General features: G+C 42.0%; 1 protein-coding gene across 1 annotated transcript; it reads right to left on the bottom strand.

Annotated features, from left to right (window-relative positions):
• Positions 1-99,761: 99,761 nt before the first annotated feature.
• On the bottom strand, positions 99,762-270,699 carry LOC119650356 (protein embryonic gonad-like). The gene is made up of 3 exons (XM_038053038.1): positions 269,070-270,699; positions 118,977-119,054; positions 99,762-101,783 (listed from the first exon to the last, which is right to left on the bottom strand). Exons 1-3 carry the CDS (start codon positions 269,082-269,084, stop codon positions 100,920-100,922), a joined length of 957 nt encoding a protein of 318 aa, XP_037908966.1. The 5' UTR covers positions 269,085-270,699; the 3' UTR covers positions 99,762-100,919.
• Positions 270,700-288,358: the final 17,659 nt, after the last annotated feature.

The raw sequence follows: 288,358 nt of genomic DNA, 5'->3' as shown, positions 1-288,358 counted from the left end.
TGGATGAAGGCAGTTTGTACGTCTCGGGTCGTTCTTCCCATAATGTCGATATCGTCAGCATTGGCCAGTAATTGAGTGTACTTAAAGAGGATCGTACCCCTCGTATTTACCTCTGCATCACGGATCACTTTCTCCAGAGCCAGGTTAAAGAGGACGTATGATAGGGCATCTCCTTGCCGTAGACCGCTGTTTATGTCGAATGGTTTTGAGAATGATCCTGCTGCTTTTATCTGGCCTTGCACATTGGCCAGGGTCAGCCTAGTAAGTCTTATCAATTTCGTCAGGATACTGAATGCTCTCATGGCTGTGTACAGTTTGACTCTGGCTACGCTATTATAGGTGGCTTTGAAGTCGATGAGGATATGGTGCAACTGATGTCCATATTCCGACAGTTTTTCCAGGGCTTGCGGCGCAGAGAAAATCTGATCGGTTGCTGATTTGCCTGGAGTGAAGCCTCTTTGGTATGGGCCAATGATGTTTTGGGCATATGGGGCTATCCAGCCTAGCAAGATAGCGAAGAATATCTTATAGGTGGTACTTAACAACGTGGTACCTCTATAATTGCATTGTGTGATATCTCCTTTTTTATGTATGAGACAGATAATGCTTCTTTGCCAATCATCAGGCATTGATTCGCTGTCTCACACCTTGAGCACGAGTTGATTAACTGCTTGCTTTAATTGGTCACCTTTATATTTAACCTGGCGACTTATGATTTTTAAGCCGATGAATTGCACGAACTTCTATATTTGGTGGTGGCAGTATTTGTTTTTCGTCTTCAGTTGGCGGAACCTACAACTCGCCGATGTTCTGGTTGTTCGGTAGTTCAAAAAAGTACTCAACCCATCGCTCCAATATGCCCACTCTGTCGGAAATCAGATTTCCCTCTTTCTCTCGATAGGATCAGTATCGAGTTGAGAACTTCTGCATCTGGTGCGGTAGCCCCCTATACTTTTCGAGTTAGTTCTCCCAGGCTTCATTTCTTCGTCTGCAAAGTTGCTTCTTCGCTCGCCGGAGTTCGTAATAAGTCTCTGCGCATGACCGCGTCCTTTGGGAATGCAACATTACTCGGTATGCAGCATCCTTCCGGTCCGTTGCAAGTTTACATTCAACGCGAAATGTTATTTATTTATGATAACGATCTTCAGGTGATTGCCAAGGCTATATTGGCCTTCCCATATGTTCTGACGTTCATCAAGGCTGAGAGGTGGCTTCGTTTGATCAGCACGTGGTCAATTTGGTTAAAACTCGTTCCATCTGGAGAGGCCCACATATGTTTGTGGCCCGCTTTCCGCGCAAAACAAGTACTTCCAACAACCATTTCGTTTGACACTGCTAATTGAATAACCCGCAGTGTGTAATCATTCGCATTTTCATTTAAGCCAACGTATCGCCTGAATATGGGCTACGTCCCTACTTGGCTGTTAAAATCCCCAAGTGCGATTTGATATCATATCTGGGACAAGCTTCGAGGGTTCATTCTACTGCCTCATAGAAGGTATCCTTCTCCGAATCTGAGGTCTCCTCTGTAAGGGCGTGAACATTAACGAAACTTATTTGTGTAAATTTGCCTCCCAAGCGCAGAATGCATAGCCGTTCGCTTATGTTTTCAAAGCCGTTGACAGGTTTCATTTTTGGCTGACTAAGAAACCTACTCCGAGCACATGGTTTACTGGATGGCCGCTATAATATATGGTGTAGTGGCTCTTCCCCAAGAAACCGGTCCCTGTCCAACGTCTTTCCTGCAACGCGGTTACATCAGCCTTATATTGGGACAGGGTATCGGCTAGCTGCTTGGCAGCTTCCTCTCTGTACAGGGAGCGCACCTTCCATGAGAAAATGCGCAAATCGTTAATCCGTTGTCATTGCCGGGTTTGTCGTTGTAAGATCCATCCTGTCCGAGGCTCCTTTCGTGGCTTCGTAACATCGGTTTTCCGTGTAGGGTTGTCAGCCCTACCCAACCTCCAACCTGGAGGACTAGTTGGTACAATTTGTCCCGTTTTTTGGCGCAAGAAACTCGCCTTCATCCTTCTCCGTCTGCAGCTTTTCCTTAAAAAAGAGCTCCCAGCGGTCACCACGTGGAGGTGGAGATAGAGTTTGGTAGTAGAGTTGTTGGTGTTGGTTAGGCAGGCGTTTCCCAAGTTTTATGCTCCATCGTGGGTACCAATCCACGTTTCGCCTTGGGACCTATACTACCCTTTGACCAAACAATATATGCATATATTACTGCTAGATTCTAATGGGATAAATGCACACACAAATATCTTTATAAAAGAAACACATAAAACATTTCATGCCTGAGGCGTTCAGCTTCCGGTTTCCTGGATTGTTTGTTTATCCCCTGGGACCGGGCGGCAAGTTTAACAGGTATTAGTCATTGATATTTTAGGGTTATGAATGTTTATTCGTTAATGAGATGATAATATTTAAGTAGAAATAATTAAACCATGAATGTTAGTGTTTTGTAGTCGTTATCGTAGTTGATGATGATGACCACAATCCATTATAAGTTTCAGTATACAAAAAGGTGAAGTCTGGGAAAAACAGGATGCATTGTAAAATCAAAGCTGGCTGAGGTCCGGAAAACCAAGATTCAGTATTCCTTCGGGTGAAATAAAAGGTTGGTTGCATCCTTCATCCGAACCATCCGAAGTCCTAACCCAGACCAGAAAGCTGGTAGCAACTTGGCGCATGAACCCATAGGGGCTGCGCGGTAGTTTAAAGATATCTGGCACCGTGTGGATCATCAATGCAAGAAGCAAGAACGGGGATTGCAGAAAATGCCGTGCCGCGGAAAAACTGAAACTATATGCATTATAATCTAACTCTAGCTTCCTTTAAAAAATATAAAATGTCATCAATCATGCAAAGAACTTAACCTGAAACGAGCATAATCCTGACACTCGAAGATTATGTGTTCGTTAGTTTCTCTAACCATGTAAATATTATATTTGTCCAAATCTATCTTTCGAGAAAAACTTTGTTATTTGTGTTTGTTGGTTTCAAGATGATTCAGTAATTTTTCTTCGTAAGGTGTAAGAATACGCGTAGCCTCTGATTGAATTATGCGTAAAACAGTGAATGTCGAAGGAAACTGATCTTTGACACGTAATATCGCCAAGAGTCATCGCCCCGCATGCGACGGGCATCTTCTTCTTTTTCTTCAGCCTTTGCCCCGTTCACAAAAGGGGTCGGCTCGTCGTGATCGGTTTCGCCATTTAGCTCTATCGAATGCCTGATCTGGGTGCAATCTCGGCGCTTTTAAATCCCCATCCAGCGTATCAAGCCTCCGTTGTTTCAGCCTGCCTCTTGGTCGTTTTCCATCGACTTGGATGTTCACACCAATCTTACCAATTGAATTCCCGTTAGCACGAATTGCGTGACCATACCAATTGAAGACGCCTCTCTCGCAATTTTTCCATGATCGGTGCAACCCCATAACGATCGCGTATATCTTCATTTCGGATGTGATTAAAACGTGTCAGGCCACTCCTCCAACGCAACATCTTCGTCTCCATTACCGCAAGACACGTTCTTTGCTTTTTATAGTCGGCCAACATTCAGAACCATAGAAAACGACAAGACAGATGACATTGTGGTAAATTTTGTATTTGAGACGATCACAGAGAACACCAGTTGTGGAATGCCACTTCATCCAGGTTGCGTTAATGCGTGAAGCAATTTCATAAAGCAGTTTCCCATTGGCTGATAGCGTTGACCCGAGATATCACAAAGATTTAAAAAGGGATCATATCCAAGGGCATGTATTTTGTTCACTAGGTGATGCGATGGCGTAGTCTTTCGTGTAATTTATAAGAATGCGTAGACTCTGTAATAATAACGACCTTTTCCACACACATCCTGAAAGCCACCTTGATGGCCTGAAGCACGGCGAAAATTCCAGCCGCCAAAACCAAACTGACAGCCAAGGAAAAAATTCAAAGTAGTGTGTGCCGTGGCAAAAGGGAATGTGTTATTACGCTGGTCAGGGAAGCAGAAGCTGTCGCACCCTGCGAATAATTTTCCAGGTGTATTCTGCATCACGAAAGAATTTACATGCGATTGGAAACTTTTGATGCTCTTCTAAGAGAAGCGAAAATAGTTGGTAGAAACACTTCACTACTGCTCCTAACCGTATGGCATCCGGTGAAGTTCTGCTTCTTGTAGGTGAAATGGATAGTCACACACAGTAATATTCGGATACGAACTGTTCCTCTAAGTAAAAAGGAAATCATGTCGGCTATTAATGCACTTAAATGAAGTAAAACCGCTGGGTTCGATGGTCTTTCCGCAGAGTAGAACCGTGCCCTTGCGTTTTTACAGATATGCTATTTCCACTCGTACAGAAATCCTATGAGTCCGATACATTTCCCAAAGGATGGCAGGAGGTGGTGATCGTGAAGATTGCAAAGAAGGGCACTGTTTTGAGTATGACAATTGAAGGGCTATCTGCAAGCTTTCAGCCGTTGCAAGGATAATAGCTAAAGTACCCTTGAAACGCATCAAAGAATATCTAGAAAGTTTGTTTGAGAGACAGCAAGCTGATTTCCACTCTCGATCCTTCTACAATAATGCGCAACGCGACTTTATCTGCCAACGCCCCACAACATCTCTCTCACAATGTTGTCTGCCCATACCTCCGCGCCATATAGTAGGACGGACTGCGTGGCTCCCATAAAAAGACGTCTTCTAGTGGATATAGGGTCCTTAACATTCACAATTAGCAGACGCAAGACCAAAACTTCAGCTGCAGCCCTGTATGCTATTGCTTTGATTTGCTCGAAGAAACGAACCTGTAAACGTTGTGCCAAGCGGCGGAGCTTATGACACTCCTTCTGTAGGTCGGCGACTTCTACCGTCTTGTCACGGCTGGACCCCCTTCAGCTTCACATGCTCTCGTTACCAGGTTCATTATTGGCTTAACTACAGTTTCAGCTGCAACGCTAACACCCCCGAAGCAAGCTCCAACGCGATTCTGAGTCTTCCAAAAGCTTCGACGAACTTCCCAATGTTCACCCTCGCAATATTCCACACGCAGGGGAAGCGACGAGTTGATCACTTGTCACCCGTCCACCTATGGTTCCAGAGATTCCGAAGCAAAAGTGATGTCGGGGATGCTGCTTTCGCAACCTGGGCGCCGAAACAGTGGCGTGAAACTACGAGTCCGGTTCTCGCTACCATTTCCAAGATCCGTTTCCCTCTAAAGTCTGGCTAAGGCATGCTCCGTTCGAGGGCCCCTCCAATAAAATCATCGTCTACCAGGATTCGCCCTGCCGTGTCCGAAATGGCGCCCTCCAAAGCATCAAGCCGACGCCGGAAGTCCGGCACTGTCTCATTCGGTATCCGGTAAACGCTAAAAAACGTTATCTTTAAACACCGAATCCAAACAAACCCATTCCCTCGGCCTTGGGCAAGAACACGAAGTTGAATGTTGTCCCGAAACCAGATAACAATGGTACCCGATTATTCGAGATGCTATTAAGCCGGGATTCTGTTCCGGTATTGCGCGCTAATTAGCACTATTAGCATTATCAGACGCGCGGTGATCCGTGCAGAAATCATAACCTTCGCTTCCATTGCAGGTTTTGGCTTGGTGACCTACCTGACCCATCTCCGGCATGTTGTCCTCCTGTCGGGTCCCTTGTAAGTTGCTGACGTGTGTACATAGTTCAAACACTTAAGCACTTGATGGGGATTATCCGCATTCGTACTCTGCATACTGCCCATATAATTTTAATTTTCTCGCCGCTAAGGAGTTTCCTCATACATTGCTCGGGGACTTCCACTTCCGCAAATTTCTATCCTTCCATCGGCTTAATGAACAGAGTCTAGTCCTTCTTCGTTAAATCGCCTTTTCTGCTACGGGTTTTTGGTTTATAACCTCCAGATGGATCTCTGGCGGCGTAGCCAGTTGTTTCCTTTTAACTTCCTTTGCCTTTTTTACCCAAGTAGTTTCCAGGCCCAAAAAACCTGAAAACTCCTTTCCTTCAGGCATGCCTGCCTCTTTCCGTTTTTCCGCCAGTTAGCTTTGCATTGGGCTATATGTGATCCGATTGGCGCTTGCAGCGTTCTCAGCTGGAAGTGCGACTGTTTCTGCTTTCTACATATCTTCCGCTGCAGAAGAAAGTGCGGTCCAGTAGTTCCTCCAGTTCCATTAGCCTGTTATTGACGCTTTTGCTGGCGTTCTTCTGGATAAACGTTGCCTGACTGGGCTTTTTTTAAGAATAGAGACACTACAAGGTATTGGAATTGCCGTCTCCGAACCGTCAGTCGCGCTTCTTGGTAAGTCCGCCTCTTTACTTGGACATCACGGTGTCACATCGGGTATTTCAGCCATCGTTGCCTCTTTCGCTGCACATTTTTGTGCTGCCCTCAAGCGCAGTCAGCTCTTCCTCCTTCTTTGAGGTCTCTTCGATTTTTTTTTGTAATCTGAACGTGGAAACTTCACCACCGCATCATGTGCAATAATCAGGAATGGGTGGACCTTCAAGGACACAATCTCTACCCTAGTTTCCTGAGGCGTCACCTACGCTTAACTAATCCGGGAATTCATGAACAGATCAGCGCTCGCTCGGAGCAACGTGGCCTACTAATACCTACTTACTCGGGCACCTCGGGGACGTTACTCCCCGGATCATAAGCGACCCGCTAAAGGTGGCTAATGACCCCTGAGGTAAAGGGCTCGGAAGTATGCAGAAAAACCGCCAAAGAAGGAAATGACATTTTATATGTTTACTTCAAGTCGGGGAAAAAGTGGCTACGTAAATGATAATGAAGAATTTTGTAAATATATAACGAGTAAAGTTTTTGATTAACTACATCTTTCACTGAAGCATTTGTCCTCTTTAAATTTTACAAGCTAATAGGAAGTATAAGCCAAATTCGTAAAAACCCACATTGGGCGCCAATCGTAATAAGTGCGAAGTTCTCTGCACGCCATACTTTTTATAGTTTCTTGAAACAAATAAGCACGAATTTTAGAAAGTTCCTTTCAGAGTATTCCTAGAAATGGAGTGGGACATTTTTGATGTCAATACCTTCACGTCACTCATATTTATACGCTTTCACATTCACCCTATCTCGGAATTTGCTGTAATCGCAATCTTCAGGAAAATCGTTGACTGATTGATTGATGTATAAAATGTGAAACGTGTTCGGATTTACTATTTCAAGTCATTCATTACTGTAATCGACGATGGCATTCTCAGGACCCAAGGAGTATTTCTAAGATTTTTCCGTCTACCATTACCAAAGAAGTAACTCTTCTTAAATGCATATTCAATACTTAATTGCTGTGAAATTCTTCACCAATTTATCTAATTTCAAGTGAGCTTCTCACTCCATTTAGCTCCATAAAACCTTCTTTTATCCTTCCGCCAACTAATCAGTCTTCGATTGTCAATTTTGTATCCCACATTGGAGTACCCAATCGTTCGGCTTGTGGTGTGATAGATTGGCAAATAAATTTCATTCAAGTCACGATAGGTGTCGATGACTATCCTATTTCTTGATCCACAAAGATATTCGATCGATCTGATCTATCCCAGATATTGTAGTGAATGATTCGTCCAAACTATAAATCTACATAGCGGCTGACAAAAAACACTCCAAGCATTTATATGACCCAAGGAACAATGCGACAGGCTTCATTTGTCGTCAGCTTTTTGCTCCTAAGTACCGGGGAGTATGTCAGTAGCATTTGTGCAGATTTTAGTGGAAGAAGGTTGCTGGGAATATTATTGCACAATGTAAAATTATAGGGGAAGTTGGGGTTGGTCTACGGGACGAAAACAAGGTCTTTCTTTATCTGGCTCCAATCAGAGCGCAGATATACTATCAAGCAATGTTGGCACTAATTTTTAGCGGACAAAAATTCCAAGTAGCCTTCTTCTGGCGTCAATTTGTATTTAAACTGCTAATACCCGACATAAGCCTCCATCTAGTCCAACTCCACCATTTTTAAATTACAGAAATTAAATTTTCCAGATGAGCGAGAATTGTGCTCGTGCTCAGCCTCACCCCTAGACGGCATTCATTCTTATCCGAAGAAATCATTTCTTCCAATATTTTGCCGCATGCAGTTGCTCCACTAAGTCGCAGATTAGTCGAATGTCGCTTGGCTTGTGGCCTAGCAGAAAGGGCTACTTGGCATCATGACTCTTATCAACCTCAGGTCTCATTACAGACCACAATGTGAATTGTTGTAGGGAAGCGCACAAAATTGCATTTGATAGTAAGATCCAACATCAAAGGCCCGAACCGCAACGGGGAATTTCACCACAGATTTTCCAGTGGCCTTCCTCGGGCTTAGTGGCGGCGGCGGCGCAAGAATACCATCCGTGTTGAAAGGGCTATCGGCATATTTGAACGTCTGCATTTCTCATAGACCAGAGAGATGGTTGAATTGAACATAAGGAATGGTTGCTACGAATCAACAGTAGCTGTTAACAGGCAACAATCCGAAAAAGATGCCTTCGTTTACTTCATCTGCGAGCTCATAGTTGTCGGAATGCTCTATGACTACCGCCAATTGAACTTCTTTCGTCTTGCATTTATTTTCCTAGTGATCTGTAGCGGATTAATCGGTGTTTTGTGTGATACCACACCAGACCGATGGCACTTTGAATGCAGTGTGCACAGTGCGCTCTAAAATGTGACGGTGGATGGTTAGTTTTGAGAGCTCTAGGAAGGGCCACCTTAGAAATATTTTTCCAAGGAACACGCGGTAAAAGTAGATCCTTCTGATACCCCCAGCTTTGGAAACCTTCCTGTAGTTGGGGATTACAAGTAATTCCAAATACTATTTTCAACCCTACTCAACTTTCTACAATGTATCTTCGAAACCTCCCTACCCCACTTGTGCTATCTGAAGTAACTTTTACTAAATTTGAGCAGCTGCAGCACTTTTGCGAGCAGACTGTCCTACATTTTCCCGTTCTCCTGGTTGCCCTGATCTTATATCCTAAATCAAACAAATCTGAATATTAGCAATAATTTGTGTCAGAGCGTTTGCAATTATTCCTGACTAGGCTAAATGACTTCAGCTCTCCAAACAGGAGAATGCTACAGATCGGAATTGGTGATTGCCAATTGAAAATTACAAGCATTCATTCATTCATTTGACTCGGCCGTTGTTCACATTGGTCCAGTAAGTCCTCCGGCTCGGATTCAAATAGGAAATCTTTGCCGCTTTAGAATTAATTTCAGCGGCTGACTGGACAAAGACCTGTGGGGACATAGGACAAACAAACAAGCAGTTCATTATGGAATTGTTCAAATTCTATCAGATTCGTATCTTTACGATGCATTATGAGCGTGCCATTCAGCTACAATCCGCGCTGCCTCATTTATTTTATATCATACCAAGGGGAAGATATTCTGATGTTCAATTCAAAACCGTATCGAATTTATGATTACAATTAAATCGAATTCGTTTTCACATGGAATGGTGTTCCGTGGAAACCGAGCCATTTGATTGATCAGTGAGAAAGCCGAGTAATTGCCTCCGATTCAGTTACAATTTGAATAGCTTACGAAAGAACGTTCGAAATGGATCGCTGGCACTTATTGGACATCATGGATCAATCTATCGTGCTCGGGCTTGACACTAAATATTCACAGCCGTCTCCATCGTGAGGCTGGGATGGGTGCCCTCGTGGTAAGTCCTCGGTACAATGTAGCTACGCCATCCATTCTCTCTTCGACAGCGACTATTAAGTCGGAATGGATGCTGTTGGCGGAGATGCTAAATGCTCGCTGAAATACTCTCATATATTTTAATGGGGCCATAAGGGACAGTTGATAGTACCTAATGATGTTCATAATAAGCAGAAAATTGACGAGTAATATTGCACGCTGTAGCATTCAATGGGGTTAGCTTTCTAGTTCAAAGTCGTTTACTAGAATCGCTACTTGAAGTCCAATATTTGGCTTTTATACTTTTCTATATAGAAGGTATATTTTCATCGCAGTCCGCTCTCTTTGAAACTGATTCTGGTCAATGTTTAGGACAATTACAACAAACATAGGTGGTTGGTACCTTTTGCCAATTAATTTGATTAGCACCATCGGCTTTAGATGAAGCTATTGTAGCAGCTTGTAAATCCACTAAAACCACCTCTTACCTGCCTCTATTGCTTCACAAGAAGGGCTCTAATTAAATCAGCCGCAGGCCACGTCCTATTGTTTAAAAGTTATTGTCTCTGGTCAGATAAGTCCCTATGACTCTCTCCATCCTTCCGCACCAGGGGTCACTATACGGGGAGTGAAGTCCCCGGGGTGCCTGAATAAGTAGCTTTGACCCCTTAGCTGACAGTATATCTGTGCCCTAGGTTTCAGCCTTGAAGAATGAACCACGAATGACTGCTCTACGTCGGGACACACGAGCAGTCCATGGAGCCCTTGACAGTTCTCTGGCAAAGTGGTAATTATGACATCTATCAGATGCCAACCCCTACGAGACTCTGGTCGGGTGGTGTGGATTGAACCAGTATTAGCAACCCACAACCAGGAGTGTACTTGTTCCTGACTATCACCCGATGCATGCGATGCACTGGTAAAATTCGGAGGAAAAGCAATACCAAAACAACTCAAAAAATCTATGAAATAACAGGTACGGAGGAAAAGTTGACTGCCTTTGGGTGCAGCACGAAAATGCACCGCCTATCGTAGCGCTCACTAAAAGAGGCAGCGAAGACTGAAACATCCGATGAGACATCGGGACGCGCAAATAAAAGTGAAATCTTGCAAGGTCACAACTGGTGCGAGGACGGCAACTCTAGTACCCTGCAAAAAAAGCCCGGATAGGTTCGGCATGAACCGAGGCGTCATGCCGCCGACTGTCTTAGTTAGAGCGAAGAGAAGAGGCTCATCATCGGTTTTGTTGATGTTTATCTTCAGTTTAACTCTACTTGCCTCTATTTCCAAATCCACAGCCCATTTGGCTAAAGTTCATGACCCCGTGAGAAGGTGATAGAGCAAACAGATGTCATCAGCATTGAATAAAAAATGTCACCGATAAGAAGAACAAATAATATCGGTGGTAAGATGCAACCCTGGTGGACTGTGCTTTCGGCCTCGAAATCCTCCGAGATTTTACCTCAGTACAGCACGTGCTATTTTGTGCCACCATATGTTGTTTTTCTGCAATACCATGACTACGTACAACATTCCAGATACACTTCCTATTCACGTTATCGAAAGCTTTCTCGAAATCGGCGAAGAGCCGGTGAAGCGAAGGTCTAAATTCCGCGTACTGTTTCAAAATGATCCGTTGGGTGTTGATGTGATCGATTCAGGAGGATCTGGAGCGGAAACCAGGCTCTGTCCATCAAGCTTCCGAGATATTCTTTGATGAGTTCAACAATTATTTTAGATATTATCTTTACGATGGCAAGGAACCCGAAATATTCCGCTTCTGCTTGGAGGAGTAGTCCGTATCCGTTTGTTTCATCTACGGGTAATTTCAGCGCTTTAAATGTTCCCACTGCCCATTTCACTCGGGCTTCCAAGCACACTTCTTTTGCCAACCTCTTTTACTCTTCTTCCATTATTGCCGCTACTTTTTCAGACTTCATGATGGGCGTTGGCGCCACGGTCGAGGAGAAGTGGTAGCGCATACTTCTGATAGAAGTTCACAAGTTTAGTGTCTAGCTCCGGTTGAATCCGAATTTAGACTAGTATACTGATGACCAGACTTGTTTGCACTGATGAAGGAAACAAGTGGTTCCTGAAATATCGGTATTTGCAAGAATAAATATCTACACCGACGAAAAAAAACAACAAATTTTTTGTTATTTCAAAGGTTCAAGGATCGATCATCTACCTCGATCTTCAGGAGTTTGCCTTTGCCCTCAAGCTTGCTCTGGAGACTCTATAAGCCGTATGTAGATCTGTATTTGAAGCTAGGTAGGACCTACCCTTGGTTGTAACAGGACTGCAGTTATAAGAGAAAGGAGGCGGATACCAGCCGGCTTAGATCTAGGAAAGAAACTCTCCCATCCTGCTGCTTGAAATCTCTCTGAGGTCCTGGAATAATGGTTTACCTAGTGTGCCTATATTGACTCTAATAAGAGCTGGGCAATCGTAAAAGAAAGTTTCCACCTCTTCTCCGTAGCTTCGGGAATGCAAATTTTGGGGTATGCTGAGCCTGGCTGTATGGTCCCCTAAGGGGCAAGTGCCCCGTGCAGACCACGAAAATTTTGTATGAATTTGTACGCGTCAGGTTTTGTTATAAATGGGGCAAATCCTCCATGACTTGGCACAGGTGGTGAGTCTTCGCCATCTGAGGTCCGCGGCTGCTAAGTAGTGGGAATAGACTCCACACTTGCGAGCGGGACACAGACTGCCAAGAGCAGAGCCCCGCCTGGCCAGTCCGTCAGCCCGCTTATTCCCCTTTATGTTCCTATCACCGAGAACCCAGAGGAGTGTGACGTTGATCGTGCCGCCCAGACTGTTCAGCGCGTTTTTGCACTTCCCCAACAGCTTGGAGAATGTCGCCGCTGGTCGGACTGGCTGTATTACGTTTGGGGACTTGGATCATGCCCCCCCCCCCCAATTAGACAGGCTTTGAGTATCACTAGTACTTCTGCTTGGAATATAGCGAAACCTGGCAGACCGTACGACTCGGACTCACTATGTGTATTCGAGAAAATTCCCGCACAGACAATCTTTGGTCCGTCGGTGAAGAATAATGTGTTATAGCCTTCCAACAAGCTGTTGGTCTTCGACTTGAAAAGTCCACAGCAAAATTTCTCGTGAATCTGAAATGGTCCTCTTGAAGGCATAGAAGGCTATACGGGCCTTCTTCACCTGCAGTTCAATGTCTAATCTCCAATTTAGCTTTGGATCCAGGGTTATGCACGCATATTTTACGTTGATGAAAAGAACCTATCTGTTTTCATTCAGCTGCGGTAGGTGGAATTCGAGTGCCCTTGTTTTTGTGGTGAATAGCCTCAGTTCCGTTTTTGTTGAATTTATGCTGAGTTTGCATTTTGCAGGTCGCCTTCCCCAACGCTCCTTCCATGATGCCACTCATAATGGAGGAAAGCATCCCTGACGCCAATATCACCAAGCCGTCGAGATACGCCACCTCATTCACCCCGCTTATGTCCAATATTCGCAGTATTTCATCCATTACTATTAACCAAAGCACCGAGGAGATGGCGCCACCCTTGATGCCGTTGGTACTAATATTGTTAAATGATCCTATCCTCTATATCCAAGAAGGTAGCGATAATATACTGCTTGTACTGCATTGCTAAACCGTGCCAATTATCTCCTGGAGAGCGGTTTCTGTGGATTTTGCACAGATATAGCTTCAGTAAATTTCAACAAGCCATGGCATAAACCTTTCCAGCTTCTTCAGTAGCATGACTAGCATTATGCCATCTGGACCCGGAGATTTATAAGGAGAGAAGCTGTCTATAGCCCAGCCGACCTATCCTCGGTAATTACCGATTTGATAGGCTCGCACGGCTGGAGTTGCAGCATACTATCCAAGCAAGGTTCTGACTCACAGTTCTCCTTGCTGGGTGGGAAATCTAGTCTGAAACAGCAGCTCAAAGGTTTCACCATAAGATACCGTCCAGGAACCTTCCAAATTTTTACGAAGGGATGGGCTCCTATGTTCCTCGGACATAATCCCCTGCCTTGACTATCTGAGGAACCGCTTTCTGCTCTACGAAGCACTAGAGGGTCAAAGTAGAATGGAGGTCACGTCGGGGGTAGCACATCCTAGAGCTGGACCTCTGGAATGCTACCTATGTTAGTCAACTTAAACTCGACACGCCAGAAGAGTCGCGCCTGGTCGGCTATGCAGATGATGTTGTGGCGTTTGTTGTTGGACGCACTGTCGAACCGTCGCAAAGCAGACTCGGCATATTGATGCAACGGATAAGCAGATGGATGACTACTGATGGTTTCAACCATGCACTGGAAAAACCCGAAGTAGTCATAATAATAATAATCGTTGGCGCAACAATCCATGTTGGATCAGGGCCTTGAAGTGGGTTAGAGCACTTCATTCAAGACCGTAACGGCACACTAGGAGGTAATGTGGTCAGCATTGCGCTCTGCGAAGTAGTCATCCTGACTTAAAATTGAATTCCGACCCTGCGTCTCATATTGTTCGGCGGGTCGATAATCGAGTCAAAAGTAGCGATAAAGTACCTCGGATTAACTCTTGACTCAAAGATAAGTTTTTTAAGCAAATCAAAGCAACAGCAAACAAGGTTGCAGCTGGAGTTTTGACGTTAAGTACGCTAATGGCAAACATTGGGAGTCCTACGTCTAGCAAGCGACGTAAGCGACGTCTCGTGCTGAGTTCAACGCAGTCTGTCCTGCTCTACGGCGCAGAGGTATGGGCTGACGCTCTTAGCAAGGAGGTATATCGTAAATGTCCCACGCAAGTACAGAGACGGGTAACTTCCGGGTGTCATCTGCGTACCGCACTGTCTTCGAGTCGGCCATGATGATGATCGCGAGAGGGATCCCCTTGTCCTTCTTATTCAGGAGCGTCAAGTTATAGACAAGCGCAAGAGAGATGCGCCAAGAGAGGCGGTTGCTCATGAAGAGCAGCAATGTTCCCTAGATGAGTGGTAGCTCTTGTGGCAAAATGAAACTAGAGGCAGATGAACTGCACGGCTCATCGGCAACTTGGGTGCGTGGCTGAATCGGATGCTTGCTGAGACTGACTATTTCCTTACCCAATTGTTAAGTGGGCATGGAAGTTTCCAGTCCTCCCTGCACAAGATTGGAAAGACGCTATATCCGAATTGTGTGATTTTCAATGGAGTTGTGGACGACGTCCACCACACTGCTTTTCTTGTCGAAGGTGGGATGGGGTTCGTCGGCAGCTCTCCAGACAACGTTGTCGAAAAGATGCTGAGGAGTGCTGATAGGTGGAGCCGTGGTGCCCATTACGTTCGGATCCTTCTCGTTGCTAAGAAGATAAGCTCGACTGGTGGAAAAGCCGGATGGCAGAGGGTTCCTTCCTTCCTCCCCCCCCCCTCAAAAAAAATAACTGTGCCTTGCGGATTTGCTGGCATTTTCAATGTTCCAACAATAGTCCAACCATGACCGCCTCTTGGCAGTCTCGATTCCTTCAGGCAGTCCTTATATGGCTGCCAATATTTATGCCTGTAACAGGTGCTGAAGATCACCCTGGCCAGCTTCCTCAAGCTGGAGAGATCTTCTTTTGACCCACTGTGGCGGCGTGTTGTTGCTCTATTTACCAGGGCGCTATTTCAAATGTCATTTCCAGAGCCCCGACCTTGGACTCCAGTATGTCTGTCGCGCTAATTTGTCAATTTGCGCATCAGAAAGTTTGTTCTTGAAAACTTGACCAAACTTCCTCCAGTCGATCCTCTGTAGGTATTTGGCATGTTTTGAGACCTCTGCAGCGAGATGTAGATTGAAAAGTATCCCACTATGATCTGAGAAGCATCTCTCCAGTTCTCCTTAAGGCTCCCATTGTCAGTTGATAGAATAATATCAAGGACTTTCTGCCAACTGCCACAGTTTTGCGAGCTGATGAAATGGAAGGCTGGTGTATTGCCCCTGTTGCACACCGATGGGTTTATAATAATAACAAAATCAGAGATTGCATAGCGTCCGAGCTCTTCCGCACACTGCTCCACTTATGTTTTTGTTCGACCTGATCTTGATATCGATTGTGGGCTTCGCATTTTATTCGTCTGCCAGGTGTTTGCTGTTTAATTTTTCAAAAATCGCATGTTATTTAACGAAGTCATTTTCATCCCGCTCGTTAATTATTCTTCGCAATATTGCTGAGAATGCATGCCATTCAGGTACTGGCTCTTGAGCAAAACGCAACTGGACCTTCGCTTCCGATGACCGATGGCAATGGATTCAAAACCAAAAACCACTAGTCCGTCCGCCTCCTGGTTTTAGTGCAGGGGTGCTAAGGCTTGCATCGATTGTACTGCTCTCGGCCGCTACTATCTCCTAGCTGGATGCCAACAGCTCATCCGATGATTCGCCTGGCATCACCACCTCTTCTTCTTTTGACGGTTTTTTGCTTTTATCAATTGAGTCCATGTCTTGGTACTACAAGTAGTCCGGGAAAAATGTGTCTAATTTGAAACTGGTCAAGCTCCCATTGGTCACGCAGCTCTCCACCTTGGCTTCGAGTGCAGGGATAACGATCCCTGGGCTGCTGCTTGAGCTCGTCCCTCCCGCTGGATCCACTTGCCCCTAAAACATAATCAGTAAGCAAACAGATCCTTGTCAATTGGATGAGCCTACTGCCAGTCCGGCCCGGACCATTTCCAGCGATCACCGCAAACATTTCGTGTGAGAACTTGCCGAATTATGCAACTTTTGCATGAAGGATAGTCAGACCCGGCCGCCGATGGCCCGAGAATCGTTCGAAAGGAGTCTGCTTCTCAAGTTGGAATGGTTGATCAATTGTTTTAGCTGTTCCTCAAAAGCATTGGAAAAGGATCATGCGTATGGTCAAACATGATAGATGATTGGTAATCAGTAGAAAGACTATTTTGAACTACTCCCCCATTCCAACGTCTCATTCGTACTTTTCCCAAAATGCAAACGTAGCCAGGGGGCATCATTTTGAGAATATCGGAAAATGTTCAAAGACGGTGACAATGGTCAAGTTGGTTGAGCGTCAGTCTCTCAATATCATCACTCTGGGGACAAATCCTGATTCGTCATGGACTTTCTCTTCATCTTTGTAAAATCCAGCACTGGGTGTGACTAATTCAGATAACCTAGCCTCAACAGGCTTGTTGGAGGCTGCAATTTCGTTTCATTTCATCCGCGGTTCAATTATTTCGTCTGGTGTTAATGGGAATTACCAAAGGTAGAGGATGCAACTTAAAATTGGTTAAAACGCAATCCTTCTTATAATCAGCGTAGATAAACCCGGAGGAATTGTGATATCACACGTTACGAACTATTTGTGCTAATCATCTGAAAATCTAACTTCATTAAAGCTGCACTGAAACGTTTCATAAAATGGGCCTTTATGTGCATAAAACATTGGCTTCTAGCACAATCTCCGAACCCAGCGCTAATCGTATCACGAATTTTTGCATCTGAACCTTACATCACAACTTAACTAACAAACTCGTGTTAAATTCCATCGAAACTATGCCTTGCACGGTAGCCGCCTGTATATCCTTCTAACGTTTAAAAATTCCAATCAACGAAAAATATACAGCGACAAACTGATTGTATCGGAATTAAGATATCAATAAAACGGTACGCACGCGGTAACAGTAGCGTTAACAATTCACGAAAAAAAGAATGGACTCCTATCGCATTGGTGCAGCTTTACGAGGAGTGCATTCGTTATCGCAAGTATGGTTGCACCACTACTGTAAGCCACAAAACTATGCGCAACCGTAACCGCATTGCATGGCCTCGCAGATTAGTGCTGCGGTGGCAGAAGTTAAATAAGATGCAAAATATCTTCGTTGCGCGCACCAATTCGCCGATAATATCGGATTTGCAGTCAAGGTAACATGTACTTCTAACACCTGAGATTTTCTTAAAGTAAATGCCGATTTTCGAATTTCTGCACTTGGTCTGTGGGTTGCCAGTGGGGGGTTTGACTGTAGGTTTGAACCTCCTTTTTAGATAAAAGTAAAGTCGTTTCAGATACTGTATTTGGGAAGCCAGTTGAGTAAACTTGAATTTAGAAACACTAAAAATGGGTCTAGATTGGTTGATCCTTGGATTCTTTTGAAAGTGCTATAACATAGGTGTATTGTGTTGGAAGGCCAGAAATACTACATAAAATAGAAATTGTGCGAAATCTTTAGATATCGAAATAAAGTGTGTGATATTGGAGCCCTGAACTCTCACCGAATTCTCATCGAGTTTAGGTTCAAGCTTTCACCGGCAACCCTTTTACAGCAAACCTACCCTGCAGTACCATATCTTCTTCCCGGTCCAGCTACTTTGCTTAAACAAAGCTTCCTTTTTGCAATTCTTTGTGAAAAAAGCATCGTGTTATTGTTTAGTGGTTTAGCCTATCGCCTGCGGTTGACTTCTGCGGCATGGAATCACCTTCACATACGAGCATATGAGAGCCGGAATGAAATTTCTTAAAGTAAATTACCATCGAAGACCAATGAAACAATTAAGGCTATCTGTGAGAAACCGTACGGAGGCTGTGAAAGATATCTAGGCAGCGGCTTGGCGAGAATGGATGGAGCCGACGCAGAATGCGGTATGCAGTTCCTGTAAGAGCATATTGGAGCGCGCCAATGTTGTTCTTTTATCCGATCTAGTGATCTTGGCAACTCAATATTATTGGGCCCACAGTCACGCTGTTGTCCCAGGCATAGTTCTTCGCACTTTTCATTTTGCTTGCTATTATCTCACGGGGAGGATAATTCGAGAATAAATTCTTGACTTTGTCACATTCTGATGGTGAAATTCGTAGTAATTGGGTGCCAAGTGGCACTAAGGGGACCTTACTTGAAATTGGCTTAAGATTCTACCTCCTCAAATATCTAACTATTTCCGGATACTATTAGAACTCTGATGAAGAAAATTTTATGTCTCCCACGGAAATCTGAAAAACACTGACCTCCACCCAAAACTGGGCCTGATTTCACTATTCCCGGCTCCTTAAATGTAGTGGCCATGAACAAATTGGGATAAGATAATTTTCAGGAATCGGGGACCAGGAATTGGCTGCAGACGGTTCTATTTCTTCCACTTCGAATCGCATCATGCACCTGGCTGAAAGCCCTGCTATCTAGTTTCTTCCTACATTCCCAATTTAGGATACTGGGAAGGAGATAAATAACTAGAGCCACATTCATTGAATACTAAAACCTATCGCACCATAGGAACCTGATTTTTAGCATTTAATTATATTCCAATGTTTCCTATAATTGAAAATATTTGTTCATTCGATTATTTTGTTTGATTTCATTAGCCCGGCCTGAAGTGCCCGTTCGCCGGCCTAATCTATACTTTCACATATGTGTGAACGCATGATGAGTTATTGGTGCCGGTAATGGTCCATTTACAAAAAGAGCTCGGTACACTGGGCGACGACACCATGGACGCAATGAATATAAGCGCTAATGAATATTGCCAAAGATGGATAATTCGAACGTGATCTGGGATAGACTAATGGACTTTGCATTTGATTGGAGACGTGAGATTATTTCCAGTTTTGGAATTTGCACAGAATTTGATATTTCGATGGAATGATTACAATGTCGAGGGTATTTGGTGATTCTTGTTTGCACGAATTGATGATATTGGAACAGGTGATATAATTATCTTGAGGTTGTTAATAAAAGTATTGTCCAATCTATGGAGAAGTTGGGTCCCAATTCAAGTACCAACTCTTACTATAGATGATGACGACTTGTTACCCAAGATTTCACACAGCGATAACAGCATTTGCGGATTCGATATTCCAAAACACTGTTGTGTTTAAGGTTGGGGTTGAGGCAACTATCCAAATAACATAGAAATGTGCTTTTAAGAGATTGGGAATGCTTCAAAATTTTATGTAAAACTCTTGGGGTCAAGTAGCGCACTGCAGGATAGACTGACGCGAAAGATAGCTCTCTGAGGCCAACCTATCTCCCTCTAAGGGTGACCTGTCTCTCCTCTAGGGCGAAGTGTGGCTTTTCAGGAGCCAAACCTCTCGTCTGCTAAGATCATTAGTGAGTGGTGACAGCCACACCCTGTACGAGGTGACCCTACTATTAACACCTCCCCAATCCAGGGTGTCATGCGAACCGTGCCTATTAGATAGTTTGCAGTCAGGGCAACTGACCTTAAGGTGCTACGGGGGGCTATGGCACGGCGGACCTCCTAACCCACACACTCGCGGAAATCAATTGAGTATCAGCAATAAAAATAAAAAAAAAATTAAAACCAATGAAGCGGGACCCCGCACGGTACACAGACTGGTTAATCAGTCGGAGGCACATCTCCGAAATACTTAGAGCCAGGTGATTACACCCAAGAAGGGAGGAGTTGGGACTTCAAGCTGTGGATCCAAGGTTAACATTGATATACTACGTGGACAACAACCAACAAACGCCACTGCCCAAAAAGCAGGGACCAGCAAAAGCACGTCTGAGATAAATATATCAGACGTCAGGAAGGAGACAGGTCTCAGTGACGCAGGTGCTAAATGGTACCTGCGCTATCTGAAGGAAGGCCATCTCTACCGTAGCCGAGAAAGCGGGGAGCAACAGAGATTAGTCTGCATGAAGGGAATGCTCCCAAAAAATCCAAACCTGAACCCAAGGGGGGAGAAAACCCGGAACGTCAGGGGTGAAGGCACCACTCAGGAAGTCCGCCATTAGCTATGCTAGTGCGGTCAAGGGCATTCGACTGGCCATACTGCCAAAAATGTTTCCTGAGCAAATACTCAGGAGCAGGAAACCATTGAAGACCTTGTCTTCAGAGAGATGTGCAAGGGATGGACTTCGAAACTAGTGTTCACCGGGATACGCTTTCGACCAGGTCTTATACTGGTGGACTGTTGATGGAAGAAACTGGAGCGTGGATTAGGATCATTGTTCCTAAATTGCCAGGCTGGGAGGGAGCAGAACTGAAGGATATGATATACCAGGAGCGTACATGGTGACAGTTTTTCTCCCAAAAGCCGCAACAATAGATTCGGAAGATCTTGTGGACCTGCTACTCGCTTAGAATGAGGATCTTCATACGCGACTATGGAAAGTCTTCAGAAGTAAGGTGGAGGGAAAGGGTAAACGCCTCATGATCAGGGTAGATGACCGATCTCGGAAGAATTCAAACGTCGGAGTTGCCATATCAACAATCTATTTGGCAACATACCTGTGCATCTGCACAGGGAAAAGCCGAGGGAAGACACCTCGGAGGAGACACCGGGTGAAAAGCATTCCGAGGTCCCTGAAGAAATCTCGAAAGCCATAGAGGTGGAAAGGGCTGGATCAACCAGGGAAGTAGACCTGCTGCCCAAAGAAGAGCAGAGGCTGGACCACCTAGACCTAGGACTTTTAGGGACAGTGACGCCATGTAGAAAAAAGGCAATACTCCAACAGTTGAGAAGAACTCTCAATAATAACGGAGCCAATGGCAGCACGAAGATAGCCTTGATAAATTTCCACCTTGCGAAAGCGGCATCTGTAGTAATTGGAAGGGCAAGTTCCAATAAGAACATTGGAATAGTGCTGGCTCAGGAACCCTGGGTGAACCGGGGCCAGATTTCCGGTCTGCAAGGAGGAAGCATACAGATAATTTGGGACTTCTCTTGCGAAAAACCAATAGCTTGCATAATTATTAAACGTAATTTAAAATATATATGTCTTTCAGAGTTCCTGACCGGGGACCTTGTGGCTATCCAAGTCTCATTAGAAGCCGGGAGGAGCATTCAAGGCACGACACTTGACCAACAACATTGTTTACCTGCAAGAGGGCAGTGAAATCAGGAGCGAACTGGAAATTCTATTGTCATGAACACTACTCAAGGTTGTCCACAGGGCGGGGTACTACCGCCGCTGATGTATGGAGTATGGTAGTGGATGAACCCCTGGACGTGTTAACTAATACTGGAATACAAGTCCAGGGCTACGCGGACGACATTATTCTTATCTGTACGGGCAAATATGAAGATACCCTAAGTGATAGCATCCAAACTGGACGAAGGGTTACTAGTGTCTGGTGCAGGGAGGTGGGACTGCGTATCAATCCAGCCAAAACCACCATAGTACCATTCACTAGGAGACGTAAGCTTGATCACCTGAGAGCCATAAGATTACATGTAATGGAGGTGAAACGTGAAACAGACCTCAAATATTTGGGAATTACGCTATAAAAAATTACTCTTGAAGACACATGTCGGAAACACTTGTCGGAAAGCCACGAAGGCTCACATGACTTGTAGTTCCATAGCAGGAAAAAAACTGGGCTGCAGCCCGAAGATACTACTTTGGATTTATACTGCAATAGTAAGGCCATTGATTACCAATGGAGAGGTAATCTGGGCAACCAGAGAATTACACAAGCTCGAAAGACTGGCCTGCGTGTGTATCAGTGGGGCAATAAGAACATGCCCAACGGCATCCCTGGAGGTCCTTTTGGGATTACCCCCTCCCCATCTGCACATGCAGATGTAGGCAACGAGGGCAATATTCAGGATGGCCGGGAGTATCAGTGAGGCGGGAAGCTGCCTAAACCGAAGGAAGATTGTGATTGTTTCTAGGCTATATCCCGAATTATTGATACCAAGGGATAACATGACAACGAGGTTTACCTTTGATAAGAAGTTTGAAACTTGTTGGAGTAACAAGACAAAGTGGGAGAGCGTGGTTGCGACATACGGCAACTAATTAATTAGTATACTGACAGAGCCCTCACAGCAAAGAGAGCGGGTGCCGGTGTCATTGGTCCCAGGAAAACGTACTTCTAGCTAATGGGCACGTACACTAGCATATTCCAGGCTCCATAGATAGATGTGCCCACTTTAATCTCCAAAGGAACTACAGAGGGCAAAATATTGCTATTCTCACCGATAGCTAAGCAGGTCAAGGCACTTAGGTTCAACCAAGTGAACTCTAAATTGGTATGGGAATGCCTTGAGAGAGCTCTTCGAACAAGGTCTGGATACTTTGGGTTCCAGGCCATGGTGGGTTGAAGAGTAATGAGGCAGCTGATGAACTAACCAAGAAGGGAGCAGAGACGCCTTTAAACTGCCCAGAACCCTTCTGTAGAATCGGAAACGGTTTCATGACTATGACACTAAGAAATGAAGAGGAACGGTTGAGGGAACTATACTGGGCGGGCATCTGGGAGAAGACTTAACATTTACGGATTATCATGCAACGAATCGGTTCGGTTAGGCCATGCTACGGATTGAGGAATCTGGAAGGCTCAGTAAGATTATGTACAAGGAACATTGGAGCTGCTCGTTTAGACGCGATTTTCCGCCAGCAAGGAGGACTGTGTATCAGAGCCTTCCTCCGAGGGTATGCAACCGCGCCAGCCATGCGAGTCTATCACAGCGGTAATTACTGAGAGTAATATCGGCTTGGCTATAATTAACTTCTCCGTATATAAATTTCCGGGTCTGGATGGCCTTATGTCAGTAATGCTACAGAAGCGACCGAAAAGGGTTGCACTGTGGCTTGTCAAGATTTATCAAAGCTGTATCACTTTGGAATACATACCACAGTCTTGGAGACTGCACTGGTGGTTTTAATACCGAAAGTGCGTGCTGCACATCCACATAAGAGTGATTATGGAAAGAACGTCTCTCTCTAAGTCCCATCATGCCTACTTGAAAGGTAAAATCCACAGAAACCGCTCCCCACAAGGTAATTGGCACGGTTGAGTGTTCAATGCAGTACAAGTAGTTATCATCTTGGATGTAGAGGGAGCAACAATGTTAGCACCAACGCTTGGGACGCTTGCATTGGAGAGGTATCTTACGCCTATTGAGAACAAGGATAATTCAGTCTGATCTGTGAGGCAGCCACTTGACAAGAGCTGTGAGCAGAGGCAAGTTCTAGGGTAGCACCATCTCTTCGGTGCTCTGGTTAATAGTGATGAACGAAATTTTCCGAATGTTCGACAAGAGCAGAAAAAAGTGGTGGCGTATGCCGACGATTTGGTGGGTTTGGCGTCAGGCAAGTCCCTCTCCATTATGAGTGACATCATGTAAGCAACGTTACGAAAGGTGTGTCTGTGGGCTGCAAGATGTGGACTCGGCGTAAACCCAATCAACATGGAACTGACGATATTCACCACAAAGACAAGGGTACTCGAATTCCATCTACCGCGGCTGAATTGGTGATTGGTTCTTTCCTCCAATGAAAAGTGTCTAGATGTAATCCTGAATCCAAAGCTAAATTAGAGATTGAATATAGAACTGAGGGTTAAAGAGGCCTACATAACCTCCTATAGACCTTTGCAAAGAAATGGGGTCTCCGGCCGGGGATGTTCCTTTGGATGTACACAGCTATGGTGCGTCCCGTCTTATTGTATTCAAACGTCTAAAACTCATCATCGATAATTGCATGTCTCAGGAAATGATTTTCTGTTGAATCATCGATCTTACGGTTTTAAGTAATAAACTGCAGGATAGACTGAGGCGGAATATATCATAGTTCCCTGGGAATTAACCTGTCGCTTCTTCAGAGTGATATCTGACTGGAAACTAACCAGGAGCCAATCCTTTCGTGTAAGAACACCGTTAGTGAACAGTTATAACCTTGTACCTTGTTCGAGGCAACCTACTATTGACAAAACACTTTGGAATTAGAATCAAGAGTCGAAAAACATCACCTCCAATCTTGGGTATCATGCAAACCGTGCCCATTGGAAAATTTGCAAAGCGTTGGAACTGGTGGTATTCAAACAAAACCTTCACAGCACGGCAGGCCTCTTAAATCATATGAGTATCCCCACGAACAAACTAAAAAATAGCAAGAAACAACCAAAAAGCGGGGACAAGTAAAAGTACGTCTGAGGTCAGTATATCAGGCATTAAGTGTCTGCGTTACCTGAAAAAAGGCTTGAAACTAGAAGATTCTCTTAAGAAAATTCAGGTCAGACCTAAGCCATAAACATCAACATGATGTACCAGGGGCACGCATGATGACAGTGGGCTTTCCTTAAACCGCAATGCTAAAAACGGATGATGTCCACAGGGAAAAGCCGAGACAGGATACTTCAGGGAAGGCATCAGGTGAAAAACCTATTGATGCCACTGCAGGAAACGCAAAACCCATGGAGGCTAATAGTCACGAGAAGTTATTGCACTTTTCTGACAAGACCAGAGTAGACCTAGCCAAGCTGAAATCCACTTTTGATATCAATTATGGAAATGACGAACTAGATTAGAAATTAGAACACTATATTCGTTGCACCGTGAATAATGTTTAAAGGACACCAAGCAAACATGGGGCAACATACGCTCAAGGTTGGGTGTAGAAGCAAGGTTTGGTCTTAAATATGCATTTTGCGAATACGCTAACCACCTTCAATTACATTTCAGATCTGCACTTTGAAGGTCGGTTGAAATACTCGTAAGGTAAAGTATAGATTCCATTCCAGAAATGAAGTTAGTCATTTGAGGACAAGAACCTATACAATCACTTATATCGCATTAAAAGCACAGGTGGTCAATGCAGTCTTTGTCAAAAACCATTACTAAAAAGCCACAAATATTTTGAGCTAAGAATGAGCGGGCTTGTACAAGATAATTGTTGGTGAATCCATCAACAAATGCTTGGAAAACGAGCGGAAGACACAGCCCACCATATGTAAGTAACATTTCCTCCTTGGACACTATCTTGTCGTGTTGGGGGAACCTATTGTAGTTTACTACTAGATAAAGGGTGCCCAAAATCGATGATGATAAGAGCAAAGGATTGTAAATCTCCAAGTGGTAAGAAGTCATAGACTTTGAATCTACCAGCGACTTTGAGACAGCAGGTGGTGGCCGAGGCATGTATTTTGGAGGCCTAATGTTCAGCCATGGGGAACTTGAGGAAGACAGACTCTCCACTTCAACGGAAAACCAGTACCGTGACACTGTTGCCTTCTCCTCCGTCTCTATCGTGAAAAGCAGAAGAACGGTGATATGGACGCAAACGGTTTACTTCTAGTGTGTAGCAACAGATCCCTGCAGCCCAGACATCGTTAACCTGGGAAGGCGCCCAACCGACGACAATGGAAGCCATTGCGAAAGGAAGCGAAGTTTCTTGAGAATGAGGACCTGAACGTTGTCCTACCACAGAGTACACAGAGTACAGTAAATTGAAACTTTCGGTGAAAGGTGGCGACAAGCTGTTAGCTCCGGTGGGATCAACTCTAGATGTAGCAGACTTTTTAGTTGGCAGCGGTTTTCATATAGACGGCGGTTTTCATAGACCACGCTTGTGTCGACCAACATAAAGGTTAGTCCAACCGACCTGTAGCATGCCAAATTCTCTTCCCATCTACTATCACCAAGGCTGACAAAATTGTAGGACTGTGCTTATATATTTTTGGTCCGAGAGCCATGGGTCCATTTTAACAAAATCTGTGGTGTGGGATTATTAAAGGGGACAAGGATTTTCTTCGATCATAGATTCTCGAGACCAAGAGGCTGCGTTCTGATGTCAAAATTGTTAGAGCCTACCATGCTGAGGAAATTTTGTTCCCAGGAGCTAGTTGGTCAACTTACATTACCAGGTTAATGGTCAGAGGAGAATCGTCATAGTTACCTCTGTCTACTTATCCTATGACTCTTTGTGTCCACTGCCGACGCTAGAACTAAGGGATCTGGTAGTGTATGCAGAATGAAGTGGCCTTGGACTCATAATAGGTTTTGATTTGAACGCTCAACATATTTGTTTGGGCAGTAGCTAACGCAATCCTAGAGGATTTGATTTTATCACTTCTGTTGGTGTTAGAGTTGATTAGAGGCTGGCAACTGCTCGGTGAAAGCTCAATCTCAGACCACCGTTACTTACAATTTAGTCTGACTATTGCATAGAAACGGTCTGTAATACAAAGGCAGAATCATTGAAAAATGGATTGGATGAATTTTAGTGAATTTCTTGGCAAGAAAGTGCCACCCCTAGGTAATTAAAGACTATGTTGACGATAGAAGATCAATTGGAAACTCTGAATCGCACAATTTTAAAGTACTTTGAAGAGGCTCAAAGCGGAAGTACTTTGGAAACAAGAACTGCAGAGACTCAGGAAACCAAGTAGGCGATTTATGAACCATGCTTGTAAAAGCAGCTGAATGAAGACTGATTAAACTTCCGTAGTTCACAACGCGGATATAAGAGGTTCGTAAGACGTTAGAAGCGGGACTCTTTTAGGGCATACTACTAGAAGGAGAAAGCGAGACTTCTACGCTATTCAAGGTCCTAGAAAGGGATGAGCCGGGCCACCTGGCCTATCTTAGAAAACCGGATGGAACTTTCACGAACTCCAGAGTTGAGTCTACACACACTGATGTCACTGATGACAAATAAGCTATAAACAAGGTAGACTTTTGCGAGTAAGGTGATTTTGGAGCTAGTGCTTACCGTGGACAAAAGCCGCTCTAGAAAACGTCCAGTGGGGGATATGGACTGTTATGTCCCAATTCCAAATGTATTACCCAAATTCTGCCGTGGGAGGGATGAACCCGTCTCATAATATCTGAGACGTCGCGGCAAAACCTCGCCCACCAAATAGGCTCTTTACGCTTTTATTTCTACAACAGAGAGTTAGCGGCTGTTTGAATAGGAGACTGCGCAATGATTCCACTTAACTTGAAGGGTTGGTCTTGCAATCCTTATAGTTGAGTGAAGTCACACCAAGAGCGTATCGATGAGTGAAAGTCGGAAACAATGCACGTTAAGTACGTGATTTGACTCTGGGACCGTTTCATTGTTGTTCGTTTCTCTAACAAATGGCTGTGTGCTGATGAGCACTTTGTTTTTTGTTAGTAGAGGAATTTAAGCATGCGAATCAGGGGAGGGGCGGCATCACGACCCGTGTTAATGGGAAACTGATAATGAAATACATGGTTCGGCAAACAGTCACGACAGATCTTCCCAATAACCTGCCAATCAATGCTTCTCTATTCCCTTTAAGTATGTAGGATCCTCTGAGCGTAAGTGCTTGTCACTAGGTTCTATTATTAGTTAAAGTTTGACATCCGCCGAGATTGTTACAACACAGAAATAAATAAAAGCCAAGGTAGCAGAAAAATACGTTCAGGCGAACGGGATGAACTCAGTTGGAATACGACATGGATTTATTATTGACGTTATTAACAGACGCGCCTCGCGATAATCGTAAATAAGAAAAAAATATCTTGCAATTTCTTCTAGCCAATAGTATCGGGTCGATATGCGTCGTTGGCTGCTTTCCGTTTCACTTCCTTCGGCGAAGCACTCATCGCTCTAATAATAGTTAGGCAACCTAGCCAAATATCTACGCCTGCTAATTCCTGCTGTTGGCAAAGTTCAGGCTTTACTCCTTTCCTGACTGGTATTTCTTTGGACTATAAAATATATTTTGTCCTTATATGTCCTGCAATTCAGAGTTCCTGTATTAAAGCGATGAGGATGTTTCCCTTCCCAGGTTGATTTGCTTAGTTCCATAATGTTGAGTGCCAACTTTTATTTCCGGAAATATCTCCTTAGAAGTATCTTTTGCATTTAAAGCAGCAATCCTCCTTGTAAACCTAACTTACCTTAACCTAACTTACTAGCCAGCTTTTTATAGCCTATGAGGACACAAACCGTGGCGATCCATTGTACTTAATTCCCCCGTCTAATGGAATATCCCGGATTTGTTTCTGTATCGCAGGATTTCCGTTAGGGGATGCAACGCCAGCCGCTGAAGTTTAAGACATCAGCACCAAAAATTTGATGTCTGATGCGTCCACAGGCGGGGCGCTCCTTATGTAGAAATTGATCCATGAATTCTTCTTCCTCATTACAGAATAGACCTACATTATCTTGGAATATTCCTATTCTGAACATACACCCAGCTAGAGAGTTATGGCTAATCAAAATGTCCACAATATTTATGCAAGTCTTCCTGCTCCTCCGACGACAGGGTAAACTTTACAGCATGTTTGTTTGATTTTGACAAGAATAGGTTTGGGTTGTTTAGTAGGATTAAGGCTTTTTTCTCTCTGTCATCATGGGAAGCTTGTTCCCAGCTTTTAATAACAGCACCTGCCGATGCTATTGACACCCCAAGTGCTGGTTCCGACCTAGCTATGGAGAAAATTGGACTCTCTTCTGTTAAAGTATCCGAGATTTAATTTCCCTCCACACCACAATGGGCAGGTATTCAGAGTAGAGAGAGTAGAGATTTCTACATTCCTGAACGATTTTTGAAGTGATCGAAGGACTACTCGACGCCCTCAATGGAGCTCGACTATCGCTACAGATTACGATGCATCCACTCTTCATCCGCTCGTCAATCATCTAGGTTGCCGCCCTTAGAATCGCATACACTTCAGCCTGAAAAAAGATCTTTGCATATTTTCCCAAGGGAAAGGCCCATTTTTCACTTTTATTCCAGACTACTGCTCCAGTACCCTGTTCTGTTTTTGATCCATCGATACAGAAGATGTTAGTGTATCCTAACACGCATACCTCTGGTTCGTTCCATCTGTTGCATATCTGCTACCAAATAGATGTATGGGGATCCGAGAATCAGAAGGCATTAAAAAAAAACTGAATTTAGTTCTCCGAATGACTCTTCCATTGGTCTGTGCCGCCCAATGTGCATTGTTTTATCAAATTCTAGGGCTGCAATTTGAGTAATGCCTTTAGCACTGGGTCGGATGTCGTGTTCGTGGCACCGATATTACCCAGACACAGTTCTTTGCAGTGTGACTGGTTACAGAGAAAATTCTTTTTTTTTTACCTTAACCCACCACACTGCGAATGCAGTATGCATAATGGAACACCGGTCTATCTGGGTAGTAAACCGAAGGGCTAAGGATGTCGAGCCAAAAGTTCGCCTACATGGTCAATAAGGTGTGAGAGCTTGTTTCATACTTATCTCCACATGTTTGGAATAACTTCCAGATATTTCATTTCTTCGAAGAGTTGAAGGATTGTACCCCGCAATTCTGATACACAAAGTTCGTCCAGTTTCCTCCTGTTTGCGAATAATTTGATTCTAATTTTATTTGGATGTTGAAAGGTCATGATTGAGGCACCAATTATCAATCAAATCAGCGTTGTGTATTCCTACACCTCGTTTCAAGATCTGGATAAGCTTAAGCGTGTGTTGGCAGACTTTGCATAGTAGTGAGTCAATCAACACCACAACTCCTTCCTAGGTAGCAATTAGCACCCACTGCAGCTCACATCAATCTCTGCGTTAGCAGATGATCTAAGAACATCAAGAGTTTCCCATCATATCATCGCAAACGGCTACACACGATAGAAAGTTTTCCATTTGAGTGTTCCCATTACTTTAGCCGCGAGCTGAAAATGGAAACATGAGCAACCGGGATCGGTATCTGGTCTAGGCCTGCCTCAGAAAGGAACTCCAGACATCCTGGTTTTGCGCCGAGGTCCACCAATTCGATATCCCTAAAAGTCGCCTGACGTGCTGAAATACGCCATCGTTTCATTTCAGGTCTCGTCTTTTTCTTCTACCAGTGATATTGCCCTTAAAGACTTTTCCGGCTGGATCATCATCATCCATACGGGTTAGGTGACCCGCCTACCACATACTGTTGAGCCAGATTTCATCTACAACCTGTCGGTCATGGTATTGCTCATAGATTCATTTCGTCGTTATGTAGGCTACCGAATCATCCATCTCATGCAGGGGGCCAAAGATTATTCGAAGGATTCTTCTCTCTCTCTTCTTGCTAAGAACCCAGGTCAGCGAGGAGTACATAAGGACTGGGAAGATCATTGTCTTGTACAGGAAGAGCTTTGACCCTATGGTGAGACATTTCGAGCGAAACAGTTTTTGTAAGCTGGAATAGGCTCTGTTGGCTGCAAACAACCGTGCGTGGATTTCATCGTCATAGCTGTTATCAGATGTGCTTCTCGAGTCTAGATAAGAGAAATTTTTAAAGGTATCAAAGTTGTCGTCTCCTATCTGTATTGTTTCCGTTTGAGCAGAGCGATTTGTCCTTTGTTCGTTGGTGCTGACAATGCCACCATGTACTTCGTCTTACCGCTTTAATGTGCAGCCCAAAATCCCGCGCCGCCTGCTCGACCTGGATGAAGGCAAACTGTACATCTCGGGCTGTTCTTCCCATATTGTCAATGTTATCAGCGTTGTAGTTGGGTGAACTTGAAGACGATGGTGCCTTTTGAATTCACACCTGCATTGCGAATCACCTTCTCCAGGGCGAGATAATGCCTCGTTGCTAGCCGTCAGACATTGATTGGCTGTTCACACCTTGAGCATCAGTCGATGAACCGCTAACTGTAGTTGGTCGCCTCTATATTTAACCAATTCGGCTGTTCCATCCGCTCCTTGCAACTTATGTTTTCTAAGACGACGAATAGCGTGGACTGTTTCTTTCATGCTTGGTGGCGGCAATATTTGCCCGTGATCTTCAGTTGGCATGATCTTTTGGTTATTGAGCTGTTCATCAAAATACTCAATCCGCTATAATATGCCCATTCTGCCGGAAATAAGATTTCCCTCTTTGTTTCGGTAGGATGAGCATCGAGCTGAATAAGGCCTCACTCTGCTGACTTTCTTTTTGTAAAACATGCGCACCTGGTGTAATTGTCCCTGTACTTTTCAAGCTCATAGGCCTGTTGGTTCTCCCAGGCTTCCTTTGTCAGTCTGTGAAGTCGTTTCTCCGTTCGACGGAATTAGTGGTAAGTCTCCGCACGTGCCCGCGTTCTTTGAAAATGCAACATTACTCGGTTCGCAGCTTACATTCATCGTCAAACCAGTCGATTCGACTTGTCTTACGGCTGTGGCCAAGTGTTTTTGTGGCCGTATTAATGATAATGCCCTTCAGGTGGTTGTGCAGATCATTAGTTGGTGCTTCATTTCCAGGACATCTATTAGCTACGGTTATTGCGCCATTCATTGTCCATTGTGGGTATTATGCAGGGATGTACTATGGATTGCTTCAGTACTCACTCTCACGTGATTGTCAGAGGGGTTTTGGGCGGTGTTGTAATTCCAGCCCGGAGCACTATGCCAACGAGATAGTGATCCGAGTCTATATTAACCGCCCCCTATATTTTCTGGCATTCATCAATTCTGAGATGCAGCGGTGTTCATTCAGTACGTGGTCAGTTTGGTTGATAGGGGTTCCGTCTGGGACCAGATACTTCCGTCACACATCAGCCTTATGTTGGGACAGGATATCGGCTAGCTGCAAGCAGCATTCGGTCTGTGCAAGGAGCACACGTCCCATGAGAAAATGCGCAAATTGTTTTTCTGTTTTCGTTGCGGATTCAGCGTTGTAGAAGAAGGCTCCTTCTGTGGCTTCGTAACTTGAGTTTTCCATGTAGGGTTGTCAGCCCTACCCAGCGCCTAACCTGAAGGACCAGCTGGTACAATTTCCCGTTTCTAGGTGTAGGAGACTCGCCTTCATCCTTCCCCATCTGCAGTTTTCCAGTAAGAAAGAAGTCCCTGCCCCCAGCACGCAAAGTTGGAGATAGGGTTTAGTAGTAGAACGGTTGGTGTTGGTTCACCAGGTGTTTCCCAGGTTTTATGCTCCATCGTGGGTACCAATCAACGTTTCGCCCAAGAACCTATATTACCCTTTAGCCGCCGAGAATGGCAAAGTTCCGATAAATCTTCTACACTTCCACATCCCTTGGCATTATAAATATAAACTTGAATTTCCTGCCTTAATCACCCATTCTAGTCAGGTCGATTCTCCATATAGGTTTTTCATAGTGGATCTCTCCGGTCATTAAAAAACTAGTACAGAATGTTATCTTCTAATAGCCCAGCTCCACTAAAATACGTGTAGTGTAGTTGTAATAGCGACATATCAGCACGCAATCAAGATCTAATCTTAGCATTGATTTCAGATTGGATTCCCCGAGCTGTCAGGTATGCCTGAAGGAATGGGAATATATGGTCTATGGAAAGGATCTATTACCGAAAATTCTAGACATGCTTTCTGAAATTTGTTTTGAACCTCAGTGGAGACTTCAGCCTGACGAAGTACTGAAACTATTGTCCGCACAGCGTTGCCATTGTCCACGCTGGTGGTCAAGAGTTCCTATCAAACCTTGGATGCCAGCTTCTACGATGAACTCAGATCGCTAATAAAGCAGTACTGTTCTAGAATCCGATCTATATAGCTTCGTGGCCTTATTCCTGGAAATGCTCGACGAATCTTTGGTGCAATAACGTTGGCGATGTTATGTTTTATCCGACCCCGTCATTGTGATTTCGTAGTAAAGTGGACGATGAACAGTTTCATTTCCATTGTCTGTGCAAACCTATGCGAAGCGGTCGCTATAGATATCCTCATTTGGTAGGCGCGCACTTTATCTTTAACTGATCTGGCGATAGCTTTTTCCGTCAATTATCTGCGATACCCCGAAGTTCATGCATTTGCTTCACCTTCCCCTGAAACGTTGCGCTTTGCCTTTGCGCCTTTGCTTCAAGTTCATTATCAGCAGGAAAGGCAGAGAATCGAACACAAAGAATCATCCATCAAGGGGGGTTGCTTATAACCTGTTGGTAGGCAAATGATACCTTTTCCTTGCACGACGTTATGCGCTACAAGGTGGGCTGAATTTGGTTTGAATCCTTAGGTATTTAAGTTCGGAGCTAAGTCTATTGGTAATTAATGTGCACTATGCCGGACACAAAGCGACTTACAATAGACCGGCTTTAAATGGATCGAACCTTAGCGACCCTGTAAGCTAATGGTGGCATAATTTTTTAAGCCAGTGTACATTAGGTAACGGCATGAGTCCTAACCTCTTCTAGATGGAATCAACTTTAAAATGTTCATCGATTTAAAATGGTCCTTTTGAGGACCGTTCCTACAGTTAAAAGCCATCCATTTCTGTCTGCTCCATGAATATTGTTTCGTTTGTGTTATGGCCGTTAAGCTACGATATTTCTCTACTTCCCTAGATTATTAGGGTAAAAGCTTCTGATCTACTATAACCACGATCAGGCTAACGACTTGAAGCAATGTCCCGGCTTGTGTCCATTTTTTGCTTTCTTGTTCAAGGCTAATGATGGAATCAATTTTCGGCATGACCTGAACTTAAGCCTTCGTTTCAGTGAACTCGACCCTAAATTAATACTCGCATGTAATATTCGTTGTGACTTATTTTGACAAGTGCATTTTCTCCGGGAAAACGGCGTGTTCAGTGATCAATTATCATATTTGCGAAAACTCGTCATCATCATCAACGGCGCAACAACCGGAATCCGGTCTAGGCCTGCTGTAATAAGGAATTCCAGACATCCCGGTTTGCGCGGAGGTCCACCAATTCGATATCCCAAAAAGCTATCTGGCATCCTGACCACCGCTGTTGGTGTTGGTTCACCAGACGTTTCCCAGGTTTTATGCTCCACCGTGGGTACAAATCCACATTTCACCCTGAGACCCATACTACCCTTTGCGAAAATTACTTTCAATAATTCAAAGCCCTACTCCTGCGTTACATAAACAAATCTAAGCAGGCGAACACGCAATAACAGGCGATTTATCAATCTATTTATCAATAACCTCATTTGCAGCTCATGCTTACGCAGTATGAATGCGTTGAACTAGATGTTCATCACAAAGAAGCAAAAAGACCCGTTCAGATCATGACTGAACTCGTTATTATGATTTAAAAGCTCCATTTCAAACTAATCGAATCAATGTACCCCGAAAAACCCATTTATTATAAAATTACCATTTAGCGATCACTGCAGCCGTTCATTAATAATGATGGCGAGTACTCTTGCGCATGCAATTCACCAGTCAACCATTCAAAGTACTCTCGATATTTCTTCATAAAGTTCAAGATCATCAGGAATAGAAGCGATCAAGATAAATCGAAATCATAACTTAATGAAAATCTATTCAGACATAAGTTGATTCACACGAGTTTTGTGTTTTTATTGTTGTCATTGTTGTTACTTCGTATTTCATCTCGATTTACTTTGCATAATATTTCGATTGTGTACACGGTTAATGGCAATACTACCTATTGGAAAATTAAGCGGGTCCATTGTGGAGGGAAAAGATAAAGGTATGACATTCATCTGCCACTTGCTTGGCATAATTTCTGAACTTGAGCAATATCTGTCCGAGACCATCAAAGAGCCATCAGCAGCCCAGCGATCGGAGGAGTGGAGACGGCTCACGGCAGCGGGACGAATTCTAAAACCATTGATATTGAAGATCATGTTTATGAGAAGATACAAATAAATCTCCTGCGCAGCGCAAAAACAGCAGCAAGAAAAGTAACTAGTACCGAAGCCTACCTGCTTCTCATGTTAACAGATCACGATTTAGATCACGGTCAAAGAAGCTCGCTGAAGACTCATCTCTGCTTTTCGTCATCCTCAAGAAGCATGGAGAGTCATCAGTTCTACCGACAGCAGCAGCGGTCCCAGAAGATGATATAATTCTAAACAGATACTTCTTGTATTGTTTTACAGCAGCAACCATCAGTCGGGCCATCGTCAATGCTGTGATGATTTGGCTGTTCGTCACTTGCGCGGGAGGATCCACCGATCTCACCAGTACTCCTCGGCGACTCCGGTGCAAGATCAATTTAATGATGATTATAATTGCGGAAGAGGAATACACGGTGCTTTCGAAACTTTGGGCAGCCAAACACAAACAAAAAAGGAATGAAGATCGCTACTTGTCCACGATTCATGAGTACCGATCACACGAAAAGATCGCGCTTCTTCAAGAAATCTATTATGAAGACAGTTTACCGGGCGAATTATGGACAAATATCACTCGAGGGCTTCGACTACGATATTCCTGATCGCAAACACATTAATAAGTGTTGAAAATTCATAGATCACGACAGGTATTTTATATTCCATTTCGGGGCAATATGGAAAGAAGTAGATCAGTGATCTTTCACGTTTTTCGCTCTTCTTCTTGTAGCTGGTACGACGGTATTGTTTTGGCGGTTGTCGGTTCCAGACCATTGTTGGTTGCTTGGCTAGCTGCAGATACCGAGACCTTATGATCACACTAGGCTTATGCAGTTATGGGATTCACTTGGTACCGAAGACTTGTGCAGATATAAAAACGGTTTTATTGAAATGATTTTCACGATCGCCTTTTCTTCTTCTTTGGCATTTCTTTGCTGGAACGTGTGAAGGATTCCGATGTTGTCGATTTGAAAGCGGCCTTACTTTGGCCTGTTTGGACGTTTTTAAAACTTTTACCATATATCCCAGGGAGGAGATGGTAATGAAGGTAAGGGAGTTCTTTGGGTAGTGATTTTGATCGTGTTGCCGATACGTTTTTCGTCCCAAGTCTGAGATTTTATGCTTTTCAGATTTTACATTATAATTTCAACCGAACTGAAGCTTGTAAAGATATAAATGTCGTAGTTGCTCAAACATAACTTCTGTCATGGAAATAAAATATTTTTAATAAACTTTTGGAGACATGTTGCAAAATCAATTACTAACCTTTCATCGTTGTACTGCTTTCAAATTTGATACCCAAACGATGAAAGCATTGGAGGCATAGTGGTGGCATCCTAGCTACTGTGAAATCGCACCTAATTAACAAACCTTTTAGGGCCTTTGCCCTATTCGAGCATTTTCTGATTTCCTTTTCTAGTTATGCTCGCCTTCCGACTGCATATCAAGATTTGGATTGGTTGCCTCACCAAATTGATTTTTCACTTATTTTCCATGCAAAGAAGGTTCGCTGGCTTTGGAATCAACCAAATTCTTTCTCTCTGCGCCTCTTTGGGCTCTTCATAGTTCCACTGTTCAAATGCCTCTCGCTTTTAACCCATCTGAGAAGGATTTTGTTCGTAGCAGTCAGCGGTCAGTTGGTCTCGTGTCTTCAAGAAACATTAACTTGGGAGCAAAATCGCGTTACTTAATGTTTAGCTACTGACGCTCCAGGAAGTCAATATGGTGATTATATTACTCGGCAAAGTAGAAACTTTAAAGCACATTCTTTCTCTTAACAGGAGCTAAGTAACCTTTTTTATATGGGACGCTAGTATTTTAGGAAATGTGTAATTTTTTTGCGATTCAGAAATCCAAAAACCACACAGAGAGAACTTCTGTTCATCGGTAACACCTTAGAGGGTCCCATGATAATGTGGAGGCGCAAGCTGGTTAACGAGGATTCGCTCGAGCTCCGTACCAGAATAATATTATTCATTACGAAGTGAAATTCGTCGAGCCGACCCCGCTTGTGAACGGGACAAAGGCTGAAGAAAAAGAAGAAGACGAAGTGAAATTCGTCCGCCTGAGTGGCTACCTGTTGGTAGCGGGGTGACAGTCATGAGGGCAGCAAAGCAATCGTGAAAGAGAAGTCAAGAATGAGTTGTCAAAAAAAGGTTGAATTGAGTTTTTAAATTAAAAAATAAATAACATTTTGTAATTATGTTTTAGTAAGAATAAATATTTGAAATTATTTAATATATTTCAGTACAATAAGTATAGTTTAACAACAATTGCTGACCCCAGACGACAAAACCAATCCCATCCAGTGTACTTACACTATTCGTTCAATGTGAATTGAAGTAAATCCCGAAGTTATAATATATTAAGAAACCGAACTGCGCTTCCGTGATTCCAGCTCGCCCCTGTTCAGGTATGAGCTCAGGATTAACAGCTTAGGTCAGAAATTTCCAGAACCTGCAGCCTTAAAAACTCGACTAAAAGGACAATGTAGCGGTGCTCCACAACACCAGGCTAGTCGCTCTCACTAGCCAGTCGCTTCCCAACTAGAATTTGGTTAAGCCAATCCTAAAACTCCCCCAACTGCACATGTACATCACCGTTGAAGGTAATAAAATCGCAATATACGCAAGCACAATCGCCCGGCAAGCAGCTGGAACAACCACAGACACAGCGTCCACAATACTTTATTTGGATTCACAATATTTCACGTCACACATCGCATAAAAAACGTTTACCTTGACATTGCGAAATTTTGTTAGAATTGAAAGGAAACCAACCAGGATTCACCCCACCGCTTGCATCGGTCTCCCCACAACATCAGCTCAGCGTCCGTCAGCACTAAAAGACATTTCCCCCGAATCGAAACCAAGCTCACCCGAAGCTGCAGGATATTCAGGGCATCCAACAATTGGACGCGATTCACTTTTCAGTGGCAAGGTTGCTCCGCCATGGTAGCACTGCAACGACCAGATGATAAAACACTTTAACTTTATTTTCCTTATATAAGATTTGATGTAAAATTTTTAAAATATTAAAACAAACATAGTTGGGCTGACTGTGTCTCTGTTGTTGTTCGTTGTGGGGATCGGACAACTCGTTTTCTGTAAGTAATCCGTCTTTTTTCGCAAATGTCGATTGAAAACCGCGCGAATGCCTTTGGCGCCTCCGCACCCCTCGTCTCAGGAGTGTTGGTACGAGCGCCACCGATTTGGCGACGTAACCCGGAGATCTGGTTACGGCAACTAGAGGCGCAGTTTGTGCCCGGGGCCATCATTGCTGATGCCATACGATTTAATCACTCGCTCGTCGGCCTGGACAAGGAGTCGATGGGGCTCATCGCCGACGTTCTGGAGGAGTGTTCCTACTTTAGTGACCGCTCCCCGAGCCAATTATTGCGCGAGAGGAAGCTCGGGGTTGAGTTTCTGATGTGGTTGCATCCCGACCATCTTAGCCTCGGCGGACTCCGGATCATTGGATTTGTTAGCAAACACAGCTGACAAAATCTGCGAGGTGTATGTTCGGCCCGTGGTTAGTAAAGTGTCGTGGGAAGCCACGGGCCAAATTGCTCAGCCTCAGAAGACGTGGCAACCCTCGCGGCAACCGTCTCCAAACTATCGGCAACGGTAGGAGTTTTGTATTCGGGTTGTAGGTCGTGAACTCATTCGCGCATCAGGGGCCTCAACGAGCCCTGCAATTTGCTGGTACCACTGCATCTTTGGTAAAAAAGCAAAGAAGTGTATCAGCCCGTGCACGTTCACGGGTTCAAAAAACTGAACTCATTGGGAGCTCCGCAGTTCTACGCTGCGTAACAATATATGATCCCTTGAGTAGGCACCATTATTTGATCGACACAGGTGCAGATGTCTCAGTTTTCCCGGTACCGTGGAATCACAAACTAATTCCGCAACAACTCAAACTACCGGGAACAAATTCTTCAACCATATACACTAACGGCTACAGGCAAGTAGACGCAAGTCTGGGACTCCGACGAAAACGTTTCGTTTTAGCGGATACCAACAGTCCCATATTAGATGCAGTCATTCTGGGCCACTATGGGGTGCTAATTGAAGACTTGCACCTTTTGATGATTTTTGAAGGAGAAACATTCGCGCGTAGCAACATGACTACTGAAAGTAGTCTCTAGCAGCCAGTTAAGTCTGGTGCACAGCACCACATCGACACTACTGGCTCTCATATCTTCTCGAAAGTGCGCCCATTACACCACAGAAGCTGTTGCTAAGAAAGAATTCGATTCATTTTTAAGGCTGGATATTTGCAGACTATCAAATAACTGCTGGTCTTCTCCACTACACATGCTGCCAATGTTTAACAGCGAATGGAGACCATGTGGTGATTACAGACGTCTGAACGTTCAGACGATTCCAGACCGCAATCCCATACCACTTTGCGCTCAACCTCATTAATTGCCGTGTTTTCAGGACCTTGAACTTAGCGAAGATATTCCGAAAACGGCAGTATGGACACCCTTTGGAATCTTCGAATTCACACGGATGCCTTTTGGTTAGCGCAAAGGTTCATCCACTCTGTCCTGCAAAAGCTTAGCTTTTATTTCATTACTTGGATGATATTTTGGTCGCCTCTTTTTCAGAATCTGAGCATTTGGAACAACACCGATTCATTTTTCACCGTCTCCTTGAGGCTGGTATTGTGCTTAACGTTGAAAAGTACTAATTCTTGAAGTGTTTAGGCTATATGGTTTCCTTTGTGGGAATCCACCCGGATGCAAATAAGGTTCACAAACTAAAACAGTCAAGGATCTGTGAAGTTTTTTGGGCATGTTAAACTTGCATCTTCGTTTCTAACTCAAAGCCACACAAAGTCAAGCGATCTTCAGTGCCTACTTGTCTGGACCCAAGATCAAAGACGCGTGATTGCGTAATTTATAAACGCCGTCGAGACTTTTGAGCTAGCCAAACCACAACTGACTGACGTTACACTCCTGTCATTTCCTCAAACAGATGCACCTCTAGCCGTATTTGCCGATGCATCAGACATCCTAGTAGGTACTGCCCTTCACCCAAAGGTGAACCAAATTTGGCAGCCGTTGAGCTTCTCTTTCAAGAAATTGAATACAACTATACAGAACTACAGCTGTTATGATCGTGAGCTATTAGCTGCGTACATGGCAATAAACCACTTCCGATACTCAGTGTTCACAGACCACAAGCACCTTACTTTCGCTTTTAGAGAGAAGCCCAACATAGCATTGCCTCGCCAACTCCGACACCTGAGCTTCATAAGCCAGTTGCCAGTTTACTTCTGACATCCAGCATGTGTCCGGCAAGTATATTGTAGTTGTAGACACTTTGTCACGCGTTTCAAAGGTTAAAATCCCTCCCTCTGAAAAGGGACCTGGGCCATATATTCCGGCCGATTTTCGCATGGAAGTATTCCATGCAGTATACAATCTTGCAGACCCAAGCATTCAGAGAACAAATCGGCTTGTCACTAATAAATATTTCTGGGCATCAATGAATAACAATGCTAACTCCTAGGTCAGACAGCGTATCGCATACCAGAAGTGTAAAGTCACCAAGCATGTGCAGAAATAGGTAAGCTCTTTCCCTCGGTTTACGAAGCGTTTTTACACGATCCACATCGAGATTATTGGCCCCTTGCGAGATTCCCATAGCTTCAAGTAGCGCCTCGCAATCATCGATAGTTCACGCGGTGGCCTGAAGCAATGCTTCTAGACGATATTTCTGCACAATCGCGCCGAGACCCTTTGTCGTGAATGGATACCACGCTTTCAAGTTCCGGTCGATGTCATTGCCGACCAAGGGATGCAGCTCGAATCTGCCCTGTTCTCCGAGTTGGGCAAACTCCTGGGCTTGAAAACGCCACCGGACGACTGCGTACCATCCAAAATCCAATGGGATGTTGGAACACTGGCGTAGGACATTGAAGGTTGCTGTAATGGCACACGATGACTCTTCGTAGTTGCAAGTGCTGTCTTTCGTTTTACTTGGCTTACGTACGCCCCATCGTAAAGAGTTTGCTACCAGCTCTGCCGAGTTAGTATACGGGGAGAATAGTCCCATACCTCTAGAATATCTTCGACCCATACCAAAAGGTTTCACTCCAGGTAAATCATCAACAAATCAGATTTTCTCTGTACGCAATCGATGGAAAACGGTTGAAAAATGGCTGTCAATTTCACCACCTTTTCATCGTCTTCATAGCCGCCTATGGTGGCATGATAGCCTGGTAGAAATATAAATGGCTAAGAGATTCAGAATTTCGACTAAATTGATTAGACCGACTAGGTTAACCTTGATGCGATACGATGCGAGGCCAGATAAAATCAGCAGTGTCACTTTCAAAAGCAGTCACCATTAACAACGGTCTAAACAAGTCGGAATACCGGAAGCTTGCGCTCCGGGTATAAAGGTTTTGTGTTCATCTTATGTAAGAGACGCACATTTCTCTGTCCGTATATAGCTACAAATCCAACATAATCCTTCATATTTTTCCAAACTACGAGACATACGTACATATTAGAGCCATAGATATCACGCTCATCCTAAACAAACAAACTGCCTATTACCTGCTGTACACATATATGCACGTATCTAAATTTATCGTTACCATATTTCCGATTTACGTCTTATATCTATCTGAATTAGGCACTACCCGCAAAGTTCATTAGCACGCATATATTATATACCTACATATACACATGTCTGGTTGACAAATAACTAAAAAACTAAAACAAAATAATTGTCTGTGACCCAATTCATAAGAGTTCATTTCGTTGTGGTATTGACGAATTGATATGTGATGATGACGTCATGCGGGTTGTAGAGTGCACGAAATTCCAAAAAATTGTAAAGTTTCACCCCCAATAACTTTGTTAATAATAGTTGGATTTTCTTCAAACTTGACCAAACTGTGCATTATATTCTTCATTACACTCATGCCAAATTTTGTATTTCTGGGATGAACATAAGGGGGGGTGCCGGGTAAATTTCTAAAATGTGGAAATATACTATTATTAACTTTATTTGTGCAGATATCGGAACCGGATATATTTTGAGGCCTAGATTTCGTAGAGATGCACCACTGTGATTTTTTCCAGATTTTTCTGTTGGAAAGGTTCTGAGAACGAGACCTGTTACACTTTTTGTGGGTCATATTTTCAACCCTTACTCCCCTATGTTTCATCTAATATCAAATATTGAACCAGATTCGAAAAGCACTAATTGAGACCTTTCATTTGATACCCTACTTGGCTACATTGTGTGAAAAAAAAATTTGCACCCTCCATTCACATGTACGGAGAGCCCCCCTTAAACCTAACGAAAGATGGCGCCACTTACTGCATGTAAAGGGATCACCAGATTACATACTCTCACCAATTTTCGTGACAATCGGTCTAGCCGTTTCCGAATAAATCGGGTGTGACAGACAGACAGACAGACAGACAGACAGACAGACAGACAGACAGACAGACAGACGGACAGACGGACAGACAGACACCGTCACCATTCTAATAAGGTTTTGTTTCACACAAAACCTTAAAAAGGATGTGCCCTACCATGCATTTCTTTTAACGTCGCCCTGAAGAGTAGCGATCCGCGACGCTGATGTAAGTGCGAGAGGCACGTTTCTCTTCAAGTCTACCCAACTGCTAGCCTTTGTTGACGATTTCGAAATCGTAAGAGGTACAAACACAGATATAAAAACTGCTTTCATTAAATTGGAGCAGGTTGCGCATAATCTTGAGCTTCACATTAATTAAGGCAAGAAAGGAGTACATGGTGGCAACGTCAACACCAAAAACCAAAAACCAACAGTGTCAAATGAGAGTAACAAAGACAGGAGCATATAACTTTGAGATCATTTATAATTTCGCCTATTTAGGGTCGTAAATTGCAACCGAGGACAGCTACGTGGATGAAATCTACGAATCGTTGTTGACCGCCAACAGGGCCTATTTCAGCTTAGAAAAAGTGTTTCGCTGGAAGCGTCTCACCATAGAATCAAAGCTCTTACTGTACAAGACAATGATCTCGCTAGTCCCCATATATTCCTTACAATTTAGGTTCTCCGGCGCGTTCGAGGAAAGAATTCTCCGAAGATTCGTTGACCTAGATAGCGATGAAATCTATGGGCGATTCTATGACCCCTTGATTGTGGATAATATCTGGATCAATAAGTTGCGTTGGGGTGCCCGGAAAATTCATAATCTATGGTAACAAAAAGGCAAACCTTGCATGAGTTGGAGCGATAATGTAGGCCAGGATGCCAAACAGCTTATAAAGATATAGAGTTGGTAGACATCGGCCCAAATTGGAGTGTCTAGAGTTCCTTATTAAGGCAGGCCTAGACCGGATTGCGGTTGTTGTGCCGTTGATTAAAATGACATATGTACATAGCAATCAAGAGGTGCCTGGTTTTACTGTCCTTTGGATTTTATTGTCACCGAATTCTATTTGTTGTCAACAATTCGACTCCCACCAAAAGTTTAGCCATCCTTAGATATTCTTTTCCCAATAATGGATTCGAACTTATCACTCCTTGAAACATTTTCCAAACTATTTCTGCGCATACTCCTGGTTTTTTTGCAGTTATTGTTTTTTTGGTTCGGGACGGAGTATGGCTGTTTCCGCAAGTTCAAGCCGTTAATTCTTCGGTTTTTTTTTGGGAGTAGGGTAAGTGAATGCGTTTACGCACAGAATGTTGGACTCCCACAACAGCACGCTGGAGGAATACCAACTAAACACCTCCCTGTCATTAGAGAACTAGCCTGGAACTGTTTGACACATTACTTCGGGCTACCCCTCCCGCTCTCCCGGTTTTGGGAGCCTTGAAGTCAGGGAATTTCTTTCACCAACAGGAGGGGAGGGGAAGAAGGGAATTGCTGTTAGTTCGAGGAACCCCTTACCGTCCGATCCCTCCGCCGGTCGAGTTCAATCTTCTTCGTAATAAGGCGAGCCCGAAGATAATGCGCAATACGGTTCCAGCTGCCAGTGCTCTTCAGCATCTCTCTGACAATGTTGTCTGGAGAGAGCTCCCCTGCGTCTGCATAAAGCTGCTGGCGGAGGCCGTCCCACCTCTCGCAGAACACACAATCAGGAGATCGTGCCTTCCCAATACTGTGCAGGTAAGACTGAAAACCTCCATGCCCACTTAGAAGTTGGGTAAGGAAGTAATCAGTCTCATCGTGCGTTCTGTTCAACCATGGGTCTAATTTGTCGATGAGCCGCGCAGCCCACTTGCCCCTTGGCTCATTTTGCCAAGAAAGTTGCCACTCACTAAGGATGCGATAGATAGCTTTGCGCTCCTTGGCAAGGAGGGCAACGAGGATCACTCCCGCAATCACCATCACACCCCGTTCGGAGACGGTGCGATAAGCACACGCCACTCGCAAAGCTCCCCGCCTCTTCGGTTAGCAGCACGCGTTTCTAACATTTACATCAAAGCAATTACATACTCATACTTCTGGAAAATTATCGATCTGACTTTCAACCATTATCTAGAGCCAATAATAACCATTCGGAGTCTAAATGATTTCGACGCGCCTTAACTTTAACATTATACAACTTATCCCTATATAAAATTTTCTTCTCGCACTGTATTCTCCATGATTTCAGCAAGAATGTGCTTTTTGCCTTTTACAAAATTAGCGACACTTAGGTCACTTTTATAAGCCTCCTGAGGTGGCTACATAGATGATTTCCTGATTATGATGATCGCAGCCTTTTGCAAATTTAAGGAGGTGTCCTAAAGGTAGGGAGTGTGTAGATGCCTCACTTAAGACCGATATATTTACGTCTGATATACCAGAAATTGGTTAGCTGCACATAAATTACAGGACCACCTCAACTTCTTTTGACAATGGCTGCAGGTAGATGAACAATTTGCTCCAAAGATATCCTAATAGGTTGTCTTCTTATATACCTGCATCTATTGTTGAAAGCTTCCCTTCACACCTGCAATTGAGTTGATGGCGGAATGTAAATTCGTTGACAAAAAGTGGTTTAACATGGATATGTGCAGTCAGAAAACCTGTTGTGGTGAAAAACGTTAGCCTTTATTTGGCTTTCTGTAGTACCCATTGATAAATTGGTATCCAGATTAAAGTATTTAAAAGAATTAGAGAACGTATTTTCCTTCGTACAGTCACATATTGTCACCGCAACTTGTCAGGTCATCTAAAGTTATAATAGCAGGAAGCACCGGAGAATTGTCTGTCCGCCCGCGGCAGTTCGACCGGCCTGAAACTATCGCTGGATAGCAGAAAAGATAGAACGGGTAAGAAAAAGGCAGATGAACCCATAGAATCATATAGGATATTTGGAAGTGGATCCGCGACCCCACGATGAAGTAGGTTTCAACCTAAAACAGTTTTTGAACGGACACAGATTTTATCGAGCATACCATTATCGATTTATGAATGATGGCTGGCTTCCTCAAAGTGCGCAAATATTGCAAGGGACGCAGCATGTGTTATATTCTGATTTCCGAGGTTTCTATTTCAATGGATCGAATTACACCCAAAAGCATCATGAAGCATATATTGCGCTACAAGGAAGTATGTGGACGGAAGTTGAATGACTGTTATTGCCACTCCTATCAAGCTCTAGCAGGAAAGGAAGCCAGCGGAGGAATGAACAAGTGCAAGATAAATTCTGATCCAGCCCGCAATGTAAGGGCGGTCCCCTGAGGAAAGTGGAAGGAGAAGTCTGTAAGAGTTTTACATAACCGTCTAGCAGGAGCTAACGGTAGCTTTTGAAGTTTTCCACATTCCACTATAAGTCGGAAACCTGGAAACCAGACGCTTCATGTTCGAAAGGTTTTATTTGCTCCTTATTTAAATACAAAATGGGGCTGTAATTTTTTTTTAATAATTAATGATATCGCAAAGTTGCCGCGCTACAGTTGATGACCATACGGGCCCGTTTTATGATGACAGTTTTTTGCATTCCTGGCTCCTTAAGGGCTTCAAGAGTCTGATGCTTGCTGACGTAAACCCGCGACTTAAAAAAAAACCCTTAAAAAGAAGTCTGGAACGATTAAATCGAGGGCTCTGGTCGGCCAGTGGAAATTATCAATACGAGAGATTAAGCGATCCGAAAATGCTTCCTTCAGAATGTCGGCTGTGGCTCGGGTAGAGTGTTTCTTGTAGTGCCCTGTTCTAACCACATGTTCTCCAGTCCCAATTCATTCAATTGAGGAAGAAAAAAATCGATAATCATGGCTCTGTAGCGCGTGCCGTCCACAGCCGTCGTTTGCCCGCGGTGTTCTCAAAGAAAAGTGACCCGATCTCTTCTCCAGCATAAATAGCACACCACGTAGTAACTTTGAGCGGCTGTAATGGCTCTTCGTGGGTGATGGAAATAAACTTTATCACTCATGATAATTTCCGATGCAAAATGATCCTCCTCTTCGTTGAAATTTAGGATGGCTTGACAGTAGGTTAGACGCGTTTGTCACGACCGAATTGAAAATTGGTGCCATTTGCAAAAGTTATAACGTTTTTCAATAAAGTGATTACTTTTACCCCAGCTTGTATATTTGTGTGCAGAACCATCCCATTAATGTGATATTTATATTTAGTATTTGTGGTTGAAGTAAATTTACAGTAAAAGGACAACTTTAAGCTACTACTTCTTCAGCAATGGCACGATTTTGAACAAAATTGAGAATGTCATGCATCATTCCATAATCTATTTTATTACAATTTTAACTCTAGGATAGGCTTAAGGGGGTTTCTAGTCAAATTCTCTAAAAACATGGTAATTCTATTAACTTAATTTGACAAGATATCAATATGGAAAGTATTTTGAGACCTGGAAACCGTATAGAGGTAACTCCATGATTTTTTCAGATCTTTCGGTTGGGTGGTTTTTGAGAATGGGCCCGTTAAAATATTAAAACTTTCAACCAACGGCACTTTCCATTTTTCCGGTAAATGTGAAAACTAATATTGGCATCGAGAAATACTAATCACACCTTTCATATAATACCTAATAAGACTATATTCGGTGAAAAAAATGTACACCCCTCTTTGCATGTATGAGGGCTCCCCGTATACTCAACGTAGAACGATGTATCTTACTTCATATATGAGCGTTCACAGTTTCCATCCTCTTACCAAATTTCGGGCCAATCGGTGTCACTGTTTCTGAGAAAAGTTCGTATGACAGATGGATAGACGGACAGACGAACAGACCGATTTTAATAAGGTTCTATTTTGCAAAAAAAAACTTGCAAAGCAGCATGATACTAGTGGACGTGAAGAATTCTCGGAAAATGCGGAATACTGGGCTCTCTGGAGGAAGACGATAGGCAACGCCCAATTCCGAAAAGGAAAACTAAGCCTCTCTGTCCTTAACGTGTTTTTTCACACTTTGAAACACTACATATATTGGTTTTTCCCCTTCACATCTTTGTGAAGTATAAGGTACCGACACCTTTTTGATTTTTACTGAAACTGTGATTGAGTTTCATTATCATCAGACACAACCCTGTAGGTGATAAGCCTATTACTGCAGGATGGCACAATGACAAACGCAAACCTACGATGACCGGAAGTCGAAGCGAGGCTAACGATATCGTGAGGCCCCATCTCGAGCATTGCACCCGCCACAAACGTACGTTAGTCATATCATAGTTCTGTGCAATTCAGATCCATTTATTGAACTGCTGGGAAGTTAGGTCGGTATTGGAGAATTTATGTACCCTTTTCTTTTGGGCATCCTTTAATCCAAGTAGGTTCTAATATCAACTTTACTGGAAGATTAGATTCTAGCGTAAAGTCCCTAGAGAATGCAATGGAGTTTACTTATCTTACTTAATCATCTACCAAGAAATACTGTATGAGAACATTATAGCTGTTGCGAATTTAAAATAATTCTTATTTCAGAAAACTCACTGGCAAAATTTTCAGTACGAACTGCAAGCATAAAAAAATTTAATAACTATATAAATACATCCTAAGATTCATAAAAAAAGTTTTTTTATCTGTTGAAAGTCAGATAAACTGGGATAATTTAAATGAAGTGTACTCGTCAGGGAACTATACGCGTAGATCTCCGCGTAAATCCAAGTAAAACGAAAATAATGCTGTTTGCTGTAAAAATAAAAAATTAGAGCAAAGTATCTTGGCGTAGGGTTAGATACAAAAGTTAACTCAAAATAGAATCGCACTGTGGATCAGGAAAGCTGATAAGCTTACAGTACCTACAAAATTATAATACCTGGAGTTAAAAATGGGCGTTGCAGACAAAATACATAGTCCTTTGTATATATAAAGTCATAATACATTCTATCCGTATTACCGGGTCCATTATACCTACCATGACCTAAGCGTTGAGGAATACATACATATAGTAGCATATGTTCGATTGTGAGTATTTGGATGCTAGGTGGCCAAGCTCCACGAACACAGGAATATCCTGGATCCAAAACCCAGAAAACTAAACCAATTGCAACTGAGAATTACCCTTACTAAAACAAACCTGGGCTTTATACCTTCCATCGTGAATGTTTCTTGGGATCCTGAAGACTGTTTCGCAAAGGAGTACTCAAAGGACCCTAAAAAGATGGAAATCTGATTCTTCAGTCTCTCTCTGCTATCCAAGCTATTATTAAAAAAATATCCGCGCAGTCGAGGAAATAGTTTGTTTTCAATTTCAAACGAGGTCAACATTTAGTTGGTTTCGAGTCACAACCTTTTCATTGTCCTACTTGATATAGATAAATAAATAAGAGCTTTAAGTCAAATGAAAACCTTACCTTCCACCTGGTAACACTGATTATGCAACTTATCTATAGATTTTTCGCTTATTGCTCATGATTCGGGTGGTATAAAGAATAAGTGATCGTGTCGTGATTTTTGTAATAATCTTGTGCCTCTTGGTCTCATTCGTTCGTGCGAACTTTATAAGTGAAATAGTTTGGAATGTAATTACGTGCTGAATTCATTGCTTTATTAAAACTTTCAAAGTATCTATGAATGCGCAGATAGATGCTGGTAGATATTCAAGCACGAGGTCTACCTGTAACCTGGCATCCCTCCTGTACATGAACCTGTAGCATCCGCAACCTGATCGTGGTGTTGTAGGTGTTGATTCAGTATCTTCTACTGTGCAATACCGAACGGGAAATATTTAGAGGCATTTTATGTTGGCCGAAGTCAAGATCAATCCCAAAAATTCTAGATTTCGTAGTACTGTTAGGTGATCGCAACACCATTTGCGGCCATGCTGAAGAGGACGGTGGAAAAAAAGAGCCGAACAGAAGAGGCAGCGCGTTTTTTCCTTGGAGCTATCTATTGGAAAATTGTTGGTGTATCTACAGTGCTCTGTGTTAGCCGAGATAAATCGTGGGAATAAGATGAAATCGTGTTGTCATAATTTTAGTCACGGTGCTGAATTGTATGGAATTTAGGATGTGATCGATGATAGTGGTGAAAGGAGTTTAATGCCTAATGATTGAATTAGACAATTTAATGAATGAAATTTATGTTGTAATGGCCCATAAAGGGTGGAATATTTCTAGTAATTTTGTTTGATGTTTAGGGCAGCTTAGGCGCTTTTGTCGGGAAGTGCTGAAGTTAAGTAAAGGATGCACGATCAAGGATACAAAAGCAATTCGTTCGTTCCGTTTAACCGCAATTTCATTTGAACTAATCGGAACAATGAAGTTTTATGTTATGGTAATTCAATATCAGGTATGATATCAGAGTTTGAATATGAAGACGTTATAAGCATTTTATAGCCAAATCTAGGACTAAATATTATAATCTTCATAAAATGGTCAAACATTCAAGGAGGGCAAATTCCTTAATGAAGATTGAAAGGAGAACTTAATATAAATTAGGCACCAAAGGGTACTGAAAATAAGCCTTTGTTTGAACTTGTATTTTGATCTGCAACGCTGCTCAGCGCATTCTGGAAATATATGATATTTGAGCGCGGACGAATATAATGAGAATCGCAAATTTATGGGTTTGGAAGGAATTTCAAATAAAAGTGACCACCGACTGAAGTAAATGTATTTGCAAGAATCACGGTTTTTTCCATTGGTAAAAAAGAAAAGTGATTCAAACTGTAAATACTGATACGTGCCGAATTCTCTGTAGTCTATAAGATGCACCATTACTAAATTAATGGTAACTAACTATTAACCAATTATTAATTGTATAAGGAACGTTCTCTATAAATATTAAAGCACCAATGCTGGAGGTGTTCGTCGTCATTTTCCTGGAGTTATCACATGAAACCAAAGAACGTTTTTAAACTAAAGAAAAGTCGATGAAACAAATATTTTTCAATCAAGTTTAAAGAATGACCTAAACAACTGTTAAGCATTTTAGGGACCGATGTTTTCTACTTGATTTGGATAACGCTTCCCTTAAAATCTGGTTGAAATTGGAAAATGAGTACTGGGAGAAGTATGTATTAGCGCTTGTCTCACTCTATAATATAGGATAATATAGGAGATGATGAATCTTTTTGACTATAATTTCTTCTGAATTATTTTAGAAGTTGATTAAAACAGGGGCTAGATTTGGTACGGTTTGAATTTAAAGACTCTAGTTATGGGAGTTTCAGAATAGGGTACGATGCTCATTCAGAGCGGTTGACGTTGAGGATGGCCGCATTTTGGTTGCTTACTCGTAGTGAATTCGAAGAGAGAATTGAATTGGTTTTACGGTATATGATATTGACAAAAAATGCTCTGGGGAGGGAAAGTTGTTATGAATATTGTCGTTGAGTAGGACTAAGCTAAAGTGTGTTATGATTCATCTGCGATAACTAGATAAGAAGATATGCAGTATTTATCCGAAAGTTTACGAACACAGAATATAAAAGCATCGCTGCAGATAATCCACAAATGGTTCTGCACGGATCCTAAGGCTCGGTTATCGGAATGCCATTAGTGTGATGAATACTACGGCAACTTCGGCACTCGAAATTACCCTAAATTTAACTCCTCCCCAGAAAGCAGAGCTAATAATGCATTTATGTTTAGGATTGCAGACTAATTATTTTTGCATGGAAAACTAATGGGGCTCGTGCGGGTTTTCGACAAACCCAAGTACCAAAAAAGCAGGTCGCTCTATTGGTTGTAAGCACTAAATGTCAATATCATATCAAGGCGACGAATGCGGTTGTCGAGATGGTTGCGAATCAGCTCGGGAATCTTGTTACTCCGGATTTGAATTCCGACCATCTGCCCCACAACTATAGGCATACTACCTGCACGACATTAACTGTGATAATAGGCAAATTGAAGCAAAGTTTCATTGAAACATGAGACTATGTGGATGCCCTATAAAGGAGCGACCAGGAGAAATACGTATTAAGGCAGTTGGTGTGAATTTGTCACCAGTTATTACTGGGACTTCGCCGACTGAACGAGACATTCCTGATGTGGTTGCCAGCGCATTCAAACATCGCCGGTCAAGTGGAAGCTGACCGACTGGCTCACCAGATTCGACTCGTTCCACATTGACAAGTCTCCTCTGAAACATGAAGTAACAAGGATTTACGAAGCCGAATAGAGAAATTTGAATTCCCCACAGTACGCAAAAATCTCTGTACAAGAGTCCGGGCATCCAATGAGCCATTTTTGTTGTGGCTTAAGAAGTGGGACATGAAAGCCCCAGTAGCCCTTTTGACGGCATATTACTATTTAAACTACCACATAAAAAGGATGGGGTGGTAGTCTCGGCTATATCTATGTTAACTAATGTAAGAAAGACGAGGAGAGGGTCAAGCATTTCTTATGCAACTGCCTGTGTTCTCAAACCTCATATAAAGACACCTTGAAAATGCTCTCTTCAATGATGAATCTGTGCATGTATCTATCTGCAACTGGAAGGAGTTCTTTGATCCACAAAAGCCTGCAACCGTCACACGAGCAACACCGTTGATTAGACAAATTTAGGAGACAGTACAATGGGGATAGCGAAAGACCTGAGTGCTTAGAGATGTGGTTCACTCCACCAAACTAATTACCTAGTTTGAACGACTGACTTGAGGCAAAAAACTTTCCTCAATGTTACGAAGAGTAACACAAAAACTGTAGAAACTGTAGACTAGGAGTCATTCAGTTTTCGCAAACAGTTACAATAGAAGAACCGGTGGCAGGTTTAATGAAATGACCAATACCCCAAATTGCCCATACTTTTTGCCGAGGTTCATTCAGCCCAATCAGCAAACAATGTACTCAAAAAACCTTTTCCTGTATATTTGGGTGAGGAAATAGACATGCTTAAGGGGGTCATCCCGTGTGTCGGGTTGGAGAAATCGATTTTTTTTTTTGCATGGATTGTATCTATATATAATGGAGAATATGTGGGCAAAGGGATTTTCCGATATTCGTCGTTCAGAAATTACAGTGTTAAATAAGTAAGGAGGTTGCAGCCGCAGCTAGAGTACTCGATGTGAAAGAGCATCGAATCCTTTTTTACCTGAGCCTTATAAATGCGAACACAGGTATAAATATAAAAAGATGGAAAACCAATCAATTGTCGAAACTTATTTGCTGTTTAGAATAAAAAGGATAACCCACTCTAGAGTGAGCACTCAGTTATATTTTGTTGTAAACATTGTGCTGTTTGTGTATTCAGTGATTTTTTTAAATGGATCGTACGAAGGGAGATCGCTTTAACGTTCAACGTCATGCTCGCACTAAAAAACCAGTATTTCATGGGAATCGATACTTATCAGAGAAGAAAAAGGACTTCGCATCAACATCAGCAATGAAACTTTTAGCAAGCATGAACATGGGTGTTCCAATTGCGACAAGTTTTGTATATTGTATATTGGATTTTGCTGGAGTTTTTTCCGGTATTCCTGCAAATTTCTGCAAATAATAAAATATACGTAGTAATAAAAAAGGAATGTGTAGGACACGTCGAGAAAAGAATGGGAACGCGGCTTAGAAATGCAAAGAAGAATCACAAAGGCATTGGCAAAAAAGGGGCTGGAAAACTTACTGATAAGGTTATTAACGGCCTCACTACATTTTTTGGGCTAGCTATTCGTGGACATGCAAATTCGATAGAAGGAATGAAGCAAGAAATGTGGGCAACTTCCTTTCATAAATGTTCTACAGACGAAAATCCTCAGCATCAAAATTGTTCAGCAGACGAGGACAGTTGGTGCAAATGGCGCAAAGCGCAAGCTAAAGGAGAACTGGATAGTTTCCACAACGAGAAGGCACCTTTGACTGAAGAAGTTCAAACAGTCATCAAACCAATCTACGAAGATTTGTCTCGAGATGATCTCTTGAACAGATGTTTAGGAGCAGAGACCCAGAATAACAATGAGTCGTTAAAAGCATTGATCTGGACTTTCGCTCCTAAACACCCTCATTCTGGGGCCAAGGGCGTAGAAGTAGCCACTTTTCTGGCTGTAATTATTTTCAATGGAGGGTTCAATGACATTTTCAAAATCCTAGTGACAATGGGATGTCAAGTTGGTCACATATGTCAAGTTTACGCCGACCGCCGTAATGAAGCGCGAATTTGGCGGTCCGAACGACGATCGACTGACCCCGCTAAAAGAACCAGAATTGAAACCAGAGAGCAACAATCGGCCTTACAAGACTTTTTTGAAGAAACGGAGGGTGCTCTCTATGGACCAGGTATAGCAGATTAATGGCGAGTTAAAATTTTACTGTTGATAATCACATTTAAATTTTCAAATGCGTTTTTCTCAAAACTGCATCTTGAAAATCGACTGCCACCATAGCTCAAAATCTATCCAACCAAATTCTTTGAAATTTTCACGACTTCTTTAATACATATTTCTACGGTCCGCAAACTAGGATAATCGCAATCGGACGAGTCGTTTTTTTTTTTTATTCATGAAAAAAGCCGTAAAAAAACACCAAAATCCAAAAAATTAAGTTTAAAAGACCACCAAAAATTTACCTTTTAATATTTTCTAATTATTCTAGTTTGCGGACCGTAGAATATTATCCACATTAAAATGCCGTTTAGTTTTTTTCCTCAGATGAACACAGCGCCCTCCAGCGTGGCAGCAGAAAAACACCTTTTTTTGGAGATGGGTGCATAAATTGACACGTATTCCGGAAACTAGCTACGATATCAAACTGAAACATTTATCACATATACTAGAGATATCAATAAACATATGGTGAAAAAATCACATTCCTATCTTTATCCAGTCCTCTAAAATAATTTTTCGAAGAAAGGCAAAACAAAAACGGCCTTCACACGGGATGACCCCCTTAAGGAAGGAAACCACATAAGGAAGCTTTCAGAACGGTTTTTTTTTCATTACGTAGATCGTTAAATTTGCCTATCCAAGGGTACGCGGCAATTTCAAAGCAACATTTGTGTTTCTTTAGATTCTATGAGCACAAAACCGAGTACTTATCAGTTAGGGGCTCAGGCTTGAACAAGAGAAATATCTTTACACTCGAAAGGCGACTTTTCACGCAATTGTTTCCCAAATGCGTTTTTCTCAAAGTGACATTTTTTTACATTTGCGAATGATCCATTACGATCACAATGTCACCTTTAGGAAGCTTCCCCTGAAGTGTTTTTAATAGAAAGCATTTTTCCCATCATATCAAAAGTGTCCGTTGGTGCGGGACATTCCACAATTGTGATGTTCCTTAACCGATATCGATATCTTGAAGTTAGCAGTCTGCAAGAAAACGACTCCCAAGTCAAGCGCGGCTTAGACTGGATGGCAGTTCTTACGCCGTTAGTGATTATGATTGCTCACTAGCAAGAAGAGAAAACAAGGCAACTCATAAGGAGAACTTCTATTGGGTTATGACAAACTCTCCCATTTTCTCCTTTGATTGCAAGTTTCATCTGCACCGTACTTTCAGAACCGTTAATGCGAAGTCTATTGGAGATGGCAAACCACTGCGAGTGCACCCGACATAATTAATAAGGTTCACACTACACTTTCGCCAAGTAGCGAGAAAACAACACCAGACAAAACAACTTCCTGGCCTGTAGCGACAGAATCACGCTTAAATCAGCTAGTCCAATAATTGTCAATCCGACTTGCAGAACTATATGTGGTCAAATAAGGGTCCCGCCCAGTGAATACTCGCAGACATTACATGTTCATGACAAAAGTTGTTGGTATCACTGGCAATTTAATGCCGAAACCATATGCACGAGACGGTGTAACTGAACTTCGGGAAAGGCTCCCCCGGGAAAGAGATTTTGAAGATAGCGAACGACCCCATTTCATCCTCTTCATACCGGCTGTTCATGTTGGGCAAAAATACAAAAACGCTTTTCCTCATAGACATAGGTGCCGATATATGTACTCGTATGTGTTTATTCTCGCTTGAAATTTCAACCATCATGTAAAAGCACTCAGTTCAAACTTTCGGCTGCAAACTAGACACCGACAATTGTAATATATGGAATCGCTGATTTCACACTCACAGTCAGCTTTCATTGGGAAGGAGGAGTAGCATATTAAGTCGAAGGAATAGTGTCACCCAACTAGGTATTATAAAATCATAAAAATCATCATACCAAGATCCAACTGGAATTATTGCGCTCATCAACTACCCTATGGGCTTCAAATCTGCATGTGGCACGCCGAAGATTTCGGACGAGCGCTCTCTCTAAAAATAGATCTAATGAGAGCATTTAACCAGATCCGTCATACTAAAAACTACCATAGCCACACCATTCGATCTTTATGAGTGTGATTTATGAAATTCTTTATACGGAATGTAGTGCAAGCATTCTAGCGATTCATCGAATTGAGAGGTTAGGACTTTTGCTATGGTTACATCGATGACATATTGCTCGCTTTATCTTCACTTGTAGAACACATCAACCACTTAAAAGCTGTGTCCTAAAGATAGCTGGTTTCAAAAGAGCGTGCGCGTCACTCGCCAGCCAACGTCAAAGCGATGCAGCCATATCTGTAACTGTCTAACATGAAGGAGTTGAGAGCATCCTTGGGTGCGTTAAATTTGTACAATGAAGTGCTCTAACATACTTCAACACCCTGACCCGATTGGATTATCGCGCCAACGATTACTTTTATTAGTAGTACTAGAACCATTTAACGAAATTTCTCAGCCTTAAATTGGACTAAATTTACCATTCAGCTGGGTCGAATCTACCGCACTTTTATCTTACGGTTGAACCAATGGAGTACGTATTATAAGTCGTCTTTACCTTCAATAGAAGGAGTGGGTGCTCTCGTCGTCAATTTCGTCATCTAGGTTACACCGGGTAGTTTACCAGCACGCTTGCGACAAGTTAACCAGTTGGAATCACTTAATAATTATGTTAAACTTGCAGCATATCACGTTACGAAGGCGACAAAAAGCTGAACCAGGCAGACACTGGCTTTTGACTAAAGCAATTTCAAGGTCCTGGCAACAACTACATCTTAAGCTTCTGTCAAGAGGTAGGCGCTAAGCCCAAAGCAAGAGTTGCTAGAAAAATATTTCTTAGCAGTTGCTCCAAGTGCTTTCTACCTTCCTCTAGCATTGCTGGATAGATGCCGTCCCTGTCAGGTGCTTTGGAGTGCTCAAATTACAGTATGGCAGCTTTCACCTTTTCATTGGTAACCACCGCTTTCGCAGTGTTCCAGTTTACCTTAAAATACTAGCGTATTGAAGAGATTGCACCAATCGCAAAATCTCCTCCTACCACTTTTCTAACCCGTTCTCCCGGATGGTGTACTTCCTAGAGTGTCTGAACTGATTTCAGCCTGGAACTCGTGAAAGTACCATCCAACTTGACGTACTCATCCCTTTTAAAGACTGTGCATAGCCTTGAAGTCTCCCTTTCACCTTCCAGTTCCTCACAGTACGCTCTAAAGAAGTCTCGTTTCGAACACTTAACGTCCATGTTATATTCACGTTGTGAGTTCCGGAACTTTAACCAGTCTTCGTTCTTCTTGTTTTTACAAGCAGGGCTCAGAAGTGGCCTGGTAGATATCCTGAGTTTTTGCAGTCGCCAGTTCAGGAAATGGAACAAGCCTCTTTACAGCAGGGTGCAATTTAGAGTTTCCAATTCATTTTCTTGTGCTACTTTATTGCATAGAAGTTCATTGAACTTTGTCTAATCCGACTTCATAGGGTTTCATTTTTATTTTACAGACTGTTCGCCTTCAATAGTCAGATTGAATTCGAGGTAGCGGTGATTTGAGGGTGAGTGTTTGTCTAGCACCCACCAGTGTGTAATCAACTCTAACACTTTTGAAGCGCAGATTGTAAGGTCAACTACTTCACTTCTTCTCGGTTTCACGAACGTAGGGACGCACCCTACGCTTGCAGTCGTGGGACCAGCTGAAGTGATGAAATTACAGAACTTTTCTCCTCTTGGATTACGTTTGCTGTTACCCCAACAGATATGTTGAGCGTTCGCATAGCAACCTATTAAGAGTTCGAGACCTTTTGATTCTGCAAATGCTACCATACACCACCACTGCATGGACTATCCTTCGCGCGCAGCTCCATTGTAGGAAAGCGCACTGAAAATGCTGCAATTTTCTCTACATTGTGTAAATCGAAGACCATCATTGTTCTTCGCTGTCAAAATGGAGATGATGGTCTACAGTTTCCTGATATGATTGAATTTCAATCCATTCAGGACCGCAGGTAACCCCTGGACACATTTAGACTTTTTAGTCCAGTTTTAATGCCAACTGAAACACTTCATGTTTGTAGATTTGTCCTTCCTGGCATTCATAAACTTCACCCTCCAGTTTGCGAAGTCCATGCCCGGGTTCTGATCACCGAACATGCGGATGAAGTCCCCTGTATTCCTTCGAGGGCCCGGTAACCAAGTCCAGCTCAGTGCTCACAATAGTGAATTTATGCCGACCACCAGGTTTCAAAGCCGGGATTACTTGCTGCAGCCACTTTAAGGCAGCCTCATCAGTACACTGCAAATGGAGAAGCTCATCGCGAAAACCTTGACTGTTAAAACTTGGCTTCGTTTCAGACTCCGTATAAGTCAGTATCAGTAAGAAACAGGATATACCTACATTTAAATATCAAACAAAAGGAAATAGATGAATCACTCTTCAGGAAATTTACAGTCGCTCGAACTAAAAGGCTAAAATTCACGCTAAAGCAAACGGAGTTTCTAAGGTTCGTGGAGCTTATAAATGAGGAAAACTTGATCCAAAAAGATTTGACAAAAACCAGAACACCCTGGAATTGCTCCAAGATTCTACCACTTCGAGTTTCATTCCTCATCATTTTGCATATTAATAGAAAAAGTTCAAACTCATTAAGATCGATTTTCAACGCAAGATTTTTCAATATTCAACTGACTGGTAGCCCCTGAAACCATATGGGGCGATCCAATTATTCCCCAAATCTATTAGATCATGTTAATTTGCCTAATCCTATTTTAAATAATTCACAGATTATGGAAATGATGCATATTTGGAAGTGTTGGTGGAGAAATCATGAATTATCAAATTTTCTGTTGTCCGGCCAGCTCCCAGCAGAGTTGATTGTCTTTTATTCAATATTTGGAAAAATTCGGTGATGCCTAAATATCCGGGAATTTAAATTTCAAAGGAAAGAATGTGACCGTTGATCTGATTCCTGATTAAATATGCATTTTTTATTGAAGATCAGAACGAATTTGTAATTTTAGCGTCCAATTTGTAGGTTTTGACGTTTTCTGATGCGAGCAAATGCCACAGTTTCTCCGTTCTGCCTCGGAGCAAGTTTTAATTGAACCCATTTTGCATTTTTTCTTGATAAATCAATTTCAGGTGATGGCCCGGTAAATGCCTAATATTTATTCTATTGTGGACATATGAATGTCAATTGTGACTTTATTGATTTGAAATTTTTTGGTGTTCATTGATTTTCTAAGCTAGATTTACCGAAGTATATAATGTCTGGGATTTTTTCGAGCTATTGACATGCTGCGGTCGTAAAATTTTCAAAAATGCACAGTTTTAGATTCAAATGTATATTTTTAGGTTTCATTTATATTGAGATTTCTTCTACAGGTTATTCACAGATATGTCAAAGTATCGAGAAATCAGCAGTTTGGACAAAGATATCCGGGTGTTAAAATTTATCTGAATCACAACGGAGGCGTTCGGATTTTACCTAGAACGATATTTTCGATCTAATCTCATTCAAGACAAATGACCAGGATGGGTTGCATATGTATAGTAAATGTAACTGTAGGAGAATGGGAGAATGTACTGGAGTGCTAAAAGGTTAAAAAAAATAGCAAAATTAGAGGAAACTATTACAGCTCCAATATCTCCAAACATAAAGTATATTCTAATTTCTATTTATTTTTTATGACAATGATTGGGGTCAGAATTCCAGCAGCAAATGTGCGCCATTTCACTTCCAAACTGCAATGAAATATGTGACATAATTTCATCAATTACACGAATTGTTTCGGGTCTATTTATTCCTTGGAGCGGCTTCAGTAACACAGCTCAAACTGGACATTGGTTGCTCATAGATCTTTTTCCATTGCCGGCGGCTTTTGCGGCACATTTTATAACTGACACTTGAATGGCTATTGGTACCATAGCATTGGAGCATTTAGAGAAAACTTCAAAATCACTATTTACCATATATTGCCGGCATAATCTCTATTCGATATCCTTGTCTTAATTTACTTCCCACCAGAGACAACCAGAACGATTAATTCACCTTTTTGAACCGATATTCGATCAGCAGAAAAAGATATCGGTTGCTAAGAATGAGTACACGATTTAGCATTTGAGTTGAATCTAAAGATCTGCAACCTTCTTGTCTCCTCTTTTGAATTGCTAACCGGCGAATGTCCAGATAAGTCTGCGCAGTTTGAAATAATACTACGAGTTGACACTAAGTCACATTTGAAGACTGTTATAAATACTAAGATAAGATATTTTATTTAACTTTCATACAAGTTATCTTCACACTGCAGACCGGCATAACATTTTCGAAAATTGTCGAAGAATATTAATAATAGATATAATGAATCTCTGCCGTTGGGGGGTTGAGAAATGGCGATATTGTTGCATTTGTATGCCGCTGTGTCATGACCAATTTTCAGTATTTTAATCTGCAACTTTGAATAGGAGTGTGGAAAGGGGTTGACGATAAGTCCAACAATAATAATAATGTTTAGCAAACCCGTAAATCGGCGGGTGGCCGCTTCGGGAATGAAAGGTGTTGTGTTCTTTTTTTGTGAGAAAGTTAGTGTGCAAATTTCCAAATTATTCCTTCACATATATTTGAAAATTACAATTTGGACATTTGGAAGCCATTAACATTATCTGTAATGAAGCTTTAAAAGATTTAGGTGAGGGGAGAACTACCCCAAAAACCTAAAAAAAAAACAAAAGAAATTGGCGAAATTGGTCGTGAAGTTGCGCTCACAAATAGTGAAGTTCCACCAAAACACTTGGTTGACACGTTCTTGCACGCCTCTGTGCTAACCCGGATCGGGAATGTGGGGGTAAATCCGGGTAAGTCATATCTAAACTGTCGGTTCGCTTATACGCTCGATGCAGAAACGTTGTTGACTGGGGCTGGACTCTGAAACTCAATATTTTGGACATGCGACCTTACGAGTATTCGAGAACCCACAACCATAGCAGAAGTCTTTCGGATCTTCCCAACATTTCGAACAAATGTAAAATCTGCCGACAATCCAGCAGACCAAATATCTTGAATCTCAGACTGAGGATTTCCTGAGACGCACTTCAACACTCTCTTCATATTCAGCAGAATAGCTTCACAATTCGTTAAAGAGCTTGTTTGGGAGACGATCCATTAAAATTTCGCTCTGCTCGCCTCCCATTTGGACATGGTTCGGGTGGAGCAAGTGATCCACGTGGACGTTCCATAGCAGATAATGGGTCTGATCAGGGTCTTGTAGAGAGTCAGTTTGACCTTGGTGCTGAGTCCTACCCTCTTTTGAAGAAGAAAGTAGATCCTACTCAGTGGGTCCAGAAATGGATCCTTGCGGTACTCCCGATGTTATCGACAAGAGATCGGAGAATTCATTCCCCACGCTGAGAGAGGCTTAGTGCAATTCTAATGATTAGAATTGGGAACTCAAGATCTATCAGTTTGTAGATTAGTCTGTTTACCCATATGGAGTCGAAGGCCTTTTCTAAGTCTAATGCACATACTACAGTCAGTTTATTATTGACGTTAAGTCTTGCTACGACGGTGTCGTGAAGGTAGCTAAGTGCATGTTGAGTTCCGTGCTTGCTGCGGAACCCGAACTGATGGTTGGGTATAATCTCTTTGAGATTGTAATATTAGACTAGCCCCATTGTCCATGCTCTCTCAAAGAGTTTGCCTAGGTTGGACAATAATGATACGGGTCTAAAGTTTTTAGGCTCAGTAGAGTCGCCCTTTTTCGGATCGCAATTATTTTAGCTACTTTCCAGGTGGTGGGAAAGTAGCCATTATTTATGCAGTTATTAAATACTGCCAGCAAAAATTTGATGGAGACTCGAGGAAGTTGCCTAATTACGTAATTAGGAATTTCGTCAGGTCCGGTTGATTTTTTACAGTTCAAGTTTGATGTCAAGGCAGTGAGTTGTGATAAACTCAGGAAATGTTGCGAATCCGTTGGTTTTACTGAGGAGTTTGTTTGGGAGAATGTCACTAGCTTATTCGAATGCCTAGAGACGAAGTCGGCGATAGTTGTTTCAACCATCGACACTATTGCCGGGTTACTTTGAGGATTCCGCCCATCGTCACGTCTGTTTCTTATATGCGCGACACGATTTGAAGCAAACTGATATGGTGGCGCCTGATGCTCTGAGCGTGTATTTGTGTTCGAGACCCGAAGCGCAGACGACCGCTATTGAACCAGTCCTTCAATTCTATTCAATCCTGTGTGTAAGGATCAACCCAAACCACAGGATCTCTCCTCGTAGTCGGATGCCAACCCCAATCAGCGCGGTGCGGTGACAGGTTAAGCTCAGCAGAGCTCGATTGACCTGGAATTAACGTGGAAGGAAAGTTATATCGGTCATGTAGAAAGTTACCTCTATAATGTGGCATGTCGTTAATTAAATAAAATTTGAAATGACCAAAAGGAAAGAAAACGAAGCGAAATGAAAGAAATGCTAAAAATGATCTAATCAAGCGAAAAGAAAAGGGGGGAAAAAAAGTCAACCAAAAAAAATAGAATTATGTAAATAACTAAAAAAAGAATCAAATAATGAATTACCCCAAAATAATGACCAACTAATCAGATATTCAAGAAAATGAAACAAAAAATAATGAATTAGGAGACATCTTCTTCCCTAAATTTTAAACTCCTTTAATCGACTCCGCAAAACTCTCCGATGGCCAAAATTCCATCCCAACCTCAGGAAATTTGTTTCACCTGCGTGCAGAAAAACTTCTACCCACGGTACTTGTTAACGAAGAAACAACAAACAAGTTGCTCCTCATCGCAGAGAATTAAATAACAAAAGCTAACAAAAGGGATCGCGAGAATTCAATCTTGCTCATTTGGAGTCAGAGAATAAAGTGAAGATGAATCATTCAGGACGGAACGGCACAGCATGTAGCCGATTACCTCCGCATTCCATCAAGGATTCATGTCACCCGTCGCTTCATCCCTACGAAGAAGAAAAAATATTAAGTTTTCCAAAATACGAAACGAAGAGATAGCCGTTTAACATAAAATTAGGAAAGGACACTCCACAGAAGCTCGGATGGACAGACGGATTCGGGGACTCCTGGAAGGCAATTACCTACGAGACGTTACGTCTCAAATATAAACTCAAGATACTACTAGCTCTCATGGTATATTACCCAGGATAGGACAGGAAACTCTACTTTACAAGATGGAAAAGAAAATTGAAGCTTAAGAACACTTGCTTCCGAGGGAGAGAAGGCGTGAAACCAAAAACTAGAAATATGAAGGCAAATGTAGGTGAAACCTAGCCGGCAACAATGTTGAAAATCAATTGATTCTCTATTAGACACAACAAAACGAAGTTCTGGGCCGGAATAAGCTATCTTCAGGATTCAGGAAAGCTGTAAATAAGAAATGTTTGGCCTGACTCCAGGAAATGTTGTGCCCCACGTTGGGCGCCATTTTTAAGGCGACAGGATGGTTGTTTGACCACCTGAATTTCTTAGGTTGCATTGCACATGTCCATCCTTAACAAGGGATTGAATAGGTTCAGATGAATACTCGGCAAACGCCAGTAATGATCTTTGTTTATGGCCGAAACAAGTCGATTCTTACCCCCCAATGGTAGCTCGGAATAACCATTTAACAAATATCGTGTGATATAAGGACCGCTAAATCTGTAAAGAGATATGAATTGCCCTACTCCACTCCCACACACACCCCACAAATAAACTAAACTACGGCACACCAGTTGTACTCGAAAATCCATTTCCTCAGGAAACATAAAGCTGTAAAACGAATATTAATGTAACGAAAACACCTCAAGAAAGTCGAGAACTGTGCGGAAAGGACTAGAGAAACGTACACTACTTCTTAGTTCGCAAGATAAATAACTACATCAGGATATGAAATCTTAAAGAAGACATCTCAGGCTTGTTCACCTACTTCAGCAGAGTGTGGCAAACCTAGTATAAATGAACCAATAGGATTCCACACAGGTGAAGTGGAACTGGTTAGAGAAACTAACTGGATAACTATGATAATTAGATATTGCAAACAACCAAAGCGTCTAAGAAAAGAAAGGCAGACTCATCACTGGAAGCAAGAGAGGGGCATTGACACTTTTCAGAGATCTCTGGACGTAAAGGCAATTGTCGCAGTAACCACAGGCGCGCTATTGGAAACCTGCAGCAGAATAAGTGACAAAAAAACTACGGACCAGGACGGAATATCGAATAGGGCCCTTAAACTCGCCGTGAAATCAAATCCGGACATTTTGACCGATTTGTTTCAAGTACGCATATCCGAGGGGATATTCCCTACTGCGTGAAAGCGGCAGAAGTTGATAATGTTGCCCAAGGCTGCTAAACCCCCGGCAGAGGCATGCTCCAATAGACACATAAGTCTGCTAGACACTATAGGGAAAAATGCTGGAGCGGCTAATTTTTAATAAATTACTTTCGGTTGTTGAGAGCAAAGGAGGCATTTCAGGTCGAGAGTATGGGTTCCGTAAAGCCATCAAATTGGTTAATAGCTTAGCCCAAAATGCAGTTGGAAAAAGTGATACCAGCAAATATTTCGTGGTAGTAACTTTTGACATGAAAAATGCATTCATTATAGCCAATTGGGGCCTTATACTGAATTTTCTGGCGATGATTCTTCATCTCCACTTACCTTGCTGCCATTGTGGAACGGACGACCTGGTATGGTACTGATGATGAATGATGCTGACTGAGTCTGCATTTATGCACGCTTTTCGAAGCTAAGCTGGTTAGTTCCATCTTGCTGTATGAGTGCCGTTTACAGAAGAACAGTCCTAAGAGTCTGTTCTGCTTCTCGGAAAAGATGCTAATTGACATTTTGACAGACGATATGACAAAAATATATAACATCAAGTCCTCCTCCCCTTTATCGGAAGCGAAAATAACCGAAAACGAGAGATCCAAAAAAAGATGACAACAGCGTTGGGACCAGTCAGAAAAAGGTCTATGGACACACAAGGTGATCTCTTCCATCAGAGAGGGGCTGGAAAGGAAACTTGGGGGATCATTTATAATCTCACCTGGTTACTTGCTGACCATGGAGGGTACCACCAATAACTGTCTAAATTTAAATTGGACATATCACCCGATTGTCCAAACTGGGGTCCGGGGGACCCAGCGCGTGTATTCTGCCAATGTCTGAGGTTCGTGGATGAAATGAAGAAACTATAGGTGAAATGGTATAACCGGATCATCATCAATCAACTCCATGACCGCAAATATTAAAAGTAAACTCCGAGAAGGAGACGTAGTTGAAGTGCACCCAACTCCGCTCAGATATGCAATATCTAAAGGTGGTTCCACGGGAGGGAGGGGAGTTTTGCGTAAAACAAAACCTTAAAAATGAAGCCAGGTTTGGGATGTACTAATCAAGACCTTTTATCCGATACTCAATACGATTATATTTGGTGGAAAAAAATGTACATCTTGTTTTGCATAGAATCCTCCTTAAATTCAAATTAGAGCGATGCTATTCACTGCATGCAAGGGGATTGACAGTTCCCACTTTTCTATCAAATTTCGTATCAATAGAAGTAACAGCTTCCAAGAAAATAGATATGACAGACAAATAATGAGCAAACATACAGGCAGACAAAGGGAAAGGGGACCTGCAAGGTGGATCAAGAAATTCAGGAATGGAACAGCGAGTAAATACTTAGTCCAAACTGAAAGGTGCTTAAGGGAATAAAGTTTTGAAATCGAAGGTCGCCTGCCGACAAATTTGTATCTAATTTAGTCCTCAGTTACGATAAGCAGTGAAAACTTTGAGTGTATTCTTAAGCCCCAACTCGCAAGACGGGGCGACAGTTGAAGGGGTTGAGCGTCACCCTCACAATTTGGCCGCTCTGGGTTCGAATCCCAGTTGTTATGGATGCCTGCGTTGTTCTCTTGCTTGTCTCGCTGTTGTGAGCCTATCACTTGTACAGCGTTAAGTGTGGTGACAGTTAAACTCAAGGGAATGGTAACGAAAGCTCTTGATAGTTTGGGTTCAGCACAGCATTTTTTTCCGGCAGCGTTTGTTTCGTGCTACTAGATCAGAGTTAACAATGTTTGTTTGTTACCGAGGAGGTGATATAAAAATTCGATTTAGAGAAACGGAATATACAAGCTAGGTTACTCATTACATATCCGTCTAAGAATCTTGATGACCGTTAGGCTGTCATAAAAATGCTCTTTTCACACAGGTCTGCGGCCACGTTCCAAAGCCGCGTTAATAGATCAGCTTGGTTTTTGAATCATAAAAACAAGATCCACCAATTTGATATCCCTAAAAGCTGTCTGGCGTCGTGACCTACGCCATCGCTCTATCTCAGGCAGGGTCTCCCTCGTCTTCTTTTTCTACCATAGATATTGCCCTTATAGACTTTCCGGGCTTGGTCATCCTCATCCATACGGATTAAGTGACCCGCCCACCGTAACCTATTGAGCCGGATTTCACCCACAATCAGACAGTTATGGTATCGCTCATAGATTTCCTCGTTATGTAGACTACGAAATCGCCTATCCTCCTGGACGGGGGTCAAAAATCCATCGGAGGATTCCTCTCTCGAACGCGGCCAAGGATTCGTAATTTTTCTTGCTAAGAACCCAAGTCTCGGAAGAATACATGAGGACTGGTAAGATCATTGTCTTGTACAGTAAGAGCTTTGACTCTATGGTGAGACGTTTCGAGCGGAACAGTTTTTGTAAGCTGAAATAGGCTCTGTTGGCTGCCAGCAACCGTGCGCCGATACTGACCTTCAATACCGACCGAAATCCCGAGAAGTTCAGCGTATTTTACGCCGTGACAAGAGAGAATTTGTTATTGCACTGGTCAGGGAAGCGGAAGATGCCACAAAACGCAATGATTTCAGAAATGTACTATATATCGCATCACGAAAGAGTGAGGAATTAAAAGATACAAATTTGAAGCGAGGCAGGACCAAAATTAACCAACCGAGAGAGACACTTTTACAGAACAAAATATGACTTCAAGTTGAGGTTATGCACATTCTTCTGCAGAAAATCCAACTATTAATCTTTGCTTGAGTCAGGAGCAGCAGGAAATGGGAAAGCCTAGCCTGAAAGGCAAACCTAATAAAGCCGGACAAGCTGTTCCGAATATACATTGCTGAATTTTATATGAAATGCATAAAATCCAGTAAACTGGAACTAAATCAGGAGGCTCCTAGTGATCACTTATATTTTAAATTATCTTGTCGTTTTGTCAGAAATTCTGCCATGATACCTATGATGCACTTTTCAGCAGACTACGGCAGCGGAAACGCTAAATGTAGCTTTGGTTGTAGCTTAAACTTTGAGGATGTCAGGAAGGCAAACGAGCCGGGTAAATATCCACGTAATCAAAACACGCCGTAAAATAAATTACGTTTTCATTAGCATTAGGAACAAAATCCCAATTTTTAAACTGGTCCATATGTGGGGATCCTGACGGTGGAGTCACTCACCTCTTGATACAGCCACTGCACCAGCACTTTTCAACGCACTCATCCTTCTGTAAGCGTACGATATCCTGCATTTCCACTGAAATGGGTACTTGGTGAGGCTCACAGGAAACAGGACATTTGAAAATTTCCTCTGGTTGACCAAAAGCAGAACGTGTTGTATCGAGGAGGTAATGACGTTTCCTAATAAAAACGCTATTTAAAATCGGTGTGAAATAAAGGAGCAAGATAAGCGGAGTTTGACCTGGTTTTTTCTTGTCCAATCAGTTATTTTCGGAGAATTTTCCACCCCTTGTCGATTTCCAGAATTCTATTTATTGTTAGTTCCCTATCTATTTTGCATAAACTTCCAAAGTCTGTCAAGATATACTTTGAAGCTTGTATGAAGCGGAGCACCCAGACCGTAACTTTGCAGCTTAGTATCCAAAACACTACATCGGCTGTATCTTTCGAGTTTTGCCACTATTTGAGACTGGAACCTAGTATCAAAGACAGGTCAGGAGGTTCGACTGTTTAATTTGTTGGTGGAAGGTTTGCTAAAGCAACAGACTTCTTGCGTTTCAGACATTGGCCATGACTTTAAATTATAATTCATCGAGTTGGAAGACACAGATTTACGTTGAGACAAGTTTATGGACGTTAGCAAAGATGTGCGAAGAGTTCGAAGTCAACCATGACGAATTGTTAAAGTTCGACTCAATTGGAAACAGAGTATATTAGAAAAGTTGGAGTTACAGAGAATATATTTGAGGCTACCAAGGAGGTCATAGAGATAGCTATGCAGAAGGCTTTGAACAGGCGGAAGATATCCAAAAATATTGATTTGAAGATCTTTTTGTGGATTTACGTGACAAAATTTAGAGTACAGCCAGCACAGAAAATATGTTCTACTTAAAATCGAATATTAGGAGTGAACCGATGAGTTTGTTTAGCATCTGCCTGTTACCATGAAGAATTATTAGACTGCGTTGGCAATTGATAGGGCACGATAGGAAAATAAGCGCAGTAGTAACAACGTAATTCAAAAGTTTGTTTAGTTAACAGAACCTTTATCGTAAGTCGGTTGAGGGGATCGAAAGTTATACGATGCATCGTCAAAGTGCACTCAGGCTTTCGGTAGTTTAGGAGTAGGTACAGGAATTTGGGTTCGACTTCTGATTTTCTTACTGACTCAGAAGCTAGACAAGGAGAACACATATATGCTACTAGCCGAAGCCAAGGGAGCAGCTTCAATAAAGAATAGAATTCCTTGAAGTTGATCAAGATAAAATGGTCAAGACGTACCATGTAGAAATTCACACTTTGGGATGTGGTATTTCTAACGGTAGCCATAAGATATATGATTGTAGGAAATTCTCTTAGTAAAGCCCAGAGCAAAGGTCAAAGCTGGTGCAATAGATAAGGGGGATGTACAGGTTTTATTCTTGGAGCAAAGTGTTTGGGGAAATCATGTTAGAAGGCGTGTTCCATGGACCATTAAGGGCTCCAATTGAGCAGCGAATTGAATTATGCTGAATACTTTATGAGATTGTTGATGCCAATGGCGTAGGTGGATGTATCCAATATTATTTCATAGAGGTGGATATTTATGCGGAATTCGGTAAATTCTGGGACGATGAAGAAACTGAGAAAGAAATGGCGTGTAATTAATATTTCAAGAAAGGGGTGCAGACAATCACTATGCAGTCAGAATTCCATATAGAGATCCATAGAGATCGGAGAAAAGTTAGCAAAGTTGGGATAATCGAAAATTCGCGGTCCTATACTGGAATTAATTTACGAATACATCTGAAGTGGTTTCTTACTTTACCCCGATGAAGGTACGCCTGAATGAAATCATTGCCTGCCGACAAAGCTATGGCTGATAGAAATAAAACTAGGTAGCTTTCTCCTACTACAATATATTTTAATAGTTAGTAAATACGTATTTCGAGAGCTACTTACTCTCTTCCTCAGTACTTAAGCTACTAAAGCATTGGGAAGTTTTTCCTGTTTTTAACTAAAAGGTCTGTAGGTAAAAATTGTAAATAGTTGTTTAAAAATTCCATATGTGGGTATACATTCTAAAAGGTAAAAAAAACCGTAAAAAGGAATCCATATAAAAACGAATTGTAGTATAGCCGGTGAGGTCAAGACACGCATGGAACTACAGACTCTGAATACCACGATTTCCGGTCTCTACGCCCAACAAGCAAAACAAAACCTACAAGCATATAGCACCCATTTAAAATTGGCCAAAAAAGCAACATCAATTGAAGCCCCGCTGGATCAAATGTTGGTAAAAATGCAGGGAGCATTCGAAGGTGAAGTAGCTAAGAAACAGAGAGCGCATAAAATTAAATGGGCTCGGCTGACACAAAACAGACTAGAGAAGGAAAGTCCCTTGTATGCGTCACCCCCAGAGAAGCGACAGTGTTGAACAATGGACTAGGGTACACTTTACCAGCCACAACTCGATTAGACGAAACCATTGTCAACATCGAAGCAGGAATAAAGTGGCTTAGCAGCGAGGCAAAAGAAGAGATTCGAAGTGGGATATCAAAAATTAGTTTAAAGACAAAGAAGAAACAACTAAAAGAGCATCAGGACGATCTTAAATTGGTCCGCCAACTAAGAGAAAAGCCGGTGTATTACCTGAAAGCCGACAAAGGCAACAATGTCGTTATAATGGATAAAACCGACTACGACGATGCGGTATCATTAAAACTCAAAAATGGAAACTTTTTTGAACTTTGTAAGGACCCGATGTCTGATTCCATCAAACGCGTAGATCGAGGCCTCAAAGAAGCCAGCACGATCTTCAAAGATATAACTAAACTAAGAATGTCAAATCCATCATTACCACACATTAGATGCCAGCCCAAGATAAATAAGGAAGGACACGAAATGCGTGAGATAATCGCCGACTCCAATTCGCCAACTTTCAACATCGCAAAATGGTAAATCCAAGAATTTTCAGCCCTGGGAAACACATTTAGCAAACACGAAATAAGGAATACGGGTGAACTCTACAGAAAGCAGGGCACATAAACACAAACGAAATGATAGTATCATTCGATGTTAAAGCCCTGTTCCCAACTACACCGCTTAAACCGGCGATTCTCCAACTAGCAGTTTGGCAGAATAAATTGAACAACACAATAGATTAGAGGGCCAAAGTGAGAACATACACTAAATTGGCGTCACTATGTATGGGTGAAAATTATTTTACATTTCCTGGGAAATTCTATAAAACCACAGCAGGAGTCTCCATGGGCAACCCAATGTCACCACTGCTCCCGGAAATGTTTATGGCGGATGTGGAATCAATCATTGAAGAAAAGGGGATAATGCCAAGGATTTGGTTCAGATATGTCGACGATATATTTGCCATAATGGGAAAGGACTAGGTCGACAATACGTTAACAGAAATCAATAGGATACACCCAAAGATCCAATTCACAATGGAAAAGGAAGAACACGGATCTTTACCATTCTTGGACCTACAAATAACAAACAACAGCGGAAAACTCGAATTCGAGAAGAGGAGGAAGGGAACTGTCAGTTCAAGGAACCCCCTGCCATGCGGTTCCTCCACCGGTCGAGCTCTATCTTCTTAGCAACGAGAAGGGCCCGAACGCAATGGGCAACACGGCTCCACCTGTCAGGACTCCTCAGCATCTCTTCGTCAATTTTGTCTGAAGAGAGATCCCCTGTGTTTAAATAGAGATGCGCATCCCAATTCTCTTGATATGCTAGCATTTTCGGCACCAGATTTTCTGGTACCAACACCTCTTCTAGAGTGTCTTCTAGTTTCCTCCTTTCTTCCATAAATCTCGGATAGTGGAAGAATACATGCTCTGGGTCCTCTGGGACTCCATCGCAATTTGGACAGTCGGGTGAGGTCTCCAATTTAAACCTGTGCAGGTATTGCCGATATCCTCCGTGCTATGTGAGAAACTGGGTGAGATTATAATTAATTATAATTAATCTCTGAGCGTGTGAGTCCACTGACCCTTTCCCGAGCGTTCCCACCGCTCTTGCCATCTATTTATGGATCCCTCCCTCTCAGCGTTCTTCGTGTGTAATAAGGAAAAGATTGGCTTCGCATTGTATATATTCGCTATCTCATCTGTCAAGATGTCAGTCGTCATCATTCCAGAGATGTCGAACGCTGAGGCAGTCCTGAAGGCAGAACATACCCTCAAGGCTGTCCTCGTGTATACTGCCCCCAGTTTGTTAGTGTTAACTGATATCCACAACGCCTCCCTCCAAACTGAGGTCGCATAGAGCATGATTGAGGTTACCACTCTGGCTATAAGCAACCTAGAGGTATGCCGTGGCCCCCCCATGTTCGGCCTCTAGTAGTTGATGATCTATCGCAAGCATACTGGACGTGTTGCTGTCAGTCTGTTTGTCTGTCACACGCACTTTTCTCAGAAACGGCTATACCAATTGACACGAAATTTGGTGAGCAGGTGGGAACTGTAGACGCCCAGCTATGCAGTGAGTAATATCCTTCTACGTTCAGATTTACACCCCCCATACATGGGGGGTGTAAATTTTTTTTTTAACCAAATCATGTTGGGTATCAAATGAAAGATTTCGATTAGTACTTTTTAAAGCCGCTCTTAGTTTTGAAATTTGTTTAAAAGGCGGGGAGTGGAAGAAGTGCAAAGTGATGATTTATTTAACGGACCCATTCTTAGAAACTATCCAACCGAAAAATTTGAAAAAAAAATATGCAGCTACTTCTAAACGATGTCCAGGCCTCAAAATACTCTCCATATCGACATCATATTTTTAGGGAAATTGAGTTGAAACCCCCCTTAAGTTTATTCCAAAGTTATAAAAGTAGGTAGTAGCAAAGAATATAATATAAAGCATATTATCCCCAAGTTTGATCAAAATCATGTTATTACTAATAAAGTTACAGTAGCTCAAAGTTGAATTTACCGTGTAAATTTGCTGCAACTATATCAATATCACACTAAAGTGAGTAGTCTGACATGTTAAATGCATGTACATATCGGGCTGCGTACAAATGGGATAGTTCTAGATTCAAATATACTCACTGAAGAACCAAACAAAACCTTTCATACCTGAAGCGTCGAGCTTCAGGTTTCCTGACTTGTTTGGTATATAGACAAGGGTTCAATGCTATTGGATGATCTGATTGGCTGACTCACCTTTCCTCCGCAGCACCAAAGCCAATTATACCTTCTCCTTTACATAAAAGTACACCTATTTTAACCGAAAGTAACCTCCACTATTACTCACAAGGAACCGGTCCACATTAATTTTTGCCAAAGATTTATTATCCGGACATCCAGTTTTCTGACTCATCATGAAGGGTTGCTTTGAAAAAACATAGATTCATTTAATCAATTTGAAATAAATTCAAAATTTGGCTGAATTTCAATACTCAGAACTGGATTTGTTTGAATTACTGATTATAATAAATAGAATCCTCGCATTTACAGGAACTTAGGAATGGAAAATTCTTGTTAATTAGCATGTTCTTCTTTGAAAGGCCTCTCATTCTAGTTTTAAAAATTGCCTCCAATCCATTTACCTACCTATTCAGAGGCCAAAGTACAATGTAATCTTACCTTTAATCAACAAAATTTCAATAAAACCCTACTTTGCATGCATTAAACTTTCAGCGCTTAAATAATCTCTGATTATGATCAGATGTCGACAACCGACTAAAAACACATATTTCTTATTTTGCATAAATTGGACAACTAAACTTAACAAATATGCATGCAAAAAGGAATATCAAATCAAATCAATTTAAATTGATAGTAAATTAGCTTGGGGACTGCATATTTACAATTGTTGTTTAAAAACAAAAAAAAATTAAAAAAAATGATAATAGGATCATACATAAATTTGCCAATTTATGTCCGCCTCCCTTGTTTATGCGGAACTAGGAAAAAATTAGAAAGGTGACCATCACCAGCGCGAAGATTTATCTTTATCTTTAGTTGGATGGTTTGCCTACAAAATAATTTCAACCTTGGATAGTCGATGCTTCTATATTTTGTATAGTAATTATCGAGGTATTAATGCAGATCTGATAGCCTTTGCTTTATTTTGTAGATCATTGACTGAAACTAGTTTACAATACTTTCTAATATTCATGTTATCTTTGTTTACCGCCAAATATCTGTAGTTCTAACTAACATATATATGTAAACCTTGCGGGGATGAGTCGGACTGTTTTAATTTGCCAACTCAATTTTGAACTTTGGAGAGTTAACTAAATGTTTAGTTTTGAAAATAAGAATATTAAGTAAAGACTCATTATAATATTGAGAGGCCAAATAGAAGGAAGATAAGAAGAAGAAAATAGATGAATGGTTGTTATAATTAGCGAGAAAGCAGGCAGCATTCCGATCCCCACTTTATCACTTTACTACTATCGTCCAGTGAGTTTGGGCTTAACAATACACTCAAAGTCGTCCCTGCTTTTCATAAAAACGACCAAAAGGGATAGAAATTTGTCGACTCGCAAACTCTGCAAACTTCGAATCTTTACTGCTACCGAAACGTCAACAATCGGATAGGGATTGATCTCATGGTGAATACCTTTCACTATCGAAAAGAGACTGACTGGTTTCTGTAATGAATGTACACTCCTAGGCAGGGGTCCTCAAAATGCTCGCTTTTTTTGCAAATTGAGCGAGAATTCCAGGCTAAGCAAAATAACATAGTGGGACTCTGGAAAGTACTCTTCTCCCTCTTGCCATGGTTAATAATCTACTTTTGTACTCTAGAAAACCAAAGGTTAACAGACACAAACCCGATGTCGGATTGCTCCTGACAGCAACCGCAAGGCGCTCTTTTTACCTGGCAGACTTCTGACTGCAAGCGATCCAGGTTAAGGAGCATCAAAATTGTAAATTGTCATGCACCAACGGAGGCTTCCGATATAGTGGAAAAGAATGCTGTCTATGAACAATTAGAGAAGACTTGCCAGAATATGCGATGAGGAAGCAAAGTATTTATGGCGGTAACGATGATTCTGGGAAATTTGTACCATAAATATTTGCAGTTTCCACCACCTCGTCATCGGTGGTACATTGTTCCAGCGCAGAGCTTGCTATAAAGTCAGTAGGGTTGTAATTGATCGCTTGCGCGCTGCGTTGCACTTCTCACAGGATGTGAAAACTTCGACCCCCTTGGTTCAAGATGGACTGCTTGTATAATTCAACTGTCGCTCGGCAATGAGAGAGCTTTTTAGTTGATCAGGTGGAAGATACACCAAGTAACCCAGGTATCTAAATCGGACACTGTAGGAAAAAGTTCTTGAAAACCAAAAAAAATTAACAATAATCGTGGCGAATTTCAGCTTGGTATTCGAACTGGGCCAAAAGAATCTAAAGGTGGCAAATGGTGCTCTACTTTTTCCTCGGTAGATTCAAATTGAATCATATCTGGAAACTTTAGAGCATCATCTCCATTTTGAGAGCAAAGAACAATTATGGTCTTGAACTCACACAAAATAGATCGAATTGCAGCATATTCGGTGCGCTTTCCCACAATGAAGTTGCGAGGGGTGGACAGGGCATGCAGTCCCAGAACCCGCATATGAGAGCTCGCCTTGATGAAGGAACCAGAGAGTAAATCCTACCTGATAGTAGTATCTCCTACGCCATTTATGGAACAGGTGGACGAAAAAGAAGGGATAGTCGTGAAAAAAAACTAACTTGATGCCACTTTATGTGATCAGATCTATACAAATCGGACACGGCAAACTAGTGAAAGCGTTAAGTGGAAACAGATGAATGCAATACATGACGAAATAAGACCTTTTATGGATGCGGACGTGGGAACTGGTGGATTTCCAAATCTGGCAATTCTCAGAGAAATCAAACACAAGGTGATCGAGTCCTTGGCGATAGGGTGTGAGGGAAACCTGATCATTCGCATGCGCTTCTGACTGTTTTTCACTACACATCAGATTATGTCGAAAAACGTAAAGGGTGGTAAAATAACCTGCAGCATGCCAGACCCTCCTCCTATTTACTGGCAGTAAGGCTGGCAAAATTGAAGGACTGCTCTTACATTTTTCTGGTGTAAGAACCATGCGTTTGATTTAGTAGAATGTGTGGCATTAGATCAGTTAAGAGGGGTTAGGACCTTTTACAATAAAAGAACCATAAGACAAAGTGCTTCTAACCTGATGTCAAGGCGGTTAAAGAAAACCACGATGAAACACTTCTGTTCCCAGGATCTAGTTGCGTTCATTTTGCAATACTAGATTAACGGTGAGAGAAAAAGTTCATAGTTAGCTCTGCCTATTTACTTTATGATTTTTGTGTCCTCCACCGAAACAACACCTAAGGGATCTGCTAGGCTATACAAAAACAAGTGGTCTTAATTGTCGCGATTCCGACGCTTAACATATTTAATGGGCATTTCACCACTTCAGCTTGTCTCATGACTGTAAACGTAGGGTGCCCCCTACGTTCGTGAGACCGAGAAGATGTGAAGTAGTTGACCTAACAATCTGTACTTCAGAGGTGTTAGAGTTGATTACACGTTTGCGGGTGCTAGATGAAATCGCATTATCGGATCACAGATATCTAAAATTCATTCTGCCTATTGCAGGCGAATATTATGTAATATGAAGACGAAATCTAGGAAACGGGATTCGAAAAAGTTCCATGGACTTCCTGGCAATAAAGTGCAACTCTCTAGGTGCGCTAAGGACTTCTTTGGCGATAGGAGATGAATTGCACACTTTTAGATTGATGCTATGATCCCATTTTGCGGAAGCAAAGCTGTAAAACGGTTGCCTGGTAGAACCTCGAACTGCAAAATCTCAGGAAATCAACCCAATAACTGAATCGTGCTTGTAAAAGCAATAAGGACTAATACTGATTAAATTTCCGCAACTCATAGCGTGAGCATTAGAGGATCCTTAAGTGTTTCGAAACGAAACTCCTTTAGAACGTACTGTGAGGAACTGGAAGACGAAAGAGAAACTTCAAGGCTGTCTAGAATCCTTAAAAGGGATGAGTCGGCCAAGGTGGACTCTGTTAGAACTGCTGGTACTGTCACGAGTTCCACACTGGTATTAGTGCAGACCCCCTTGTAAGTACACCATCTGCCAGAACTGGTGGGAGAAGTGGAAGAGTTGTTGGGAGAACTCAATCCAGTTTCCGTAATGCCTTCTGAGATCCCCATACATCTGCTTGGTAGAGGATATGAAATTGGGAAGTAGCAGAGGAATATACCGACGCCTTCTACATCGATAGCTCAAAAACCTAATAGGCTTCTGGAGCCGGAGTCTCTCTCGAATAAAAACGAGGAGTAGGCTTTTCTTTTGGGACAATATGCAAGGCTGCAGACTGAAGTGTATCCGATCCTAAGCATGGCAACCAGGTTGATTGACGAGCCAGGCGCTTTGCAATGTGCATCGATGGTCAAACTGCACTGATCACTTACAAAAACATGCAAGAATGTAGAAACCGATTGAACTCTGCTCCCGCATTCAATACGGTGGAACTACTCTAGCAAAAGAAGGTTCGATCTTCCAGAAATCTTTACCGGAAATAGCAACTGGAGTACCAGTAGCATTGACTAATTCTGCTACCAAATCTGGGAACAAGTTTTCCATAATGGCAGGTGGCAGAGCCAGAACCGAACAAACATACTGCAATGCTTCGCTGTCGAAAAACTTACAAGAGTATTGCAGGCATTCTGATTGGCCACACTTCACTAGCTAGGCATACGTGTAGAATAGAGATTTTTGAGGATAATACGTGTATTAAAGGAGCGGCATTAAAGCCTAGTTGCCTTTTGTTTTCATTGAATATTTAGTGTAGATTCCCCAGTGGCTGTTGCGTGGAAATATTAATACCGCAAAAATCAACATGAGTGAGGCGCCAGAATTCCTGATCTAAACCATGCGTTGTTAATTCACGATCCAAACTAATTGCTGTTTATAATATATACAGTCTCTCAACAAATTTGGTAAGATCTTGCAGATTTTAACCAGTCGTTAAAATTTGTGTTTCGCCATATATTTCCGCAAACCAACAATATGCTGGCCCTTTGGTTGCAACTTTGAATTGACTTGTTGAGTTTAGCGAAGTTCGAAAACCATCCGTGTAGATCGAGGACTACTAAGAGGGCGGATTTATCCCAGAACCTTCGAGAGGGCGAAATTGACCATGGTGATCACTTCGTGGATAATGCAGCTCCAGTGAAGTATCCTGTTATCACGTACTTTTACACCTCTATGTCAGACAGGCTCGGAAATTGGGGCCAGAGCAGGGTCTTTCTGACACTTCAGTCTTTCTCATTTTATCCACAACATTTTCATACGTCATTTAATCAAATGCTTAAGACTGGACGAAAAAATGATGTACAGTAGGAAAAATATCGTATTAAGTCGATACCGAAATGGACGCGAAGGTTAAAATGAAGAAAAAATAACACGTGGGCTCTACCGGGTGAATGAAGTCGGAAAGCTTAAGACCCGAGATCGAAGAGGAAAGACGCACGAGGGATCTCATTTCTCAGTCGATATATCTGCTGTCATAGATTTTCAGGAGGCTTGGCCTAACGGGTTCTCAACTTTCTATGTAATCGTCAAGTCATAATGGAGGATGCCCTATGCATTTACTGTGAGTGCTCCAGGAGCTAGAAAGGAGTGGGACAGAGGAATCCTCAAATTAAGCAATTAAGTAATAATTTTTAACAAGTATAAGTAATCTCAAGCCGGAATACCGAAAGCTAGGTGCTTCGGGTATAAAAGTTTTGTGTTCATCTTAGGTGAGGTACTTTCAATGCGCGTCTTTCTTTCGTACATAATTAAAAATTCAAAATAATATCTTCATATATTTCAGACATATGCCTTTCACTTCACTTTATATGATGCTTTAGAGTACAATGAATGCACGTCGGATACAAACTTTTTGCCTTCACTAACTTTCTTAGCAGTAGTTGGATTGCCTTCGAAGTTTCCAGAACTGTGTGATGTATTTTGAGGCCTAGATTTCAAAGAGATGCACCATTCTGATTTTTTTCAGATTTTTTGGTTGGATAGGTTTCTAGAACGGGGCCTGTTTCACTTTTGAGGGCACACATTTTGAGTCCACGCTCCCTTGTTTTTTACCCAGCATCAATATAAATATCTTCCACGATTTAAAAATAGATAATGAGATTAGTTAGAAGTGGCACTTCAATTATTCTCAAGTTGTATTTTCCCATCACACACTTGATTTCTCAATTTCCAAATGTTTCTTTTCGTCTTTATAATCTCTACCATTTGACCACCAAAGACGAAAAAAAAAATATAAGTGGCATCTTCTCTAACAAACCTCCAACAATGCCAGGCTACATACGTTGAGCTGTTTCCCAGCGATACGTGGATATTACTATGTGCTTAAATCGATCCGTAAGGCAAAAATGCATTTGCTGCTTCTGGCCCCACCATTGTGGATCCAGACCCTTGATGAGTTAGTCTGTAAGCCTCCTCATTATCAGCGAAGTTTGGGTACGCTGACACCTACATAAGGAATGTTCAAGTTGGCCAGATTTCAGCAGCACCTGAAGACAACTATACGCCAACTAGCTTGATATGTCGTTGCTGTTTATTGCTGATAATGCTTCCCGACTATCGAAGCAGATTCGAAAGGTACAACTCGTCAATTTTTCTCGGAAACATTCTCTGACCATTCTTCTTTTTTGGCGTTTACGACAGAGTATCTTTTCGAAGATGATTCTGGAAACCATGTGATCGATTGACTTCAAAGCTATCGGATGTTGGCCAAGGAATTTTCAGATGGGCGCATGACCGTGTGATTACCAATACCAATGGTATCGAGTCTATATACATCGTTGACTGTTTTCGGTTTCGCCTCCAAGTGAATGAAGAGTAGATTCGGGATAGCTTCGAGTGATGCTACTTAGGAGGCGCCAATTGTGGATTTCATGCAGTTTTATTCAAGCACTCACAAACTGTGTCGGCTAGATTGTCCGCAAATGGTTGTGCGAAGACTTTTTTGTCATCCAGGAGCAATAACAATGTTTCCATTACCAGGAGCCATAACGGGGGAGGAAGAACCCCTCCCTAAAACATCCTGCCTCAATAGACTTTTGGCCGATCAATATGTTGCCTTTTTTCCATTTCAGCATGTGTAAGATCCAGCTGATTAGCAGGAACTTTTGATGCCTGTGAATGCACCTAACGCGCATTCCATTTCGAATATTGCCTTTCCGAGTTTTGCCGTGAGCTCATGGAGTGCTATCTCCGTGGATTTGCCTCTCTGGTAGATGTATTGCCTATAGTGAAGTGGCCACTTTGGAATCTGTGTTTCCCTTATGAATCGATCTACTAGCCTTTCTACTTCTTTTAGTGGAAAGGACGTTGGAGTGGTCGATCAAAAGCTTTTAGCGTCCTTATAGGTGTGTTTCTCTGGTTTGGAATATAAACATGTGCTGGGTATACACGGTATATATTTCGCATATGTGGATCCAGGACATCCATTTCCCCTATTACTGGCGCAGAAAAGATCCCATCTGGAGCTATAAACTTGTATCTAGTTAAATGCCTATTTTACTCGCACTAATGAAACTACTTTGCATGGTAGATTCCAGTTTCTCGGTTGAGGACTGTATGCACCTGTTGGCCACGAGATGAGATTATAGATGCTGCGTAGGAAGTGCACTTCAAGTAAATGATTTGCCGTTTCTTCATGGCTTTCTGTATACCTGCTGCTCTGTAAACATAAATAGCCCAGTTTCTGGCTACGGTCTTTAAGGATCCGCTTCAGCTTTGAGGTTGCCACAAGAGAATTCTCTTCACAAAAGTGTCTCCATGATGATCGTTTAGCTCATTTCATGCTCTTCTTTAAAGCTTGCTGTTCCTCTTGATACCGATTTCAGGCAGCGGCTGAATCAGATTTCAGAGCACGATTGAAGAGCACCCTTGTTGTTCTCCTCTGTTTTGCCACTTCCGAGATCAACTATAGTGTTTTACCCTTCTTTGGCATTTTAAACGCTGCTGGTTATGATTATTTTTATTGCTGGTTATGATTATCTTTATTGTCTTCTCAATTCCTGCAATGGATTTGATGTGCTTCCTAGGGATCGTGGCTTAGGTGCTCTGCCCTCGGCGGATTTCGAAATGGAGCGGGCGGAGGTGGATCCATGCCAATTACGAAATAAGCGCACTTGTGATTCGAGAGCGTGATTACGTTGGACACTTTTCACTGCCTGACAAGGACCGTGACGTCAGCAGATGCGATCGTGATGTCGATGACTCCTCATTGAAGTAAGTGGGTTCGTTAGCCAGATTGAGTATCTGCAAATCGATTCTCGATACTCTAAAAGTATCGATCCTCTTATGTTAATGTTGAAACTTTCCCAGCATATGTGGTAAGCGTTGAAATCACAGCCTCCTTTACCCCTATGCCTCTACTTTGGCATATTGGATAGCTCTAATGGGAACTTCCTATGTGTCACAAGGGAAATATGCAGGCAACGTCTTCATGCCTTTAACTAATGGGAAGTGCAGTCGCCGCTTTATATTTCCGCAAATTAACATAATTTAAGAAATATGACAACTGGACATCTGATGCGAAGATGAAGATACCGTAGGCTGCGCGTCCTCCTCAAAGATTCTAGAAGCCGACACTTGTAACGTGTAAACTCCCTAGCTCATAGTAAAGCTGGCAGCCCTTTTGTTCCAGAATCTTCTTGATATCCGGTTCGGAAATGCAATAGTAAGGAAAATTCCCGGCCTATCGACTGTCTTTCTCCTGTTTTGACGCTTAGCAGCATTCAGGTGGGGTTATTTTAGACACCAAATTGTTCCAAGCCCCTCGCACCATTAACCTCTTCTTCTGGAAGCCAGAGACGGCACTCAGAGCTCAGAGACCCTTTTCAGGGTGAATCATCCGCTCTCGCACGCATCGGTGAGGACTTTCTTCTACATTTTCTTCCTGAGCCGTCCATGCTTTTGTCAGCAAGGTTTAGCCGTAATATTTGACGCGATATACCTACAGACTCAAAGTGAAGTTTAAAACCTTACAGCTAGAAAGAGTTTCCTCCTAAGCTGATTCCACTGTTCAGTATCGTAACTAGATGGACTGGTGTTTATCCGTTGCTGGCGAGCCCTTTTTGCTGTCGTTTGTGTCGAAGAGTTGGGATCGTCCGAAAACAGCTGCTACTATGGCTTGCCCATAGCCGCAGATTCCCAGGATACTCCTTTCTCCCCAGCCTTGGCACAACCCATGAGTTGTGATTTGCCAGGAGGCGGTTTTCCCGAAGCTTGTTTGCTGTCCGAGGATAGATGCTTACCAATAGGAAAAACTTTTGCTTCAGCATTTGGCGCCGATCGTTGCCCGGGGTCCGGAATGCTGACAATAGGGACCTACTACAGCTCGTCCGTTAAGGATTCGGTTCCAATCAAATTGGTTCCCACTTCTGTAAGTGGAGAATCTGAGTCCAGACTCAGAACCGCCATTGATGAGCTTAAGGTTGCCCTTTCATTAGAGGTTGGATCGTCAGAATCGAGATTTAATTTTAGTTTTAGATGTTTTTTTGTTTTTTCTTTAGTTTTTCGTAATTGGTTGCCGTGGCCTCAGTTTTATCGGAAAAAGTAAGAGGATCCCGACAGAGCCCCTTTTTGCCGAAATAAGCCTAGTTGAAACCGGGGGTCGCCTGGTACCTAAAACTTCACCGTCACAGCTGCATCTCAACCCCTGTGGACATTCAGCCCTCAGCCCTTCGCACGGTAGTCACACTTGGGGCTTTGATTACTTCTTGGCTTCAGGTGACACCTCTTAATCCCTTGACTATCTTCCATACTGAGCTCCCTCACCATGACAAGGTAGGTTATCGTCGAGGGAACCCAACGTTATGTGTGATGATAATGAAATTGAAACACTTTCTGACCTTATGGATGCCCTAAACTCTACTAAGGAGTGTATAGGAAATACTAAAAGTGAGAGAGTTTTGGGCTAGACATTTTAAAAAGAGAAATGCCAAATAAACTCATGATTTTGTGTTACGTAGAGTTTGGATTATGCAGGATAACGACGAAACGAAATTATCTGCGTGCTGCAAAATTACGTTTACTACAACTCTTCTAGATAGCCCTCTCACTCTTCATAACATGTTTATTATCGTTCATTATTATAATCCATTTTTATATTTATGTCGAATTTCCTTTTCTGACCTGAATTTTAATAATAATAACAAATAGTCACACCAAAAACGTAAACTACAATAACGTCGGAGTAATTCGATTCTGGAAAGCATTTGCCTCCTTCAAGCGACACAATACATAGAACATTCCACAAATAGCATGAAAGATACAAAAGATGCAATCAGTAAACACATTCAATGCACCATAAAAAAGCACTGATATGCCCACAATACTGCAGAGATTTCTTTTTTGTCCCATTTTCTGTGACATGAAAAACTGCTGTAAGGGAAAATGACAAGATACTTTTGCAGAAAGTCATCCGTTTCAGTTCATACGGCATGGGTGCCTTAGATCTAGTGGAAGAAGAGTCAATCGCGTTTTGATTTTCTTTTAATCAATTTCCACGGTATCAATAAATTAAGACTGATCATATTTAAAGTCAAGTTTGCAACTAAGATGCGTGGATGTCGCGTCTTTCTCTTTCAATGGAGTCCAGCCAGGGTCCATTTACAATTCATATCGGCCGAGCTCATATGTCAATCAACCTGTCATACAGAAGTAATCTGTTTTTGATTTCGATTTAATTTTGATGTCGACGACAGTTGAATCGTTTGATAAATCGACGAGATGATGCCAAACTTGATCGAGAATTGAGTTCACAACTTGTTTTTACCAACAAATAGATAAAAGGTATTTAATTGATATGTAGTCGAGTATAAGATGGATGTAGGAAATGAGAACTCTATACATAATGAAGTTTGCAGCGAGCAGCGGAAGCATGAGAACATACAACGAATGCCTTTTCAATTAGATATATCTGAAGCAGGAACGGTATGGTATTACCGCCGACATGGCACCGGAAACATCGAATTATTCAGTAGATAACATCGCCTTCTGACACACAATGCTCCACAATTCATCTAATTTAGCGAAATCTCCATATGAGTAGTTAATAAAGTGTTCAGTGCCGCGGCTCCAATTTATCTGCTTTCATACACAACTTATTTATACCCCATTGAAATGGCTCCCTAAACGGCAATCCACTCACTGAATAATTTGTGGGTATTCACGAGCAGTAGATTTCCCAACAATTTGCTTCCTTAAATAACTGAGAAATTCCATTTGTTTATTGTGCGGCGATATCGTAGCAGCAGAAGGAAGGATTCTTCATGATCCCTTTTTTGGTTGGGGCAACTTTCGCCGTGAATTGAATGCAAACTCTACCTCCGTTTATCACTAAATTACGTGTGCTATTTGTATGCTCTCTTTACATATAGGAGGCCGCTTGCATAAATTCATATGTGCGCTAGCACGCGACACCGCGTACCTCGCGGACCATCTTCAATGGGCCACTGTTTCCTCTTCGAGGTGCCGCTCAATTTTTCTCAATTTATGTAATACAAGTGTTGAATTACATAAAGTTATAAATTTAGTAATTTGTTTCCTAGAGTGCTCAATTTGGTATGACGATTTAAAGGAAAGGGAAGCACAGCTAGAAATAGCTTTTAACAAGGAGTCTAGCCTACGAAGCCACCTGAGTGAGCGAAAATGGCATCCACTTTCGTACTTCTGGCCATACACAAAAATGTGAATATATACATACATACCATATATGCACTAGGTAGCTAATAGTTACATATTTATTGTATCATAAAATTAGCTTCCAAATCTCTATAATAAATTTATTAAGGCGATGGGCAGCCTTAGGAGCTGCTATAAATAGAAATGTTTACTTACTTTTTCCTTATATTATGCAGTGTATTGTCACATCGATAATTAGATGGAAATTATTGTGGGTACCGTAATATTTTCTGGGTAGGGAAATTGACGACATTTCGGCGGTTTTTTATTTTCCTTATTCATAATCCAGACAGACATGAGAGGCATGAATCAAAGGTCAAAGGTTAGTATAGGTCCCAGGGCGAAACCCCGAATTGGTACCCACAGTTGAACATAAAAGCTGGGAAATACTTGCTGAACCAACACCAATAGCTCTACTACTAAACCATATCTCTAACTACGCGTGATCATCGCCTGGATTTCGTCCTTAACGAAAATCTGCAGACGGAGAAGGATCAAGATGAGTTCCCGCCCTTAAAACAGGACAAATTGTATAAATTGGTCCTCTAAGTTAGGAATCGGGTAGGGTTAACAAACGTAGATGAAAAACCAATTTGTTACGAAACCACAAAAGGAGTCGCGGAATGGATGCAACAATGAACTCGTCAGCGAAGACGGACTGACGATTTGCGCATTTTCTCATGGAACGGCCGCTCCCCGTATAAACTGCTTTCATCCAGATCGAGCAGTCGGCGGTTGGCGCGAGATCTTGGACTGCATATCAATGAAGGCAAGATGAAATATGTATATATTGGCAACGTCAGCACTAAAAACCAAATAACCACTCACATCAAATCATACTGGCAAAACGAGAACAATAGAGAAAGGAGACTAAAACTTTGAGACTGTTGATAACTTTTCCTATCCAGGGTCGAAAATCACAACCGATAACAGTTAAAACGATGAATTCTGCGCCTCGGTTGTTGGCTGCCTCTTTATCTTCAGCCTTTGTCCTGTTCACAAACGGGGGTCGGCTCGTCGTGATCGGCCTCGCCATTTGACCCTATCAAATACCTGATCTGGATGCAATCTCGAGGCTTTCAAATCCATTCGCCTTTGGCCGGTCACCATCGATTTCGATGTTTAGGCCAAGGGGCAAACGAATTCTTTTTGGTGCGAATTACGTGACCATACCAACGAAGACACTCTCCTTGGAATTTTTCCACGATCGGTGCAACTCCATATATTATAGATTGCGAATATCCTCATTTCAGATGTGATCAAAACGTGTCACACCACTCGTCCAACGCAACATATTCGTCCTCATTACCGCGAGACGCCGTTCATTGCCTTTTATAGTCGGCCAACACTCAGAACAATAGAGAACGACGCCACGGGCGACATTCCGGTAAATTTTAGACTGGAGACGTTTGTTGATATGTCTATCATAAAGACCACCACTTCATCCAGGTTGCGTTAATGCTTGAAGCAATTTCATAGCGGAGTTTTCAAATGGCTGATAGCATTGACCCGAGGTATCTAAATCGCTCAGTTCTAGGATCGGTCGTCAAAAATTCAGTTTTATTCAGATTCAATCCGAGACCGTGTTGCATGAGGCGATCATTCCATTTTTGGACAAGTTGTTGGAGATCATTTTTGTTATTAGATGCCAGGAAAACATCATCTGCATAAACAGTGTATAAGGCGATGAACGTTGGATGTCCCGTGTGACAGTGTCCATAACAAAAACAAAGAGGAGTGGTGAGAGGGAGCTTCCTTGATGAACACCAACAGGGACACGCAGCGGTTTTGATACACCCGAACTTTACTTTCCGAATCGTGATAGAGCGATTGAACCCAGCCCACGAGTTCTTCTGGCACTAAGTGTTGTCGTAGAGCATACCAGATGAGTTGGTATGGCACACGGTCAAACGCCTTCTCTAGCTCCAGAAATGCAATATAAAGAGGGCGATGCTTCTCAAGGTGTTTCTCCAGTAGTAACCGAGTGGTGTGTATTGCGTCAGTAATTCCACAGTTCCTGACAAATCCGGCTTGATTTATGCTTATTTCAACGATTTCGTAAATACGGTTGTGAAGAATGCATTCAAAAATCTTCATACGATGGGATAGCGACCGGATCAATATTCAGGATGGCCGGTAGTATGAGGGAGGCGGGGAACTGCCTAAATCGAAGGAAGATTGATATCCTTTCTAGGCGGTTTTATCGGAAACTTAATTCGCAAGACGGCAATTAACGGCCGATGTTGAGGTGCGATGGTCTTATAGGGAATGGGTTTGCAATCAGTGACAGTGGTAAAATGTCGGCGTCTTAGGAGCATATAGTCGATTTGCGTTTTACTGTTCTTACTGTAAAACGTAGGAAGATCGTTTGATGAGCCATCTGTTCATAAGTGCAAGGTCCTGGCCGTCCGCAAAATCAATTACACGCTCGCTACCCTCATTACGCGCTCCAAATCCTTTTCCCCTAATGGCGCCTGTTACTATCTGCCTGTTCCCCCACATGACTTGTCTGTGGTGCGTATGCGATGAAGAAGTGAAAAGTTCGATCAGCTGTTATAATGGTGAGCTTCATTAGCCGATCAGCAAGTGGTTCGACCTCTTTAATGGCATCACGGAAACCCTTACCGTATTGAGTGTGAGGATTACCAAAATAGAGGAGTTTATAGCCATTTTTACCACGTTCGCGTTTCATGTCGCAGCTTTTGACGCCAGACCATCGGGTTTCTTGCAGAGTGCAGATATCAATGTGCATTTTCCGAAGGGCTCTTGCGAGTTCTTCGGTCTTTCCAGCTAGGGTGCCAACATTTAGCGCACAGACACGTATTTCTTTTGTTGAAATGCCTTATCACAAGGTCAAGGCTCTTACGGTACAAGAAGATCTAGTCCTTATGTTTTCCTTTCCTGTTTTAGCAAGAAAAATGTCGAACTCTTGGTCGCGTTCAAGAGAAGGATCATCTGAAGAATTTCTGCCCCCCTACATGAAGATGGACGATTCCGTAGCTTCCGTAGCAATGACACCTATAAGCGATACCATGATCGTCAGGTTGTGAATAAAATTCGGCTCAATAGGTTACGGTGGGCGGGTCAATTAATCCTTATGGCTGCGGATGATCCAGCCCGGAAAGTTTATAAGGGCAATATCTGTGGTAAAAAAAGAAGACCAGGCAGACCGTGTCTGATATGGAGCGATGGCGAAGAGCTTTAAGGCATATCGAATTGGTGGACCTCGGCGCAAAACCGGAGTGTATGGAGTTCCTTATTAAGGCAAGCCTAGATCAGATAACGGTTATTGTGCCATTGATGATGATAAATAATATGGTCATACGCTGACTTGTTACAGGTCCGTGAATTGAGAAGTTTTCAGAAGGCATCAGATTGATTTGTTAGTGGTGCATATGATGATTCGGTGAAGAAGTGAATAGTGTGGTCAGAGTCATCATCCGGTCATCAAATCGTTCGATTTCTTTATTGGCATCACGAAAACCGTTAGAGATGGTAATGACAACATCGTATTGTGGTTCTGAACTACTAGAATAGGGAAGTTTATAGCTATTTTTATCACATTCGTATTGTAGCAGGTTTTGGAATCTGAACATCGCGTCTCTTGTAGAGAGCCTATATCAGTTTGCCTTTTTCGAAGAGCTCTAGCGAATTAGAGCACGAGGCTGTCGTACGGAAGGTCGCACCTCAAATCTCACTGGTGGCAGTGGTATTTCTATCTTGATTTGACGTTGGATACCAGTCAACTTAGCTGTGAATGAGTACCTGCGGCAAATCAGAGTAATAACCTGGGGTAAGCGCAAAGTTGACCACATTGTTTCCTAAAGTGTACTGTAGTGTACTGTTATGCTCTTGAACAAAGCGCTCTAACACACTTCAAGGCTCTGCTCCAATATAGATTGTTACGCCAACGATTATTATTATTATGCAGCAAATACCTCCATCTTTCCCGTGAGGTGCTAATATTTAGCGTGCAGACATGTATTTTTCATGCTAATTTACATGCGTCAAGAAACGTTGCCCATATGTCGGCCGCCCTAGCAATGCTCCGAGGCTTAGGATCACTTAACACAATCATTTTCTTTTTAACGACATTGGATGGATTTTCTTGCTCGATATGTCGCGGGATCTATCACTAAGAGATGTCGGGTAGGATTTAACACAATCCACCCAGACCTTATTTATTTCTTCCCCTGAACTCAGTACTTTATTTTTAAGGTTTTGTGTAAACACAAAACCTTATTAAAATCGGTTTACTGTCTGTCTGTCCGTCTGTCTGTCTGTCTTTTTTTTTTTTTTTTTTTTTTGTGCGTACACGGAGGTGGAAAATCTTAGAAAGACACGTCCGCCGCAGCTCCGCCGCCCGAACGGCGGAACAACAACGGGCGTGTGTGGGATTCACACCCACTAAAAACCACCCCCGGTCTCTCCAGCCCCAGCCCCAGCCCCGCGGGACCACCATTGAGGTATTACTTTGCGGAGTAGGTTTGCCCTTAGGCACTCATCCTTCTCCTATTTGCAGCTTTCCTCCTTCTTTGTTCTTTCAGCAACTCCTCCTGCATTTGGATGATTGCGGAGCTAACCGCAAGCCACTTCTCCTCGGACTCCAGCATCTCAGTAACCAAGCTCTCCGGGGTCACGCTCCTGCCCAACACCTGGCTTAAGCTCCTTCTCTCCATCGCAAATCGTGGGCAGTGAAACATCACATGCTCTGGATCCTCCGGTATGCCATCGCATCTGGGATAGTTCGGAAAATCATCCAACCCAAAGCGGTGCAGATACTGCCTGTAGCAACCACCGTGTCCCGTGAGGAACTGGGTAATGTGGTAGTTGGTATCCCCATGTTTTCACTCAAGCCACACCCTAATGTTGGGAATGAGCCTGTGCGTCCACCGACCTTTCGCAGACTCGTCCCATCTGCGTTGCCAGAGATCAAGCGACTCTGACCTTGCCGCATTTCTACGCTGTGCATGCCCCTCCATACGTCTTGTATTGTATAGGACACTCATTTCTTTGGCCAGAATGTCAACCGGGATCATGCCTGCCACCACCAATACTGCCTCATCTGATGTGGTTCTAAAAGCACTGCAAACCCTCAAAGCCATCCGCCGGTAAACCGAGTTCACCTGCTTCCGTCTCTGAGAGTTTGCAAGCGCCTCTGCCCACACAGGCGACGAGTAGAGCAGGATGGAGCGCACCACTCCGGCTAGCACCAACCTCCTGCAATGTTTCGGCCCACCAATATTTGGCAACATTTTTGCAAGTGCCGTGGTGGCACTGGCTGCCTTTTGGCATGCATACTCTAGGTGCTCCTTAAAACTCAATTTGGTGTCAATTATTACCCCCAGGTATTTGATAGCCGGCTTTGATACGACCGTATGTCCACCGACCTCCACTTTTACAGTATTATTTTTCCTGCGTTTCGTTATCAAGACCGCTTCCGTTTTCGCGTCCCCCAAGGTCAGCCCGGCCTTTTCTAGCCAGGACTTTACCGCTCTCACTGTTTCCGTTGCGTAAATCTCCACATCTTCTGGGTGTTTTGCTGCAACAACCACAGCTAAGTCATCAGCAAAGCCGACAATCGTAGTCCCCTCTGGAACGGGAAGAGCAAGCATCATCCGTCCCGTACCAGAGAGTCCTCTCTGAGAGGTAGTTTTCCACCAAATTCGCTAAGTATCCGGGGACACCTATGTCAGCCAACGCCCCTTTAATTCTATTCCAGTTGGCCGAGTTGAATGCGTTTTTGACATCCAACGCCACCACGGCACAGCACCCGCCAGAAATCAGTGCACCTTTTGCCAGGTTTACCACCATGCCAATTGCGTCCACCGTAGAGTGGTCGCGTCGGAAACCAAACTGGCGTTCCGACAAACCATTGCTGGCTTCGACGATGGGCAGAAGTCTGTTGTAGATGGCTCTCTCCATCATCTTCCCCATTGTATCCAACAGATAGGACGATACGCCGCTGGGTTTCCAGGTTGCTTGCCAGGCTTCGGAAGCAACACCAACTTTTGCTTTTTCCACTGGGCAGGGAATATTCCTTCTTTTAGGCACGCCTCGAAGGTGTTGGCGAAAAGGTCGGGCCTAGTCTTCACAGCCAGTTTCAAAGCTCGGTTGGGGATGCCATCCAAACCTGGGGCCTTGTTGTCACCGACCCTACCACATATTTGAGGCCACGCAATTGCTTGTATGCCTCCTCTCGACCGTCGCCACCGGGTTTTCCCCTGAGCCTCTGGCAAAGCCTCCTTGCCCGAAAACATGCGGCTCGCAAACTTGCGATTTCATTGTTCCACCAGTAGTTGGGTTGCCTACTGGGGAGCAATCGCCTTCTGGGCATAGTAGCATCGCATGCTTCCGTCACCCATCGAGTGATCTGGGTGGCTTTTTCTCCAGCCGTACCATTCAGGGATATGTCGGATTTGAGCACCGCGGAAAACGTGTCCCCCTCGAACGCTTTCACTGTCCAGCCAAGCATATCACCCGGCATTTTGCGAAAACTCTTTTTCGAGCTCGATCCGCCCTTGATCTCTATGCAGATTGCCTGGTGGTCGCTGTGAGTATAGTCCTCACTGACATGCCAAGCGATTCTACTGGCTAAAGTGGCACTCACGTATGTCAGGTCCACTATAGACCCCAGGCCCCTTCCCCGGAAAGTGTACGAAGACCCAACATTCGCCAGTACCACGTCCAGCTCCGCGAATGCTTCGAGGGGAACACGTCCCCTGACATTAGTTATCCGGCTGCCCCATTCAAGAGCCCACGCATTGAAATCGCCTCCTATTATGATCGGCCAACGTCCTCTTGCATCCAAAACAAGAGCAGCAAGCATCCGCTCATACTCGACGAGTGTAGCGCTGGGTGGAACATAGCAGCTGTAGATGTGGATGCCCTTCACCTTCGCTCTGATAAAGCTCTCCTCCGGGTGCTCCATTATTTCCTGGAAGGCTTGTTCTCCACAAGTCCACAGCGCTGCTTGGCCCGTCTGGTCTTTGACCCAAACGCTACCACCGCGGTTTCGGTATGGTTCACTTAGTATGGCCACATCGATGTTTTTCTCGCGGATGGTTTGCGCGAGTAGATCCTGCGCCGCCTCGCAGTGGTTGAGGTTGATTTGTATCAACCTCATTTGCGATTTGTGCTAAGGGCTCTCCTGTATTCCGGGCACCTGCTGCTGCCTGCAATGTGCCGATGGTCCACACCCTCCTTTCCTTTGCACAGTAGACAATTTGGGTCAGCTCCGCAGTCCTTGCTGATGTGGCCTTCCACTCCGCATCTCCTGCATTGCTTTGACCTGTCATTTGGGTTAGTGCATGACTTCGCAATGTGACCAAAGCCAAGGCATCTAAAGCACCGTTTTAACGCCACCTGCTCCCTAAGGCGACACATAACCCAGCCTATTCTCACTCTCCCTGCTGCTAACAGTTTGAGTGCGTTCTCCACTGGTAGGCTGATGATGGCGGTTTGTGTTCCCCCATAGGCTTTCCTTAGCGTTTTCACCGCTGACTCTTGTAGTCCGGCAAGATCGAACTGTTTCTCCAACGCTTCGCGAACCTCCTCCTTCGTCGTGATTTCATCTATATCTTTGCAGATTATAGTGATCTCCGGCCTGCTAGCTCTTATGTCGGCTTCCTGCCCTAAAGTCTTCCCGATTTGGCTTAAGAATTTTTCCACGGTTACATCCTTGGATTTCTTAAGTTCCAACATAAGATCTCCCTTCTGCGACCGTCTAATACGGCTGACGTTGTCTCCCAAATTGGTGAGTTCGGGGTCTGCCTTCACTTTCCTGAGAATGTCGGCGTATGACCCTTCGCCTCGTTTGGAAATGAAAATCACCTCCGGTCTAATCTTCCTCCGATAATTTCTTTTCCGCGGTTCTACCTTCCTCCAAGCTTCCGCATCCGCCTTTGAAGGTTCGATCCCTTTTCTCGAGGTAGCCACTGCAGTATTTTCCCTGGTAGCTTCAGACGTACTTTCCATGAACTCCGCCTTTTTGGGAGTTGAGTCCTTTTTTCTTTTCGGGGTTTGCTGGCCTGTTGAGTCATTCAACTTCTCGCGCAGCCTCTTCCCCGGTTTCTCCCCTTTTGTGTTTTGAACCGGTGTTACTTGAGTTGCCTGGTTCACTTTTCCAATCGGCGACTTCCCTACTCGTTCATCCCGGGCCTTGCCGTACGTCAAACGGATGCCTCTTATCATGGCTGAACGGATCCATCACTGGAGTCAGTTCAAGTTCCTCCCGTACGCTTGTAACATTAGATGCCACAGTAGCCAAGGTTCCCACTACTGAGGCACTGCGGTCGTTGGATATCGACGGCCGGGAGCCCGCTTGCTCACTCCCAAAAACCGCCGGCACTGGGTTTCCGAAGCCCTGCACCGTAACTTCATTCTTCTTCTGCTCCTCCATGTTTGGTTTTATTTCTGGGTATCCTTCCCATAGCCAATTTTTATCCACGGGTGGGGGTTTACTTCCCACCTACCCGGCCTGCGCATAAACATGCCCATACACGCACATCTCCGGATGCGTGCATGTGCATGGCCATGACACATTCGCCGAGCATTCCCTTATCCGCACGAAGGGACGCGCCTGATGGGAGATTTGGCAACTCCACACAGGCTGTCTGTCTGTCTGTCTGTCTGTCTGTCTGTCCGCCACACGCATTTTTCTCGGAGATGGTTATAGCGATTGACACCAAATCTGGTAGAAAGGTGGGAACTGTGAACGCTCACGCATACAGTGAATTACATCCTTTTACGTCGAATTTAAAGGGGGGTCCCCATACATGCAAAAGGGGGGTGTACAATTTTTTTCCATCAAATATAGTCATGTGAGGTATCAAATTAAAGGTTTCGATTAGTACTTTTCAAAACCGATCTTAGTTTTGACATTCGTTGGAAGAGTGGGGAGCGCGGGGGGTTGAAAGTGATCACTTCTTTAAGGGGGCCATTCTCAAAAACTATCAAACCGAAAAATCTGAAAAAAATCACGAGGCTGCCAGTATATGGTGCCTGGGCTCCGAAATACCTTCCATGCCGATATCTGTTTAAGTAAAGTTAATAATAGTATATTACTACAATTTTTTGTAATTGGTTAGAAACCCCCCTTAAGTTCATCCTAGTACCATGAAATTTTGCAGTGATATAGGCTATAATATAGAGCATGATTTTACCAAGTTTGGTAGAAATCGCACTATTACTAACAAAGTTATAATATCTCAAATTTGTTGCTTCTTTGAAAATTGAAGACTATGAACGTCAATATCACCGTAAAGTGGATACTCTCACATAATATATGGATATATTACGTGCTACGTACTAAGAAATACACAAAACCTTTCGTACCTGAAGCGTCCAGCTTCCGGTTTCCCGACTTGTTATTTTCTGAGTATAGTACAAAGTGCGCTGTCTCATATCGACCATTAGAAGGCCATTACGGTAGGAGGTTATATTGTCGTGAGATTATGCAGGGAAGTTGATGACATTTGACAGATTAAAAGGAAAATGGATGAACCAAACCTTTTGTGAGGTCCACGGTTAGCAGATTCGATTTCGAGGGTGCTCCGATAGATGAAAGTTTTTATCTACTTACCAAAGTTTATTTATTTGCAAGTGAATCATCAGTCAAAGGTGAACTTTGTGCGATAAAGACGAACAAGGAGTTTCTGAATTGCAATCTTTATGGAATGAGAATTCTCGACGTCGCAATTTTCCCCATTTCAAATTGATAGATTTGGAAAGCAGAAGCGTTTTCTATTTAACAGGTTAACCTTTCCATATTTCGACATGTTTATTCTGCAATTGAATTGCCTTCTTCAAAACATGGATCCTAGAGTAGCCATTTGCTCTTAGTTTTTTTAGCATCTACTTGAAATAGGGGGAAGCTTTGCTTCATTTCGATATACCTTCATGGAGAATTTGACTGTTTTATGTAAAAACATAAAGTTCAAAAACTCATAAATGTAAGTGTAGTTGAAGTCGCTTCCTAAGTTACATGATTTGAACCTGAATCTCGGCGGATCAAAAACGAAGGTTACGAGAATTTTCCGGCTACTACAACATTCTCAAAAATATAATGAGAATTTCGTTAATAAATTCTTATAATTATACTCACCAGAATATATAGAACATTACGAGTGTGGTGTTCGTATGCTTCATGACATTTTGCTGTGATATTACTAGTCATTGTCGGTGTGAATATATTTATCAAATATAATTAGAAACGACTACAGCCGCTTTACCATTCAGGTCCGAACACTACGCTTACGTGATACATAAACATTCGAAATAATAAAATAACAGATAGTGGACTGAAACATAATAATTAAGAAGAAAAGTCCGTCGTCGCCAGTCCCAAATCAGATTATGAAAGAAGAAAAGATGGATAGCTTCAGTTTGAATAGCTGTACGCCACTACAGCGTCGCAGGGTGGGGAGTGGTGTGAGGAAAGTTCCAGAAAATTTGCAGTCTTGCAGATTGCTAACTGAGGAAGCTATAAGCTAGCAGTTGGGTATAAAGTCCATTGAATGAGTAGAAGGAGAAACTTGAGGACTGGTACGGATAACCGGCGAGAGCCGTCTAACTTGGTGACTAAGTTGGTCTCCCGTAATGGACAGCGTGGCTCCTAAACCACTAATCGTGGGGCAGTTCGACGTCTAGGCGTCACGACGACCAGGAGCATTATTCCGCCTGTTGCAACTGTTGTGTCAAAATCTGTGGTCAATTTGCAATTTTCGCATGTGGGTATACTGCGAGTCGCAGACCAGTACCGGTTTATTACTGGCAGCGACACATCCCGGCCATAATCAGGGAGCCTGTTCGATTTGAGGTCATCGCAGAAACTGGTGGCCAAGAGTATATGGGGGCTGGGGTGTCGGCATCAACAACACCACGGCGCACTGCAGGCAAGAGTTTCGGTACTCGCCGAAGCACTTTCTATCATTGTCCGCCTGAAGTATCCGCTGGGGTTCAGGACGAATTCCAAAGAGCGTGTACAGAATTTTCGGAAATGGATTTTCGTCGTAGATCAGGTATTCCCAGGCGCATAGAGTCTCGGAGCATTCTATCTCAGATCAACGATGAGATCATACATCAGCTGTGTGCTTATATGTTGCTGCTGGAATTACAATCACTTGTGTATTATGGTGCAGTTACGGCTATCAGACTACACGATCAGAAGATTCACTTCCGCGTTATGGGTTAGGGTGACCGAAAAGATCTACCATGGAATAGAAGAAGAAGATCAACGATGAGATCATACATCAGCTGTGTGCTTATATGTTGCTGCTGGAATTACAATCACTTGTGTATTATGGTGCAGTTACGGCTATCAGACTGCACGATCAGAAGATTCACTTCCGCGTTATGGGTTAGGGTGACCGAAAAGATCTACCATGGAATAGAAGGGGTCCCATTCTGTATTGGGTGCGGAACTTCTAGTACAAAAAGTTGACCAGTATACATGGTCAGTTGGCACACAAATGAGATCATGAGTCGGCAGGAGGAATTTCCACTCTTCCTCACTGCTTGGATTAGTTACCTTATCCCTAAGAAGTACAAGGTGTAGGACCCCGCGGATACAAGACCGATTACTTACCAGCTTACCAGCCCTCTACAAATTCATAATGCCCACCTCGACACCAGGAACATTCTGTCCGAGAACAAAAGGGCTGCTGAGATGGATCAAGGGGTTGCAAAGAGCAACTCGTTATCGACTCGGTAGTTGTAGAACAAGCAACTAGAGGCCAAATAAACCTCTTTCCGCATACTTGGCTGATCAGTGTCCTACATCTGTATCGCATTGATTCGAAACTAATAAAGTTTTTGGCGGCAGTTATGGAGGGGTGGCATACCACCTTATCAGTGCCTTCATTTGCGGGTGCCAATACCTCAGAGCCTACCCATATACGGCATCTTCCAGGGGGCTTCGTTGAGCTCCCTTTGATTTTGCATGGAACTGAACCCCTTTCGCGACTACTGAATGATGCTAGAGGGCATAGTTTCACTTAAGTATGGCCTACGTGCTAAGTGCAAGCCGGCAGACTTGATGTACTTAATGACATCAAGTTGTATGCTACTACTGATGACCTGCAAATAGCAGACATGTTCAGTCGTGATACTCGGGATGATGGGGCTGCCTTAAAATGGTTTCAGTAAGTAATTTCAACTTTGAGTTGCGGCTGTCGAGCCAAGTTTACCCTTATAAATATCGCACTATGCAAGGCGGAGCACGTCGAATGTTGGACACTTGGCCCTCGAAGGAGGGCATGGGCATCATTCGCAAGCTGATAAAATAGAACTCGGCAGTGATTTCGAGCACTGAAGGGTGAAGCTCAAGTATATCAGCAATCTACAAGCGTGGGAGGCTTAAGCTTGATATTTGAACTAGACCGAAAGTATCTGAAGAAGAGGTAAACTTGGTTACACACCGATCGTGACATATGCTTCTAAATGTGTTTTAGTATATATTAGTTTAAGCCCATTTCGGAAAACATAAAAGTTAATCAAATTAACCTGCAACATGCTAAAGCCGCCGCCCATCTACTGGCGGCGAGCTCGACAAAGCTGTAGGACTGCCCTTATATTGCCCTGGTTCATGAGCCACGAGTTCGATTCAACAACATTTGTTGCATTGGATTAGCTATGAGAGCAAGGATCTTGTACGATGGAAGGTCAAAACTCAACCATGCTAATGGCAATTCTGTTCCTACGAACTAGCTACGGTTATTGCATAATATAGATAGATAAATCAACGGCGAGAAGAAAAACATCATAGTAAATACCCCCTGTTCTCTACCGGCGCGAATTCACAGTGCGAATATAAGGGGCTCGTTACGTGCTCGAAACAAGACGAAGAAGAAGAGGCAAACTTTTCAAAGAAAAGCGAAAACGATATATAAAAGCTGTGTAAGGTCCTTAGATGTCTTAGAAAACCAGATGGAACTTTCACGAACTGTAGAGTTGACTCCTGAGGCTCATTCGGAAGTACATCATCCGGAAGAACAGGTGTCAGCGTTAAGAGAAAGAGAATTGGCGATTTCTGCAAACCTTCCAACGCGAAGGTATCGCAAAGGGAATTGGAATATTGGAGGGTGGTTGTCAGCAATGAAAAGATAAAAGCCGCTATACAATCTTTTGAACATTTCAAACCTGGCATGACTGGCATGTATTTGGCAATGCTAAAGGAGGGTATATAGAGCACTTAGAGCAACTTCCAAGAAATATTTTTCGTACATCTCTTACTCTGGGCTACGTGCCTTACTTTTGGCAGAAGGTTAAGATTATCTTCATACTTAAGCCCGGGAAAGATGGCTATTTACATCCAAGTAACTTCAGACAAATCAGCTTAACATCAATTTCGCAGAACAGATGTCAGAGATGGGAGAGAGAGAATTGGCGATTTCAGCAAACCTTCCAACTCGAAGGTATCGCAAGGAGAATCAAAGCATTGGTTGCCACCAATGAAAAGATGAGAGCTGCTATACAATCCTTTGAAAACTTCAAACCTGGCATGACTGGCATCTATTTGGCGAAGCTAAAAAATGGTAAAGAGCATTTAGAGCAACTTCCAAAAAATATTTTTCATACATCTCTTGCTCTAGGCTACGTGCCTTGCTTTTGGCAGGAGGTTAAGGTTATCTTCATATTTAAACCCGGGAAAAATGGCTATTTACGTCTAAAGAACTTCAGACGAATCAGCTTAATATCAGTTTCGCTGAAATGTCTGGAGAGACTAATAGGACTTCATATGTGGAAAGGCGGTAAGGTCGTACCCACTAAATGAAACTCAGCACGCTTGTTAGCGTGGAAAGTCCTGTGGGTCTGCTCTTCACTCTTTGGTTTCAAAAATAAAGGAAACAATTCTGAAAGACGAGTACTCGAATGGCTGTTTATGGACATCGAAAAGGCGTTTGACTGGGCGCCTTTCCACAAATTTTGTGATGCCGCCAGAGAGCATAGTGTTGATGACACTCTAATTAAGTAGATCTATGCTAATGGAGTGATAGCTATATACTGAAGTGGGGGTTGATCGCTACGTGACAACAGAAGTGCTCCCAAGGAGATGTGCTATCGCCGCTTCTGTGGAGCATATTGATAAACTTACTACTATGTGAACTGAAAAATTCGCCAGTACAAACTCAAGCTTATACTGATAGCATGTCAGTACTAACATACCGATTGGTCGCGATCTGAGAACTGGGTGTAAAAAGTTACAACGCGCCCTTGATTTGATTGATGAAACCATGCTGGTATTATTTACAAAAAGGAGGAATTTGGATGGACTTGGTCTTCTAGAGATGAGGGGTATTATACTCCAACTCTCCGAAAAAATGAAATATGTGGGAGTAATTCTTTACAAAAAAGCTTCTTTGGAATAAACATGTAGAGGTGAGGATGAAACGAGTTCTCACAGCTTATGGGCTGCACATGCGGACCCTCCTCGACATGGTGTCTTAGGTCTCATGTGGTATATGTTGCTATAATTAGATCGATGTTTGCTGGGTGCATCTGTAGTATCGTGAGTTAATGTGGGGCAACTTCCACTGTAAAGCAGCTACACTGCAAAGGCTGGGTGTCTTTATATTACTGGTACCATGAACACAACATCCGACACAGCTCTAGGTGCATTACTTAGTTTGCACCCTTTAGATATATACATATATTCACCTATATATAGCACCTAGATCTATAGGGCAGCACCAAGCATCGGGTGCGTTACTGAGAGAACTGAATCCAGTTTTTACAACGACTTTTGAGACAGACATTGGTTTGAAGTTATCCTGAAATATAGAGAAAACTGCCGCGAACCGGAAGAATGCTTGGTGAAATCCAGCGAAGATTTCTAAACCGATGGTTCGAAAACAGAACAGGGTTCTGGAGCAGGAGTCTACCTCTCGAGTAAAATCGAGAAGTAGGCTTCTTCCTTTAGTAAACTACTCGGAGAACCTGGTCACTGTGGTGTAGAGGGAAATGAATTTTTCGATACCTTGGCAAAAGAGGGCTTAATTTTCCTTAATGCTACTAGACACAAACATTCCAACTGGCTATAATTTACTAGCTGTTCGTAATAGGAATCGTTCAAGGTGATATATGTCCCTTTGGGAGGAGAAAGCGAAATCCATGGATGTTTTTCTATGTGAATGCCCCGCCCGTGGACAAATCAGACATCAGATCTTTGATACTTGCAATGGGTAGCATCACATCCACTGAGTGTTCAGAGGTTATGTCTTTCCCGACCTCAAACACACACACAGATGGGCTAGCAGAATGAAAGAAAGCTACAGTGATTCTCTCTGACAACGCAATGTGCCTAGCTCGCTGGCCTTGGCAGGGTTTACTATAGAAGACGAGTTTGAAAAATATATCTTCTACTTAAATGGTTCTCACAGATAAAATGGGAAAGACTTTGGAAAAATTTCACTTGTCTAGTGAGTATCTGCGGTTCAAGATCTATTCTGTGATCTGTATCAGGTTTCATAATTATAACAAAGTTAACAGGTGAGACCAAATTTAGCAGTCTGGTAGCGCAACGATGATAATCAGGGGGTGCTCTCGGGGAACTAATCTCACGCCAGACACCCCTTCCAAATATACAACTTATTTCAGTGCGTTGGATTGAACTTATAAGTGAAAGTACTTTTGAGAATAAAGTATAAATCCTATACAAACACAGCCGGAGCGTCCACGTTCAAACACTTCGGTCAATATTGGAAGCATTTTACTCGAATTTGGACCTCTTAGAATAAAAAAAGTGAATTAAATCCAAAAGATACAAGATCAGTTGATTTATAATCTTATTAAGATCGAGAATATTTTCGACGATATTTTGCAAATCAAAAACACGGCCCCATTTGGCGCGGTTTTGTGTTTCAAATTAAAAATTCCATTTTTTAGCTCCATTTTTTTTTTCATTTCCAATTATTACGATTTTCAAAAGTATTTTGATGATCATCCCCGGAAAATTGGAAATTTGAAAATCTGTTAATAATTGATGACTTTAGGTTCATCTAATTTTGGCAATATAGAAAAAATAAAACACACTAAACTACGATAAATTTTAAAACAAAAATATATTTACGAAAATCAATCTACAAAACTTGATTTATGACCATCCTCTCATAACAATCGCACAAAAAATATCCACTAAAATAACTTTATACAAAACAAGAAAATATGACCATATACATATGCAAGAAAATCATATCAACACGAAAAAATATAACAACAAAAATATACACATCTCTAATTTTAGATCTCAAATCTACATATATTATAATAAAATATAAATAAGTACCGACGTAAAAATAAATTAAAAAAATTCACAAAAAATACAAAATTCGTTCTAAATAAAACTCATCATTTGAGACTACTTTAGATATTTAAGGATATCTTTCGTATTCGCATACAGATAGCACTGATTAAAAAACAGTTTAAATAAAAGTAAATTGAAACAATAAATTACTATGAAATAGCACAAAACAAAACAACCAATTTTACTAGAGCGATTATCTAATTGAATTATAACTATTACAAACTATTGAGACAAACAGATAATTCTTTTTATCTTCATATGTATCTATTGTATATGTTGAGTGTACAGTACAGAAAAATAATAAAAATATATATAAATAAAAAACATGGATCGTGAGTTTATATTTCGAATCTAAGTAACTTCTCTGCTATCTTTTCCAGAACTTTATTGAAACCAATTGTCAGTCAAATTAATTCATAGCCCCTTTCGTTGAACAATACAATTTATAAATAATAATAAGGAATATTCTAATTTCTTCACTTTTTATTCAACCGTTTGTGCTTATTGTGCGTTTGTAATTTGAAAACAAAGACTTTGTATTAGGTTTTTGTATGTAAGTTTTGAACACATGGTTTAGCACATAAAAACTGTATATATCTACAGATTCTTCCAAAGCTATGACATAAAGATGAGATTCTCAATGTTTAACGTACTATTCACTGGTCTTTCGTTATCTTTTGTACATCAATCAATTCTGGCACCAATTTTCTACATCAAAATTGCATTTACTTAAATCGATATTATAAAATAGAATAATTATAATTATTAAACTGGCAAAGAGTCCCGTCCCTGATGACATTTATTTGGAGACTTTAGTTTTAAGAACAGAACTGGCCATAAATGTGCACCTTGTATGGCACTCTTATGATAGGAACACAACTTCTCCGTAACAACACGAAAGATTTAGTTATATTTATATATCTAATCAATCATTATTCATCAATAGTACTAAAATATGAAAATTCAATCACGTAAAAAAATACTACATATTCTACCCCGAAAGAGAATTCGATCGAACTAGTGTCAAATCCAAGGGCGTCAACTTAGGCACATTCTCTGTCGTGTTATGGATAGGAGATGCAGTTCGGCTGCGTTTCTGAGATTTAACGGACAAATCGATTGGTTCCTCTTGAATTCCACTTGAAGAAATTGGTACGCTTAAGGAGGTTGGAGGCGATCGAGGTGACGCAGGTGATATTGTGACGTGCGGTAATACTAGATAAGGATTCAGCGGCTCAGATATACTTCGAACAGGGTCCAGTTTCTTTGCCATCGGCTTACAGTTAAAAGGTTGATCGACTACAGGACTACCATATATATCCTTATTACTAACAATACTATCTTCAGGGTCTGCAGATGACGCTCCTGAATCACTTGATGAATTACTGCTAACTCTGTTGGGTCCGGCTGCAGTCTTGTCCATACACATATGGCTTCCGTTAAGTAAGTGCCTTCCAACAGAGAGAAAAGGATTTGTTAGCATACATGGACTGGACGGAAGTGGAGACTTCAATGGGGATGGAGTTTTGTTGTTATTTTGGTGAGATGGCTGTTGTTGTTGGCTGCAATGCAGATAGCTTAGTTGACTGGCTAGCGGATGGTTTTGTGACTGCAATATTTGTGGTAGGGTTGACGGTTGCTGCTGCTGTTGCTGTTCTTGTAGAAGGCAATGTATTTTGAACCAGTTCGAACGGCGACCATATCGGGAACCGCTCTTTGACATTCCAACGTATAGACATTTTCGTAAGCGGCATGCTTTGCATGCAGTTCGATTCTTTTTGTTGATTACGCATTCGCCATTATTTTTACATTCTGAGATCGATGAGAGGTTGTTATATGTTCGGCCGAAAAATGACTGAAATAGAAAATGAATATTTTATTAGTTAAATTTTAAAAGAAGATATGGATGATTGAGTTTTAGTTGAAAGTACTTCTAAGATATAAATTTGAATAGACTGTGAACATTGTATGCATATAAATACAAACTTTCTATCATAAGTGAAATTTATTAACAAATTTAAACAGTGACTATAAAGGTATGCATTAAAATGGGATTATTTGTGCTAAATTTAATGAATGTTGTTGAAAGCGGAGTGTTAGAGCGCAGGGCTTTCGATTTCGTTGGGATCGAATCCCAGTCGTCGTGGATAGTTATGGCCGTTGTGAGCCTTTTACTTACACAGCATTAAGTGTAATGATAATGAAACTGAAGCACAGTCTAACTATGTGATTGCCTATTCTCCACAAAGGAGTGAATAGGAGATAAGCAAACATAAACAAGGCCCAACGGAAATCCTCAAATACTAAATATTGGATCTATACAGGTGCACCTTATTATTCAGGCGGATTACCTACAGTAGGTAAGGTATGCCATCATCAAACGTTTTTCATTTGTCATGGAAGAGAGAGATTTGGAACACGCAAAGTGACATGCATAAAACCTTTTCCTATGTGACCGTCGCATCCATAAAGATACTGGTGATTGCTGTTCTGCCGTTCATGCTACCAATAAAGTAATGAGAGAAACGGACTTGCCCGTCATGAATTGAAGCGTGGCGATTTCATAAGAAAAGAGAATCACCTATGCGATTGTCACAACGCAGTGTTTATTCGGGATTGTGTTTATCGACTTGTTAAAAGCAGATGTCAACTCATATGTTCTGTTCTGCTAATGACTTTGCTTTCACACGCTAATATTTAGAGCAGTTCTTCCCATCAGCATCACAGAAATTAATGAGACATCGTTCAAATAATTGTAAACCCAATGGTTTTCAAGGTTTTATGTAAAACAAAACCTTATCAAAATTAATTTAATGTCTGTTTGTCTGTCTATCTTTTTTTTCCGGAGGTAGAAATCTTCCAAAGACACATGTACACATGTATCTGCGTTTGGGATTTTTACTCACTAAAACCACCGGAATGCGGTATGAAAAGCAGTTGTTAAATTAACGCTGTGTGGAGCAGTATACAGGTCACCACTCTAGCTATAAATAGTCTTCAAGCGCATCACGGCTCTCCAATATTTGCCATCATCCTTTCCAGGCCACGCTAACATTAGACGCCTTAGAGCAAAGATGTAAAGGCCGCTTGAAAGTCAGCCTCACATATATTATAACTCCAAAGTATTTGATTAATGGTTTTGAAGCATGGAATGCTTCCCTATGCTGATACGGGCGTGGTTTCCTTACGCTTCTGTCCGTCACATGCATTTTTCTAGGAAACGGGTATAGCAATTGACACCAAATTTGGTAGAAAGGTAGGAACTGTGAAACCTCACTCCACAGTGAATTACATCATTCTACGCGGAATTCAAGAGGGGATGAGTTCTTATAGATACGAAAGGAAGGGCGTAAAATATGGGGTATCAAATCAAAGGTTTCGGTAGGTACTTTCGGAACCCAGTCTTAGTTTTAACATTTTTTGGAAAGATGGGGAGTGCGGGGGATAGGAAATGATCATTTCTTTTACGTACCCATTCTCAGAAACAACTCATCCGACAAATCTGAAAAAAGTCAAGAGGCTGCCACTATATGGTGGCTAGGCTCCGAAATGCCCTCCTTACCGATATCTATTCAAGTAAAGTTAATAATAGTGCATTATTATCATTTTTGAATTTGAATGAATGCAGAGCCCCCTTAAGTTTATCCTAGTGGAATGGAGGCTGCATATATATATGATCCTACCAAATTTGATGGAAATTGCACTAACATTAACAAAGTTATAATAAGTCAAAGTTGTCGCTTCTGTGCAAATTCAAGAGTTTGAATGCCAGTATCACGCGGAAGGGTATATTCTCGCATAATATATGCATATGTACGTGCTACATACTAATGTGACAAATGTTTTTATAAAAGAAATACAAAAACCTTTCATACCTAAAGCGTACAAGTTTCGGTTTCCCGACTTGTTCTTTAATAATTTCAGAGTTATTGATGCAATATACGCTGCGTAATTACTCATGACGAACTGCTGTGTGAAGTAGCAGTTTCCTAATTGCATTCCAAGATCAAGAGTAGAAGTTTGATAGTGTGAAATGTGATTTACTTTACAAAAATACGCAGTGCCAAAAGAACTTCTGCGCTGGGTTAAATTGCTCTACACCAATCCGAAAAGTTCCAACTATGACAAGTATATCAAAGCCACTTCATACCTCTTCGTATCTCTGTCGGCCTAAATGTCGAATGATTACCTCATCTGACACCGTCTAAGGTTGAATTTAAAATATTCGCCACCGAAAGGTAGTGGTAGCAAACTGTACAGAACCAGTAATTTAAATATATCTGGAATCCATACTACCGGCCAATGGTGAACTGCGTTATCAATTTGCTTTACACATGAAAGCAACTTTGATAAAGCAGCGTTCCATAACTGGCGTTCATTATGACCGACACATCAACAAACGTTTCGAGTTTAACATCTACCATAGTGCCGTCCGCCATCTATTGTTCAGATTACTGGCTGACTACCAAAGACAATGAACAGCGCCTCACAGTAATGAAGACGTAGATGTTGCGTTGGACCAGTGACGAGCACGCCATGATCACATCATATAGAGAACATTTGCAATTGATATGGGGTTACAACAATAGAAAAATTGCAGTTGCGGCAATTTAAATAGCAAGGTCTTTTAATTCGATATCAGTAGAATTGCAACCGTATGGCTATTTGTTTAGGATTCGCTATATTAAATCATTAAACAAAATAATTTCTGCGAAAGACCACCTTTGTGGAGTGTGGCAGGTCAATATAAACGCCCTAGAAAACGGACAGGTTTGGTTCTAAAAGATCACATAAAACGAATACAGTAAATAATCAAATTTACGCCAATTAACGAAAAGTTATGTAATTAGTATAAAAATTAAATAATTTATTTAGTAGTCCAATTATTGACGTGAGATTATAGAGAAAAATATATGTGTCTCCTCTTCACTTCTTTGCTGCGCTCAGTGTCTAATTTCATATTATTGCCTTTCCCGCATGAGGATTTTTGGAAAACACCTTATTAAGATTGATTTATTATTAGGCACTCCCCTTGTTTTTTCTTCCATCGTGGCTACTGCCATGTGGTTTATTCGCTAAAAACAACGTTTTTTCTTTCTACTTTTCTCATGGGGCTCTAAAGCATTGTGTCGTGAGGCTGGAACAGTCCGCAAATGCAGTTCGTTGAATTCTTCTTGACTTAACTGTTCATGAATAGTTGTACAATTAATTCGATTTATTTCCCAGCCTCTATTGTCTCAGTATAAATTTTCAAATGTCAAGCGCCTTCCTGCGGCAGACTCCAATCTTGTTACGCGTACGTTAAGCTCACTCAATTGTGTTAACGCATCCAGCACAGAATGTTGAACCGTTGTCACCTCGTAGTATCATTCACTGGGATTTCTTCTAACCCATCTTCGAATGCCTGAAATAATAAGGAATATCAAAATGCTAGTTTGTATCCATCCCATATCCTTCGCCATTCTGCTATAGATTCCTACCTAGGAGGAAATACGGTAGACACTTCGATTGCAGACGTTTTACCAAGATGCCTATAATGGAGAGTATCCTTGCTAACATGGATGCTACTCTTCCTGATGTTCTCCAGTAAACACTGCATTGTCTTCGCCCACAAATGTTTGATGGAGGATACTTTAGTTGCTGTACACTCAATGTATTTTTGCGGTTAGTCACGATCACTACTTCTATGGATTTAAACATTAGTTGCGCCAATTTAATTTCCTCTATTGTCTCATTTCTATTCGTGCTGATCTGCTTCCCATATTGCTTAATTTGCGTAAATCTCGATAAAGCCCAGGTATTTTGCTGCCATTGTTATCCCAATAACACGGATCAAACCCACAGTGGTTACAACGTAGGGTGTGGCGCCAGTATTCTGGCTGAGAGTTTTGAGATTGAATAGGCTGTGAGTTCACCATCTGGTTCATGGCGGACTGCTTTGGACTTCCACAGCCCCAAAGCCAACATGCAGCTCTGCTCCTACATATACAATGTTCAATCTAGTCTTTGATGAGAAACCGCAAATCCATAATAATTATCCACAAAAAACGCCAAAGACACAATCTGTCCATTGTCAGTGTTGCAGTACAATCTTCTTCCCAGAAAAAACTTCACTGTAATCCGTAATATCCTAGGTCGCTTGGTCATACCATTTGCTAAAATCAACGACAGGTTCAATGCTACAGATAGGTATGCGTCCTATTCTAACATGTATAAATCTGTTCTCTTTTACTGAAGCTACATATCGCAGCAGAGTACTTTGCATTTACTACCTTCGCCATTGTGGCCGGTGGTACCTTCATCTTCCTGCAAAACACACATATGGGTTTTTCGCTGAAGTTCTTCGGAAAATGCTCCTCTTCTCTATATGTATTTACAATATAGGTGGGATCTGACTCGCAAATTAGGGCAGGCTTTCACCATGTAGCTAAATTGTCAGCACTAGAAGAATTTATGCACCGGTCTATACCGTTTGCACTTTGGCTGCTGCCACTTTTGATAGTTCAATGAGAAAATGTATCAATGGTATCTTATGTTATCGTACGTAACACATTCACTCTTTGATTGTAGCCCTAGTTGAAATTGGGGTTTAACAGATTTCGGGCTTCATGATGGTTTCGTACACTCAATCACTACTGAATCCTTATTCATTTGGACCGGCACTGCGTCACCTAGAGGCATTTCAACTTTCTTTATAGACCTTTACCTCCATCGTGATCCAGTTTAAGCTCCAATAATAAGTCGCCGTTACATCTGCACATCTGTCAGCCCTCTATGTCCATCTTTCGGCCTGTTTCTACGATCACACACACTTTCCTCGAAGGCCGTGATATTTACAAATAAGAAATTTTTGGAAAAATTGTAACTACGAGCCTTCATGCTTGCAGGAAATGACATCATTCTAGGTTGAATTTAAGGCGGCTCCCTATGCCAGCCAAAGAAAAGTATACATTTCTTCACCGTGTTTGAACATGTGAAGTATCAAACGGAAACCCTCGATTAGTAGTTTCGAAAACATCAGTTTTGAAATAAGATTTGAGGATAATATGTCAAGCCACCGAGCATGTGGATACGAACTATTTTTCCAAACGAAATTGAAATTATCTTTGTCTACACCACAATCAAACAGCATAGGACAGCGGGCTTGATTGTCAGTTTTGAAATTACTAGACCACATACTAAGAAAATGAGAAAACTCGCCCTATGCCATGTAATGGAACAGTCTATACCTGGATGGTTGACAAATGAACTGCCCAAGCGCTACATGGCGTAGAACAATGGAGGAGGGACACACGCTACTGGAAAAATCTTGGAAAAAAGATAAAGCGCATGACCGGAAATTGACCATTGTGGCTCATAGGTGTGATTGACCTACCATGCCTCACATAATCCGCCCCCCCCCATCCCCCGGTCCCGGGAAAATACGAGGTATTAAGGCACTGGATAGTTGGTGGCATCCAGAATGCCTTTGATTTTATTGATAGAAATTGTGAGAAGATTTATCATGAATATCTCTACTCTTTATAAAACTCATCAAAAGTTATCCGACTTCATTCGTTAACCACAATGTCAAACACTGAATTTCAAAAGCAGCGGGCAGAATTTGGCTCCAATCTTCTTAATTTTAGCATTAAAATATGTTACCAGGAAGCTATCAGCTGGCATCATTGTTTCTCTGCTGACATAAACATGTTAATGGGAAAATAAGAGGAAAGAGTCACTTCTCGACCCACATTGGAAAACGAAGTTTGGTCGAAGATCGACCGGCGAAAATCAAAATTCTAACCCAAATCAAAGAAAAAGGTTTGTTAAGGTAAAGCATGGCTCTAGGATATCCTAACGGAAAAAATATTGGAAAATATAGGGTGCAGTACTGGCAATAGATGCTTCAAAATGAAAATTCCATAAAACTTTAGACCAGTCAGAGAACACTCAGAATGTACGGCGCAACGATAAGCAGTATGACTTACAGGAATAACCATGCTTTGACCATCGTAAAACTACAAAAACCAGGCGAAGATGGGCTCATTCTCTCCACCCTCATCTGGTTATTACAAGGAGAGGAAAGCGGCTTAGAGAGGGAACTCCCAGAAAATGAAAGGTCTCAACTGACTCGAATCGTAGATCACTTTCAGACCGTCAAACAGTGAAAGAAAACTACCTAACCCCAAATATAAATTTAGTTAGTCAAGTTAATGATTATGAAGAAGGAGTTTCGCTAGCAAAAAAGCAAATGCCGAATAATATTAAATGAGTTGACAAGGATTACACAAACGAAATAATTCTATTCAATACGAGGAACCGCGAGTCCGCAGATAAGAAAAAGGGAAAATGAAAAACGTTTTGGGGCTGAGATGATCCGAAAAACCTCTTCAAGTCAAGGAATTCCTTTCACCAACTGGAAAACTAAAAGAAAGGGAATCGGTCAATTCAAAGATTGTCAAGATAAGTTTTGCCCGTTGGAGGAAGAACTCGAATGTAATCTCGGCTTTATCCGACACACATCTCAGTATCCCACTGACAATGTTGCCCGAAAAAAGCTTCTATGTCTGCTTGGAACTTCTGACGATAGTACGATAGCTAAACGAGACTCTCAATTTCGATTTGATTACGATTCATCCTTACGGTAACAATATCAGTTCGTATTTACGCACCATAAAGCAGAAGAAACAGCGTCGAGCTAAGAAGCCATGTCAATATAAGTAAGTCTTACAACTGTCCGACATTGTTTCGATATGCTCGAAACAACGCATCCTCGAATCGAGTGTTATAAAATTGGGATTCTTTTTTAGCCAAAATGAGTATTTTGATTTCTCTGCTTACTTATCGTAATTATGCGCAAAGTCTACTTGATCGGTTCGTTCGTTAACAAATATCACAACATTATCTACATCGCCAACCAGGTGCGTCTCTTTTGACATGGTATGTCTTGATAGCTGTCGCAAGTAGTGTCTCAGAGATCTGCCCTCAGGGCCGACCACTTTGTTAACTCTGACGTGATCTCCTTCCACCTCCGACCTTCTAAGTTTCATAAAGCAAGCAACGATCTCCCATAAAATCCTTCAATATCCGTAAATGGTAGCCCGGCGTATGGAAAGGAGTGCCTGCGTCCAACATATCCATCGGTCCAACATACCCATCTAACGGAATTGATGACGTTTCTAACGAGGAACACTCCCCGTCAAAATCAACGACAACCCAGGGTCCTCTTTCCTTTCGCTGATCAGTGCGATTATCGTAATTTTCCAACGACAAAAACACCTTTCAGACAAGCTTTGAATGCGCCGACCGGTCCAGGTGATTATCGAATACCGGTTTGTGTTACCCACGATGCTGTGTGGTTATGGCGCCTTTTTATTCTTCATAAAGAAGACTGCTTTGTTCATCCACCTTGTTGACTAGTTCCTGCGAGTGGTGAGCTTTGTTTCTGTTTATCACACTCCTTCTTATTCTTTATGACATTTCCAAGACAGCCCGCTAATTCTCTCCATTTCCTAGTGCATAGGAGGCCTGTTCCGGATGGGTGCCCTCCGGGATATGAAAGCCGGGAGGCTGTCATTGTTTATAACAGAATTTGCGAGAGTATCAGCTGCAGCCTTTTCACTTCCCCAAGAGTTCTCCTTGCTTGTTCGAAGAGCTGTGACGAATTTTATAATGCTAACTTTCGTGAATACTTCAAACGCGATTTTTATGATCGTTTGCCAAGAAGCCTTCCAGAACTCGTCACACCCCCGCCGATTTCACCAGTGATTTCTGCGCGAAGCTTCTTTGAGGAATATTTAATTCGCAACCTAGACGCCAGAGAGCTGGAATAAATCCGTCCTTTAAAACTTGTTCCGTCTTCACCGCCATTTGCTGGATCCGCTTTCCTCCAGAATCTTGATGGGCGATGCCCCATTTAGGTGTCCTGACGTTAAAGTCTCCTTCAACCAGGATCCACCTTTCTGTGCCTAAGAGAGCATTATCCAGAGCATTGAGTTTACGATGGCATCGTCTCGTTGTGTATTAGATAGACGCTGGAAAATGTCATTTTTAAGAACTGGTCTGCATCTGAAGTCGGACTGTGTCTTGAAACAGTATAATAGCTTGATCGATTGAGAGGCCCTGGGTCTCTGTTCCGGTAATGATTGCTAAGTAGCATTAGGTTAGCTTTCACCTATACAGCAAACTGTACTATGTTGCACTCCGATGCATGTTAATTTGCAAGATGTGACAAATGTTGCATTTCCTCTGAATTGGAACTTCACCTTTGAAGGTGTTTAAGTTCATGTAAGGCTAACGGAAAAAGCGAGTTTTTCGTTATCGTTATCTTCATATTTCATGCTTTACAAATGTTGGGTGTCTGGTAAAAACCACATATAAAATCAGATGTCATCACGAATTAGATTAGAATTTAATTCCAGGAATTCAGTTGAGACACTAGCTCTCTACGCATATACCTCGCAATGAAGAGGTTCACCACTTAAGAAGGATGACTAGAGCTTCTAAATGTCATCTTCATAGTAGACCACCTTACTTACTTTAGTAGTTCGAGAGGGTATTTACCTCTCTAAAAATAAACAACGCAGACAAAACTAACTGATGATTCTAAATTTAGCACTATTCAAAGTTACTTCGCGATAAAAAGCTCCCAATAAATGATAATCTTCTGTTGTTAAAGATCAAGTAGTCCAATTAAGCCAACATTCAGAGCACCAAAGAGATGTTCTGAACATTGATTAATACCTGATGTTACACTGAGGATCCCGTTGCTCCAAATAAGATTCATTTATCACCAAAGGTACGTATGCTTACTATGCTCCCGAAAAAACGTTTTGATTTATTGTATCTTTCGCGTCTGCCTTAATCTACTTACATAAATTCCGTCTGGAGCAAAACAATTTTTCAAAACTACAAAAACATCTTTAACTTTAGATTGCTTCACTTTTTCATAACTCACTCTTAGTAAATATGGCACGCGTTATTTATCCGGGCCGATATCTCCCTAACAAAAGACTTAGAAGTCAAACTACAATGAATCTAATGAATATTTAAATCACAACAACATCATTACATAGATAAATGCGAATGAAATCAGAGCGTTTTCACTGGAGATGGCAATCAATAAATCTCTTCCTGGCGATAAGCTGGGTTACGACTCTATTTTTCTTATTGGTGCTCTCCGTGGCTTTCCCGTTGGCCTTAAGTAGATTATGCCAAATGCGAACTCCCAATCTGAGGCTGCTGATTCCTAACAACAGTAATTGCAGCAACATTAGCACATTGTTAGGTTGTTCTTTTTTGGGATTAAAGTGAAAGTTCGAGACTGGTTGGTGCGACATGCACGCGTCGGACATACGTATTTCCGCTGGTACCAGAGGCTTTGGGATTGCCCCAAAAGCGCAAACCTTCCAGTTTCTAACCATCAGCGCAGCTATCTTCTCAACTACTTATGAAATATCTAAAACTCATCGCCATTAGTATGATTGCCGTCATCGCCGTCATAAGGCACACGGCTCAAAGCCATGTGTTGAGCTAATTTTCGTAATCCAATTAACTCACTCAAGCGTCGATCTTGGTCCAAAGCGAATTCTCGGAATTAAGTTTCTTTACTATGGCCAGGTACAAATTCGCGAATTTATTATTTCAGCCCAGCACCTGGATATTGCCTAGTCATTATTCCACATGTAGCCTATTCCGCTTGTGTCCGATTGGTTAAGCCTCGAAAGCAGACCAATCTCGAGTGATCTTTGAACTAATTTCTAAGGTCATCGTTTTTATAACAATCTCAGCGGAGTTAGGAAACCGCTTCCAAGCCGCAATATGAGGGGAGGACGATCATGCGCAACCAATTATTTACAATTAAAACGATATCAAAATTGATTAGTTCAGCTATTACGCCGTCAGGTAAATAATCATCGACCGTGGGGAGGATGAAGGATGAATGATATATCTACCGATCGTTAGGAAGATTGTTTCCAAATAAGATACAATAGAACAAGAATCGAGATTCCACGCGGATCTTCCAGAAAAAGTAACTAAGACGTCTTGAAGATCTCATCCCACCTTTTCATATTGTTCTGATTCTCACGATCGATTAGCGTGTTGGCCTAGTAATGATCATGTTCCCCCCTAAGTAGGCGGACTACACATTCGTTGCTATCTTTCACCCTCAATCATTTTCGAACTAGATCATGACAGTTTTTAGATCCAACTCCGTTTGAACTTAATCGAAAAAGATTTCAGAATTTTTGGCGGCCAATTAAAACCAATGATTTATGTCTTATTAATCGTTGCAGAGCAAGCGCAGGTTTCCTTGGTTGGGTCGCTGGACATGCCGGGCGTATGCTGGACCAGCTCGTCTGCCCTGGCCAACAGTGATTTCTTACGTGTAGCAAATAATCTTTTAAGACATTTTAACATAACGTTGGAAGTGTTCATGGTTCAAAAATAGATTTGCGGGTCTAGATGATGATCGCAACGATCATCAGACACGATCGCTCCGTACACTATTTAGTTCTGGGGCGACCTATTGTTGGGCATGTGAAAAATTAGATTGGGTGGGAAAAAGTAGTTAAAAAACTGTTAAGAGATAATTTAATGGAGCCGTTAGGTATGTTTCTTTGCAAGCACACTTTCAGGTTGTTGTTTCTTGCCTCGTTTCGGGTAATATTCATGTTACAAATCTTGAAAATGTAGCTCCACATAAAACAGAGGGAAAAGTTCAACAACGATAGATGCCTTCAGGTGAAATTAAATGATTTTTCCGAGAGGAACCTCGTTCACATTGCCGACGATCGCCTTTGGTGGCTTTCGTAAGAAGATCATCTCTGATACGAGTCACGTTGTGTGGAGGTGTATTTGCAAACGATCAAATTCGTATTTTATGATTCTCTTTGCTTTCATTTATCTACTTTTTGTTCATTTTGCCGTTTTTACAATCGCATTAAGCGCCAGATAACCAAACAATATTCTAAATTGAAGCAAGTTCCATTATTGAACGTGAAAGGCTGGGAACCTCTTTGTAGCTGCTAGGAAAGTAGGTACCTCTATGAAAAATGTTAATAGAATGATGTGACGTTGGGATCTGGGCAATGATCATGATTGCAGCGATGATGCTTTTAATGACGATGATCATCATCATTAGATCGGTTGAAAAATGCGGATTAACCTTTGACAAGGAAATGAACAAGGGTTTCATCTCGTTACTGTATTCTCTTTTTCAGCCAAGAAGTTGTGAGACCTCGCCAGTAAAATTAACTTGCTTTAATAACTGAAATCATATTAATATAAGTGATCTCTTAAGTCTAACGTCACCCCGCTTCCATAATCTGTCAAATATAGGTTCAACCTGGTTTGAAAAAGAAAGAAGGACTGCAGATACCTTTCTCTTAGCAAACCACACACACAACAACAGCAATTAGCCGGCTATTCAGGGTGGAGGCTCTGCAGCTTTTATCTAAGGAGTACGGCCAGTGGACGGTAAAGCAACCGGACTTGGTAATGCAGAAGGAGAGAGATGGCGGGAGAAAAGAAAATGGACCTTATAAAGCAATCGTCACCTCCTACGAAGGCTTATAAGGAATTGGCAGGAAGTTATATGTACGTCGTACTACCACGACCTTTCCAATCTATCAAAGAAAACACGACAACTACTTAATAGCGGAAGAAATGCATGTTAATGGGAGAAATATAACCAAACACTCACAAAATACGGGACAGAGATCCGTAAGGCAAAGAAGGATTCGTGGAGGAAATTCTGAAAGAAAACCGAAAAACGAAATCGCCTCCGTAAGATTCTAGCTAAAGACCTGGTCAAACCCTTTGGAAGGCTGTAAGAACCCGACCAATCATAAACATGCTATCTTGATGATCGGACGGTAGAGACACGGAGTAACGTGCCCTAGAATATCGACGACCATTGGGCCGCCAAAACAAAATGCTTTTTTCTTGAGCCAAAAGACCAAAAGTCCCAAAGGGCGACATAATATATGGTTGAGTGTAGAATCGAAGAATCGCCATTCCGCGACAGGGATCCAAGGCGAGTGATACTGACCGAAATCATGTAGTGTACACCGTGACAAAAGGCAATTCCTTGTGGTGATCAGGGAAACGGAAAATAGCGCAGATCGCAATGATTTCAGAAGTGTATGCCGCAGCACGAAACATTAGCATGTGCTCGGAAATCACTCGATCGACCTGTGAGAGCCATTAACGGTCGACTTCTCAGTGCACGGATTTTTGATATTTTTTCCTCATCATCATCACCAACGGCGCAACAACCGGTATCCGGTCTAGGCCTGCCTTAATAAGGAACTCCAGACATCCCGGTTTTGCGCCGAGGTTCGCCAATTCGATATTTCTAAAAACTGTCTGGCATCTTGATCCACGCCATCGCTCCATCCCAGGCAGGGTCTGCCTCGTCTTCCTTTTCTTTTTCTACCACAGATATTACCCTTATCGATTTTTCGAGCTGGATCATGGATTAAATGACCTGCCCACCGTAACCTATTGAGGGAGATTTTGTCCACAACCAGGCGGTCGTAGTATCGCTCATAGATTTCGTCGTTGTGTAGGCTACGGAATCGTCCATGCTCATGTAGGGGGCAACAATTCTTCGGAGGATTTTTCTCTCGAACGCGGCCAAGGGTTCGCAATTTTTTCTGTTAAGAATCCAGGTTTCCGAGGAATACATAAAGACTGGCAAGATCATAGTCTTGTACAGTAAGAGCTTTGACCCTATGGTAAGACGTTTTGAGCAAAATAGTTTTTGTAAACTGAGATAGGCTCTGCTGGCTGCCAATATCGGTTGTGACTTTCGGTCCTAGATAGGAGACATTTTCAAAGGTCCCACAGTTGTAATTTCCTATTTTTATTGTTTTTTTTGTCACTTGCTCTTAATCAATTTCGAGAAAGCTTTCAACAGCGTCTGAGAAACTAGTAGCTATTATCAAAATTATGTATAATCCTGCAGAATGTCACTTGGTGCGGGGTAAAATCTCAGAGGATTTTCAGGTCGAAAGTGGAGTCCACCAGAGTTGTACTTGTCACCAATATTATTTCTTCATGTTTTCGGTGACCTTGTTCATGCAGTCTTGTTAGGAGGACGCAGAGGATTCTAATGGACGATGACATCTTTCATCAAACACCTCAACTAGACTGATAATAAATGGTTTTGCATTTGTAAAGAGAAGCAAGTAGAGTTGGACTGAAGATAAACACCGACAAGTCGGGAAGCCGAAAGCTGGACGCTTCAGATATGAAAGGTTCTGTATGTTTCTTTAAAAAAGAGATTTAAGTGTTCATTTTCCCGTTGCCACGTAGCACATAATATATGCATTTATTATGTGAAAATATCCACTTTCAAGGGATATTAATATTCATAGTCTTGAATTTGAAAAGAACCTATTGTAACTTTGCTAGTAATAATGCGATTTTCACAAAACTTGGTAAGACTATGCTCTATGTTATAGCCTACGTTACTGCGTGGTGCAACAATGAACTTAAGGGGGTTTTGCTGCCAATTACTAAAAATTAAAGTAGCATAATATCATTAACTTTTTTTGAACAGACATTGGTATGGAGGGTGTTTCGGAGCCTAGTCACCACATAGTGGCATCCTCCTGATTTTTCAAGATTTTTCAGTTGGGTAGTATTTGAGAATGGGTCCCATAAAGAAATTATGACTTCCGATCCCCGCACTCCCCACCTTTTCAATAAATGTCAAAACCAAGACCGGTTTCAAAAAGTACTAACCGAGACATTTCATTTGATACCCCACATGATTATCTCCGATGAAAAAAATTAACACCCCCTTTTGCATGTATGGGGACTCCCCTTAAATTTCACGTAGAATGATATAAGACACTGTATGCGTGAGCGCCCACAGTTTCCACGATTCCATCAAATTTGGTATCAATTGCTATACCTGTCTCCAAGAAAAATTTGTGTGACAGACAGGCAGAGAGAGCAATTAATAGATATAGTATGATAGTGAAGGTTATTTATCAAATAGGCAGTTTGGTTTCCGGAACGCCAAGTCAGCGGTTAATGCTACCAAACTTATTTTTGAGCTAGCCGGGAAAGCCTACGATGGAGGGAAATACTGCGCACTGGTGACTCTTGACATCAAGAACGCGTTTAATTCTGCCAGATGGAACCACATCATCGAAGCACTCGTCGCGGCACAAACGCCAAAATATACGTCGGAAGCTACTTTGTGTTTCGAACGAAGGGTCGAATATGTGGACTCCCTGCTATGGGACTTAATGTATAATGGCGTTTTACGGCTTCCAGTAGCTAAACAAGCCATTTTCGTCAGACTTGCGGATGATGTTGGAGTCGTCATAACATTCAATCACCGTGACGAAGTATACACATATGCGAGCGAGACTATAGTCTTGGCTTAAAGACTACGGGCTGGAGCTTGCCGAACACATGACGAAATTGGTGCCCTTTACAAAGCGACGGAAACTGAAAACTGCTGAAATTTGCATCGACGCGCATGTCATTAGATCTCAGCCATCGCTGAGATACTTGGGAGTAACATTCGACTCCAACTTGAGCTTTAAACCCCACTAAAAGCTTGCTGTGCAGAAAGTGGTGACTATTAACTCAACACTGACAAGGATACTTCCAAATGAAGGCGGGTCGAAACATAGTCGACGATCTCTGTTATCGCGAATTATCAGTTCTGCACTTTTATACCCGGCTGGTAAAAATCTGAGAACATTGCTGATTGCTTCAAGCTGCATATCGATTAAGCGCTCCCCGAACATGTTACGCATACCCCTTCTTATGAGGCAGCATGCGTGATTGCGGAGATGATCTCGCTGAATATTATAACTGATGAGGCAAGTCGCCTGTACAAGAATCAGGAAACGAGCCTAAACAAGCAGAGCGAGCGTATACGGTCATTGGCTGCATGGCAAACAGCATTGGACTAGACGGAGAATGGCCGTTGAGCACACAGGCTTATCTCAGGCATAAGTATGTGGACTATGCGAAACCACGGTGAGACGAGATACCATTTAATTCAGTTTTTAACCGGACACGGTGGATACAGGAGTTACCTCTGTGGGTTCGATCTAGATGAATTGCCCGATTGTCCTACATGTATGTGAAGGTGCAGCCAGAAATGCAGAACACGTCTTCTTCGCCTGCCCAAAATTTAAAAGCTCAAAGAGAAAACTTGAAACAGAGTTAATACCCGTTTAACGGTGGCAAATCTGATAAGGTACATGGTCCAATCAAATACAGCATGGGAGGCGGTAGTTGCAATGGTTAAACGGATCCACCAGCAACTAAAAGCAGCACAAGGGCAGCGGAGACATAGAAGGGAAGCTACTACAATCAACCCCACGCAAAGGAGTATCGCTCGTTTAGAGTGAAGAGTTAAGCACTGAACAGCCCTGCGAACCAATACCTTAATGGTGGTCCCGTGGGGAGAGTGTGGAGAAAATATGGGAGGTTTTAGTCGGTGAGAGTCCAGTGTGCGTGTCCTAGATTCCAGATGCGTATTCATGATGGATTTCCTCCAGCCAAAAAAAAGGCCGACAGACAGACAGTAAACCGATTTTAAAAAGGTTTTGTTTTACGCAAAACCTTAAAAACCAAGGTTCTCAATTTGACTGGTCATTACACTCCCCATTTGCATTTTTTGATCAATTTGTATATTTAAGAAGGATAGATTCTACTAACGGTGACACCAAATTAGATGGCACCCGACCCGTTAATCGTGCTAGCTCTGCTTTCGCTATTCTCTCTAAAATCTGCATATTTAGCTATCGCAGCAACAAGACCAAGTTGAGACTGTTCTGTGCAAGTGTTGTCTCTATGTTGCGATATGGGAAAAATAGAAAAATTGAGTACAACTGTCAGACGAAAGTTTCGTGGCATTAGGAGTACTTGTCTGCGACATATCATCGGAGTACGCTGGTCTGATACTATTTCAAATGGAGAACCTGGTCAGCGCACAGGCCTACCACCCGCGTGTGTGTGTGTATGGTGGGTAGAAGCTACAGCTTCTGAGCACTCAGGCCATGTTGGCCCATTGTGCTCGCCAGCCCCGTCCAACGGAATATTCCGAATACGTTAACGTATCGCAGGATTTCCGTTAGTGGATGTGATGCTACCCGTCGCAATTGGAGAACATCGGCATCAAAGATCTGATGCCTGATGCGTCCATAGGCGGGGCATTCACATAGGAAATGCTCCGTGGGTTCTGCTTCCTCATTACAGGAGGGACACGTATCATCTTGAGTAATTCCTATTCTGAACATATGCCCAGCTAGTGAAATATGGCCTGTCAGAATGCCCACAATACACCTGCAAGTTCTCCTGCTTTTCGACAGGATGAACTTTGCGGTACGCATGTCCGATTCTGGCAGGAAAAGTTTGGTGTGTCGAGCAGCATTTAGGCTCCTACTACTCGTACGCGATCTGATTTGAGAGCAGAAGTGGAAGTGAGTAGATTATACATTATGAAGGGGCGACAATTGCTTGGCTGACCCGTCATGGAATGACACCCACTCTTCCGTGACAATCGACGCCTGCCTCAAAAGCATTCGGCGCAGAACAGTATAGGGGGGTACGGACATCTGGGTAAGTCCTGGGGAGGATTGAACCAATAACCATGAACGACGCCGTGTAGGTGTGGTTGACGCGCTATATCCCACCGAGGCTCAAGTGACAGTCGTATATGTGATTCAATATAAACTGGTATGGAAATCCAGTAAAACTTCCAATGTGGACGTGAGTTGCGGGACGAAAAAATAATGACTGAAATGACCGTGGCCAGGAACTCTTACAGAATTGTAAACATGCCCACCAAGTTAAATACCTCACGTTTCCACTTTTCGTATTGAATAGTTTTTGATGGGTATTAAAGTTTAGGGTTTCAAGAAGGATTGCATTTGGATCACTTTGAAAACTTAAAATACAGACATGGATAGATTTAACGCGAAACGTTGGTAGCAGTAACGAAAGCCCAACACAATTCAAAACAAAACTGAAAATCCATCTTCACTAGCTTATTGCATAATTTATTTCCATAAGGGTGTTTGCTTACCTTGCAGCCTTCACATGTGAAAGCACCAAAATGAAAACCAGCAGCAGGCTCCCCGCAAACTTTACACTGTTGGTTCATCTGAAAAAAGATACCAAAAATTATTAGAGCGAATTATGAAGGAAATATTAAATTAGTTCATTAATTTTTTTATTTATTATTAACTGAGATGTTATCAAAATGGTATCGAATGAAATTTTTTGAAAATTTTTAGCGTTCTGGGTTTCAACATTCAAATTGTCCTGTTAGTTCTACGTATTTTAACTAAAAGTGAAATACCGACATGTATTTATTATCTTCACTCTTTGATTCTGTAAAATCTGCCCAGGCTATTTTCAATGAAGCAGAACTTTGATGAGATAAACCTACAGCAGCGGGACAACACAAAGAACCAAGATTCACACCCGAGGTAGCGAGGTCGGGAAACTAACACTCAACAAACTCAACCATCACAAGGACAATGTAGAACAAATCAGGTAACACTTACTTTAAGGACACTTCTATTCCTAAATTTTAAAAAAAAACCTCTAAGGGCTCAAGAACAGCTAAGTACCACGTACCGAAAGTAATTACAAGATGGACAGGAATTTGCAACTTTGGCGAAAAACCATTAACAATTTATAATGGATAAGGCCCGTGTTTCCGGAGACAATTGGAAGGCAATTACTTGCAGAACCTCATTCCAGAGGGTAGGACAAAAAGGTTTACTCGACAAGATGAGATTGAAGCAAATTGCTTCACAGGGAATGACATATAAGCAAAAAATTTAGAAAGTGGGCAGGTGGACACCAGCTTGACAAATTAAAAAATCGGTTTCGGGGACTGTCCGGAAAAGAAAGTTTGAAACCTTAGTTGTCAATTAACCAAGGCGGAGTGTGTCAAACAATCCTCTTAATCTTGATAACTTCTTAAAGTTAGGTCTAGATACTTAAAGACAGGGATGTTCCTAAGATCCAACAGACGCGATTCCAAGCTGCACCAGGTTTTAAGTACGTGCAACCCACACACAGTCAACTTTCTTCACTTTTTTGGTAATACTTGATTATTCTGCCACGGGTGATGATTTTAGCCAACCCGATTGTAGTCAAATTTTGGGAAAAACAGCTGAGTAAATTAAGAATTGTTTATGTGCTGAAACATATCGACTTCGGGGCCACCGCTAACGGGAGAGCTACTATCCATATCTTTTTGGAAATTCTGTTAAATGAAAAAATCACCTGGAGTCGCCTTTCCTTTCTTTTAAGATTAATTATTCTGGGTCTTTGAACAAGGATCTCTTCGTCCACTGAACTCTATTGTGCCTAGTATCAACCCTGTGTGGAATTTCCTCTTTAATTTTACCTTGGTCAAGAAAACGGCTTTCACTTATTTTATTCAGATAATAATCGTTAGATTTTCCTGAATGGTATTCACCTGGGGAGCGGACCAGGTGCACAATCTGCGGAAACTATCGAAAACTCTCTTGAAGTACGTCGAGCGCGGATCGAAACTTCGCACTTTAGGACAATAATCCGAAGGGTGTCGACTAGATTTGCCAGGTATTTTCCGATGCGCTTCAGGATTATTTTAGCTATCTTAGTAATAATTTATTCCAATACTTTCTCACCAACCTTCGATATACTCAGCACTCAATGTGTGAGCTTATGCACTTAGGATCATCCGTACAATTTTTGCAAGCGACCAAGCGTAACTTCCACAAATCCGAAAAGGTAGCCAAATGTGTTGCCTGCTATGATATTATAAGAGAAAATGGAGATGAGATGTGGTAGTCGGAATCATACAGCATCAACCAGTAAACTCTGTACTTTAAAAAGCCTTGAACAAAAAAAACAGGAGAACAGTAAGTTCTCGTCGAATGGCATTCACTTGCGAAAAAAGAAACTGCCAAATTATGTAATTATCTTATCTTTAGGTCTGCACCAGCACATTCCAGACACGGGTCTGCCGCACTCCCCAGCCTCAATCCAGCTCCTGATTATTGAACGCGAACGAGTCGCGATTATTGTTGGGTTTGTTATCCTCTCATTTGCCACTGACATCATCTTCTTCCTACTTACCTCCTCCATGAACCTTGGACAATAAGGCATAATGTGCTTCACGCCTTTTGAATAGTTGTGCATTTGGGACCATCGGACGACTTGTGCAATCTGCAAGGATGCTACTACTCCCTATTTCCACCCAACCTGGTAAGGTAACATATCAGGTAGTATTTCAATTGTCAGTATCTTCGCTTGATTGTTTCCGCAGTATACAGGATCAGGGTATGGACAAAGTGGTGCTTTCCGGAATTATCCCACTGTCGTCGCCATCTTCTGTACGGCTCCTTCACAGTGGCTTTTGCTATTCAAATACATTATCGACTAGCCCGACCTACATAATATACTGCCCCTAATGTATCGAGGAAATTCATAACCCATTTCCACATGGTTCCCTTTTCTGCATATATTTATTAGCTGAAGTGTATGCTTCCGAGGAAACCGAGAAGTTCATAGCCGCCGGTCAAGAGATTTTCAATCTGCATTCAACAAATAATGGCATCCACTTAGTACGTTCAGGAACCAAACTTTATAAAATGCTTTCGACCATTTTGGTTCCACTTTTCACAGGAACTTGATAATAAGCTACAAAATGGGTCCTATGTTGTCATATTTGTAAAAAAATATTAATACATTTGCTTTACATATATCTAATCAGGTTGATATTTCAATCTGGCGTAAATGAGCTCTAGACCCTTCATGTAGTAATTAAATCAAGATATATCCTTTCAGACTAAAGAACATCACAATATATATCCGCCGTCGTTATCAACATTATTATTAACGGCACAAAATTCTGCTCTAGGCATGCCTTAAAAAAGAACAGCACACACCCCAGTCCTGATCGAGGTTCATCCATCCATCCATCCATATCCCTAAAAGCTTTTAGTCCCATAGTTGAAGTCTCCTATCTTTATTCTTCCCGTTTGACCAGTACGGTTTGATGTTGTTGGTTGGTTGGTTTTTGGTGTTGACGTTGCCACCATATTCTACGTCTCGCGCCGCTTGCTCGATCAGGATGGAGGCAGTTTCCACATCTCGGGTCGTTGTTCCGATGATGTCGATATCGTCAGCATAGGCCAGTAGTTGGGTGAACTTAAAGAGGATTGCATCTCTTGAATTTACCTCAGCATCACGGATCACTTTCTCGAGGATCAGGTTAATGTGTCGATTGGTCTTGAGAGTGACCCTGCTGCTTTTATCTGCCCTCGCACATTGGTCAGGGTCAGCCTAGTCAATCTTATAAATTTCGTCGGGATACCGAATTCTCTCACTTTTTATGTATAAGACGGATAATGCCTCTTAGCCAATCGTCAGGCATTAATTCGCTCTCTCATACCTTGGGCACAAGTTGATGAACTACCTTGTGTAATTGGTCACCTCCATATTTCACCAATTCGGATATAATTCTATCGGCTCCCGGCAGCTTATGATTTTTAAGCGAATGAATTGCATGGGCTGTTTCTTCTATACTTGGTGGTGGCAGTACTTGTCTGTCGTTGTCAGTTGGCGGTTGTTCAGTGGGTCATCAAAGTACTCAACAAATCGCTCCAATGTGCCCATTCTATCGGAAATCAGATTTCCCTCTTTGACTCGGTAAGAGGCTTCCTTTTTCCGTCTGTGAAGTCGCTTCTCCCCTCGGCGGAGTTCGTGATAAGTCTCCGCGCGTGCCCGCGTTCTTTGAGAATGCAACATTACTCGGTATGCAGCATTCTTCCGTTACGTTACTGGCTTACATTCATTGTCAAACCAGCCGTTCCGACTTTTTGTGCAGCTGGGGCAAAGTATGTTTGTGGCCGTATCCATGATAACATTCTTCAGGTGATTGTGAAAATCATTTGTCGATTCTTCATCTCCAGGTCCTCTGTTGACTGCGGTTATTGCGGCATCCATTTCCCTCTTATAGGTGTCGCGGAGGGCTGTGTTGTGGATGGCTTCAGCGCTAACTCTCACCTGATTGACAGAAAGGATTCTGTTTGATGTTGTTATTCGAGATCGGAACACCATATCATAGAGATAGTGATCGGAGTCTATATTGGCCCCCTATATGTTCTGACATTCATCAAGGCTGAGAGGTGGCGGTGTTCGATCGACACGTGGTCAATTTGGTTGAAAGTGGTCCCGTCTGAAGAGGCACACGTATGTTTGTGGACCGCTTTCCGCGTAAACCAGGTTTTTCCAACAACCATTTTGTGCCACTGGTTACTGAATAATCCGCAGTCCGTTATCATTTGTATTTTGATGTAAGCTATGAGAGCCAACGTATCGCCTGAATACGGGCTTCGTCCCTACTTGGCTGTTAAAATCCCCAAGTATAAGTTTTAATTCATACCTGGGGCAGGCTTAGAGAGAGAGTGCATAGCCGCTCCTTATGTTTTCAAAGCCGATAACTCCAGGTTTCATTTTTTGACTGAACAAAAAACCTACTCCCAACACAAGGTTTACTGGATGCCACTATAATATATGGTGTAACGACTCTTCGCCAGGAAGCTGGTCCCTGTCCAACGCATCCCCTGTAACGCTCTTACATCAGCCCTATATTGGAACAGGGCATCGGCTCGCTGCTCAGCAGCTTCATCTCTGTACAGGGAGCCCACGTTCCATGAGAAAATGCGAAAATCGTCATTCCTTTGCCGTTGCCGGGTTCGTCGGTGTATTATCCGTCTAGTCCGAGGCTGTTGCGGCTTTGTAACTTAGGTTTTCCGTGTAGGGTTGTCAGCCCTACCCAACCCCCAACCTGGAGAACCAGTTGGTACAATTTGTCCCGTTTTTGGAGCGGGAGACTCGCCTTCATCTTTCTCCGTCTGCAGCTTTTCATTAAGAAAGAGCTCCCAGGGGTCACCATGTGGAGATGGAGATAGGGTTTGGTAGTAGAGCTGTTGGTGTTGGTTCAGCAGGCGTTTCCCAGGTTTTATGCTCCATCGTGGGTACCAATCCACGTTTCGTCCTTGGACCTATACTACCTTTGATCACTAAATATAGCAGCATCAAAGAACGGGCACGTGCAGAGACTTATCGCGAACTCCGTCAAGCGGAAAACAAGTAGGTCTATGAACTCCACATTTGTACTCGACGCCCAAGCTTGCCAACAAGTCAGCAGAATGGACTCATATACATCTCGATGCTGGCGTATGTTGATGATATCAAGATAATTGGAAGAACTACCTTCGTGCAAATCGAGCAGGCGACAAGAGATGTTCCGCTATATATTAACGAAGGCAAGGCGAAATACATAGGGGCAACTTTAACACCAAAAGGGTGGAAATAACAATATCAAATGAAGGTCCTAGGGATATGGGGTGAGTACCAGCCATGAAGAGATAATCCCACGATCCTCTTCTGACTTGGATTGTTTTGAAAACCATAACCGACCCTCGCAATGGCAAGCACAGCGGCACCGATTCATATTGACTGCAGGCTCAGCATTCAAACCAACGGATGCGAGGCCTATCCAACAACTCTACCACCCAACGGGGTAACTAGAATCCACTAGACGCTCTACCCACGATAGAGAGAGCAGACCACAGCCATTAGGAAACTCTAATAAGGGGGTCAACCGCAACCTATAGAACGTATGCGCTCCGAGCGTCATCCCCGTTTCCATGGTACCAGATAACCTCTGGTGAGGCTTTGTGGTAAGGACTACTTCAGATGAGTCCCTTGCAGATTCCGGTCTAATCGCACTCCTCCAGTGTGTGGTGTGTATGGGAATGATCCAACTCCGATTATGTATAAGGGCAATAACATAGGTCAGGACGCCGAAAAGCGACTAGAGATTTCGAATTCGTGGACCTCAAACTGGTTGTTTGGAGGTCTTTATTAAGGGAGGCCGAGAACGGACGCTGGTTGTATGGTCATGACATTTGCCGGGATATGCATTATAAAGAGTTGCCTGGCACTGAGAGAAGCATTTTGCTTTTGAGCACATCGGAACTCGCAATTTACGATGGAAATAGAAGATCAGTAAAGTTCGCATCCTGAGATTTAAAAATTATGAAAAAGGAAGAGGAATACATTACCGACCCCCAGGTTAAGGACAAGTTGCCATCATCGGTCATTTGAAGCTTAATAAGAAAAAAAGCGAAACAATGAAATATGTGAAAATTCCAAAGGCTAATCATTTCTTTATAGAACATAGGATATCTGGACAAGTTCTGCGACTTCATTGAACTTTAATTTCACTACGCTTCAGTTTTATTATCTCTAGTGTAAGTGAAAAGCCAACAGCAGCGAGGCAAACACAGAGTTTGGACTCGTGGCAAGAAATTGTGAAACCTCGGTCATCGCACCGCTAATCCCGAATCGACCCTCCAAAATACTCCAATAATTTTTTGCTATGGTCAATATTCATTACCGTACTACGCAGTAGATCACGGGTATATCTGTATGAACAACTTGCTCATCTCATCTGAAATAACTCAAGTTCTAACATTTAAACCTACATCATTTCTAACTGTATCTAATTAATTGATATTCAGGTAAGTTGAAAAAAGATATTCACACGGTTCTGTGTTGCACGTGTCATCTGGAATCTATTAATTTGTATGCGAAATTAACAAGTCAACCCAACATCCACATAAACTGTTCCGTTTAATTTCAAATTAAACTGTTAAACAATTAACTTTAATTGATGCGGCATGTGTTAAGCATTTTATCGTGATCAACACTTATCTTAGGTTTTTGTGGATGGTTTTGTTTCAAAACAACAAAAAAATTGACAACAAAGTGAGCGGTGATGCAGGAAGATAGTAGGTAAAACCCGTAGAACTTGGAATTAAATGAATTGAAAAAGATACATATATTTAAATGAAAAAAGTAAATCAAACAAAAAATTCATTATTTTGAGCCTTTGTATATAATCTGGTCGTTTTCAGATAATTAAGCTCCTGCAGGCTAAACGACATAATCTCCAATCGCAGTTTTAATTAATCGAGTTTAAAAGACCAGATACATCGGACCTTCTTCTGCTGCGTTTCGAACTAATCGTAAATAAAATTTAAATAATTCCACCATTTTCGCTGGCTTGATGGATGCTTTGTTGATCTGAAATTGTTCTGGGGACTCTTTCTGCTACTTTTGCCATTTGAAGAACATTTAGATAAGAAATCGTCGCAGGAATTCAAGGTAGAGTTTGCAGCGGATTTAGATTACACTCTGGGATTAGTTACGCTACATCTTGGGAATTTAGTTTAATGTGCGCGCTGACGTAATCTGAAGTCCTAGTCATCGCTGTCATCAGTGAATATAAGAAATGCAAATTTTAACTGTTATTTTATAGGTGGTACGTGGTATACTATCAGGTATGCATATTTCACCTACGCCGTACTTTCTTTTCCTTAAGGCTTCGCCTGTTGCTATGTTTCTTTGGTGGAGGACAAAAACTTGAACTATTATTAATAGTTAGTCTTAGTAACGGTTCTATTATAGAATGGGCATATATGTATGTGGTTCTGGGTTGCAGTTTTTATAGCTTTTTTCCGAGTGCAAGAGAATTTCACATTATCTTTATTTTGAATTGGATATGAAGAGATATGAAGAGAGATGTGTTGACGCAGTGCGCATGACTTTAAATATTGTAGTGTTCTGACGTTTCCTTCTCCGATCTTTTTCCAACTTACCCATCTATTTAAGGTAGTTGGATCATCTGACAGTTGGAAAAAATGACCCCGATTATAAGCCAATGTATCACTACTTTGTAAAGGTAATAGAGATCATAATCCTCTTTGGCACGAAATCCACAGGATCACCCATTGAACTGCGGTTCAGATATAGATGTTGTTTATTAAAAATCAAAAGTATTTTTAATCTTTATATTCTATATCATATATAATTCTATGGCATTCTTAAGATTTTAATAGTCTGTCTGTCCGTTTGTCACGTGCACTTTTCTCAGAAACGATTACACCTAGTGACACTGAATTTGGTAGAAAGACTGGAATTATGAACTCGCATAAATGAAGTTAATTATGTACATGTCTGCATGGTGAACTTAAGCGAGGTTCCCATACCCCCACCTTAAAAAGGGGTGAACATTTTTTTCAACCAAATGTAACCATCATCAAATAAAAGGACTCGAGGAGTACTTTCCGAAGTATGTATTACCTTTGGTACTGGCTTCGGAGTAGGCAGTCCGGAATAGGTCAATTACTTCAAGGACCTGTTCTCAGAAACTACCCAATCAAAAAATATGAAAAAAATATGGTGGTCCATACGGATACTATCCTTCGTTATCATATCTGCCCAAATAAAGTCAATCAAAGTATATTATTATATTATTACATTTACTGTGAACTCCCTTAAGTTGTATGATAGTAATGCAGGTTTTAATATGAAGCAGCATACAGGAAAATTTGGCGCAAACCCTATTCAGTTTAAAACGTTCTTAAAGTAATTTGCTTAGTTTATCGTTGATTTATCGTGTCGTTAGAAAACATTTGCCTGAGGCGCTTAAGCCCCCCTATCGCTATAGTCATACAAAAAGGCTCTAGCCAGAGAGTAGCTGATATAATACAGCGTCTCACAAGCCGATCCCGTAAAACAAACTCCATTACAACGAAGAAGGGTAGGGAGCGTCCTAGGAGATCAACTCAGTCTCACGTCTACTTTAGAATCCTCACAACAAGTGGGACTAGCAATATTTTCCGATGAACAACGAAACCTTTTTGCTTTATTTATGTTACAATATGTTGCTTTACGTTTTTACATGTCCGGATAGCTGAGTGGTTAGAGCACAAAGCTGTCGTTCGGAAGGCCGTAGTTCAAATCTCACTGGTGGCAGTGGAATTTGTACCGTGATTTGACAATGATCTTGCCAGTCCTCATGTATTCCTCGGAGACTTGGGTTCTTAGCAAGAAAAATTGGGAACATTTGGCCGCATTCGAGAAATGAATCCTCCGAAGAATTTTTGGCCCTCTACATGAAGATGGACGATTCCGTAGCCTACATAACGACGAAATCTATGAGCGATACCATGACCGTCAGGTTGTAGATAAAATCCGGCTCAATAGGTCACAGTGGGATCCAGCCCGGAAAGTCTATAAGGGCAATATCTATGGTAGAAAAAGGAAGACGAGGCAGATCCTGACTGAGATGGAGCGATGGCGTAGGTCAGGGCGCCAGACAGCTTTTAGGGATATCGAATTGGTGAACCTCGGCGTAAAACCGGTATGTCTGGAATTCCTTATTAAGGCAGGCCTAGACCGGATACAGTTGTTGCGTCGTTGATTATGGTGAATATTCCTCCGCTTTCTTCCATCCTAGCGACCCTTATCTTTCGCTATTTACTTGTTTTAATTTCCCAGTTCCTACTCCACCATTCACATTTACCTTCCTCATTTAATTTTTAAAATTATTAATTTTATTTATTTTACAAGAAACCTAATAACTGGACGCTTTCCCCTAAACTCAAGACTGCATTTACATTTGAACAATTTGAAATTTCCTTTTAGTTTCCTAATATCATAAGAGACAAGACAATATTGAACGGGGAAAATGTACGTTTAACTTCTTCGCTTCTACCTAAGTTTGAAACATTGTTGTTGTTTCCAAAGCGCAAGGTTCCAATATAGCGAAGGGATCATCATATTGTTGGGTGTATCATCTAGCCGTAGTTTGTTTCTGAACAAGGCACGGGGAGTGTTGTTATTGCTGAGCTGGCGTGGATTTTAAAGGTCAAGACCGTGTTTAGCGGAATCAGGATTAGCAGGACCAGGGCCGGTTGGATGGGCAAGGGGGATCTTTGGTGCCTTTGGAAGTGAAAGGACCTCTATTACCATGGCTAGGGAAGAAAAGTTCCTAGAGACGGATAGTTTTGTGGCTTCCGGAGTGTGAGTTCTTTGATTGAGACTTGCCGCGACTTAAGAAAAATTGTAGTGAATTGAAAACAAGTTTTTTTTTTTACAATATTAGTTCTAAAAGAAATATTGCGACAGAACTTCATTGCCAGAAGAACTCGTGCGCTGGTTCCAATTGCTCTACCACGAACCGAAAAGTAAAGTTCGAAGTATGGTGGGTGTATTAAAACCGCTTCAGGTCTCTGTTGGTGTTCATCCAGGAAACGCCCTCTCACCACTCCCTTTTCTTCGTATTCTGGACACCGCTACACGGGGCATCCAACGTCCAGCGCCCTACACACTGCTTTATGCAGGTAATATTTTCCTAGCATCTAATAGCAAACATTATCTCCAGCAACTTCTCCAAAAATCGAATGATCGCCACATGCAACACGGTCTCAGATTGAATCTGTAGCGCGGCAGAATTCGCAGCATTCGAAATTTATTTCGATTCGCAGCATTCGAAATTTATTTCGAATGTTGCGAATGCGAACAAATAGATGGCGCGGAACTATCCACTTTGTAGAGCTCGCCACGGGAAGTGATTGAAAAGCGTCCGCTTCGGTGGTGATTTCTTTGTACGTGCGTGAATTTGTGTGCGTTTTCGTTTTAACACTAACGTCGAAAAGAAGTTTCCTTTTTACTAGTCAAGATGTCGATCGACAACAAAGACACAGCAGGCCCATCGGACCCACAAGTGACCGCCCTCGCCGTGCGTGTTCCTCCATTTTGGCGGCGGAATCCGGAGCTGTGGTTCATACATTTGGAAGCGCAGTTTCAAATGTCCGGAATCACATCGGACGCGACCCGCTTCAACTTTGCGGTGGTCGGCCTGGATGAAGAGTCGATTCTTCTGGTGTCCGATGTAGTCAAGTCGACATCATACACGCAGCTCAAGAGCGAGTTGATCAAGCGCCTGTCGGCAAGCGAGTCGGCAAAATTAGACCACTTGCTGGCGGGTTTAACGTTGGGTGATCGAACTCCCAGCCAATTGCTTCGCGAAATGAGGCAATTGGGTGGGAGCAAGATCGGCGATGGCCTGATCAAATCGCTCTGGCTGCGACGGCTCCCGGAGGGCACCCAGCCGATCCTCGCTTGCGTCTCCGGTTCCTTGGAGGAACTGGCAGCGACGCCCGACCAGGTGCAGGAGGTGTACGTACGCCCAACCATGGCGGCCGTTCAACCACCGTCGGATGAGGTGAGCGACTTGAGGCGCGAGATAGCCGCTTTAACAGCCAGTGTGACCGAGATGCGGGCGACGTTGGACGCTCAGCGTTCGGACGCCAGATCGCGAGCTCGCTCACGGTCTTCCACTCGAAAAGGGCGTTCGGGTAGCAGGTCGTCAGGACAGTCCACGGACCAGGGGATTTGCTGGTACCACCGCAGATTCGGCGATAAAGCCACCAAGTGTACTATCCCTTGCAAATTCACGCCTGTCGCAAAAAACTAGGTCCGCGGGGGTTCCTGGCGACGGCCATCCAGAGCGCAGCGCCACGTTGCCTAACAATTTACGACCCTCTCAGCAGGCGCAACTACCTCATCGGTACTGGTGCGGAGGTTTCGGTTCTTCCCGTACCTCGGCAACATCGACTTTTTCCACAACGGCTCAAACTTGCGGCAGCAAATTCCTTCCGCATAAACACATACGAGTATAGGCAAGTGGACGTGAGTCTTGGCTTGCGTAGGACATTTTCGTGGCGTTTCATCCTGGCGGATGTCAGCTTCCCCATATTAGGCGCAGACTTCTTGTGTCACTATGGATTACTGGTGGACTTGCAAAATAAGTCCCTTATAGACCCCACGACCAACCTTAATTCGTCGGGACAAATGGTATCTCACCCAGGCAATAATCTTTCCGTTCTTTTAGAAGACATTACCGACTCTCGCGTTCGGGCACTTTTCCAAAAGTTCAGCCAGATTACTACCGAGTGTAGTCTCTCCAAACTAGTGAAGCACAATGTGCAGCACCACATTATCACTACTGGTTCCCCGATCTTCTCGAAGGTGCGTCCTCTACCATCCCAGAAACTGGCTATTGCACGGAAAGATTTGAACAACTCGTTCAACAGAGTATCTGCAGGCCCTCAAACAGCTTTTGGTCTTCCCCACTGCATATGGTCCCTAAGCCAAATGGCGAATGGCGCCCATGTGCGGATTACAGAAGGCTAAATGCACAGACTGTTCCTGACCGATATCGAATTCCACTCATCCATGACTTTGCGCATCACCTCGCGAACTGCCGCATCTTTTCGACCTTGGACTTAACCAAGGCTTATCACCAAATCCCAGTAGCTCCTGAAGACATTCCAAAGACGGCAATATGCACACCCTTTGGACTCTTCGAGTTCACCCGAATGACTTTCGGATTGTGCAATGCGCCGCAAACCTTTCAAAGGTTCATTCACTCAGTCCTGCAAAACCTCGATTTCTCTTTCGTATATTTGGGTGATGTTTCGGTCGCTTCTTCCACTGAGTCTGAGCACTTAGCCAATCTCGAGTGCATTTTTCAACGTCTCCTTGAGGCTGGTTTAGTCCTAAACGTTGAGAAATGCAAATTTCTTCAAAAACAGGTGAGATTCCTTGGCCATTTCATTTCCCTGAAGGAATACAGCAGACCCAGACAAGGTGCAAGCGATTACAAGCTTCCCGCGTCCAAAGACAGTGAGGGAGTTGAGGAGGTTCTTGGGCATGCTTAACTTCTACCGTCGTTTCCTGCCCAAGGCCGCCCATCACCAGTCCATTTTGAACGCGTACTTGTCTGGCCCCAAAACTAAGGACGCACGAGAGATCGTGTGGTCTGAAGAGGCTATCCGCGCGTTTGACAAATCCCGTCAGCAACCAGCCGACGCTACACTCTTGGCATTCCCTCTGCAAGATGTACCCCTAGCCGTTTTTGTTGATGCCTCTGACATCGCAGTCGGTGCTGCACTTCACCAAAAGGTGGATCAAGTTTGGCAGCCGTTGAGCTTCTTCTCGAAGCAACGGAACTACAGTACCTACGATCGCGAACTGCTCGCCGCGTACTTGAGCATCAAATACTTCCGTTTCTCCCTAGAAGGCAGGCCGTTCACAGTGTTCACGGATCATAAGCCTCTCACGTATGCTTTGAAACAGAAGCCCGACAAAGCGTCCCCTCGTCAGCTTCGACACCTGAGCTTTATAAGCCAGTTTACATCAGACATCCAGCACGTGTCCGGCAAGGACAACATAGTTGCTGACGCTTTGTCTCGTGTTTCCGAGGTTAACATCCCCGCCTCACTCGATTTCTCGGCTATTGCCAAGGCGCAGGAGGATGACGCAACACTTCAGAGCCTCAAATCCAACCCCAAATACAAATTTCGGGAGTTGCCCATCTTCGGCTCAAACCTCTCTCTCTGCTGCGAAGACTCGGAAAAGGGACCTCGGCCATACATTCCGACCACTTTTCGCAAGGAAGTATTCCACGCAATTCACGACTTAGCGCATCCAGGCATCAGGACAACAAATCAACTAGTCACCGAGAAGTACTTCTGGCCCTCTATGAATAAGGATGTCAATTCCTGGGCCAGAGAGTGCATCGCATGCCAGAAGTGTAAAGTCTCCAGGCATGTAAGGAAAGAAGTGGGCTCATTCCCCCGCACTACCAAGCGGTTCCACACAATACACCTCGACATAGTAGGACCTTTGCGAGACTCGCACGGTTATAGGTATTGTCTCACAATCATCGACAGGTTTACGCGGTGGCCTGAGGCAATACCTCTGAAAGATATTACGGCGCAATCATGTGTCGAAGCCCTCTGTCGAGAGTGGATACCTCGCTTTGGCGTCCCTGCAGTGGTCATTACTGACCAGGGAATGCAATTTGAGTCCACCCTTTTCTTCGAGTTAGGCAAACTCCTTGGTTTTAAACGCCAGCGGACTACTGCATATCATCCGCAATCCAATGGGATGCTAGAACGTTGGCACCGGACGCTGAAAGCCGCCATTATGGCACGCGACAATCCGTCCTGGTCCCAAGTCTTGCCTCTCGTCCTACTCGGCCTGCGTACAACCCGCCGAGAGGAATTTGCTGCCAGCCCCGCGGAGCTAGTATACGGGGAGAACCCGAGACTCCCGAGTGATCCGGTCTTCGACAAGAGATCGGGTCTCACAGAGTCGGGGTTGGTGCGTCTGCTGAGGGACAATCTCCGACGCATAAAAGCCACACCACCCACGCGACACTCGTCCACACCTGGCTGTTCGCCCAAGGAGCTGGACACGTGCACGCACGTTCTGGTCAGGACGGATGCCATCCGGAAACCGCTGCAGCCTCCATATAAGGGCCCGTACCGCGTTCTCGAGTTGGGAGAACATTTCTTCCAGCTCGAGATTGGTGGACACAAAAAGGCGATCTCTCTGTCCAGGCTGAAACCCGTGTCCGCCCCGAAGCAGCGTCGTGTCCGCTTTGTGGATTGACGGTGAACGAAGTTCCGGGATCAGTCGCCGAAACCCCTAGGTTTCATCTGGGGGCGGAGTGATGTGGCGCGACAGGATTCGCAGCATTCGAAATTTATTTCGAATGTTGCGGAAGCGAATAAATAGATGGCGCGGAACTATCCACTTTGTAGAGCTCGCCACGAGAGTGGAGGACTAGCGAGGAAAGTGTGCCATGAGTTAGGGGCAGAAAGAAACACATGAAGCGATATCATTCTCTTCTGCCTCTAATGTGTAAATAGTCGTTTGCTCTTCATTAAAATTAATAAAATTCTAATTATTACATCTATCGAGTATTGATTGTAAAAACCTAGTCTATGTTCCGGTGTACCTAAAAATTGTGGTTTGCAAAGAAATGAACTATTTTAGTTAAAAATCTAAACAAAACTGAATTTTTGACGACCGATCCCCATGAAACAGACACAATCACTGTCAGTAGCAGTGATCTGCCCAGAACTGAGCAATTTAAATATTTCGGGTCAACGCTATCAGCCAATGGAGAACTGCGCTATGAAATTGCTTCACGCATGAACGCAACCAAGATGAAGTGGCGTTCCACAACTGGTCTTCTTTGTTATCGACGTATTAATGAACCTCTCAAATCTAAAATGGTTCTTAGTGTTGGCCGACTATAAAAGACAATGAACAGCGTCTTGCGGTAATGCAGACGATGATGTTACGTTCTACTAGTGTCGTGACACGTTTTCATCACCTCCGAAATGAGGGTGCTCAGAGGTGGCGGTGAGGAAGACAGGGTGGCAACCCTGTCGGCCAAGCCAAAACCAAGTGGCCGAGGGGAACCTCCATAGTGGTGGCACCGGGAGACACTGTACTCACTTTGGCTTGCCGGCCGTGATGCAGTAGGCGAATGCTCCAAAGGCCTAATCAAGGTGATCAGACCTGAGTCTGCACGGGAACTCATCTGAAGTGGCAAATTGGTCACGAAAACGCACCAGGGGTATACTGGTACCATGGGAACCGGGATAGCTCCTGGACTTTCATCATGTATGTGAATGTAGCTCGGTTGTTTGCGGTACGTGCCCTAGTGGGAGTTTTCTGGGGGTTGTGGTTATGCTCAAGCGAGAAGAGACCTTCGGGCCTCGGCGTGGTGATGCGTTTCAACACGGGTGGCGTACTCCTTAGTTCGGTAGAGATTTAGGTATGTCTTGCATCCACCAGTATGAATGCTAAGCTATGCACTTTGTATAGACTGGTACCGTTGTTGCTTGTTTCAGCGGGGCTCTGATTGTGGTCACAAACTCAATCCGTGTCTTAACAAGACCGTGGAATTAAGTCGCAAGACAGGTGCTCACGTTAAACCCTGAAGGACTTAACCTCCGAAATGAGAATATCCGCGATCGTTATGGGGTTGCACCAATCGTCGAAAAGTTGCGAAAGAGGCGTCTTCGATGGTGTGGTCACGCAATTCTTGCCAAGATTTGTCTGAACATCGAAGTTGATGGTAAACGACCAAAAGGCCGGACGAAACAATGGTGGTTTGATACGCTAGATGGGGATTTAAAAGCCTCAAAATTGCATCCAGATCAGGCATCTGATAGAGCCAAATAGGTAAACCGATCACGACGAGCCAATTCCACTTGTGAACGGGGCAAAGGCTGAAGAAAAAGAATAAGGACTTTACGTGTGGTTTTCAGACTCTTTCAGTGCTACCCATTGTGTTGACCATCCTGAAAAGAATTTCTTTTGAAGAACATTTTGTGAGTTCGTGAGGCGAAGTTTTTCGATTTGGTTTCGTATTTGTTGTTTGCTCGCACACCTGTAAATTCGGATTCCTACTATTTCGTGTAAGAAAACGGAGAAAGAAAGTGAAACTTCTTAAGATATATATATAAGATATAATCTTAAAATCAAACAACGAGTAAACTAAATGAAGCTTTCTCTTGTTGCGAGTCTTCATATTTTTCTGCCAGCCGGAAGTTCAGCAGGTTGTATTCCATGTGAGACGACATCAGCAGGAGATGGAGAAGAAAGAACGAAAGATGAAGAAACAAATGTTCAAACTGGCATTATTGAAAGATTTTATCAAACAGAGTTCTCAGGTATTTTAGTTGATTATTGATTATGGTATATTTTGCTATTATATGTAAGTTCATGATTTAGAATATATTTTGAAATAAATGTATTCATCTTTTTGCTTTTTGCAACCTCCTTCCCTCCTACTTCCTTCTTGTTCCCAAAAACTCTTTTAGATAAAAGGGACACCCCCGCTAATATAATGACCTGAGGAGACCATGGTAGGGAGGGAACCGCGCCTCACCATACATCTAAGGCTGGGAAAACATCGACCGAGGATAGGATCTGCCGTGAATCCTCCTTTCGATCGCGGGAATCAGATCCGGAGTTTTAAGGTTCCACACGCGCGATCGAACCGTTATTTTTTCATTTTCGCCTTTTCAAATTAAGGTCGCATGTAAGTCATTCGGTATTTGTTATTTGTTTATTTTTCAGATTGCGGTGCGGACCCACGCATCGGAAAGGGCAGGGTAGTACTGACGCATGCAAGCATATGTCGACGGAGCACTTGGATGGAGTTTCAATATTTACGAGCGAACCTTTAAAGTCGTTTTCACCATCTTTTTAGTTTTTGGGATAGCTCTACTTTCCTGGTCGTCTCGACCACCCACCCGAAATCCAATTTTTGTTATCACACAGTTTCCCTGCTCTGTTCAATAAACTGAAAGGATGATACGCTAATAATAAATAGTAAATCAGGATTTTCTCCGCCTTTGCTTACCGGCATCAACCTTAAAACACGCATTGAACAACCGGAGTAGTAAATCAACAATTGACTGGGGATATCACCTGCTCCCGGTTCTTTCCTAATCTTTATTTCATTTTCAATAAGACTGCGCTTCTCCCTAAATACGGAGGATGTCGTTACCTGTACCTGTACAGGTTTAACTCAGATACTTCACCTGACTGTCCAAACTGCTATGCTATGATGTCACACAAAATTGAGATGCAATCAACTCAATTATTGGATTTATCCCACGTTAAGACTATAGAAGAGATTGAGGAAACACGATTAATCGTGCCACCAACTAAGGAAAGAAAACCAGCAATAGTGACCAAACGCTGCCGGACGATGTTGCGTAGGTAGGTGCCAGTGGCCTCTCCAGGGAGTCCAATTAGCGTTATTATGCGTCGCTTTGATACCACGAACTAATAGTGCATGACAGGTGTTATGAGAGCAAAAAGACAGAGTCCAGTCGGCTCAGATCTTCAGAGCCAGCTCATAGCATTCACGAAAGAAAGAAGCTATCCTACTTTACAACTACAGATCTCTCTGAGGTCCTTAAAATTTGTTTACATAGCTTAAGAGCTGGGCGTGTATGTTCCTTTGACCGGAAACCTAGAGGAATGCCCAGATTTCCCGAGATACTTTGCCTAGGATATTATTATAACCATAGGGCTTCGCTGTGCATCATCCAGACACACATTGTCTGACAGCACTGCACGCTACGACATATTTAGGTCAAGCAGGAGGAGGTGCAGGAGTACATTGGGGCATACGGCGGGTAGGACAGCAGGATGCTAGTGGCACTTGCACATGTGGTTCTTTGAATCCAATTAAGCTTCGGTCGAGTGTTAGGATGGGACGCATCACGGCTATGTGCATCCAGAAAACCATACCCCACCGGAGACCCCCTTTCTCTGAAAAAGTTCTTTTGCGGGCATAGAAGATTATACATTCCTTTTTAACCCGAACTTCTATGTTGTAGCTCCGATTTAACATTAGATCCTGGATAACACCCAGATACTTTACATTGGAGGAAAGAATCAACATTTGTTGATTCAACCACGGGAGGTTGAATTCGGGTACCTTGGTAGTGAATAGCATATTTTTTCCACAGCATTGGCCTTAATCCAACAGTGCATTTTACAAAAAGCCAGGTAGGGGGTGTTGGTGGCACGAGCTTAATAATATGCCAGAACTATGTCATGAATATTCTTTCTTGCAGTTTGGAAAATTGACAGACAAACAATTTTCTAGATGAAAGACACACAAAGGTACTGATTTGGATGTTGGAGCCTTGATGAAGGGAAAAATTATATCCGAAAATATATTTTTAGCCCGGATCGCAGGCTAAGAATAATCTCCATCTTATCACTAGGCCATCGGAAGTTTTAAAATAGACCCCAGTTGGTGTTGACTATACTAATACAAAGGTTGAATACGATTTCCGCGTTATCCCTCTCACTTTCAAATTAAAAAGAAAAAAAAACTGTTAAGCCATTATGAAAGTGTAAATGGCACGAATTTAACAGTCCCTGGCTGATTATTATGTCTTAATTAAACACGTACTTTTGGATCTCCAGATATGATACTAATTCGTAGAAGTGAACGAGATCTGCTACAGATATTTTTATAGGTCACTTCTACGTAAGCAGTAAATCAAAGGAGATTGTTACTCGGAAATCTTTCCTAAAAGAGCTCAACTGTTTTTTGTTGGTGGATAAGTCACCATTATAAAATTTTTTAAAGCTGAACTTGCTATTTTTGAACTCCCTTGCTTATGGTAATTGGTAAATCAAGATCCTAATTGAACGTTAGGTAGTTTGTGTTTACGGTGCTGTAAAGTTGATTGAGCAAATGAGATTGTTTTTTTGTGACGTACTTTAGATACATTAATATGCCTTGTTAGAGTAATGGTGTCTTATTATGCATTTTCTCAAATTGTAAACAAATTTTTTCTGGTGAATTTTTTTACAATGGTTCGGTTTTAATGTTAAGTGTGCGAAGACAACTTTCAATTTCTAGTTTGATGTTGTATTCTAGACAGTTTTGCAGTTTAACGCGAATAAATTAGCTTGCATGCGGCTAAATGGAGCAGTGAATGCTTGTCAGATTTTATTGCACAATTAAAGGTTTGAGTACCTAGTTTAGGTAGTTTTAACACGACTATCCTTTCAATTCAATCTTAAATTCCTTCTAATTGGTTAAACTAAGGAAAAACTAATTGTAGAGTAACAACCATGGATGCAGCAATAAACAATCACGAAAATTTCCCGAATATTTTGTAAACAATTACAAGGGAAATATGTGTTGAAATTAATTTTAATTGTATGACGCGGAGTTTAAGGTAAGATAAAACAACATGTGTCTGCCACTAAAATGTTCTAAACATATCTGCTTCTAAGGTATTCTCAACTCGTAATCTTGTAACAAAGGTGCAAAGGGTCTATAAAAGCATGTGTGCTTGGAATTATGTCTTTACCTGAGAACTGACCTCGAAAAACTTTTTCAAAAACGGAATGGTCGGCTCATGCAATACGGTTTTAGATTGAATTTGAATAAAACAGAATTATTGTCGACTGATCCCCATGAAATAAACACAATCACCGCCAGGGGCTTTGACCAGCCAGAACGAAGCGATTTAAATATTTCGAGTCAATGCTATTAGCGAAGCACTGCGTTATAAAATTGCTTCATGCATTAGCGTAACCTACGCAGTTGGTGTTCTTTGTGATCGGCCTATCAACGAACGTCTCAATTCTAAAATTTATCGCAGTCTCTCTGCCCTGTCGCCCTATTTGGTTCCAACTATTGGCCGACTATAAAAGACAATGAACGGCGCGTCGCTGTAATGGAGATGAAGATATTGTATTGGACTAGTGGCGTAGCACGCCTTGATCACATCCGAAATAAGGACATCCGCGACCGACATAAGGTTGCACCGATTATGGAAAAATTGTAAGAGGAGCGTATTCGATGGTATTGTTACGTAATTTGTCCTTACGAGAATTCACTTGCCGAGATTCGTCTGACCATCGGGCGCTGAGAGAACGGTGGGTTGATACACTGGGCGGTGATTTGAAAACCTCGCGACTGTGTCCAGGTAAGAGCATCCACTGCAGAGCAAAATGGCGCAACTGATCACGGCGATCTGACCCAGTTTGTAAACGGGCCAAATGCTAAAGAAAGTGAAGAAAAAGAAGAAGTTTGCGGACATTTCTGCTTAATAGTTTTTGTCCATTTTCAGCTGGAGACCTGTGGTAAGTTTTTTCAAGTGATGTGAATTTTTGTTGTTGTCTACTGCAGCGCTCATGATATCTTCTTTACTGACTTTCGTAGAGGCTGTCCAATCTTAACCCATTTACATTTTCTGATATGTGAAAATATCGGTGCTCTCTGTTGTTTAGTGCATGGGCCAATCACCTTCAGCAAAATTCTGCCAGTGACAAATTACTGGATGCAACCTCAACTTTCTACCTTTTATCTTGCGCTGCGACAGATAAAGGGGTACCTTGGTGTTTTAGTTTTCGATGTTGTGAACTAGCTCAAAACATTATGCGGTTGATATTAAAAAGTTTGCATCACATGCACCGAGGGTATCATCCTATAATTATTGCTTTAAAGCTGATACTCAGAGACAAAGAAAATATCTTACTAACTGAAACTTCTGCCTTAAGCTCTGGCACGTATCTTCAACCCAACTGATTGATGGAATTCCTTGACAGAAAACTGCAGTGAGAAAACGGTAAGCTAGTGATCGTCATCAGGCGCTATTGACTTTCAAGCTAAACGGCCAGAAATATCTATATGTTCCCTACTTCTGTTATAGAGAATACTTTACAATGAAACAATCTTTAAATTTTATTACCATCTCATATAGTGCTGAGCAAATTAGCAATACATGTACTAACACAGAAACTAGTACCTAGAAGCGTACGCTTAACTTCTTTCGATATTACACCATTCAAAAATGTAGCTCCGTCGTCATTGATCTCTAGCAAATGTCACAAGTTTGCCTAATACTTCATCACGATGGAAAGTTGGATGAATTGAATGGAAATTTACCTAAAATATTGCTCTCTTGGAGCCAACTTTTCGCTTGCTCGACGGCATGGACTATCGTGAAGGTCTTTCAGTGGCAGACTGGAAACATAGCGGTATAGTTTGTTTGAGGATTGAGGGAGCCCTGCGTCGGGATCAACTTGATGACGGACCGAGCCACTTAGAAAGCAACTTACTTCTTCTCTTGTAGTCTACAGACTTCTCTTTTTGGATTAAACACACAAATTATTAAAAAAATTGACTGGCAGTTTCGTCAAGGGCGGAGGCAATTCATCAGATGTTAGTTAACCTCCATGGAGAGTATTTAGAAGGAAAGTAAAAAGTGAAGGCAAACTCCTCAATTGTCGTCGACCACCGATTTCTGGAGGCTTTGCTAAGCAAAGGGAGAAACTGAAGATCAGGTGAAAAATCTGTCGAGATGAAGAAATCATTTATGTTATGAGGTCTGAAAAAAAAACAGTAGCGAGTAAGATGATTGACCTGCTGTTCATTCAGGAGGTGAGACTGACAGAGTAGAAAGACGATAATGTTGCACTGCAGAAGACGATTAGGTGTTATTGGAGCACTAAAATTGACACGGTAAACCTCAAGCATAAAAAGTCGCATCGTTAGTTATATGTTAATAGTAATAGTGTTGCCTCAAGAACCTTGAGTGCACCGGTGGTCTGTAGGAAAGAAGTAGGTCGGTAGTTTGGGTTTGTGAAAAACCATGAATTTTCATCATTGTTAAATTCAAACAAAAATGTATGTTTTCTAGAACTCCTAACTGAAGATCTCGTGACTGCCAAGGTCTTTCGGCAGCCGGCGGGAGAACTCCAGACACAGTCGTGGTATAGGACTACTTCTCAGAAGACAACACCCAAACTCCACCAAAACAAATCGTTAGGCTTGGGAAAAACTGCGGGAGAGTTTTCGGAGAATTTTGGAGGCACTTTCTTTGTAGAATCTAGGAATAATGGGATTTGATGTGAACCGTAACTATGAAATTGATAGAATTGTAAAAAATTATAGGAGCAAAAATTGAGATTCCTGTGTAAGGCGCCTAGGCAATAATATGGTACATATAGAGGTTAGCGGTGATATCAGGAAAGAACCAGAATTGGAAACAGTAGTGGAAGATTTCAATGGAGTCGTCATTGAAGCGTAGAATCTCCGGCCAAAACAGCCAGTAGCAAAGGATATTCCTCAACCGGTAAAACAAGCCGCAGGCTAGTAAAGCTGTAAAAACGTGCTGACAACGTACCGAAACGATGGGAAATAACTTTTGGAAATTTCGTAACGGGATGCGCAGAAGTATGCTGGTTACAAACGATTGTAGCTAAGGACATTTACCGATAATGGAGAGAAAGAGGTGCACATAATTCTCAAAATTCATTTCCCAGAGCGGTTGAGGCCAATAATATTCCGTCTAACACTCCAATAGCAGACAGAGGAAAAAAGAAAAAGCAATAGTTAGGTGAGCACTGGTAACTTCTATAATATTGAATTCAGCAGAATGGGATGGGATCACTTCATGGTCTTTACTGAGGGCGGTAAGGAAACAATATACGTGGATGTGTGCAAAAGTGGACGTCATTCCGAAGATTAGTAAAGAGAATTTTTTCCATACTAAATGTTTAAAACTCACATTACCCATACAGAAAACATTGGAGAATGCCCTGGGCATCTGCAATACTAGACACTAAAACTAACAAGTAATACCTTACACCCATGTCAATGTGTTTACCGGGCAGCATAGTGAACCAAAACTGTTCTGTCCAGACGTACCATGTGGTGCGATAAACACCAAAAAAAAAACACCACTGCATGTGTACTTTAGCATCGAAGATACTTTCAACAACATATATTTGTATAGATTAGATACTTTTAGCCGCAAAAAAGGAAAAATATCTTCTAAGGAAATCTTTCATTTTAAGATGTAATGGCTGTGGGAGGATCATCTAAGTCGGAAACAGAGTAGGACGAGGGAAGCAAGCAGTAGGAGAATAAATTGAAGAAAAATAATTTCGCAGAAACTCAGATTCAAGAGAGTTGGCAGTAAAGTCGTCGAATTTAATAGTAGCAACGAATTTAATAGTAATGGGAGAGGAACGATAGGCGTGAGCATACGCCCAGAGTGCCCTGATTTCAAGTGAGCCTTTAATCCTTGCTGAAGGATGACTTTAATCCTATAAAGTTGCCCCAATCTTCAGAACTACTTGAATTGCAATGGAACTTGTATCGTGATTTGACGTCGGATACCAGTCGACTCAGCTGTGAATCAGTACCTGAGTCAAATCAGGGTAATAATCTCGGGCGGGCGCAGTGCTGACCACATTGCCTCCTATAGGGTGCTATAATCCTGTAGTGTACCATTACGGTCTTCAATGAAGTACTCTAAGACACTTCAAGGCCCTGATCTAATTGGATTGTTGCGCCAACGATTATTATTATGATTCTGATTGCGATGGATACGTCAGGAAATTTGAGCAGCAGAACATCTGACACTGTTTCGAAATATTCTTCAGTTCGGAGGAGCAACAACAATAATAAGGGATGCGTAAGGCAACAAGAATGTGCTGCTTAAAGGTGATAAGTGCACTATATCCTGTTCGTTTATCTTATGTCTTAGAAACACGATCACAGCGAGGAACAATGTGGGCATCGAGTAGCCCTCCCTTTAGTATATCAGAGTAAAGCCACGTATCAGCTACACAGCCCCCTATATTCTAGTAGTGTACTGAAAATGGCAATAAGTGCGATGCCACGGGCAGCAATCTCTTCGATATTTGCAGTATAGCTCAAATGGTTGAAATCCTTGAGGAAGACGCCTGCAGGTCAAAATGATCTTATGTTAACAGAACAGAACAGAACTTTCAAAGGTACTTACGGAGAAATACGAACCAATGCGTTCGCAAGATTGTTTGGACTAAACTGATACACGGGGAAGTGGCAATATCTACGGACACTGTCTGCACAACTTCCATATATAGACTTTACAAGTCTAATTCAGAATTTTCCAAATTGAATTCCCAATTTTCCAAACAATTTCAGATTTTTCCAAACTGGCTTCAGACTTTTGGAAGTCAGTTTCAGAATTTTCCATTTCAAATTCAGACTTTTCCATTTCAAAATCAGGGTTTTCCATTTCAAATTCTGGATTTATTCAATGTTCCACTATAAGGTTTTATACGAACATTTTATGATTGGATAAGAGTGAAGATTCAATGAAAAACATCTGCTCTGCCCACAATTTCATCATAATTTCCATTTTTTTGTTTTTTGTAAGTAGACAAGAAAAAACTAGAATTATGAAAAAATATGGGCTATGCAGACCTCTCTGGTGGCTGACGACTCCTCGCTTACTCCGGGTAACTGTTTGAAAATAATTAACCACCCCAAGCTAAACTTTCTAATACTTGGGAAGTTCTCTCGATTGTCAGTGTACATATATGAAGTTCTAAACGAATGGGGGGAATTAATTGAGATCAAAAGTATACGATTTTAAATTTAGGAGTCCTGAACACAGCAAAAGTTGAGGAGATTACATTTTTTCCCAGACCACGAAAACAAACAATAATAGACAATTAATGAGCAGCTCAGATCTCTTTCACTGCATAAACTCCACCCTTGACGAGTGATAAAATATTAGTATTCTGACCTTATAGTAAAACACTGGAAAAAATCTAAATTTGAAATGGAAAATTCTGATTTTGAAATGGAAAAATTTGAATTTGAAGCGAAAAATTCTAAAACTGACTTGGAAATTTCGAAATTCAATATGGAAAATTCTGAATCAAACTTGGGAAACCTATTTATTCCGAGACAATATCCGACACTTGTGCAAAGCAGGTTAATACACATGAGAAAACACTTTATACTCCAAATTTTTTTTATATACTATTGTTAATAGGCACGCTATAACCAACAAAGAGGCACATAGTGCAATTTTCCTTTAGACATGGGCGAAAGTATAGAAATTTATAAAACACCAACGGATGAACTTTTCAATGGGGATCAAGGCAACGGTTACTCTTGACTCTCCACAGGAGGTGAACTCCCGCCCCTAATTATAATATCCGCTTAGAGTAAATGAAGATTTAATTACTAAAGAGGGTAAGTATATGTAAATAAAAAAAATGTTATTTCTTTCCTTATCTAATCCCAAGCAATGAGAAAGGCGACAAGCAGTCCTTTCAGAAGGCCACTCCTAGCAGCCAGAGAACTTCTGAAAAAAGGAAAGAAATCTTAAAACCCATCATTTGGCGGTTTAGATCTCAGATGCTGAAAATAGCCTCTCTTTGATCTATAAGTTGCTTCTCAGCGTATTTGACACTGTTATTCCCGCAACCTCCAATCAGATTCCGGTTATCCTGTCGTATAATTGGGAGGGTCCTTGTGGTAGAGCCCAGGTGGCGTGCACTGGTTGGTCCGGATGGGACGCAAGTCTCACGTTTTTCCTTAGATGTCAGACCGGTTTTGGTGGCTGAACTTTTTGCTGCGCTTCAGGCCACTAAGGTGGCTCTCAGGATATGTAAGGAGAAGGTTGTTCTCATTACAGACTCTCTCCATACTTGTGAATTATTCAAAGTTGGCAAAATACATGCCCTTGCTTCTGACTCCCTTTTTAAGTCTTTAAAAGTTCAATTGTACCCGTCACACGATGGACACCCATTAATATAGAAGCCCATAAGACTCTGGGCTCAGGTTCCACAAGTTTAGTCAAACGCTCCCGTCCCCCCTGAAGGCAATTCAGGAACACTCCTATAGAGAGTGGGAGGATGATTTTTAGCGATATCACGTGTGAAAGGAAGATTTTTCTCTAACATTCACGCTGCTTTAACCATAATTCAACCGCAAGCAACGCGCACGCTTACAGCTTCCGAAGAAAAGTTACTCAATCGCCTTCAGACCATGCACATAAAAAAACACATATGTATAGTATAACAAAGTTTTTCTCAAAAGGTATCGAAACATAGATTCGGACAAATGTAACACTTCTATGGTTGGAAAAACTAACGGACGCATAATCTTGGAGTGTAAGGACTATGCCTGGTTTCGGGTTAAATGTAGCTGGTATAGCAAGTTTTTTAACTTTCAACAAATCTTTTTGAGTGGACATCAATCTTAATTTGTGTTTGACTGTTTTTGGCCATAAACGATAGCGACAACTGGCAACATAGGCTAAGTGCCAACAGGACTGATGCTGTTGGCATACTTCGTGGGTGTTATCAGGTCCTGTTTGAACTGCTAATCTGGCGGTTCCCAGGGCACAAACAAGAAACAAGTCCACCACCAATTTTCCTTGATACTGCTATAATTGCACAATTTCAGTGCAATTCAAGCTAAAGGAGGAATTTCAAAATGCATTTCGCTAGTGTCTGAGAATAAATGGCATTTCAATAGCCAAATGCAATTTGATCATCAGTTTTAATGTCTTCTACGAAGCATTACTCTTTAGTTGGTTATGAAGAAACCCAAGTTGACGAAAAAGTACACTCATAATATGAAGGAAATTGTTGAGTAGGTCAAGGCTGGATTATTATCCAGGTTATAAATAGGTGACCGATATTTTAAAGAAACAACGGGAAAGTGAAATCAAAGTTTAGATAAAAAACAGTGCTCCCTGAATAAGTATAATTCGCAAAAATGGAAAATACCGGTGATCATGGGTAAATATTATCTTAGTAATCTCGATCCTTCTTCGCTCGTTCATATGAAATTCATTCAAACGTCAATATAGTTCTAAATATTTCTGGATTGGCCAAAAGATATGAATGCTGCCAAATTCCGCTCGGAGAAGTTTAAACAATAGAAAGTGCCCAACAAACGCCTTTACGAAATGTTTCGGAACTGTTAGTCCCTTTCTGCTCTCCATCATTTACCTTTCCTTGCTGAACGCCTACTTGTTTGCGTGTTTTGATCAAACCCATCCTTAAGAAACACGAAAATGTGCTCTTTCACGATAAATATAGCTCTATCTTCGGCAAATTTTTCGAGCGGATCACCAAACCAATTATTGATGAGAAGTATAATAACAACAATTCTATCTCAGATAGTCCCTCAACCGATTAGGCCACTCGCTTGAATAAGTAATTTTTATCATCTTACACCTTCATCAAGGATTTTGCAGGCAGTCCGGGTTGCCTGAGTTCAAACCGACAACTACCGAGTGGAAACTTTCTCTGAATCTCCAAAAATGTCAGGCAATCGGCTTTTGCGGGAACAGACTAAAGATGCTTTTGAAAATAGCGTTCGATATCGAGAACCATAATGTCAACTCAATTCTATCCCCACCGTTACACAGATTGTTTATCGGAAGTTAGAGCTTGGCCAATATTCCATACATTGGTATGACTTAATGGATAAACGATTCCTTTAGGTCACAACAATCCATCATCTCATCCTGCAAAAATTAATTAGGCTTTTGATTACTTTTGAATTCACTTTCTGGCGTGGTGTCTCCCCCTAACATGGAGAGGCTAGCGAAGTCATTAATCAAGTTTGGGAGCAATGATCTGTAAGATTTATTGGACTTACCAAATTGACGCATCCTCCGGCATTGATAAAGTATCGATAATTTGCAGAAATGTTTGGAACATTGCAATAAAATATTATAGGCACTAGTAGTCTGCTTGTAATACGGCCAACAAACAAGTAACTTGTTTTCTTTCTATTAGAACTGGTAAACCTGCTTACTGTTCCGTATGGCATTAGCATTGTAATATTATCATATTATCTAGTATGGGTTTATGAAAATTATCCAGCTATCGCGCAATATAGACGCCTATTCGTGGAAGTGTCATACCATTCATTAGCGGCAAACTGCGACTGTGACTTCAACACTTGATCGTTTATGCCACCAATGCGGAATGGGTTGATCCCACTCACCTACCTGAAACATTATAGGCAATCAAATCACACAGGTGACCTACACATTTATCTTAACTATTCAATTTTGCCACAGCTTTTCAGATAATCCACTCCTTCCTCGTTAGCATTCACTTAGTGGGAGCGCTCCACACTATCGCATATATGTACGTTTTTCCCATATGAAATTGATACTATTCAGCCTCTACTCTTTCTCGAATCGAATCGGATATCAAAGTGGGAAAATCCAGCTTGCATTCGTCAAGCTGGAAAGCTGCGATCCACTTCGGATGCTGTGAAGTGTGTTAAAACCACGCCTTCTTTGGACGCGTCTCTGCAAACATTGGTCACATTAGACTCCGAAAGTGAGACACGCCAATGTGATTTGAAATTTTAATTGAATCAATTAACGAAATGTTGTGTGTCACATTCGGTTGTAAGTTGCAAGTGATTACCCCACGTATGGTGTCGTAGTCTGGAAACTAGAGGGTCTATGTGGTTGCACTCTCCACTCCTTGCTGGCTGCTGGGAACTCAGTCTAGTAGTGGCTTATTGACTGGAAATTTACTGCTGTTTATGAAATAGTTACGGCTGTGATGAAAACTTTGAAATAGTGATGATCATGATCGTGATGAAGATGAGGTGACTTCTTTACAACATTGCCTGCAGTGATGGTGTTATCATGGCGGAGAAACCTTGGATGCATTAGCAAGTTTTAGATTCGGGGTTGTCTTCTATATGATAGTCTCTTTGATGAGTAGTTAATATACTTTCAATAAAAAATCCTTATCCTTAAAGGAACCGATTGGCACCAAAACCCTGCTAATATTTGCGAGATGACTTGCTCTTTGTAAGATAAAGAGGAAGCAGGCCTTTATTATGTCTTAGACCCATCTCGAACTAATAGCTGTTAAGCGCCACCAAAATAAGACCCACCAAACGTTAATCCATTCCAGGCTAGAACTCAAAACTCGCCTCGGTAACCCTATTCCACTTCACATGCCTTCAGGCCTGATTACTAAGGTCACATGCTGTGTGACTTATTTTCCCAATAAAAAAACATCAAGTGGAAAATTATTTTTCTTTAAAAGCTGCTCAAGCAACCTCCACAACAATCGAATCGGCAAGATATGCAGTTGTATTATGGAAATTGAATGTCACCATGTTTGGAAAAAGATCGGAGCATGATCATGTTCTGATTTGAAATACGAGTAGTCAGGCGAGCGTACAGATACGAGGTCACCTGGGTGATGCTGCGTCTTCTGTATTTTCTTAATCATCCAACCGATTATGAATTAGATTAGCCGGTAAGTTATGGAGGCAATTTGATTACGAAATATCCTCCGTCTTCTTCCCAAGCCTCAACCCCCCTGGATGCGACTTTTGCATCGATCGATTTAAAATTAAAATGTATGCGTTACAGATACAAGTTTTCAAATGAATTCTGGACTATTCTCCCAATGCACGGCACTATACTAAAGTCAGTCTTAGCCGAATATTTTAATCAGATTAAGTGTGAGGAGCGGGGCAAAAAACCCGATTCTGATACGATAATTTATTACAAGATGATATACATGAGTTTTAATGAAGATTTTTATTGATAAGACTGATGAATAAATTATTATCTCGTTGCTGGAACCCCGAGCTCTGATAGAAGATCACGCAAACATTTCTATGATAATACCGAAATCAATTTATTGTGGATTCGTATTCAGTCGTTTGGGGTGCTCATAAAAAGGTGAATTTAATTTCCAACTACATCATGTTCGACAAATCGAATATGTCATGTTATGTCTTGTATCGATTGATTTAGAATTTCAGGGAATTAAGTGTGATTCGTTTCTGAATTTGCATTCAAATAAATTAAGAGGTGTTAAGAATTCTTGAATTTGTAATATTTGTAGGCTTGGAAGTCGGGTCGCTTGGGGCTCAAAACGGTGGGACTTCCATGTTTGATGAAGTACAAATAAATAAATATTTAAATCGGGTGAAATTAAACAACCACTTGAATCCTATTTTGAAGTGAATATTAAACATCCAGTATCTGTTGATGAACCAGCTTTATTGTATCACCTGTTGATACCAGTCTTTCCTGGCAAACAATATTCAGTTTCAAGATTTATGGCCGTTTACCAGGTGTTTAGTTTGCATGTGATTACCTACTATTTAAAGGCAATGAAGGCGTAACCCTTATACTATTTCACAATCATGGCAAATGCTAATTGATGGCAATCTGAATCTTCATCCTAAGTAGTAGCTCACAGTTCGAAAATCATTAGATTTTAAGAAAAGGCTGTGAATGGACCCTTGACAGCTGGATTCTGTGACAAATTGTCGTTGGATATAGAAGAAACAGAAAATGAGTTGAAAGTAACAATGGTGGCTGGTTAGTAACAAGGTGATGATCGCCAAGTCATACCTCTGGTAAGCAACATTTTCGATACCAGTTCTTTGGATTTTCTTCTAATTAAATCAGGAATTCATTATATTGGACGAATTTAAAAAAATAAACTTCCAGAAGGGAAATTACTATTATCGCTAACACAGCTAAGCTATTTGTCATTATATAATTAAAAAAATATTTCCTCGGAAAGAAATAGTAAGAGCTTGGAAAACCCCATGCAGTATGACATTTTTAGAAAATTTATAAAGTCGGTCGATTTATCGGAAATTCCAACAATCTTTCAGCTGAGCAAGTCAAGTAATGTTAATACTGAACACTACAATTGAAGACGTCTTCAAAACTAGGATGAAAAGTTACAAACTTTCAAAAAAGCGGGGCACAAGTAATTAGCTTTAGGGTAGAATGAAGCGGAATCTAATACGTGGGACCCTATTTTTAAAAAATCTTTACGGATCTAGGCTGGACAGTTGGAACTTTATTGCTACCGAAACGTCAACAATGCCTCAGACATGGACTGACTCCACGCCGAAGGCCTTGGCTATCGGAAACGAACTATTATTGGTTTCCGCAATGCGCGCGCATTCATCTACAAAGGCAGCGAGAGTCCTCAGAATGCTCGCTCTCTCCAACTCAAGCGGATTCTATACCTAAAACTGATTGGATTCCGAAAGGTACTCCTCTCCCTCGTCCTGCACTAACGGCAATGTGCTTTTGTACTCAGGAAAACTGAGTGGTAGTCGACGTGAATCACGAGCCGATTTGCTTCTAACGGCTAGGGCAAGGCAAGCTCTCTTGAGCTTGGGAACTGATTTCTAATAGAATTCAAACTGCAAGATTCGGACTCAGTTTAAGGAGCATCACAATTTTACAATGCTATGCACCAATAGGGACTTCTGATATGGTGCAGAAGGATGCCTTCAACGAGCAATAAAATGCAGTTCAGAGGAGAGTTCCTGAAGATGATATTCTGATCGTGATGGGTGATCTGAATGCCAACGTGGGCTCCAATAAAACCTTGCCCCTATATCTGATGGGGAAGCACGGTCGACCGTATCGATAATGGTGGGAGCTTTATGGATTTCTACAAATTCTACCGCCACGTCATTAATGGCATATTTTTCGAGTACAGAACTTGCTACAAGGTCAATTTGGTTTCAACTACCCAACATCGTACGGAAAATCAGATCGGCCACTTTACGATCAGTAGTAAATTGAGAAGTTGCCTTCTAGATGTGTGTAACAAGAGACGCGTTGATATCGGCCTCACAAAGAATCACCATATGATTACTTTTTGCTTGCGTATTGCCCTGGGAATCGCGGAAACGGATCGATGAACGGGAAGAGTTAAAGGCTCAACGAGTAATGGTGGGCGTGACGAGCTTGAACCAAGCGAGAACAAGAGATTCAGCATAGTATGAGCTGCGACAAAAGAGAAGATGCCGGAGAACGCAATAATTGCAGAATTGTATACCATATCACGAAAGAGCCGGCATCTGGAAGCAAATCTTTCGATAGTCCTGTGAAGGATATAAACGGTCGACTTCTCATCCACGACGATGAACCACTGAATAGATGAAAAGAACACTTCACTAGGGTCCTTTTTTGGCTTTTTTTGGGTCGGGTAGGTGAATGCAATTACGCACAATATGTTAGAGTCCCACAACGGTATGCCGTCGAATTACCAACTGAACAGCACCCTATCGTCAGAGGACTAGCCTGGAACCGTTTGCCACATTACTTCGGGCTAGCTTCCGAACTCTCCCGCCTTGCGAAGCCTTCAAATCAGGGAATTCCTTTCACCAACGGGAGAGAAGAGGAGGAAGGGTACTGTCAGATCAAGAGACGCCCTGCCATCCGGTCGAGCTCCATCTTCTTTGCAACGAAAAGGATCCAAACATAATCCGCAACACGGCTCCAACTGTCAGCATTCCTCAGCATTTCCTAGAAAATATTGTCTGGAGAGGGATCTCCTGTGTTTAAATAGAGCTGCTGATGGATCCCATCCAAACTTCCACAAGAAAAAAAGTTTGCTGGGCGTCGTCCATAATTCCATTGCAAAACACATAATCCGGAGATCGCGCCTTTCCAATCTTGTGCTGGTAAGACTAAAAACCTACATTCCTACTTTACAACTGAGTAACGAAATAATCAGCCTCACCATTCATCCGATTCAACTACACACCTAAGCTGCCAATGAGCCGCGCAGTTCATCTTGCTTTAGTTTCATTTTGCCAAGAGAGTTGCCACTCATCTGGAATGGTGTGTTGCCGTTCTTCACGAGCAACCACCTCCCTTGGTTCTTCTCCCTTGCACTTGAATATGATGCTCCTTAGTAAGAAGGGCAACAGAGATCACTCCCGCCATCACCATCACAGCCGATTCCAAGACAGTACAGTACGCAGATGCCACCCGCAAAGCTCCCCGTCTCTGTACTTGCAGGGCACAGTTACGATATACCTTTGCACCGTAGAACAGGACAGACTGCATTGAACTCATCAGGAGACTTCGCCTGCTAGACATAGGCGTTTAGCCTACTTAATACCGTAACTCCAGCTACAACCTTGATTTGGTCAAAAAAGCTCATCTTTGAATCAAGAGTCAGTCCAAGGTACTTTTCCGTTGGTTTTAATTCGATTATCGACTCGTCGAATGATATGGGGCGCAGGGTCAGAATTCTCTTTTTAGTCAAGATGATTGTTTCGGTTTTTTTTCGGTTTAAGGTTGCAACCATGAGCAGTCAGTCATTCATTCGGTTATCCGTCACATCCAGATGCCAAGTCAACTTTGCGCCTAGTCAATAGTGCGTCCAGTAACGAGCGCCTGTATCTCCATAACCGACCCTGCGAGTTTTAGTAGACTATCATGGGAATTGTTCCAAAGGTCCGGTATTAGGATGGATCTCTGCGCTACCTCCGATGTGAATTCCGTCCCCCTTCTGACCCTCTAGCGTTTCACATTGCAGGGAACAGTTCCTCAGGTAGTTCTTCAATATCCGTAAGAGGTAGTTCGGCACATGGAAAGTATTGTCTAAAGTGCCTAGAACGTCTTTCCATTTTACGAAATTAAAGGCTTTTCTGACGGCAAGCATTACGTGGAACACCAATCGACGAGTTCGGCGGCTATGTGCCTCCGCTCGACGAACGGCATCCACGACAGCAGACCTGCGGCAGCCCATATCGTTCAGCGAGTTTACTTCTGATTACCTATTCGAGCACACTCCCAGCAGTGTCAACCATACGAGGTGAGCGGTATGAAAACGGCAACTCGAGGTCGCCTTCTCCTTTGCTGATCAGCGCAATCCTCGCTGCTTTTTAACGATAAAGCAAAATGCCCTCTTTCGGGCATTTCGGGCACCGTTGAATACGCCGAGCAATGGGTCTGGCCGATGTTGGAATACCAGTTTGCACACCTCTGCTCGAATACCATTGAGTCCCGGTGCCTTATTTCTTTTCATAGAAAGGACTACCCATTTCGACTCTTTTATAGAGAAAAATGGGCAGTCCTCGGTGCTCTCCGCGCTGACTTCATCATTCCGCACGGGGTTCACAAGGAATAGTGCCCGTGCAATGCGGTCTATCTGCTCGGCCTTAAGTGAACAGGGTTTCTGCAGAGCCACATTCACCGCATCAACCAGACCGTGCCAATATCGAGCTTTGCTCCTGTCGCAAGGCTCTCGTATGGAAGGTCGTGGTTGAAATTTCACTGGTGGCAATGGAATTTGTTTCGTGATTTGACGTCAGGTACCAGTAAACTCAGCTGTGAATGACTACCTGAGTTAAATCAGGGAAATAATCTCGAGGGGCCTCCTATAGGGTACTGTAATCCTGTTGTGTACCGTTACGGGCTTGCATGAAGTGCTCTAACACATTACAAGACCCTGATCCAATATGGATTGCTGTGCTAACGATTATTATTATTTTTATTGCGCTGCGGTGTCTCTTTTTGGCTGACCTGTACTCTATCATTGAGGTACATGCTTCCTCCCGGTCGTTTGGATATTGTGTTAAACGGCGGAGTCGGTGACACTCCTTCTGAAGCTTTGCAATTTCCGTCGTCCACCAATACATGGAAGGTTTGCTACGTCTCGGAAGCTCCGCAGGGCCGCTATTAGGTGACCAACGAATTTACGACAGTGTCAGCTGTAGCGGTACTACACACATGAGTTTGTGCCAACTAGTTCGAAGGCAGTGTATTGATGGTCGCTTGCCGAGAAGTCTCGCCATCCACGAGCGACACTAGTGACTCCCATGCAAAGGTGACGTCTGGAATACTTCTCTCGCAGCCCTGCTCTCGCCACCATTTCGAAAATTCGTTTCCCTCTTCAGTCTGGACGAAGTATGCCCAATTGAAGTGCCCTGGCATTAAAGTTGATCCCAACCAGGATCCGCCCCTCTGCACCCAGCATAGCCTCCTCGAAGGCATGAAACCTGGGTTGAAAGTCGAGCATAGTCCCATTCAGCGTTAGACACTGGAAAACGGTATCCTTAAATACCGAATCCAGACAAAGCCGTCTCCTCGGCCTTTGGCAAGAAGCCTTCGGAGGGTGGCGTCCCGAACCGAGATGGCAGCGGTGCCTAATATGACAAGGTACCATGAAGATTGGTCCTTGTTTCGGTACAGCTCACTGATGAGCACCAAATCAGATCTGGTCTCGCAGCAAATTGCGCTAACGGTTGCACTCCACTTCACTCATCCGACGCGCTACGGCCCCTTCTGTTCTGCTTTTCGTTGCAGGTGTTCGCTTTATGGCTTGCCTAGCTACATTTGTGGCATGTTGTCCTTCTATCGGGTCCCCGATAGATTGCAGACGTGTGCTCATGATCAAAGCATCTGTAACATTTGGTTGGGGCGGCATTAAACACTACCCAACCAATTCTGATTTGCCCGTTGTTTAGAAACTTCCACGCGTATTGCTCCGCGACTTCCAAAGCAGCGAGTTTTTGGCCTCAAGCGTTCGCAGAGGTGATACCAATCCGGACATTGGTTACCTCCAGACATTCGCGTTTGTTGGCCTCTTCTACCTCGTTCTTTTCTGTGACCTAGGCAAGGTCTCGGATTTCCAGAGAGTACGTAGGTTCCAGGCTGGACACAGAAGCTTTTTCTCCTCAAAGCCCCTTGACTGCTCCACAGAACGTAATTGTATTTGTTGTCCTCGGAGATAATTGGACAAGGATTCCACCACCCTTCATTTTTCGAATGGATGACACTTCTGCTTCGCTATATGCAGGCTTGATTTTGTAACGGATTCGTCGGCTTCGGCTTCGTCCCCCACCTTTTCTCTTGATGTTCCATCCTTCGTGTCTGCTTTAGTTTTAAGCAGAGGGTTTTCTGATGGCGGAATTTTGTTGTCTTTTGTCCCTCTTCACCTTCTCCTTTTTAGCCCTGGAAAGTACCTGAGTGAAGTCTCTTCTCTCCCTTCCTTCGTCCTTCTTTCGTTTTTTCGCCAGTTCGCTCAGCAACAGATTGTCTGCAATCCGTTCATCGCTCGCGGTGTTCGCATCGGGAGGCACGGTTGCTTTTGCTTCGCGCTAACTTTGTCTTACTCTCCATGTCCACCTATAATACGAAATTCTGTCCAGGAGCTCCTCCAGCCCCATCAGCCCATCTCTTTGCTGACACTTTTCTAGAGAAACGTCGCCAATCGCATGGACTTCACAACTACCGCCCATTTCTTAATAAGCCTTTTTTATTTAGCTTTCACCAGAGTAGTCGACAACCCACCAGGGTCCTTAATAGTACTACATTTGGTGAGGTTTCTCCACTTGTGTATGGCTAGTCACTGTAACATCCAGATACGGACTGTTCCTCTAACTAGAAAAGTAATCATTTCGGGCATCAATGTATTCAAACGTTTCCCCGCAGAGTTATTTATCACTCCACCTGCAGTTATTCCAAATCGACTGCTTTCCCTCGCACGGAAATCTTGGGAATCAGAGACCTTTCCCAGAGAGGAGAAGAAGGGGGCACTGCGGGCTCGGGATGGTGTCCAATCTTCAGGGTGGAATTGGAAAGGGCTAGCGTGCAAAGGGCATGATCACCAATTTACAAATTAGCATGCACCGGGGTGCAACCGCTCACCAGTGGCTAGCGCAGTTCGTATATGCTGATCTGAAGAATCGTAGAAGACTTCTCGGCAAGCGATCGCGTTCGAAGTGATTGACGCTACTTGCTGGCGAGCACTAACGCGACATTCCCCCTGGCAGTGGAATGTCGCGAGAGTAAACAGCGAGAAATTCGTCGAAGCTCTTGGAGTAGGCAGAGCCGCACTGGAGGGCGCTCCCGGGGGTGGTAGCGACGCAGCTGACACCGTCGTAAATTCAGTGATGAACCTAATAACGACAGCGTGTGAGGTCCCCATGCCCCCGGAGCGTCACACAGTCAGGGGTTCCCTGATTTGAAGGCTCCCAAAGCCCAGAGAGCGAGAGGGCTAGCCTAAAGTAATGTATGAAACGGTTCCAGGCTAGTTCTCTGATGAAAGGGAGGCGTTTAGTTGGTAGTCCGACAGCGTACTGCTTCTTGAGTCCAACACTTTGCGCGTAAACGCATTCACCTCCTCTACTCCCGAAAAAAACCTAAGAGTTGTCAATATGCTAGGACCTCCTGACTCATAAATTCTAGGAACAAAGCTGGAAGTGAATCAATAGCTCAGCATTTACCAAGCATTATTATCTCAATATGTTAATTGATTCATGTTTTGAAGTTATTACCTCCCTGGCTGAGATGCGTATTATGGTGGCTGCTGTCTCTTCCTTTTTCATACCGACTCAGATTGATATACATTGAACTCAAACTAAAACTAAACCTTTCATGATACCACGCAATTCATTATGTTTGCAATTTTATTTAACTAATGGACACAGGGTAATTAATCGATTGCGTTCGATGGATTATCACATTTTCTTTCTTGACCTTAGAAAGGTCTATCAAAATTTTACTTCTGTCCTGCCATTAAAGACCACTCCAAAAAAATAAGAAGACCCCAAAATGAGAGCTATATCGTTCTACTAGCTTTGATGTACAGCTGCTACCACTTTAGTAATCCTGCATGCAACCCCCTTTTAGCAGGAAATATGTATGTATTGCAAAAATTAAGGATGAACAGGTCGGGTTTGATTGGTGTCACTATTGTCGATTAGATTAATTTCATTACCTTAACTTCGGCAATATTGGTCCTTAACAAAGTAATCTAACTTGATTTGAGGTATATCGATCTGCCACAAATCCAGTGATACCGTTTACGTTAAGCAATGGTCACCTGTTTTAGTACTTCATCTTTGACTATAGTCAGCGTAAAGTGGGGCTAAAAATTGGAGTATCATTTCCGTGAAGAGGCCACTACTGCAACCTTCACTCACGCCGCTCAATAGTAATTACTGTCGCTTCAATAAATCCATTACAAACGGAGCACAGATTAAACATAATCGTGAAGATGATGGAAAACTTACAGAAGGGCATGCATGCGCGTTACCCAAATGACATCTTGTCAAAAGTAATTAGATTTTAAATTCAATGAGCCAAGTCGTGACATATTTTGATTAATTTCTCATCGTTTTCTCAGCATTTCTCGTCATCATCCGACCTGACAGTTAAACGGGGAATCGGAAGATCCAACAAAGTTTTTTATGCTTCTTTCAAGACATGAGACTAGAAATGACGCCAACTTGGACAGAGAAGAGGTTCAGGTGAATCAGGTCTACTGGAACACTGTATCTATCGTGACTTGATGATGTGTGGTAAGGCGACAAAGTGATTGGATAACGACAAATTAGCTGAAATTATTTTGTGAGTTGTTATCAGGTGAGTTCAGATAAACGTTTTGAATGGAGACGGATCGTGTTGAAAGGAGTCGAGAATGATCCACAAATATACGAGTACTCAAGTTTAGTTCCGCCGACCTAAAGACTGTGGTATGTCCTCTGTTTTGAAAAATGACGCATTTCGGCAAAACCCGGAAAAGTTTTAAATTTATTTGTGGACTAATTAGCACATTGGAATGTGGGTACCAGGACAGAACATTTTCTTGATTGGCTCCAAAGCGTTTACCAGTTAAGATGAAAATTAAGTGAAGCACAAGCAATAACGATCGTAGTTCTATTTGCAGAAGCAATAATTACATTGCAACATTGAACTTTTTGCAAGCCACTAGTCGCTGGAGAACATACTTTGTAGCATACCGACACATCACACGGAACCTATTGTAAATATTCCAGTAGCAGCGACCGCTTTAATTTATATTGCTCACCATAACATCAGACAGTTAATCGTAATCAAAGGAATCCCAGGAAACCCAATTACGAAGACAACGATGACTAGATCTCATTAGTCCCATAAATTACTCCTTCGACTTTTATGTCCAGTCAAATAATGAAAGTTTTTACTATCCCCAGTGAAGGTACTTGCCTAGATTGACATTTTATAGCGTCTCTCAGGAACTTTCCATGCCATCTATGTACATTTCCCTATTCCAGTCTAAATCAGATGGAAGACGTAAAAACTGCTGCACCATATCCTAAATGCAAGATTAAGATGCTGTAAAATGTATCGCTTCTGCTGCAGATCCTTAAGTTGGTTTATGGGAGAGTATCTGGACGACCAGTATCGATCACCAATAGTACGTTCAGTGGTTTAGGTTTCCAAATGACATAAAAGCGACCACAGATTCAGTGCGAACACCTTTGGCTAGGCTGCTACTTTTTCGATACTCCCGCCTCCGCCTGATGGCCCAGCATCTAACTCTGTGAACTTATTCAAGTGCAGCTCAATGGAACTATCATAAAAGCAATCAGTACAAGAAGATTGGTATTGGAGGTTGCATTGCGCTGATTGCTTCCTTGGCTCTGGTCGTTGTTTGCGTTCCAACCGTCATTCGAATGCTACCATTGGGAGCGCTGCACTCTCCTCTGCTCCAGTAGCCAAGTTGGATAATTTATCGTTCATGCGCAATTTGCTACGTAATTAAATTAGAGGTGCCGCTTAATAGCTTCACTAAACATCTCGGGAACAACAATCTGCCGGCAACGGTAGCCGCATCCACATAGTTGCTATGTTCATGCAAATGCTACAATTTCAATCCGAATTGGATCAAGTACGGATTGGAGTCTATCTGGACGACAGGTGAAGTGAGTGAACAAATATGCCTTTCGATTGGTTAGATGAATCGCTGCAAGTAGTTGGACAGATTCGTAATAATGTTATTAGGTAGTTAGATTTCAGTGGAAGCGTTGATTTAATCACGGTCGGCGTCATTGAGGATTTTCGTTACACTTTACGAGGGATGTGATTACGTGATTTGATTTAGATAGAGGCATTGAATTCAGCGAGTAATTCTAATTAAACTTTATTCGCGTTGTAAATATCAGAATTTATGACTGTCTAGGAAATATTGAGTGCAAACTGTCTGTTACAGAGTTTCATATTTTGTCGCCATAATTTATCATTTCATATGACTTTGTAGATTAGATACTTTTTCTTACGAAAAGAAGTTTCCTGGATTTGAAACTGCTATACTTATACAATCTGCCATACTTATACAATTTCCGGACTGAAAATAACCTCCAAATTGGGAATATTCATATTTTTTGCCAAATGTCTAATTCGTTGTTGAGACCTCTCCTATTTTCGCCATTCCACAAACCTGATCTCATCTTTCTGTTCAATTAGAAACTGCTTTTACTGATGTCTACGAAACTTTCTTTGACAGATATATCGACTCACTCTCGTAATTAAATTTAAGCCTTCACTATCTGGTCTCGGAACCCCAGTACCGGCGGCTTTTGGGTGTAAGCAAGCGGGCTCCCGGTCGTCGATATCTCTCGACCGCAATGCCTCGGCGGTGGACAACTTGCTCACCTTGGCATATAATGTTACAAGTGATTTGGATCTGGAGAAGGAGGTGTTCAAGCGAAGTACGACTGGAGTTTAGGAAGGCGAGAAAATGAGGTTTATTCAAATAAACCTGAATCATTGCAGGGTCACTCAGGATTTACTTGAGCAGACCACGTTCGAATCTGAGATGGAAATTGCCATCAAAAATTAACCGTCACAGTGGCATATGTCACAGATTCAACTGGTGGAGCGGCGATATGGACTTGCGGTCGGCAGGTCATACAATGTACTGCAAGTCAGGCAGCTTTGTATGGGCAAAAATCAGTGGTGTGTATATATACATCTGCTGCGTCCTACCAAGCCTGACACTGTCTGAATTCGAGGAAATGCTTGATAATCTTGTTCTCGACGCAAGGGTACGAAGTCCAAAGTGATTTCAGTGCTTGGCCCCTTGAGTGGGGTAGCAGGGAATCAAATACCAGAGGGCGCAGTTTATTAAACGCTTTTGCGCAGATGGACATGGTTTTGGCTAACGAAGGTGCTGTAAACACTTTTCAGAAACGGGTGTCAGGTTCGGTTGTAGACCTGACTTTTGTCAGCCCTGCACTGGCGCGTGGTATGTCCTGGTGCGTCAGCGAAAGCTACATCCACAGCGACCAACAGGCAATCTTCTTTGAGACATGTATCCAGCCACAAGGCAAAGACCCACCATGCCTAACATCGAGAAAGGTTTAAGGCTGGTCTGCAAAAACTTTGCATGAGCAGACCTTCATGAAGATGTGGTTAGATCAACCTGATAAAGCAGGCGCCTCTACGGAAAGAGTCGTCCATGTGGCCCATCGCATCGCCAAACCATGTGACGCGTCCATGCCTAGCAGGTGTTCATACCCTAGTAGGAAACCAAACTACTGGTGGAATGGTGAACTGGCCGGTCTTCGATCAGCCTGCCACCGAGCCAGAAGGGCCGCTCAGAGGGCAGTAGGTAGAGTCGATCAAGGGGAAAAAGAGCACAGAACCCTGAAGCTCGCCGTTCGGCGAAGCAAGAGGAAATGCTTGGAGAAGCTCTGCTCAGAAGCAGACATAAATCCGTGGGAGAGTGACTACAGAACCGTGGTGGGATGATTCAAAGGCCAATCATCTTCGCAGATCACGTGTCCTAGCCTCTTGCTGAAAATTATGCAGGGGTTTTCCCCCAGCAAGAGGGGGGCACCGACACATTCCAATCCCTGAATGTGACGGCAATTTCGCCAGTCACCAAAGACGAGCTGCTGCAGATCTGCGGTAGAATAGGAGATCATAAAGCGCCCACCTTGGGCGAAGTATCGAATAAGGCCCTTAAGCTTGCCATCAAATCCAGGCCGGACATGTTCGCTAAATTGTTCGAAGTGTGTATGTCTGACGGAATATCTCCAGCGACATGGACGCGGCAGAAGTTGGTATTTCTACCTAAGCCTGGCAAACACCCTCATACAAACCCATACGTCTTTTGGACACTGTGGGGTAAATGTTAGAACTGGTAATCTATAATAGATTACTCCCGGCTGTTGAGAGCCAAGCCGGCCTCTCAGATCGGTAGTATGGGTTCCGTAAAGCCAGGTCAACCATTGATGCCACCAAATTGATTACTGGCTTGGCCGAAGATATAATTCACGGAAAGGGTAGTACTACCACCAAGCATAGAAGAAACAGTCTGTGCAATTCATCGGGTTAAAAATCATAAGTCGCCAGGAGCCGATGGAATTACAGCCGAATTTGTTAAATATGGAGGCGACCAAATACACCAAGTGGTTCATCAACTGATGCTCAAATTATGGGACAGCGAATCAATGCCTGACGACTGGCAAAGAGGCATTATCACAGTGTAGCAATTATAGAGGTATCACGTTGTTGAGTCCCATCTATAAGATATTCTCCGCTATCTTGCTAGACAGGATAGCCCCATACGCCCAGAATATCATTGGCCCATACCAAAGAGGCTTCACTCCAGGCAAATCAGCAACAGATCAGATTTTCTCTCTGCGGCAAGCGATGGAAAAACTGTTGGAATATGGACAACATTTGCACCATCTATTCATCGACTTTAAAGCCGCCTATGATAGCACAGCCAGGGTAAAACTGTACACGGCCATGAGAGAATTCGGTATCCCAACAAAATTGATAAGACTGTTTAGGCTGACCCTGACCAATGTGCGAGGCTAGATAAAAGTAACTGGATCACTCTTGCGACCATTCAAGATCAACAACGGTCTACAAGGGGATGCCTTACCATGAGTCTTCTTCAACCTGGCTCTGGAGATTCGCGATGCCGATGTAAATGAGAGAGGCATCCTCTTCACGTCCATCCAACGACTGGCCTATGCTGACGATATCGACATAATGGAAAGAACTACACGAGATGTACAGTCTACCTTCATCCATATCGAGGAGGCGGCGCGAGATCTAGGGCTGTATATTAATGAAGGCAAGACAAAATATATGGTGGCAACATCAGCGCCAAAATTAGAACCGAAAGAACGAACAACATCGAATCGCACTGGTGAAATGGAAAACAATGAAGATAGGAGACTACAACTTTGAGACCGTTGAAAATTTCTCCTATCTAGGGTCGAAAATCACAACCGATAACAGCTATGATGACGAAATCCGCGCACGGTTGTTGACAGTGAACAGAGCTTATTTCAGCTTACAAAAGCTATTCCCCTCGAAACGTCTCACCATAGGGTCAAAGCTTTTACTGTACAAGACTATGATCTTACCAATCCTTGAATTCCGGGGAGACTTGGGTTCTTAGAAAAAAAACTGCGAACTCTTGGCCGCGTTCGAGAGAAAAATCCTCCGAAAAATTTTTGGGCTCTTACAAGAGGATGGACAATTCCGTAGCCTATATAGCGACGAAATCTATGATAGTATAGGTGATACCATGACCGTCTGGTTGTGGATAAAATCCGGGTGAACAGATTGCGTTGGGCGGGTCACTTAATCCGTATGGAAGAGGATGATCCTGCCTAGAAAGTTTATAAGGGCAATATCTATGGTAGGAAAAGAAGACGAGGCAGACCCTGCCTGAGATGGTGCGATGGTGTAGTCAGGACGCCGGACAGCTTTTAGGGATATCGAATTGGTGGACCTCGGCGAAAAACCGGGATGGATGGAGTTCCTTATTAAGGCAGGCTTAGACCGGATACCGGCTGTTGAGTCGTTGATGATGATGATTCCTAATGTGCTCATAGCGCAATATTGAAGAGGTAGGCATTTGAATGATATGAAAGGGGTCGCTTCGCTAACGTAACTTTAGGTTGCTAATAAGATGTCTTGTAAAACCAACTGTCAAACTCGAACGTGATATATCTTTATACCCGACCACAGACAAGATAAAAGAAATGGAAGGAAAATAAAGAATACGAGCATCACATTATAGCTTTTGATAAGCGTTTGCAATTATCCTGACGTATGGAGGGTGGAGTGTACATAGACAGCTTCAAAGTCTATTATTTAAAGGGGCTTCAAGTCTCATAGGAATCTTAATGCTGAGGGAAAAACAATTTATGCAGTAATAGTTACAAATCTGCTACTCAAGGAGATAGATTCATAAATTTTAAATGCTGGTAGATAAAAGTCTATTGAGATTTACTCCAAAGATATATTATAAATCAATGTATTAAGATAATATTGTAATGTATTCAATATGTATAATGTATTTGAGTCGTAACCATAGACATCGTGTAATTACCGACTTGCTGGGATCCCAAACAATATACTCTCCCAGAGTGTCTGTTTGCCAGAACCAGTCAACATCATGATCAGTTGTAATGAGGATAGCAGTCGTTTACAAGCACTAGATCTCGCCTTTATCGAAATCATTTTGTTCAGTAAATTCTTCAAAAATCCACCGTGAAATTAACATCTCGACAATGTCAAGCACAATCACCAGCTACTACCTGTTGCTTGGCTACTGAATTGGTTCGAACTTGATGGAATGCCCATCAGTCGATGGGACGCAGCCGTGTCAGCCTAATTTAGAAACGTGATCGTGGAAAAATCGCTTGAAAGATGTTTCTGAGACGTTCCTTAGAAGATTAGTAACGAGTGGTCGAGGTCGTTGTTGCTGTTTTTTGTTGCTCCCATGTCGGGTTTAATTGGGTAGTAAATGATCAATTGATCATAAGCCTGACCAAGAGGCGCGATGACCATCCACTCTGTTGATCGAGGCTGTACAAGGAAAGAGATGACATTCACTGGCGACCCTCAGAGAATCACTTGGGTGATTCTTTACGGTTACGAATAAGTACATGCCATGAAGATGAAGTCGGATGATCTGGATTACGAAAATTTTTCAGTGCAGATTAGCGCATCTTAATAGTGGCGTCGGTTTAGCGCTTGGCTCGGAAATACTCAACATCAGATCGAACATTGGTAATCATCTCGATATCAATGTTACGTCTGGAGATTGCATCTCATGAATTTCATATTAATAAGTATGAACGCTCCACTTTTAGGTTGATCCGATCATTTGTTATTATGTTCATGCGGACCAGTTTGGATCATCGTAAACTTGATCACCGGCCGTTTTTCAATATCCCTGGGCAGGTTGTTCAATGCTCGTTATTAATAACTTGACTAATACAAATGGCTCTGACCAGTGGTGAAGTCAAGGGACGGAATGCTATGTGTGGCGGAAATTGATTCTAATTCCTGTTTTACGATTCCCAAGAGCCTGAACCAGGCGTAATCGGAATATATAATAAATTAGTAATATCAAACTGCCTACACACATTGTATTAGCAGAAGCATTTAAAGAGTCATTCAGTTGCCTTTGTCGGTTGGCACCTCATTCTCATCCTTATAAGTTAATAAGAAACCAAGAAGTTAACACACGATGCGAACAGGGAATACATTGATCCCTGAGTCAAACTCTTTTCAAATTGCGAATTTACAAATGGCTATTGGCAACAAATTCCTCTGCTATTCATTGCTGAAATATATACACACTAGTGTTCCTATTGTCCGCAAAGACCGTTCTCTGCACCCAAAAGTCGATTATCCTGATTTCAAAACATTCGACACGATCTATTTGTATTTATTTCAATATCCTTTGGTTGTTACCTTTTATGAAGCGCAGTGTGCTATACATACCTCATAATATGGAACCGGTTGTTGCCCATAATAAATAGTAACAAACCATTCGTTTAGGAGTTCAACAAAGGACATTGCTCATTGTTAACCTTTGTGTGACTTTACAAGCTGTTTCTTACACAATACCGATCGAGTATTGTCCTTTTCACCCTTGCAGTTGCTCTGTGACATTTAAATTAATGATCTCAACAGTTTAGAGTTCAAATGCTCTGCAACAATATATTACAAAAGTAAGGATCATCATCAGGATCAAAACAGTCACTTCAACAAGGTAAAGGGAAAGTCAACCAAAGATCTGAATGATTTGTAAGTTTTTGATTCATTCTCAAGGAGTTGAAGTTTTTATGGGGTGTTGGTTTCGGCACCCTAGCGTCTCGGCATCCAGGATGAACTCATATGTAGGAATACGTTCCTTGTCATCTTGAAATCAGGGCTGAATTGTAAATTTACGAGGTTTGCTATTAATTCTGATCTGGTTTGGCGCTGTAGATTCTGAAGGGGAACTAAAGTTTAAACATGTCCTTGAACATCTTAACTCATAATATATACATGTGCTCTTAATAAATTTGGATTTTATTCACTTATATTTAATATCACACTCACAAAAACTATTTAACCGTGAACCATTTTGAGAGGCAGGAGATTATTGCTATGCTTTTGTCTGAACTGTTTGCATTTCGAGAGCGTGTTTGATTAGGTTAGTTTCCGTCGTCCGATTAGAAAATCTTTTCACAAGACTATATATGCATTAAAAAGTGGGTTGCTTGCCCTCATGCTATCTGTAGGTTGTTTAAATGGAAACTCTCATACACGCTTTTCTGCCTGTATTGTTTGCGAAACCATTGCCCGGTAAATTATTACTATGATTCGGATGGAATGTTCAAACAGTAAATAGTAACGATACAGATATAAAGCCTGAAACACAGACAAATAGATCAGATTCGCAAGTCAAATGCAGTTATTTGGCTATACTGTTGCCATGACTTTGGATTGGACGAAGGAGAGGAGCACAGTGGTACTAAAGATAAACATTAATGAAATCAACGTCAGTCTGGTGGATCATCTCCCTTTTCTTATCGGAAACTTTGGCCAGGACACCAAATTTCTCTCTATTGGTAGCATTGTTTCTACTGATGATGGCCTCAAACCTGAACCTCGAACCTGAATCATTAAAAGCGCTAGATCCGCCTTCGTTGCTTTGTCAGATACCTCAACACCACATGAAGCTGAAGTTATTCTGTAAGAATGATTTTTCAGTGCTGTTATATGAGAGCAGCATTTGCAAAGTGACAACGACTGTTATTCAAAAATGTCAACACTTCGTTTACAACTTTCTATGTCGTGTCATCGGTATGCTCATACTCGACACAATTTCGAACCAAGAGTTGCTTCCGTGGCCATAGGTACCTTGAGTGGGCGATGAGCGGGTCGCCATTGAAATACACAATGAAGATCAGTGGAGAAGGAGTGTAGGCTTCTCGGGCCGGCTTGGAGGGAGCTAAAGGACAGTCCGGCGAACCGGATGGTCTGGTTGATGCGCTATGTTCCATGTAAGGAATACTGGGAATCGTATATACATATATTAGAAGTTTGAAACTTTGACAGTGAAGAGATTCTCTCTTTTAGATGAACGAATGAATGGCCATGTAGGTGTTTCTCCTACCTTTTGAAAGCTTACTATTCCGGAGTAGGCTTCTTAGTTTTTCCAATATATATATATATAGATAGTCTTCCTGAGATTCTCAATGAGTTTCAGTCTGTGATAGTTGAATAATGACCATGCCTCTTAATAACGCTGTGTCGTCCACCAGAGTCAATGTGGCAGGGCCGTATTAGATGCCAACAAAGGAAGGGGTAAGCATCATGAAAAACATACCGATTCATGTCTGTCTGCTTAACATCGGCACGCTTATCGGTAAAATGGACGATTTTGAAAAAAAATACTTAAAATTCCAATGTAAGAAAAGCGTCAACCTAAAAACGCCCAGCAAGATCCTCCAAAACCGTTAGCATTCACTTTTAAATGTAAGAGTTTCGCTACTGGGGCAAACCAACTTTTCAGATTAGATTTTCCCCAACACCCACCACCTTAATGAAGGAACTTGATGCGGACTTGCACAAGACTTATTTTTAGTTCAATTCACAGCTCTGCCCCTCCTGAGCTGGTATACATATATCAAATGTGCCCTCGGTTGACAGATAGATAGTTCCCCCACCGATAAAAATATCACCCACTGACCAAAGTTGACTGGGAGAAGAGCTGACAATGATCCCCTGCATAACCTAATCAGTAAACGGAAACATTATATCGAATAGAATCGATCAAACACCAATGAACCTGGCAATATGCTGAATGTGCATGGAGCCAGAGATTTTTTACAACTGCAGTGGTAGCAACCATACTGCTTACAAAATTAAAGACCGTGGGGTTTTTGGTTTCTCATCAGACAGCTCCTCAGATTATGGATAGAAGAGAGTCCTTATCAAGAAACCAGCCAGCATGTGGAAAATCCCACTCGTGGAGTAAAAAAGTTGGGTCGGCATGGCATTTCTTGCAACATTGTCTCGAACGGGACTACTAAGCCGAGAAAAGAAATGTTCCTTGGAGTCTGAAATGTGTGATTCCTATATAGAATAGGAGCTGACATGGACTTCTTACTTCCGTAAACTTGCATCTTCTCATCCTGGAAAACGATCTGATTTGTTCACACCAACTGGGAAATGCCCCAGTAGAAAAAGAGAGCAACAACGAGTTTGGAGTGGCATTCGCTGCCAATAGATTATTCAAGAAGCTGCCTAAATAGTTTGAATATATCAAAGGACTACTGTCTGCAATTCGTGTCAAATTTAGTGTTCCAATGTTTGATTTATTGGCTGACGAGTTCCAATAGAGGGGAAGAGGGATGGTATAAACGACGAGTCGTTTTGCTTCCTTCCTCCCTTGAAGTCGGAGAAACGGCTGCATAAAGTATTAGAGAGGAAAGGACCTCATTGGTTTGGACATTTAGCCAACTTCTTGTATTTGGATTTATAAAGGCCGAAATGAGTATACTCAATGCAAATGAATTTCAAGTTTAGCGAGACGTTGGCATCTCGGGTTGGATTAAGGCATGCATGCGGTCTAGCTTATACCCGCTTTAATTGGACATTGAAACTCGGCGCCAGAAGGAGTTCGAGCTTAAAATAACCTGCGTCGGTAAAACATTAAAAACTTACCTGGGGAGAATTCCAGAGGGTGTTCCTGAAAACATGGGATCTATATACTGTATAATATAAGGTTTTAGATTAAGTGACTTGCACAGAAAGGGGATCTGATGCTGGAGTTAAGTAAATCCGTCTACAAGTCGGCCGATAACTTCCGCGGGAAGGTGGAAAGTGTACTTGGAGAGGAAGCTGAGGTAAGAGCTCGGAAACAGGAGATAGTGGTTGAGTGCAAGGACCTAGATGAAGTCACCTCACGGGAGGACATCTGTGCTGCGCTAAAGCAGCAGTTCAACCTTGGCGATATAGACCAGAGTGCCATAAAAAGGATGAAGAAGGCATATGGTGGCACACAGACCGCTATTATTAGTTTGCCGGCGGAATCGGCTATTAAGTTGATTACCGCGGGCAAGGTAAGAGTAGGTTGGGTCGTGTGCAGGCTCAGGGAACAAATCTCTCTAAAGAGATGCTTCAGATGCCTCGATTTCGGCCATTTTGCGGCGGCATGCACTAGCCAGCATGATAGGTAGAGGAGTTGCAGGAAGTGTGGGGAAGAGGGCCATCTCATCAAAGATTGCACCCGAGATCCACGGTGTATGTTATGTAGTGGGAAAGAGGGCGTGGACGGCCGGCATATTGCGGGAAACAGCAGATGTCCGGTATATAGGAGGGAGCTGAACCGCACAGGAAAATGAGATTGATACAAATCAATCTCAATCACTGTGAGGCAGCTCAGGACCTGCTATCGCAAACCATTCGAGAGTCGAATGTCGATGCCGCGGTTATTTGCGAGCCGTACAGAAACTACGGCGGTGCGACTTGGGCGGTGGATGCGTCTGGTAACGCGGCAATCTGGGCGTGCGGAAGACAGGCCATTCAGGAAGTCATGGCCCCCCAGGCAGCCGGTTTTATAAGGACGAAGGTCAACGGTGTCCATATTTACAGCTGCTACGCTCCTCCTAGTGCAACCTTAGCACAATATGAGGAGATATTAGACAGTCTGGTGTTGGATGCTAGAGACCGCAGCCCTAAAATCATTGCGGGCGATATCAACGCGTGGGCCCTGGAGTGGGGAAGCCGATCGACGAACACCAGAGGTCAAATTCTGTTGGAGTCATTTGCGGAGCTGGACATCGTGCTGGCCAACGTTGGATGCGTGCCCACCTTTCGAGGAAGAGGGTCGGGTTCGATCGTTGACCTGACATTTGTTAGCACTTCACTGGTGAGGGGGATGGCTTGGCAAGTGAGTGAGCACTACACCCACAGTGACCACCAGGCCATCTTCCTCCACATTGGGAACCAGGGAAGCAGTCAACGACGCTCTGGAGGTGGAAAGGCTAAGGCGGTTGGCTGGTCTATCGGAGCTTTCGACGAGGAGACATTCCTGGCCGCATTGGAGGGAGCCCATGATCCGGATGGAACAGCGGTGGAAAGGGTCACACAGCTGTCTCAGCATGTAACCGAAGCATGCGACGCTACGATGCCACGACGACGTTTGCACCACGGCAAGAGGCCAAACTACTGGTGGAACACGGAGATCGCTGCCCTGAGATCCTCTTGTCTCCGAGCGAGGAGACTTTCCCACAGGACAAGAGGAAGGCCAGAGCACCAAAATGAATGAACCCGCTGTTTAACTGCGCATATTTTTGACTCGTAGCTCCGCGACTTGGCTTAACGATTATTGAACTAGCTGCGTTAGGTGTGTTTCTGCTACTGAAGGCAATGGTGTATGTACAGCTGACATTGCTTCCACGAGGCTTGGTTTCGAATGAAGTGTGGCGTAGACCATGTCAGCTACGTCGACTGGGGTTTGCAATGGCTGGTCATCAACCGTCGCCATAATCGGTTGAGGAGTAAGTGGTAGGTGTCTTACCCATAAACGCATTACCAGTTCTGGAACTTTGGAACCGCCGAGACAATGCATACGGGGGAGGAACTGGGAGGGTTTCTCGTCACGTATATAAGTAATCTTTCTGAGATGCCTTGTTTTCTACTCCTGGCTGGCACTCAACCGCTTCATTAATTGTTCGCGTATGCGGCTATACGAATTATCTGTCTTCGACTCTAAATTATGGTGCGGACTTAGATGATATACCGCGGTGGTAGCACTGCTGTGACTTCGAAATATTGCTGTTGTGGGTTATGTTACACTTCACAAACCTTGCCTCAACTATTTCGAACCAAATTTCAGGCTCCTAGGGATTGAAGTCCGGAAATCTTGGAACGCAGCTTACCGCGGACACAGTCGTACTTTTGTCTGTAGGCGTGTTCTCGGCATTCTCGTTGTCCCTGCGTTTACGTTTCCCTTGAACCCGGCGATTTTCCTTTTTAAACTCGGGATCAACACTTTGGCAAATGCCACTTGAGGTTGATAGCAGAAGTTGAATGAAAGCCATGTTTATATAAGGGCTACAAATAAGTTCTGTCGGTTTTTTTTTAAAATTTGAAGCTTTATTGTGAAAAATTGGTTATACACTCATTGTTCAAAGTATTGCCCATCGCTAGCCACAACTTTCTTCCTTCTTTCAGGCAATTCATAGATACCATCGCGCCAAAAATTGGCCGGCTTGGCCGCTATCCACTCATCGAGCCATTTTTTGAGTTCGTCGTAATTGGAGAAGTGCTGGTCAGCCAGGCCATGCTGCATCAACCGGAACAAATAGTAATCAGAAGAAGCAATGTCTGGAGAGTAGGGCGGGTGGGGTAGGACTTCCCATTTCAACGTTTTCTGATATGTTTTAACGGGCTGTGCAACATGTGGACGAGCATTGTCATGTTGCAAAATAACTTTATCATGTCTTTGCTGGTATTGCGGCCGTTTTTTCTTGAGTTCGCGGCTCAAACGCATCCTTTGACGTCGGTAGAGTTTGCCCGTGACCGTTTCGTTCGGTTTTAGCAGCTCATAGTATACCACACCCAGCTGGTCCCACCATATACACAGCATGATCTTCTCACCATGAATATTCGGTTTGGCCGTCGATGATGAGGCATGGCCGGGGTATCCCCACGTTGCCCGACGATTGAGATTATCGTAATGGATCCACTTTTCATCGCCAGTAACTATTCGATGCAGAAAACCCTTCCTTTCTTGTCGTTGGAGCAGTTGTTCGCACGTGAAAAAAAGGCGTTTTACATCTCTTGGCTTCAGTTCATACGGAACCCAATTTCCGACCTTTCGGATCATTCCCATTGTTTTTAAACGGTGGGAAATGGCTTGCTGAGAGACTCCAAGGGTTTTTCCAAGTTCTTCTTGCGTTTGCGATGGATCTTGGTCGAACAATGCCTCTAATTCTTCGTCTTCAAAAATTGTTGGCCGTCCGGCACGCTTTTCGTCTTCCAAGTCAAAATTGCCACTTTTAAACCGTCCAAACCACCAAAAAAAAAAAACAAAAAACAAAAAACAAAAAAGGTACTTCAAGATTTCATGGTTGGACACTTGGCGAAAGCTTGTACAAGCAGCAATCAATGAACGACCATATTGCCAAAAACATTTAAATAGGGACCCCTAATGCCTATTTGATGAAGGTGAGGAGTGACAGACATGTCGTAGGAAGTTGCAAATGCCCGGTATTTAGAGGGGCATAACTGCGATGGGAAAATAAAGTTTATCTTAATAGACACCAATTATTGCATTTTTATAAATCCGAGGTGGAAGTTGTCATTATAAGGAATACCACAGATACTTTCATGGTAATGTGTAGAGAAGTGCAGGTTGAACTAATGCTGCACCAAAATCATACAATGGACCAGCTGGGAAATGGCTGTTGTGAGCGAAGATACGCGGAATATATGTGTATGGCTACTCATACTGCGTGAATTTAAGGGCATGCTTGGCAATCTTGTCGTCCTCGACGCAAAGGGACGAAGTTCAAGCGTAACTACCGATGATATCAATATACAGGTTTTCGAGTTAAGAAGTAAGGTAACCCACACAAGAGTGCGTAGTTTCTTAAAAACTTTTGTATCGTGAAGAAGGGTCTGGTTCAGTTGCAGGTCTAACTTTTATCAGCCCTGCACTTGTACGTAGCATGTCCTGGCATGTTCGTGAGAAGTGAAGTGTAAAAAAACCTTATTAAAATCGATTCACTGTCCATCTGTCTGTTTGTCTGTCTATCTCTCCGTCCGTTTGTCTGTCAAACGCATTTTTATCGGAAACGGTTATAGCGATTGACACAAAATTTGAGAGAAATGTGGGAACTGTGTCCACATACATGCAAAGTGTGTGTCCACATACATGCAAAAGGGGGTGAAATATTTTTCCACTAAATTTAGTCATATGGGATATCAAATGAAAGGTCTTGGTTGGTACTTTCCCAAGCCGGTCTTAGTTTTGACATTTGTTGGAATCATGACGAGTGGTGGGAAGGAGGTGTCAAAAGCGACTCTTTCTTTCACGGATCCATTCTTAGAAACTACCCAACCCAAAAATCTCATAAAAATTATAAAGCTGCAACTATATGGTGCCTAGTCTCCAAATACCGTCTATACCGATATCTGGTTAAATAAAGTTAATAACAGTACATTACTAAAATTTGTAGTAATTGACTGCAAAACTCCCTCAAGTTAATCCTAGAATCATGAAATTTAGCAAAAATATAGGCTGTATCATAAAGCATGATCCCTGTGATGGAAAGTGCACTATTATTAACAAATTTATATTAGATCAAATTGTCAGTTATGCGAAAATTCAAGGCTTTGAATGCCAATACCACGCGAAAGTGAATATTCTTACCTAATATATGCACATAGATTACGTTGCAGGTACTAATGAGACAAATGTCCACTAAAATATTTTCTTAAAGGAAATAAACAAAGTCTTTCATACCTGAAGCGTCCAGCTTCCGATTGCCCGACTTGTTGAACTATAGGACTATAGGTAGAGCCAGAGCGCAAGGAACCCGCATAATCAAAGTCAAAGTCAGGAAGGATTTCAGATTGGTCTGCAATGGCTTTGTTTAGCTCCTATTCACTTATTGATGGAGTTTAGGGCATCCACACAATAAAACTATGATTCAGTTCACCTAATCCTATGCAAAGGATAAGCTCTAATCCCCAAACCGTCGCATCATCAAAAGCTTGGGATGAGAAAACATAGAGGTGTGTCCAGGTCAAGCTAATAATCCAAGCGCATTCACGGAGGGAGCTCTATATATAATGTTCATAATCAGGAGGTGGAACAGTGAACCGGCTAATTATCGGCCTCCCTGCAAGACTAATTGTTCTCAATGACATTGGTAGGATCGATTAGGCTGAAAAAGAGCAGGTCTATGATGAAGCGCTTAAAGTGGCTATCCACCAGAGTAAAGGAGAGTGCTTTAAGCAACTCTTTTCGGAGGCGGAAGTAAATGCTTGGGGCTTGCGCCTATTAAATAATGACAGAACGACTCACAGACCATTCATCACCACAGATCACATGTGCTATCTTCTTGTTGAAAAATTATCCAAGGGATATTCTGGGTTTTCTGGATTTAATATCAGGAGTAGTCAAACCTGAACTGCTGGAGATCACACCATGTCGTCTGCACCGAACTGCTTCATTGATTATCCCGAGCGTATATATCCGAGAGGATATTTCGGGCATCATGGAAGTGGCCAAGCTGATGCTGTCACCGAAGGCTGGTAACCTAACACTAGCTTGTCTAAAAAAACTTCGATGGATGCATTGACAGACAGGTGACGCTGTAATCGCTGATGGCGATACTATGACTTGTTCCGGATCAAAATTCATTAATCTTCGAGATTGTTTTTGAGTATTAGCTGTGTAGCACCGAAAAGGCTTTAATTGCGTTGCTATTTATTTTGTACATAATAATTGATACCTTACGAACTTACGAATCACTGCATCCCTGGGGTTTTTATTATGGTGAATAGATATCAAAAATTCTCCTCACAATTAAAGAATCCTTACTTATTTCGATACGATCACGCCTTTGCTCTATTCTAGCACATCTAAAATCGTTAATCAATCAGAATTGATGCGTTTTATAATTCAATTTGTGGCTCGATTTGTCTTGGCACGTCTTTTTCAAATCCTTTACTTGAAATTTTTTCCCTTTACATTAAAAGAATGGACTCTAACGCTAGCATTCCTGGCAATTGTGCTGTACGTATTGTGCGATACAACATCGACGCATTAGTTTCCCTCTGCTAATGTGGAAAACCATGATAAACTCCAGCACTATCATAGGAACCTTGGATGAGTGTGATCCCATTCGTATGAAATCGAAACCGCAGAACGACTGAACGATTCAAAAACTCTTTAAATTAGTTACCATTATCGCACCACTTAAAGACATATTGCAGGTGATAAATTGATTTCGATTGCTGCACGGTTAAGAACAGCGGCCCCGAATAGTACCAGCACAAAAACAACTACAAAAGTCGATATTTAGCCTGAATAGGTCGTACCTACTGCATACAATTCACAACAGCAGTCGTAGTAAAACGCTCTGATCGATAATTTATAACGCCTGTCAAGTTCAGGTATTCTCTTACTACTTCATGCGGTTTTTGATACAATTCACAAGTGGCTAACACTTCACGATGTGTCGAATGGGTACTTGAGTTGTTGAAACCTTTTTTCAAGTCGAGGAGGCACAAAAAACCCGTGGCTAAACGAAACACAAAACGTGAACACTATTTCTTTCGAGAGATACTTAACGATGCACAGAAGACAGCCGGGGAGGGCGGAGGAGCCAGCGAGAATGGATGATACTTTCGAAAGCCAGCTTCCCTGTCAGCCACTCATTTGAACTTCCATTACACCTGAAAAACCGTCTTTACAATCTAGATCAATCCAAAATAGAGTCATGAAGGCATAAATCAATGGAGTTATGATCGTTGTCTCGCGGGCCTGGAGCCTAAGGCTTGGAAAATACCCACTGTTAGCAGCACAAAGTATCTTAAAAAGCGACAGTAAGAGAAGTGTGCAATCAAAACTATTCGTCTTCTTCGTTTTCGTCTCGCTATCTGCAAGTGCTTCCTCCTCACAGTGGGTACAAAACCTCAAAACTTTGTACAGTGTGATGCTGCCTGCTGCCAGGCAATTGTCTAGTGCACATTCTGGCTCTAGGAGTCTACCATTTAATGGTCGACTTTGCTATGAAAACCGCAGCAGCACATCATTTTATCATTTGCTATAATCGATTTTTACGGTGGTATCTATTATCCACTGAAAACTGGTGTAGTTTTTCTACAAAAGACCAACACTTTGCTAAACAATTGAAAACATTGTTTCCTGGATCTATCTTCGGGGCCCTTTTTTACCCAGCGAATGAACATTAAATAGTGGTATCACACGACAGCGACAGTAGTGTTTGGTTGATGGAGATTAAATGGAGGAAGGGTTGCCAATGAATAGAAGCTTGAGATGTTTCTAAAAAATATCGGCCGCAAAATGTACCCTTTTAAAGGATGAAAACCCGCTCTCAGTCAGAAAAACGTCCCAGACCATGGGACATATTAAGACCCTTATCTTCAATGAACCGGTACTAGTTTTTGATAATTCTTAAACCCTGTCAGAACTGTACCATGGTAACGGAGCTGACTGGCCTGAGTAACCAAAGTACTCCGATTCCTCAGGACAAAATTTGCAAGCGACCCTGTCCAAAGCCAGTGGGATCGGTAACTCTTCCCCGGGGTCTTTTCACAACAATACTTAAGTGGCTAATCGGTAACTGCTATTATATATACATTTGCTTTCTCGGCTCTAATGCGAGTTTCAGATCTCATATTTACTTTCGAATCCACATTCATCCTGTATCTGGCATTTTCTGTACGGCCCGCATTCTGACCAGGTCTTCACAGTATCACAGTATGCGGTCCAACTTAGAAATGGATTTCCTAATGTTATCAACAATTTTCGTTTGTTATTACTATTTGTTCAACACTAAGCGCTGCAGACACTGTTGTGAGTATATTTTGATGTGCACACGCCGCAAGTGGTTTCATATCCCAACGAGAAAAAGTTGACTCTTGCAGTTTCCGTAAAAATTACCATTGATTCTGTTCGGAGATATGTAATGCGAAAAACCTATTATTCCTGTATTGTAACTTTGTTGCTTCTACACGGTTACAGCCTGGCAGAAACAAAACTCTATTTTCCAATACAAAATTAATTTCCAAGACACGTGTTTGCTGTTTTTGCTCCCCGCGCAGTGATGAATGAATGAATGAATAAATGAACAGAAAATGGATGATTTTGACGGTTTGCAGCGGTATTGAGTTGCCTTTGTAATTTAGAAACGTGTAATTAAAGCTGATTCGAAGTCATATAATAGACGACTAATTCAAAAAGCCCATCATTAAGCCTGAATTTGCGTTAGACGTGTTCCAGATGATGGACCTGAATACATTCTGTTATTTGGAGTTTGACCGAATTTTCAAATTACCTTTTTAAATCGAAGCCAAAACAACGAAAATTGTGACCTCCAACGTGACCCAAATCACCTGAAACCACCATCACTTACTGAATTCAACATTCTTTTTCTCCAATTTGTAAATCTCTCATGCAGAAGTGACATCAAGGTGCATTTCTAACCTTTCCCTGTATCAGATCGCCTCAATCCATACAATTTTATAATCACTGCACCGAATCAAAAAAGAGTTATAGACAACCTGTCTACTTTTCGAAATTGGCAAATACCTGCGGGTAATTCAGCCAAGAATTTACCTTGAAATTACCAAATCGGAAAGGGCCCGTGCAGACTCTGTCTCTTGAAGAATTGCACTCGGAGATAGCGACAATCATCAGTGATCTAATTCTCCCAGTTAAGGCAGTGGAGTGATCGGTGATCAGCAGATACAATTCCTAAATTACATAAATATGCCCGGGAGACTGCGAATTGCCAACGGTGTTATGGTATGATACGAGTATCTCAAAAGTATTTGGCTAGATGTCTTTAAATAGTTTATAATGTCTTGAAAGATTTTCATCTATCTGCACGTCTGCCGAGCTAGTGTGTTTACAGTTGGGAGAAGATCTTCAATGCCTGGAAAGTGAAATGCTAATGGATACCAGGCAATGTCTTTTCGACCTAATCGACCTCTCATTTACTAATGCTTGAAGGAACAAGTTTTTTTGTTTCCTAGCTTATTTAATCACATACGTACATATAAAGGTGTAGGAAGGAAGTTTTTTTACGAGACTGCATTTAGCACCCCAAGGAAAAGGCGCCTAGTAGGAAGTATTAGGGCTGTCAGAGGATAATGAGCTATGACCTGAGCCTTTTAAAAATTGTGGATATCCTCATATCCATATCAGTACATACTTCAGTGGCTGAAAGTAGTATGTCTTTATGGTTCTCATAATAATAGTTTAGTTTGTGTAGTTACCAATCTGCCAATAAAGTTTTTCTGCAATAGACATTGATTGCAGTGAAAACGCTTTCCTTTTGCCTTCACAAACTACAATGCCATCGCATAAGTGGACATCAGCCTAACAGTGTTAATGCAGTCTGAGTCCCTGTATGTCGAGGCAAAGGATCGCTCACGCAGCCTATAGGCAGCAAGAGTTCGTTTCATCTTTTCGCTACACATTTGTTTCAATAAAGCTTCTTAACTAGAATAACTTCTAGATTCTATCATATCTCTAGGAAATAAGAGTCATTCAGTTTTTATGGTTATTTAGATTTACTAACAACATATGACTGGTACCAATTGTCGCTTCCACCAATGGCCAGCGCAACTTCCTGTAAGGAGTCACCAGACCTTGCGTCTGACCCTAACTGGCGCATAGGGCATATGTACTGATGTGTAAATTTATGTTCATGCACTTTTTCAAAGTTTTGTGAGCTAGTGAGTTACATCCTTTTACGTCGAATTTAAGAGTTGGGGGGGGGGGGGGGTCCCATTCATGAAACGAGGGGGGGGGGGGTGTAAATTTATTTTTTAATCAAATGTAGTCATGTGGTATCAAATTAAAGATCTCGGTTAGCCGGTCTTAGTTTTGGCATTTGTTGGAAAGGTGGGGAGTGCAAGGGGTTGAAAGTGATCATTTCTTTAACGAACTCATTCTCATAAACTACCCACCCGAAAAATCTGAAAAATCAGGGGGCTGGCACTATATGGCGCGTGGGCTCCGAAATACTTTTCATACCGATATCTGTTAAATATTTTTTTTTCCTCTTCAGCCTTTGCCCCGTTCACAAGCGGGGTCGACTGGTCGTGATCGGCTTCGCCATTTGGCTCTATCGAATGCCTGATCTGGGTGTAATCTCGAGGCTTTCAAATCTCCATCTAGCGTATCAAGCCACCGTTGTTTAGGTCTGCCTTTTGGTCGTTTACTACCGACTTCGATGTTCAGACCAATCTTGGCAAGTGAATTCTCCTTTGCACGAATTGCGTGACCATACCATCGAAGACGCCTCTCTCGCAACTTTTCCACGATCGGTGCAACCCCATAACAATCGCGGATATCCTCATTTCGAATGTGATCTACACGTGTGACGCCAATAGTCCAACGTAGCATCTTCGTCTCTATTACCGCTGGGCTTGGGACCAGCATACTAATGTTAATAGCATGGCGGAGTTATACCTATACAAATAAAGTTAATAATAGTATATTACTATAATTTTTAGTCACGAAATGTATGATGTGCAGCAAGGTAGGCTACAGCATAAAGCATTATCTTACCAAATTTGGTGAAAATCGCACTATTAGTAACAAATTTATGCTAGATCAGCTGTCCAACCTCAAGACTATCAATGTGAATATCACTTGAAAGTGGATATTTTCACAAAATATTACGTACTACATAGTAACGGGACAAATGCACACTCAAATCTGTTAATAAAAGAAAAGTTTCGCGACTTGTTTCAGACTATACATGGGCGAGTCTGTGCTCATCTGTGTGTGGATCAACATCGCTGTACGAAGGATACCCAGAGCATAAAACGACCATGCAAGGCGTGAGAAGGAGGAAACTCATCATGTAGAAGCTCAAAATTCCAATCCTGGCAGCTTTTAGTAGTGAAAGAGCAGCCTCTTAGTCGTCGACTTCCCTCGACCGCAGCGCCTCGGCGGTGGACAAGTTGGCCACCGTGACATTTGATCCTACAAGTGCTTTAAATTTAAAGACACAATGAAGCGAAATCCTACCTTCCAGAGAACACCAGTAACAATATCGTAGACGAAGGACCTCGGGAAATCTGGGCTTTCGTCACGGACTATGCCACAAGCAAGCTGAACTTCAGGAGAAACTTTGCTGTGGACCTTCCAACCAGGGCAAAGTGAAAGATCGGCAGCGTGTTGCAAGATTATTCCTTACCGATGGATCAAAGACGACCTGTGGAATTGGGGCGGAGTTTTCTCGAATACACACAGTGTATCCAAGTCGTATGGTCTGCCAGGTTTCGCCAGTGTATTCCAAACGGAAGTGATTGGGATATTGGAAGTCTGTCGATGACTGGAGCGAGATTCGAGCCCCAAGCATAATATAGCCATTCTGACTGACAGCCAAGCGGCCATCAAGGCCTTATACTCAGCGACGACATCTTCCAGGCTGGTGGGACAGTTAAGAAATGCGCTGAACCGTTTGGGTTCCCGGGCATAAGAACATAGGGGAGAATGAGCGGGCTGACGGATTGGCCAGACAAGACTCTGATCTTGGCAGCACTTCGGTGTTTCGCTGGCGGCTGTCAGAGGCGAAGTAGCTGCCGCAGGTCTTAAATAACGAAGGCTTGTGTGTGTGTGTGTGTATGGTGGGGAGAAGCTACAGCTTCCGAGCACTCAGGCCATGTTGGCCGATTGTACTCGCGTCCCCCGTCTAACGGAATATTCCGGATTCGTTAACGTATCGTAGGATTTCCGTTAGTGGATGTGATGCTACCCGTCGTAATTGGAGAACATCGGCGCCAAAGATCTGATGCCTGATGCGTCCATAGGCGGGGCATTCACATAGGAAATGCTCCGTGGATTCCGCTTCCTCATTACAGGAGGGACACGTATCATCTTCGGTAATTCCTATTCTGAACATATGCCCAGCTAGTGAATTATGACCTGTCAGAATGCCCACAATACACCTGCAAGTACTCCTGCTTTTCGACAGGATAAATTTTGCGGTACGTATGTTGGGTTCTGGCAGGAAAAGTTTGGTGTGTCGAGCAGCATTTAGGCTCTGCCACCTGTCATTATGGGAAACTTGTTCCCAGTTTTTGAAAACAGATTTAGCCAATGCTACTGATACCCCAATTGCTGGCTCCGGTCCCGGCATAGGGGAGATTGCCCCCTCTTTCGCTAAAGCGTCCGAGATTTCATTTCCCTGTATGCCACAGTGACCAGGTACCCAGAGTAGTTCCACCGTGTTGAATCTAGACATAGAGTTCAAACGGTTTCTGCATTCCTGAACGATTTTCGAGGTGATCAAAGGACTGCTCAATGCCCTCAGTGCAGCTTGACTGTCACTGCAGATTGCGATGCGCCTGCCCTTCAACCGCTCGTCCGGGTCGGGTCCAGAACCCTCTTCTGTTTTTGAGCCATCGGTGTAGAAGACTTCCGTATATCCCGCCACGCATTCCTCTGGGTCTTCCCAGTCCTCTCTACGCTTCAGGGTAACTACATATCTTCTACAAAACAGATGTATTGGGACACGAGAATCGGAAGGCATTGTAAGAACTGGATTCAGTCCTCCCAGTAACTCTTCCAATGTTCTGTGCCCCCTCACATCCGTTGTTTTCCCATAGATCTAATGGAATTAGCCTATGAGCTGCTCTCATTGCAGTGCTTTGAATAAATATATCCAGGGGCTGCAAATTGAGTAGTGCATTCAGAGCTGCGCCGGATGTCGTGCTCATGGCACCAGTGATACCCAGACAAACAGTTCTCTGCAGTGCAGCTAGTTTACGGTGAAAACCCTTTTGTCTCACCTTAACCCACCACACTACGGATGCATATACGAACATTGGCCTAATAATGGCGTCTGGATTCCTGAAATGATTGCGATATGCGGCATCTATCGCTTCCCTGACCAGCGTTATAACAAATCCTTTCTTATCAGGGCGTACACTACGCTGAATTTCTCGAGATTTCACTAGGTATCGGAGTTCGAGCGTGTTACAGCCGCCATCACTCGCAGTGGACAGTAGAGGCTTCAATCTCTTTCGTCCGCTTTCGTCCGATCCGTTTCCAGGATTCCGGAGTTAACCAGATCTTATGGCGCTCCTTCGGGACGTAGCCGACGACCTGTGTAGCACCCGAGAAAAGAGCGTTTTTCATCTCTGCTTTTCAATATTCCCAGGCGGTTTACTCAGTGTATTTGCTGATTAAAAAGATAGCTCTCCCACTGTCGAGCTACAGCTGGGTTGTACAAGCGGTTGTTGTTGAACTTAGTGGGTGGCAGCTTGCCAACCCTGCCAGAAGTGGAGGAAACGAAACACAAGCGAACGTAAGCGCACATCAAGCTGTGTGCTCGGTAAATCTCATACTTATGACGAAGCAGTGCAAGTTGCAGAAGTTCACAAATCTCCGACCACCACCGTTGCGATCGCAAATACTGTGTTTGCCCAGCCCATGTCGGAGGCAGGTGTTGGGGGAGCTAGATTTCATGAAAGACGTAATTCAAGTCCCTCATGTTTGGTAATTTCACCATAGCAGGTAGAAAGTATGGAGAGAAAGATCATATTGCCAGAAAGTGCAGTGGAAATCCCAAATACCTATTGAGTGAAGAAAAGGAGGGACGGGATAACTGGCATATTGTTAAAAGTGATAAATGTCCGGAGTTTAAGAAGGCGTTTCATTGCAATGAGAAAATGCGGTTGCGGCATTTACTTGATCAGACAGTCTACGAAAATAAGATGGAAATTGCCATTATAAGCGAACCTGATAGGAACTGTTACGGTGGTGTACGGGTTACCGACACGACTGGTGGAGCGACAATATGGGCATGCGGTGAACGACCCCCCACCAAGTTTGACACTGTCTGAATTCGAGGAAATGTTTCATAACGTGGTCCTCGACGAAAGGAGATGTAGTCCAAATATGATTGCCGGAAACTTAAATGCGTTGGCCGTTGAGTGGGCTAGCAAAGAAGCAAATGCGAGGGGGCGCAGTCCATTAGAAGCTTTTGGATATAGTTGGCCAACAAAGATGATGTAAACACCTTTCGAAACCGTTGGTCCGGCTCAACTGAAGACCAGCCTTTTGCCAATCTTGCACTGAGGCGTGGTGTTCCCAAGTAAATTTCTCTGAGCTATGAAAGTAGCCATAGGGGGACAGCACCAGCATGCTCGAAAGTGTTTCAGGCTGATCTACAAAAGCTCTAGATGATCAAACCTTCATATGGGTGTCGTTAGATAGTCTACAGAGAGAAAGAGCTGTCCAAGTGACGCACTTATACCTAGGAGGTGTTTATGCCCCGGCAATATGTAGAATCGATTAGGGGCAAGGAGAGCGCGCTTATAATTCAATGGAGCAATAATAATGCTTTAAAGGGCTCTTGTAGAGGAAAGACCATGAGTTGTTGACATATGGATGAAGTCAGAATATCAGCAGCAGTCGGAAGACATAGAACGTGAACCTGGTGAAAATAGCCACAAACCCCTCAATTACACGTACTCAATATGGTTGCAGCACCTCCGCGGGTCTTTCTGTTGTTATTCAGGAAGTGGAGCAATTGGATAACCGGTCTATGAAGCTCATATCTTAGCTGATAGCACAGTCTTCTCCATCTTTGTATTTTTGTAATTTTAGTTAAGGCAATAAATATACCAAATATGTCGTTATACTTACAACTCGGACTTTCCGATAAAATCAGTAGTTATTCAGTGTATAACAAACCTGCAAAGAAACAAATATTGCATTAAAATGGAGATTAAGTTGAATAGGGAAAGTTATAGAAAATTAAATTTGTATCCTAAATTTATTGTAAAATGAAATATTGAACTAATAAGGAGCATAAAAACATAAACAGTAATATTTTGTACCATAAGAACTAATTACGTAGAAAACCAGAATAAGTTGTACGCTGACTCCACTGTAATAGCTTACCAAGTAACAAATTAACTCTTTCTATCAGCCACAAAAACTTCCTCAATGATTACCTATCCTGCGTGGTAAGGGATTTCAGTAAGGAAGATCCACTAGGAAACCAAAGGTGGTATGTAAAGTTAAGCGATAATCAAAACCCCTAGTCAGGTGGTGAATCCCATGCCGGCTGAATGGTCACAGAAGTTAAGATAAAGACGCCATAAACGATGAACTGTGGTTACCGGGCGACCCCCAGTTTCACTAGCTTTGTTTCAGAAAAATAAAGGCCATGGCGGCCAACTATGGCATATCCAAAAGAACAAAACGAAAAGCAAAATTAAGTTTCGATCGTAACGATCGAACCCTAAGTGAAGGAGTAGCCATGAACTCATCGATAAAGTACCTGAATCTAGACTAAGAGCTGAAGCAGGCCCTTGTCAAGACTGCTGCACCAAAATATTCCGTTCCGTAAATTTACCTGTTGCAAAGTACTAGAGCGGCGCATACTCGAAATGACAGGTCCAACGAGAAAAAGTTTCGTTTAATCTAGCGGTCTAGATCTGACCACGAGCGTCTCTTCTGGCCGCAGCTCCTCTGAGTTGTCGTCGCCCAAAAAGAGCTTCCTCGAGCTCCCAGAAGAGGAGCGTAGTAATTCTGAGGTTCCGGAATAACCACAACGTTTCCACCTGGATGCTGCTAAGCAACACAACAGAAGAGAAAGCCAATAGCCTGGGTATACTACGGGCTTCTAGCCGTCACGTTGTCAGTATTTTTATTTCTCAGTGCAGATATATATTTCGGGAGCAACTTACCCCCTTCATCGGCTTGCTTTGTACTGATGAAGGGGTAAGTAGCTCCCGAAATATATATCTACCCTGAAAAATTGTAGTTTGGAGTAAGCTACTGGTCTATCAATTTTATAAAAGGGTATTCCTCAACTCAGTTTGATTCAGCCGCTTGTTGGAATCAGGTCGGCTAAAGATAATCCTAGACACGTTTTTGCGAGGAGAGCAACTCTCGTCAGGCAAAAACAAAGTTGAAGTGGGTCCCTGTCAAAGGACACAGCTAAGAGTTGGGTTACCTACATTTACAAAGCGGAAAGTACTCAAAAAGCGATACAGAAGTTTCATACCATCTGCTTGAAGTGAATTTCACAGGCAGCACCGAAAATCTCAGGTCAGGGTCGACACTTACATACCGCCCTCAACTAGAGATTGGATCTGGTAAAGTAGTATCAATAGGCATTTAACCTGTTCCATAGATGGGAGTCTGCGGGTCCGGATACATACCTAGCGCACGCTTATATTCCAATCAATCGGAGTGACGTGAGGGTGATATTTATTCCCAAACCAGGAAGACCTGCCTCAACGAATGCAAAAAGCTCCTGACCAAGCAGTTTAACTGCCTTTCTACTAAAAGTGCTGGGAAAACTAGTAGATTAGTTCAGAAAAGATGCATACATTCCTAGCTGGCCACTTTACTGTAAGCAATATTCCTTGCTGAAATGATCCATGGAGATAGCACTACATGATCTCACAAAAAAAAAAGAATGAGTAAACGATGTCTGAGAAAGAATACACCTTAGTCCCGTTAGGTGGGTTAGATACACGCTATCTAATTTAGCAGGAGCAGAAATCCAGCAGGCACACACAGTCAAGTATTTAGAAGTACACCTCGACTCCAAGTAAACGTGGTAGCACCATATTCACGAAAAATATCAGAAATCCTGCTGATTCCTCAAGTGCTGTAGGATTGCGATAGGCAAGGCTTGAGGACTTTTACTACAGCGAATTCATTTGATCCATAATAAAGCACATAAGTAATGCATCCACCGGTGGATGGCCGTGACTGAAGTTTGCCAATAACAGGAAGCTGCTGACGTAGATTTGAAGGCTCCGTTGGCTAAGTATTACTGGAGCAATGAGTACTGCGCTACTAATCGAAGCTATCCTTAATCTGCCCCCCCCCCCCCCCCTTTAATTTCGAAGTGAAACGGACTGCCATAGACTTGATGATATTGGCACGTGGAAATCGCGCGTGGCCAATCGTACGGTTATGCTTCCATCTGGAAATTCCTTTGCAAACATCAGGTGGCACTGGTTACTAGATTAGTGTTTGAAGAGATATTCTCCGTCGTTATCGCCAAAAGGGGAAGAATGGTCGATAAATGGCCACGAGCCTTTTAGGATTACAAACCTGATAATCTTCATCGACGGGTTAGTCATGTAAGACAGATCGGATGCAAGGGTGGTCTCGGGAAATCTGAACTGACCCTATCAATCGGAAAAATAACGACCGTAAGCTATATGCCGTTCTATTGGTAGTAGAAGAATATTTGCGTCAAAAAAGGCACCATATTTGACCTGAAGTTTCGTCGTCGGTTTTCGTTTATCAATCTAATAGGCTCTGTTCGCGCGATTGAGCTGTTTTCCTTACTTTTATATGTTCACAATCCTACCACGGATATAGATATCAGTGGGAGTGGATTCAGATGCAGACTTTTTTGTATAACTGGAGCTTCAAAATCCATGTTGGCTGACACAACAAATCAGAAGGGTATCTTTTCGCTGGCGCACTTAGGTTTTTGTGGACCTGCAGTTGTGCTTCAGAGCACTGATTTGATTCGTCGGTAAAAAAAGTTAACCGGGGATAATTTTTGGCAATCCCAATACATCTAGTTCATTTGATAAACTCAGATATAATTCGCCAGAAATTAAGTCAGTTGACTTAGTGTTCAAATTGAAAAGTGTTCAGGCAAGTTCAGTTTGCTAAGATTTGACATACAGTAGAACATTCAAGGCGAGGCCACCTCTACAAGGAGAGACATTAATACTAAATGGCATCTTCGGGTGGAAGAAATCTTGGGCCTTGGATCCTGCCAGAAAGTGACCGTGAGTAGCATAAGTTTAGAAGAGAGTATTTTCTGAATGAAAGGAGATTTTTCGGGAAAATATCTTCTCAAGGTCTATGCGAATGATCCTGCCAATGATTTTCTTTCTACTATTAATCATGTTGTCCAACAACTGTTTATTATAACAAAATTTATTCAATATCAAAGATAAGGTGATTTCCAAGAATTACAAGTAATACTCAATTTTTCTTTCCTGCTTCTCTCATCAATCGTCATGTTTAGTCACAGGAAGCGAAATTCGTGATGACTACTCTTGGAAGAGACATAGACCTGTAAAATGGTATACAGGTGTCAGGAAAATTGTTGAAAAATTAAAGATTTTTTTTAGAAATTAAACAACATTGAGAATTTCTAGAAAGGGAGTAACATTCGTGATCACTAGGTTTATAGAAGAGACAGAGCTCCTTCTGCTCTTTCCAGAACTTCCCGAAGAGCCTTCGCTTTGTCATTCGTCTGAAATTATGCACGCTGCTGGACGACATTCCTTACCTATACATCGGAATTGATAGAAGAACTGTGAGGTAGCACTCTCGAGACCATTCGACATCGACAAAGATCTAAGGCAAGGGGATACCCTATCATGCGTCCCCTGGCGCTGGATAAAGTGATCCGTGATGCAGAAATAAATGCGGGGAGTACGATTTTCTTTAAGTCCATTCAACTACCGCCCTATGCTGACGATATCGACATCATGGGAAGAAGGACTCGAGACGTACAAACTGGCTTCATTTAGATCAAGCAGGCGGCTGTTGACGCGAGATCTTGGGCCGCACATAAATGAAGGCAAAACAAAATATATGGTGCCAACGTCAGCACCGAAAACTAACCAACCAACAACATCGAACCCCACTGCTCAAACAAGAAAAATATAGATAGGAGACTACAACTTTGAGACCGCTGATAATTTCTCCTATCTAGGGTCGAAAATCACAACCGATAACAGCTACGATTATGAAATCCGCGCACGGTTGTTGGCTGCCAACAGAGCCTATGTCAGTTTATAAAAACTGTTCCGCTCGAAACGTCTCACCATAGGGTCAAAGTTCTTACTGTACAAGACTATGATCTGCGAACTCCGTAGCCTACATAACGATGAAATCTATGAACGATACCATGGCCGTCAACTTGTGGATAAAATCCAGCTCAATAGGTTGCGGTGGGCCACTTAATCCATACGGATGAGAATGATCCAATCCGAAAATTCTATAAGGGCAATATCTATGGTAGAAAAAGAAGACGAAGCAAACCCTGCCTGAGATGGAACGATGGCGTAGATCAGGACGCCAGACAGCTTTTAGGGATATTGAATTGGTGGACCTCGGCGCAAAACCGGGATGTCTGGAGTTTCTTATTAAGGCAGACTGGATATCGGCTATGATCTTGCCAGTCCTCATGTATTCCTCGGAAACTTGGGTTCTTAGCAAGAAAAATTGCGAACTCTTGGCCGCGTTCGAGAGAAGAATCCTCCGAAGAATTTTTGGCCCCCTACATGAGGATGGACGATTCCGTAGCCTACACAATGACGAAATCTATGAGCGATACCATGACCGTCCGGTTGTGGATAAAATCCGGCTCAATAGGTTACGGTGGGCGGGTCACTTAATCCGTATGGATGAAGATGATCCCACCCGGAAAGTCTATAAGGGCAATATCTATGGTAGGAAAAGAAGACGAGGCAGACCCTGCCTAAGATGGAGCGATGGCGTGGGCCAGGACGCCAGACAGCTTTTAGGGATATCGAATTGGTGGACCTCGGCGCAAAACCGGGATGTCTGGAGTTCCTTATTAAGGCAGGCCTAGACCGGATACCGGTTGTTGCGCCGTTGATGATGATGATGATGATGATGGATATCGGCTGCTGCGCCGTTGATGATGATGATGAGTTAGGACTAAGTAAATCAATTTGCGAAATGAACATTAACTGCTCTGTATTTTGAAAGGAATTATCAAGTGCATAGACAATGCGTAGGTGTATTTATGAGACGTAAAAGCCGATTGACCTAAGTATTATCAATTGAGGCAAATGAATTCCAGAATTTGAAACAAACCCCCCAACTCCGCAAATCACCGCGGCAAAAAACTATGGATTCATGGCTTTATTTCCATTTCTGCTGTAAGCAAAAAAATGTCTGTTCTATCCAGGATATTTTCCACTCATAAGGGTTGTGGACTGAATGCCCTTAAATCAACCTGCACTATTTCATAACTGAAAACTCCTAAATCAAGGATACATCTACGATCCAACTAGTCACTATCATCACATTATAAGTATGAGACGAATGAATAAGCGTCAACGAATCTGAAAGAATCTCTGGCTGTTAGCCCTTTAATTATAGATACTGTAAATACAATCAGAACTTGTATTGATTGGAATATACCTTTTCCACCTGGATACAACTGCATCGCCAAAATTCTCCCCCAAATTCATCAGAAACAGAGAAATTGCTCCCAGGTCGACCTCGAGTCATCGGCATTACATCTAATATTATGCCCTTCTAGACAGTTTTCCCATCGACGAGAGCTCGCAACAAGATACTCGTGACAACCATGCTCGGAACAACCACCAGAAGCTTTCTACCTGTATTGATTCTTCCTTGAATAAACTCAGTTTCCTCCATGCCATGTTGTCGTTCATGAGATGTCGCGATCATGTTGTCATGTGGTCGTTTGGTCGATTTTATTGTTATTATTGCTCCCGGTATTTTGCATTAACATGGCTTCTGTTTATCTTTTCCAGGGCAATTGTTTCGGGAAAATTTTTCAATGTTACAAATAAAACAAGTACATGGAAGCGGAGGTTCACGGAGAAGATAGATATAGACGTAGCCGAGCCAAATCCGATCAGGAAGGATTGGATATGTAGGACTGCATGTCGATATAGAAATGTTACTGGAGCTTCTGATTTTTATTATTCATTGAGGGGTCAATGCTTGTAGGGTATATTTTTATGACGGGATTTCGGTTCAGAAAGTCGAAAGTCACGATGGAATAGATTACTGAGTGGAATTGTTGAGGTTTGGGAACGAAATATTTTATGTATGATGATCAAAGTGTATCGGAAATTTCTGGGGAGCGAAAAATGGCAGACCGTATGGAAAAGGTGAAAGATTTACAGGCATTTAATCCTGAAAATTAGACAGGGCGATAATTGAGATGATTGATCATCGCAAAGGAACGGCGATTATTACAATCGAGTACTCATAATGAGAGTTCCACTTTGTATTGGAACACGGATAGTTTATTCTGGTGACAATATCAGAAGCTTAAGGACATTTCAGAAAGTGGAACTATTGGCAATTTGCAGCTCTTGTTCCCAACTCCTGCCGAAGCTAGCCGTATTCTGATAGAGGGATATATATCTACACTGTAAAATAAAAATTGTAGTTTGGAGTAAGCTACTGGCCTATCAATTTTAGGCTTGACTACAAATAGAAGACAATATCTAACCTTTTCTCGCATAGTATTCCTCGCTGCTGCTGCAATTTTTTCAGAGCAGAGCAGCGCTTATATGGAAATCCTGTGAATACGAAATCTTTCTCAGGGATTGAAAGAAGGAAACGCGCGTTAATATGTCGGAAAAGCAAATAGCTAAAATAATCGTAGAACGGATCAAGGAACATATCGAATGGATTTTCTTGCAATCACCACATCAACACCCTTCAAATCATTTTAAAACAGTACGCCGAGTTCATTTCGATTACGCTGGTGACTTTTTTGGTTTTTCATCGAGGTGTAGACCTTGGGCAAATGGCTCTGGATTTGAAAAGACAGGTAAGTAAGGTCGGACTGATGATAAACACCAGTAAAAACCAAGAGTGTCAGTATGAAGCTGCTTCTGCCAAAATGCAGTTATCTCAACACCAACGTCAAGCTGAGACTTTTCTCCATTAATGTCCCTTCTGTGTTGTATATGGGAGTATCAGATAGAAATTTAGTTCTGCTTAAAGCCTCCGTCAACACTAATTTTCGAAGTTCCACCGGAGGACACTAGCTTGATTCAATTTCCAACGAAGAACTTCATCAGCGCTCAGACCAGTTACAGTGTTGGTACGTCATATATAAAGGAAGGGCCACACCGTGCATTGTAATCCACTATCCCGTGTTAGTTGACAATTGGGTCGCCCCAGGAGCACTTGGAGCAGACTAGTGAAGGAGGTGCGCAAGCGTCTGGGCAAGTCCTGGAGGGAGCTGCAACACATTTTAGCAAACCAACGACGATGGTGCACGGACGTGGTTGATGCGATTTTCTCCATTTAGGGATAAATGGTAGCCATATTTTCTTATGTGAAATTATCCCTTAACCTCTAGAAGTGCGAGACAATTGTGTTTCAGGGTAGCATGAAGACCGTACCAAAAATAAGAAGGGACATTTTGATTTTCTCGTACAAAAACCTTGATATGCCCATTACTACTGTGAATGGAGTCCTACCCACGTACTCAGTATTTTCACGACACGGAACTGTGCAGTCACAACAATGCAATTGCCTGTATCATCATCATCAACGGCGCAACAACCGGTATCCGGTCTAGGCCTGCCTTAATAAGGAACTCCAGACATCCCGGTTTTGCGCCGAGGTCCACCAATTCGATATCCCTAAAAGCTGTCTGGCGTCCTGGCCCACGCCATCGCTCCATCTTGGGCAGGGTCTGCCTCGCCTTCTTTTTTTTTTGTTGTTGTTAATTTTCTATCATCCCTTATCAGGACATGTAGATTGTAAACATCCATATCAGGCATTGGAGACATCCAAATGCAAAACCGATCACAACGAGCCGGCCTCGCTTTTGAACTGGACAAAGGCTGAAGAAAAAGAGTGCACATGGTCTGGCATACCTGACATATACTCCTTCTGCTCACAACATTGTCCAGCGCTTCTGTTGGACATAGATGACTGAATTTTACCAGTATGCTAAAAATAAACTAGCGCCTGCTAATCCAAGTACCCCTTGAAGCTCAACTAGGCATTGATCATCACCGCCAAGTATCTAGTGACCAGTTTTGTGAGGATCTTGTGATCAGCAATTCGGATGTTAACAGTATTAATTTCCTGTGGTTGGTAATGATGATCGTCTCCGTGTTTTCACCCGCTGGTTGAAGTTTAACGATTCGTAACCATGACTTAATACTACGAACAGTTTCCCTTCAATGAGCTCCACTTCACCGTGACAGCTATAAACACTGTCAAGACGTCTGCATAACCAATCAACATTGCTTCCTCTGCAACGCAAAGGCAAAGCATCCACTCCATAACGTTCCACAGCGCGAATCCTAATGCAAAACCCTAACCCAGTGAGCTTTAACCCCAAGCCAGTTAGTTGAATTAAAGAAATTATCGAAATCTACCGCCATCACCATGCATCACACACCAACGACCATTACAGTCGCGTCAACCGTAAAACAGACTCGCCGTATCTACACTATTGATCTGATGGATCGGTCGGCACCTCGATGGATGCTTGAAACGGCCAGGAATGTGCTCAAAGAGCTCTTCAGGAATAGACTTTCTGAAGCGATTCATGCTGCCGGAGATCCACGGTGGTCGCTGTTATGGAGGTCATGGATGCAGTTTATCGAGCCATGGCACACAGCCGCCACTTTCTCCTAATAACACTTGAAACCAATTCCGTAAAATGAACTTCAATTCCGTAAAATGAACAGATATGCTAGACACATTAGAAAACTGATTCCACGAGCTAAGCTATCTCTTGCGGATATTGAGGGATTATTGGAGACCGCTCCCTGCTCTATGAGACGCTAGAGGGCCAGGCCTGTCAGGAGTAGCGCAGGGATCCATCCTAGAGCCGGAGTTCTGAGTTTGCTAAGAATCGTCATGCCAGAAGAACCGCGCATAGTAGGTTGCAGATGCAGACGGCGTTTCGGCACTTGTAGCCGGACGTATAGTTGAACAGGCCCAAGGCAGACTTGGCATATCAATGCGATGGGTAAGCGAATGGATAACTGCACATGGTTTCAGCCTTGCGCTGAAAAAAACCGAAGTAATCACCTTAACTAATCCGATATTGATCGGCGAGTTGACTATAGTGTCAAAACCAGCTGTTAAATACCTTGGTTTAACGCTGGACTGGAAGATGAGCTCTTTGGACAAATCAAAGTAGCAGCGGGTGGCAGTACAGCTTGAGTCTCGGCCTTGAGTCGGCTAATGGCATATGTCGGGGGCCGCATATCTACCCGGAGATATCTTCTTATGGGAGAACGGACTTCTCCTCTATGGTGTGGAGGTATGGTCGGATGCCCTTAACAATCAAGTGAATCGTAGGCGCCTTGTTCAAGTGTAGGGAGCGTCTGTTTATCGTACTGTCTCAGAACCGGACGTGATGACGATCGCGGGAATGATCTTCGTTGCCCTCCTTGTTGAGGAGCGTAAAGGTGGTTGTCTGTGACGACACCGAGTGGCAACAAAAGGTAGATAGACTGCGCGAATCATCGACAATTTAGATCCATGCCTAAATCGAATGCATGGTGAAATTGATTACATTCTGACCCAACTTCTATGTGGGCATGGAGGCTTTCAGTCTTATCTGCACAAGATTGGGAAGGCGCAATCTGTGTATTCTGCAAGTGAGTGGCGGACAATGATGATTACACTTTTTTATGTTCAAAAAGGTGGGATGGCGTTCGTCAATACTTTACATTGTCAGAGAGATGCTGAGCAGCACTGGCAGATGGAGTCTTATTGCGCATTATGTTCGGACTCTTCTTATTGTGAGAAAGATTGACCTCGACCAGCAGAAGGACCAGATGGCAAGCAGTTCCCTGAGGTAACAACACCCTTCCTGCCCTTCCGTTGGTGAAAGGGATTCCTTGACTTGAAGGCTGCCCTAGCCCGAAGTAATGTGTCAAACGGTTCCCGGCTAGTTCTCTGATGACAGGGAGGTGTTTAGTTGGTAGTCAGGCGGCATACTTTTGCGGCAATCCAACACTCTGTACGTAAACCCATTCACCTAACATACTCCCCCCAAAAAAGGTTTTAATCTAACTTTAGTTAATTTCGATAATAATCCGGCATCATTACCACGCAGCATCAACCGTTGGACGAACTCGCCGATGTCTATATTGCCGGCATGATAGATCGGTCGGCAGCTCGATGGATGGGTGCAGCCAGTTGTATGTCACCTTTTCCAGTCTCTTCACCATAGTGTCTGAAGGATAGAAAAGCGATATGGAAAACGCATCTTAGGTAGTCCTTGGGACTTGGTTAGCAGGTGGGAACCATTGTTTTGACCATGCATGATTCAAGTGTGCTTGTGAATCCTTCAGGGCTAACCTTAGCATCCAACTTGCAAACCGGAATTTCGGCCAATCCCGGCGCCTTTTTATCACCATTATTCCCATAAATTGCTCTACAGTTTCACTTCACTAACTTCAGGGGTTGGTAGATGTCCTCCTAGAACTTAACGCAGAACAGTAGAGGCAGAGTGCGGATACCTCGGGAAGTCCTGAAAGAAAGTTTAAGTGCTTTTGAGTAAACCGCGAGTGAGGCGCCTAGGTGTTACCGACGCGAAATACCCCATCAAGGGCTGAATAACGACCATATATATAAGGAATAGCCACCTCTAGCGCTACATGTATAGTACGCGTTTCTAGAAATAGATTTAAGTTCTGAAAATAAAGTGTTTTGCGGGCAGTTTTAATTGATTTACAACTTCAACATTTCACTAGGTTTAATTCTGTAGTGCATATTTTTTCCAATAATTTTGCAAGATAAAATTACAGGAAATTTTATAAATTTTCAAATTATATCGTTAAGTTGGTTTTTTCAATAATTGTAAAAAACCCCAAGCAATATACCAAAGTGCAAGGTGACAAAAAATTGGTTAGGGCATACAGATTCACTTCTTCAGATACTCTACAAGAAATGAATCCAAACGTGCATTTAACCACGAATAGAGAACCAAATCAATTTTATGATTTGCCTTTGCAGTACACGCTCAAATTAACCCAAGTGTTGCATTTTTCCCATTAATTCAATCTTTAAAATTGCTAAAGAAAAAAACCATTACGAAATATAGCCGAAAAGCCCAAAAGTTATAATAAAAATTTCCAATTACCAATTTCTTGCGCTCCATTTTGCAAAATCAAATTTCTAACCATCACACCGAGCGGGGGAATATTTCAAACAATAAATTCACAACTAAAAAAAAATCTACGTAAAAAATCATGGGCCCATTGAAATGCTCTGTAATCGTTCAATCATCATTAGATTCATCGTCATTTTCATCTTCATCAGCCACTGCGGCCGGGGCAGCACCATCATCTCCGATCAATCATCGCGGAAAGTGTTAAACTTATAAAGATATTGTATTTCGTCCAATTTTTAAGCTACTGCTGCACTAATTATCTGTTTAACGCTCGTTCTCACTTTCTTATAGTAGAGCGTCGGCAAATGTGCGGGAAATATACAATTTAGATAGAAATGTATCTTTGCCAAAAAGTGAAATTATTTGGTGGCCAGATGCTCCGTCATTACTGCAACGATCATCTTCAGAAATATATGAACTAGGCAGAGTGCATTCGGGTACCAGCAAGAAGAAAGTTGAGCGATGTTATCGTTTTCTGCAAAAATGATAGATGCAGGCATCGTTATTATCTTTGACCTGGTTTGGGAACTGAAATCTAGGGGTTTTTGCTTCAACTCCTTTCCGACAATATATCTTGTTATGGTTTTTCTTTCCAATGAAGTGCTTAGTGGGCATCACTTTTTTCTGAAACCATTAATTTTTGGCTCCAAATTGTTACCTATTAAGGCTGGCAAGAAATATTTTAGAATATATGAAGAAAGTTTTGAGTGTGACTTTCTAAGGTCAAGAGTCGCAGATATTAGTAGGAGTTATCTTCAGAAAAGTTTATGTTCCACCCAAAGCCCGGATGCACTCAAATTATTCTCGAAATAATTCATTATGTAATTTTTTTGAGTGCGTGCTCAATGTTTCTGACAATGTTCCACTTCCACACATTACCCAACTGAATGCTGAGATATTAGTGATTGTGAATTCAGATTTTTATAATTTATCTAACGTAGGTTTCTTTTTGCTTTTAAAATCATCTTTTAAGTGCAGATTGATCCAGTTTAATAAAAAAGCTAAACAAAAAATACGAACCTTCAAAAATATCAAACGATTACACGAAAAACGTCTGAGAGTGATCAGCTATCATCAATGATTCAGACCTGCATCTAGACGTATGTATAACACTATCTCGCCTTTCTATAATCGACCGCAAACATTCGATCATTGGTAAAATCTAATTAATTTTTACCACAGAAGAAGCTCTTCAAGGAAAACTGCTGACTCAAATTTTATTTATAACATCGCGGCTCCATTGCAGAGCAATTTTTCAGCTCATTTCAATTTTTCAGGTATTTACGTCAAATTCCTAATCGAAATTCGATCAAAACATTTTCTACCTTTGCTTCTTATTATTGCGCAGACGATTATTAATTATAATAATCATGATTTTCGTCAGCAGTAAAACCCATCATAGGCATCACTGCTGTTTAAGGCGGAAGCATCAATTGTAAAGTTTCTAAATTTTCCACAGTCTGCGTGTGAATGACAACCATTTGGTAGCACGTAGGTGAATATAACCTAAGTAAGATGAGCTTTCGAATCCAATCTTTATGGGAAATAAAAGCAATTGGAAGACACAATCCACTTTTTTGAGAGCATTCAAAGTGGTTTGGAAATAGTCCATGGGGGATTCATAGGATGGGTTATCACAGCCCGCCTTATTTGTACGAGGATTTCTTCTTCTTCCTGTTGTTTCCCTCACTTCCTTTCATCCTCTATGGGGACTATAAGCTTCCCATGCTCTCCTCGCCCATTACACCTGGCCTTCCCTCCCTCCCTAATAACTCCCCCCACCCTTCCCTTCCTCTATCCACTCCATGTACACCTATTTCGCCCTCGAGTTTAACCTCTCTAGAAACCACTTAGATCGTGCCCTGGCGGCAATCAACTGGGTCTTCCTCCTCTCTTCATTAACGTGTAACCAAGCACTCAACACCTCCTATACCATTTGATCTGATCTATTTCCTTGTTACGCCCCCTCCTCTCCTAAGTGCTTACGCTCTTACCTTGTCTGGTTCAGCACTGACGTCCACAAAAAACTACGTCAAAAACATACTGCGAGGAAGAAGTTCCTGTCTTAGAACCTATGCTAACTTAGTTTTTTTCAAATCTCTCACTTGGGCCACCACATAGTCAAAGAGGAACACGGTTTGTTAAGTGTAGTCCACTTTCCCAACTTTGTCGCCAAATGTCTAAATTCACTGCAAGAAGTACATACCATTTACACTCATTTCACTGAAGCCTTCGACACTGTAAATCGTAAGATACTTCTATCCAAACTCTCATCTTTAAGCATTCCCATAACGCTTGTTTTATGGCTCGCCTCTTACCTTTCCAACCGATCCTGCCGCGTCTCTTTTGACGGCTGCACTTCCTGCTCCTTCTCCCAATCCTCTGGTGTCCCACAGGGCTCTATTCTGGGCCCTTTCATCATCACGATCAACGGCGCAACAACCGGTATCCGGTCTAGGCCTGCCTTAATAAGGAACTCCAGACATCCCGGTTTTGCGCCGAGGTCCACTAATTCGATATCCCTAAAAGCTGTCTGGCGTCCTGACTCACGCCATCGCTCCATCTTAGGCAGGGTCTGCCTCGTCTTCTTTTTCTACCATAGATGTTGCCGTTATAGACTTTCCGGGTGGGATCATCCTCATCCATACGGATTAAGTGACCCACCCACCGTAACCTATTGAGTCAGATTTTATCCACAACGGGATGGTCATGGTATCGCTTATAGATTTCGTCATTGTGTAGACTACGGAATCGTCCATCCTCATTTAGGGGGCCAAACATTCTTCGGAGGATTCTTCTCTCGAGCGCGGCCAAGAGTTCGCAGTTTTTCTTGCTAAGAACCCAAGTTTCCGAGGAATACATGAGGACTGGCAAGATCATAGTCTTGTACAGTAAGAGCTTTGACCCTATGGTGAGACGTTTCGAGCGGAACAGTCTTTGTAAGCTGAAATAGGCTCTGTTGGCTGACAATAACCGTGCGCGGATTTCGTCATCGTAGTTGTTATCGGTTGTGATTTTCGAACCTAGATATTCGAAATTGTCAACGGTCTCAAAGTTGTATTCTCCTATCCTTATTCTTGTTCGTGTTTGTGTTTGACCAGTGCGGTTTGATGTTGTTGGTTGATTCGTCTTCGGTGCTGACGTTGCCACCATATATATTGTCTTGTCTTCATTGATGTGCAGCCCAAGATCTCGCGCCGCCTGCTCGATCTGGATGAAGGCAGTTTGTACATCTCGGGTCGTTCTTCCCATGATGTCGATATCGTCAGCATAGGCCAGTAGTTGGGTGGACTTGAAGAGGATCGTACCTCTTGCATTTACCTCAGCATCACGGATCACTTTCTCGAGGGCCAGGTTAAAGAGGACGCATGATAGCGCATCCCCTTGTCGTAGACCGTTGTTGATGTCGAATGGTCTTGAGAGTGATCCTGCTGCTTTTATCTGGCCTCGCACATTGGTCAGGGTCAGCCTAGTCAGTCTTATTAATTTCGTCGGGATACCGAATTCTCTCATGGCCGTGTACAGTTTTACCCTGGTTATGCTATCATAGGCGGCTTTAAAGTCGATGAACAGATGGTGCAACTGTTGTCCATATTCCAACAGTTTTTCCGTCGCTTGCCGCAGAGAGAAAATTTGATCTGTTGCTGATTTGCCTGGAGTGAAGCCTCTTTGGTATGGGCCAATGATGTTCTGGGCGTATGGGGATATCCGGCCTAGCAAGATAGTGGAGAATATCTTATAGATGGTACTCAGCAACGTGATACATCTATAATTGCTGCACTGTGTGATATCTCCCTTTTTATGTATGAGACAGATAATGCCTCGTTGCCAATCGTCAGGCATTGATTCGCTGTCCCATACCTTGAGCACAAGTTGATGAATCACTTGGTGTAACTGGTCGCCTCCATATTTAACCAATTCGGCTGTAATTCCATCGGCTCCTGGCGACTTATGATTTTTTAGCTGATGAATTGCACGGACCGTTTCTCCTAAACTTGGTGGTGGCAGTGTTTGTCCGTCGTCCCATCCTCTGGTGTCCCACAGGGATCTATTCTGGGCCCTTTGCTATTTTTATTTTTGATTAACGACCTTCTCCCCTCCTTAGTTGTCCCTGTTTGCTCTATGGCGACGACCTTAAGCTGTTTTCCGCTATATCGTCGCCTATGGACTGTGTTTCCCTTGAATCTAACCTAGACACTCTGGTTCGTTGGTGCTCGACTAATGGTTTAGCGCTAAACGTCAGAAAGTGCCACTTTGTGTGCTACTCCCTAAAATCTCACCCACTTCTTTCTCCTACTCTCTCAACGGACATTCCTTATCATAGTTAAATTTCACTGAAAACCTCGGCGTCACTTTCGGCAATAAGCTCCGCTCTGTCCCCCATTACCTCGAAGTCATCAATCGAGCAGCAAAATTGTCAGGCTTTATACTTCGCTTCTTCGTGCAACCCTCCTTTGCTCTCTTCAATTTCCTCGTAAATAATACCCTCGAGTACTGCTCAGTGATCTGGTCACCTTCCCGTAACTGTGATTGTCTTGCCCTTGAAAATGTGCAACGTAAATTCACCCGTTCCCTGTTTTTTAAGAACAGCTTCCCTCGTACGGACTACCCCTCTCACCTCCGCTTTCTGAACCTTGCTTCAACAGCACAGATCCTATCTGCACATTTTTTAAACTTTTCTCGGGTCTGATGGACTGCTCCGCCGCTAATGACATCACCTGCCGTACTACTTGTAACAACACACGTAACGCAGATAGTGCTGTTAGTTGACAAAACGGGTCGCTCAGCATATATTATTGATGATGCTATTCCCCATAATGGCAACATTGAACGGAAATAAGTGGAGAAGAAGGTGAACTATCAGCCACTAACTCGGGAAATCAAAGAAATTTGACATCTCGAGCAGGTGATTGTAGTTCCTATAATATTGTCAGCTACAGGTATTGCACCTAAACCACTCACGGCTTTTATTGATGTCTTGGGACTCTCACACGGTATGGTTCAAACCATGCAGAAATATACCATTCTGCATACGTGCTCGAAGTTGCAGGGAGTTCTCGACGAATTCTCCCATTGACCTACTACCGGCCACCACCAACAGTGCCCCTTTATAATTTAGATAGGTAGGGTCGTCCGGGCCTAAATGCTTGGCACTTAGTGCTAGCATTTGCTGAGATTCAGACAACTCAGAAAAATAATAATAATCTTTGGCCAAATAATCCATATTGGATCAGGGGCTTCATTCAAAAAATATTATTTTGACAAATCAAAGGTTCTACCAGAACCTATGGCACGAATCTAACTGCCATTGCCTACCACAATTCTTAAAATAGCCGCGTTGTTATTCAAACGTAGATAAAACGCTAGTTCGGAATAATACAGATTTGAGGATCGCTAGCATTCGGAGCTAGGGTATATATTTAAATAATGTCAGAAATGTAAGGCTAGGTGACAGAGAGTGGAAGAAAAACAAAGCGAATGAGAAACTAAGTATGATTGAGACTAAGCATTTCTCCTCAAACCTAGTTTTCTAAGTAAGAAACCAGTCTCGCCTTTATCATTTCCCAGTTCTAAACAGTAGCTTATTCTCAACGGAGCTCAGAAACTAACTTAAGCCAATGAGTGCTTCCTTTATGCCTTTATAAAGATGATCCTAATGAGGAATTCAGTGGGGGAGGACATCTATTATCCCTTCCTTCGTTGAGATTTCTATTCGAGCTGGTGAGAAAACTTCGGGCTCGGGGGAAACCCCCCTTTCCATCCTCTTTCGTCAGGCCTGCCTATATGCGATAGCCACCAGGCCACCAAAGTACTCCCATCAAGGGCATCAGGAAGGTCTATCGCTCCAATTCGCGATGTCTTTGGCTTATTTTCCGCGAGAAAAAGTTTGCTTATCGTTTCTATCTGCATTCTTGTTCCCTAAGGCATCGTTGAAAAAGATTTCGACATATTCCGCATGCATTTTTCAAGTTTAGTTTCTTCTATATTTGAAGATAACTTTAAATCTTCCACAGAGAATGAGAAGGCATTAAAAACTGAACTCAGTTCTGCCAGTATCTTCTCCAATGCATTCTTTAGGTTTTCCAAATTAGTATATGTGCTGACTTCATTCCAGTGATATGAATATGTATATTGAAATGCTGCAATTGTTTGTCTGGTTGGCTAAATGGTCAGAGCACTAGGCTGTCAATACGGAAGGCCGCGGTTCAAATTCCGCTGGTTATAGAGGCATTTGTATAGTGACTGGATATCGGGCACCAGTCGACTTAGCTTCTTTTGAGTTAGGATAGGTTATAGTGAAAATTCATTTGTCTCGCTTTAACCCACCACACTACGGATAGGCGAACATAGGTCTTTTAATAGCAACATATATTCATATTAATACATAAGGCCTAAGTCCCCATCCTGAGGCAAAGCTGCACGTGTCAACTAATAGACCGTAAGGCAACTAAGGCAACATCGACATCATAAAGCTTTAGAATGTTTCCTTGAATGTTCGCGATGGTTGAATTCCACAGCTATTTTCCCTTTGGGCTGTTGATTCGGGGTCAGCTTGGTGGTTGCTAGGGTCCTCTCACGTTTGCTGAATAAACTGTCAAATGTCGGTGTCTCCCCTGGTAATATGGGAGGGGTTTGTATCCGGTAGAGCATGTGGCTGATGAGGGTAATTTTCTGTTTTCTCAATAATAGTTCTAAGAGTCTTGACTATCACTTGCCACTCCAGGGTAAATTCAATATTTGAAAGTAGCCTTTTAAGGAAGTTGAGGGTACTTTCGAGATCGTTTCTACCGATCATCATCAATCCAAAACTTTCGAATTAAACCCGATGAACTTAATTTCGTTCCCTAGTTCGCCATGAAGAGGTCAATAATGAAGGGTGAGGGAGCTCTTCATCTGGTTTTCGGTAATTTCGGTAGGATGACTACCTTAACCGTCTATCGAGAGCAAGACATGCTTGGGAAAGCTAACAGTTTTCCACTGACCGTGTTGCAGTTTCTCTTATAATACTTTCGTGGCCTACACTATGTGCAGGCTTAAAATCTCAACCTTGATTTCCAGTTGCTCACAGTATGTGTCAAAGGAATCTAGCTTCGAACTTCTTAAGAGCTTATTCACGTTGAGAGTTCCTGAAATGTAACTAGCCTTCATTTTTAGATTTAGAGGTCATCCGGTTGATTTCCTGAGCTTCTGTAGTTTCCACTAGGAAACCGTATCACCGCGTTTACTTCCGGTAGTAGGAAAAGTCTTTTCAACGCATTCAAAAGATATGTGATTCAAAGATCCTAATTGACCTTCTGTTGTTAAAGAATAATGTTAGTCATCTAGGGAGCTACTCTTTGTTACCACGAGGTCCATTGAACTTGATCTTGATTTTTCGACTCTATGTGCTGCTTCCTGCGGAACTCCTGCTCTGTTATAAAATATCACTCTCGAGATACTTCACATTCAACAACTATAGATAAGCTTCTATGAGTTAAATTCTAGGAGATTCCACTCTCTACACGATATCCTCTAAGGTACCAAGTCGTTTAGATTTTTGGAAAAATAAGACATGGAAAATGCTTCAGTTATGAAAAATGGAAAGCCTTGTATTGTATAGATATCAATAGAAAGAAAGAAAGTCCTCAAAAATTAGATCACTAAGGAAAGTACCTAATTCTGTCTTCCTTTGGTAGGTGGCCTTTGAGGAGGAGGGGGGCTGAATTAACCTAAATTTCCACATAGCTTACGAAAGTAGAAAGTCATTAGAAAATCATGAGCAATATGTGATTCTCATATTAACGTGCGAACCCCAGCTGAGGAAAAAGATGATGAAATCGATGAATAATTTTATGGTGGGCTATAAAAACCGTATAATCCATTGACTCTGAGTGACGTCAAAATTTTGCTCGGTTATTCTATTTCCAAAGATAGGAACGGGGAAGTATATTGAGAAACAACTGGAGGCATAATTTCCATATCAAATCAGATGACAACGACCAGGGTCTCATTGACTTTACAAGTAGTATAAATCTATCAATAAACTTGTGACACCAGCGTATTTATCAACGGAGATGAACATTTCCTGATGGCATCATTTTCAACCAGGTAAATCTTGTTTTTATTACCAACAAATAGCCTTCCAGCGTCCTTAACGTGGAATCTCCTCAATGAACAAATTGTGTGTGATTCTGATTACTAACTAGAAAAGTCATCTAGCCGCTACAGGTGTCGAGTCTCTAAGATATGGAAAATAAACGCCTGCCCACTCTGAAAGTTTGACATTAGAACTGAGAAGCGTATCAATGGCTGAAAGAACCATTACGTTCACCACAGGCAAATAGACTAAAACTAAAAGATCTGCAACATAACATTGAGCCTTTTCTATTGGAAGAAGTGAAGTCAGCCATTAAGCAACATATCTCTGGGCTGTGATGGTATTCTTGCTGAACATGTAACGGTAGACGACCAGTGGATTATAAAAACCATTTGTAAACTGTTTTTCCTCATCTTCAAGAAAGAACAAAACTAGTAACGAGAAAGTGACATCTGTCCAATCTAGAAAGAATGAAGGAAGTTACTATACAAAAATTACACTGCATTATTCTGAACGTCCTATAAAATTGTTACCAAGATACCAGAACAGAATTAGAAAGTGGATTATATGACGAAAGGACAATTTGTATATATCAAGGAGATTTTCCAATGGAAAAATTGGCAATTTATCAACTAGCTACGCTTAGATCAGCGCCTAAAACAGTGCTACACTTACACATCGACATTTGTCAACTTCTCTAATAAAGACAGTTTTGACCGAAACTTAATGAACCAAATAATGATTGATTTGAAAATCTCACAATTCGCTCGAAGGATCCAATGGACGAACGATACTGGGATGGCCAAAACAGTCGAAGAGTGAACGAGTGAAAGAGTACCACTAAGAGAACAGAAAGCATTCCCCACTCAACGATTTGGAGAAATAAAGTACGGATTGGGAGGATGAAAATAGATAAGCCCCGAAATATGTTGGAGAGCCTCGACACTGACGAATATTCCACATTGTGTAGCTAAGTCACAAATCGCAGCGGGTTTACCTAAAGGCACTTTCCTACATTGATGTAGCCACTTCTACTGGACTGGATACTACCCGGGCGTTTCAGATTGGCCATTTATCTATCTGTCTTCTGCAAATTGGGATAGGTGAATATGGTTGGATGATTATGACGAAATCAATGCACCTCCAGATTGAGGGATATCGTTTGGTGCCTGGTACACTCTAATACCAGGGCATAAAACCGTAACATCGATGGCTTTCCGCCTGGCGGCTTTAACAAAAGCGCATTATTAAGCATTATCAGAGATAAAAATTTTCAGTTACCTAAACAACTAGAATTTCTAGTAGCAAGTACATACCGATCACTAACATCTCAACCATCAAACCTCTTGTGCAGTATATAATAACCATCAGGCTATAATCATCATCGCCTTTGTTAGGCTGAGATCGCAGTTAGATGGCCGGCACCGGGAAATGTTCATAGTATTCTTACGAGAAACGCGTTACACTTTTCGGGGTACGCAGCCTTAAAAGGTACTAACTGAACCCTTTCATTTGAAACCCCATATGACCTTATTTAAAAAAAAAATATAACACCTCCTTTTCACATATATGGATAGCCCTTTCTTAAGAGGGTCATTCCGTGTGAAGGCCGTATTTTTTTTTTTTTGGCTTTTTTTGCAAATTTTTTTTGAAGAACTGGATAAAGATACAAATACGGATTTTTCACCATAGATTTACTGATATCTTGAGCGTGCATGGTAATTTTTCCACCCCGATAGCTTAGTTGGTTATTGAAATACAGGGCAATTTATGCACCCATCTCCAAAAAGGTGTTTTTCTGCTGCCACGCTAGAGGGCGCTGTGATCATCTTAAAGGAAAAAAGTAAACGGCATTTTAACGTACAGACTTAACAGACAGATAGACAGTCCGCAAACTAGGATTATTAAAAAAAATTAAAAGCGAAATTTTTGATGCCATCTTAAACTTTCTTTTTGCGAATTTTGGTGTTTTTTCACGGCTTCTTCGATGAATAAAAACAAACTCCTGAACGAATCGCAATTATCCTAGTTTGCGGACCGTAGAAATATGTTCTGAATATGTCCTGAAAATTTCAAACAATTTGGTTGGATAGATTTTGGGCTATGGTGGCAGTTGATTTTCAATATGCAGTTTCGAGAAAAACGCATTTAGAAAGTAGAATGCGATTTTTAACAATAAAACCTTAACTGGTCATTAATCTGTTATACCTAATCCACAAACCTTAGGTTTCTTGAAGAAATACATATACAGCCTTGGCTTCAATTTTTGTCCTTTTAGCGAAGTTATTCGAACGTCATTCGGATCGATAAATATGAGCTTTATTTCGGCGATCGACATAAATCTGGCATGTGGCTTACCACGTGTTTGACACTATAATTTTTTAAAGACTCCGAATATCAAAAAATCACTTTGCTCATATATTCTATACTATATCTACATACAATTGATGCCAGAAAAGAAAATTCGATTCCGCGAATCCGACACGCGGGATGACCCCCTTAAACTTAACACAAAATAGCGCCACTTGCTGTATGTAAAGGGCTTGATAGACCACATGTTCTCACGAAATTTGGTGATAATTGCCTTGGCGGCTTTTGTTTCACACAAAACCTTAAAAATCACTTCGTGACCCCTCCATATTTTACAGCTCTCTGTGTTGCAGAGGGAATGCTTGATGCTTTCAGAGTTTTTCTAGAGTGAAAAGTAGCAACGTTTTGTATAGTGTTGATTTGTTGTAAAGTCCTTCGGGTTCGACAAAAAAGCATTGACTGTTCCCCCCCTGTGTTTGTGCCGTTGCAATCTTTAATAGTTATTAGGCCACATTTTACCGTGGTAAGGGATCTTAGGCTTCAAAACATTGCCCACTGGTATTATATATTTATTTGGCAAAATCGAGCTAGAATCTGGCATCCTCTACTCCTATTTCTACATATTTGTCCTTCCTTTCATGCCCATTGTTGATTTTCTTTTTGTTCTTCATGGTTTCTAGCTCGACTAGACACTGAATAGCTTTTCGGGTCAGCTCGAATCGGATTCAGCTCTCATCTAAATTTCTGCAATGCTCAATACATATTGACGGTTTTCTGCTTCAGTATGACCAGCGTAAACACTTTCAAAATTCTGTGGCCTTATATTATTGCATTTTGTTCTAAATGAGTTTCTGGCACCTGCATCTGGGTCTCCTAACGGTTATGGGTTTTGCGATATCTTTCGTGTATGTTTGAACTTTACTGGAACTTAATTAGTAACCATTGCATTCAGACTACTATCTTCTCACTATTTTGATGCGCTGTTATTTTGAGATCTTATTATGTTTGCCCTTTTGTCGAGGACTCACTTTTCAGCCATATTTTAGCTCTATTCTGGACAGAACTTTAGTTTAGTTTTTTTTCTTTTTTGTGGATTAAGGTAGTCCTAACTCAGCATCCAGTTGACATCGTGCTGGACAAATTGGGAAGAAACTTTCTTTCACATTTCTGGTCTACGGACCCCTATTTTTGAACTAGATACCCGTCGTCAGTCACTTTTTTGAAGTTTTTAAGCATTTAGCTCAAAATGGAGGGATCCATGGACCACAAATAAGCAAGAAAGTTTTTTCCAGTTGATGTGGTTCGATATCAACTGGATGCGCACTTAGGACATCCTCAACACACACACAAAATAATTTCGTTTCGGCCTAGTTTCGGTCTGAATATAAAGGCGGATTTCACTTGGATATAATTCGTACTCATGTCGTGCTTGAGACTATTCATAAAGGGACAATTACCACCTACAGCCACTTTCGGTCACGTTGCTCCCAGGGCAGACGCAGACGCAGCATCTGATGAGCTGCCTCTGCCGTGGACGAAACCGTCAGCCACCTTTTTTAAAATTCTTGGGTATGGTTGAAAAATCGAACTCAACTCCGCCATGCTATTAACATAGGATGCTAGTCCAAAGCCCAGGTAAAGGAGGAGGGTTTGAGACAATGTACATTGTACTATCCTCAGTAAAAAAAGGATAAAATGCTGAGATCAGGGAAAGAGATAAATAAAGTATAATTGGAGTTATTCCCTACCTCTACCTACCACTACCTCCACTACCACTCCAATTCTACCTGATCTCTCTTGGTGACAGACCCCGCAACATGCCGGCCAAGAAAATGCATCCAATGTCGTTAGAAACAAGATGATCGAATCAAGAAACAACCCTCGGGAAAATGCTAGGGTGTTCACCAGGTCAGGACATAAGTAAGTTAGTCCGAACAAAACAAATACGTGTCTGCACGCTAAATGTTGGCACTCTAACTGGAAAAACCGAGGAACTCGCAAGAGCCCTTCGGAAAAGGCGCATTGATATCTGCGTCCTGCAAGAAACCCGATGGTCTGGTGCCAAAAGCTGCGACATTGAACACAAACGCGGTAAAAATGGCTATAAACTTCTATATTTTGGTAGCCCACCCCCTCAATATGGTGTTGGCGTTGCCAGACAGGTCGACCTGATTCCGAAAAAGATGCCTTCTGTCAACTTCTCGATGAAAAGACTTGTCACGTGCCTGCTGACGACTATATTATCATTGCCGGCGATCTTAATGGTCATGTGGGAGAAAAGACAGACGGAAACAGGTGAAAAGAAAGAAGAAATGATCTCACTCATACGATTGCCAACCAATTCGAATGTGGAAAAATCATGGAACCAAATGAAAGACACCATCAACAAAGCGGCCTCTGCAACCTTCGGGGTCACCAAACCGGGTAAGCGGTACATAAACCGAGATACTTGGCTTTGGAATAACGATGTTGAAATCAAGGTCTGTGAAGAGAAACGCCTCTATCACACATTTCTTGATGATAAAACTCTCGCTAATTACAAATTTATAAGAATGCCAACCGGGAAGCAAAGAAAGAAATCGCTGTCACCCGAGCCTACCATTACGCTAAACCGGACACGATGGCGAGAGAGATCTGTATCGACTTGGCAAAAGGTTTGACTAAGTGCCACACGAACTTATTTGGTATGCTCTAGGACAACACTTAGTGCCAGAAGAACTCGTGCACTGGGTTCAATTGCTCTACCATGATCCGAACTGTATGAAATGAAATAATCGCCTCATGCAACACGGACACAATCACTGTCAGCGGCAGTGATCTGCCTAGAAATAAGCGATTTAAATATATCGGGTCAACGCAATCAGTCAATTGAATGAATAAAATTGCTTAATGCATTCACGCAACCTGGATGAGTAGTGTTCCACAACTTGAATTCTTTGTGATCGACGTATCAACGAACGTCTCAAATCTCAAATTTTCCGCCAATGTCGTCCATCCTGTCGCTCTCTATGATTCTGAGTGTTAGCCGGCTATAAAAGACAATGAATGGCGTCTAGCGGTATTGAAGACGAAGATGTTGCATTGGACTAGTGGCGTGACATGTTTTAATCACATCCAAAATAAGAATATCTCATCCTGGAAAAACTGCAAGAGAGGCGTCTTTGATGTTATAGTCGCGTAATTCGCGTTAACGAGAATTCATATTCCAAGATTGATCTAAACATCGAAGTCGACGGTAAACGACGAAAAGGCCGGCCGAAACAACGGTGGCTTGGTACGCTGGGTGGGGATTTAAAAGCCTCGCGATTGCATCCAAATCAGGCATTTGATAGAGCCAAATGGTGAGACCGATCACAACGAGCCGACCCCGCTTGTGAACGGGACAAAGGCTGAAACAAAAGAAGAACAAGAAAATTGACAAATAGAGCTCATTTTTATGGATAAACATTACTAAATACTCGCTGAATGGCATCTTATTTAGACCGAAGTCTATGAGCTTTTCATAATCATTTTTAACCAAAAGAGAAATTTCTTTCCTTGATTGGCATTTGAAAATTGACTAACGGATTCAATTCCTTAAGACCGCACATGAAATAGCGCAATTTCGTAGCGAAAAATACAGCCAAAACCGACGATTTCTTCGGACGGTGGAGCAGTTGTACGCTATTTTGTGTGCAATAGGAGTATTTACTTTCAAGTTCATTGTTTAGATCAAAACCGACTTTCTTTGTTACTTCTATGTAGCAGATCTTTTAGGTTACGGATTTGTAATTTCCCTTAAATATACGTGGAACATTGACATACAAGTATGGATCATTCCTATTTAAGACCCGCTTGTACATATGCAGGATTTCAACCCATAGCAATTTCGTGAAAATTGACAAAAGGGAGTTTTATTGAGAATATGAATGCCATTAAAGCAAGTCGGCAAACCGGAATGTGGACGTTTCAGGTATGAAAGTTTCTGTGTTCTGCTGACCCCCCATACTCTCCACTTTTCCAACAAATGTCAAAACTACCCGCCTCGGAAAGTACTAACTGAGACCTTTCATTTGATACCCCACCGGACTATATTTGGTGAAAATTTACACCCCCCTTTTGCATGTATGAGAACTCCTCCTTAATTTCAATGTAGAATGATGTACCTCACTATATGCGTGAGTGTTCACAGTTCCCACCAAATTTGGTGGTAATCGTTACAGCCGTTTCGTGAAGCTTCGACAAATAATTCCCAGAAATAACCTAGAATACGAAAACAATGCAATCAAACTGCAAAATGTAAATTCAAATGTGTTCGAAGCTGATAAATTGTAACCAAGAAACGGAAAAAATATAAAGACTTAAGGCAGCAACTCGAAAAAATGAAAAGACTTAAGACAGTAACCTGAAATTAGTTTAGGATTGCAGGGAAACATTTGAAATTGGAAAGGTAAGAGGTTTTTTTGGAAAAATTTGAATTGCATAAATATAAGATTTTAAGGTTTGCCTGCCGTTCACCCCCCTCAATTTAAGTCTTTGTCCATTGTGAATGGAGGATAGTATATAAATAGCATTTTGGCGGATGTTTTTCAAAATTTGGAACTCCTTTCTAAAACCGAAAAACTGGTACGAAAACCAATTTTTTATTTTACACTTTCGACAAGACAACGTTCTCATTTTAATTTAACATATTTAAATCATCCTGCATCCGACATTTATGCTAATTTCGAGGGATAGCATCCAATCAACGCATCTCGTACGCAGCACAACCTCAAAATTTTCCACATTCAAAACGGGCCGATTTGAGATTCTAATCAACCTAGTGTAAATTATAGATTGTTCCAAGATCAAGAGATTAGATTGTTTTCAGAGCAAAATTAGTTTGTTTACCAGCTAAAATCTTGATTTGTTAATTATAGGTTCTATTTTCATGGATTGGAAGTGAGCAATAATTTGGGATTAATTTTAAACTGGTGTGACGGGCAACAACTCTTCAAAACTCGGGCGCCAAGTAATCTAAAAATTATGCTGATAGACCTGCTCCATAAAGACACATTAAGCGTAAACATATTTATAATGGTGCAGAAATAGAGACAATTCATTCTGGCAAAAATATCTAATTTGACACTTTTTGGCCTCGTCATGATTTATGAATTACGGCAGGCTTGAAAGGCGAAATAAATGTCTGCGACAATGTCATTTGCTGTTAGACGCCCAACTGTAGGTTAGAGATGAACTTCTGTCGTTGTCGTGCGAAAGATGCATAAATTTGGTATTTTGCTTAAATTTTTACGGTATTAATCTTTAAATTTATTTCCCTTCTTTGGTGACCGTTCGCAGAATTCTTGGATGATGACCCAAATAGATTTGTTCTATTTGATTCAATAAACTTTGTTCAATTCTTTAATCCACAAATAATGGACATAAAAATGTCATCTTCATTTGATATTTATCAGATAATGTTTGGTGGATTTACATTAAAAACGTTCACAAAAATAGTTTTGATTTCTGTGTTTTTTGACCTTTTATAGAGCAAATTGATTATATTGCAAAAAAAATTCTTTGCATTTTTTCCTTTTACTGGGGCCCTGCTTGACATAAAGTCATCAATTGGAAGTTGAAATTTTATTTGCTCGTTTTATATACTAATAGCGCAAAAAATGCGCGAAACTTCTGATAGGCCCGACATTGTGCTCCTCAGTTTTAACTGCCGCTCTAAGGCCGTAAATAATAAGTAAGAAATAAAATTCAAGATAAACGCTATATATCAGTAATCCAGATTATACAAGCTAATTTAGAATCAACCGTAATATTGAATATTTATAAGAGAATAGTTTGACAAGGGAGCGCTAAGAAAGAATACTTAACCAAAAGAACAAGGTGGTGCAAAAGTGTATCTTTGTTGCGTGAAATAGTAAAATTGCACCTTGAAAAGCATCCACGTTGCAACTTAACTCGTCCATATACACCGCATAGCTGTTCCCAATTATTACACTGATTCCTAATATATTAGCCCTGATTATATTATCAAAATGTTTGGGATTTATGAAAGTACAAACATGCTGTAGTCATCTCTTCTTTTATGTTGGAATATTATTCCTCCTTTTCGAATTTCTTATCTAAATTTCTGACTATCGGTTTGCTAAGGACTGAGATAGTACCTTTGTTGTCTCTCCGAATTTTCGATAGATCATGATTACCGACACCTGTGGGACGAGTCGAATCATTTTTGATTCACCTTCAATTTCAGATTCGTTGAATAGCCACTGGATTGCTGACATTGTATTTAAAAACCTCCTTGTGCTTGCTGTTGAATAACTTTCAATTTTCTCTCTTCGGAGACATGACTCATGTCACCTTGTTGCTTCATGAGCATTTTTAAGTACTCGCTCTTGATGAGCTCTTGGATATAAGAATCTTTTCAGCGGCATGTGTGTGTAGTAAAAAATTGAACGATAGTCTACTTATGTTTCGATGTGATGTGGCTTCCAAAGGCGCCTAAATAATTTGGACACTACCACTCTTGAAATGGCGGTGAAGACAATTTTGTTAATAGTGAGAAAGTAGCCCAATCGGCGCTTTCTGCAAACCCATTACTTCGTCGAACTCCTGTGATTGTGATGTGCTCTTTCGTCTAACACTGGCAGTGTTCTCCACATATATAGGAACTGGAAACTCCTACACTCTACGACGATTTGGATCTGTTTGGTAAGCCGATTCAAGATCTCCTGAGTTTCAATCATCATCCAAATGTGCGATATACAAATACACAAATTCCAGAAAAGAGCTTCGTTTACTAAGAAAATAAGATATTTTGAAATCTATCCTGTGAAAAAGTACACGAAAATACAACCGACTTAATTACTTCCCTGTCTTACTCTCAACTAAAGTAGAGTCCGTAAAATTAATTAAGCATCACTGGTCGGATCTTATCATGGATGCCTGGAAATCTAAAATATCTATGAACTTATGTCCTGTTTTTCTCTATCCCAAAATGAATACAGATTGTGATAGGATAATCAGAAATTCATTACATATATTATATCACTGGTCATTGCTATCAATACACACCGCGTCAGCCTTTTCCTTCGCTGTTCTATGTACAATCAAATAGGTATAGCTCAGCGAGCTAGTTTTAAATATTGGTCCTTTTTGTTCGAACGAAATGAGCATATTTAAAATTTCTTACCCGGATTAATGGTGCTTTGAGGTGGCGACAAAGAAGACCGGACAGCAACCCAGTCGGCCTTACTAAAAGCGAGTAGTCGAGAAAAGCCTCTACGTAATGGTACCGGGAAATTGGTACTATGGTTTGCTGGCCATGGTGCGGCAGGCGAATGGTTCAAGGCTTAATTAGGGCGGTCAGACCTGAGTCTGTACTAGAACTCATATGAAGTCGTTTTATGTTACGAAACCTTCCCGGTGGTATATTAGTACCATGAGAACCGGGATAGCCCCTGAATTCATTCATTCAGCTCTGTTATAGCGTCCGCTAGGCCCGTACTGTGGATTTCATGGGGGTCGTGGTTGAATCCAAGCGGTCAGAGACCACATTTCAACACGGGTACGGTACTCCTGAGTTTGTTACAGATTGACTAGATCTTGCATCCACCAGTATGAATAAACTGAGCCCTGGACTTGGTATAGACTGGCAGGCACTTACATTAAACCACCAAGGACGTATCCAAATTAATGACCACGGGTGTTTCCTGTTCATGGAGTCCTCCGCCGTACACTTCATTATTCAGTTTGCCAAATATGCTGTAGCAATTTGCCATCTTCTGCGTCTCTGTGCACTAAAATTGCAACGATATCACCAAGCATCGGTATGTTATTCAATATACGGTCAGATTGATTAGGATACACTGATAACTTAGCGTATAATGCAAACTTCTTCTCTCAATTTTTATCATTCCCAATCGAAATACGACGTGGTGAGTAGCCTTCCTTAAAGGAAAAGCGGACAATTCCATAAGTATTTAGTCAATTCTAGGAAGATATGTACGTAGTTTGTTTTAAGAAGTTGAGAAAAATTCCTCCCTGCTCTCACGGTTTCTCTACAATTACTCACAAAGTCAAGAACTTTGTTACAAACCCTTAAAAATGAAAATTTGAGTAAGAATCGATACACTCAAGAATCTAAGTTGTTCTCTAGGGGTTACAAATGGCGTAAATCTTCAGCTACCATCGCTTATATATACTTGAAAAATGCAGTTTCATCATGTACACTTGATGATCGTAATTTACTCTCAGTAAATTTTCAGCAGTATTTTGCCACTCCAAAAGACTAGGATTTGTTCAAAATAGAATTCTTTTTCTATCTGCTGAAGAACTTCGCCACATCTCTATTTTCTGTGGTGGAAATGAGGTATCTCACAATATCTGTGATTGTACGGTTCCTTCTCGTCAAGGCAAGGTAACCCATTAGTGCTATTTTCAATGGCGTTCCGTTTTTATTTTTGATACCCTGATCATCACTGCGGTTACACGTGGCACTCAACCTCAAAAATTCACCCCTAAGTGAGGTATAGCGCATCAACCACATCTTCACATAATCACTTACGGTTACCTGCTTCAGCTCCCAACAGGACCTCCCGAGATGCTCACAGTCGTCCTCTACTGTTCTTCACAAGTGCCCACTTGTCGGCCATCTTGGGAGGGCAGATTCCACTGAATAGCATAGCCCGCAATGCAATTGTCGCCCCTTCTTAAAGCGTTACCTATCCACTGCCACTTCCGTCTTGCGATCACTATGCGTACGAGTGCCAGGCCTACATGCTGATCAAGTTCTTCGTTTGAGTTAGTGTCAGGCTAATGCACTCCAATGACACGACGCAGACAGGTATTGAAGAAAGCATGGAGTTTGGGCAGCGAAAGCGGATCAAGCGTTGTTAATGCGTCGGGCAACATCTAGTTTGGTGTCATAGTTCCCCTCCAACCCCTTAATTGTTGTTGCTGGCAGAAATCACGCTTCCTAAATATATGGTACGAATTGGGGGAAAGTACGATGACCCGTCAGACTGAGAACATTGGTTTCTGTGGTGTTTATCTTCAGTCCAACAGGAGGATCACTAGCGAAACCCAACCTGCTCTCTGTCGAACAAGCTTTCGAGATGTTCTTTGATGCGTTCTAGAATTATTTTAGCTATTATCTTTGCGACAGCAGAAAATACGGAGGTATGCCTCGAATTGCCACACCCAAAATGGGTCCTCTTCTTTGGGATCTTGACGATCACCTCCCTTTCTTCCATTCTCTGAAAAGGGTCTGGGATATTCAAGATTTCTGAACGATTCGAAGTAGGAGATCAGCACTAACTGCAGGTGCAGCCAGGAAACCGTCAAGTACTTTATTCCATTTGAGTGCATTGATGATCAAAGTGATTTCTCTTCCGCGAGGAAGAACAGCCCGTTTTCGCATATTACGGGAACTAGACGTTTCAACTACAAGAGGAGAAATTTCACCGGATGTGATAGGTTAAGAAGCATGGTTAAGAGTTCTTTCCACCTCTTCAGTGGTTCTTCATCTCGGATAAGATGTTTGATTGAATGTTTGAGTTTTTTTCTGATATATCCTGAGACTTGACTGACCTATGTGTCTCTTATTGAATGATTACTGGAGTGTTACCTCAGTTGACCGCTCAAATATAAGATCGAGTATTTATTAAAGAATTCGTTGGGAAGCTCTTTCAGCAAGAAGGTCCACCAGTTCCTGACGTCCTATTCCCTTTTCGGATATGCGGGTTTAATCACCTCCACTTCTAACTCAAAATCGCTGATTTCTTACGCTGAACGTGCCTATAGGTAGTTGCTCTTCATCTTTGTCTATATTCCACAGAACCAACTTTCAATTGTCATACTGGAAAAAATTCGTAGATAATAAGCCCCGTTGCTAGAGAATCGAAGCGTAGGAGGAAATGATATTTACGCCGGTTGATGAGAAATGCAACTGTAGAAAAGACTACCATCCTTCGAGGATAGACTGATATTTTGATTGCGACCGTTATGACAACTCTTCTACGTTGCCCGAGATCCCTCGACTCTGACCTTGTCGGAATTCCGCGTTCTGTGTGCCTCTCTTGAATGGTACACCACAAAGTCTACTGGAATCATGTCTGCAACTCCCAATACGACCTTACCAAACATGGTTCTAAAAGAGAGAGAGCCGGTGAATCAAGTTAATTCGCTTCATTCTCTGAGAGTTTATAAATGACTCCGTCCGCACAGGTGATGCCTAAAACAAAATGCATCGCTAAAAGTAATCTTCTATCATACTTCGACCGATGACGTTTATCAACATTCTTGCAAGTGCCGCGGTTACGCTAACTACCTTCTGGCTTTAGTACTTTAGTGCTTCTTAAAGCTTATATAGATGATATCGACCATCACCCCCAGGTGTTTGATAGCCGCCTTAGAGGTGGCTTATTAGGCGCGGGAAACTACACTAACATTTGCTTTTGCCACTCCGCGGGGATATTGCTTCTTTTAGGCCCACCTCGAAGGTGTTAGCGAAAAGATCGGGCGTAGTCTTCACTGTCAGCTCCCAAACTCTGTTAATGATGTTATTTAAACCTGGGGCATTATTGCCACCGATCCCACTACATATTTTCCTCGTTTGCCTTTTGGTGTTCTTTCAGAAGGCGCAAAGATCGCCCTAGATGGCCTGGGGTGATCTTCGTGGCATTTTAATTACCAAGCTGTAACCCACATCTCAGGGGTTTGTATAAGCATATTTACTCAATTCATTGAAGCAGTTGCTTTTCTTTTTCGAATCAGCTTTTTTAACAGTGTCTTTACCAGACTTTCCCCTTAGCATCTAGTAAAACGTCCTTCCCCGAAAATATGTAGATCGCAAAGTTGGGATTCAATTATTTCAGCACTAATTGAGCATAGTCGTATAACATGCTCACTCATTTTTTCTATACTCGTAGTATTCAGAAATATATCGCCATCGAGTATCGCAGAAAACGTGTCCCGTTCGACAGCGTCCCCCCCCCCCCTTTTGTTTCGATTTCGGCTTATTCATAGAACTGTGTGCGACGAGCTCGAATTGCATACCAAAGTCATAACCCCAATTCTTGTCTCCAGTAATGACTTATTTGGATAGTGCTCGATACGAACTGTCAAAAAAAATAGGATATTTATCGTCAAACTTCAGTAGTTCTAATGAAAGTTGTGTTTCAGGATTATTACAGCATTGCGTGACTGATACGCTGAATTAATGCTTCTACACGGCAGCTTCCAAAATGGCAGCTAATAACTACCTACTATTTACCTGCATCAAATAGTGCAAATTTAAGGTATTTATTTCACGCATCCCACTGTCCAAAAACTATCAACTTTGTGCGAAACTTCGGAGAAGTAAATCGGTGATGCAAGAGCACCAAATTGAGTAGCGACAGTGATTTTTAACATATTCTTATTCACCTGTTGGTCAGGCAAGTTTATAGAAGGAGTTTGAAGAGAATTTTCCACAGATTTATTCTCTCCAATCAACTGGCTGAAGGAAGAGATAATGTTCTCGGCCACCGGTTCGTCGACAAGAACATATTTCACAAGAAGAAGAATCTATCTATGTCAAGGTGAAGGCAGCAAATTATGGCCTGGAACTGACTCCGTCATTTTTCGATTGCATAAATTACAATCCAAGCCGTTATTGTCTAAAATAGTCTTAATATCATCACATTTCCACCCTCTGACCTATCTTTTATAGGGGCTAATCTCTAAGTCGCTTTGAACTTAAGTCGTACAAGGACAAAAGGTATAGAAGCCCCCTTAATCTTAAAAACTTTGCTGCGTGCTTCCATTTAATTCTGTTTTTTAGTCTTCAATAACTGCATCAATATGGTTATTGTGCTACTACTTGAGAAATTGCAACAGTTGCGCCAGAAGAAGTACCGAGCTCGCAATTCATCCACATAATAGCGCACCGGGCGAAATGGTAAGAAACTTTCTCCCACTGGTTTGGTGCAACGGCCCCTCCTTTTGGCATAACTATCCAAATAGTTGTGAGAGCTGCCATACTGTCCTTTGAACATTTCAAAGCACCTGGCATGGATGGCATCTATCCGGCAATGCTAAAGTAGGGTATGGAGCATTTAGAGCGACTTCTAAGAAATATTTTTCGAGGATGCCTTGCTCTAGGCTACGTGTCTTCCTCTTGGCAACAGGTTAAGGTAGTCTTCATACCGAAACCTGGGAAAGATGACTATTCTACCATGTAGAGGTAAAGACGAAACGAGCTCTCACAGCTTATGGGCTGTGCAGACGGACCTTTGCCTCGACATGGGGGCTCAGGCCTCATGTGGTAATGCGGATATATATATTCGTAATGTAGATATACATGATGTTCGTATATGCATCCGTAGTGTGGTGGGTGAAGGTGACACAAAAAGGTTTTCACCGTAAACTAGCCGCACTACAAAGAACTGTGTGTCTGGGTATCACTGGTGCCATGAGCACGACATCCGGCGCAGCTCTGAATGCACTAGTCAATTTGCAGCCCCTGGATATACTTATTCAAAGCACTGCAATGAGAGCAGCTCATAGACTAATTCGATTAGATCTATGGGAAAACAACATATGGGGGGCACAGAGAATTGGAAGAGTTACTGGGAGGACTGAATCCAGTTCTTACAATGCCTTCCGATTCTCGTGTCCCCATACATCCGTTCGGTAGAAGATATGAAGTTACCCTGAAGCGTAGAGAGGACTGGGAAGACCCAGAGGAATGCGTGGCGGGATATACGGAAGTTTTCTACACCGATGGCTCAAAAACAGAAGAGGGTTCTGGAGCCGGAGACTATCTCTCGAATAAAAACGAGAAGTGGGCTTTTCCTTTGGGACAATATGCAACAGTTTTTCAAGCCAAAGTTTATGCGATCCTAAAGGGCGGCAAACTGGGTGATTGACGAGCGGTTGAAAGGCAGGCGCATCACAATCTGCAGTGACAGCCAAACTGCATTGAGGACATTGAGCAGTCCTTTGATCACCTCAAAAATCGTTCAGGAATGCAGAAACCGTTTGAACTCTATGTCTAGATTCAATACGGTGGAACTACTCTGGTCACTGTTGCGTAGAGGGAAATGAAATCTCGGGCGCTTTAGCGAAAGAGGGATCAATCTCCCCTATGCCGGAACCGGAGCCAGCAATTGGAGTTTCAGTAGCATTGGTTAAGTCTGTTTTCAAAAACTGGGAACAAGTTTCCCATAATAACAGGTGGCAGAGCCTAAATGCTGCTCGACACATCAAACTTTTCTTGCCAGAACCGAACATACGTACCGCAAAGTTTATCCTGCAAAAAGTAGGAGAACTTGCAGGTGTATTCTGGGCGTTCTGACAAGCCATAATTCACTAGCTGAGCATATGTTCAGAATAGGAATTACCGAAGATGATACGTGTCCCTCCTGTAATGAAGAAGCGGAATCCACGGAACATTTCCTATGTGAATACCCCGCCTATGGACGCATCAGGTATCAGATCTTTGGTGCCGATGCTCTCCAATTGCGACGGGTAGCATCACATCCACTAACGGAAATCTTGCGATACGTTAACGAATCCGGAATATTCCGTTAGACGGGAGTGGCGAGTACAATGGCCCAACACGGCCTGAGTGCTCAGAAGCTGTAGCACACACACACCCAATTATTGAAAAATACGGGCCTTATGGTTTCATCTAGAGTGAAGCCGATTTGTGATGCTAAATAACCTCTGTCCAGCGAGCAGCGTGATCGAAGTCATTCGTAAATGCTATTCGATCCCTTATGTGACATAAGTGCAAATCATGTTGAGGTGGAAAATCTTCTAGATCAGGGGTACGTCGACAGGAGGATAACTAGCTTTTAGATTTTAGCAGATTTTTTAGATTGGTAGCAGATGTACCAATTCTTAACAAACGTCGAATTAAAACCGAATGATTGGTATATTTTTACCTCATGCATCATAATATCCTGTCAGTTATTTGTATGACATAGCAAGCTCCAGACTGAATATCAATAATAAGGGATAGTACGTGACCTTGACTTTGAAAAATTTAAAAGGTCTTTATAGTAGCGCAATAGAATGTGCGTATTGCATCATCATGTTTTAACGAAGTACTTTGCATATAGAGGGTGTGTTGTCAGGTGGTTATTTACTAGGTTTAATAAACATGAGTCAGAGGGAAGGAGAACATCATGCATTTTGTGTGCATACTTATTACGAAAAAGGTCGTTCCTACATTATAACTAGGTAGCCTTTCTGCTCGGGATATCGAATAGAAATTCGTGAGATTCCCGAATATAAAGGTCATTGAAGAGGGGGCTAAACATTTTGATGAAACAGGTCCAATATTTAAACGAGGTGCCCCAGGTCGCCCAAAAACATCAAGGATTGAAGACTGGAAAAGATCGTTTAGTGTGAAAAAACTAAACTGCATTCATCTAAGATACAACTAATTAAAGAAAGAAGATCTCGGAGCTTAATCGACATTTGCTCAACAAATGCTTCATCGATTTCCCAATTTTAAAATATTTTTTCGAGATTGCATTTTTGTAAATCCCCAAAATGTTCGCTATTTGAGCAAAAATAATCATAAATTAAAGCATAAAAAACCAGTGGTGACACCAAGAAGGCCGCGAGTGATGTAATTTTTTAAAACATAAACTATATTCATCTACTAATAGGTCGTTGGTTTTGCATCACCTACCCCTATTGAATTTTTTATTATCACGTATTTTAAAAATCTTAGCTATGTTGCATCACCCTCCATAAACTGGTTCTCTTTGAATTCCCAATTTCTATGATCAAACTGGCATTAAATTTCATCGAAGACAGTTTATACGAAATAATGGAACTTGTTTTTCCTTGTTGTCTTGAAGTATTTTCCCCTGAATGTGAAATAATTTTCATTCATGCATCCATTCTGGTGTTGAACAAAACGAAACCAAAATTTTGTTATTTCACATTCAGGGAAAAATACCTCAAGACAACCTAGCGTGTAGCGATGGGCAATCCCCTCTCCCCACTCCTAAGCGAAATCTATCTTTATGACATCACTGGAGGAGAAAATGGAGCAGAATGGATTATTGCGAAATATGTGGTTGAGGTACATGAATGACATTTTGGCAGTGATCCTGGAAACAAGTATCCACAATATGTTGACTAACATCAACACGCTACACCCTAAAATAACCTTCACTCATGAGATTGAAGTTAATAACCAATTGCTTTGCATAGACATATAAATCAAACGTCAAATTTGAAAATTTTCTTTTTCTTTTTACAGGCAACCCACCAGCACCCAGCGGACAATCCCGGTCACTTCGTTCCATAGTTACCAGCATAAAATGGCCGCTTATGGGGCGATGATCCACCACCTTCTAACAACCCTACTCACAGAGGAAGACTACCAGAGGGAAAAACTCTACATTAAGGACAAGGAAGAACGGGTACACCAGCACCACCATAGACACGGTGATCAGCAGACACGCACGAAGGATAGAACGTAGTAACCTCACTACACTGTACACTCAACAACCGACTTCTACCGCACTAAAAAGATTAAGTATCACCTTCTCAAATCTGTCCAAGCATATAAAACGGACAATGAAAAGGTTCAACATACAACTGGTAGAATCAAGTCGTATCTACCAGCTAAAATCCCAGTTGGCTAGAGAAAAGGATCGAAAACGGTAGAGGAGATGAGTGGTATACGAGTATATAAAATCGCTTACTGAGATTGTCCGAAGGTGTATATCGGACAAAAGAAAAGGCTGGTAACTACTAGAGAACAGTTCAATGCATAATTCATTTCTTCAGCGTATATGCGCCACAGAGAAGATAGGCCAACCTGCTGCTGAGAAATACGTCTTCTGCCAGCTACTCAATATAAAGATATATAACTATATAACTTTTGCGGGCAACCGGTGCTAAGAGAATAAAGCATTTAAAACACAAAGTGATAAGTTTTCTGCCGATTTTTCTGAATAGCCTGAGTACCTTGTAATTTTCGGTGGTCAAAGGATAGTATAGGTTTCAGGGCTAAACGTGGATTGGTACCCACGATGGAGCATAAAACCTGGGAAATGCCTGCTGAACCAACACCAACAGCTTTACTACCAAACCCTATCTCCACCTCCATGTGGTGACCACTGGATGCTCTTTCTTAACGAAAAGCTGCAGACAATGAAGGATGAAGGCGAGTCTCCCGCGCCTAAAAACGGGACAAATTGTACCAACTGGTCCTCCAGCTTGGGGGTTGGGTAGAGCTGACAACCCTACACGGAAAACAACTTGTTACGAAGCCACAACAGGAGCCTCGGACTGGACGGATTATACAACGACGAACCCGGCAACGACAACGGAATAACGATTTGCACATTTTCTCATGGAACGTGCGCTCCCTGTACAGAGATGAAGCTGATAAGCAGCTAGCCGATACCCTGTCCCAATATAGGCCTGATGTAACAGCGTTACAGGAGATGCGTTGGACAGGGACCGCTTTCCTGGAGAAGAGTCGCTACACCATATATTATAGTGGGAATCCAGTAAACCATGTGCTCGGAGTAGGTTTCTTAGTCAGCTAAAAAATGAAACCTGCTGTTATCGGCTTTGAAGGCATAAGCGAACGGCTATGCACTCTGCGCTTGCAAGGCAAGTTTAGAAATATAAGCCTCATAAACGTTCACGCCCCTACAGAGGAGACTGCAGAGTCGGAGAAGGATACCTTCTACGAGGCAGTAGGACGAACCCTCGAAGCCTGTCCCAGATATGATATCAATATCATACCTCGGGATTTTAACAGCCAAGTAGAGAAGGAGTCAGTATTCAGACGATGTGCTGGCTCCCATAGCTTACACCAAAATACAAATGATAACGAACTGCGGATCATTCAATTAACAGGGTCACACGAAATGGTTGTTGGAAGTACCTGGTTTGCGCGGAAAGCGGTCCACAAACATACGGGGGCCTCTCCAGACCCGACCACTTTCAACCAAATTGACCACGTGTTGATCGTACACCGCCACCTCTCAGGCTTGATGAATGCCAGAACATATAAGGGGCCAATATAGACTCGGATCACTACCTCGTTGGCATGGTGCTCCGAGCTCGAATAACAATACCACCTAGAATCCCCTCTGACAATCAGGTGAGAGTTAACACTGAAGCCATTCACAGCACAGCCCTCCGCGACACCTATGAGAGGTAAATGGATGCCGCAATGACCGTAGTCAACAGAAGACCTGGAGAGGAAGCATCAACAAATGATTTTCACAACCACCTTAAGAACGTTATCATAAATACGGCCACAAACACACTTCTTCCCCAACCGCAAAACGAGTCGGAACGGCTGGTTTGACGATGAATGTAAGCTAGCAACGGAACGGAAGAATTCCGCATACCGAGTAATATTGCATTCTCAAAGAATGCGGGCACGCGCAGAGACTTATCACGATCTCCGTCGAGCGGAGAAGCGACTCCACAGAAGGAAAAGGAAGCCTGGGAGAAACAACAGGTCTTTGAACTCGAAAAGTACAGGGAGCAACCGCATCAGGCGCGGAAGTTTTACCAACAAGGCAGCCGGATGAAGCCTTATACACCTCGACGTTCATTCTGCCGAGACAAAGAGGGAGATCTGATTTCCTTTAGAATGGGCATATTGGAGCGAACAACCAGAATATCGGCGAGTTGGAAGTCCCACCAACTGAAGACGACGAATTCATCGGCTTAAAAATCATAAGTTGCCAGGAAAATGGAATTACAGCCGAATTGGTTAAATATGAAGGCAACCAGTTACACCAAGTGGTTCATCAACTTGTGTTCAAGGTATGGGACAGCGAATCAATGCCTGACGATTGGCAACGAGGCATTATCTGTCTCATACATGAAAAGGGAATCAGACAATGTAGCAATTATAGAGGTATCACGTTGCGGAGTCGCATCTATAAGATATTCTCCGCTATCTCGCTAGGGCGGAAAGCCCCATACGCCCAGAGCATCATTGGCCCATACCAAAGAGGCTTCACTCCAGGCAAATCAGCAACAAATCAGATTTTCTCTCTGCGGCAAGCGATGGAAAAACTGTTGGAATATGGACAACAGTTGCACCATCTATTCATCGACTTTAAAGCCGCTTATGATAACATAGCCAGGGTAGACCTGTACACGGCCATGAGAGAATTCGGTATCCCAACGAAATTGATAACACTGACTAGGCTGACCCTCACCAATGTGCGAGGCCAGATAAAAGCAGCAGGATCACTCTCAAGACCATTCAACATCAACAACGGTCTACGACAAGGAAATGCCCTACCATGCGTCCTCTTTAACCTGGCCCTCGCGAAAGTGATCCGTGATGCTAATGTAAATGCAAGAGGTACGATCCTCTTTAAGTCCAGCCAACTACTGGCCTATGCTGATGATATCGACATCATGGGAAGAACCACCCGAGACATACAAACTGCCTTCATCCAGATCGAGCAGGCGGCACAAGATCTTGGGCTGCACATCACTGAAGGCAAGACAAAATGTATGGTAGCAACGTCAGCACCGAAGAACATCAAATCACCAAACCAACTTTGAGACCGCTGACAATTTCTCCTATCTAGGGTCGAAAATCAAAACCGATAACAGCTACAATGATTAAATCCGCGCACAGTTGTTGTCAGCTAACAGAGCCTATTTCAGCTTACAAAAACTGTTCCGCTCGAAACGTCTCACCATAGGGTCAGAGCTCTTACTGTACAAGACTATGATCTTGCCAGTCCTCATGTATTCCTCGGAAACTTGGGTTCTTAGCAAGAAAAATTGCGAACTCTTGGCTGCGTTCGAGAGAAGAATCTTCCGAAGAATTTTTGGCCCCCTGCATGAGGATGGACGACTCCGTAGCTTACACAATGACGAAATCTATGAGCGATACCATGACCGTCCGGTTGTGGATCAAATCCGACTCAATAGGTTACGGTGGACGGGTCACTTAATCCGTATGGATGAGAATGATCCCACCCGGAAAGTTTATAAGGGCAATATCTATGGTAGAAAAAGAAGACGGGGCAGACCCTGCCTAAGGTGGAGCGATGGCGTAGGCCAGGACGGCAGACAGCTTTTGGGGATATCGAATTGGTGAACCCCGGCGCAAAACCGGGATGTCTGGGGTTCCTTATTAATGCAGGCCTAGACCGGATACCGGCTGTTGCGCCGTTGATGATGATGATGGCTTATTAAATGTTTGTTTCGTCTTCCAAAATTTCATAATGGGAATTGTAAAACATTGAACTATATTCTCATTAGACGCCGGAATTTGACTGCAAAACCATTCCCCATGGGACTATCGCAACTCAAAATCGGCCTTTGATTTTTGTGCTCCGGAGGAAATAATTTACTTTAATAAGACGATTTATAAAGCAATCTTACCCTCGGGATCCACAGGCTTACTAAGCGTTCCATCAATCGAAATGTGGGGTCAGTGGAACGAAATGACTCCATAATTGGAATTGAATTGGAAGAGCAAAATAAAAGAATATTACCAATAGTTAGAGCAATCCCACCCATCAACGTAATCATACGAATGAAATCGGGGAGACCAATAGGACCTGGCGAAATTACAGTTGAGCCCTGTAAACCGATGATCTGGAACCCATCACTGTAGCTCAATGATTCCGAAAGCAACGTGGTCGATATGGGCTTGTACAAGTCATGTAGAAATTGCCAGAGAATCGTTTCCGATGGTATGAACATATGATTCCCGCTGACGAGGACTCACTTGCCAAGATTGGTCCGAGTTTCGAAGCCCATGACATCGGTAAAGCAGCAATGGCTTGACATTTTCGATGGTATTTTGAGAATTTCTCGGATCTATCGAGACCAGGCCTCTGACCGAGAAAAATAGCGCAGCAGCTGAATGACACAACGGCTTAAGAAAATAGAGAATATGATTTCAGCCTCTTACCTCATTATCTAAACCTAAAATATGCCATAGCTAAAGCATATAATGCATTGAATCTGATCCAGATCCACAAAGGATCCTTTTATTAGAATAAGGTTTATCTTGCAAAACTCTTGCCAATACGATTAAGGCGACGGCGAAAATAAAAAATTTCGTGGGAATTTCAATTCTTCGTCTGTAAAACTGTCCACTACATCTTAGCTATCGGTGACTTCTTCTACGCCTGAGTTCATTCTAAAAATAATTTTTTGTTAAATTAAGTTTTTGTAATCTTCTGAAAAATTCAGGCCAACATTTAAAACAGTTTAATCCCTTCTAAGGTATTTCAAGGAAGCAAGGCTAACATTACGTCATCACAAGCCAGTGACAATGGAAATTTTCCGGCCTAGTTTGTTTATTGCTACTATAAATATGTATGTCCCTTAAATGGGTATTAAATGGAAATACGAACACATAACTCTATATATGTACATGCATGTAGAACACTCTAAACGACTCAATATGCTGTCAAACAAGCTCCAAAATATATGGCTCCATTCTAAAAATATTCAGTCGCTTAATCGTCTTATATTTAAATTTCGATGATGAACTCGATTTGCATTAATTTTTCTATTTTCGTATTGATTTAATATTGGAAATAATCAATGCAGGAGAAACAGATAAAAATTATGAATAATCAGTAGTCTCCCGCGGGCTTACATAATCAGATATGGTTTAGGCGTACACAGATGCCCGCTATTCCTGTGAATCTGAAATTGTCCGGTATGCAGAACAATGGAGGCATTGGACCTTGCGAACAAGACATAAATCATGATGACTGCCAATGTAGGCATTTCTATAAACTCGATTTATTTACAAAACTTGCTTCCTTCACACGATTTACGGAGATACTCATATATCACCACAATCGAAATTTATATACTTTATAAAGTTATAGTCTAATTCGTTACAAGGCAGAAGAGAGAGCATCATCAATTCGCGAATTAAACACAACTGGGTTAATGAACTTTACAAGAATAAATCAACAACATGGTCCCCTGCTTTATGTCGCAACCTTTCTATCTGCTTCTGCTCCGTAATACAATATTTTAAAAGTTTGTGATAAATCTTCTAACTTACAATAGATGACACCAGATATAATATTTCAGAATTTCCTCTGGTTGAATGTTTTCGCGGTTACGAATGTTCAGTAACAAAGTCACGCCTACGTTCTCTGATTTACGACAACGCGTATATTTTTAGAAAACTGATTAACGGAAGCATATGGAAATTCAGTTAATTGAGTGATTTACATCAAATTACGACATTCTCGCCAAATTGAATTGGCACTCCAAATACTTAAACTCTCTCGAGCTGAATAACAGAAACGAAAGACTTAAGCCAGTAACCTTATGTTAATGTAACTTCAACCGAATCATAAAGTTTTCCCATCGCAAGTAAAAGATTTAATCAATTTGAATTGATGTAGCGGTAATCACACCAAGTAGGCAGAAATCCATCAATATCCGTTTAACAATGAAGTTTACCCAGCCTTTTATTGGCCCATTCAGACGAACAGACGAACATCCATCATAATTGGAATTTTCCTTTGGGTCCAATTACTCTTAAACAAAAGTTTCAAACCTTTCGAACGACCTTGATAGACGGATTCCATCTTCCATGTACGCATATATGTGGATACACAGTCCGTTAGTTTTCGGGGAAAAACCCGTAATAAGATCGGTGAGTAGTTAGCATCCGAGAGGAAAACATGGTCACTAACCCAACATAGAAGAATCAGATGAAATGAAAACTAGATACAAAAACAATTTACAAAAATTTGAAATAGAAGAAAAATTGGAAACATCGCTAATACCAAAAACATGAAAGTTAATAACATTTTGCACCTAAATGAGATTTCCCCGCAAATGTATAAAAGGAAAAGTTTTTATCTATTTTTAGCCTGGAAATTGGAAGAACGACTTTGTGTACGTACAATTACGAGTAGCATCGAATTGATTTGGATCTGCTTCAGAAAAAAGATGAGAGTTTGAAAAACCACATGCTTTAGTGGAGTTGATCAGAAAAAGGTGGAAGTAATATTTGGTGGATTCTTTTTTTTATACTTAACAGAAGATTGAAATAATTGCGGAAAATACCCAAAGTGTGAAATGGGCCTGAGCGAATGTATTGATTTATGGAGACTACCATTTTGATAAGAGATTATTAGCTTCAAAATTATTCTTTCTTATTTCCTGGTTAGCCTATATAAATGCTATGTGAGTTGGCAAAGCCCAGATAAATTATCTGAAGTGAAAAATTGACTCAAAATTTTGAACAAAAAAGATGACCGGAAATAACTGCAGACATTACTCAGCCAGTAAATGCCACTGGCGAGGTTCTTACCACTTGTGTCCCTTCGAAAAGTACTAATCGAAACTTTTCATCTTATACTCCACATGGCTATATTCGGTGAAAAAATGTTTACACCCTCTTTTACATGTATGGGGACCCCCCTAAACCTTCCACGTAGAAGGATATCACTCACTGCATGTTTGGGCGTTCACAGTTCCCACCTTCTCACCAAATTTCGTGTCAATCGGTATAGCGGTTTCTGAGAAAAGTGCCTGTGACAGACAGACAGACAGACGGACGGGCATCGACTGTCGGCACGTTGCAGGCAGCAGCAGATGCCTAGTGTTGAGGAGAGCCTTGAATGCAGTAAAAAAATGAGGTTGATACAAATCAACCTCAACCACTGCGAGGCAGCGCAAGACCTTCTCTCGCAGACCATCTATGAGAAGGGAATCGAAGGTGCCATAATCGGCGAGCCTTATCGCAACAATAAGTGCGGTGCCTGGACTGCAGATGTAACTGGCAAGGCGGCAATATGGGCGTGTGGAAATCAAGCCACTCAAGAAGTGATGGAGTTTCCAGAAGTTGGATTCGTCAGGGCAAAACTAGCTCGTATCTATATATATAGTTGCTATACTCCACCAAGCGCGACGATAAAAGAATTCGAAGGAATGCTTGGTATGCTAGTCTCGGATGCAAGAAGTCGAAACCCCAAGATCATAGCTGGTGATTTCAATGCGTGGGCCGTGGATTGGGGCAGTCGCACTACGAACACCAGGGCCCGTATCCTGCTCGAGGCTTTCGCGGAGCTAGATTTGGTGCTTGCCAATTCGGGAAACGTTTCCACTTTTCGTGGGACAATGTCGGGCTCAATAGTCGATCTGACATATGTGAGTACCACATTGACGAGGAGGATGACATGGCTTGTCAGTGAGGATTATACTCACAGCGACCACCAGGCGATTTTTCTCTAGATCGAATATGGGCCATGCGTCGATGTGTGTTCCCGTGAGGCTGGAAACCGGGGCTGATCCGTGAAAGGGCTTGAAGAGGATGCATTCATAGATGCTATTGGGAGGCCAAAGTCCCGGTGGTGCGGCTACGGAAAAGTTAGAGCAAATGATGGGACGCATAACGAGAGCATGCGACGCTGCTATGCCGAGGCGACGAGTTCTCGCAAAAAGGCGCTCAAACTATTGGTGGAATGAAGAGATCGCTGTGTTACGGGATGCAAGTTTTCGTGCTAGAAGGATCTGCCAACGATCTAGAGCAAGACCAGACTTCGACGAGAAACGGCTAGCATATGTGAACCTTCGAGGTAGGCTTAAGCAGGCTATACGGGCCAGGAAGCGAGAATGCTTTAAGGAACTTTGCGCGGAGGCAGACCAAAGCCCCATTGGAACAGCGTACAGGATAGTCATGAAGAAGATGAGAGGGCGAACACCACAATTGACCTGCCCGCATCTTCTGCTCGATGTCGTGACGGCGCTCTTCCCCCCGGATAAAGGGAAGCGTAAACAACACAAGCAAGCACTGGACATCTACACCATACCTGCGGTAACTGAGGAGGAACTTACGCAAATTTGCCGGTGAATTGGTGATAACAAAGCACCCGGTCTGGATGATGTTCCCAATAGAGCCCTTAAACTCGCTGTTAAGACCAAACCCGACTGGTTTATCAGCGTGTTTGAAATATGCATGAAAGAAGGAGTTTTCCCCGACCGGTGGAAGAGGCAAAAACTAGTTTTGCTCCCGAAGCCGAATAAGCACCCAGGACACCCATCATCATACCGACCGAGATGCTCGAAAGGGTCATCTACAACAGACTGCTCCCTATCATCGAATATAAGGATGGACTATCGGAGTGACAATTTTGATTTCGTCAAGCGCACTCAACGATCGACGCCGTAGACGTTGTTTTGAAGCTGGCTCGAGACGCGATGTCGTCTAAAAAATGCTGTGCCGTGGTGACGTTGGACGTTAAAAATGCGTTCAACTCCGCAAGCTGGGAGTGGATAAAAAGCTCACTGGCTAAAACGGGTGTCCCTAGTTTTTTGACTAAGCTCCTCAACAGTTACCTTTCGGAGAGGACACTTTGGTACGACACGGATGAGGGATCCAAGCAGTACACCGTCACCGCAGGAGTACAACAGGGCTCAGTGTTGGGTCCTCTTCTGTGGAACGTCATGCACAATGGGATCCTTGTCCTTCCCGTGCCAAAGGAGGCCACGATAATTGGTTTCGCAGATGATCTAGCTCTGGTTGTCGTCGCGAAACAACCTGAAGATGTTCAAGTGTATGCTAACGAAATCACTAGCGCCATAAAACCGTAACTGAAGATGGTTCAGCTTGACCTTGCGGAACAAAAGACGGAGGCGGTCTTGATTGTCAATCATGTGAAGAGGAATATGATTAATATTCGTGTTGGTGGTCACATCATCACTTCGAAACCGGTTATCAAATGTCTGGGGGTGATGATTGATACTAAAATCAATTTCAAGGGACACCTGGACTATGGCTGTGAGAAAAAGTACATTAGCTCAGATGATGCCTAACATTGAAGGCCTAAGATACAGCCGCAGATTACTTGTGGCCGGAGTGGTTCACTCCACACTATTATACGCGGCATCAATTTGGGAGGAAACACTAGAGTGGGAGAGTAATAGGAGGAGGGTAAATATGACTTACCGCTTAATGGCGCTAAGGGTATGCAGCGCCTTCAGAACAATATCAGGCGCCGCGGGAATGATTATTGCGGGAATGATCCCGATAGACATTCTGGCAAGTGAGACACGCTGCCTGTACGAGAAAAGGAAAATGAATCCTCCTGAAAAAGATGCAGAACACTGAAAGGCGAGACTTGCTGGAGAAGTGGCGGCAACGGTGGGATGACCCGCAGAGGGGTCACTGGGCACTTTGATTCCCCGAATTAAGGAGTGAGATTCTCCCTTTTGTCTTGAATGTGGTTGCACACCTGGGGACCCGGAGAATGTTATGTTCCACTGCCCACGATTTTAATCATAAAGGTGGAGCCTGGAAGACTCACTGAAAATTAACCTAAGCCCACAGAACACCGTCGGCGAAATGTTGAAGTCAGAGGGAAACTGGTGTGCGGTGAACTTCGCAATCAAAAGAAGACAAGAGGAACCTGGTAAAGCGTAGCGCGCAAGGAGGACGCGAAGAACGAAGGGTGTGGTCGCTTAAAGCGCAGTCCACCCCGTGAATTAATGCTTTGCGGCGGTCCCGCGGGAAGGGAAAAGGAGAAAGTGAGGGTGGTTTTAGTGGCTGAGAATCCCACATGCTGCTGTAACCTGGCGCGGCAGCGTCTTTGTAAGATTTCCACCTCCATCCATAAAAAAAACACGGACAGACAGACAGACAGATATTGAACCGATTTTAATAAGATTTTGTTTTGTAAACAAAACCTTAAAAATGACTAGACTATATAGAGACTTTTAGCATCATATACATCCATCACTGGGCAGAGGCATGGATTTGACCAAACATTGGATATATTCGACTGGAATTTTTGTCCATTATTCCAGAAGACGTTCGATCAAATACTTTTTGTTCGAAGTGGGACCTTCGCGAAACCTACCGTCGACATAATTGTGTAGGTTCTTAATAATATTGCACTTCGAGGAATGTGGAGAGGTTTTGAGTAGTTTCGGACAATTGAACACAACTGCATGTGAGTTTTTTACGGTCTATGTTTCGGGTCACTGTTTTTGGCATATCTTGAATGTTTGACAAATACCAAATTTTTCTGCGCTGGCATTCAGATTTTTTTAAAATATCGATGTACATATTCGCATTCATACTCCCCTCCACGAAAATCACATTATCCACACCGTCCGCCCCGTAACAGTCACCCTACCATAGCAACTCCCATTTTACTATGATTTTCAGATTTTTTGGATGCAGTTTTGTGTTAGACTTTCCTTAGGTTTTTACTTTTCCATCACAGGAGAATACATTAAATTCCAACTCCTCAACAAAAAAGACATCACCACAAAACGTCTAACCTTGAAAAAAAAATCGTCCTGAGAAAACTCAAATGGATTTACTAGATTCACTTCATTCACATAAGTTTTATTTGATGCGATAGGTGAAATGCAAGACTAGGGAAGGGCTACAGTAGGGTGGCTGTTAGGGGGCGAACCGCATGAGAAATGTGGTATATCTTGAAATCGTGAAAACATTATAAGTCATTTGTCAACTCAGAGAGCAGGTGTTCCTAAGACGCCTTTTCGGATGCAAATCTAAGTATACAATGATTTTATCTACCGCTAACTATAACAGGTCAACAAAATGGAAGAAATCCTTTTGGTAGAGCGGGAATGGAGTGACCACAAGGCTTTAGATATTGGTTGCTCGGTTGTTATTAATTTGCAAATATGTCGTGTCTACGAATTATTTCAGCAAAAAGCCGCACTCTTTGGAGCTTAGCTAGTCAGAGGGAGCTCGGATTTCGCCACTATTTGGTGTTAGCCCACTGCCAGTGAATAGAACGTATCCCTTTGTGGCGCAGCCGAAATTTATTTCGAATGTTGTTAATGCGAGCGGATAGATGACGCCGTCAGCGGTCTCCGTGGTTTACTCGAACTTGCCACGAGAGGGGGAAGCTAGCGGTGTCATCTATCCGCTCGCATTAACAACATTCGAAATAAATTGCGTCCCCTGTATGCCACCCTCCCCGCCCCCTGTATGGCCGGGTTAGTCCTAAACATTGAGAAATGCAATTTCCTTCAAACACACGGGAGATTTCTCGGGCACTCCATTTCCCCTGAAGGAATACAGCCCGACGCAGACAAGGTGTGAAGAATTACAAGTTTCCCGCGTCCAAAAACAGTGAAGGAGTTGAGGAGGTCTTCGGGCATGCTAAACTTCAATTTACAAATCGCAAGCTGACAGTGAAAAGGAATCGACCGAGTTGGCAAAGTGGAAGAAATTGCGAGCAAAAGCGACTCAGACAAACCCGATTCTGACGGCCGACGAACCAAGTGCGAACAACAAGCAGTATAAACTTGTCATTAAGGCCGTTACATGCGCCGAAGGGAGCATACTGGCAGGTATTGGCGCAAAAACTGCGTGAAGCTCTGCACGAAACTTTGGAGGAGAACCATCGCTTGCACGGACGAATCGATGGATTAGAAGAGGACCTGGCAAATGTTGGACGAAGCCTGGGCCCTAGTGGAAACACTGGCGAAGATGCTAGAGGAGACGGAGGCAGAAAATGTGGAAACAATAAAGTGGTGACCCCGAGGAACGCGCCCAGTTCAGCACAGAATCGGAGTGAGCTGAAAACGTTTGGCGCACGTTCAACAAAACCTCCGCCAAGGCACCTGAAGCTCATCTGCAACCATCGCAGACTCTGGAATTAAAGGAACGATACCTAGGTGTGCCGGGACAATTTCATCTGAGGAGTCCCGACGAAAAGCCCATCAATATTTTCCACATTTACTTCAAGGAATTCAGTTCCAAAAGGCCGTTCCTAAGCCCTGGGCATCTAGTAAAATCTCGACGTTACTTCAAGTTATCATTTCGTTGCCATGAGAGGACGACGATACCGCATGGAGCAGGAGCCACCGACAACCAGAAGTTTTTTTTACCCTTAAAAGTTTCTTTATATACGCTGCTAATAAGAATTTGAACGCCGCAAGTGACGGCATCGGCATTGTTTGTGAGATTTTTATCGTTGGATTCCTGCTCTTTTGGCGAGTTATTTTTTATTTTGTTCCGTCTGCGCATCAAGTGTCCGCTGCGGGGGGCGACGTTGGCGTCTCTGTTTCGCTCGTGCGGACATTTGTGGGTGCGGCCTGCCGCGGTTAAAGTAGGAGCTTAGAGAATTCGGTATCGCCGCGGTTTCGACAAAAGCTTGCGTCGGAAAATCAGCTTTGGATATGTCGTTCGACAATAAAGACGCGGCAGGCCCATCGGACCCTCAGGTGACCGCCCTCGTTGTGCGCGTCCCTCCATTTTGGCGACGGAATCCGGAGCTGTAGTTCGTCCATCTGGAGGCGCAGTTCGAGATGTCCGGAATAACGGCGGACGCGACCAAATTTCACAACGCGATCGTTGGTCTAGAAGATGAGTCCACACGATAGCCGACGTAGTAAGACTGTTTTAATCAAGTGCCTGTCGGTAGCCGAGTCAGCTAAGCTGGATCACTTGCTGGCAGGTTTAACGTTGGGCGATCGAACTCCCAGCCAATTGCTTCGCGAAATGAGGTAATTGGCTGGGAGCAAGATCGACGATGACTTGCTGAAATTGCTCTGGCTGCGTCGACTCCCGGAAGGCACCCAGGCGGTCCTCGCGTGCGTCTCCGGTTCTTTGGAGGTACTGGCAGCTGCGGCCGATAAGGTGTATGAGGTGCGCCCACGTCCGACCATAACGCCGTTCAGCAACCTTCTGACGAATTTGGCGAGCTAAAGCGCGAGATGGTTGCGTTAGTAGCCAGTATGGCTGAAATGAGGGCGACGCTGGACGCTCAGCGCATACTGCCGTATTTAAAGATTCACCAGCTTTTTCTTTGAATCATCATGTCGTATCTGGAACCAGAAGTCGGGTTCAAAAGTAGTCTCGGAATATAGACCGGTATCCAGTACTATTTCTCGTAGTCCAATTTCGTTGTATTCTATCCTTCTAAGCGAAGTAATTCTGCATTATTTGTAGCACCCTCCCCTCCTGACAGTCTTTCTCCGAACTTAAGGTATGGATCGGTCTGTCCTCGTAGTTTACAAAAGCCAGCTCGCATTAATTTTCAAGCAAATATGTTCATTACAACCTATCGCGATTTGATTGGAATCATTTGAATATGTGTAGGTGTCCGGATAGCTGAGTGGTTAGAGCACAAGACTGCCGTACGGAAGGTCGCGGTTCAAATCTCACAGGTGGTAGTTGGATCACGATTAACATCGGAAACTAATCGACTCAGCCGTGAATGAGTACCTGAGTGAAATCGTGGTAATAATCTCGGGCGAGCGCAATCCACATTGCTTCCTACAGGGTACTGCAACTACGGTTACGGTCCTGAATGAGGTATTCTAACACATTTCAAGGTCCTGATCCAATTTGGATTCTTGTGCCAACGATTACTATTATTATAAAAACAGATGTATTAGTAGTTCAACTTTCCTCCCTCCACATATGTAGATGAAAGGACATACATATAAAAAAAACCATTCTTCTTTTCGCTGGTTATTTTATGTATTGATATCTTATCTTCTTTCAAATTTTTGGCAAATGTTAAAACATTTTTTATTCACCTTTATCTTAATTCCATCAACACACGCTTCCCAGAAAATAACCGTACCATTTAAAATTGCCAACAGACAAAATATCATCTTGTGACATATCCGAGAACAACTTCTTATATTTAGTTACGATCAGTCTTTCAATAAACACAAAAGCCACAAAATTTGCGACTAACATCACCAGCCAAATACCACCAGCTTTCAACAGCTCTTTTACTTCTCATACTCGTAAAATATCTTTTGATCTTAATCTGGAATTCCACCATACACATATCGGATTTACATTAAACTGTTTTATCTAATTGACAGCAATATCTCACCAAGCACATAAAACGCCTACAAAAACCAGAAGGTCAAAATTCGGCCCAGAAATCACAATAACTTTTATTTTCCCCAAAAAAAGATTCTTTTCTTCGGCTATTCATATCAAATGAGCTGTGAGAAATAAAAGTTCGGTAAACTTGCATGCATTTGGATATATGGCGCTGTTGGAAAAAAAAACAACAATCAGCGATCAACGATCGACCTGATGTCGACGTGAATAAATCTGGAAAAACGGAATAAAAAAAATAAATAAATAATCCAAAACACTGAATAAAAAATTCACTCATCAAATTGGCCCGTTGAAAACAGGTAAAAATAGCAACAAAAGCGTTTACCATTTTCGATTCCAGATATGCAAAGTTAATACCGAGCTCATGGTGTTTCTACACTATTTTTGGATGGAATAAATATAAAAATAAAAATTTATGCTTTTCGCTTTTCAGGGTGTAAATAATGCAGATATTAATAGGACACGAGCATCTGCACCGTGATAAATGGAAAACATTTGCGAACCTTTAATATGGCCATTTATGCAAATGACGCAAATTATATGCGTATACGTATGTTGCGGTGATTTGTTGTTTTTTTCCAGTTGCGTCTTATGAAAATTAGATAAACTTTGCAACGGGTTTGTGCATTTCGAAATCAATATTCATAGTTCATAAATATCAGGATAAAAAGCAGATAAACGCATGTAAATTAGAAAACTTAACGCAGAATTTGATGAACACAAGACTATTTGACTTGATAACGCAAAATGACAAAAAAACCAGATACTTTTTTAAATATTCAATTCTGACCAGATTTCGCGTTTGAATATCTAAATGCATCTTGGGCATTTGGGAGGTAAGGTCAATAGTTTCTTTAAAATTTGACTATGAATAAAAATCCACTTCAACTGCTTAAAAATGCGCATCTATCAGGAGTTTGTATAGAAACATTTTATCAGATAAATCTTCTCCGGAAGCATGCTTATCATCGAAAAGTGGTGCAAGTACTCGTGTTGCTCTAATTTGGTTGATTTTGTTGAAAAACTGCTATTCTAAGCGGGCCTCAGTTCCTCCCGTTTTAAAACAGGTATGCGGATTTCCTGTCGGTTGAACGCAATAAAAAAGTAGCCACTTTATTTCCAAAAAGTAAAAGGTATCTGAAATTAATCTGAATCTATTTGTATTTTTACGACAATCCAATGAAGAATTTGGTACAAGAATGTCCAGCTTTTATAGGGATTTGGACTCTAATTTTCTTTTTCGGTTGTATAATACAAAGATACTTATCTACGAAATCACGTGTACCTGTACGTTTATATTCACCAAAAAAAACAATATATCAAAAACTAAAGTATTTTATTTAAAATTGTACAAAAAAGAGCGTTAAATTTCAAAGAAACTAAACTTTTATATTCAAAAAAACCAACTGAATCTATAAAGAAGTATAAATAAAATGACTGAAATAAAAACATAGATCACCAATTAGTGCCCCTAGTTTCCGGGACGCTTTTTCAGATTTTCTCCGAAATGAAACGTGCCAATTGTTCCAAGTTCTTATAAAGTAGAAATTAACTTATTGAGGTAGCGGACGTCTCCTTTAAGATAAACCAAAATCTCATATTTGAGATATATCTCATTTAAATGATGATTTATTCAGTGTGCCATCAAAAATCGGAGGAGAAAATCAGAGCCATAAAATGAGTATTCTAATCAAAACAACAGATTCTTTTATCTAATGGCAGAGGAGTAGGTAGAAATTAGCCATTAATTATAGTTATCAATATTTATGTAAAGCCGGTGCATAATATTCTTGTACAGCTGCAGGAGAACTTAATCAACTTTACGGAAATGTCTCTGCTAATCAAGAGACGATTCGGAGAATCCCATTTGAAGACATCTTAAACGTGCGTATTTTTTCTGGACTTCAAGAGAGTCGACGGAAATTTGATGATAAATTTGAAAGGAAGATTTCCTGTGAGTGTAATTAGTAGTTCAGCGATATTTAAATCATGTTAATATAAAACTAGATTCATATTATTATAGCGATAAAGCATTAATAGCTGAGGCTTCCGTTCCAAATCCAATCGAAATTTACTATATGGCCTTTCACGGTAGTATGTCATCCAAAATCGATTAATTTCTCATTTGTAATTTGCATACAAGCCTCCTCCTTATAAATTTTACCCATCTTATTATGTTTCCTAAATGTAAAAAATATGTTTGTTTATTTATACGTAATATGGTTGTTTTGACCCCTATTCACGCCCATTCTCATCTACTCTCTTCATTGTATCTTGAAGAAAAGTGTCGTTCACTGTAAAGTATCCATAATCCACCATGCTATTTAATATTCTAGTCTCATATCCAGATAAATGAAGAGAGTTTCCAGCAATATACTTAATACTATCTCCAGAAAAATAAAAAAAAAATGCCGAGGTCAGGGAGAAATAAATGAAGTGGATTTGGAGTCACTCCACTGTGCCAGATCTTACCATATCCTTGTTTAGGAGATGACGGATCCTAAGTCCAAATCCACTTGAAGTTGGATCGGACTAAATGGAGAGTAACTTACTTCCACGTTTTTTGGTCCACGCCCCTCGTTTGGACATAGCACCCAAGCATAAAAAAAGAAAGGACTGATGATTTCGCCCAAGGCAGAGAGAATTCATCAGACGCTGCCTCACTTCTGGCCTGGCGATTTAAACTCAATATAATTCGCACCCTTGTCGCGTTTTTGCGATTACATAAAGAAGCGTTTTCCGCCTGTTGCCATTTTCGGTCACGATGCTCCCAGGGCGGAGGCGCAACAGCATCTGATGAGTTGCCTCTGCCCTGGACGAAACCGTTAGTATTTTTTTTTCCTACCATATCTCTCTTAGCAGCAGCTGGCGCCCCGGATCAACCAAGAAAACTCGTTGAATATCATTAACAAAATGCCATTTGATAAGTTGCGGAAAAATATTGGGGCGGCTTCCTCAGTTCAGGCAGCAGAATGGGCCCTGGCTCTGTCAAGAAATGGGCAAGGATTATTCACGCAAGAATAGTGTAAGGATATAAGTAAGAATTTGTGTCTGCATGTAAAGTATTTTCACCTTCTGGTGGTAAGAAGGAACTAGCCCGAGCTTTTTGAAAACGACGCATCGATATCCCGATATGGAAGAGTCTGTATGATGCGGTACAAAGAGCTACAACATAAAACTACCCAATATCAAGGGAGACATTTACTGTCAAACACACGGACTTCCTTTTAATAATTGGGTGGGAGAGGAAAAAGGGAACTGGTATTTCAAGTAACTTCCTACTTTTCGATCCATCCACGATTTGAGCTATATGTTCTTTCATTTGACGTCTAGCCCTGACCGCCTAGATCGTTTTCTGCCAACATCTCGGTCACGTCATAGCGTCCTCCAATTTTGTAAATCCAGTAATTGTTCGGCGTCGTATATATTGTGCTCTCGGTTTTTCTCGTAGTCTCGCTCCGTGGACACGTCGTCCGTTCATAACATTTTTAGGCATGCGATCGTCGCTCATTCATTGGACATGCCCTACCCAGTGAAGGCGTTGTAGTTTAACGAATTTCAAGAAGAGCTCATCGCACAATTCATACAACTCATGGTTGTACCGAATGCGCCATACATCACGGTCGGAAACTTCTACGAAAATGTGTTCCTTTCGAATGTATTTAACAATTTTTTGGAAGTTAGGGTTAGGGTCCAAGTTTTGCACCTATAGCATAGCAATGATGATGATTTTGTATACGCGGAGTTTCGTGCTTCTGTGCACATGCTTCGATTTCATTATGGGAAGGACCGATAATTTTTTATTCGCGAACTGCATCCGTCACTTGACCTCGTCAGTCTCATTGGCGCTCTTTGACAGGTGGCTACCTAGATATATAAAGCTACCTTCTAATTCGATGTTGAGGTTTCCTACTTTGATGCTCGAATGAGCTGGTTTCCTACATCTTGATTGCATCATTATTTCCGTTTTGTCCTCATTGATGCATATTCTAACTTCGTTCGCGCCAGTGTGAAGAGAATGCAGAAGTTCTTCTGCATCGGTTAGTTTTCAGGACATGATTTTGATGTCATATGCCTACGCTAGCAGTTGTGCCGACTTAACGTGTAGTGTTCCGCTAGTGTTGGTATCCATTACTCGTATATCGTTATCGATATCGATATCCGTCGCCTTGATTCAAACCAGTACGTGCTTCAAAAAGATCAGTCAACCTGTTCTGCATCCTGATCTATGAGATGGAGTTATCCACAACTTGCGTTGCTTGTAATCGGCGGATAGACGAACTCCTTATATCCAGAAACTACCGCAGTGCTGCTCATTCTGTCGGCCTCTCTTGTTCTTAGTCCAGCTCGACTACCAAAAGCAGTAAATGGCGCCTCGCGGTAATGGAAATGGTAAGGTTGCATTGAATCAGTCGCGGATCCGTATGAGCAATGAACGGGTGTCTTCGATGCTATGAACATGTGAACGGCGATTATGAGAATTTACTAGCTAAGATTGGCTTAATCTTCGGGGAACGACCAAAGGGCAAAGCAGAGATGGCTTGATACGAAAAATGATGATTTGAGAGCCCCTCGACTGCACTCCGACCAGGGATAAGAACAAAACAAAATGGCGGATTCGTTCAGGATGAGCCAACCTTGCTGGCAAACGGGACAAACAATAAAGACGAATAAGAAGATTGCATATTACGAACATCAAACTGCCTCTACTCTTGCTTTACATGCTTCCTGTCTGCAGACAGTCCCCCGTTTTTTATTTTTGAAGGGCAGGGAAGTATTCTCTTTTCACTTACTGAAGCCGATCCGACCCCCATAGCTGTTTTGCATATTTACGGTTTTTCCCCTTTTGGTTTACTTTGTCTGCGATAAACATGGATTTAATGTTATATATGTCGGCATGAGCACCATCCTGGAGATGGCGAATAATCTACGTGGTTTGAAATGGTTGGCAAGACAGGAAGCACCTTTACGGCAGTTCTTCTGTAGACCGCATTCAGTTTATGTGCGTTTCAAACCTGCATTGCCGTTTCTCTAACTGGGGCTAGATAGAGAAAAATGACATGACAATAGCAGTGCGATAAAGGAAAATACTAATCGCCACCTGCACTGCTGTTGCGGGGCCAGCAACATTTCCAGAAACATTTGCTCATCTATTGCGTTTGCTGGTCAACCTGAGGTACTATTCAGTTTTGGCTTTTAAGTATTCGGGATTTTGCTCTATGGCTGTTTCCATAGTTTAAAATTGATGGCATGGTGGTTTCTGTCTGTCTGTCTCTATACTAATCACTCTGGACTTCAGCCCCATGTGTGAAGAACAAAGTTGTCTAGCATATTTTCACATTCACTCAATGTTAGATTTGGGAAGGCGTTACAGCCTTACACAATTTCTAGCAACTTTTAGCTCGGAATTTTAAGTAGTTTAGGCAATCAAATCCTGAGGCAGCCTTTATTGATTGAGGTTTATTTCACCAGTTAACACTTTTCTAAATTCCGGGCACTTATCTATCTGGCCTCCAGGCTTGCTGGCTTTAGGACACTATCTGTACACCATTGATATATTGCAAAGGAAAACTAAAAGAAGTTTGAATCTTCAGTTCATATCAAGGCTTTGCAAAAGTGGTGATCCTCTTGAAATTTCCATGTGCTAAGTAGAAAAGATCTTCTCATCGTCTTTCCTCCAGATTTGACCTATTCAATACTAATAACCAACTGCGTATCAGCTACATGACTTACGATTGCCGTTCCTTTTCAGAATGAAAACATATACACCTCAATGGTCATCCCGCCGAAAAAAGGTGGGAAATCTGATTTCCGACCGTGTAAGCATTTTGAGTTGAGTATCTTGATAAACTCTTCATCAGTCAGAATATCGGCGCGTTGGAGAGTTCCCCAACTAACGATGTTGGACAAATACAGCCGCCACTAAGCAACATAGTAATAGTCTAAAGGGCAATTCATTGGCTTAAGAATTATAAGTCGCCAGGAGCCGAAGGAATCACAGCCGAACTGGTTAATTATGGACGCGACAAACTATATGAAGCCTAATGCCTAATGATTGACACCGAGGCTTTATTTGTCTTATACATAAAAAGGTATCACGCTGCTTAATACCACCTGTAAGGAGCTTTACTTTAGGCAAATTAACAACGGATGATATTTCCTCTCTGCGGATGAAGAAACTCTTCATTGATCACAAGGCTGCCTATAATAGCGAAGGAAGGTGAAACTGTCCTGGAGAGAATTGACCCTGATTAATGTGCAAGGTCAAAGACAAGCCACAAGATCACGTTCGAGATTGTTTACCACCAATGTCGGTCAAGAACAAGGGGATACCCTATAAAGTATTTTTTTTTTATCCTGGCGCCGGGAAAATTGATCCCTGATGCTAATGAAAAAATGCCCACGATAGCGACACTATAGAAAGAACAAATTCAAAACTGTCTCCATCCAAATCGTCAAGACCGCGATCGATGCGAGATCTTGGGCTGCATATTAACGAAAACAAAACGGAATTAGTGATGACAGCCTAAAAATCGAAAACGAAAGAAAACGAACTAGCCAACTAGCAAAAAAATATTGGAATACAGCCGTTGATAATTTCTGCTATCTTGGGTCGAAAGTCACACCCGATGATGGCTACGACGGCCAAGCCCCGCACGGTTCTTGGCAGCCAACAGAAATAGGCTGACTAACTTACAAGAAATAACGGAGTTTGTAACTTCGGAGTGACAACGACAATTACTACAAATGTGGTATTTCAATAGGCAAAACACTGATAGGGACTAGTGGAGAACAGCCAGACCAATGGCGAGTTGGAGGTCCTGCCAACTGAAGATGACGGAGAAATACCGCCACCGCCAAGGATGTATGGAGTTCCTTAGCAAGGCAGGCCTAGACCGGATACCATTTGTTGCGCCGTTGTTGATGATGATGAATGGATGCGAGTTAAGTGTTATTTTTATGAGTGTTATATATCAACCAAGAATTATCTCAGTACCACCTCACCCGAAAGCGTCTATAGACCGCTGGGATGGGATAAAGGGGAGCGTCCTTATCGCTGGTAAAACGCTTTTAAGTCCCCAATTAATCTTTTCCTTCCTTTCTCTTCAGATTATTGATAATGTGCGATGGATGTTCAAATTAGAAAAAGGCGCATACCATATATGTGAATTATTCGATCAAGTGCAACTAGTTAGGTAAAAATGGCGCTGCCGAAAGCGGATCAGAATTAGCATTGTAGTATATCGTATCGATACCAATACTATGCAGGTTGATTTCATCCCTCATCAAATGGGACCGAAGATAGATCTCAACCCGTGACTATCAAGAGTCGACACTCATCTGGCCAGTTTGTCAGTCCACTCATTCGCCCTACTCTCCTGTATTCGGGAAATCACGGGGACAAACTTTAAGCCAACCACTAAGACCGTTTCATTCGTTCCTACACCGATACTCAAATTTTCAAGATATTATCATCGACGCCGAAACTTTGATGGTGTCTTGACTATCAATGGAACAGATGCTTTGCTTAGAAGCTAGGCCACACCTCATCTGTCAAAGAGGCTCCTTTATCACCAGTATCTCTGCTTGAAAAACACTGACATGTCCTAGAAGACTGTACGATTCAGATATGTTATACGTATTTGAGAAAACTCTCACAAGCATCTCAGTTATTTATAGTGGTGACAATTCATTAGGTCAAAGTCGAAACCAGAGTTTGCCAGGATTGTAACCGACACTTTTCCTCCAGCTATTGGTGACATCCTTCATTGCGCCTTGGCCGGAGTGGATTCAATGGATACTAGGATTTCTCTTCATTTCTTTGCACTTTTAAATATGCGATGGATTTTCAAGGATCATAAGTCACTGCTTCGGGATCCTCATAAACAGCTCCAAATATGCGTCCAGTAACGTCAACTCCCATTCATGTCAAAAATTGTTTCCTAAATAATTCGTAAACCTGAAGTCATACAAAACGAATTTGTTGATGAAAATCTTCTCGGTAATTATCTATTCCCATGAATCCTATCTGCCCACCAACGTAGCGTAATCTTTCGCAACGGTAACTACCTTCGATGCTAATTTCCAAAACCCTTGCCTCATAAAATGCATATATATATTTATATTTTGAGACCAAACAGCATTTCTTGCTACCATTTTGTAATTTATGGCGACTTCATTAATTTTTGACGTAAATTTGCCCTCAACTTATAATTGGAACCTGGTTCGAGAAAAACATTTAATATTCGTTAATCTTAAATTATTTGAATGTTATTGTTTATGGACTTGTATATCACGTGGTGATCAGAACTAAAATATTAGAACACAAGCCAATATTGCCATTAATAAAATCTTTGTTTTTGTGTGTTCTAGAACGGAACTGCGGGCAAACCCAATGACAATATTCCCATAAAACTTAATTAGATGAAACCAAATCAAATAAAATTAAACTGTCAATATATTATAGAAAACAGATTGCCCTAATTAAGAGCCGATCAGAGAGACTCGCCTATATTGCCTTGGGCGCCATTGCGGCGTTAAGGGCTGTAGTCATGAATAAATCACAAAAACTGCGACAAACATAAACAGAACAATAAAAAGTGGACTCCCAGAGGAAACTTAGCAGGTTTCCTCATTAATTTTTAAAAATACCTAAAAATGTTTTGGTTTGTCCCAGACTGAGTTCTAATTCGTTGGGGGTCAACATTTTACCCATGAGAGGAAAAAACACAACACATTGAAAATTACATGGTTTTCAAAAAAATCTACCAAATATTGGGAAATTATGTTTCTCAATTCTGACAAGAGGTTATCTCATACTCGATGACATGTTAAACCTTTCGTTATGGTACTAAATTGTGACCAGCAAATAAACAAATAAATCTTCACAATTTCTGAGATTCCCGATTTAGACGTATAAATGCCGAATGTCATGTAAGAGACATTGGATTTTCTTAGCAGCTTGAATGAATGGTCCCCAGATTTCTTTAATGATGAAGAAACTGATGGTTAAATTTAGATCTAATCGGCAGCAAATATCAAATTGTTGCAAAAATCAGTGGCATTTTGTTGGAAAATCGACGATTGAAAGCGAGCGATCTTGCTGATTATGAAAGCAGATAAATATCATCAGTTGCAGTCAAAAGAACGCCTTTTCCATATGCGGGGTTGTCTTTACTCGATGAGGGTCACGCTTGTAAGGAGTGTGATCACGCATGGTTAACGTAAACCCGATAAGGCCATTCCAGAATACGTTCGTTCTTCCATCTCTTACTATCCAAAAAGATATAATTTCGTTAACCCACCGTGAGAGCCATATTTCTCTGATAAAGGACTGAAAAGATGATGACGAGAAAGTCATATTAATTTTACTTTTATCGACCACGAAATCAGTACAAAGGATCCCCCAAAAGTGGGACTTTAGTCGTATATAAAGTTTTATTCACAGCTAACCAGGTTGCGCCATGTTTATTACTGCTCTTTTGGACCCATTTCAGATAGAGTTCAATCAGCCTCATTTCGGTCCAAGAGAGACATATGCTCCTATATTTTCTGCAGAGGATGGGTCCGCGAAATAGTCCCTATTGCATTAAATATCAGCATTGAAAAGTACTAATCGAGACCTTTTATCTGATACCCCACATTACCATATTTAGTGAAAAAGGAAGTGCACCTCCCTTTGCATGAATGGATATCCGTTCCCCCCTCCAATTAAAACCCAAATAGACGGATGTTACTCACTGCATATGTGGGCCTTCACAATTGCCACATTCTCACTAAATTTCGTGTCAGTCACAGTCAGACAAACAGACTGATAGACAAACAAGAAAAAATCAACCTAAAGTCGTGAAGCTACACATGCTGCTACAAAAACGCCAGGAAGAATTGCAAGTAGCTACCCCGAAGAGAAAATCTGAGTATTTCAAGTTGATGTGTACTGAAGCTGACTCTGACCTATGCGATGACGTCTACACGTCAGTAATATCATCACTGAAAGGCAAAAGCTTGCTTATCCTACTTTCCTGCAGAATATAGTAAACATTCTCTTCCCAGAGGATGTAAATTATACAAACCACGGCGAAATTCTTGTAGTGGTCGAAGTGGAAGTTTTAGATTCAGCAAAGAAATTCGCTGAAAATAAGACGCCCGGCCCAGTAGAATTCCGAATATCGCCTTGAAAATGGCAGCCAGGACAGCACCAGGTATACTTGCCAAAATTTTTACGGCATGCCTTCGAGAAGGAGAATTTCCCAAACAGTAGAAGCTACAACAGCTGATGTTTATTCCAAAGCTAGGTAAACCATTGGTTTACCCCTCCTCATATCGACCGATATGTTTCGTCAACACCATTGGTAAACTATTTGGAACGCGTAATATTCAACAGACTGGTCCCTATTGCGGGAAAGGAAGGAGGCCTTTCAGACAAGCAATTCGGATTAGTGTTTGGATAGCTGAGTAGTTAGAGCGCAAGGCTATCATAAGGAAGGTCGCGGTTCAAATGTCACTGGTGGCAGTGGAGTTTGCAACATGATTTGACGTCGGATACCAGTCGACTAAGCTGTGAGTGAGTACCTGAGTCAAATTAGGGTAATAATCTCGGACAAACACAATGCTGACCATATTGCCTCGTACAGTATACAGTATTGTACTGTTACGATCTTGAATGAAGTGTTCTAACACACAAGGCCCAGATCCAATATGGATTGTTGCGCCAACGATTATTATTATTATTAATTCGGATTTCGTAAGGAGAGATTAACCTTCGGCGCATTCAACATTGTGACATACCTGGCTCGGGTTCCAATACCAGATGACAAATGCAGCGTTTTCGAATTGCTTCGGGAAAACATTGTACGGCGACGGGGTGTCAAAGGAGTTAGTCTTACATTTGGCTTTATGGATGATATCGTGATAATAGTAATGGCCCAATGTCTAGATGAGTTCGAGGTTTACGCAAATCCTGAACATAAAACGAAAATAGTGCTAATCGATAAAAGAAGAAAGGACACAACCGTCAAAATTGAAGTTGGCGAACAATCAATTTGCTCCCAACCATCGCTTAAATATTTAGGAGTAATGATTGACTAATTGCTCAACTTCAAAAAACACATTGAGTGGGCTGCAAGTAAAGCGTCTTCCATCGCTATAACTATCTCGGGGATTCTACCGAACATTGACAGACCAAGACAAAGTCGATGTGGTCTTATCTCAACGGTAGTTAATTCCGTGCTACTCCACGCAACTCCAGTTTAGGCAACCGTTCTGCAAAACAAATTAAACTGCAGAAAACTAGGAATGGCGTATCTACTAAGTGCACTCCGGGTATGCAGTGCTTATCGAAAAACATCAGGAGAAGCAGCATATGTACTGGCAGGAACAATTCCCATAGACATCTGGGGGCGGATGGAGGTCGGGGTCTCTACGAAAAAAAGCAATCGGGGAGTCTATTGTACTTCGACGCAACTACCGCGGTGGCAATCCATCGCAGAATGGCAAAAGGGATGAAACGAGGCACAAACTAGCCATTGGACCTACCATATCATTACACACATTCGAAAATGGATTGAAAGGAGCCACGGGGAACTATGCTACGAGCTAACACAGTTTTTAAGTGGAGGTTGTCGGGCTTATCTACATCGATTTGGTCACGACAAGTCACCATGATGCCCAAGATGTGGTAACGCCACCGAGAATGCAGACCATGTTGCATTTGATTGCCCCAGGTTACCACGGACCGAATTAGACGTTAGACGGTGGCAGACAGGCACTTGACACCCGAAAATATTGTGGAATTCATGCTGGAGTCACCGGAGTTGTAAAGGAGTTGAAAATTATTAGCTTAGGCTAGAAGATTTGAAGCGAAAACAAGAAAGGGTGAGAAATATAATCAACCGCAGGTAAGAGCTGATCCAGCCCCGCGATGCAATACTTTATAGTAGTCACGTGAGGGGAGTGGATGGGGAAGGAAGGGGTTTTAATGACCAAGAATATGACAGAACCGTATGGCAGGAGCCAGCAATAGATTTTGAACCTTTCCACTTTCCAACGATAAAGAAAGATAGAAAGGTGGATAGACAGAGGGGCAGCCTGGATGGGTAAGCCAGCACAATATAAACTCCGCCCTAGAGGCTTCTTCAGAATATGACAGCAAGAAATAAGATTTTTCCATTCGGCTGCATGAACCTTTGCAACTTCGCTCTACAAAATAGATTTAATAGTGGATATCAAATATTGGCTTTCGTGTCAGCTTTGTGGAGCCAGACCCCCGGGAACCTACCTTTCATCCTCTTATTACCAACGATGTTCAACATTCTGACACTCACATCCGCGAGGCATAGGAATGTCTGATTTAGTTGACCAAGTTTCAGCAGCTACTGATGGCAACTCTATGCCAAATGGCTTGATATAGTGTTGTTATTTTATTATCAACAAGGCTGCCCGATTTTCGGAACAGATTCGAATGGTTCGTCCTCATCATTTTTGTTACAAAGATTTTTCTGCGGCCAATCAAATGGTATATATCCCCACCTGGAGTATACTCGCCACTTTTCCGCAAGATCAGGGGAAATTCAATACTCGGATTTTCGTACAACACCCCACAGCTGGATTCGTCTCTCCGTTGGTGAGGATTATTGTCTGCAATTCTAAAAGACTCGATGTCATTTGGGGCCCATTTTCTCTTTTGTTGATTACAACGGAGTATGTCAGTGAACCATTCGATCGGCAGGAATCAGAACCACCTGGTGTTTGTCAAGGGATTTCCAGATGGGCACCGTAGTGCTGTTTGTAGCTTCCTGTTGTTAGCAAAATTTTGTCTCCACTACCAACCAATACATGCATAGAACAAAACGGGGTTTGTTACGGAAGTGTATATCCAGTGAATTCGCTGTTGTGAAAGTGCCCAGATCTTATCTATAGCCGTTCTACAGTACTAGAGCAATTGGTAGGATTTCTGATATGGTTCCTGAATATGCTGAATATGCTACTACTTTAGTTTGGAGTCCAAATGTACTTCTAACTACTTAACTGTTTGTGCCAGCTAGATTTATACGCCTGATAAGATGAATATTATGTAGACGCTTTACCTAACATTCCTAATGAACGTAACTGGCCCAGTCTTGAGTCCATTACGGAGGTACCAACTGAGGATTTTCTGCAGAGTCGCGTTCAAGCGATTACATACTACAGGTGCGTCCGGTATTTGCGGACATGCATATATGTCGCTATAATTTCCCGAAACCAATATTTTTCTTTTTGCCTTTTTGCAGATAAGACATGCAGGACTACAACTTAACTCAAAAAGTGAAGAAACATATATGTGCAAATCACACCGATTGAGAAATCTCTCTTCTTAAGTGCGCCCGTTCATTCGTTCATAAAGTTTGCCGTGAATTGGAAGCATCAGGCGGCGATACAGAATCTGTTACAAAACGCAAAAAAACACGTGCATCATTCTGACACTCTCCGATCTGCAGAATTTATTCAAAAAGTGCAAATGATCATTGACGAGAACCCTTCAAAATCAATGAGGGCCGCTGCGAGGGAGCTTAATGTTTCTGACCGTCTTATCCGTCGACTTGTCCAAGAAGATCTCCGGTATAAATCCTATGTTTTGCGTAGACGACAGTTTATGTCGAAGCAAACACGGGAACAGCGAGTTATCTGATCAAAACGCCTTCTAAACAAAATTAAACACCTTGAAGCGCCTGAGATGTTATGGCTTTTTTATGATGAAAAAAATGTTGGCCAAGACCAAAAGGCCAACTGCAGAAATGACAGATGGCTCTGTTACGATCGTACAGAGGTTCCTGTTGTCCTGCACACGAAGTTTCCAGCTACTGTTATGGTTTTGGGTGTTGTGAGCAACAAAGGACATGTCATGCCACCTCACTTCTTCCCTCATGGACTACGAGTAAATTCTGCTGCATACATCGAGGTTCTAGAAACAGTAGTGAAACCGTGGATTGGTGGTGTTCGCGGTGACAGCCCATACATCTTTCAACAAGACTCTGCTCCTTCACACAAAGCGATGGCGACACAAGATTGGATGGCTGAAAAAATAGCTCCCCAGACCTTAATCCTCTGGATTATTACGTATGGGGAGTAGTTGAGCGTGAAACCAACAAACGTCTTCATAACACTATTTCTTCTCTGAAAGCTGCAACATAGCATAAGCCATTCTAACTCCACAGACTTCCTTGCAACCAATATATCAATATGTAAATCTTCCTTGAACTCCATCATGGGAAGAATCCAACTGATTAACAGCATCCCGATCTTATGCTCTCCTGCCACGTCACGAATTGCCGAGAAAGAGGCATAGTTGAAGGCACCTTTGTTGTCCATGAATGCGCATTTGATGTATTCCTTTTCGGAGATCACCTCAGTTTTTCCATGAGTTCATGGATACTTTTCTGGTAAGTGTGTTGTCTAGACTGAAATGGCCACTTAAGAATGTATGTATTCATTATGAGCTGATCTAGCCCTTTTCCCAGAATGGAATCAGTTTTCTCGACAAGATGGCTTCTTAGCACTGATGAAGGGAACAAATGATTCCCCAAATATCGATATTTGCAAGACCAATAAATAACACTACCAAATAGACTACAAGTAGGGAAACCGGAAACTCGGCACTTCAGGTATGAAAGGTTTTGTTTGTTTCTTGTGTGAGTATATTTGAATGTTGTACTATATATATATGCATTTGGCATGCCAGACTACTCACTTTAGTGCGATGTTGATATTTACTACTTTGGGTTGCAGTAAATTTCCATGGCAAAGACAATTTTGAGCTACTGTAACTTTGTTAGTAATAGTACGCTTTCGATCAAAATTGGTTATAACATGCATCATATTATAGTCTATATTAATGAAAACTTTTATAATCCTAGGGTAAACGCAAGGGGGGTTTCTAGTCAATTTCCCCAAAAATATAGGAATATACCATTAACTTTATTTAAACGGTTATCAATATGAAGAGGCCTAGACACTATAGAGGAATCTTCATGATTTCAGATTTCAGAATTTTCGGTTGGGTAGTATCTGAGAATAGATCCGTTAAAAAAATCATCATTTTCGACCCCGCCCTCCCCGCCTTTCCAAGGAATGTCAAAACTAAGACTGGCATCAAAAGTTACCAATGGAGACTTTTGACCTCAATTTGATACCCAACATGACTATTTTCGGTGAAAAAAATTGTACACCCCCTTTTGCATGTGTGAGGATCCCCCCTTATTTTTAACATAGAAAGATGTAACTCAGTGTATGTTGGCGCGTTCACACTTCCCACCTTTTCACCGACTTTCATGTCAATCAGTATAGCCCTTTCTGAGAAAAGTGCATGTGACAGATAGACAGACAGATATTGAACTAATTTTAATATTGTTTTGTTTTGCATAATAATCATAATAATTTCAAATAATTTAATCACTAAAAATACCACGAAACTACACTTACATGTCTTCATGATGATTCCTCAAGCGACCTAGTTTCTCCACTCTGCCAATGGATTTGGTGCGCCTGCAAAGAACCATAACCCAGGCGCTCAGTTCTAATTTGTACGGCGCACAGTTTATCTTCCCCGGATCGCGAAATGGAGCGGAGTTGTCGTCCGAGAACGTGGTATGGTTCAATAGTCTCCAATCTCCGACAAGAGCCAGCATGCTAGCAGAAGCCACCATAATGTTGATGACCTATTGTCTAACTGTATTGACGAAAGCGGATGCATTATCCGAGATGAAAAATTGCATTTTAGTCCCCACCGAATATTCTAATAGTCTCCATCCTCTCATGTTCATGTTATAACTTCCTCAACAGGTAAGTCGTTAACCAAGGTTGGACGACTTTGGAAACCACCATCTGGATCGGAGCCTAAGTGTATAAATGCAATTGCACGATACTCCCCGAAAAGTGGGGATCATGTTAAAGTTACTAGATATGGAAAAATAGTAAATTCGTCTGCTCTTCTAGAATATAGGACGTAGAGACACTCTCTTATTTTGTATATTTAGTATTATGACAAGTTACCAAGTTGAATAATATCCAAAGAGCCGGATGTACAGGTGCCACTACAATCTTGCACTTTCTCCACCTTGACCAACATGTTAAATGCGCCGCATGGTGGAGTGGTCAAACGTCGTGAGTCCGGATTGAGCAAATGAAATACCTCGAGAGTTGCGTCCATTTCGAATAGACTAACCCACAGGCAACACGAGCCTCAAAAGGAATTTTACTTCAGCCCCCCGGTTTTTTAACCAGGAAATCGTGGCAGATCGGGGATGTGTTTCAAGACTCTGACACAGTATTCTTTACCTAAGGATCAAAGATGATCTACAGAAACGGCGCGAAAGCATTCCTGGATACGCATTATGTAGCTGAACCATGTAGTCTTCACGGATTCTCCAGGCTATTCGAAACCATGGTACTTGCGATACTCAACACTGATCTCTGTTTATGATATAGGTGGTATCCATCCTGTATGTTACGAACTGGCTCTCAAGTTCTGAGCCAGGTAGATTTAGCGCTTCGCGCAGTCTTAGAAATTTGTGGTACAGTGCTTCCTTAGCTCCTCCGACTGAACTCTGATACCAACTTATGGATCTATCATAGGAAGTTTTTCAATACTATTTCCATTAATTCAATGTGACAGTGGTAAACCCATAGCTTCTGAGAAAACAGAAAGACGAATGCAAAACAGGGTAGCGAGCTCGAGAGACTGATTTTTAACCAAATGGACCATTGGACTGTCAAGTGTAATAGTGTTCAAGAAGGAATATAAACTTTTACGGAAGTCATACGTTGGGGGGACATACCCATGATTTATTGGACTGCTTGATCCACCTATATTCATAGATGTCAAGTTTTTGCGAGATATTTAATACATATGTAGAAGCTGGCACTCGAACATAACATAATAATATTAACATCTGGAAACCATATATTATTAACTAAAGCACCCTTGTCGAGTTTAGAAATTGAAAACATGGACTCACAGTTTGAAACTTATCATTTTCATTCTATAAAACCATTAATCTAACTATCTTCATCCAGGTTACTGTTATTTATAGACCTAGGTAAAGTTTCGTTGAACCTGGTGAAAAATGTTGATAAATGAATACAATAATTTGCGAATATATTATACATTTAGGCTGGCGAAAACCAACACTTCCAGTTGTTCCCACAGCCTCAGCAAATTATTTACGGCCTTTACAAAATTTGCAGACATTCCAGGGGGGTCAATTTAATTTAATACAACATAAACATAAATTTCAAAACTTTAAAATTAATTATTCATGAAACTATTAATGAAAGTTCTATTTAATGTTTCAATTACCGAAATAACCTGACGTCAAGTAAAATTAATATAAGAATTTGCATTAATTTTTGCAGTTTTGAAAAGCTCAGGTTTTCCACTTCGACATTCATTTTAAGCGGATTTTAGCGTAAACTATTGAGTCTGATATTTTTATCACTCAAAGTATATATTTAGATGAAAATTATGTTAGGGGGACATTTCAACTTGAAAATGAATGGAAGGAGGATTATTTTTCTTCTTTTGCTGAAAAAGATACTTTATTCATTTCTGTATATTTAGATAATTTTTTTTACAATTTTTGGATTTTTATTTTCTAAAACAGTCGAAGAGCGTAGCCTAAACGATATATCCCAAAAGTATGGAACTGAGAGAAAAAAGATACATATTTGTATAAAAGTACAACAAAATCCCAGCATTTTACAATTATAAGAAAAGCTTTCGAAAACTAAGCACCAACAACGCGAACAGAGGCAGAATCGAACTGAATTCTCTGGAAATTGATCGTTTTTCATAGTACAAGAGTACTATTTCTGACATATATTATTTTATTTTATTTATGTCTCCTGTTAGCTGAGTTAGTTCTGAGTCGTTACTTATTTTCCCGACTTATTCCAAATAATTTCCAACTTCCTTACCGCCCATGTTATGGAAGTAATGACAAGAACGCGGAAGTGTCACCTAACGAAACTTAAGGTGAGCGGATGTGACCGTGTCCGCATTGCAGTCGGACATTAACTGGCATGAAATGGTGCTGAGAAACGTCGTTTTCATTTTTGTCTTTAAAATGGCTTTTGATATTCTCATCGCCACGGAACTAAAACTTATTTATTATTCTACTGGGCCAGGTACAGAAGAGGCTCCAAATTATTTTATTTAAATTATTCGAATTAGAAATTGTAACTCTCGTAAATTTTGCCCGGAAGGTATTTCCGTAGAAGACTCTAGTCATCAGTCAGGAAAAATGCTCCGAAGCTTATTCCGGAAAACGTAAAAGACGCTTCCAGTTAAAATTGGTTCATTATTCTTAATGCATATAAAGAAAAGATAGTAAGTGTCGGCAATAAAAAAACACAATTCGCTGTCGATACACCGGAAACAAAAAAAAATTGATCCAAATACTCGTATGTAAATATAGTCGATAACATTTCTGGAGCAGCTAACAAAGCCACCTCTTCATTATAGGATCGCTCATAAAACCTCGCAACCAAAGTTGTAAGAATATGACAAAAAGAACCAAAAACTAGGTAACATAAAAAAGTGCTGCTTAACAGATTGCTTGTGTATTATTTTCTAGGCTTTCCAAACTACTTTCAACTGCAAGATGAATTGGGAATTATAATGGTAAAGACTACAGCAATATGTAAACTTTATACCAACATCAAGTATCCTGATACCGCTTGAAGTATAGCACGTCAATTACAACTACGCGTCATCGCTCCCGGTTGCCTAAAATGGGTTTCTACTCCCCCAAGAGCTTTGGGATGGCCCACTCGTCGGCTATCTTGGGAGAGTGGATTCCACTGCATGGCGCAGCCCGCAGGGCCACTTCCGATTTTGGATCACGTTGCGCAGGAGTGGCAGGCCTGTACGCCGACCAAGTTTTTCGTTTAAGATAGTGTAAGGCCAGCGCACTCGATGAAACGACGCAGAGAGGTATTGATTCTCTCTTGCAACGACGTGCACTATATTAAATTTCTCGGGATTTCGCTCAGTACCGCAGTTCGAATGCGTTTCGCCCACCACCACTGGCAGCGATTAACAGAGCCTTCAATCGTTCATCTATCCACCTCCACAACTTCGCGATCAGCAATGTCTTATGACGCCCCTTCACGACGTGCCCGACGACCAGTGCAGCACCCGAGAAAAAGAGCATAGCTTTCCCACTGTTGAGCGACAGCTGCCCCATGCAAGCGGTAGACAATGAACTACGGAGCCGCAGCTCTTCAACCCTTCAAGAAGTGGCGCACGCAAAACAGTGATGATCCCCATCAAGGCCGATGTCAACGCGCCTCTTGTTACGCACATCCAGAACACCACTCCTATATTAATTGCTGATCGCGAACTCGTCGGTCTGATTACTCGTATGGCGTCGGTCGGTTGAAACCCAATCGACCTTATGGTAGGTACAGTGCTCGAATAGTGTGCCACCAATGATAATGCGGTGCAAGTTGTAGAAATCCACGAACTTCCTACCATTACTGCTACGGTCGCCGAGACATTGTTTTCCCATCACATACCCGAGCCAGGTGTTGTCAAAACCCAACAATTCAAATCAGCCATCACGCACACAATGTCATCTTTTAGGAAGCCTCCCCTGAGCTGCGTTTAATTGCTCGTAGAAAGGATCGTTGTCCACTATACCGGACGGCTTCGTTGATTATGCTTGCCCGCAATCTTTTAGTTAGAAATCTGTCCGAAACCGGCTCCCAGGTCTAGAGAGCGCGCCTAGTGGCAGAAGTTAGAAGAAACCCGACACCGAATTGGCGTCTGCTACCACTTGGCCTTCCATGCAACAAAAGCACACCGCCACAAGAGGAAGGGGCATACTCTCCAGAGTCCCATCATCCTACTTCTTCTAGGCCTTCCCTGAAATTCCTAAACAAGTTGGAGGAAGCGAGCATTCTGACGTCCCTTGCTACCGATATCAAGGAGCGTGTACATATGGCAGAAACCGATTGCAATGCATATTCGATAGCCCAGCGCCCAGCGATAGCCCTTTTAGTCGTCTCTTACAAAAAGCAGGGAAGGCTTTTTCTTAAGCTCCAAATCACAAAGCGTACCATGAGAAAGATATTTAAAAGCAATCTTTCGTTTATTTTGGAGTAGAAAGTAAGATTTCAACAACAGAACGAACAGATTCAGTGGGCGAAAGTTAAACCAAAAACTAAAGAAGGTTAGTTACTTAGTATAACTTTGTTAATAAAGGTAGGGTTTCCATCAAACTTTCTAATATTGTGCCGATAAGAAATTCGACTTTATCTTCATAGTTGAAAAATGTATTTTTATCTTTTAGATACCATGTTATGCTCACGATTTTCATAAAAAAACTCTCGAGGGAGAAAGAGAAAAAAGTTCCGCTAATGCGTGAAGCGAGAAATTTAAATCGCATAGTTGTCCTTTCGGCGTTTTTGGTGCGGAAAATAACAAGAAGTTAATAAATTGATATTTAAGCACTACAGAAAGCTCTTATTTTATAGTGGGAGCGAATGTGATGCTCTTGAGCAATTTTCGTGCGGAAAATCTTGGAAAGAGGAGCGATAAACAGGGATTTTCTATTACCCTAGTCAAGGACGCAGAAGCTAGAAGCTAGCTACAATCTCTCCCAGTGTGCGGAGGAAAAAGATGATTATTAAGTTTGCAAGGAGGATACCGGTCTTGAGTGCGAGAAGTGTGGAGGTATTTGGGTCCATACTGCCGTCGGTAAAATTGTAAATAGAATGATGCTGAAACGCATTAAACAATATCTCGAAGGATTAATCGACAGGGAATAGGTCGCTTCCTGTTCCCGATGTTCCTGCACTGATCAAATTAATATTTTCCGGGTCATTTGGGGCAGTGAGTGGAGTTCAGGATTTCACTTCACCTGATCTCCATCGACTTTAAAAAGGCTTTCGACACCAATAACAGTAAGTGCATTTGAAGTATTCTACGCAGGGGTATTCTCAAGCAAAGGAAATATGATGGTAAAAAATGTCAGGGACTTCACTGAGGTCAATTCTCAGAAGAATTTGAAATTCAAAGCGGAGACAACCAAGTTTGTATTTTGTCTTTCTGTCTGTTGGAAAGTTCCGGACGACTTCATTGGACTGTGGTCTTTTCTTTAAACACCTTGTCTACGTTGATGATATCTGTTTTGACTCTCACCAGCCGGATCTTGGCCGAATGGCTCTGTATTTGAAAAGAGAGCCTAGGAGAGTTGGACTGAAAATCAAACCAACCAAACCAAGGTTATCAGTCTAACTGGCCATCGCTTTACCTAAAATCAATATATACAGCACCACTATATCGTTGTTTGGTGCCAATGTTGACTCTGTGCTACCACAGTGGAGTGCCATTATGTTTTGGTCTACGCTGAGTGTTTTATATCATTAAGATAAGTTACTAAATCAATAGATTTCAACAATTTTTAAGATGAGCCGCTTAAAAATGAGCCTTTTCTTCAAATTGTAGTAAAATCGTGTAATTGAAAGTATGTACAGAAGAGCTGATATTCTAGCACCCAAAAAGGAGCCATCGTTGCTCTCGTTGTTGGAGAAGGAAACTTTTAAGAAAGTCGAAAAAAAATGGAGACATTCGAGCATTGGAGGGTCGTCTAAAATAATATCGTCTCACAAAAAGGCTAAAATTCATAAGAGGCGATGAAAAATGTCCGTTTGAATTTTGTAAGGCAGTACAAAACATTCACTGCAGCTGACTGGGAAAAAGTGGGATTCGAATAAAAAGTAATTTCATAATAATAATTGTTGGCGCAACAATCCAATTGGATCAGAGCCTTGAAGTATGTTAGAGCACTTCGTTAAAGACCGTAACCGTACACCACAGGATTATCGTACCTTGTAGGAGGAAATGTGGTCAGCGTTGTGCTCCCCCAAGATTATTACGCTGATTTGATTGCGGCCAGCGGGATTTGAACTACGACCTTTCATACGATAAAACGTAGTATTTGCTATTGTAAAAAGTAGCTGCGACTAATTTTGTTTTTTTAACTCCTATTCAGGGACGAATACCCTTTGAAGGCATTGACAGATCAGTTTATTTCCGCTCGACGACGATCAGGAGAAAAGTACCACCCCTTTTACGTTATAATAACTGTTAACCAGGCTCCTTCAATGATGGTTTGGTGAGTGATAGTGAACAAAGCTCCTGGACCCTTGTACTTGGTGGAAGATAGTGACAACCAATAACAACATTTACCATAAGAGTCTCAAACGATGGTCTTCTGTCATTTAAACAACGAATGGAAGCAAATATAGCTACATTCTACTATTTTTATGCACCATGATATGTCAAGAAATCTGTCAATCGAAACATTGCTGCTTTTCCATCGCCACCCAGGTTTGCTGAAATCAACCCAATTCAAAATGGCTGAAGTGTTTTAAAACAAAAGATTAATTAGAGGCAAGAGCCTACAAAGAAGGTTTTTGCCCAAAATATTCGAGAAGTATGCCTAAGCTGATAAATAGATTATCCCGCAATGTATTGAATCTTGCGTGTAGAGTATGCCGCACAGGACAAAATATTAATAACTTTTAGATAAAAATAAGTATATTTTATTTAAAATTGGGCATTTTAATAAATTCATTACTGTTCATCCTTTTGAAGCATAAGTTATTTTACAGTTCAAAAGGCAGCATATCATCATTTTTTAGTGGTCGTATTTCGATGGCTCTGCACGGTATATGGTCGCAGCATAGAAAGCAGTTACCATTGTTTCCTAAAAGCTCGTAGCCGTGTAATTTGTATACCCTGACTTAAAAAATCAAGAAGAACAGTTGACGGCAAAAACGGTAGTACATAGGTCACATTTCAAGCCGCATTTCCAGAGTGGTCGCCACAGAAACAGATAGCGCAGAGGAATACAGAAGGAGTAGGCATCTCAGTATGACCTGGAGAGAAACACATTTCGTCAAACAGAGATGTTCTCCTTAGATATTGTCCTTAGAATGAGGTAAAACGAAAAAGCTTCATCTACGCTTAAAACTAGAAAATGCACAGGAATGTAGACGACCAAGCTATAATATACATAGCATCAATATAGCCTCGAAAACGGAGAGGGGAAATAAAGATCGACAGTGCAGGTGCTATAAAAAGTTGTGTGCTATCCAATATCAGTAGAGGCGGAAAAGTCCTTCAAGCCAGTAGAAAGTATAACTTTGTAAGGCATATCAAGGAAGGTTCTTCGTCAGGCAGTATAGCCCATATGAGAGGAATGATTTTCAAAGGCGAGAGATCGGGGACTTTAATGTATACTAATATCAGTTTCCGGGAGGCGACCACAAAAGGAAGCAATACGTACGTCGAGGATGGTTGAATCGAATCGAAGTAAATATGAACATCTTAGAACCACGATTGCAAAGTTATCGTCGAAAGTTGCATCAAGGCCTTGGATGAAACTTCGATATGACAAGAAGTGGCCACAAATGAGCATTTTTGTTAATAATTTCTTATTTTTATTCTGGATTTCCAATGAAAAATAGACCCAATTTTTGAAGATTTTTCTTCACAACCCCGCCATTTTAACGCGTAATAAGGTAGACTTATGTGTCTGGATGGCTCAAGTGGTTTGAGAGCAGGGCTGTCGTAGCGGAAGGTCACGGTTCAAATCTCACTGGTGGTAGAGGGAGTTGTTATCATGGCTTGATGTCAGATGCCAGTCGACTTAGCTGCGAATGAGTACATGAGTCAAATTAGGGTAATAATCTCGTGCGAGCGCAGTGCTGACCACATTGCCTCTTTCAGGGCCCAGTAATCCTGTAGCGCACCGTTACGGTCTTGAATGAAGTGCTCTAATGCACTTCCAATATGGATTGTTGCGCCAAAGGTAGAATTATAATTGTGGTTCGGAAAGTAGCGACAGTTAAATGTTTGGTTTCAGATTACTTCAAATAGCGATGTCCTTTCCACCAATTTCTTTTTAGAGGAGCCGACTTTGACTGCAAAAAACAAATGCAAACTATTGTCAACTAACTTAATTTCACTTCGCCCCAGTTTTAATCTCTAGAAGATGTTCAACAAGAAATATTATTGGCTTATAAAATCGAAGATGGAAAAAAAACTGAAAAAGAGGTTAATTATACAAAGTCACTTTGGCCCAATAAGTGTAGACAAATCGAACAAATTCGTAGAATCGTTTATGGGATGGATAATGCACTAAAGACCAGAAAACATTTTCCAGCGAGCTTCCTGGCTATATCACACGCTGGTTCTTATAGAGACACAATTCCTTTCCTTGGAACGTAAATTCAAGGTGGAGAAGAAAAACTTTGAAAGCCAGGCTATGGCACCCATGAAGGAGATTCTCAAAGAGAGGAGTCCCAATGAGCAAGACACAGTTTAAAGTCTGTTTACTTTCACCTCATTTTCGTTTTAATGTGGTGTATTTCTATTGTATTATTTATTTTGATAATAGCGAATAAAAAGGAAAAAAGGATGAAGAAGAACCAAAAACGTATACTTTTCCTGTATGAGGTCAAACTCGGTCCTAAAGCATTGGAGGCAACTAGCAACATTAACATCGCATTTGGAGCTGATGCGATAAGCGAACAAACCACACAGCGGTGGTTCGAAAAATTTCGGTCAAGCGACGTAAACCATCAAAGTGGGTCACGTGGACCATCGATTGACAACGACACACGACAGTCTGTGAGAGACGTTGCAGCGACACTGGGCGTACACTATTCGACAGTTTCCTGGCACTTGCAACAACTCGGAAAGGTAAAAAAGGTCGACAAATGGGTTCCGCATGCCCTTACGGAGCAAAACATGGCGCTTCGAATGGAAATTCGCAGTTCTTTATGCTCCTGCACCAGAAGCGATCCTTTTTTTGCACAGAATAGTGACATATGATGAAAAGTGGATATTATATGACAATCGTCGCCGATCAGCACAATGGATAGATGCTGATGAGCCACCAAAGCATATGCCGAAACCGAGCCTTCATCCGAAGAAGGTAATGGTGATTGTTTGGTGGTCTACAGCTGGAGTTATCCACTTTTCTTTTTTTGGCACCTGTAGAAATGATAAATGCACAGAAATACTGAGCCAAGCTCGAGAAAATGCACCAAAAATTGAGTATTCAACGGCCGAGATTAGTCAACAGAAATGGTGTGATACTCCTTCACGACAATATACGACCTCATGTTTCAAGAACAACGGTTCATTCACCGGACTTTTCGCCAACCGACTACCACTTTTTTAAGCATTTGGATCATCTTCGATGAGTTTATCAACTCCTGAAAAGTGGACTTCTACGAAACTGGCATACATGCTCTTGTATTTCACTGGGAGTAGTGCTTTGAATCGACTCACAGCTATTTTGATCAATTAAATAAATTTTTGTAAGCTTTACAGTCGTTTCACATTTTTATTACCAAATCAGCCATTTCATGTGCAATAACCTAATAATTTGAAGATCCTGATCTGCTTATACTAACTTCCACTCTAGCTCTAAGCAACGAGACACCAAAGAATCTCACAGCGGCGCCTCATTTTATTGTATGCTAAGGTTGCGATTTCTCTTCTTCAATCATGCCATCCGGGTTGCTAGATGTTATATTTATATTTAACGCATGATCTAAGAAATTATAAACATTTTCAAATATTTTAATAATATCATTTCCGCACCAATGACATTAACTATTAAATATTTTTCGTACTTCATTTGGAATTCAGATTTCAACTCCAAAATCAAGTAAGCGTGGTAAATCCAATTGTGGGAAACCTGTCCATCTTTCTCCGAAAACGAAATTGATTAGAAAGATTTCATTCTGATCATATCTTTTCCACTTAATTACATATATATGCAAACGATGTGAATAGATTCTGATATGTAAACTCTGTAATAGTATGCATATGGACTCCTCTAGGCCATACCATATATCAAAGTTCGCATTGATGAATAAGGCTTTAATAGCCTGAAGCGAAAACTTACAGCGTTGCTTCTAGATTAGTATATGCATATGTTATCTAGCAGTAACCCTGTTTTTGGTTTTTTTCCAGATGCTTGTCACGGAAGTAAACATGTTTTTGAGAAAATTTATCGAAGATAAATTGGCGTTTTTCCGTTCCTCCACTGATATTTTGAATGAATTTTCAGGAGTTGGAGGTAGTTCCGTTTTATTTGCAAAAATCTTGATAAATTTCAGCTTCATGCGAGGTGAGGTATTAACATAAAAAATGTAAACATTATTTTAAATTTATAAGGAGAGATAAGCATTGGAAAACCTGTAATTTTTCAATTTCTCGTTCGACCGATTTTGGATTTGGATTTTTTTTAATAAGAAGAAAGACCCAATTATTTGCTAAGTCGCATATAATACAACATTATTTTTCATAAAAAAAACAATCTTTGATTTTCAGAAAAAAATTGCCATCTGCCATTTACCTCAACTTGATTTCCCCAACTTGAAAGCTGTTGTAATTAAAATTAGAACACCGCCAACAAATAACCAAAAATCTAATTTTTATTTAAATAGTGGGAGTTCTTTGTTAGTATTTTTTGTTAAAACTGAAATATTTTTTTTTCTAATATCATCTTCTCTTTATTAGTGAATGTTTGATCAGGATTCCATACTTTCAAGATGATTCGAACATATCTGCAAAAGATCGTGAAACTTTAATCTGAAACAGCTGCCACTTGCTGTCTTTGCATCTTTCCGGTTTGAGAAATTATATCAAATTTGTTTGTTCCAATATTGGATAGCGTTATCTACTAATTAACATGACATAATCTTTTTAAGAACAAGGTTTTTTACAGCTCAATATGGGGTAATAAACCGGTAGAGGTATGTTGGATGAAATCGATGATTATTGATATCGATTAATATGCAGATGAAAAAATACAAAATGCATGGTATTTGCTTCTTTTGTATAACAGCATCCGTAAACAAAACTTGTTCTGCACTAATTTTCTATAATTTCGGTGAAACGTTTTTGAAAGAGTTTAGATTTTAAGCGGATTAAATAAATAAAAAAAGTTAGAAATTAGTTCTCTAAATTTTTACTACATTCTAGTAAATTCTTTTTTATTATATCTTTCATGTGCCTTTATAACATATGTAAAATCACCAAAAAGATTTGGAGGGAATTATCTTTTGGATAATATCAGTGCCTTAGGAAACTGACTGCCTTTTCTATGAAAGAGGTGCAAAATTTAATCAAAAATTAAAGTCATTACTAAATTCGCGGAACTAAATCATTAATTGATTAAATTTTCGCAATGTACAAATTTATTTATTCATTGTTTTCATCTCGGTAGAATTCTTTTTACCATCTTTACAAGGCTCTTTGTTAGATTAAGAATGAATTATTGTAGCATGGATTCTGCACACTCAGAAAAAGTAAAAAACTATTAATATATCTTCTGCTTGACGTCTTCATAGTAGATGGGGTGGGTCGGCAGCCACCTTTAAATACATCCCAGAATTTTAATCATTTTGCAGAGACGTAAGACGTAATGTTCACAGGCATAATGCTGCGAGGTTTGGAGAGAATCGTAACGTAATTCCAAGGAAAGTCTAGGAAGAAATCAATTGAAGCAGAGGTACAACTGACAAAATAGGTGCAGGCGAAATGGGGGTCAAATATAGATGGAACGAATTCTTTGGAAAGCTAGTTAATGGTAAAAGGCAAAAATAACATACCAGTTGGTTTGGTTAGGTAAAATGAAGAAATGCTAATTAAAATATTTCAATAACTAACAAGTATAATCATAAGGATCAAATGTAAAAACAAGGAAGAAAAATATTGTATGCGTAAATTACAAGAAAGACGATAAATTTGAATCAAGGAATTGCCGCGGAATATATTTCTTAAACTCAATCTCCCTCCGACATTATCAAACAGATTTGATGAAGAGCCCATCGAAAATGGACTAATTTTCTACTGCTACCCAAACTAACCTAACCAAACTAACTTTGTGGACTTTAAAAAGGCCTGCTATTGCATAAAAGAAATAATTTGCTAAACTAAACAAAGTGATGTTCATTTCAAATTCAAACATAAACACAACATACACAACAAACATAACCAGCTCTTTGACCGAAATGACCTCTCCACACCATATCCTTCTGTGAGAACCAGCGTCAATCAACTGAAAAATCGAGATCCTAGCCTTAGGAGGCGACTTAAATACTAAAGATACTTCCTAGTTTGACTCCTACATAAACAGCAATGATCGTCGGTTTCACCACTGCTCTAAGGAACATCTCCCACTTAAGCCCGGCGTTCCCTACTTACAAAGTAAGGAACTGCAATTCGTACCTTAACCATTTCCTGATTAGCAGCAACATCAGAATAAATTCGAACCTGGATACGTTTCCATCCCTGAAAACTGTACCAAGCATCAGCGATCACGATACCGTTATTCTTGATATTCAACTTTTCGATAGAGTCATGTGCCCACCGCCCTTAACAGCACCTGGCTTCAGGAACACAAACTGGCGACCCTATAACCAATCTTTTAGACAGAACCTATCCCCAATAAAACTTCCTCAAATCAGCACAGTAATAAAAGATATCATTGGCAGCACGGTCAGCTCAGTACACTAAGACTATTCGGGAAATATTCAGCGAGTTTGTGCCAATCCTCTTCCTGTTTCAGCCGATGTCTTTCATGATATACATTACCAGAAAACCCTACGGTGGAGATTATTTAGAAATAGATATCCTTCACAGTATAGATCTCGATACTTCTATTCATGAAACGATCCTCATCCTGTATACCAACCACCTCCATAACCGGTTGTCCAATATACAATTCAATCCAAATTTGTACAGTTTGATTGCGACTTGGTGTTTTGTGTAAAACAAAACCTTATTAAAATCGATTTACCCTCTGTCTGTCTGTCACACGCACTTTTCTCCGAAACCACTAATCCCCTCAAGCTGCCATTTTTCTCATGGCCTTAAGATATAAAATCGTGTACTTGCAATTAATTCCGCCGCTTCCTGTAGAAACTTTGTATTAACAAGTTTAAATTGCAGTGCTGATATCACACTTATCCATCTTAGAGGACACCAATGGACCATTGAATTCTCAGACTGGTTCATTAATGTAAATAATGGCAGAAAATTGATTTGCAGCCAAACTTTGTACTAAGAATCCCAACTCCATCCACATCCGGTGGTAAAAAGTTGGTACAAAACTTAATAGTGAAATATTGAAAAATTCTAAATCAGAAATAGAAAAGATTATTTAAACACCAAACACTGTTCCACTCTGCCCATTAAAGTGTCGATGTGGTCGATACAAGAAGAACCAGAATGGAAATCAGTCTACTTTATATCGATCAAACTTTCGAGATGTTCCTTGATGTGTTGCGGGACGATTTTAACTAATATCTTTGAGATAGTAGGGAGCACGCAAACATCCCTCCAGTTGTCGCACTTAAGACAGGTGCATTTTCTCATCACCATCTTCCCTTCACTGGGAAATACTTCCCTGCATTTACAAGTTAGTGGAAGTAACAACTCTAGTAAAGATTTCGCAGTATACGAAGGAAAGTCCCGCTAGGAAATTCTCCAAAGTGGACAGTTTTACTCCGCTTAAGGTCCTTGATGAGAGCAGTCCGTATTCGCATGATAAGCTGCCTTTTTATATCATCATTCGGCTGCTCATTAACCTGGATCAGAAGTCAGCCGGTAACGTCCTTTGCAGGGCAATGCTTCTCTCACCGATGCAATACTGGAATCCCTTTTATCACAACATACACTCTGGTGCACTATTCATGCTTCGCCGCGATAACGGAGTTCTAGCGCTTCACGCTCACTCTGCTTGTAACGATCAATAGAGTCCTTAGCTCTTTACGTCTATTGATTTGCCTCTACGTTTCGAAAGTCAATCAGGCCTTATGTTTGTCGACTATTCAATAAGCGCTACAGATAAAGGCACTTTTGATGGTTTTCCAGTGTTCGTCATACTGGAACCCGAAAATGAACAACAGGGACACGCCCAATAAAGAATCCAACTGATTCTACCATTCCGGCAATTTTAGCAATAAAAAACCTATTTCTCGCACTGACGAACCCTTAGGACGACATGACGGGAAAGCTTTCAATTACATAGATGAAACGGAAACAAGATGTACTCTTGAATAGTAGACCATCTTTGTCATAATGGACTGAAAAATTCAACACAGACTAAATTACAGCAAAACCCTCCCTCCCGGTATTCGTCACTTGAAAAAGAACTAGGCTTCCGACTTCGACGAGGGCAAATTATTTATTAAGAAAACCTTCGGCAGCTGACTCTAAAGAAGTCACTAAGTAATCTTGGCACAACTTAAGAAGTACTGAATAACCGCGGAAGGCGTGTTTTAGAATGAGGAATCAAGAACAATTTGTTTAACGACTGGCATAGAAAGATGTACCCCCAGAGTAAAAAAAAAAATTTCGCCAATTCAAAGAATAGAAAAAATAGTGTTAAATTGAAAACTAAAAACTTTTGGAAACTCAACGCAAACATAAAAAGTGAACACATTAGAAGCACAAAAAATGGAAAACTTGCAGTTTCGCACCGCGCGGTAACAACTCATTAGACGCTGTCTCACCTCTGCCCTGGGAGCGCGTAACCAAAAACACGATATGAGTGTAAGTTACGTTCATATAGAGCAATACTCCTGCTCCACATCTTCGAGAAAACTTTCAGAAAACCACTGAAAGTTTATTCTAACAATATCATAGCAAGTATTAAGCCGATTTCAAAACTGGATGTCCAACTCCTGATCAGATTTTCTCAGTCAAGGATGCTGGAAAACAGCTAGGAATCAAATAAGCCAACTCTTCGAGGGTTCCCTTCGGGCTAGCAGTAGAATCAATTACAACGTTTTATGCAAGCCACCATGCGAGTTGGGAGTCCTGGCAAATGTGGTTCAACTAGCTAAGGTAACAATGGATACCACACAGTTCTAAATTGAAATCCTATTTTAAAACATTTCACACCGGGATAGAATTGAAGCAAGACAACTAACACTTCATCACAATCTTTAATTTGCCATTAAACAGACCTAGTCCCAAAAAATTATTTCAACGGATCGAAATGGAGTGTCAATAGCGAAGTATGCTTAGCTAGCAGCCTATTCGTATGCCGACGGAGATATTACTAAACATAGTGGAGTCGCTCCTGAGAGTTAGTTCAAAGAATAACCAAAATTAGCCGAAGCTGCTAGTTAACTACTAACACTATAAAATCTCGTCACCTGTAGTTTCGGCATCGAAGAAGTAGATTCCTTTTCCTATTTAGGGGCCCAGCCTTCTAAGGGCAGCTACGGAAGCTATCTCCAAACCACCAGAGCAAACAGGTCAAGCTGTTCATACCTGGGGTCACTCTGTGCCCTTGCAGGAAAGTATATAGGAAAACAAACTTTGCATTCATGAGGTCTCAGTTAAAGCACCTACCGCCTTTGGATATCGACAATTCATTGCAAAGTACCAGCCTTCCAAAAACGGTCGCCACGGACTAATTCCAGAATGATCCCATAGCACAGGCATATATATCATGTCTGAAAAAGGAAACAACTTCACATTTACATGTGTCAGCAGTTGATCTATTCACCGACAAATCAAAGGTACAATCACAAATGACACTAGCTATTGTTAGTATCAATTGAAACCGAGCAAACAAACAATTCGTTCGATGACCAATAATAATGTATACAATAACCATAAGCATACGTAAATGCGAAGACCTGGAGTAGTGCAGGCAATTAATTACAAATGATGTTTAAGAAAAAGCTAGCGACTAGAGAGAAGCGTAATCACAAAACTAGGATGGAACCATATGGTAATCAAAAGATAGGTGCTCTTTTCGGCGGTAATTCTGAACTCTCCCAGTTCATCAGCAATAACGAAGAAAGCATCCCTTGGAGCATGAATATCCTGCCCCTACAACTGATCCCCGTGCAAAGGAGAAGTAAACATCACTAACAAATGGCTGAAATCAAACAAAGCAAGCGCTTTCGCTGCTTGTAAAAAATCTGAAAATACAGTTGTCTCAACACCAAAATCAAGTTGAGACTTTTCTGGGGTGGTGTTTTTGGTATGACATGAATAGTGAACCCCCATTGTTACTCAAAAACTTCAAGTCTTCGTGAATACCTGTCTACGTCATATCATCACTTTCCCACGATGGCCGACGAGTGGGGCATTTTGCGCAGAACAGTAGAGAAGGGGTGCACGGATCTCAGAAAAAGCGAATTTCAGATAACCCGGAACGATGACGTGCAGGTGTGGTCTACGCGCAATACTCCACGAGGGGTTTATATGCAACCATATAAACAAGGCATCGAATTTTCTTCCGTGTCGTGTGGAAGTTGTAAGCCCACAAGGCGATTTAACAACTAGAGAAAAGAAAGAAATTCCCGGCAGTGGATAGGCTACATATTGAGAAAGAGCTACAATCCGATTGCTGGTTATGTCATGTAACGGAGTTCGCTACTACAGGGAGACGGATGGGTGTATCCTTCCTTCTCCGAGAATCTTAGGAAGAACTAAAACTTATTCCAACAAACCGGAGGGACTGTGTCCAAAATGGAGGTTTATAGCAAACCATATGTAAGAAGGCTCACGAAAGTATTGAACGCACAATAATGAACGAAAAAATTCTAAAATCTGGCATTCCAGCGAAAATTAATAAGGCTCACAAAATACGACGATGGTAGGAACAATACCGCAAGTGTTGATTTAGAATACGGATCTGATATTATCTACTGCAAATCGAGCACATCAACTCCAAACATCGGATGCCTTTCGCGTCTGGATTCTGCTTTCTCGTTACAGGATGGACACGTATCATCCTTGCATACTTCTATTCTGAACACGTGTTTAGTTAGCCAATAAGAATATCTACAATACTTGCAATATATTTGTTTGGTTCTGGCAAGAGAAGTTTGGTATATCTAGCGGCATCTAGACTCTGCTTCTGCCTCTTGTTCTTATGAGAAAGTTGTTCCCAGTTAATAGCTTTATTAGCCAATGCTGCTGGAACTTCAATTGTTATTTTAGCCCCCGTCAAGGAAGAAATTAAACCCTCCGTTTCTTAGTCATCTGAGATTACATTTCCCTATACAAGCTACATCAGTATCCAGAGTAGTGCAAACGGGTGCTACATTTTTGAAATTTTTTTAGAAGATTAAAGGACTACTCAACATCTTTATGACTACTTGGTGCTTGGCATCCTAAATATATCCCAAAAATAGAAGGCACTACAGGAATTTGATTTAGTTTTCCCAATACCTCTTCCACTGTTCGATCCCTATCATGTTCGCTGTTTCCTTAGGGCCTAAACTAATTAATCTATGAATTGCTGTAATTGTAGCAGTTCGAATATATATACCTTTTTCGTTATCTTCAACCTTTGCCCCGTTCACAAGCGGTATCGGCTCATCTTGATCGGTTGCATCATTTTGGTCTGCCATTTGCTTGAAAGAGAGGCAGTAACGAAACTTTCGAATCACAATCCAGAGTATCAAGTCACCCTTCTATCCGCCGGACCTATGGTCACTTACCATCCACAATGTTCAGAACAATCTTGGCAAGTGAATTCTCGTTAACGGGAATTACGTGACTATACTATCCAATATGCTTCGCTCGCAATTTTTTCAAGACGATGTAACCCCGTATCGATCGCGGATATCCCCATTTCGGATGTGATCACGGCTTGTTACGCCACTGGTCCAACTTAACATCTTTGTCTCTAATACCGCGAGACGCAGTGCATTGCCTTCTATAGTCGGCCAGCACTCAAAACCGTAGGGGGCGGCAGAGCGGACGATACTGGGGTAAATTTTGGAATTGAGACGTTCGTTGAAGCATCGATCACAAAGTACGCAGAGTATATCGTACTCGTGATACCTAAGGATGCAGTTCTTTGCATTGAGGTTCACTTACAGTGAAAACTTTCGTTTCACCTTGATCCGCTAGATTTCGGATGAATAGACAAAAACCAGCATGGTGATAGTCATCTATATTCACTTTATCATACAAGGTCTGAATGCAAGCGGACTGGGATATGCCATCTTATAATGCAGTCTCTTAACTTTTTGTATATCTTGCCGAAATTTCGAATTAGTCGCGAGCCCTTTTCTGAGTTTGGTATTCCCCGGTGGTATGTTCTCTGCACCAGAGCGCGGAACAGTCCAATAAAGTATGGGAGACTCTATCGTCCTCTTCATTGTAAAACCTGCATATTGTCTCTTCATTATGAACATAAAAGTTTGACTATTCCATATCCAATCCGGTGGTTTAGCAACTAAATAAGACGAATAACAATTTAGGAGCTACGAGCTATATAAACTCAAAACAAGAACCAACAACAGTGGAAATTTGGAGCTGTACGAAATCTACAATAAATCAAAAATCTTGGCCAGAGTCGATGCTGGTGGTGAGTGTAAGGAATTCAAGGACATGCTTACAAAACCTAAACCGTTGAAGACAAATATCTAGGCCAGCCAGGGTCCGAAACAGGCTGGTGTGCTGTGGAGAAGAAGCAAGGTTAGACCTAAATAGGTACGGTTATGAAATTTGAACTACAGCGAAAACATAAGGAAAGTTATTATTATGTGATCGACCGACGTATCAGGCAGATACTTGGCGAAACCAGTACAGCTGCACCAGCAAAGTTTTGATAAGAAACCCTAATTTACTCTAATTAAACTCCTAAGAGGATGATCACATTCAAAGAATGCCCAAGTATGTAAAGGGCAAACGTAGGACACTAGGAAGTTCACAAGTGCAACTGGAAAGGAAAAGATATCATAGCGCTGCTTACTATAACACACTACAGGATGCAGTCCGAAGCCTGAACATATTAGAAACTATATTCTAGGGAGGCCGAAAGTGTAGTTGGTCCAGCTCGAGGAAGAAGTGCTTAAAGCACTTAAGGATAATTTTATTCGCGACATTTATCAAAAGTCAAGAGTCCCAAATAATCGAACATGAACAGCCCAAATCTTTTGGCAGGACAGGCTGGACATGCCATGTCAAATATCTTTACGTTTAAAAATTTATCCAAAAATGCTTTCAGATTTTGTTATTGTTCTTTGCAATCCCACAGTAAGCTTATGAGAGAGTACTCGGTCAGTTAGTTACATCTCTGGACAGAAATGGAATCAGCATCATTTTTTGGAATAACATATTTACATAAAGGACATTTAAGGGGCATTTACCTATGAGCACTTAATCGAAATTTGAAAAATGCATGATCAAGTCTTGGGCATCAGTGTCTTTCCATCTTTTTGCTGAATTTGTTCGCGAAAGGGCGGCTACATAAAAGTCAAGTCGCAAAAGTATCTCATCTTAGTCAGAAATAAATACTGAAAACCAACCACTTACCTTTTCAAGAATCATAAGTACGGTCTGATATCAATACCAATACTATAACAAAGCTGCATAAAATCGTTTCGAAGCACTCCACCACAATCTATTCACGTATATCCTTTATCCTTCGTTGCTGAACCATCAAATTCACTACAAATCACACTCATCCCAATATTCGTACGCGTAAATACGCCTCTCATTTACATCAAGCTTCACTTGAAGGACTAAAAATTTGCAATTCAAATAGGACACACACTTTCAGCAGTTGATATTTTCCGGATAGTTTTTCTTACAATTGGAATACAAAACCATCTTTCGTCGTTAGATACATTCATGTGTAATGGAACTTCTATGCATACGAGTAAGTGCAAATCCTATGCATCTCTACGAGGAAAAAAATTATGCAAGCCTAAGACAACCTTCACTTGTCGTTTGAATTGGCATTTCAACGGCGACGTTGACAAACAGTAAACAGCGAATGATAATGGTAATCGCATTAACTACAAACAATAATAATAATAATAACGATGATCATCGCTGCTGCGCGTTCGTAAAGATACTCATCATTGTATTAGCACTTTATAACCATTTTAGAACAGATTTAATAAACTCACGTTTTTACGCGCGATCCCCGACTACTGTTGCTGCTACCACTGCTATCGTTACCGTTGGCGTTCTTGATGGTATCGTCATCGATCCACGATCACATTATAATCTTCTTTCAAATAATATAAAACAACAAAAACAAAAGGAACTACTGATGACTCTACAAAGTATCTAAAGATAAAAGTATCTATTATTAGGTTGATCCGCAGATATGGGTCTCTGAGTCGAATGCAGTTGTCATGATCAGCGACATTCACTTCACTAAAATTATGAAAAATGCACGGTCGTTGTTTATTACTGATTTGATTGCACCGGTTAGAATCGCGGTATCCGTGTTCCAGTCTTCCACGGATCAGTTTCACAACCACCAGCACTGAAGATGATCCTCGACGTGACGCGACTGCACTTGATTATGGGATTCGCTTATGCAGAACGCAGATGCACTTATTTAAGAGATGACAGCCAAGGTGGGTTCTATTTTGCTTGGGAGTTAGTTAAGACTTTACATCGCCATAAACATTATAAAGATCACAACACTCCATAAATTTTTTCTCGTGATCATGACAACTTTACTGAGTGTCCTTAGTTGATTATTTATGAGTCGACTTGATCCATATATTTCGTGTTTAAAATGTTTTAAAGGCGATAATTTGGCTTTTATTTTGTCGAAGACCACTAATTTCCTTGATTCGAAAATTTGTGAAATTTGCCACATTTTTTATTGCATTTTGATAACCACTGAGAACAGTTTTTATGAAACCGGTCGAGCACTGAACTTCCAAAAAGGATATTAAAAAATTATGATCTGCACCAAAGCACACAATGGCAACTGTTAGCCTTTTCAGGAAATCTTAATTTGTTTACTAAATTTCGCAAAGAAAAAAATTCAAATCGGTTGGGAAGGCATATCGGGCCAGGGAACTCCGACGACGTAACTTACATCAAACAGTACAGAGGTGTGTTTACATCGATCGATATATGCCGCCGTGATACGATTTGTATGTATGTGTGTTATATGTTTGCGATGTTTTACAGAGAAGAGTCAGTTCACGACTGAAGAACTCGACCTATTGCAAGGTAAAAATGATCATCTGAACGCCATCCATGTATAGCAGACCCACAGGTATAGCGATCATGATGATGATGATGGTACGTTCTCTGGGACCGTGGCACCCGTTCCTTCATCCGCGCTTTTGCCGCTGATTGGCTTAGTTTAGCTTAGACCCAATCCAACCCAGCGATAGAAGTAAGAGTAATGCGAGTGGTATCATCTTCAATATGAGGCGTATAATGACAATCGTTATAGTAGCGAACTTCTCAGTAGGTGGAAAAAATTATAATTTCTGCACCGAAGTCAATTGGCATGGAAATGGTCCTCAAGGTTTTCAGTACAATCATTATTAACTTAATAGTTGATAATGCTCATTTTCTTCTATACCAAGAGAAAAATTAAATTTGACCTTGATAATAGATAGATAAATTTCACGAAGGCTACTATAGACCTTTTAAGTGGAAATACGAGTATTAGATAAGAGTCTTCTCCTGCAGATCTTAATCAGTTGAATCTAATGCATCTAATTATCCTCGTCCTTCAATTTATAAGTCTATGGTATATGCAAAATATTGCCTGTCTACCAATCGTTTTCCGCAGATAAGGGTAGCCTGATCTACATCTCTGATTAGAATTTATTAGAAATGGTTAAGTCCATTCCATAGCAAAAAGGATGTACATGATCCAGTCTTGTATCTGTTTCTAGAACCCCAACTGCCCTTCGGACGACTTCTTTTTGAGAGCCTAAGTAAATTTACGAAATACGACCGGATCCATGCCGCTCATATTTGCAATCTTAAAATGAAGCTATATCAATGAAAATAGATTTCTAGTCTGATATGGCTATGTCAGTAATTACAGGATTCGAACTAAACTTCTAAGCAATATAAGGTGAAAGATACTGATATGGAGGGTATTTTACAGCCCGAATACGATACAGTTTTATGGCTATTTTTAATTTTTTTTTTTTGGGTGGGGTTTTTGATTTATAATCATTTTTACCTTCATGGATAGTACAGCAACTCCTTTAATGAGAGAAAGTGGAAATCTGACTACGACTGGCCTGTCGGTGACAATGTTGCCTAACTCTTCTAAAATACGGGGGGAAGGCTCGGCAGAAGGAAACTTGAGCCGTAAAGGAGAAGGGACTACAGGCTTGACTGTCAGAAACTTCTAATCCGCCTGCACCCGGAAAAGTGGAAGAAAAGGAAGCTGGTAATGTGGACGCAACTGGTCTAGCGCCGGTATGTGAAAATAGATCCATGCAGCCCAGACTCTGTGAATCTGGGAGGGCTTCTAACCGACGACAACGGAAGGCACTGCGAAAGAAGGGGAGTTTATTGGGAATGAGGACATGGACGTTGCTACACCACCAAGTGTGGCGATATCCAGAGAAATCAGACGCAAGAAAGCGGAACTTTCAGCAGAAGCTGAGGACAAGCTGGTAACTCCAAAAATTGTTAGAGGCAACTATGCTGAGACAATTCTGTTCCCAGGACGTGGTTGTGGTCAACTTACAATACCCGGTTAATGGTAAGTGGAGAAACGTTATATGCCTCTTCCTACTTACCCTATGATTCTTTGAGCCACCCGCCGACGCAAGAAATAAGGGATCTGGTAGTGTATGCAGAATCGAGTGGCCTTCAACTTTTAATAGGTTCTGATGCGAATGCTCAGCATATTTGTTGGGGCAGTAACAAATGCAATCCTAGAGGAGAGAAGCTGTTTAATTTTGCCACTTCAGCTGATCTGATGACCGCGAACGTAGGGTGTGCCCTTACGTTGGGGGGCACAAAGAAATGAAGTAATTGGCCTAACAATCTGCACTTCAAAGTTGTCAGACTTGATTAGAAACTGGCGAGTGCTAGATGAAATTTCACTATCAGATCATCGTTACTTAGAATTTAATCTAACTATTGCAGGCCAACAGCTTGTAATACAAAGATGGAGTCCTACGAAAACGGATTGGGCATCCAAGGACTCCTTTGGCGTGTGTGAATCGAATGCTTTGAAGAGGCTTGTCCGATTTCCCGAGGCCAAAGTGGTAAAACGGCTCCATGGTGCAGCCGAGAACTACAGAGACTCAGGAAATCAACCACACGACTTCTAAATCGTGCTTGCAAAAGCAATAAATATCAAGACTGGCTAAATTTCCGGAACTGACAGCGTGAATATAAGAAGCTCGTAAAACGTTCGAAACGAGATACTTTTAAAGCATGCTGTGAAGAACTGGAAGGTGAAGGGGAGACTTCCAGGCTGTGCAGGGTCCTTAATAAGTCGACCAAGTTGGACTCTCTTAGAAAACAAGATGGTACTTGCACCCACTCCACAGTTGAGTCTATACAGATTCTCTTGAAAGTACACCACCAGGGAGAACAGATCTCAGAAGTGGGAAGAAGTGAATTGGCGGTTTCTGACAAGGGGCAAAGCCTTAATGCTGTTAGACACACCAAGCCTTTCCTGTTAGAACCAAACAAACATACTGCAAAGTTTATCCTGTCGAAAAGCAGGAAGACTTGCAGAAATATTGTGGGCATTCTGACTGGCCATAATTCACTAACTGGGCATATGTTCAGAATAGGAATTATCCAAGATGATACGTGTCCATCCTGTAATGAGGAGACGGAATCTACGGAACATTTTCTATGTGAGTGTCCCGCACGCGGACGCTCAGACACGATATTTTTGTTGCTGATGTGCTCCAACTGCAGCGGGTAGCATCACATCACTAACGGAAATCCTGCGATACATAAACAAATACAGGATAATCTGTTAGACGGGCGAATCGAGTACAATGAACGACTAAGGTCTGAGTGTTCAGAGGCTTTGCCTCTCTCCCACCTCAAACACACACCCACACACCCTCGTCCCCAATCCCCTTTGAGTTGGGACTTAAGAATACACAATGGTGTCGTAAGAGGTGATCAAAAAATATAGAAATTTGTGGGCTAACAACCTGCAAAATTTGAAACCTTATTTCTACCAAAATGTCAACAATGGGTCGGATAGGAAAACGACTTCACGGCTACGACCTTTGTCTACTGAAAACAAAGCAGGATTGGTTTCAGGATTGTGCGCACGCTCCTCAACAATTATAGCGGGGGTCTCTAGAATACTCGCTTTCTCCAACTTGAACAGGAATTCCAACGATATAAGTGAGACATTCTGGGCCTAAGAGAACTAAAATGGCGAGACTCTGGACCCACCCTCCTGTCCATCTCGCGGCAATGTGCTTTTTGTGGAAAGTAAAGTGGTGATAGGCACGAATCCGGTATCCGGTTGCTTCTGACGACCACCACAATGCGCGCTCTCTTGATCTGACAGACTTGTAGTAGATTCTATTCCAAGTTAAGCAGCATTACAATTTTAGAATGCTATGCACCAACGGAGACTTCCGATATTGTGGAGAAGTTCTAATAACAATTACAAGCAGTTCAGGGGAGGCTTCCTAAAGGAGACATTATGATCATGGTGGAATATCTGAATCCCAAGGTTGGCTCTGACAACACCTTGCTCAGACATGTGATGGGGAAACATAGTTTTGACGACTGAACTACAATGACAGGAGCTTTGCAGATTCCTGCAAGCTCCACCGACTCGTCACTGGTGGTACTTAGCTCGACCACGAAGCCAGCCATAATTGGGTTTCAACTGAACGATATCGCATAAGCAATCAAATCGACCACTTTGAGATCAGCAATCGATTTAGATATTATCTGCTGGATGTGGGCAACCAGAGAGGCGCTGATATCGCCTCGAAAGGGATCACCATCTGAAGGTCGATTACAATTGCTTCCATGTTGGGGGTTGGAGAGCTGCAACTCCCCAAGTTCAACATCGACCGCTTGTATGACCCAACTACCACTCGTCATTCGAAGAGATACGTGCCCAAATAGCTGAGTGGTTAAAGGCTGTCGTTCGGAAGGTCGCGGTTCAAACTTCACTAGTGTCAGTGCAATTTGTATCCTCATTTGACCTTGGATACCAGTCGACTCAGCTGTGAATGAGTACCTGAGTCAAATCAGGGTAATAATCTCGAGCGAGCGCAATGCTGACCACATTGCCTCCTATTGGGTCCCGTAATCCTGTAATGTGCTGTTACGATCTAGAATGAAGTGCACTAGCAAGGCCCTGATCTAATCGGATTGTTGCGCCAATGATTATTATTATTATTATTATCTAGCTGATCAGACGGAAGATGTACTAAGTAGTAGTAGTATTATGCTGCCATTAAAATGCCCCCCTTTCGGGTGCTCCGCAGGTCGTCGGTTACGTCCCGAAGGGGTATCTGATCATGGCATATGATCTGGCTGACTACGCAGGTCGTCGGTTACGTCCCGAAGGGGCAACATAAGATCTGATGACTGCGGAATCGTGAAAGCGCATCGATAATCGAAAGGGGTTGAAAGCTTTATCGACCGCTGCGAGTGGTGAAAGGCGTGACGTACTCGAATTCCGATACCAAGGAAAGCTAATCAGGAAAGCGGAAGATGGCACAGAATGCGATGATGGTGAAGAAAAATATATCTTATCACGAAAGAGCTTGCATGTGATTGCAAATTTTTGATGCTTCTGTGAGGGACGTCAATGGTCGACTTTCTACGATTATGCACAAATGAAGAGGTAGGAAAAACACTTCACCACCACTGTTTCGAGAGCGACAATTGGAGGGGTTCCTGCTTGCTCCCCGGTGTTGAAAAAGTAGTAGCTAAAATATTCCTTCAACCTATCATATCAAACACATGACCGACAGAGAGCTAGCTGGTTTCTGCTCCGGATTCCCCTGCATTACCCTTATCCAAAGCTTACGGATCATTTTGAAATAATACGCTGAGTTTAGATTTGCACTCCAACTGCTTTTCATCTGTTTCGAGAAAACTTTCGATAGCGTGAGCAGGAAGTGGAGAAACTAATAGTTATTATCAGAGCAACATATAATAATAATCGTTAGCGCAACAATCCAATTGGATTAGTGTCTTGAAGTTTGTTGGAGCGCTTCATTCAACACCGTAATCGTACACTACAAGATTACCATACCCTGTAGGAGGCAATGAGATCAGCGTTGCGCTCGCCGAAGATTATTACCCTGATTTGACTCAGGTACTCATTCACAGCTGAGTCGACAGGTGTCCGACGTCAAATCACGATACAAATTCCACTGCTATCAGTAAGATTTGAACCGTGCCCTTCCGTATGACAGCCTTGTGCTCTAACCCCTCAGCTCTCCGGACAGACCAACATATGATGGAACAAATTGTCAATGCTACACCATGCTACAATCTCGAAGGATTTTGATGTCCAAACGGAGTCCTTCAGGGTTGCCTCCAGTCACCGATTTTATTTGTTCCTGTTATTGGTGACGCTCCTCATGCTGCCTTGTCCGGGGGACGTGAAGGAATTCATAGGACGATAACATCTTTCCTCAAATAGCTCGACTACGCTTATGACATCGTTTTGTTTTCTCACCGGGTTATGGACCTTGGCCAAATAGCTCTAGTTTTGGAAAGAGAGGCAAACAGGATTGGACTAAAAGTAAATACCAATTAAACTCACATTCTGAGAATCAAATTATATATCTGGGACGCGTGGTTTCTGCTGATGAGGCGGTGGCATTGAATTGGAAGTTGCTCGCGGCATTAACAGCGCGATGTCGTAAGGGGAGCTGAGACGCATCTCTGGTTACATCAAACGATGGGGCGTAGGTTTGTTTGACGCACTATAATCCACTAAGGGGTAAATGGCAACCATATATAGTATATCAGCCCGTATGGAGAGTTTAAAAATCCAGTTTTGCATCGGAAATTACGAAACAGAACTTTCCATTTAATAATATCATTATCATCAACGGCGCAACAACCGGTCCGGTCCGGTCTAGGCCTGCTTTATTAAGGAACTCCAGACTCCCCGGTTTTGAGCCGAGATCCACCAATCCGATATCCCTAAAAGCTCTTTGGTGATATTGCCGTTATAGACTTTCCGGGCTGGATCATCCTCATCCATATGGATTAAGTGACCCACCCACCGCAACCTGTTTAGCCGGATTTTATCGACAAGCAGACCGCTGTGATATCGCTTATAGATTTCGTTGCAGAGGCTAAGAAATCAATCACCCTCATGTAGGGAGCCAAAAATTCTTCGGAGGATTCTTCTCGAGCGCGGCCAAAAGTTCGCAATTTTTTTGCTAAGAACCCAGGCAAGATCATTGGTTTGCACAGTAAGAGCTTTGACCCTACGATGAGACATTTCGAGCAGAAAAGTTTTTGTAAGCTGAAATAGGCTCTGTCGGCAGCCAACAACCGTACGCGGATTTCATCATCATAACTGTTATCGGTTGTGATTTTCGACCCAAGATAGGAGAAATTTTCAACGATCTCAAGGTTGTAGTCTGCTATCCGTATTATTTTCCTTTGACCAGTGAGATTCGATGCTGTTCGTTCTTTGGTTTTTGGCGGATAAGCTCTCAGACAAACCCGCTTCGATAAGTTTTATTCTTACGGTACGAGCACTAATAGCCTGTCTATATTCTTTCGACAACCCTGCAGCACGATCAGACGATAATTGCTTGTTGTCCTTAACAGAGTCGTCAATGTTTCTTGTCCTAGCTTATAGTGGGCACGTGGTTCCTCCTCACTTTTGGTCTATCAGCAGGGAGGCTAATCTCATTAACTGGTATACATCCACTAGCGTCAGTTTCGTTGTTCAGTACCATTGGAAGGTATTATTTTTACCACTAGACTTTCGACACATATACTTCATTTCAAATGATGTTTTCTTCTTCGATAAAATGAAGCTACGTAATTTCATAAAAAGGAAATTTGCCTTGGGAGAGGCATTAACGTCAAGGATGTTATTGATACTTCTACCTTGATGAAATACGCAAAACTTCAAATATTCATCCACGTTTTCCGCATTTTGAATTTTTACATATATAATACTAATCCCTTTGATGTTTATTCATATATCATATTTTCCAACTTATATCAGAATATGCAAAACCCAAGAATCGACCATTTGTTATCAAACATAAATTGTAATAATATTTTCGAAGTAGATGTGTATATATCCATATACAAGTATGTGCCTATAGGAGTCTGTAGTAGCTAGGAGATTAATATTGGATCTTATTTTCAACAAAAATGTATTCATATTTTATTAAAAATTCATCTTTTATTATAAATTATATGTAATTAATTTCCAACTGCCATTTCTTTGAAAAGAACGCTGATTAAGACCATATTATTTATGAGTTTATTTTCCTTTCTTAGGAGAGGGTTCTTGAACACGCTGAGCTGGTAGTCAAACTCACTCTTTGTCACCTCATTAAGATATGAATGGAAATAGAATTATGTTTTCATGCCGGTATTGACTAGCTCTTTATTATGTCTCATCGAGAGACAAGTGTAGCTTGTGACTAGATTTAAAACTGTGATCCAATAATTGACAAAGCTTGATTTGCTCCTTGAAACATTGCATGTATAGTATATATAAACCTAAAATTTTTTTCCCTTCTTAAAAAATGACTGCTTAGATTAATTTTAACCACCAACATTAGTTTACTTGGTTTGCTTAGCATTTGTCCTGAACAGTATGAAAATAAAAAAGGGGTGGAAAATGATGATTTTTTTAACGGAGCCATGCTCAGAAAGTACCCAACCGAAAAATCTGGAAAAAATCATGAAGCTGCTTCTATACGGTGCCCAGGCCTCAAAATACTCTCCATATCGATGCCTATTCAAATTAAGTTAATAATAGTATATTACCATATTTTTGGGAAAATTGAGTAAAACCACCCTTAAGTTTATCTCAGAGTTATAAAAGTTGGTAGTAGTATAAAATATAATATGAAGCATATCATCTCCAAGTTTGATCAAAATCATACTATTAGTAACAAAGTTACAGTAGCTCAAAGTTGTCTTTACCGTGTAAATTTACAATCCAAAGTACTAAATCGGATATGCTAAACGCATATTCTTAACGGGCTACCTACAAATGGGATAGTTCTACACTCAAATATACTCACACAAGAAGCAAACAAAACCTTTCATACCTGAAGCGTCCAGCTTCCGGTTTCCCGACTTGTTTATATTTGATTTAGGTTAGATTCACTGTTATCAGTACAGGAGTTTCAATCAAATGATTTATTTAAATCGCTTTCTAAAAAGTAGAGGGCAATGGAATTTTTAGCTATGTGACACGGAGTTGTCGTGCACTCGTCGCTCCTCATATCTTCTTCTTTTTCTTCAGCCTTTGTCCCGTTCACAAGCGGGGCCGGCTCGTGGTGATCGGTTTCGCCATTTTATTTTATCAAATGCCTGACCAGGATGTAATCGCGAGACCTTTAAATCCCCATCCAGCGTATCAAGCCACCGTTGTTTCGGCCGGCGTGTTGGTTGCTTACCATTACCTAGGATGTTCAGACCAATATTGGTAAGTGAATTCTCGTTAGCGTGAATTACGTGACTACTACCAGTCACACTACCAGTGCAATGCAACATCTTCGTCCCCATTACCGCAAGACACCATTCATTGTCTTTTATAGTCGGCCAACACTCAGAACTATAGAGAGCGCAGACGGACGACATTGCAGTAAATTTTAGGTTTGGGACGTGTGCTCATATGTTGATCACACAAACACCAGTTGTGAAATGCCACCTCATTCAGGTTACGTTAAAGGGTGAAACAATTTTATTACGCAGTTCTCCATTGGCTGATAGCATTGACACCAGATATTTAAATCGCTGAGTTCTGGCAATGGCAGCCTGCCCTGAACTGTACGATCTAAATGTCTGAGCTCAATGCTATCAGCCAATAGAGAACTACGTTATGCTTCTCACATAGGGAAACACAAAACCTTTTATACCTGAAGCGGAGGGTGAAAGTGATCATTTCTTTAATGGACCCATTATTAGAAACTACCCAACCGAAAAATCTGGAAAGAATCAAGAGGCTGCCACTATATGGTGCCTAGGCTCCGAAATACCCATGTAATACTAATATCTGTTCTAATAAAGTGAGTAATAATATATTACTACAATTTTTAGTAATTGGCTGTAAAACTCCCTTAGATTCATCCCAGTACCACTAAATTTTGTAGCAATGTAGACTAAGCATGATTCTATTAAGTTTGGTGGAAATGGCACTATTCCTAACAAAGTTATAGTAGGTCAAATTTGTCGCTTTTTCCAAATTCAAAACTTTCAATAGTGCTCGAAACCGGATGCTTTCCCGTAATATATGCATATATTACATGCTACATACTAATGGGACAAAAGCACACTCAAATGTCTCTATAAAAATACGCAAAACCCTTCATACCTGAAGTGTCCAGTTTCCGATTTCCCACTTGTTTTCTTTAATTTAAATTAAGCTAAATGGCAATTTTTTCAGGGGGTTATAATAAAAATTATTTTTTTCTTTATATAAAAAAAGAGCAATTAAACTGATGCTAGTGCAAAGACCTTTCCGAGGTCCAAGGGGTCAACTCTTTCCAGCCTTCAATTTTCCACACTTTCTGTTAATTTTATTCGTAAATACGTATTTCGGGCACAAATTTTGCCATTCAACAATACTTCAGAAGCTTTGATTGAACATTGCCTGTGGCCTGGTTCAACCTGTTCAATTCTGGTTCTCTTAGCATCGTCAAGCTCTCTTGCGCGTCTAACTTCGTAAAAACCTAAGGGGATTACTCGCTGGAAAAACCACGAGGAATAGAAAGGACTTCATGAGAAGGCTAAGGGATGAAGATTCCATGACACATCCACAACTAGTGTTACTTGACGTGGAGCCTTGTTTTCTAACATCCTGGTGAAGGAGGCAACTCTTTATCTGGAGGAGTGGCTGCTAAGTCAAAATCCCACGACCTTCGCATGGAAAAGAGAAACCGGGATGCTCTTGATGCTTATGGGGTATGCATGACAAAGAGTTACTTGACACTCAGAGCGAAGTTCTAAGAAGAGACCAGGGAGGTGGCAATGGGGAATCTCCTATTCCCTTTCGTCAGTTAGTTCCAGTTACATCTGAACCTAAGATTCACAAAGAAGATAGAGGATAACCCCCAATTCTAGATTTACGGATCATAAGAGGAAAAGGGGATCTCTTTTGACATACATTTAAATATATAGAAAGCTTACACACACGCAGCGAACGTTCACCGTGCCCTTCAATGCTGGAAGATTATGGAAACAAAAGGAGTAAATCATCGACACCGGGACAAAGAACGGCTTCCAACTGTCGATTATTGAAAGACTCATGCCAAAAAAAGGCGAAACGACAGAAAATAGAGGCACTCACATTTCCCGTTAATAACTTCAAAGGTAAAGGAAGAATAGGGGTTACACACTACCTGGGTTCGTCCAAACTTGAAAAAAAACGATGAAAAATTTGAACCTCTACATGGTGTCATGGAATAGGATTCTCAGGCTGAAGAGTAGGCTAGCATCGCCCAAGAACCGTAAAGTAAAGCACGAATCCAGCGGGATATATAAAGTGACATGTCCAGATTGTGAAAAGAGCTACTTAGAGCAAACGAGAAGACTGGTTTCGGTACACTGGAAATAGCATGAGAGAGAATAGAGAATGGCCTAAAGAAAAAATAAGAAGAGCAGGCTGCTAAAATACATGATAGCACGGCACATTATAGAGGAAAGACATAGCATCACCTGGACCAATGTAGAGGACAGCAAGGAATACGGGAACAGTAGGTAGTTGGAAGTTCCAGTTGCAAAGAAGCTAGTTTTGTGTTCGCATTTGAACTGAAGATTGCGGTGTCTTCAGCAAAGGCACAGCAGCTTTAACATGAAAGAATACCTTGGAGCCTTTCTAGGATTGACGTTTCTTTGCTTTCAATGTATTTCAGGGAAATTTGCAGGCATTTGAAAATCGATCGGCTAAAAAACTTCTTCTAAGTGGGCTGCGAATGTTTTGGCTTTGTCCTCATTACTTTCAGCCAAATTTCCTACCGTAGTTCGTAGCAGGGACTTTATGTACATTAGGCAACTAATCTTTTTAGCTGCTTTCCACAACGAATCATCATCATCAACGGCGCAACAACCGGTATCCGGTCTAGACCTACCTTAATAAGGAACTCCAGACATCCCGGTTTTGTGCCGAGGTCCACCAATTCGATATCCCTAAAAGCTGTCTGGCGTCCTGACCTACGCCATCGCTCCATCTTAGGCAGGGTCTGCCTCGTCTTCTTTTTCTACCATAGATATTGCCCTTATAGACTTTCCGGGTGGGATCATCCTCATCCATACGGATTAAGTGACCCGCCCACCGTAACCTATTGAGCCGGATTTCATCCACAACCGGACGGTCATGGTATCGCTCATAGATTTCGTCATTGTGTAGGCTACGGAATCGTCCATCTTCATGTAGGGGGCCAAAAACTCTTCAGAGGATTCTTCTCTCGAACGCGGCCAAGAGTTACTGGATTTAGAAGCAGACTGCTCGCCCAGGAGTCGTTGACTCCTGATCCTCCATAAGCGCCGATTTAAACTGTTTTGTGGTTTCAATGAATCTGTTTCTTGCAGTTACCATTCCCTCGTGCTCGTCTTTTATCCCGCAAAAACTTTAAAATTGTCGACGAATAGACTTTTTGAATTAGGCTCCCTTCGAAAGCTCAGGGACTTCATCAATGTCTGATTTACTCCCTAATCGAATTTGTTCGCCACTGCAGGTTGATAGTAATTGTACTTGAGCTTACTTTTCACCGTGGTAATTATGGAAGAGTGGTTTGACGATAGTTCGTAAATTGTTTGCTCCATTGCAGATTGGCGCGGGGTTACGTTTGAGGCCCCAAGCTCGATTAAGCGGGGAATTTTCCTAATATTAGTCAGCCATTAAGTAGGCTGACTTTCTGATATGTGATGCTTCCTAAGACAGTCTCACAAAGTTCTTTACCTTTACGGCAGACTAAGCTTGAACCTCAGTGTCAACGAATTTGTTCCCTAAAGTCTTGTATATCGGGTGAACTTCTCTTTTTCTTTATGCCTTCTCCATTGTTGCACCATGGATCCACAGGACTCTATAGCAAAGGTTACGCTAGGAAGACTGCCCTTGTAACCAGAGCCTGGAATGTCAGAATACTTCTAATATTTAGGGTAAAATGTACTTCAGAATCTTCAGCAAAATTTGGTTGGCTCAAGAATCTGGTTGTCTAGAACTTTCCTTCCATATTTCAAATGCTCAGAAGGCGTAACGCCAGTCATGCTCCAGAAACAGCCAGAAAGGGCTGTGCAGTGGCTTATAGAGATTCATCGGACCTGGAATTTGATAAAAACATGTGCTGCATTCCGGAAACACGCTCTCGTGGTTTTCAAACCGGAGTAAGCACAGTAATGAGACCGCGAAGAACTTTCATCCAATTAGCCTCACATCTTTCGCATTGGAGGCGCTAGGGCGCCTACTATACATTCACTTAAGCGCGATAATGGAGACGATGCCATTTTCTAACCCATTACACTCAAAGAATTGAAGGACGGCAAAGAGGCCGAAATAGCCACGTCATGGCGGAATATGGGAAATACCGCGACCATTAGTACACTGCCTTGCGAGATAACTAAAAATGTTAAATGTACTTAAAACATTGCACTAAACGCCATGAAGGACACTTCAAGTTGCGAGTAGGCTCGTCCAGTGAGGAGGCTAGGAGCTTTCTTAGGCACCTAAAAATATGCACTTAATCAAGGTTGGATTGAGTTTTCACCTTCTGGAGTCCTCATATCTTTGACCCCTGGTCTGGATTTTCTTTCAATATATGAGTAGTGGACTGCAGGATAGACTGATGTGAAATGTAACCTGCTGGGGGTCAACCTATCTCTCTCTGGGATTGATATGTGGGTCCCCAGGAGCCAAACTTCTCGCCTGTGAAGACGTTGAGAGGGCGGTGGTAGCCATGTGCAAGGTGACCCTACTACTAACAAAGAATTGCGGATATAGACCGAGGAATCGAAAAACAACTCCCCCAATCCAGGGTGTTATGCGAAACGTTTCCATTGGATTGTTTGCAGCCCAGGGGTAACTAACTATCTGGCCGCCTCAGTGAGTAAGCCTGACCTTACTGTGCTACAGGAGGTTATGGCACGGTGGACTTTCTTATCCCCATACTCATGCGATGCAAATAAGTACAAAAAATAAAGACAAAAGAAAGACATACAATACACAAGCGGGACCGTGTACCAAACACAAACTGGCCCATCAGTGGCCAGGTGGCTACACCCAAGACGGGAGAAATTGGGAGCTCAAGCAGTGAGGCCACGGTCAACATTGGTCTACTGCGAAGACCGCCAGGAACGTCCCCGCTCAAAAGACAAAGACGAACAGGAGTACGTCTGAGGTCAGCACATTAAGACGGAGACAACCGTAAGTGGCACAGGTGCTAAATGGTATCTGCGCTATTAAACGAAGGCCTATAACCAAAGGAGACCCTTAAGAAGGGTCAAGACAGACCTAAGCCATCTTTATCGGAGGAAAGTGGAAAGCAACCGAAATTAGACCGCAGGAGGGAAATACCCCCAAGAGACCTAAACCCGAGCTAAAGAAAAGGATAGAAGGGAACGAAATTGTCAACATGTGCTAAAGATGATATACCAAAGGCACACATGAGGAGCCGGATGGCAGGGGATTCGTTGAACTGACAATTCCCTTCCTCCTCTCCCCTCCCGTTGGTGAAAGGAATTCCCTGATTTGAAGGCTCCGCAAGGCGGGAGAGTTCGGGGGCTGGCCCGAAGTAATGTGACAAACGGTTCCAGGCTAGCTCTCTGACGATGGGGAGGTGTTTAGTTGGTAATCCGACGACGTACCGAATCGGGAGTCCAACACTGTGTGCGTAAATGCATTCACCTACCCTACCCCAGAAAAAAAAAGGCACACATGGTGACGATTTACCTTCCCAACGCCGCGGGTATGGAGAGTTTGTACAAGCAAGGAGGAGGCAAAGGTAAAATTCTCACAATCAGGGTAGACGACCGATCCCTGGAGGCAATTACACGTCGTAACTCGTTAGAGAAACAAAAGAAGGATACTTCGGAAAACACATCGAGTGGAAAACCTTCCAAGGTGCCTGAAGGAATCACAGTGGCCGTACAGACTGGAAGCGCAGTACCGAGCAGGTAAGTGGACCTGCTACCCATAGAAGAGGAGAAGCTGAACGATCTTCACCTAGATTTTCTAGGGCTCAAGTCGACGGCGAGACGCAAGAAAGGGCCATGTTGGAAAAGCCAGATAATTCTCCGACATCAGACGCTACCACTTCTTCTTGGTTGCGATGTCAACAACCACCATGAGGTTGGAGAAAGTAGCCACATTCATCGAAGAACTTATTACCTTCTGGAAATCGTCCTCAGTAATAAGTTCGAAATACATAACCACACTCTAACATTCGTGTCCGGCATCAGGAAAGAAGCACTAGACATAACGCCAGGATACACTTTGATGAACAGCTTATTCAAGAATCAAGGAGGGTGCCACATGAGCGACTTACATCGGATCACAAAATAATCAGATTCAACATTGAGTGCAACTCGGACTTAAGTAAAATAATAAAGAATCCCAGGAGAACAGACTGGGAATCCAACGCAAGATACCTGAGTGTCAACAGTAAAATAGAGTTAGAAACAGTTGTGGAAGGCCTCAACAGAGTCGTCATTGACATATATCAAACTAGTTGTCGGACTAAGACAGTCAAATCATCAAAGAGAGGCGATTAGCTACAATGAGAAAGGCGGTGGGAAAACTCTTTAACAGGGCGAAACAAATCGGGAACGGGCAAAACTACAAAAGAGCACTGACGACGTTTAGCAACACGATCAGGGAAGCAGAACGAAACAGCTTCAGGGAATTATGTGAAGGAAAAAAACAAACCACAGAGCAAAAATTAACCTAGGCAAAATTATGAAAGCTTTTCTAAGAAGGATCATCTAAGTATTTTCAATTATAAAACTACTCTGACAAAATTTAAGTTTGAAAAAATTCAGAATCGAATTAGTTCAAGGAGACTACAGAATTCACTTTCTTGCTACATAAAGTGCAAAAACTACTCTTTATGGTTTGGAACGATAAATAGCGTACCACCAGGGTCGTACAGAGACGGGTTTACTATCTCTCAGAATGAGAATTGTGCAAACAAATTCGTATTACATTTCAGTTTTTATTCCAGGCCCCCAAAAGAACTCCTGGCGCGGAGGAAATCAACTCCTTTTCCTCTCGTCAGCTCCGGGTGTCCTAGGTCCCCCATGAATCGGAGCTTTATTTCACCTTCATAACTACAATTGCAATGCGTCTTCACAAAAGTCGAACTAAATATAATAGTTTAGGGGAATGAAATTGAACTTCCATAGTTTAGCAGATCCAACTGATTCGGTCAAACAGAGTCAGATTAAATATCAAGACCAAAAACAAGACTCTCAGCCTGACGAGCCATTGCACTCTTCCTATCGTCATGAATGGACAGAGCATTGAAAGAGTTGACCAATTTGGAGGTAGCGTTGAAACACAAGCCGCAGAACGGTGGAGGAGGTGTGCGAGTTTCTTGGGATACCCAGGAAGGAGCTGAAGCAATATATTTCGCATATATTTGAGGATCGGAATTAAGAAAATGTAATGAATCAGGATAAGCAAAAAGCAAGTAATTATGGAGTTAAAAATAATACATTTTTCCATGAACTTCATTCACTATTTTCTTGACTGTCATGCTTAAAAATTTATTTGTTCCGAATCAGTAATTTTATCTATTTTAATTGATTTAAGAAAAGATATATCTCACTTGGAGGTTTAAGTAAATATTATATATCTTAAAACACTTAATGAACTGGGCCAGCACATCGACCTGGTCGGACATTCCTCCCATTCCTGTGGCACAGAAATAATAATGAAATCGGAATAACCGTCAAGCATATAACATCACGTATTTGCATTTATGACAACCTCACAACGGTATTTATGATATTTTCAAAAAGACAATGGTTTTCGCAGGAAAAACGACTAGGAAGAGGCTCGTCTTTTATATTAGTGACTTTTGTTGGCTTGTTTATATGTTTGCTCACTACTTCACTCTTCGGACGTAAACGCAAGTGGCAAGGAAAATCTCTTACAAAACCACAACGCTCAGTTATAATGAGAATATTCATCTTTTGTGAATATTGCACTGACTAACTGGCATTTATATCTTTAAAAAAACAGTACGGAATGGTAGTCATTCAAATGCATATTGATGGTGTGAAGTAGGTGAGGCTGCACTCAATGCAATGGAGTGATTCTGTTTTGAAGTGAATAAGCCTAGAAGCCGGGTTCACGTTTAACGAGAAATGATAAACATTGATATACCATTTCGGATTGCAAGGCTCCCACAAAAAAAAAAGGATGCTGGGTGGAAAGAGGAATAATTAACGTTTAGTTCTTTTCTGTTCTCCTTTCCGTTTAGAGTGCAGGAGAAACTTTACTAGCTCTCCTGACATACTTCAAAACTTACGTGATAAACTTCAACCACCTCAAGCCTTCCTTTTATTATGGAAGATAAAAAAATATTCCCAGGAATTTGGATGCATCTTTCATTCCATGCCAGTATCTATAAGTCACCGTGCATTGTTGCATCTGCTGGTTGAATGCATTCGGTTTTGTGCGGTACTCTTATGTGCAAATTGGTGAGTCGATTGTTGTGGTCACATTTGTCATCCATCATCTGATTCTACGGCGTGTTCGAGTATATGGCGCAGATGAATTGATTCTGGGTCATGAAGTTAAACTGAAATCCTGTTCTCGGAATGTAAGAAAGTCATAAATAAGAAATTATAATAATAATCCGAAATATTCTTTCTGAATGGCTGTTAAGAAATTGTTTTGAGATTGTCTTGAATGAATACATTTCACATTTTGCAGAGGTTTCTTCTTATACATATTTATAGGTTATTGTTAAAAATTCTTCGCATAACCATAACTCGTTACTCTCATTAGCCCCAGGCTATAATCAACTTTTATATATGAAATTTCACATCGAGTAGATTTTTGTATTTGATAAATATTTAGACCCATCGCGCAGCTTTCCAATAAACGTACATATCTTTCTCCATAAAGTACGAAATCGACACCAGTTAGTTATCTGGGCTCAATCTATACTTCCAGACAATAGTAATAAGTAAAATAGTATAAATTCAGCTTCTGTGTGGCTCACATGCCTATTTATCAAGTCCCGCGCAAACAAGGGGTGTTAACATTTTCTTTTGTCACATAATCAAACACAAGAAGTGCTTCTCAGGGAGTAATTCTAGGGGATGTTACCTATTTATTTTTCATTGTTGGAAAGTATCTGAACAAATGTCAGGGAAAAATAGATTTTTGCCATTGGAGTGTATCAAATCGTGCATTGTGCAGTTCTATGTTATCTGTAACTTTCAATAATAAATTATTGATTATCATCGATGAAAACATGTTGGCAAAACAATGAGACCTTAATAGTCGGGGCTTGGTTTCATGAAGTGCGCGCATTTGACACAGTGAAAAGATGGTTGCAATATGTGACTTTAACGGTTTTCAATTGAACGAATCTAATTGTTTGGATGAAAATGAGCCTATAGAAAAGTGCGAGATGTGTTTTGATTGCGTTGATAAATTTTGATTTATTTCGGGGAATATGTAGTAGGAAGTCCTTCAT

This window comes from Hermetia illucens, chromosome 2 (genome assembly GCF_905115235.1).
Source record: "Hermetia illucens chromosome 2, iHerIll2.2.curated.20191125, whole genome shotgun sequence".
Taxonomy (NCBI): Eukaryota; Metazoa; Arthropoda; class Insecta; order Diptera; family Stratiomyidae; genus Hermetia; species Hermetia illucens.
This window is presented reverse-complemented; position numbering and strand designations above follow the sequence as displayed.

Bases quoted from the DNA above. Each gene is read 5' to 3' on its own strand.
- LOC119650356 (XM_038053038.1), bottom strand. The intron at 101,784-118,976 runs GTAAGCAAACAC...TTTCTATTTCAG, and splicing joins TCACATGTGAAGGCTGCAAG to TCATTTTTCGGCCGAACATA.